A 288,358-nucleotide genomic window follows, 5' to 3' on the forward strand; every position below is an offset into this window, starting at 1 on the left:
CTAAGAAAGTCTGCCTTTGGGAAAGTGAATATCTTTTTTCAACTGCATTCTGCGAGTACTGCCAGTAATTAAAGCAATGGCATGAAAAAGTGGCAAATATTTCCCTGGTCAGGTCCCAAGACAACCTGTAGCACTGCAGAAGGCTGATACTTACAAGTCATGGTATTTTAAAAGGCCTTTGCCAAAAGGCCATTAAAGAAATTAAGTAGCAAGAGGAAAATGATAAGTCTGCAGAGAGTCCAATCCTTTAGGTAGAAAAGGCACAGTAGACAAATCAGCAACATTTGAAACCTTTCACAAAGGTGATTAATGAAATTTTGAAAAAAGGGAGATCAGCAGCAGCCACAAAGCCTAGAGAGAATTGAGACATGGTTTGCAGAGATGCATACTTTTTTTTTTTTTAAATCAACTCATGTGCTGGTGTGAGAAGAAGGAAGCAAGTTTTAGGGCACTTAAGTTCCTCTTCAGAGAGGCAACCTGGAGATACTGAAGTTATTCAAGTTAATGGACATTCTATAGATATTTGAGGCTAGAAAGCTAACATTAGGTAAATATGCATGACTAAACTGATACGTGCCGTGATACAATGCTGTGGTATATAAAGATTGAAGTAATAAGCATTAAATAGATTGCATTACTGCAAAATTCAGAAGGCTATCCTAAAGATGGTGCTAGGCATAAATCAATCACCACCAAAAAGACTAGAAAAAATGCATCCCAGAAATTGGTTTCTGAACCCTAGAGTAATTGGTTATTTTCTTTTAGGGGAAAAGAGAAAAGTGAATAGTACAGGGGAAAGGGATGTTGCTTCTTTCTCCAGTCTTTCAATCACTGTCAGAGGCTGAGTACTGCTAGTTAGGCTGCATGAAAAAAAAAACAAACCTCAAACCCAACGAAGCATTCTTCTACGCTAGCCACTTTTTCTGCGATGTCAGCATTTACAAGCAGTTTCCACACGGTGGCGAATTCCGGACTGAGCAGTAACCCTGCAAGGGTCCATCACCAGGGGAGGCTGGGAAACGTTCACTGGTTTTCCTGCAATTCCCAGTTCTCCTCCTTTCCCTTTACTACACTATCGACCACCTAATAAGAGACTATGGTACTCCTGTAGTGAATGCATGTGACATCAATGTTGCGAACTTAGTCTTTGTTAAACCATATTCCAATGATTAGGGTTTAAAACTAAACCTATAATGCTGTTTCAGTTAGAAGAAGAGGATTTGACTGCTAACTCCCCACTGGCTTCCTTGTTTGTGAAGTAAAACTACTTCGACCAAGGTTGTCTACCTGCAGATGCATCTTTGCATGGTCTGTTCAGCTGTCAGTACTTCACAGCTTGAAATCACAGAATCGTATAGGTTGGAAAAGACCTTTAAGATCATCAAGTCTAACGGTAAGCCTAACACTGCCAAGCCCACCACTACACCATGTCCCTAAGCACCTCATCCAAACAGCTTTTAGATACCTCCAGGGATGGGGACTCAACCCCTTCCCTGGGCAGCCTGTTCCAGTGCTTGACAACCCTTTCAGTGAAGTAACATTTCCTAATATCCAGTGTAAACCTCCCCGGCGCAACTTGAGGCCATTTCCTCTCGTCCTATCACTTGTTACCTGGGAGAAGAGACCGACCCCACCTCTCTACACCCTCCTTTCAGGTAGCTGTAGAGAGCGATGAGGTCTCCCCTTATCATAACACACCAGGTCTCCCCTAAATGTAACACAGCAGGACAACTAACCTCTTTTTTCCCCCCTTGGGTTTAGCTAATCACAAAACTCGAATGGTTCAGCCCGAGAGCTCGAGCTTCGCTTAGATTTACAGTGATGGTAAACTAAATTTCTAAGCAAGTCAGACTCCCACTCTAATAAAGATGCACATATAACAAACTGATACTGAATTCGAATTGTTTTGGATTTTTACTCACCTGTGTGCAAATTGGTCCTTTCTTTTAAACATAAGCAACCCAATTCATTTCCATGCCAATAGGAGGCATTAGCCCATTACAAAATGAGCTAAGCAGAATTAACCTTATCCAGTATTTATGGCTTTAAACCTTGAAAATGTTTCCTTGCATCCCACACCTATGTAGGTGACTTAATTTGCTCATTTTTTGAAGATCTGACCTAGTTAGTTCACATTAGTAAACTTAATTAAAAAAACCATCGTCCGTGCTGACTAATACTGCCTTTCATTGGTTTGTATCTGTTTCTTGTTGATCTTTCCCAAGCATTTTTCAGTGACTAAACTTTCCATTCAGAATTAATGGGAAAAAAAAAAATCTTGACAAACCCACCCCCCTCCACCCCCCACAAAAACACTAAAACCCAACAACCCTTGTACAAAGGTTTGGGATTTTTTTGAGTTTGTGGGGGTCTTTTTCATTGTTTTTGTTTTTTTTTTTTTAAATTAAGTGACTATAGTAGTAAGGTCATGTCTTACTTCAACAGATTTCAAAGGTCCTACGATGTTTGCTGTAAATGTAGAAGATACAGGGTTTTCTCCTTAGGTTTAAACTCCTCTCCCTCAAAAGTTCCAATTCTTCTCATTGACGCAGATCTGCAAGATCTGTCAGCTGGCCATTCCCTCAGATGGCCGCAGCAGGGATGCTTCAGTGATGTACCTGTGCCACTGCCTGTGACACGTTAGGAGAAAAGGTAGGTAGAACACGAAGATGCACAGTAGGCATCAACCCAAGCAGGCCTGCTGTAGTACCCAACATAGTTTCAAGAGTACCATTCTCCAAACTGCTCCCCCTCCTCATCCAAAGTTTACCCCTTAACGTAAAACTCTCAGATAAGTCAGAGCAATGAGGCAAGAGATCTGCTCCTGTCAAGGCAGCTGTTGGGAATGAGATTTTTTTTCAAGCTTCAAGATGATTTTGCAGAGGGTACTGTAGCTTAATTGCTCACACTTAATACAGTCCAGGTATCAGATCTTTTCTCTAGACTCGGGTCCAAATTGCTAGCTGTGCTCAAAACAGAAATCCCAGGGAACGGCCTGGAAGAATAAAATTGGAATTTTGTTTTCTGAGAACATTTCTAGCCAGCTGAAATTTACAGCATTAAATATATAAGGTTGTGAGGGAGCTCTAAATGAAATGGTTTTGCCTGCCCTATCGCATCCTTCTCTCTAAATTGGAGAGATACGGATTTGATGGGTGGACTGTTTGGTGGATGAGGAATTGGTTGGATGGTCGCATCCAGAGGGCAGTGATGAACGGCTCAATGTCCAGATGGAGATCAGTGACAAGTGGTGTCCCTCAGGGGTCCAGTACTGTTTAATATCTTCATCAATGACATAGCGGGATCAAGTGCACCCTCAGCACGTTTGCAGACGACACCAAGCTGAGCGGTGCGGTTGACACGCCTGAGGGACAGGATGCCATCCAGAAGGACCTGGACAAGCTGGAGAAGTGGGCCTGTGTGAACCTCATGAGGTTCAACAAGGCTAAGTGCAGGGTCCTACACTTGGGTCGGGGCAACAGGCTGGGGGAGGAAGGGATCGAGAGCAGCCCTGAGGAGAAGGACTTGGGGGTACTGGGGGATGAAAAGTTGGACATGAGCTGACAACACGCGCTCGCAGCCCAGAAAGCCAACCGTATCCTGGGTGCATCAAAAGCAGCATGGCCAGCAGGTCGAGGGAGGGGATTCTGCCCCTCTGCTCTGCTCTGGTGAGACCTCACCTGCAGTGCTGCGTCCAGCTCTGGGGTCCCCAGTACAGGAAAGACATGGACCTGTTGGAGCAGGTCCAGAGGAGGGCCACAAAAATGGTCAGAGGGCTGGAACACCTCTCCTATGAAGAAAGGCTGAGAGTTGGGGTTGTTCAGCCTGGAGAAGGCGGCTCCAGGGAGACTTTATTGCAGCCTTTCAGTACTTAAAGGAGGCTTATAAGAAAGGTGGGGACAAACTTTTTAGCAGGGCCTGTAGCAATAGGACAAGGGGTAACAGTTTTAAACTAAAAGAGGGTAGATTTAGACTAGATATAAAGAATAAATTTTTTACAATGAGGGTGGTGAAACTGGCCCAGGTCGCCCAGAGAGGTGGTTGATGCCCCATCCCTGGAAACATTCAAGGTCAGGTTGGACGGGGCTCTGAGCAACCCGACTGAGTTGAAGTCGTCCCTGCTCATGGCAGGGGGGCTGGACTAGATGAGCTTTAAAGGTCCCTCCCAACCCAAACTGATCTATGATTTTATGATTACCAGCATTCAAAGGATTTGCTTTCCACTTTCCCAATATAAAGCCTACCAATAAATTAAAACCAAAACAAGGTTTAGTCCTACTTTTAAAGGATAGCACCTTTCATGACCAGCAGCCTGCTGTTTTGGAACAGTGACAGAACACAAGCCAACCTGCCAAGTCAGTCGATATTCTGGCCAACGCACAGCATCTACATTGTGGCCAAATTCCTGGAGGTGTGTGTGGAGTACTACTGGAAAACCCTTGTGAAAAGCTCTGCAGAGAGAAATGCTGATTAAGATGATTAAACCAATCGCATAAAATTGTTCAGAAGATGAACTATGAAGCGAAATAGCATTCTGCCAGGCCCCTGAATGTGGACTAACAGTAAAGGGGTTTGTCACTTTTGACTGCATCGTTGATACAGGATTACAACTGCTGAGAGAAAAGACTCCCTCCCACATCCCTGTGTTCCCACAGGACACGGCGTCTCCTACTCCCAAGCTACTCCAAATGCTGGAGCGCACGGTTGCAATGGCAGTTTCTTTTCTTCTGTAGGAATCCTTTGTCACTTTTAACGAGGAACCAAATTTAGGCCTCATTTACAGCAGTGGATGTAACTCCTGACTGCAAAGGGTTATATATGGTCCAAAGTTTTAATACTGAAAGAACAAAATGTGCAGAAAATTGAGGTGTCAATACTAGTTCTTTCAGTTCAACTTTCTTCCCCAAATCATTTCCCACATCTATAAAGTGCAAACAATGTTGTCCACAATAGTGTTGTGAATTTCTGTAAAGCACTTTGAAACCTGAGATTTTAAAGCTGTCTTCACCAATTTGGACATCCACTACTTAACCATGCTCTAGATAAGAACTAGGCAATCCAACACTGCCAGATAGCTCCGGAAAAAAAAAAAAAAAAAAAAAATCACAGCTGCAGCAGAGTTACTCACCAATCTTACAAAATCTTATAGGCAATTTCCTTCCTCTGGCCAAAATAATCTCAAAATACACAAGCCTCTTTCAAATAAAAAGTTTATGAAGTTTTACTGTCTAGAAAGATGGCAAAACATAAATCCCATTTAAAGTTTTTTACAATAACAGTAAACACATAGCATGAACTTTTAAGTTTCCTAGGAGTATTTTCTTTTAAGACTCTTTCATGCACACACCAAAGGCAAAGACAGTCTTGTAGGCTGAAACGGGCATCCGCGTACAAACACCCTGCTGTGCCACACAGACCCTGGCTGACCTCGCACAGGTCATTTCAGGGACCTGGACAAACTAGGACTTAATCTTCCAATTCTACATGCAAGCAGAAGAGCTCTGTAATAGCTCTGATGAGTGTTTGATTCTACAGTGACCTACAAATGGGAGCCAAGCAAAGCCTTGAACAGGCTTTTAAATAGTTGCCATTCCTTTGCTGCTACTGAGCAATATCTGACTGGACAAAGATGTATTTCAGGTAGCATGAAATTACTCACAATGAAGAAACCACTGTCTGGTTATGTTTGTTGTGAAATATCATAGCCAGTCACCCCCCGCCCCTTGGCTAAACCTCATATATTTTACATTTAGTCTGGAGTATGCCCTTCAAAATAACCATTCATATCCTTCAGTTAACAGAAATTTGTTCCACAAGCAGGCCAAGGAAAAAATTCTTCTCAAGGCCAGATGCTATTCTTATGAATTTTTAAGCTAGTAAAATGTTATTTTGTTTGATGGACTTCCTATAGAAGAACAATTCCATTAATCCATAGAATATGAAGAGATACTGTTCTACTATATGAACTGTCATGACAGAAGAAGTTCAGGGTTTTAAAAAAATAAATTCATGCTTATATTTAAAAGATTCAGTTAATCAAAATCAAAGGTGTTTCACTCCGTGATTTAGAACAATACGAGAGTCTGGTCTGATCTCACCAATGACACTGCTTTGAGCAGGAGGTTGCACTAGATGACCTGCAGAGATCGCTTCCAACCCGAGTAATTCTCTGATTCTATGATATACAGATGTTCCCATAGGCTCATATCACAATTCAGGAAAGGAGGAAGCTTAAAAAAGAAGCCAAAGATTTCTCTACAACAAGCTGTCAATATTATTATGCACACACTAATTCTCATATGCCTTCTCATCTACAAGCCTCCACATCTCATTTCAGAAACTAACAGACTTACCCAATGTTAAAAACATTGATGATTATATAATAGCAGCCTCAAAGAAGTAAACACCTTGTAACTACAGACAGTTAACAGTTCTGTGCAATACTACCAAATAACTTTGTCAAACGTACTGAAGTTGCCTCTCCATTTCCTCCAAGATTACATAAAAGGACTATAAAGCGAGCGGTTACATAAACGGCACGTCTGTCGAGTCCCTATTCATTCTGACGTATTCTCTAAACCGTTGCACTCTGCGTTACTTTAATGTTGTCCAGCTCAGTTTACTTTCAACTGACAGTAACTAGCATGGGCTGACCCAATAGTCTCACGTTCTCTCTAAGGTATGGATATAGGAAATACAATTTTGTATGCAAGATAATCCTTGTTTTCTTCCCAGCCCACGAAGTCTGTTATATATTGTTAGCTATTTGTATCATAATTTAGCCGTTTTCTAAGAACTATTTACTCTTGAACATCAAAATCCCTCTTTCCCCCTCTTTGCAGTAAAATGGATTCAAATGCAACCAAGAAAAGCAAGCATTCTTTGCAGCACATAAACACAATTATTTTGTAATTACTTACCATTTCTATATATTTCCCTTTGTAAAAACCTTTATTCCAGAAGCACTTTTGTTCTTCAGAACCTAGTTACGAGCACTTATAAAACACTCTTTTTTATTCCAAAACGCTCATTTGTAAGTGCTTTCCCGGCAGAAGGACTTTGCGTGTTTGACAGAGGTAGCTAAAAAAGGCTGCAAATGGCACTACAGAACTGAGCAGCCAGCTACTGTACATGACAGGAGAGACGGAGCTGATTCACAGGTGCAAAGGCTGACCCACTGACTGCAGCATGAGGAAGAATGCCATGGTTATTTTCAGAAGTTGCATACAAGCCACATGAACGCATCAAATCGAATTTAACATTAGGTAACTTAAGTCTTTAAACCCCCATTCACCCACCGCCCCCCCCAACCCCTCACATCCAAGCTGTTCTCTCAAAACTACATTAAGCGCAACTGCCCGAAAGGTTGTTTTTTTAAGTATAATTTTTATACTGAAAAACATCCTTCCTCATAGGCAGCAGTTCCCTCATTTCCTTTTGTCTTCTAAATTTTACTTATCAGGCTTGTATTCATCAAAACTCACATAGCGCTATGCTAAACAAATCCTGCATTGCCTAGAAATGTCTGTTCTGTGTTTCGCACTACAGAGCAAAGAGAAGCACAATAAAGACAGATTATTTTTTGAAAGAGCTTTAGTTCATTCTGCTGAATTCATTTATGTTCAGATTTGGTGCTTTTTCCACAGGTGGCATGGCACCACTGCGAGAAGCAGCACAGATACCCGCGCTTATTGAGCACGTTGGTTGTGCAGATCTTTGTAAGAACAGCCATTTAACATTTTCCCTACGCTAAGATTTTACTTCCTTGGTTTGCCTTTATGGATGAGTTTGCCGTATTAATTGCTAAGTTCAATATTCCCACTCCTATCCAGTTTTCCCAATACCACAAAGAAATATCGAACTAAGCGTAACTGCTCAATTATCTTACCATTAGTCATAAGCTGGCCAATCCCCAACTTCTAAGTGCTTTGGTATTAGCTCTGCAGAGGGCAGAACACCTCATTGGTGATAGACTGTTACAAAAGCTATGACGACTATTTCTGTACGAAGATAGCACTGACTCAAACGAAAGCAAATGAAATCCTGGGCATTCTTTCCTCAAAATTTCTCCACAAAAGGCCCTACACAACAAGTGCAGCACAACCAACCTTTCCTCCCCTTACACAGTACCACACTGACACTTGTATTGCATTCACTAGAGCACTGACCATACGAAAGGCTCACATACCTCAATATCACGTACAGGGGAGGAAGATGAGGGAAGAGAGGCACCAGAAGGAGACGAGCACCAGTCCCCGTGCTGCCCAGGGCAGGTGGCAGCTGCTCCTCCCCACCTCCCGTCCCTTGCAGCCGCCACGGCTGCCCGCTCCGAGCAGGCTGCTGGCTCCTGCTCACCGCTGCTGCTGGAGCTGGGCGCGCGGGCGAGAGGCAGGGGTGCCGCAGAGCGCTGGCTGCGGCTGCAAGGAGCCAGGTTACCAAGAGAAGACGGGTACGGCATCGCCTCGTGGGTAACACCGCTCGATGCCGCCCCAGCAAACAGCTGTCGGAGCGGCAATCCAAGCCGAGTGTAAAAACATCAGCACAGGGGGAATGACTCCAGTTACCGCTTGGACATCAGAGCCCTGAACCTGTTCCAGAATTTCCAATTCTGGGGTAGGCAGGTAAAAGGAAGTTATTTTAATTCTGCACTGTGAAAGATGCACTTCTATGAGGAATTTTTGAGAATACATGAAGAGCTTTATTCAAATAAATAATTCCCATATTTTTCAAGTTTAATATTAAAGCAAAATTCCATGGGCATAATTTAAATTAATAAATCCCATTAATGTCTTCATAATTATCTCTACACCTACTTTGATCATCTCTACGCCCTTTTTTGGTAAAAAGTTTCAGGACATACACTACCTTTACTCCAAGACCTAGGTATCAGTTGTTTGACATACGTCATTGAAAAAACATACCAGCCTTATTCAAACACTGACTGGAAATATACACAAAGGTCACAAGAACATCATGAATATAAAAATAGCCACAGGATACTTGCTTAGATAAATTTATTAGTGCATAGGTTAGAGATTTACTCCCCTTCAATATTAATAGAACAAAGAGGTTCATGTGAAAAACAAGTTTTGTTTTGTTTTAAAACAAACTCATTGAGGCAGCTATATAACAACAAGTAAAAAGTATGGAGTGGCCTATTCAAATTTCTGGTCTTGATGGGCAAATTATTGCATTATAAATAAAAAAATTCAACATGATGGGATTTTGGGGGTCATTTTAGGTAACCAGCTGTTAAACAGCAGAACTGATATTTTCCCCCCAATCTAATTTGTGTATCTGTATAAATAATATTTACTGATAAAAATCTAGAAAACTATAGAATAAAAATATATTTTACCTAGAATGAATACTAAGGCAACCAATCTTTCCTTACTTTGCATGTAAACTTCCTCACAAACATTGGTGAGTGGACTTAGAGGTAAAGAAATTTGTTCATTAGTGAAGCCGAAATTTTTCAAGCGACTTCTTTATGGCTGACTTGCAAAAAGACCAATAATTTTTTTCTTTTTAAAATATGTTTGACATCTGAATAGCTCCAGCACATTCACAGTATATTTGGACAGCAAAGAAGGAATATTCATACATACAATATAAATTGTAAACTTTGCTGAATTTCATTAAGTGAACAGACTGAATTATAGTTTACCGAGTAACTTTGATCTCAGACACTTTCAACAAAACGTAAGTTTAAGGATTCTAACCTTTTAGGACCAAGTTATTGCAGTTAACATTATAGTTGAATATTTGGAAACATTGAAAAGTGTAGTTTTAGACTGTGTTTAAAAAGGCACACATTATACTTTTCTCTAATTGTGCTACAGTGTAAATATATCTACATATCTACATGGATATCCTTAAACAATGAGAAGTCAAAAATTCAAGTTACAAATATTTTACACACAAAATACAAAAATAACCTGTAACATTAAATGCAGTTATTTGGTTACATTTGAAGTCTTTCAAGTCTTGCAAGCTAGCATTACAACAGGCATGTATATACTAAAACACTTCATATATGTTATATAACACAAATTTCATAACAAATCAGTGTCTTAGTTTGTGTTATGTTTCAGGCTTTTCTGAGGGAGTTTATCCCTATGTGCTATATTCACACATCAGCATTAGCAAGCTTCTGAATAAGAAATCTTGACTTGGCTTTATAGAGAAAAAGTGTCATTTTTGTCATACGTATATGAACAATAAGGCTAAACTGATCCATCAGTTTCCTTTGCACACAGATTATTTGTAAAATTATCTGCTCAAGTTCACGTTCAGTGTGCTTCATTACTGCATTCTTTTACCAGAAATGTTGCAACTAACTTTTTATTATAAAGGCAAGGAAATATTTAAAGCAATTAACCTTAGTCACATTGAAAGGAAAAAAAAAAAAAAAAAGCTTTTTTACACGTTCCCTTTTTTTTTTTCTTCTCAAGTGTAACACAATAGGCAGTTAGATAAGTAGTCTTTTCAGGATAAAAATATTTTAGCGCTTGTTGGAGAAAAAATTAAGTATAAAGCTTAGATAGGTTAAGGTGACTAAATAATTAATGCACTTAAAGACAAGGCTACATCTCATAAAAGTGTTCACAAGAGTGCTAACAAAAGCACACTGGTAAGGTACTAAAATTCGTGATTAGAATTGTATTAGCCATAGGAAAAAGAGCCAAACAGTGAAAACTCAAGTGTCTCTCAGCTCCCTATTTAAACTGTTTGTAACACTGAGATATGAAAAAAATCCTAAGTTACTTTAGTTCAAAAGAATTAAGAGCAAGTTTCAGTCTTACAACTGTATAGTTTATGATGAAAATCCATACATATCCTAATACATTCTGATCTTCATTTATGAGTAAACATTAAGAGTTATTTTGTTTTCATTTTTAACCATTAGTGATAGGTCATCATCATGGAACAATGTAAGGCATTATTCATTAAAAAAGGCTTGGTTTTACTGAAGATGTATTTTGGAGTTTCTGAAGGTTCGTAACTCTTGAAATGTGCTTGCTATGATAGTGTTGTTGCTAGGATAATTCCAAGTATCAGAAGCAATACAGTTACACATATAATTATGAACATCAATTTCTGCAAAAAAGAGAGAAAAGTTGAGATTGAAATACCTTGTCAGATACAGAACTGTTTAAATACATGCATAGCCACAGAAAATGAATAATACTGATACCTAATCTGAGTGTTTGGATTTTCTTTCTAAAGAATACTTACTGCTATGATTTCCTATTGTTAGTCTTTCTTTTCTAACATACATGTAACCATAGTTACAACACAGAGCTATCTGTGTAACATTTCTGTATTTTGCTTCACAGAATAATTGTTATTACTTATACCCAACTTCTGTAAATATTATTACATATAGAAAGAGATGAAATAGTGAACATTTACTTATCAAGGTCAAGTCTAAGTACAGTAACACTGCTTACTGCCACCCTCCTTGGATAAATATTTGTAGCCTGCTCGAACCTTTACAATTGCACACTTAGTGGAATTCAATAAAACGTCAGCAAAAACATTGTATAGGTGCAGCTCAGAAGAGCTGCAAGGAAAAAAAAAAAAAAAGAGATGTGTTCTATGTAAACGCATCAAAGTCTGACATTACGTCAGGTATTTCTGACTATAAGCAATGATTCAATAAATCCTGTTATCTGCCCATACACCAAAGCTGAGAAGAAACTGTAACATTAAAACAAAAAACTTCCATATTAAAAATGTGTTAGTACAGCAAACTGAATTCCTGATTAGCTGTCTGAAATGCCATCTCGCTCATAGTGCTTCATATATAGTTTGAAGATACTACATGTAAAAAGTTGAGTTTCTACTGGACTCAGAAGAGTTAACTGCTATTTTCTACTTAGCCTGGCCAGGTGTTATCTTGACAAGAAACAGTAGGTTAATACAGCAAAAATCTGAAGACTGAAAGAATTATCAAATTTATGTCCTAAAATTCCAGTTGAAATCTTTGCAGACTTCCTTTTACAAATACATTGTTATTTCCCGCTGTTTCATTTAGTCTAGTAATAATAAACAGCTTTGAAGTAAGAAATTTTAGGATGTTCTGCAAGGCATAATAACCAACTTCAAGGTTGTAGAGATCTACTTTTATGAAAGGTCTACTTAAAACCATAGAAAACGCCATTTGATAAAGTTCCAAGTGTAACTAGAATTCCACATCTTAGTGCAGATTGTTTGCTGATGTGAACTTTCAGTATAAAAATAATATTCAAAGGACTGCGAGACAATAATTGGATTTTTTTTGTCTCGTTTCCTTCTGCGTTTACAAGTCTTACGTAGTGACTGCATTCTGTAAATTCAGCAGGTTACCACTAGATGTCAGTTTTCAATATTCACATGCATAGTACTTTTACAGTATGCAGAGACAGAGAAGATCCACCAATGCATCTCAAGCCTACCCCCCCAATCTTAACTGTACAGATATTAAGGGTTAGTAGAACAATACAAGTTACCAGAGCAAAACAAGAGCAAAATTAGTTGATTAGTTACTTACTGCCACACTGGCAGGAAGTCATGCATGCTGAGGTTATCCAAGCATCACCGAATACCAACAGACAAACCAATAATTAGACCAATTATGGCAATCAACACCAATGACACAATGATAATTATCCACATTTTCTGTCAAAAAAAACCAAGGTACTATTATTTTTAATATTAAGCACATTAAGACTTGCATTCATTTTCAATTTTTAAAATAGTCAGTTTTTAAATCCACACTCATTATTGAAGCCTGCAGCATTCTCAAACTGAGATAAATTTATCTGTATACTCTTGCATGCGTAAGAATAAACATTTTTAAACAGCGTTTACAGGTAAACTAGTATGACTAACACCTATATAGTTATCAAAGATGAGAAAACCACCATTTACAAATACATTAAGTGGGCTCTTCTGACACTCCTTAAATAATTTTTTTAAAATGTAAAAGGCGTGTTACCTACATGTAGATATCTGTCTATATAAAGATATATCATTCCCACAAATCCAACTCACCCTAAAAAGCCTCAGAAAATTGCACAGCATCTCAAAAGGGGAAATTATAATGTCAGAGGAACACTTCATTCACTCTGCAATCATATGGTCACCAAATATAAAAATAAATTACTGAGTAGTTTGATTTCAGAATGCATTATTTGGCTTTCTGATGGGAAGAAAGATATTGAAACACAAAACAAGTTTCCCACGCCAACAGAAAATGCCTGAACATTACTTTGAACTCAATTCCTCCACAAAATTGAGTGTCGCAGTTTAATGTCACACACTTTCCAGAGGGAAGATCCCCCTAATCTAGTACTTTTACAAGAGTACAAAAGTAGTTACCTGTAAAAAGAATAATTACAGATGGAATTCTAAAAAAGTAAGCCTGCTTCAGCAAAACCAGCAATTTTATTTTTCCTACTAACACGGTGATTTTATAGCTACAAATCCAAGTAAGTTTACCAGTGATAAAGATCCAAAAACCTTTAAGCTTATTTAGAGTCTGAATAATTTAAGGTATCATGGTAGTTGGTAAGAACCACCTGTGAATTTATGTACTAGCATAATATATTAATTAATCTTTTGGGGTTTTTACACTCTGTCATGACAGCTTTTTAAGTGGAAAATTGTGAACATAGCCTTAGCTGTGCATGAATTGCTTATCCATTTTTTTATTACAAGAAGTTTCTGTCCTCTACTGGTAATATCAGTTTTTAATATTAACTATAACAAATTAATTCACTTTAGAAATGGTCTGATTTCTTCTGGATTATAGGGTTTTTTGTTTGTAAAACCCTTTGGTAAATCTTCCTCTGTCATATACTAATTTATAACAATGTTTTCTAATCTAATTTTAAATATCACAACTACAAAAAAGTAAAATGCATATATCAATTCCACCTTGAAGGACTGAATAAAACAACAACAAAAAATCAACTAAAATTGAAGGTCGCTTCATACTGTGCTAAGTTAATATACTGACTAGCACAATTACAGAAAGATAGCATACCCTTCGTGCTTTACTTTGATATTTAACTGCCTTTTTTGTCTCTTCTTTTGCATGTTCCACATAATCTGATGCATTCATCACGTTCTTTTCTATGTTGTTGATCATTTCACCCTTAAAATGAAATTCAGAAGAAAAAATTTTATTATTGGAATCCATGCATCCTTTTTAATGAACCTAAGAGAAGAAAGGCTACAGAACATCAACGATTATTTTAAACAAGTGAATAGTGTACATATTAGCAGCTGGCATTTTTTCTGCTTTGATGTGTAAAAGAAAAAAGGGAATGAGAAGCAAGAGCTCAAAGTTCTAACCAAACAAGGAACATTCATGGGGGAGGCAAGCATATTTCTCCCTTTTGCAGGAACGAATACTGAACACCTGAAAACATACCTTTGAATGGAAGGTATGTTTTAACAGCCAAAACTAAAACTGACATACTAAAGAGATCAGAAATCCCTGACATGCCTGGAAGTGGGAAAGGATAATGGCTATTTTGACACAAGTATCTATCAACAGTTATCTAAGAAAATGCACACATATAATAGCAACTTCAAAAGTTCCTCAAAATCGAGGGTTTAGAATGTCACACATAAATTCAAGTTAATCATGATGAATGAAATTTGGTAATGAAATGGAGGATTGGTAAAAAAAATTACAGTAAGTCCATTACCTGTGTTTCTGTCCATCAGAAGAAATAATCAGCAGCAGTAAACAGCAAAGCATTAAAGAATGATGCACAAGTAACTTTTGTTCATTTCTAATTCAAAAGAAAACTGCCACCAATTTGCCTTCGCTATATTTAATATCAAAGCAACACAGGACTTCTAGAATAATACCCAATTAAAAAAAAAAAAAAAAGTCCTTTTCAGGAAAGTTTCTCTCCTGAAAGTTATTCTTTTCACTTTCCTGCATAAGTCAAAGAATTTAAAGAACAGAAGTTAAAAATATTTGTTAGATAATTGGTTTGTAAAGACTACAAACAGAATGAAGAACGAATTTACATGCATGTCAAAACAAAGCTTATGAATGTAAGAGACTACTTGAATGACTCGTCAATCCCTTTATATCCATGTTAGTTATAACAGTAATCATACCTTTGTATTATGCGCAAGTTGCATATATCCTTGCTAACGCATTTTATTCTACCACAGTAGTCCTTTACCATGTCTGTGAGAATCCTAAATTCCCAAGATATTAGCCAACATTCCAGGAGAGAGTTGTTCTTAAACGCACACAAAAATGCTCAAGCATATTGCAATATAAGCAATGTTGAAAAAAATATTAAGTATACCAACTTATACTTAATATAAGAAAGCCTATGCTTAGTTATTCATAGCACATACTACAAATACATCTAGCTTGTATGTTTGTCTAAAACAAAACAAAAAACCTTTAGTGATTAACTTTCATATATTCTAATCACAGTCAAAAAACACTGTAAGTCTGTATTATCTGAATATAAGAAATTGTTTCTGCATATTTCAAAGAGGAAGACCGGGGAAAAAAATCCCCACTTACATAAATGTGTTTGAATTGGTTCAGTTACCTGAGTCTCAACAAACATTGCCATGTCCATAAACATTTCATGTAGTTCCCGTATGCTAGATTCCAGTTTTATAATATCCTTGTGACGTGACTCAATTTCATTCAGAGCTTGCCTAGTTATTTGAGAGTCTGATATAATCTTCGGGAGAATAAAAAAGATATGGACATAAATAAGTATGTGCTGACACACTTGTAAATAGCAGAAGCAGCAGAATAGGAGACACATAACTGGACCAGAAATACATACATCAGAAGTGAAAATTGAAGGATTACCACTCTCTAACATTTCTTCCAGTTCCTCATCAGTGGTGGTCTTTCCAGCTAGGATAAAAACAACAGTACTTCACATAACATCACTTATTCATTATTGAACATAAAATTTTATCATACCAGAAGGATGACAATTCAAAGAAAATTCTTGTATTGAGCATTTTTCCGGATAAAACAATCTAGTGTTTAGCCATGACCAAGTGCCATTTTGCATATGAAAAAACACCCCAGAAAATATCAAGTAGTAGTCAGAAAACAAATGTAGATTCAAAGCTATGATGAAGAATTCCTGGTTGGTGGGGTTTTGTTTGTTTTGGGTGGGGTTTTTTTTTTTTGGTCAAATTGAAGAGTTTGATCAGAAACATTTACAGTGTACATATGAACCTTGTTAAGTGGAGTGTTCTTCAGAAGAACTTGAGATACAGAGTATTTACATAACATTCAATATTTACCTATTCAATCATGTCACATTAGCACCTAATTTACACGCTCCCCACCACTGTGTGGGCAATAAAATCTTTACGTAAATTTGATTTTACCAACACAGGATTACATTCATATTCCACACAGGGAAGATGATTACCCATAGCATACCTTCACTTCTACTTTTCATAATACATCTAACAATCAATGTAGTTTATTATTGCATGTTTAAGCAAACTGAATCCTACCGATCACACTGGTATGACAAATGCAAGTGTTATGAGTTACAGAACGCATTCAAGTGATTTGTATTGTACAGTTCTAAAAGTTACATATCAATCCCTGTTCTTCCCATGTAAAGCAAGTTGAATATCTGTAATAACTTATATAATTCTGTTCTATCGGATGAAAGTTACAGTTTGAATATTACTTTCTGATGTTAATACCCCAGAATGCTGCAAAACCTGCTTTAAAATTTTTAGCGCTGAGGAAAAGCTGAAAGCTCTGATTGGGTCACAACAACATTAACTTAGAAGAACCATGTCCTGAGATATTAGGGTCCCTCCCCTCAAACATATAGGTAAAGAAGAATTTAACTTGCCCAATAAACTTTAGTGAAACGCTGAATTGAACCACTAGCATGAGAGGCCAATGACAAATTTGAGAAGCACGTGAAAAGCAAAGTCTTCTTATAATTTGCCAACTTTTCTGTTTGCATTTCCTATTTCAGCAATACATGTATTTGCTTTTACAGGAGATATTCAAAAAGGCTCATTTTAGGTACAAGATGTTACGGATTTTTTTAGACACCTTCCGAGGTAGATGCTGTAGTTCAGAGTAGAGTCAGGTACCTTTGTGAATACTCCTTGTAATAATCAATGATAAGTCAAATGTGAGTCAGTCAACAAACCATTAGAGTACATATAACAGCAGCACTGACTTTATGTCAGCTGAATTTAACAAGAGTTCTTATTGACAAAAATAGCATAGCATAAAAAGAGATGTTGTCCTGTTTAGCATGTTAATTTTGGAATGGCTTTTAATAACACTTGCCATCTTCAGAACGCAGCTTTTCTTAATGTTTCGTTTAAAGTTGCAAAATTGGAAATAAATAAAACAAAAGGAAAAGATATTTTCTTTAATGATTTTCAATATGAAAGAAATGATTTAGTGAGTTTTCTCTTTTTTCTTTAAAGCTGTTCTGAAGACTAGTATCAAAGAATTTATGACATATGATAAAATTGTTTCTTTTCCCTCATGTGCTTCAAGAAGATCTCCAAGATGTATGATGCTTTGTACCATCTTTAAGTAATAAGAAACAAGGGAGGCACTAACAACACAATTCATCTTTTTTTAAAAAGTGTATTCAGGTCACTTACTTATCTCTAATTGTCTCTGTATCCGACCTTTGCTGCGTTCTCGAAAAAGAGTTTGGGTCTCGTTGTATTCCGTCATGACCTCCACAAACTTGTGAGCTAACACAGAGTGCTGTTTTTTGAGGATTTAAAAATGTGGAACAAAAATGTTTAATTTTTTTGATACAACAAATACTACTGCATAACAACTGAAAGTGGTATTTACATTCCAACAAAACAGAACATGTAGTTCTGAAACTATTTCAGAAAAGTGAAACTCATTCTCCAATTTACTAGACTCCTTTTATTTTCTTTAAACCTATTAAGGAATCATACCTGTGTTTTTCTTATCCTGAGGTCCACTGATGTCCGATTAGCATTTTCACCCTGATCAAAACTTTGTTCAATAGCTAAGAACAATACAAGAATATTATGAGTCAATGTTCAGTATAATTATTTAATAGTGTAGCTCAGTTACTTTGTAAATACTATTAATTATTACTTTTTTCATATACAAGCTCCCCACAGACATGTTTAACATTTCAGGGGGAGAAGGGGAGTGGCAGTGATATATATATATATAAAAAAAAATTTAAAATAATTTTGGTAATTGGTACAGATCTTAAAACACAGTAACTACTTCAGTACTCTTAACAGAGTCACACTACTGTCTATTACTCTGGAAAAATTTCAAAAGGTGCAACAAAACTGTGGCTGCTCTTACAGTTTAAACAAACACCATACCCTAGTGTTTATGGAAGGACAAAAGCATATAGTAATTGTAATACAGTAACATTAAAACACTCAATAAGTTTCAAAACCTATGCTAAACAATTAAGACATACTCATAGGGGAAAGCCACAGCAAAATTAGCTAGTCTGAATTTAAAATACAATAGGTGCTCTCTAGAGCAATTCCCTATGTAGACATTTATGCCATGGAGACTGTCTTTTTGCAGTTAAAGTTAATTTTCTTCCAAAACATCATGACCACAAAACAGCATTTCACTTGCATAAAACATTTCTATACAGAGGAATTACTTTGCATTGTAATTTTCTAGGTTATTTCTGAAAGCAAGCAAGCTCTTTGTCCTCTTCCACAAACTAGGCTGTGCTGAGACCTGGTATCTATCAGCGGTGAAGCTCGCCAAGGAGGAATAAAGTAGAGGACGACACTGTTACGGACATGGGCTGTACATTAGTTGGCAGGGAAGTGGCTTGCTCATTTTTTTTTTTTAAGAGCTGTACAATACAATTTATGCATACATAATGCAGCTTCTAAAGTTTAGAAGTTCAGCTGCAATGCATTAAGTTTGTAACACTGCTACCATCCTGAATCATTACAAGCAACAGTAGTTTTATTTCTCCTCACAACTTACCCTTTAATCTGGCTCGGATTTTATTAGCAATCTTCTTTATTTCCTCATTTAATTCTTCAAGTTCTTCTTTTGTTCCTTTAAAAAAAATGATATTTTTTTTTTTAGAACTGTTAATGATTGATAATAGTAAGCCAGCAACCGCCTACAACTCTACCTTGCAATCTCATAATTGTATTCAGTACAACCATGCAGAGAAGTTTATTATACTCCGAAGTACTTTAAATATTATTTTTATAACAGCATACTATCAGATTCCTGCTTCTTCTGACAGGCCCTTACACTTGGGAAATGTTATTGCCAAATCACCAACTAAACCAGGTGGTAAAATATTCCACCTTTTTTCTTAATGTAACACTTTCAGGGTAATATTCATTTGCTGGTCAAAATGAAAGTTCACTGAAGTCTATCAAGTGAAAATACAGATTTATCTCACTTCTTTTAGTTCTGTTTTTTATCACCGACTCAGTGCTTTTTGGCCTTATTAACATAACTGTACCATGCACTAACTATATTTTTGAAGAATACTACACAGCGTACTTACAAAGAACTTAGCTAGATTTCTGTTATTGGGTTTACTGAAGACACTAGATTCACAAGAGCATACATTACTTACAAGCAATGTCATGTTCCTACACAGTTCAGATGCATTAATGAGCACAATTTTTAGCACAAACACAAGCTGATAAATGAGCTGAGACCACAGATTTTAAACATTCAGATGAACCCTTATTAAACCTGAGATTCATTGACTGTATATGATTGTTAAGACAAAAAGCAGTCTGCAAAATCATTTGTAAGAATACAAACATATGCCCATCCATAAACAAAGAAAATAGGAGGAAAAGAAAAACTAACATCCAAAGTTCAGTTTTCATCAACAAGAAGATAAATGTTAAGCTAGCATTGCAACATTCCACAAAAGTATCTCAGCATCTTTTCTTCCCTCTTCTTCAAATACTGCCCACAAACCCAGGCATGCCTTGAATAAAGAAGCAGAGAAGAGAGAAGGTTCCGTGTTTCTAGGTAAGTTCCCTAAACTTCCTAGTTCTCTATTCAGAAAGCACATCTTCACTTTCAACTTCGGGGTTACAGCCTCTAAAAATAGGGCTCCAACATGGAACTCTTACTAGCACTGAAGCAGCTGACTGTAGTGTTAGTGTTAGACAGGATCTTGCACCTGCTGAAGAATAAAGAGAAGATGATGGCTGTACCGTGTGAGCTTCAGTAGACAACTTCAACATTTTCACAAATTAAAAGAAATGCAAGTGGCCTCTAAGTTTCTGAAGACACAATAAATTTCAAGATATCATATTAAACTGAGCTTTGGTCTAGGAAAGGTTTGGATCATGCAACAAATATTCTGAAAATGTATTTATTCAAATGAGACTTAAAAAACAAAAATAAGCAAATGAAAATATTAATTCAATATTAAATATGGAAATATTTAAATAAATAGTGTTACATTTTGCATTCTGAACACCTGAAGTTCTATTCCTATAGATAGCTAAAACAAAAAATTTTATTTCAGAGTATCTAGCCACACATCTGAAATCTAAAAAAAGTGACACTCACTTCCTTCAGGATTTGGTGCTGACAGGATAATGCTGTGCTGCTTCTTCACTTCTTCCACATTTTGTGCTATTTTTGCTATATTATTTCTAAGTTCCTCAACCTAGATGAAGAGAAATATGGCAATGAAAACATTAGAATAATTCAGGGCAAAGATTTTTAAAAAAATCTTTGGTAATAAAAATTGTAAAGTATTTCATTGCGACATTTGTAAGTATCCGACAGAAATCCCAGCAGAAATGTTGACATTTAAACAGTTTGCAATTTTAAAAGAAAAAATGGTATTCTTAATAGCAAATATATTCTGTATGGCAAAAAAACTTAAGTGCTACTATTCTTAATAAAAAAAGACTTTAAAATTCTATAAGCAAATTCCTTGTTGACAGGGAGTTAAAAAACACTTTTATGGAGTAAAGACAGAAAATACCCTGAAATAAACAAGCAGAAGTGTTACCAACATTTGACTGAGAAGAGGAAACAGCCTCAGGTTGCACCAGGGGAGGTTTAGATTGGATATTAGGAAAAATTTCTTCACCGAAAGGGTTGTCAAGCAGTGGAACAGGGAAGTGGTTGAGTCACCATCCCTGGGGGTATTTAAAAGATGTGTAGACGTGGTGCTTAGGGACATGGTTTAGTGGTGGACTTAGGGACATGGTTTAGTGGTGGACTTGGCAGTGCTGCGTTAACAGTTGGACTCTATGATCTTAAAGGTCTTATCCAACAGATTCTATTCTATGATTTGATATACCATTACAAAGCATATGGGGGGGGAGGTAGATGAATTGTTAAACCTAATTACAGAAATTAAAAGGCACAGAAAGAAAACTGTAAGTCTTTAATGCATGGTGAAAACTATAACTTTACCTGTTGGAAAAACTCGTCCATAAAATGGTCTTTTTCAACAATAACTGTCTCCCCATCTTCGTTTCCTTTACACTGTAAAAGACAACAAAACAAATCTAGGAAATAAAACTCAGGATACTGTTCTGAAACAACTACAACTTCTTCCACATTGCTACTGCATACACATTTTTGTCAATAGTCTTCAAAGTCCAAAAAGTAAGTTTTCCTCTTCTGAGGACTGTAATCTAAAAACCGATAAGCAGAGAGGTCAAAGAAAGTCACCTGACTACCACGAAGTTGTGAATGCTAAGGCATGTACTCCTCTGTAAACAACTTCAGGACAGAACCAGCCTGTAAGCGATGCCACAGTTTTCATTACCTGTCATAAAAATTATTAAAATACAATTTGGCATACAAGTGTTCTGTCACAGCATAAAGATAATTCCACAGCAAGTCCCACATGAATTGAAAATAATATTCAGTTTACTGAGACAGTAAATCAAAGCCTCTCAAAGAAATACTAAGAGGGGTGCTGATGACTGACCTGTGATGTAATAAGTCAAACATCTAATAAAAGCTAGAACAAAGCTATCAACATCTGCTTACTAGTTTTGCCCCTGGGTGTTTTCAAGGCTGCCATTCCACACCAATTTAGACATAATTATGCTACACTAAACTATACATGCATTACATAACTGATAAACCCTTCGAGTAGCAGCCAAGGAGGCAGAAGCTCAAGCTGACAGGCTCTCTCAGATCTCCAGGGCACACAGCCCAATACGTTCCCCGAGTCACACTTCCCTAACCCTTGAGCCAGCCTAGCACAATAGATGGATCTTGACGGTAGCTGAGATTCAAATTTGCTCAAAGGAAGAGAATTAACATGCATGATATAAAGCCAAAGACTTCCAGCTTCCATGTTCTCTAGTTCCCTCTGTAGAGCACACTGTTTGAACTGCTTCAAATCAAAATTGGAACAAAATATTATTCTACCATAAAGTCAATGGGTTATCTTTTAGAAAAAAAGTACAAGATAGGTAACATTAAGGGATTTTCATGTTCAAAACTCCTTTTTTCTTACAAGCCCTCTGCCTTTGACGTTCTAACGCCCACTTTCGGCTCCTAAACTCTGATCCTATTACCCAATAAACCCTTTGTTTCTGGGTTTTATTAAATTAGGTGAGATGTATATTATTTGCATGACAATTCTGCAATTTAATCCAATGTCAAACACTGTTATTATCTAATAAACAAGGTTATACTCGATGATAAATGCATCAAAATCTACTAAGACTGCCCCAAAATTTTCAAGGAAAGTTATTACTTATACTTTGTGACAGTTCCTTTCCTGCAAATTGAGGGAGTGCATAAAGCCCTATTACAATATGTTTGTCAGAAATCATCTGTTTTTTATGCTCAGGGGAACCATAATGCCTCAACTGAAATAAAGGAATGTGGATGTTATTGCTCTCCTGGACCATCCTCCAATGACTCATAATGCAGTGTGTCATTAAAGACTTTTTGTAGTTACTCATTTTGGGAAGATGATTGCTAGAACTCAATATTAAAGAATCTGTCCTTAGGGACTGTAATCAATTAACAGTCTAGCTTAATACAAATAAGCAAGGAAGTCTGTGCCCAAATAAAGTTACACAACTTTTACCCATACCAGAGACTGCAGTGCTACAAAGCTACCAGTTAAAAGTTTATATTTAAAAATGATCTACACTTTAAAGACACTTAATTTCATTACCTAGGTAAAAGAACACCTTCTGCTTACATTTACCGAGTAAAAAATAATCTAATTGTTTATAACCACATCCTGTATTTGGTTCATTGAACTAAAAATAATGAAAATAGTATCAGCTGAGAGATATGACATGTCAGCTTTTAGTTTGGTCAGAAGATCTTAGTAAAACATTAAACACCTGAGTGAATCTTAAACAAATTAAAGATGCAAAAAAATCTTACTCAGAAGTCCCATTTGTGGATGCTAGGCTAGAAGGAAGCAATCATGATTACCCACCCTGCAGTCAGCTCCATGTTCATTTCACTTTCACATTTGGTTGCAACACCACCAATGACAGATCAGTTTGCTGTCTATACTTTATTGAAGGATTTATGGACAGCCTACCTTGAACATTAGCACTTGAAAGACACCTGGTGACTTGTCAACCTCTATTCTCTACGTTCTTAAATCACCACTTACCTAAAATACAGCTTATTTGCTAACTCTCTTCAACTTAAGTGATGCACCTTCTTTTGACAAGCACACAATTCAAGCAAGAACTCCCTTTTGTCATCAAGTTTAGCAGAAACATATTGTTTCTCCTAGACCTTACCTTCTCAGTACAAGCAGTATCACAAAAAACTGATAAAAAGTTTCACGTCAACGCCAAGAGCAATCTAATGAAGTCTGTTTGCAGCTCATACCTTGACCTTGGGACTGAAAGTCTGGGCCACACAACTCCATAAACATTCATACACTTATAAAATATATCAGGTTCCCTCCAAAGTTGGTGTATATGACAGAATGCAGATATTCAGACAATATAATTTCTTAGCTCCAAGTAGGAGCTATCCTGATGGTTTATGAAACTTCTGACGTTTCCCATACTTCATAGAATTGCAGAAATAAGGCTAGCTTGAGATGTCTTACCAAATTAATTACTGAACTTGGAAATCAAAACCAGCTTTTTACCTAAAAACATGACCATTACTTGCCCTTGAAATTCCAATTAAGGTTAGTTTTTTCTCAGTCCAGATCATCTGTATTCCTCTGGCAGGCTACAAGGATAACAGCTGACCACCACCATCCCAATGAATCAGACCCAAAGAGTGGGTTATAGAGCGTTAGAGTTTCTCCTTATAGCATCAGTGTTTCCAGAAATTATTTTATATCAGAGTAGTCAAGGAGGGTTTACACAGGGCCAAGGGGATCTGTCAGGCAGCTTTGGCAGGTCAATCATTAGCATGCATTTAGTAGCATTATTGTACAACCAGAAAAATATCATATGGTAACCATCTACAAGAAACTACTTTATGCTGTTATGACATGGAAAACATATAGCTCATCTTCAGAAAAGTCCATGTTTGAACAAAGACTAATATAAGAGGTTAACTCAGGGAAAAAGAAGAACTCACTAATGTTTTCCTCCTTCTGAAAGGGATCCTTTTGCATTTTTTCCATACCACCCAATTCTACCAATTTTAACTTTTGTGACTTTGTGGTTCTTCACTCATTCCTAAGCAGTTCTGGGGGCACTAAGTGAATGCCCAATAAAAAGTTTACAAAAAAATCAATACAGTTCTGTTCAAGTTAAGAGTCCTTGTTTAAAAAAAAAAAGCTACCATCAAATATAAACATATTTTTCAAAGGTTATGTCTAAGATATCCTCAGTAACACTCAAGAGTGAAGACATAAAAAGCATGTATTCAAAATGATTCACCAATCAAGCAAGAAAAATGGATTTCAATAGATAGCTCTGCATCCATTTCAGCATATAACAAGATGGTAATTTTTGAGCCAGATGAAAAATACACCCTAAACTTCAGATCTAAACCATCACATTTACATCCTACCTCTTTCTTAAATGATTTAACAATACCAAAAAACTTTGAATGAGTTTTATTAACAGACCTTTAAAAGGCCATCTGTTTTTAGTATCTGACGCTGGCTGAATGTGCTGAACCGAGTGTCTGAACACAGATCCTACAGCTCTTTTAAAGTCATTTTAAGATGGACTTGTATCTGTGAACAGCAAACCATTGAAGGCTGGGAGAATATTTTACACAATCATTGCTATGTACTTGCCCTGTTTTTTTTTTCTTCCCTAAATATCTACTGTCAACCACTGCGTATTGGATCAGAGAGAACCTTTTATTCTTCTTTTAATCTTACACTCATTTGCGCTCAAAATAACTAAAACCAGTCTGGGATTTGACCAATTGTCCAATTAATTGTATTAAAGGACAATTCAAACAGCTGAAAGAAGTTCATTTTGGCCTGCGTGGAATAATTTAGAAACGACATTAAAATAATCCCCTAGAAGTGGACAAATACAATTATGGTTGCTGTCTTCTGAAAATGTATGTACCTTACAAGACTGTTTCTAGCTAGAAATAAGAGGAAGCAACATTATCTGAAGGCTATATAATTTGCATGTCTTCAACAATTTCTCCAGCAACTATTTTAGTGCTATTTAACTGCCCTAATACAGCGTATTAATGAAAGTATCAAAAAGTTATGATAATTTTATATTAATGGACCACAAACATTGATAAGTAACATTTATCCCTCTTCCATATAAAGATAGAGGGAAATCTAGGAAAACGTTACAACTTTTAATGACAAAATAGTTTGCTTGCTGTTAAAATCCAAGAACACACAAATTAGGACATGTAAACTTAAATTTACATTTCTGCTAAAGGGAATACCGTATTTAGTTAAAACGGGTCAGGATAGACTGGCTCAAGTACTAGGATCTCTTAAACTACTTGTGTATCAGATTGGGTCTTTGGGGGAAACGGGGTGGATGGAACTTACATGTAAGGTACAACCGAAGTAATACACAATGACATTCTTATATTAAGGGAAAGAGGCAGGGCATAGTTATTCCTGAAGATTCTGCAGGCTCAGGCCTGTTTAAAAACCACAATATATATACTCTACCCTTCACTTAATGATTTACCCAAATAAAATACAATGGAACTACACTAATCAAACTGAAACAGTTCAGAAAATAGGCAAATCAATGTTAATATATTATTTCTTCAGATTATTTATTCCTTTTCAAAGCAATCTTATCTAGGTGTGATCAAGGATCACTGTTCAAAGCATTTATACTAATAAGGGAAAATCGCTTCACAAAAGCATGATCTTTTTTGATATTTCAGATAAAGATGTAAGATGGAAGTTGCTACTTCCATGAGTTCCCTGTGGAAATCTAGTTTTACAAAAGCCATCTCCCTCAGGTATGCAACTTTTCAAAACTTCATGTCCACTACACACTTTTAAGTGATAAAATGTACTGAATCTTCAATAACTTCTTCCTTCATTTGATGTTTAAATATTGTCTTCTAGTTAGAAGAAAACTTCAATTTTAAGTCTCTAAGCTATTTATTAATTCTACAGGCAGTGAAAATTAAGCTGATGAACATATGAAGCACTTCAGCAATACTGACCATTGTGTTTAAAGTAGTAGCTTGCTGCAGTAATGTTTCCGTTAAAGAAATAGCTTGCTGCAGTACAGTAATGTATTCAGATGTCGAATACTAAAGCTGGCTTAAAAGCCCCAATGTACAGTTGCTTTAAAAACTTTTAACAATATCTAAGGGGGGTGGGGGGGGCTAGGGTTTAGATTGTTTTGTTTTGTTTTAAATTAAAAAAAAAATCATACAACAGACCACTGCTGCTTCCCCTCAGTCAGAGTGAAGTCTAGGTGTCTAAGACTATCAATTAAAAAGCAAATTCAGATCACTGTTTGCTGCTTCCTCTTTCTGGGAAGCGTGCACCATCACTAGAATTTTGCACATATTCCTACAACCTGGACACATTTAGAAATAGGAAAAGGAAAGAAGTATACCTGAAAAAAAATCACACGTTTCTTTGGCATGACTCTGAAAACATATTTCCTGCTAAAGACACTGTAATCTAATCATGTGAAAACTTCAGATGCCAATTCATCCTTTTGGAGAGGAAGACAGAGAGACTGGTAATTCGATCACTTAGAGATGGGCCTTCCAAAATGTATTTTGTGATCCAGAAGATATGAACTTAATTTTAAGATGAACGAGCCCCAAACCTGCATGCAGCTCCACACAGGCCAACTTCTACATACATGTGGAATCCTAGAACTATCACAGGAAGTCCTGTGTGTTCTCAATTTCCACGTCTTTTCAGGAAAAAAACCTCAAATACCCTTTTATTTTAACCAAGCCATATCCTGTTGGAGACAGACATGATGGTACCTCCCTCCAACTCTCCCTTCTGTTTTAGGATACTGTTTTCAAAGCACAAGTAAGGCAAAGGAAAAGAGCGTATAAACATAAGCAGCTACCATTTTGTAAACACGTGGAAAAGAAAATCTGCAGATAGCTTTATTGACGCATTACTGGTTAAACAGCCCCCAAGCAGATAAATCTACCCCACGGGCAGCTCGAAAACAAAATTATTATCCAGCTTATCTGTCATTCAAAACGTTAACGTTTGAAACGCGCCAAAGGTCAGGAGGAAGGGGGGGAAGGGGATCTATAAAAATCCGAGAAGCCTGAACTTTGCTGCCAGATCCCCCGGCTCCGATGCGCTTCCCCGGCTCTCGGAAGGAAGCCGCCCGCCTCCCGGAGAAGGGAGCTGGAAAACAGCGTGCGGCAGCCGGAGGCCTCCCTGCCCCCAGGGAGGCGGCCGAGGCGTTGGCTGCGCGGATCCCGCAGCGGAACATCAACCTTCCCGCCGCTGACCGTTACCTCAGGCGGCGATAACGGCCCGCACGGCCCTCGGCCCCCCGCACTCCGCCGCCTTTGTGCCCGCCCGCCCTCTCTCCCTCCCTCCCTCCCGCCCCGCTCCTCGCCTCAGCCCTCAGCCCGCCGCCCTCCCTCCCCGGGACCCTCCCCGGGAGTCTCCCCGCTCGCCCCGCCGCTCCCGCCCTGCCCCTCACCCTCACCTCTGCTAGGTCGGCCAGCCGGTCCTTCATCCCCACAGCGGCTCAGCTCCGAGGCTTCCCCGGCCGCTCCTCGCTCGCTGCTGAGGGCCGCCCGCACCCGGCCCGCTGTCGCCGGGGCCGCCTTCCCCTCTCGCTCGCTCCCCCCGCTCGGCCGGGCGCTGCGGACGGGCCGCGCCGCGCCGCCTCTCCCCCCTCCTTCCGCGGTGCGAGGGGCCGCGGCCACGCCCCAGCCCCCGCCCAATCTCACGGCAACCGCAGGCCGCCCCGCGCATGCGGGGGAAGGGGCGGGGTCGAGTACGCGTCCCCGCGGCGCCGCGCGGAGCGGGCGGGCGCGGCAACCATCCCCTTGGGGAAGCCGCCTCCCTCGCGCTGCTGACGTCACGGCGAGAGCGGCTGCTCGGGCGGGGGCAGCTGCAGCCGCGCCGCGGCCCTGAGGTAACTCCTCCGCTGCGCCCGGGCTTCTCCGCTTACCGACGGCGCTGGCGGGGGAGACGCCGTGAGGGAGCAGGCAGCCGCCCTAGTATTTGCGAAGCAGCATGCGAGAGCGGTCGGGAAGGTATGGCTGAGCAGAGCATTGCCACATAAGCGTTGAAGAGGGGCGCTTCCAAGGAGAGAAATACTTTGTGTTGGGGAACTGAGGTGTCTGAACGCTACCACAGGTACCTACAAGGAAACTCCCGTCCGAAGGAAGCAGTGCTGATAGACATATCCCACCACGAAATTACAATAGACGCAATTTTGGGAGACTATCATGAAAGAAAGAGTTGTAAAAAGTTGTAATATGATTTTTTTTAGTTGAATTTGATTTAATTCTTTTCTGCTACGTGATGTGGGTAGGCCCCAATTGGACTTCATGTAATTCATGTTTAGTCCAAAAAGTGCACAGGCAGCCTCCTCTCTTTGCTGACGCTTCTGCTCATCACAGGCCAGAGGCACATCCCTTTGCTGTTCGTAATACTAAGCTATGGCTCGCAGTCTGCTGTTCACCCACAGAACAGCTAAGAGTGATCCATATCGTGACTGGAAATCAAAAGAAAGCTGCACACTCCCGCTCCATGGAGCAGAGGATGACCCATCGATCTACTTTAACTCTTCAGCTAAAACGTGTTGACATTGCCTGTAAGTGATGTTTAGGGTTCTAGTAAAACACCAAAACTTTGCCAAAGTCCTAAATCTGTACAATAACAGGCATGTCTTGAAGGCCTGGGAGTTTCTAGGAAGTAGAGCACTCACATACTATGGAAGGCAGAAAATCCTCAGTGGTATTGTGTTCTTAGGTGCTTGCTAAAAAGTACTATTTCAGACTATAGTCAATTACGTGTAATTATTAGTATCTCAGTTCTATCATACATAGACTTTATCTTCTAGACTACATGTTCAGCAACTGTAAATTCTAAAAATGCTATTTTTGGATACTGAGCATAATAATCCAATGCATAATTTTCCTCATGTATTTAAAGAATTTTATTCCAGTGCTGGGTCAGGAATTTAAAGGTCCTGAATTAGCAATGTAAGCCGCTTTAATGACAGTAAATTGCTGAATTTTTATTTTCTGAAAAAATTTACATCTGCCCTCCATCATTGACCTAATAAATGCTTATCTTCCAAGAGCATAGTCTCTTAACAAAACCTAGTCAGACATGTTTTACTTGGTGAAAAAATGAATAAAGTTTGTCTTTTGAATACATACTTTGACTGAATTTTGCTACGGTGTGATGCATTTTACCTATCCATGCTGAAAGTGACCAGTTTCCTCTTCAAACCTTTTAGTGTAATTTCCTGTGTCGCCTTGAACACCAGTGTGCAGACCTCTGTTCCTGCCTGAGCTCATGTTCCAGAGACATTTCCGCAATCACTGCTTTAAATGGGAAGTACAATTAGTTCCTTTTCATTGCTTGCCTGCATATATTGTTGCCTTCTTATACAGTTTACAAAATTATTTTGCTCCCTACTAATATAGAAGTTATATTCAAATATGCCGTTTAGCTCTGTGACTCTGTTTATCTCCAGTATTACCTTTTGTACCATTCCTCATTTGCATCTTCAGACACTTACTTAGTAAGGGCTGCCCTTTGCTTTGTGCGTTTATCTGCGTCAGTGAGTTGCTAAGTTTGTTCACAGTTGACCTGAGTCAAGATATAGGAAATGTAAAGATCTTTTAAAAGAAGTTCTGCCGTTTACCTAGTGACGTCTTAGGGACTCTAATCTTTTACATAGTGATCTAACACCGCTGATGAGTGCTTGGAAGTGTTTTGTTGCCTTTGTTGAATGGGGTTATCTGGAGCAAATGTTCTGTGGATCCTCTGAACTGAACACTTATACATGATGATAAAACAGATGATAAAAACTAGATTCCACGTAGTAATTTATCTTCATAACAACAAAATAAATATTTGTTAGGAGCTCAAATGCTATGATAGGGGACTTTTTAATTAGAAATCTATTTTAATTATTCCAAATTAAAGTATCAAATAGTATTACCATTTTGTTTGCAGGAAAAAAAGTAGTTTACTGATAAATTTGTAACAATATTGAGAAGTTTCTAAAGTACACTGCATGTTCTATACACAGTTACAGATTGCTTTTTTTTTTCCCTGGAAGTGTTTGTATTCTTAAAAACTGCCAAACTTCACTAATGTGGCTTTATGGGCTCCTATTTATAAACGCATGCCTGTTTGTCAAGAAGAGAGGTGGAACTCACAAGGGTTTTACAAAGATAGCATTGTCTGGGAAAAAATTAAGATGAGTCACATATTCTGAAAAATATCCTTCCTGACACCTAGAGGTGATCAGCAAAAAATGCTAAAAAACCCACAAACCCAACTTGTCCAAGAAAGAGAAAGCAAGTTCAACAAGCCAGTGATTTTTCCAAACAAATAAAATCTTATGCAACATTTGGATTGGCATTACGCTATCAAATAAGCAAAAATTACAGCAGAGTGCAGCCACTCTTGTAAAACTTACTAATATGTTGCCTCTGTGTCTGTAGACAATGAACAAGAAATAAGCTATGTTTCTGTATATCACCTGCCACAAAATATTTTCTATGTTAATTCAGTCCAGAGATACTTAAAAAAAATCATTTATTGATTCTAGATTACGGAGTGCACCAGCAAATTTTATGCAGACCACATAAAAGTTGTTTAAGTATACTGGAGTAAAAAAAAATCAGGGACCTTAAAAATCAGTGTGAACTCGTGAACTTGGTATTTATAGAGCTATGCAAAACACTCAGGTTCTTTGAAAGTCAGTTTTTGAACAACTTTGTTCCACTGAAGTTTGGACTTGAGAGCTTAGAGAACTGTTCTAAATCCAGGGCTTACAAACAACTTTTATTTTCATTAATGCACTCTCTAGTGAACGCAGATCAGTTTGTATGAAGAACTGAAAATAATGGTCATAAGGGACATTTAAGGGAAGTCCTTTTGAACACAGCCACTTTTACTTGGGAGCTGTTCAATTAAATTCTCCTGCTGCTTTTAAAGACCGCTTCATTAAACCATGCTGGAGGCAGTTTAATAGGTTTTCTAAGTAACTACATGCAATTTTTAAACTTTGTCCGCAGGAAGAGTATCCCCAGCTGACTAGCTGATCCCACACACTGGAACACTTTCTGAGGCGATTTTAATGATTGAACAGGGAGACTGCTGAGTTCCCTGGGCAGCTCAGCCTGCCACAGGGGCTCTGCCTCAACCCTCACCAGCACACCTGGGGCTTTGCAGCAGAAGGTGCTACTTAGAACCACGGGTTCAGTCCCCTCTCTAACAGCCGGGGGCTACACAGGGCCGGCGCCGGGCGGAGGGCAAAATTCGGCGGGCTGGAACCTGCTGCGGCCGGGAACGGTGCGTGCGCGCCCTCCTGCCCGCACCGCAAAGGAACTGCTCCCCCGCTCCCTTTGATCAAACCGGCTAAGCCCCACCAGGCCGCTGCCACCCGTGGAGGGGCAGGACCGAGCTGCCCGACCCGCTCAGGGCTCGGAGGACGCGGGGGCCGGCGGCGGACAGGGCCCCTCAGGGCCGGCGGCCATGGCCGCCGCCAACGGCTGAACGGCGTCTGAGAAGTCGCGCGCCTGGCTCCCTCCCGCCCGCCCCTTACCACGTGACGGTCGGCCCCTCCCCCTCCCTGTGGCCGCGCGGCGTCGCTCTCCGGGTATTTGAACCGCGCTTCCGCCATCTTCCCAGCGCCCAGTCACTGAAGGGAGCGACGCGGAGAGAAGCCTCGAGAAAGGTAACGGGGTCGGGACGTCCTCTTCTTCCTTCTAGGAGCGGGTGGGAGGAAGCGTGGCCGCTTGAAAAAGCGTGAGCGGTGGGGATGGCGGACACCGTTAGCCACCGCCTAGGAGCGGGGGTAGGAGATGGGCTGGGTTGCAGCGAGGCGAGGTTGGGCCTGAGCGAGCGTTGCAGCTGCGATACTTGACTCGCGTGGCGTCCCTTCTCCCCCCGCCCCTCGGAATGGGAGAGGTAGAAGGGTGGGAGCTGTGCTCTGCTCCATCCCAGGGAGAAGGGCGGGCGAAATCCCGGAGGAGAAACGGCGCGGGGCCTCCAACGGCCCGAGTCTCTGGGGGGGGAGGGGAGGTGGCGCGCGCTGCTCAGTCATGGTGGCTCATGGCGGGGAGAGCGCGTTAGGCCCGTTGGTGGGGGCTGGCGGGAGGCTGAGGCGCGGCCAGGGGAAGGCTCCGCTCGGGAGCTCCGGAGGACCCGCTCTGGGCTCTCCCGATCGGAAGGCAGATTCTCGTGAGGGATGGGATACCGATTCTGGGCGGGCTGGGGCGGGCTTTCAGTGGAGCGAGGCTGGGGTCGGCTTTCGCTGAGGTGTCCTTCGGAGGCCGCGGCTCAGTCTCTCCTTTCTCGAGCCCGAGAGCCAGAGGGGTGCGGCGGCGGCAGCCTGCTGTTACGGGGCTTCGGGGGTGGGCGGGGAGGTGCCGCCGCCATTACCGCGCGCACTCCCGCCGCATGTGGGGAGACGTGGAGGCGCTTCCTGCCCCATGAATGGGCCCGGGACCACGCGCGCCGTCACGCCGGAGAGGAGGGGGGAGCGGCGGCGTGGGCCGAGCCTCGGCTCCTCGCCGGCCCCGCTGACTGGCGCGCAGAGCACGCGCCTTCGGAGGCGATTTGGGAACTGAAAACGGCGCCCGGCCCCTTCCGGCTGGGCCTTGAATCAGCTCGCCTGTTGTGAGCTCACATGCTTCCATTTCCCCTGCAGACCCAGCATGGCCGCCCAAGGAGAGCCCCAAGTGCAGTTTAAGGTAAGGGAGTGGTTTGTTGTGGGTGCTGTGTTGGGTTTTTTTTTCTTTCTTTCTTTCACTTCAGTAGAAAAGTAGCAGGAGCGACTCTTGAGTGCCAGCGTGGATGGTAGGTTTGGTTTTGAAGTGCTGGTCTTTCCTTAACGGTGCAGTCAGCTTATTGTGGTATTGCATATAACTTGTACAAAAAGATTCTATTGTACTGTATCAGTCTGATGCTATGTGTAGTTTAGTGTAAGAAACTTTAGTGATGCTTTGCCTATAGAATGATTTTTAAATTTCAGAAGCAAACTTCACAGCAACAAGCAAAAAGTGCTTAGAGTGAATTAGAATAGTCTGTTTTCTGTTGTGGGGAAAATTGTTCTAATTGCTTAGGGAAAAACCCTTAAAACATTTCAGAACAGAATTTTCTGGTGTTTGGGGGGGGGGTGTTATCGTAACAGCCAGAAGTCCTTAAGACTGCTTTATGAAAGGCTGTTACTCTGTTTCTTACAATACTTAGCTAGAGTATTCCAGTTGTTAGTAGTGCAGTTGTTTGGGAGTTTTTAAATTGTAAGATTACAGTGGGTTTTTCCAGTTTGGGTCCTTAAATGAGTTCCTGTGTAAATATGGTCCCATTCAGGTTGAAAACCCCAAATATTCTTAATTCAGTCACTTGTAGTTTAGTAGAAACATATTAACAGTGCATTGTAGCTTTCAGCTATAGGAACTTGGTAAGTCTGACTAGAGGTATTGTGTGATAGGCTTAACAAATTGGGTCCCAATACAGTCAGTCACTTCATAGGGAATTCAGTCTTTTGTTTACAGCGTCTTGTAGGACTAAGGTCTTTGTACTAATAACTAGTATTTAGACTAAAGTGACCAATAATGTCTCTAGAAGTGTATTGCTCTGACTTTTTTGCTTTTATCTATCAACAGCTTGTCCTGGTTGGTGACGGTGGCACTGGTAAAACAACATTTGTAAAACGTCATTTGACTGGTGAATTTGAAAAGAAGTATGTAGGTATGTCTGAAGAAACATTTGGGATCTAATATGTTACAATTAGAAGTGAATTCATGACTTGCTAAGTGCACTGCTTTTTCTTATTACTATAGCAACGCTGGGTGTGGAAGTTCATCCTCTGGTGTTCCATACTAACAGAGGCCCTATTAAATTTAACGTATGGGACACAGCTGGCCAAGAGAAATTTGGTGGCCTGCGAGATGGCTATTACATCCAAGGTAAGATGTGTGTGTATATGTGGGAATATTCTGTACCTCTTACAGTTCAGTTTTTCATTCTATTCATGTTGGCCACTCTGAAAGCTGTCAGTGTGGCTTGCAGTGATGAGCTGGTTTCTGGGTCTTCAAACTCTTCATGTAAATACAATAATTTCCTTTGCTAGGCAACTTGCACTGATGGAGGAGTATTCCAAGATTGTGTTTCAGTATGCTGTTGCAGGCTTTGGTATTAATGAAGAGTAATGGTGCACCTTATATGACAAGATATTGCCGATGAAATTCGGTGGTGAAGAGGTGAAAGTATGTGCTTCAGTGCAGATTTGTGTTGTTATTAATGTACTGTGCTGAGGCAAGGACTTGGAACACACAAACTGTACAATTTTTAGATGTGATGATGAAATTGTACGTCTCCATGCTGGAGTCTAATTGTCTTTCTGAAGAAGTACTGATAGTGTCCCTTCACTTCTGCTTGGCCAAGCTCTGTGCTGTGTGTACTTCAATCACCTGCATATCTTTAAAATTTTGCATGGGATTATTAGAGTTTGACATTGTTGCTTTTCCTTTAGAAGTATCAGGATCACGTCAAGCCCCCCCGTTCTTAGAAAAACTGTTCTGGACAAGGGCATCCTGAGATGTGGACTACAAGCTCTCAACCTACCTGAAAGCCACAATAGGATGTCTGAGATTAGTTATATAGGTGTTAAGTAACTTCTGTCAAGTATTTGTGTAAATTAAAGTTGGCTTTTGTAATCCTTGTATATTTTCATACTATGCAACACCTTGTTACTCAGTGGGACAGTAGCATTGATAAAACTAGCTGGTGTTTAAGATGGGGCACTAAAGGTGTGAGATCACATGGCCATGGACCACTTTTAACAGAACATGGGCTCTCAGAACTGTGAAGCTGAGAGGGAGAAGTTAATGCAGACACTTAACCCTAACATGGGATTTCTATGGGTACCTCTTCTCTCTCCCATCTTACAGGCAAGTGCTTACTCTCGGTATGTAACTCTTGACTATTCTTTTATTGCAGCTCAGTGTGCCATCATAATGTTTGATGTAACATCAAGAGTTACTTACAAGAATGTACCTAATTGGCACAGAGACCTGGTACGAGTATGTGAAAACATCCCTATAGTGTTGTGTGGCAACAAAGTGGATATTAAGGACAGAAAAGTCAAGGCAAAATCCATCGTCTTCCACAGGAAGAAGAATCTCCAGGTATGTTGGCATGAGTTTGTAGGAATCAGGTTTGTTGGGTCTAATGACTGCGGTTGGGTTCTATGTAGTAATCGAGTGTTCTGCCTTTGTCACTACAGGCTATAATATTTCAGCTTTACATCCTGTTGGCTGCTTGAACCTAACTTCAGGGAAGGGGGAAGTGATGATATTAAAGATGATCATCACTGGTCTTGAGCAGAAGCTATGCTAAGCTCTTAAAGAGCTTGTGTGCATTTGGCTTTCACTGCTCAGAATCTCATCAGATGACACAGAAGTGAGACTAAAGTAGATCAAGTCACAGGAAAAAGATACATGCACTATTGCCTCCTGAAAGTTCCATCTTTGATCAGATTGGATACCTTACTTCTCAATTATCAATTTCTGCCTATTTGCCTGAAACTGTATGTTTCTAGACACTTAGATCATAACTGTGTCTGAGAGCGTAAATGGGAGTCATGTGGTCAAAAAGAACACTAAGGTAAAAGTAGAGCTGATCATGTGCGTGTTACTCTTGGTATGCCCTAAATATCAGTTAGAGGTGTCTTTTTTTAATAATTTACAATATGTACTTTTTTGCAGTATTATGACATTTCAGCTAAGAGTAACTACAACTTTGAGAAGCCTTTCCTCTGGCTTGCTAGAAAGCTAATTGGAGATCCTAACTTGGAGTTTGTTGCCATGCCTGCTCTTGCACCACCTGAAGTTGTTATGGACCCAGCACTGGCAGCACAGTATGAGCAAGACCTACAGGTAAGTAAGAAAGGGCACAAAGGTCAAACGATTGCCTCATAACTAGTGTTTGGACTCCAGGGGCAAATAACTGAAGAATAGTTCTTAAGTGTAACTTCTTTGTTCCAGATTGCTCAAACCACTGCACTGCCAGATGAAGATGATGACCTGTGAAGGGATGAAGCTGGAGCCCAGCGTCAGAAGTCTAGTTTTATAGGCAACTGTCCTGTGATGTCAGTGGTGCAGCGTGTTTGCCACTTTATTATCTAGCTGAGCAGAACATGTGCTTAATCTTTGGGATGCTGAAAGAGATGAATGGGCTTCGGAGTGAATGTGGCAGTTTAAAAAAAAAAAAACAAACAAAACAAAATGAAAAAAAGAAAAACCAAAACAAAAAACTTCATATTTTGGACCTGCATATTTAGCTGTTTTTTGGACTGCAATTACTTCCCCTTTTGAGTTTCAAATATAAGACTGCTGCAGTCACATCAGAGTGTTAAGTGGTAAATCTTGTTTCTGTCATTCCCATTCTCTTTTGTTTAGATAATAAAGTTGTATTTCAAGTATCTCTAAGCAAGTGAACTTTCATGCATCGTTAGGAAAACTCTTCCAAGTGTCTTCTGTTCTTCAGTTGAGGCCAATACTTGGTTGTCTGCTGCATTTCTCATTCTCTGTTCTCCTTTTCCCTCCTGCTTCTCATGTTATGCTCCTCTTGCTAAATCAGAGCTAACAGTTAACCTTTCCTTGATTTCCTGAAGCGCATAATTAAAGCACCTGAGGAAAGCTGAACTAACTGCTAGGTAAAACTAAAGCAGTGAACACTTGACTGGTAAGTGTGACTGGATCAACATTCCCTTGCAAACAGGAATGTTTGTGGTCTGCAGGGTGTCTTGAGAGAAAAGTGTGTAGTTCAGCTTGCATATGCTACCATTAGATACAGTCTCTCAACTCTCTAACTTCTAGTGAGTTCTACAACATGCCTTCACAGAGCCCTGGTTTTTTAGTAGCCAGAAACAAATGGCATCTAGGTCTGTTAGGTGACTTAAAAGCTGTATTTTTGCATGGAACATCATTCAGTAGAGCTATAGCTGATTAAACAAACTCTCTCTAAGCATCTTAAAAGTCACTAACTAGAAAACAGCTGCAGTTGAGCTGAAAAGCTCTTGGCTACAAAACAGCATATTAACTAAAACCACACTTATATAAATATCTAGACTTTACTGTTACTGCACCAAGTTCTTAATTTGAAACTCTAGTTTATTACAGCACAAATGGTGGAAAATGTCAACTTTTAACACTATCTTGTAGAGATTAATCTTGGTCAATATTAGTACTGCTAGTAAACAAAACTATAAGTTTAAGATACCATTTTCAGTAGTGTTTGAGTACATGAAGCCTTGAACTCTTCAGTTTTGTATTTTTGGTTTCTTAATAAAGTGGAGCATTTCATTTATTCCTTTTAACTTGCATGTTTGTGTACGTAACTCCTACTTGAATATTTAACTATTCAACTATTCTGATACATGGTAGCAAAATGTGTGGACTATGATTATTACTTATGCAATAACTGTTGTAAAGGAATCATGTTTAAGTTAGCGCAAGTTGGAGTTCCCTGGTTTGCTTTTGGTTTTTTGGTTTGTGGGTTTTTTTTCAGCTAGTCAGTGAGAAGTTGAGTTGTGGTATTTAGGACCTGAAACTCATTAATGAAATTAAGGAATGTCATACACTTAGTTTGTAAACTCCCACTTAACATTCCATTGAATCTTCTTGCTGTGTCATCTTGCTTTAACTTCATATTGTAGGTTCTTGCCTGTAGTGTTTACTAATTTACTTGTGCATATCTTGGTTAATACTGGTAGTGTGACTATCCGCTGCTGCTTTACTAGGTGTGGTAGCTTTTTTGTCTTCAAGCTGTCTCCCTTCTGAAAATACACTGCTTAAAAAACCACAAATTGATTTAAAAAACTTCAGTAGTTCTGCAGTATTGATATGCCTTAAGAAGAAAAAACAGCAGCACTGAAGTTGCATTTATATTGCTTCCTAGTGTGTGTATGGTGGTATCTTTACAACCTGCCTGCTGCACACAGGTACTAGCTGTAGTATGAATTCCTACAAAACAGCTGAAAAGGTTTGAGATGCGAAATACCTGTTTAAAGACAAGTATAACTGCCATGAGCTTTGCTTTGTAATCTTCAGTGTTACTTCCAAGTCTACAGAAACTCCGCTGAAGTAGGCAGTAATGCTAGTCCTGCTGTAAAGTAATCTCTTCAACTTGAAATGTTTTGGGAGTGGACTTAAGTCCACTTGTTGCAGCATTATATTTCATTTGTCACATTTAATCCCTGTTAATTGTTGATCATAAATAATGCAGGTAGCCTTAATATGCATGTGCAGATTCCTCAGTTGAAGTTCCTTAACTATAACACTTCTAAGAAGTTTTTCACTAGTTGGGTTTAGGCAAAATAAAATTTTATCTAGTTAATCAAGTAATGAGGAAAATAAAACTTGCATTCTAAGAACCTCTGTACTGAATTTAGAGCTCTACCATTATCAGGACGGAATTGATGAGACCAAAATCCTTTTGTTGCAATACCTACTTTGTTGTACTTGCTTGACTGCTGTGTGGTTAGATCAGACTAATTGTAGGAGTTCTTGTGTTCCCTGCACACTGTTTGGTCAGTTTTCCCACATGAAAATCTGTGGTTTCAGATTGGTTTTTAGTAACTTGTCATTACAGACCCTGCTCAGCTTTAACTTTCAAAAGCAGGACAAGGTGCTGGGCCATTTACTGTTCCTACTTCCATGATAAAGCTGTTGAGTTTCTAAGTGTCTGAGCCCAGAGGGTTGTATTAGAAGAGCAGTTGGAGAACTACTGCATGTGCAAAATGGGTAAGGCAAAAGCATTAGTTCCAGAAACTGGCAGAACGTTTTGCTAATTCTCACTGAACCTTTACATGAAGGTGTGTTAAAGGCCTTCTTAGGAGAGCTAGGGTTGCCCTTGGATCTCTCAGGATTTCAACAGGGAATCTTTTTTAGAAAGGTTGGAGAACGCCTCTCTGCAACAGCTAGAAATCTGTGCCAAGAAGGTTGAAGTCTGCCCCTCTTATGCCTGCAAGTGACAGTACAACAAAATGTATCTTTGTCTCTTTCCTTTAGAAAGGATTCTGTTGTATTGCTAATACAGTCTTAGTCTAAACTAGTGGAAAAAACAGTGCTGAGACAAATTGTTCTTCTGCCTTCACCTTCCTGAAACAGAAATACACAGTTTGATTGAAGCCAGTTGTTTTCCTGACCTGGACTGGTAGGTGCTGGTGGCTTTCTCTCACCTGTTTTAGCAACGGTTGATTGGGCCCTCTTAAACCAGGCTTGATAGCAATGCCCTACAAGTAACTGGAAAGCTAAATCTGCCGCTGCTTTGATCAGTTTGTTTTCATATGGGTGCATTAATTTAGTCTGGGTTTGTGTGTGTATGTGTTGGCTTTTGCACTGAGCAGAATAGTTTGCCTTTAAGAAGAATCTCTTTCCTAGCACAAGCTGCTAGATGAGCGTCCCATGAAGGAATTCTTCCTCGCATGTGTTCTGAAATGCTTTTGATCATCTCTGCAAGCGGCCAAAACTGGGAAATGTTTTAAGCTGGGGACTCGCATCGGGAGAATATGAATGACTATGCTGTCCTAGGCCTGGAGCTTTTTCAGACAACACCCAAGTCGTAACACTTGGGAAACAGCTGTAGCAATTTTTAGTCTTCATTGCCCTCTGGCTTGTTTGTAACTGTCCTTGTGGTGCAAAGACAGCAAAAAGAGACTGACTCCTTTTTCTGATTCAGAGCTCACTCGACTGCCTGACAAATAACGTGAAGTTAAACTTGGAAGAATTTTATGCTTGAAAGGAAGGCTTAATATGATAACCTGTTTAACAGACTTAGTGGGACTTACTGATGAGCCAAACCATAGCCTCTTTATATAGCTAGTTATTGAATAATTGCAGGACTGTTGAAACGTAAGGCGTGTTTTTTATACCAAGGCTCTAGCACTGAGCTGAAATCTTAGGTTACGGATCTGAGTATACAAGGCAAATACTTTTAATTAAGTTGTGGGGGTAATTCTCTTGTAGTTCACAAAGTGACCAGATTGTTCAATGAGTGAATGACACTTCGCAAAATTCTAGCATTCTGCAAGCTGCATGACTGAAATGGGCCACTGTCCATACTGGGGCACTAGTTCAGTGTAGGAATAGGTCGTTTGATTTTTATTTTGGATAGTCGTAGTTATCTGTCTTGCTGTGATCCTGGAATTCTGTGATTAAAAGAATCAGATTCCCATATTTCTCACTTTTCTTCCCCTCAAGCAAGCAGTAGAATATGAGGACACATTTCCCCAAATAGTGTTATGAACAGAATTTCGTATTTTGTATAACATCAACAAAAGTTTAAATGTTTAATCCACTCTCTCTGAAGTCATAGCTTTAATACATTGAATGCAACCATTCAAAATTTAATTTCATCAATATAGTTCCAGGTTACTAGGAGGCAATGAGCTTGGTTTACTTTCCGTTGCCTGTTTCCATGTTGACACTTTATTAATAAGGACTGAAAAGGGCAGCTAAAACAAAAACTCTGAGTGTAAAGTAGACAGTCATAAACAGGAAGCTTGTAAGATTGTTGTGATCAATAACATCTAAGAAGAAAACTTTAACCGGTGTCCTTCCTGTTACCATAGGCTAAGTGGCAAAATCACAGATTATACTCCGAAGCGTCAGGATCTTTCCTGATAGAGCTATTGAAGTCTCCTGTACAAAGAGTTAAGCTAAAGACAGCAAATCGCGTGGCTAATATAAATGGTGCTGGTTTGCTCCGAACTTCTTTTTCAGGTAAGAGGTAGCTGCACGAGCCAGTGCCACAGTCTGATCTCCCAGTTGTAATACCAGTTCCTATTGCTGCTACTTTATCAGCTGTTCACTACACAAAACCAGTGATAACTTGCTGATGATTTTTTTGCATCTTGGTGACTTTTGAAAATAGTGCTGGAGGGAAGCAGTGTGTGTGTTGCTTATTCTGAGAGTATAAAAGAAAGTTAACTTTCCTGTCAGGCGCTTTTGATGGATTACATAATTAAAAACAAACAAACAAACAAAAAAAACCCCCTTGTTAAAATTTCCAGATCTCAGGTCTGGAAAGCAAGATCTGGCAAGTATTTAGGGAAAGGGCTCAAGCCAAAGAGGTTTGTTCCATTTATAAATAAAAAGGCGGGTCACAATAAGAAATCTCTGCCTGTGTTTTTTGGCATTATTCATTGCCTTTTGATTCGGCATCTAGTATTTTTATTTCTTAGTTGGGTCTGGGTGTGTTGTTTTACTTGAATACCTCAATTGTTGCCTAGTTATAAAACTTATTTCAAACTACAGCAGATGAGTACAGTAATTCCTCAAAGGTTATGTATGAAAGAGCTGTTTGAGGCGCATCATCTGCCCGTCTGAAGTGCAGAGGTTGTGGCCGGGTACGTGAGGCTTAAGCCAGGTGACGGAGTAGCTCTCGGCTCGCTACCTGAACGAGTCTGACAGCTTAAAAAACCTCTTACGGAGATCGAGCGCTTACTGCGTAATTCTCTTCTCCCGCTAGCTGTGGGCAAGTAGACCGTAGCATCGGAGAAGACGGGGTGATTCCCGGCTGAGCGGAGCCCCCGCGACGGGAGAAGCGAGTCCCCGCCGAGCGGGGTTGCTCGGGCGGTACCGGGTGCGGCCGCGCGGTGGGGCTCGCCGCTCACCGCTCGCCACTCGCCGCTCAGCGCTCGCCGGGCTGCCCGCTCGGCCGGTGCTCAGTCGAAATACACCTGCGGGGGTTGCACAAGCGTCGTGTGTTCAAGAAGGCAGCGATGTGGATGCCTCTAGGTTTACTAACAGTAGCAAATGGCTATAACGCGTGTGCAGTCGCAGATGCTAGTTGATAAAAACTTAGAGCAGGGAAGAGTTATTTTTTGTGCATTTTTTTTTGTTAGCGTAGCGAAGCTTGGGCGCTGCCATCATGTACTTTCTCATTTTTTCCTACTCTTCAGCAAATTTAGGTTAAAAAAATTTAAAAATCAGAGCTTACTGTATGGAACCAGTCAACATCTTGATAACTGACATTGAATTAAAATATAACTTTACCTGGAAAAAAAAAAAATAGCCGTGCTTTAAGTGCTGATCACCTAACCTTGATGCAGAACAAAAATCTGGTGAGGAGTATGCCATAGTCGAATCTAGCACAGTACTGTGGCATGTAACTCATGGTTTGATCTTGTAGTCAAGTTACAGTATGAATAGTGAAATGACCAGAAAGCTTGAAGGATTGGTGTCTTGAGAATTACAGTTCCTGTTTGCTGTAAACGGTTTGTAAATAAGGGAGAAAGATGTTCTTCCACTCAAACCTTCAGATTTGAAATTAGGATGGCTGGGAGGACTGCTCTATGGCAGTTTTCTCTAGTTATGCTGGAGAACGCTGTCTTTAGAAAGCTCCTCAAATGCACTCTGCGTGTTTTGTAGGTGATAAACTGCATCCATGCTGTCTAGCTGAGGTCCCTGCTTCAGAGTGTGGAATAAGCAATTGGCTGACTCTCTGCACAGGCAGATTCCTAGCTGATGTAGTACTCGGGGAACTGACGGCAGCTGTTGCACAGGAGAAGCCTGGGTAGTGTGGCACAAAACCAGCGTGGCATCTTTGGAAGCATAGCCTAGACCCTTGGTAAAGCAACAAGCAAAATGTTGCATTAGGCAGTGGGATGACACCTCTGTTTGTAATGGGCTGAACCTGTGAGGAGGAGTATGAGGGAACTCAAAAGCAGGAAGAAGAAAGCATGCACACAAGCTGGGCCACTAGGAAAGGTATGGAGAATAGATGAAGAAAGGCATAAACTATGACTAGAGAACAAAATGCTTATATCCTAATAAAGTGGTAATGATTAATACAACATTCTAAAGCATAACTAGTAGCAATTATACTTAATGGAAGTCTGCTATTAGATATCAAACCAAATGGAAGAAAGCAGTAGGGGGAAAGAAAGATGCAGATTGGAGAGGGAGGGGAAATGCCAAAACTCTCCTGGCAACTGAGAACTTCACTAGATGGTGAAGAGAGAACTTAAAATAATACCACCACAGGAGCTCTTGCAATTTGTTGTGGTATCCAACAAATTGCAAGAGCTCCCTGTACCCATACATGAGAGGCTGATTGTGCACCCATGCTTTGCTGGAAAGCACTGTAGGTAGTCCTGACAGGATACCATAGCAAAAAGCTCTAAAAAGAAGAAATGCAGCTAACAGAAAATAATTGAGTTTGTTCCATCATTAATCTTTGTTGTGCACAGGTCAGTTGACTTTGCTAGAACTTCTGTGATTTAAATGGAAGCTGCCTGAGAAAATCTACCTTAACACCCTGCAACTTGAAAATTACTTGTCAGGTAGAGTGTTTTGCCACTTTCTTGTAGGTGAATAACTTTGATTTTTTTCCAGATCAGGTGTTACGTTAGTAAACAGCAGGGGCCTTTACTAACGTGTAAAGGATAAATATGATTTAGGCATGTAACATATTCTGTGTTGCAGTTTGAAAGCCTTATACTCTGGGGCAAACATTTTTCTGTTACCTGTTTTATTACTCCTCTCAGTTATTTCAGTGGACTACTTTTGCAAGTGCTCTTCAAGTGCTTTGGTTATAGGCTTTTAAACGGGGAGGTGCTGCCTATTTGATACGTGTGTATACAGTGCCTTGTACAACTAAGACCATGTCTTGACCTGGAAGCTTCAGTGCAACACAAGTGAAACAATACTTTTTATTTTTCATGTAAATATGTATCAGCCTTGCAGAATAAATGAAAATGAAAACATATAGGTATAAACCCTTCTCTTCGGCCTTTGTAAAACTGGTAGAGGAAAATAATACTCTCCGCTTGGGTTAATTATGCTTTCAAAACTGATTTGTATTTTGGTTGCTGTTGACCTCTGAGTGGATACTACTAGTGGTTTACTGCTAGCAGAGGACTAATGCTTTTATCCCCTCTGAGCAATGGATAAATCCTACTTCTAAATACATGGCATATATCACTGGCTATTTAAAATCTGACATGTTAAGTTTTGTAATGCCATTTTCACAGGTACTGGCTTGACTATAGAACTCTTTCTTCCTTATTTAATTCTACAGATGTGACTATTGATATGGTAGGTATTCCTTAATGATTCTGTCTCCTGCTCTTCACCCCAGCTGACTTTGCATGTGCTAAAAAAGGCTTAGAGCCCAGGAGAAGAAGGGAAAGACTTAATCTCTTGAAAAATCAATATTTCTAACTAATTTAAAAGGATCTCAAGAAGGTCACATCCCTCATCTTTAGCTGCAAGTGACATCTGAAAATGACAGGTATTTAAGGAGCCTATGAAAATCACTGAGACAAATCCTCTAGAAAAAGAAAAGGGGGGATTTTTTGATCTCCATATCATATCCATTTTCATAGTCAAAATTGCATTTTGAATGGTTGATTTTATTTTAGTTTGCTTTTCTGTGGTATGCATTAAGAACAGTGGCAGATACAAATGGGATTTTTTTTCTTTCTTTTGTTGTTTTGAAAATATGTTGGTTTAGCCAGTTCCATGATTCCAGGGTGTGTCTTGTGATTTTAGGATCTCGGGGATGACTGTTGCAGCCAACAGATGTAAGTGATTTCTCTAGTCAGATTATTAAACATTATAGCGGAGTAAGGAATAAACCGATAGCAGTCACAGTGGTCAAGAGAGTGCATGGAACAGAATTTATGCTAGGGTTTGGTTTATGTATTGACCATCTTCTATCAATGGAGAGCTAAAACTCCACGACTCAGTGCCTGAAATTGTGGTGCTTAGTCTGGTTCTTAATTCTGGAATTCAGTTTGCATGCTTTTAAATTAATTAATGGGTTGCACTTCAGATTCGATGGCTTTTCAAATCTTAATAAGAGCACAGATTTGGAAGCTACTGACAACATTTTAGCTAGCTCTCTGATTTCTGTCCCCACCCTCTCATTGCTTTTGCCACTTTAGATCTAAAGAAAGAAACTACAAAAGACGGGAACCGTGTTATTCCCCATAGAATGAAAAGTCTTTAATATGTACATCTATAATAGGCTCAGATGTTCTTGCTGAGAAGTAATTTGCAGATTGGCTTCTGGGTGTATTCTCCATTTGTGCTAGTAAACTTGTTTCACAAAGCAGTTGAATGAAACTTTCATGGAGTTGCTTTTACCCAGAAAAGCAAGAGAGAATTAAGTAAGACTGTAAGAGGAAAATTGGCACAAATTCCAAAGGCAAAACTTTATCATGGTGAAATACTTCTCTAATTAAGAAAATCTGACTACAGTTACAGGCAGTGGCTTTTTGGCAAATAAGGTTTGGTGTAATCACACAAAAAAATTTGTATAATGTTTTATTTATATAATTATCCAGTTTTATGTAAGCTTGACATTAAGGCTCAGATAATCAAAGATTTGATGAAATTAAATCTTTGGCATTTATACAAAAGCCTAAACTATTTTGCAAAAATCATATGTTTTCTTCAGTGTATGGAGTAAGATGTTCAAGGCACTACTACAATACAAAAAATGTCTAATGAACAGGATGATACAGTATATAGATAATAGAGTAATCCAATAACTATTAATTAGCCAGTAGGACCTCATCCAAAGAAAACCTAAATGTATAATTTATTGTATGATGATATTCACCTGCTTATTTGGTCTCTGAATCACCAGGTTCTTAATGTTTTCAGAAAGAATATATAAAATAAGTCAGCTTAACATTACATATATAGCATGATAAAAGTATTTTCATCTGATTACGCCTAAATTTTTTATTGCTAAAAAGCTGTATTTTGTTTTCTGGCATCGACCAGCAACTTCTCATTTTCTTAATTAGAAAAATATTTTTCCATGATAGTGTTAGCCTTGTTGAATTGGCTCCAGGATTTTTTGTTTGTTTGCTTTTTCTTCAATCTGAACTGTTCAGTTTGTCCTTTTCAGTATAATCAACTCAAAACTTCATGCAATATTTTCATGTGTGGTCTACTTTCTGACTAATTTTGCCAAAATATCCTTTTACTACTTGATGTGTCCTAGGGACCAGAGTCATGCAATGGCCACTGCCACCCTTTGATTGTCTTTTGGTAGATGGCATTGTGCAAATAAGAACTGTAATGCCTGAAGTTCTTCTACCTACAAAGCTTTTTTTCATAGCTTTTGTGGTTCTTTGCTGATCTGGGAAGCATTTCAGTCACTCAGCAGCAGCTATCTTTGTGCAGGTGGATTCCTACCAGAGTTGGGGGCCCAGTAAAGAGCTCATGAAGTAGCTTGCTACATCACATCTGCTAATGCTGAATGAGCAGCTATGTTTGTTCTATTGAAGGTCACAACTCTGAGAAGCTGCACTTTATCAAGAATCATCCTACTGTTAATCACAGTAATACAGATGCTAATAAAATCTGTATGCATTTATAACTGTTTCACATGCTAGTAAAACTTGAATGTCCCTCCCATATCATGCATTCTTTCAAAGGCAGTACTAGTTCTTACAGCCTGTACAAAATCTTCATGCATAATCCTTTCCTATAAGGTCTAGAAAGTCTTGCTTTTATTGGTTTTTTTTTTAATTAAAATTTTTCTTTATAAAGCTTTGAGGGTGTTTTGGGTATTTTTTTGCTACGTATTGGAAATTCAAATTTATTATATTTCAGGGCTTGCATTGAAAATCTTAGTGTTGATACTAACCAAAGTTAATATTGTTTGAGGAAAAAATGAAAAAGGAGAATATGCAAATACATCAATGATCTCTAAAGTCACAGACTAATGGCAAAATACAGCTGGAATGGACCAAAAGAACTAATTTAGCCCATCCTCATGCTGCAAGGTAAGACTGACTGTTTTCATAGTATCCCTGACAAGTGTTTGTCCATCCTGTCCTTCAAGACATGCAGTAATGGAGATTGCACAGCCCTTTCTGTCCTTCACTCCTGCAATGTGTCCTACACTAATACCAAGCCCTGCTACCTCTTACTCTTCTGCAGTGAGTGTGAAAACCAGATTTGATTCTTTTCACATGTTCTTTTTGCATGACCAAGTCCTCCTGTACTTTCTGGCTTGTTGTTCTTGACTCCCAGTCTGCTGGTGACCCCCCTTAAGCACACTGAATTTCATATTCCCCCCCCAAATGGCCTGCTTAGCCATCTGTTTTTTAACTCACTACATAAATGCAGGTTATTTGTGTGTAAATACAGAACACACATCCATTCATGTTTATTATTTTGATGGTTGTTGTACCTAAGCTTGAGACCCAGAAGAGACTGTTATTGCTCTAGGCAGCATATGAACCTTAGAAATGGATGGCTCTTTCCAGGGAACTTCAGGCCTATGAGCTAATTTCTGATTTTTAAAAAAAACCACATAAAACAAAACCCCTCAACGTCTTTCTAATAGATGACTTAAAAAAGGTAGATGTGAAATCAAATTGAATTTTGTATTAGTTCCAAATGCAAAAATAAATATTTGAATTTTGTGGCTCAGTAATGTATTGAGTATTGCACAAAGAGTAATGGAAGCGAAGCTGTAGCAAGCTTTGGCGTGGTGTAGCAACCAAAACTGATTGGATCCTTGGATATAATAGATCATGTTTGCTGGCCTGAGCCACCCGCAATATTTTCATTTCTGCTACTATAAGGGCTCCAGCTATGCTTTTGTTGTTATGAAAACATATCCTTAATGTCAACTATACAATCTTCTCTTCTTTTTCTAATAAAAATGCACTTTCACGCATGATGTATTCATTTCAAAGTTTCAATATAAAGAGAAGCAACTAATGCTGCTGGTCAATTTTTGCAGTCCTAGAGAAAACTTACAAATCTAAAAAAACCTTCTGTTAAATTTGCTAGCTGTTTGGTTGGGAAAGTGCTAAAGGAAAAGGGACTAAAAATTTAAATTTTTTTTAATGTTCTGAGAAAATGGGTACCATGTACTTCAAACTTGTTCATTCATAGGCATCCACAGTTCAGTGGATGTTTACCATTTAAAAGAATGTTACAGGGATTGTAGCAAGCCCTGTCTGTGGAGACCTTAGTACAGTAACATGAGACGATGACCCATCCGCAAGAATAAACACTAACAAACAGTTTTCAAAATAAGAACAAAAAACCCCTCAGTTGTATATTTTGGTTTTGCTTAGAATTGCAGAGTCATGAGTTATGAAAGCACAGGATTCTGTGCATGTTGTCAGTTTAAATAAAACTTATGATAGACTAGATGTTCACTGGTAGTTAAGTATAGCCCTGATGTCCCTTATGTAAGGGATGACAATGAAAAGGGGTGCGTAGTTGTTCAATGCCTGAGAACAGATGCCACGTAATTCTTCCAGCACACAAGAGAAGGGCTGTAGTATGTTACCACAGCTGTCCGTGCACTCCGTCCCATGAGGAAAAGAGAGAATTTCTGTGCTGGAAAACTTAAAGTAGGAGTCAGCCTTTTCTGCCTCATCCCCATCCAATACATCAATACAGATTAATACAATGATGATACTATTTAAAATAATCGGTTGTTGATTTTTTTTTTAAGCAACAATATTCTGTCTTTGAGATTTGTATTTTCCTGCTTTTCTCTAGAACCAGGGGGCTACAGTATTATATTTTTAAAGTGAATCTTCCGTAGTTACTTTGCTAATTAGTATTGCTTATCACATGATTGTATTGTAATACACCAAGGAAAAGCACAGGGAAAGAAACATATTCTTCAGTCTCTCTGAAGGGAGTGCAGCTAGCAAATGACTTTTTTTTTTGTCTTTTTTTTCTTCCCCCTCTCCCTGTATGAAGATGTTATTAAGAATTTGTTTTGGGCAGCCTGGAACAATGGCTATCTTTAGATGGTGTAAAATCCTACCTGGAGAAAAATGTCCTTTTGAGGAAGAAGAGGGCTTATTTGCTGAAATTGAAAGAAGCTGCTTCAATAGCAGTAGTTGTTTTAAATAAGCAAAACTTGTGAGAATACAACAAATGTGCGGGAACCACTAATCAAAATATTAACCAATATGCAGTATTTTATTCTAGATAACCAGTTCACCTGGATGAACGGTTCTCTTCACATAATTTTTGCCTCTGTTTTAAATTTTTATTTACAATATAGAGAAATTACCTACCCTATAAAAATGAGAGCTAGTTAACTAAGTGTTAAGTATTTTGAGGTACCTAAATAAAAGGCATTACCTACATACAAAATACTTAGAGAGAAATATTTTCAGCCAATTCATTCTAATGATCATTTTCAGTTCTCTTGCTCAAAGAAATGAGAGGTTGGAAAAGGAAAAAAAAAAACCACAACCCTTCAAACTAGAGTGCTTTTAAGTGCTGCCAGATGCAAGATGGACCTGTTTCTCATGATATGGGGATAGCTTCTTTTAAAAATGAAAGTAGAAGTTGTAGTCTCAGTAAACTGGATAGAGCTGGTGTAGACCAAGCCATAGCTCCTTTGAAGGGCTGAAATGAGCCACACAATGGAAGAGACAGCTTTGAGTCTGCATTGCAGAGACTCATACCCACAGCCTTTGAATACACGAGATGGAGCTAGTAGAAGGAGATAAGTTTTGAATTCCCTTTCTTGCCTATAAACTGTACTGTCAATTTAACTCTTGGTCCTGGGTGTGTGTTTGAACTGTGTAAAGTGGCTTTGGTTGCAGCCAGTTAAACCTTGGGATGGGGAGAAAAAGGCTGATGGAGCAGCTGAGGGCACAGTCCCTGGTTTAGGAAGGTAACTGCAGAATCCAGACAGAGGTTGCAGGACAGGGATGCACAAGTCAAAGAAGGACAAGGTGAATGACACAGATTGCTTCTCCATCAAATGTCGGGAGCGCGGTTATCAGCAGGGACAGCTTCTTCACCCTGTATTGTATTTAGTCCTTGTACAGTAACTAGAGGGAGAGAATTTGTTCACCAAGTCCTTGACCTTCCTGTTGAGTGTGAGCATTGCAAGAGTTTCTAAACCCGGCACCAATGTGCTGCTTTGGTAGTGAATATATCAAACTTGGTCTGAGAGCTAGTGCAAGACCTTCCCATTGCTACAGTCCTGTCCAAGGCCAACTTCATAGGTTTAGGAATGACTTTTTCATCACCAAACTGATGATACAAAAACCCCAAAACTCTTCTTTGGTATGGGCTCACAATTCCACATTGGAATAAGGTCCTATAAAGAAAAGGTAATAAACTGCGTTAGAGGTGACCCCTTTATTTGTGAAACTGCTTCTGCTTTAGAGTTCTGTGAGTAAATAATTTATACTCGTTACAAAAATAACTGTGCTGGTATAAAGGTGTGTATTGAGAAGGTGGCAAGTTTGGCACAGGATCTTGTTCTGGTTCCTTGCAGATGTGCAAATCTAATCAAATTGCACCTATGTACAGCTGAGTAGTTCCAAGAGAGCTGACAGAGTTGCCCTGGATGTTCCCTGTTCAAAGGACAACTGAATTACTTCACAAAACTGTGGGGTTTTTTGTGTAAGTGAATTAAATAAAATCAGTTCTACAACTACTTACCTTGGATGTCCATAATAAGCCGGAGAAGTTAGCACTAAAATTTCAAATTTAAGTGGATGGGTGTTGATATATCAGCTGTAGCCACCTTGTGAATAATTTCTGTTACTGGCAGAGAAGTAGTTTGACCAGGAAGTCATTTTAATCCAGAATGTTTATGGCTGTATTAGTAGAGACTGTGACATTAGAGAAGTTTTACAAAATCTAGCTGTTAGAAAGGAGTATTTGAAGAATAAATCTAAGATGTTTGTTAAAACATTTCAATCCCAATTATGCACCAGGTCTCTTGTGGGAAGTTAATGATTCCAATGAAAACAAAGGAAGAAAACTGTATTACAGATTGTTTGTCTTCTGCAGTGTAAAACATTCTTTAAAGGATTATTCTCTTCTGCTTGTATTTACATAGTTAGCACTAAAGATTTTTAACTTCAGGTTATTTTTAATTTCCTGGTAAATGTCGGCTACAGCATTTGCTAGTTTTCTGTTTCAATAATATAATCATCCTGAATGAACATGAGGTGAACAAGGAAAGCTGAAACTGAAAGTTAAGTTTAATTATCGCATGATAGGTCACACTTACATTGCAACCGACATCACCAATGTATAATGACTGATCTTTATTTTTTTGTTAAACCTTTGTCTTTGAAAGCCTCCCTTCCCTCCAAAAAAAAAAAAGAGGGGGGGAGAAACCTGGGGCGTATGATTTCCCAGTGCTGTTTGCAAGCCTCTGATTGTTGCTACAGATCATCAGGCTCTCTGTTCTGTTTAGGAATCTCCTTCTACCTGTCAGCAAATGCCCGAGCTGCAGGTCAGCTCCTCCCTGGCCTTTTTGCTGCTCTCTGCTTAAGTGGGACAGAAAATCTAGAGGCCTTTCATGGACCCCCAGTACTGTAACATGGGGGTCACAGCTTTCTTCTTCCTTGCTCCTGTAGCAGGGCCCCAGGGCAGCAGGGTGGGAGAGCTGTGCTGGGAGAAACCTCTCCAGCAGGCTTACCACAGGCTGCCCAGCTACCCAGCATATGCAGACCTTTGTGCTTTTATTGACATGCAAGTACTTTAAATGAACGTTATTTCATCCGCAGGCTCATCAAGAGCAATCCACTGTGACTGTTTGTTTGTCTTCCGAGCGTTGGATCAGTTACTCGGGTTTGCACGCAAGATGCCCGGTGCTGCCTCTGGTCTGTGGTGGGAGCAGTGTGACTTTTCAGATCAGGTTTCCAGAGGATCACAGGAATAAATTCAGAATTTGTTTCTGCAAATAATCTCCAATGTCTGCTTGCAATTTGCTGTTTCCACAAAAATTTTTGGCAGTGAACATGTTTGCTTGGATTCTCACAATTGTTTTGGTAAGCATATTCTTTCCCTTGACAGGCCCCTCTTGGCAAATATTTCAAATTCCTGTCTTTCTCTTTTTACATTTTAGCTTTTCTCGGGATTTTTAGCTGCAGCTCTCTATTATTTCTAAGGGTGGCTCTACTTGTTAGTACCTGATGCAAAATTCCTAGGGTTTACACAGAATTTCTCCTCTTCCTTCAGGATATAGAGGAGTTTGTGGCTAACAGTAATGAGGGAAGGAGTCCAATAAAACCTGGAGGGGAAATAAGCAAAAGTCAGATGGGTTATAACTAAGTGGGAAGCTAAATTTTTGTAGGGACTGAAATTCAAAATTTTCAAAATTATTTTGTTGTACGTCCTAAATCAGGGTTACAAACAAAATATGCATTTTATTTCAATACTGAAATTTTGTCATATTAAACTTTGGTAACACTGAAACATTCATGCAGCATGAATATCTTAAGGTTTCCAAAATTAATTATGATCTCTTCAGTCCTTGGAGCTTGGAGTTCTATCTACTCACCAGTCATCTGCAAGGCGCTAGTTACCACCAGAAGCTTCAGAAGTTCAGTAGGCATCTGGGGAGCCAGCTGGGTAAGTCGGGGCCGTGGCTGCTACCCAACTTCCTGGGCTTCCCGCTATATAATCTCTATATAAAGTTTCAGTGGAAAACTGTTTCATCCTAAAAGTTATAACCGACTCTAGCCAAGAGTTTGGTGCAGAAGTTGTGATTGATTAAGTAGTAGACAAGTAGGAGGGCTAATATACTGGAAGGAATAGAGCTAAGAAAAGGAACCAGGCAAATACAGGCTGATATAGGCAGCTGAAAAGATGGAGCCAAGAGTCACAGATGGATGGGCGGGGAGGGAAGGATGACTACAGGTCAGAAGATCGGTCAGAGATGGGCAGTGGCATGCATGGCAACAGGAGCGCGTGATCGCTTTTCTATAGATCAGTATCTTGTGTGTCCCTTGATTTTAGGCAGGGAATATTTTGCTGCGCAAGTAAGCATCTGGACTGAAAATAAGAGCTAATCTATTGACATACTTTTATTTACCTTTTCTTTTGCCAAAAATTATCTGAATTTTGCTGAGATGTTAACGTGGTCTGATTCAGATTTTTAGTTTCTGATCTTTCCTACGTCACCTTTACATGGCTCGTGTGAGGATAAAGAAGGGGTTGATATGGAAATGCAGGGGAGATGAACAGGGATGGAAAGCTTATCAAATTTTGTTTAAAATATTGCTTTTTCAGTTTATTTCACTGAAAATAAAAGAGAACTTGGAGGGAACTGAAAACAAGATTTTACCATAGAGGAGCAGAGTAAATGAAGAATATCAACTAGTTTTAGCTGCTATTTTTCTTTTACATATAAAATGATAGTTAATATTTGTGACATAGTTTACAGTGTAGTTGTGAGGCTCTTATAAAAATACTTAAATGTAATTATTTTTTATTAAAAAGAAATTAAAGTGGCAACGATAGAGGTATTTTCGTAGTTCTTTTACTAGTTTTGTTGTGCAACTTTAGCAAATCAGTGAAATTACTACTGCCTCAGTTTCCCCTTCTTGGTAGAGACATAGTAAAATTAATCCCTCAGAATGCCATGTGATTTAAATTGTATTTTTTTTAAAAGGTCATGCTTATTTATGAGAAGAAATGTAATGTGTCATTTTAGTAAATAGATCTTAGCTTTCCTTCAAAAATTTCTGTCCAAAATCTGTTTTATTTTTCTTAAGCATTTGAATTATAACACTTGTTCTGGCTTTCATTCTTCTTTAAGTGTGCAGATTGTTAAGAGCAGTAATCTCTTTTATCTGTTTGCTAAAGCACGTTGACTTGTTTCCACTTGTTCCTAGCTGACTGGTGTTAGGACCCAGAAAAGAGACAGCAGCAACGTGATATAAATAGAGTACCAGAATGGGACAAAGTTTGAGAAGAAAGCATGACATCACTCAGACTTGCTCTCCACCCAAAAAGATCTGGGATGGAGGTGCAAACGTGAGCTGGACGAGCAAGGGGTTAGCAGCTCTTTTCAGCTCAGTTTCTGAGGAAATAGTGAGAGTTATATGCCCTATGTGCTATAAGGAAGTACACTTTCTTGCTAGCAAAACTAAAACTGGCTTCAGATTTCTGACAACGTGAAAGTAATTGAAAGGAAAAGACAACCATAGGAAGAAAGTTGAAAACAAGATCTTTTCTTTTTGGCACAGATTGTAACAGAAATATTTGACTTCTTTCCATGGAACAGTACAACTTTTGGATCTGATGCACATTTCTTTTTAATTTTCCTCCAGTCACGGTAATTTATTTATAGTTAAATGAAGACATCAAAGTGTGGAGCAAGCAAATACTACTCAAGAGGTCTGGAAGGATATTTTGCCATCACTGAAGGAACGGACTTTTTGAACCTGCATGGAAAATGCCCCTTTTAATACAACAAGTAGCAAAGGAAAACTTATGATTGACATCTTACAGGAATTTGATTTGAGTTGTACTTTTAACCTTAAATAGACGATGGAGAATTTATTATCTCTACTCTGTTGTCATTATTCTTTGCTGATTTTATTTCAGTACAAATATCAGGTAATGTTCTGAACATGGCCAGTATTGAGATATATTTGGATTCCTCTTAGCAAGTTTTGCCTCGCTATGTCTCATTATGTAATGTTTTCTGTGCAGGTGTATGGAAACTATTCCCAGCTACCCAAACACCCAGGTAAGGAATGTTCTATTTACATTTTATGACAATGTGCTTAAATATTTATTTGCTTTTTTGGTTTGTATTCTTCATTTTCTTAGTAGCTCCAAAGAAACTGTGATCCTACGTTTGAATGTCAGCTCTGTATTAGAAATGTAATAAAGTCTAAAGTATCAGACTGTCCCAGTGATTTTAAATTCAGTAACCTACCTACTAAATATTCTGCACAGAAATGTATTTGGAGAAAAATGGATTGTATTTGATATGTAGAGAAATCCTATATACAGTGTTTGTCTATTATTACTTTTTTGAGCATGAGTTTCTGAATCGGACCTCTACACAGACAGTTTTCTTTTTTTTCTCACTGTCTTAGTGTTCAGCATTTTCAGTTAATTGATTTACAGTTGGATATGCCAGCTTGTATACTTTGCAGTACTCTGGCATGGCTTCAAGTCATCTACCCTCCTCCCAGCCTTCATGCTTAAGTTTAAATCAGTTATAGAGCATATTAAGGATCTCTCATCTGTTTTCAATGTAGAAAAAACTTACTCAAAGCTTATTTGGGGTCTGTGTGTGTAACTGCAGAATTCTTCTGTTTATATAAATAGTTTAACCTCAAGCCTCATGGTGGTGTACAAGTACAATTTTACTGCTTTACCAATTCATGTATTGCTTTGTACTTTTAAGTTTTAACCATATGTAATTATTTTCAAAATAAAATACAGAGCAATGTGGAAAAGCCATGTTGTCTGCTATTGCAGTAGCTTCAGCCCAATTAGTTTCTTTTGTTCTACCTTCACTCAAAAACAAAGAAATAATCTCATTTCCTATAGATGAGGATCACTGGCTTCTAGCTGATAGAACAATGGGGGGGGAAAAAAAGCCTCCCGCAATAAGGAAGCAAGTTACACAACATTTATTATGTAGTACAGTGTGTGTGGGGGGAAGCATAACTGCCAGCAATGCTTTCTGGATTTGAACTAGGCTGTAAACAAGTGCTGTGATTTTATTCTAAACACAGAGTAGTTACCTATGGAAAGGATAGTGCAGGTATAAGTTGAATTCAAGGCAACAGGTATGTGTTTTTGGAGGTCTTCTCAGGGCTGATTGGCTGGAAGTGGGGTAACAGCATGGCTTTATATAGTTCAGAACTGGGAGCTGGGAAAGCCACCAAAATGCAGCGTGGCTCTAGGCAATTCACTTTGTATATCTATTTCCCTTCCCATTTTTCTTCCCTACTTTTTCCATCTTTTAAATCTAAGCTCCTTAGAATATAGCTTCTCCTTATGAGCTTGTTTGATGCCAACCATGGCAATGCCTTTGTCATGCTGCTGCTACTACTACTAATAAAATACTTGTGCCATGTTGTGACACAGTTTTTTGGCATAAAATATTTTTCTCCTGGGATTTTTCTTTTCTATTTTTATCTTCTTTTTTTTCCCCTACCACCTCTCTTAACTTTAATTCCTTTTTTCCCCTGATACGAAAGGGAGATGTTAATGGGAGCAAGAGTTATTTGCATATAAGCACACTGTGAAACAGCAGGCATGTTCTGTGCTCTGCAAAATGAAACTGGTAGTTTGATGAAAGCCGGATGGAGGTACATTAGCACAGGTTGTGTATGTGGGTGCTCTTAATACCATAGGAATGAATAACTTTCAATTCTTTTCAGCAGCCAGAATATGTTCTTTTGAAGATAGAACTAAGCACGTACACAGGTTTAGTTTGTGTACGTTCAAAAACCTTGTTCCTATATCCTGTTTCCTCAGTGTGCTTTGCCACACTCAGCTCGGTTGAGTTTGGGTTGCCTGGAATTCTCAGATTGGGTTTTGTATGTGCTTATTCTGTCTTGTTATTCTCTTATGTTGGCAGTAGCTTTCTCCTTTTGTTAGAAGTTGTGCCTTTCTCTGTATCTTCCAAATATTAAAGGAAATATTCAAAAGAATACAGCCATATAAATTTCATCCATTTCTCTAAAGACATCCCCATCTTACCTGTTTATACTCATGCTCCCTCTCTGTGGGAAAACCTCTATGACAACTGCAAACATTTCTAATTAGGTAGGCCAATAATAGATCCCAATCAATTAGGAATCATTTGTTAGAAATCTTTGGTATAGTTGAGTTTGGAAGCAAGTCTGAGTAGTTTGTGTATCCTCACAAGATGCAGACCTTTTAGTTGTGTGCTCTCAGATCTACAGTTCCTTGTAGTGATATTTAGCAATTTTATCAGCTTTGCACTCTTATTAAAAAAAATCTTAGGATCCTCTCTGCATCACAGCTCTGAAACTATACCATGAGGAAGGAGGACATCAAACGGATCTCCACTATGTGGTCCAGACAGTTTAAGGATGCAGATAAAATTTTTGCACCTTCATATCCATGATAAAGAAATCCTGTTGGTATCCAGGATGTTAAAATTATAGAATAATTATTAAATAGGCAAGCTGTTTTGATCTCAAGAGTGAAGAAAGGTGTGGGATAGACTGTAAATGTCAAAGGACACTGCTTGTGATTTGTTTTAATTTGCACACTAGGTGTGGGGAGCTTTTGTACGGTGTATGACAGCTGAAGTCTTTTTTTAAGAAACTTACCTCTATCAGCTTCGCACCTCAGGTTCTTGAAAGATTGCTTGGGAATGAAAAATGATTGTAAGGCAAAGAACTACAGATACGGTGTAATAGAAATAGTTGTTCTCTCTGTACCTGTCATCTGTTGTGTTGTCCCCCTGCCTCCCAAAGAAAAGATTAACGCAAACTAATAGGATGATATGCCATGATGATGAACAAAACACGTTCTTATTTGCATTCACATAAAATTTCCGTGTATCTGTATCAACATTCTAAAACTTTCTTAGATATAGGAGATTATAAATTTACTTCAGCACAGCTGGTTAAATTAATTATTTTGAGAATAAAGGGTTTCTTGCAGCTAACAAGATAATAAGAAATTACAACTCATGTTTTCCTACATTATTAATGCTCTACCCTTAAAATAGAATCATTATCATAACACAAAATTTGATTGTTTTGGGCAGCCTGCTTCTGGTCAGGTTTGAGTAGTTACATCTAAAATCTGTTCAAACTCATCAATTAGACTGTGCAGATAAATCTGCCCGTGGAAACCAGCAGATGTTTTGCTTTTGTCAGCTTGTCCACCTGTTGTGAAGGAGGACACTTAAGAGAACAAAATGTTCTCATCAAGCACAAGGAGTTGTTCTGGTTATGGTGTAGTGGAGAAGGTTCTGAAGAAATAGGTAATGCCGCATGGGGAGGAGTGAACTCTTTTCCGTACCTTGCTTAATATTCTGGAATCCCTTCTCTTGAGGAACATCAAATTCCTTCTGTTAAAGTAAGTTCTGCTATATGACTCTGTTAAGGTGAGAGTTATCTGGAGACATCAAGAAGGCTAGACTCTGCAGTAACAACTGTGCAGGCACCTATACTCTCATCCACGTTGCAGCTCCTCCACCATTGAGTCCTGCTCCTTACTATGTCTGACTAGTCTCTTTCCATAGAAGACCAAAGGTGAAAAAAGGTTTGGATTAATATAGCCTGAAGGTGTTGCACTGGTTTTCCAGTGGGCTTTGGAGAGAGGATAAGATTTGTGGGAACTCCCTAGCATCTTCTACTCCCTTGAACTGCGGAGAGCTGAGTAGTATGGAGGAAGCAGGAGCAGAAGTAGTATGCTACAGACGCTAAACATTCCCCTCTGCATTCCCTTCTAGGTGCTTTGTACTATCCACTGTGTGTGTTTCAAATCTCAGTAAAATCTTGAAATTACTCTTGAATAACTGCTCAACTGTTACTTCAATGAATGCCGCCTGATAAGCTAGCGGAGACTTAGTCAGAGACTGTTACACATTTTAAGTGCAATTAAAATCAGTTGAGTTTTTAAAACAGGTTTTCTGCAGTGATCAATCAGATCTATGGCTTTAATCTGCTCTGTCCTTTTGATTTATGATCTCGCTTATGTGCTGTACTTGATTTACATAAAATATCTTGTTTTACTTAACCTATTGACCTCCTTTATTGTTGTCTTCTGTGGAGACTTGTTACACTCCTTGTTGGTCCTTACTTTAATAACTTTTTCATGTGTTTCTTGAAAGGGTTCAAAGTTCTTGCATCAGCTTCCCATTACTGGCCATTGGAAGATGTGGATGGAATTCATGAGTTTCGGGATACAAATGGAGGTAGACAAAGGATTCGTTGACAATGGCAATAACATAAGTATTTGTGGCAGTCTGTGAGTAGAAAGGGAGCAGGAGAAATGAAAGGGGTTAGCTTTTGTACCACAGCAGATGAGATTTTTTTTCCAGTTAATGTTTTTGAAGTGCTCCAATGTCCAAATGATATCGTATTTGTGAACTGATTTTTATAGAGTATTCTCAGACGTTTTATGGGCTGTCTACGCATTGTTAAGGTTATAAAGAGAAAAGGTTTATGATCCGAAGAGTCATTGAAATCACATTGTTATTAGTTGGTTCGGTACATGCATAACATGCACTAATACACTCAGTGACTGAGTTCTTTGGCTATGCCAGCAGTGAAGATGCCTGCTTCTTTTTGCTTGTTGGAAGGAGTTAAATGCCCCAATTTTTCAGGCACTTTTCAAAATTGTACATAGTATCTATAGGAGGAGAAGTGTAAGCTCTCATCTGAACACTTCTTACTCATTTTTATGTGCTTTTGGATATTTCCTTAAAAGCAGTATTGCAGCGTTAGTTCAAATTTTTTTCCAATCAGGCAAAACCACAAGAGGTTTGGTAGGACAAAACTCTCACCAATTTGAAAGAGTCAGTTGTCAGGACCGCAGGGTCCCAGAGGGAATGATATGAAAAGGCAGTCCGGTTGGATTCAGCAGTTTTCTGGTTCTGACGTTTTGCATCAGGAACAAAAAAGGTGACGGGGGCTTTCTGGGGATGTGCAGGTGAAGCAATTGATGGCGCTTCAACCAAACCACCGTATCCCATTGCAGCACCATGGGCTTGCAGGGCCATTTCTTTCAGATGAAACTTTCAGCAATGCTCTGCCTCCTTCTGAGACTCAAAGGTCCCTTAGTAATTTTCACACGAACTGTTTTTCCTTTTCTGACATTTTAGCCAATTCCAAGTTGGGCTGATGTATATTCCCCAGTATTTCTCACACTACGCCTGACCACCTTGGCAGTTGAGCTAAATTGTTTTGTACTGGTGCAAGGGGTAGCTCCTGTGTTACTACTGGTGCCTGTAATATCTTTACCCAGAAAGATCACTGCGGAAGATTAAATCAGGAACTAGAGACCTTTACAACCTTACATGAAAAATGTTACAAAAGTGCGAAGTTATTGCTATTTATTTCACAAAAATGGCAACATCAATCTCTGTTCCTAAGTGGGCAAAAGATCCATAAATATCCAAAACCTTTTATTCCAGAGGTGTTCAAGTATTTTAAGCTTAAACTTTGACCCATCTTTCCACAAAGTTTCTTTAAAGGAATGAAATCGACTGACCAGAAATAAATCTGGACAATATTCTGCTCTCATTAGAGGCTGATGGCAGCATTCCCATTGACTTCAATAGAATCATAATTTGGCTCACAAAAAGTTACCGTGAGTTCTCTAACACCGTGTTAAAGTCATTTTCTGACACTGGACTTCATGTAGTTTCAGGAAGAGTGAAGCACTCCATAGCTAGTACTGTTTTGGCACTCATGCTACAAGCATGTTGTTTTGAAAGTGCTTGAAAGCAATATATAAAGTATAGCTCTTGGAAAAATGACAATTGATGTTAGATGATTTTTCAAAATTAGGTTAAATGACATTATTTCAGCAAAATTCAGAAATCTTTTCAGTAGTATCTTGGAAGAGATAAAGCAGAATATATGAAGTTCCTGATCCTACAAACCTTCACTTACAGGAATGGGACTGGCTCACATGAGCAATCTCCTTTGACTCCTATTATGACACTGTGTTAAAAAACTTTATAAATGAGCCATCTGCATGACTTTGCTGAAAAAAGTTTGGAGGACTTTGTCTCACTGTTATTTGCCGAGGATGCCAGTAGCCAAAAGTCTCTTCCTCTGCAGTGCAATTCTGACAATGTTGAATTCTTTCCTTAATGTTGTAGTGGATAGTTCAAGTTCTTCTCAGTTGCTTATAATGTGTGTTATAATACACAGATATTATTTCAGCTGTCTCCAGCAGAAGTTTTATGTATCTATCTGGTATTTGACTTTGATATACAAGAAAAGTTTTCTTTATTGTTGTAATTTAATGCAGGTGACAATTTGCCTGGTTTTGATACCATTCTGATTACACAACTCTTCTGTTTATTGCTAGAGTCTTTCTTGTTTTTCCACTCATCATATCATGCAATTATTTTCATTCCATGTTTCTCCTCTTAAATCCTTGAAGCATCATAATCTGTCCGTCATGTTAATCCATTTTATTTGTTGAAGTCATTGTGTGTGAAGCCAGATTTATATCTCTCAATGCGTTTGTGTTATGAGAGAGAGTGTCAGCAAATTAATTTTTTGGTTATCTCAGCAGTAGAAGCAATTGAAGGGAACCAATCAACTTAAAATATAGCAAACAAAAAAAGATGTGGCCATGTTGAGATTTTTCATCTGACCCCTTGCTTTCCATGCATTTTTCTCTTGAGGTTTTTACGTGCGTTGTTTTTTTTTTTTTCCAAGAGCATTTACCTTTCCCTTCTGTAAGCTCAGTTGGTCTAAATCCCAAATCAATGTGTCTCTATTTACTTTCACGGGCTTTCCATCAAGCTCTATTTGCCTGCCCAGGGTAAATAATTACCATGCACAAGATACTGTTAAATTATCAAAATAAGAAAAAAACCAAAAACTAGAGAATAAAATTTTATTGTCAGATATAAAAAAGTTGGTTTTTTTCTTATGTTTACATGGAATTTCTTGTGTTTTAATTTGTGCCTATTGCCTCTTATCTGTTCACTAGATATAACTGAGGAGAGTCTGGCACTATCTTTACACCCACTGTTGGGTGTTTATACACATTGATAAGATCCCAGAGCCTTCTCTTCTCCAGGCTGAGCAGTCCCAGCATTCTCAGCCTCTCCTCGTGTCAGATGTTCCAGTCCCTTACTCATCTTTGTAGCCCTTCTCTGGCCTTGTTCCAGTATGTCTGTGTCTTTCGTACTGGTGAGCCCAGAGCTGGACATGGGACTTCAATTGCCCGTAGGTTTTGCACCAGTATAGTGATTTTTGTTATAATTGCAGAGTACCTTACCAGCATGATGATATTTCAGAGCCCTTCATCTGCAGTTGTATTTTTTAATAGTTTTTTCTCCTCAGCTACTGTAAGTGTAAACAAAAAAAAAATGTTTTAGTGATACTGTATTTACTTAACTTGTGTAGTTAGAGTGCAACATTCACTTCCATATAAGTCCTTGGGAGAAGTGGTTGTATGATAATTTTCAAGGCCACTGACTGACATCTGTGATTTGTGTTATGTTGAGAGATATGAACTGGTCAATTCATTACTGATTGTTTATTCATTGTTTTGCTTATTTGCTTATTTTCTTTTGTTGTTCCACCCAGCTCTAAGAATCCACAACTTCACTGTGCTTCCTTCCCATAACTCTACCTTTGTATATACCAATGACTCTGCCTACTCTAACTTCTCTGCAACTGTAGGTGAGGATTTACATATTTTTTGTTCTGCATTTGTCAAGCTTGGATGGTTCTTGTAACATTGGATTCAAAGTTAACGCTGAGTTTTGGTTCAAGTGGTCATATGGTAAAAGTCTATTTATGCTTACATTGGCCTACATTATTGAAAAAGCATTCCTGCAGTGTTACTGGAATTAATCCGGACTACTGGGAGAAGCATCCCCATTCTAATCAGCCCATGGGAGGATGGGCCCCAACAGTCCTCCAAAACCTAGAATATTTGTATTAAGCTTAAAAGAAACAGAGATGACATTTTGGAAGAACATATAAGAACAAATAGGTTGAGTGTTTTCTTTTCTTTCAAGGTTAAAAGGAAAAAGAAGCCATCTGTTTTTTCACTGTTTCATAGTAATTTTTAAAGGACACATTAAGAAAGACAAATGCAAGCAAATTTGCAAAGCCTGGAAGTAAGATCTTGTCAATCATGACATCTTTGATTAACATGTTTTAAAAAAAAAGGGAAGCAAAAATCTGCAGAGATATGTCCTTTTAATGACTTTTTTCTTTTACATCAACACACCAGGAGATAAAAGGAAGAACAGAAAATGACAACTCTCCAGGCAAAAACCTGGCAGATCGTAAACTAGTTACATCTACACCAGAATAAGCGTAGAGTCATTTAATTGAAGTCACTAGGATTTATACCTGTGAAGGTGCAATTGAAATATGACCTCTTGTCCACTTTACAAGTAGGTGTTAACTCACATCCAGTTGTTGGAAAATCTGACCAAAGGAGGAGGATGAAAATGGTAGAACTGTCATTTGGGCTGCTCAGACACCAGGAGGTTTATATTAGAACACTAAAACCACTCTTTTTCTACTCCAACAGTAAAAGTATGCTGGCAAATGTGAACTCTATTAATAATGAACTTCAAATGACCCTAATTCCTTTCAGTCCTCACTTATCTGCTTTATAGACCGTTTGCATAGTTCTCACATAATAAGATATATTCAATATGAACATTAAAAAGAGTGACATCAACAGCAAAGGAAATGCTATGGAGACAGAAATGCATTACCTTATGGGATTTATTCTGGCTAGATTAGTTCAGATTTCAAGTGACTCGAAGAACTTGGAAATGTTTGCTTCAGTCCATAATACATACTCAAATTTTTAAAAGAAACTACATTTTATCTGTCAGTTAGACAGAACTTGATGACTTCTTCCTCAAAGGGAGAGGAAGATACCTGAAAACTGTGATATTTGTGTCGAGGTTTGGCATGGACTAAGAAAATATTTGGACATACATTCACTGAGGGCTACGCCATGCTGTTGCTGTTTCCTTGAGTGGTGTTATCCTGCAGATGGGCCAGCGCTGTGACTGCCGTCCTCATGCCTGATGGTTGTCTGCAGTTTGAAAATGAGATGCCCTCTTGCCTATGTTCCCATTGCACAAGGGGATGCACCATCTTGAAGCGGTGACAACAGTATTTGTGATTATCAGTGTAGACAGGTGGTCTGTCCCTAGCACTGACTGCGCATCCTTGGCGTGATTGGCGCTGTGCTCTGCTGTGCAAAAGGTTTCTGTTGAGTCAGGTAGATGCACAGTGATAAATACAGAGAGAAGCCCCTTACGTCACACCCTTCATGTGTTTGAGACCATTTGTGTGCCTTCCTCATTGCCCTTATGATCTAGGTAGATTTTCAAATATCAAGTAGCGCCTAGCTGGCAATTTCTGCACCTCGGAGCAGGAAAAGACTGTGTTCTCATTGCTGGTATTTCCCTTGGAGCAGCTCTTTTCCTAACACGGTCTTTTTCAGAAGAAATTATAGAGAAGGGTCTTAAAACCGAGGTCCTGAATCTTCACAATCCTTGCAGAAATACCATCACAAACAATGTTAACATGAAATTCCAAACTGAACAATTCCATTCTGTCTGCTCAGAAATAAATGATAGAATGTTCTGTGGAATGCAGGCTTTTTAACACAGTGGAATTTTTTGATTGTGATTTCCTGTTGTCTTCATTGCTAAAATTAGTCCCGATTTTTTATCTTGGTACAAATGAGATGAACTTTTGATCTTCATCTATCAGCTGAACTCTCAACCTTAGTGAGGTTTCCTATAGTAAACAAGTGTCATGGGTTTTTTTTAGTATTAAGAAGGCTCATGTGCTTTAGCTAGTAGGAGATGAATCAACAGTGCTTTTCTTTGGAAGGGAACACAAGAAAATCACAATCAAGTCACAAGACAATTAGTCATGATCCATCTTAGACAAAGAAATAGCCCTTCCAAATGACAATGATGCCATACCAAAGGATGTCTGAAAAGGATATAGATTTCTGCCTTTTAAATATAGCTTGTCAAGTATATTTCACTGATTTTTTTTTATATGAAAAGTGGCTTTTGATCACAAAATTTACCTTTCAATCATTAAAAACCCCCTATTCTGTTACATTTTTGATTAAAGAATTTCTTCACTAACTCAGCCTAATAGTAAGACAAAAATACCTCTATGATGTGTCCGGTATCCAGACCTCTGGAAAGCATAAGGTTTATTCAGATTACTTTGAAATAATATTTTTTGGGTGTATGGGTTCTGTTAAGCAGTCTTAGTTAATCAAGAATCCGAGTGACAGATATTAGTGTAATTTTTACAAACTTGAAATGAAAGTGTTATCTGTATAGTTCTTTAAAAAAACAAAACCAACCAAACAATAAAAAACCAAAAAAACCCCTGACCAACAAACCCCCACCAAACTCAAAAACAAACAAACAAACAAAAAACCAACAACAAAAAAACCCAACAAAAGCAAACCTATAGTTGGGACAAGAGAAACATATGAGGCGTTAAAATCATGTTTCCAGGAAGTTTTGATTTATACAAATGTTAAACTATATTTTGCTTTTCCTTTAGATATTGTAGAAGGAATGGTGAACAAAGGAATTTATGTCGCTGAAAAGAAAGGAGTTACCTTTCTCTTCTTTGGAAGCTATCAAAATTCTTGCATTAGTAATCCAGAAGTTTGTGGACCTGAAGGTTAGTAAATTCATTAATTACTATTTGCTTTTTTTTTTCTGTCAGATTATGTAATTCAGTAATCACTGTTTCTTTCCTCATTGGAATGAACTCTCTAAAATTCTAGCTTGACACTATTCTTTATTGACTTTTCAGCAACCAACACTCAATTGTTTTAAAATTTAGTCTTTTCTAACTGCACTTCAAATTAGAACTAGTCACCAACTACTCAGATCAATGATCTACAGTATAATTAATTCAAACAAAGACAGAAATAAGCTTACAGTGCCCAAAATCTTTCCTGTGGCACCAAGATTAATTCCTACAAGAACTGCAGTATGACAAACAAAGAAGTTGTCCTACAGGTTTCAGATTTAGGAGACTGTTTTTCAGTGGGGCCTCTTAGCAGGAATGGTTGTTTTTAGATTAATCTCTGGAGATAACAAAATTTTTGTTTCCAGTGTCTTGGAATCCGTTTGTCCTCATAAGTACTTAAATCTCTTCATTCTATTTCTCTTCCCTTTCTTCTTCTTGGACTAGCGTCACAAAATGAGAGGTGTAATAGAGGGCACAGATTCGACAATGTGTTGACTACGGAAGATGATTAAAACTGTATGTGACTGTCAAATCAAACATACAACTAGTCACTAGCATAAAACATTCACTAGAGATTTAAAATTCAATAGAAATGGAAGGATCAATGGAAAATGGCTTTCTATACATAAACTCCAGCAGTCCCTAAACTTAAGCAGAATTGTTAATATTGGATTTTCTCGCTTTTATTGATTTAGGCCATTCTTCAAACTGGTAACATTACTTGAAATAGCTTTTTTTTTTTTAGGTGCTGTAGCAAGAGCTGTGTATTAACTTTTTAAGAAAGTAGGAGAAACTCAGAGAGCAGATGGTACACAGCTATTACTTGAGAGTATTAGAAAAAGTAATACGGTATCCTACTGTAGGCATATTTTCTGATGCATGCTGTATCTTTTCATATTTTTTTCATACCACTGGGAAATAAAAATCATCAGTAAGTCATATTATTTCTACATCTATAGTATAACATAACAATCAGAATAAATTATTTTTATAGTACCAGAGCACTCCCACTATCTCACAAACAAGAACATTAAAAACATAAAACACTGAAATGTTCAGCAGATAAAATGTGAAGAGAAGAAATCATATAAACAATAAATACTAAATCACTGTACCAGGTTAAAAAAAAAGGGAAAAAAAAAAAAGGAAAAAGCCAACACCCCTTTATCTAAAGAGACTGTCTTTGTTTTTCTCCAACCTAAAGAAAACCAGTGGCCATGAGAAGATGTAATTTTATTCAAGCCTACTATTGCTTAAACATCCCTTGATGTTTGTCTGTTGCATTTGTGTGAAACTGGTGTTAAGTACACTTAAGCAGGGAATGCTTTCTGAAATGATCTTGGGATCTTTTCAGATGTAGTATTACAACCTACGAATCAAAAATCCCTATATTTTTTCCTAGCTTAAATTTAATAACATTTCAGAACTGTTATTTTGACTTGAGAAAACAAATTCTTCTTGTTTTTAAAATGTTGAAACATTCTTCCCCTGCCTTCCTTCTTTCTCAAGTAATATTTAGATAATGGTTTTCTGTGAGCAGTTCTGGGCTCATTAAAGTGGCTTTTTCAGTCAAAAGAAACATTTCTGAAAGATGCAAGAGAATGTTCTCATAATAGTTAGTTTGGAACACAGTAGGAAAAGTTACATTTAGTCAACATATGTGAAGCTGAAATAAAAAAAAATTAAAAAGCAGCGCTATGCACAACATAGCATTTCATAAAGCTGTGTGTTTGTGTGCCTTACTTTACTTTTTATTTTTAGTTTGGGCATTTCATGAACCAAAGCACACATAAGGAGGATTTAGATCCACAGTTTTCTTGTGGCTAGAGGATGCTCAGTAGCTACAGGGTAGTCCAAGAGGATGGACAAAGATGGGGGAAAGCGGCTCCACTGCAGACATGCTGTAGGACTTAAGTCTCGCTGTCTACACCATTTAAACGTCAGCTTTCAGCCTGTAAAGAAGGCATAACAGCACTTCCGTACCTTTCAGAAGTGCGGTGAAGCACTGGAAAAAGATTGCGAGGCACTTTGACAGAGGAATCGCCTTCACAGCAGTAACGGATTAACGTGGGCAGCCTTGGGGCCCTTTCGCCAGGGTGGTGAAGGATGGTGTGCAGACACAAGGGAAATGCATGGCGCTCTGGCAAGAGGGGTGGATCAGTGTCTCAGCCTGTTACTGGTGTGGTAAAGAAGCTGAAATATGAACTCGGGTTTATCTGCTGATGAAGGTATTGCAACTTCCTTACAACAGACCTCAAATTCTTCAGTTTACAGCATTTATAGCTTTAAACCCATATCCGTCAAGATCTAGTAAACTGAGACTGATGATGTTCATATACTGATTGATTTCTAGGAGGCCAATGATAATTGATTAGCACTTCCATGGTGGTGGTTTTATCATGTATAAAGCATTTAGGGAATGGTGTAGATCATGTAAATTGATGAGTGCTGTTATAAGGATAAACAGAAAGATCAGGTAGACAGGAAGATACTACATAGTTAAATTATTTATTTTGCAATAATATAATTTTTAACTTTTCTGTTAAGTTAATGTAACAAAAAGAATATGTGAAATCTATAAAAAAATTGTGTTCCAGAGAGTAGTGGGGGAGAATATTTCTGATGACTGTAGTGAGCTGTCTGAGGTTGTTCCATCTTTAATCATAAAATTATGAAACACATAAAAAAAAAATAATCTATGGTTTCAACAAGAAATGTACATAATAGTTTGAGGGCTTCATTAACCTGTGCTGGGCTGGTAGCAAATCGGCAAAGTTCATACTGCCTGGGAGGCCTGCAGAACTGCTAACTAAAATCATCCAGACAGATATTTTGCCTACATGTCGAAAGAGCATAGTCAGCAGGTTAAGGGAAGTGATTATTCCCCTCTGTTCAGCACTCAGGAGAGCGTATCTGAAGTCCCATTTGTCCCCAAAATGTCCCATTTCTGTCCCCTGCTACAAAAGAGATGCTGACAAGCCAGAGTGAGTCCAGCAGATGACTTAGGGGGCTGGAGAATATGACATGGGAGAGGAGGCGAAGGCTTTTCCTTACACCATGAAGGAAAGGGAATGCTAAGGGCTGTCTTCAACTACCTGATGGGTGGTTATAGAAGCAGATGGAGCGAAACAATCTTGGAGATGCAGAATGAAAATGTAACAGGCAACACAGGCACATTGTAGCACAGGAAATGCTGATTAGATCTAAGAAAAAATGTTTCTTTGTAATGTGGGTGGCCACGCATCAGGATGGTTTGCACAGAGAGGCTGTGCAATCTGCATCTGTGGTGACATTAAAATCTCAGCAGAGCTCTGAGCAACCAGATCTAGCTCTGAAATTGTCCCTGCTTTGAGCAGGCAGTTTAGACTAGGTGATATTCAGGGTTGGTGCCAACTTAATTCATTATAACTCTTTGTGGCAAAACCTCTTCCACTTCTGTACTTGATAAACTTTTTCTCAACCTGCTCTGAACTCGCATTTTAATGTTAGCACTTTGTACTATAAATTCTGAGACGAACATTTTTAGGAGCTGTTTAGTCGAGCCATTTTCTTTGTAATTGCATTTGACTGCAGAACCTCTACAGCAGAGCCACTATGAACTTCTGGAGTGCAAGGGAGGTTTGATTTGCTACTTGTGTTTCAGTCAAGCCTTTTGAGGTAACCTTTATTAAAGAAACAAGCCATCTTGCAGAAATCATATTTCTTCACTAATGTGCAATCTGAAGAGCTCTTCAGTTTTACAGTATAATAGTTAAATTTACTGTGAATTGAACAGGATTATTTGTGGACAAAGTTAATCACGTGCACTTGCAGGGTTGCACTTGCATTTTGGGAAGAATTGTTGGATTTTTGGGTGGGTGGGGTCCTCTGAATTTTGGCTGTGGCTCTGCATATGATGCTATCCCTTTCTTTTACACCGGTTCTTTGCTTTCAGCAATTATGTGAGCACTGAAGTGTGAAAACACAGGTAATAACATGCTTAGAAGAATTAAAGTATAATTAGCGATGGATGCTACTCAAGTTCAGACATGGGCATGCTGGCAGCTAGTTAGTGCATCAGTAGCTTGGAAGCAGTCAATGTACCATTTCTGGGTTTGCTGGAATTTGGTGAACATCAAAAAAAGATGTAGATGCTGGTGGAGGATATGGAGATATGAGAGCAACTTGTGTTTTGAAATAAGCCCAGATCACAGGAGGAAAAGGGGATCATCACAGGAAGGCGAGAAGGGTAAGGAGACTGGAGAGATAAGGCAAAAGGAATGGAAGCATAAATCTGTAAGAAAAAAACTTAATTACTTTTGGTGCTCAAATAACTTTAGTTTTAACTCATAGAAGCTACTCAGGAAGCAATGATTACTACTATGTCCTGGGTACGCGTGTGTGATGCGAGACCAAGGAAGAGATGTTTATTTGGTTTAAACTGTTAGAGCATTGTTGATTTTAAAAATGCTGTCCTTGTTTATTCTAGCAGATGATCTGTCCTCAAAAGCATTCCCACTCTCTGTATTCTACAGTATTGGAAATTTTTAATTGCACTTGTTTTTTTCATTAAAATCTCCTCTCACTTGCTTTCATCAGGAGTAACATTTTCCTTTTTCTGGAAGACTCAAGACCAGCAGGCTAAGTTACTCCCTGCCTCTGGTGGACAAGTAATTTCCAGCGGTTTCAAAATCTGTTCAAATGAAGGTGAAGGCTCAGTGGAATTTTACACCCGTGGGAATGCAATGATGAAGTGGAAAGCAAGCTTTAGTCCACCAGGTAAAGTTTATATTTTTTTTTAAAATTAATTTCTTTGTTATATTTTACTTTATTCTTGCTGAGAGATGTAGTGGTAAGAGCACGACTTCATGAAAGAGAAGTGGATATATAAAAAGAGCTATAGAGCTCTGTGCTCCAGAATTCTCTTGATGGGGGGCAGAGAGAGGGAAAGTACAAATTGAAAAACCGGTGATATTGTATTATAGAACATTTGCCATTCAGTAACAGTCCTCGGACCCAACTTCCAGTTGTTTCTGAAGTGGAATTCTTATCGACCTCAATAGATTAATGAGTGCTTAGATGGAAACATAGGTGAAGAATGCAGGTTAATCCCTGACAGTTCTCAGTATATTCTAAAACTGGGTATGTGTGCTGTCCGCTACTGCCTCCTAAATTAAGACTTTATTTGGTAACTGTCTAACTGGGTGTTTAGTGCTTTGGTCCTTTTGTTACCTGTTGAGTGTCAAGTTTTGTATGCCATGGCATAGTATTAATAAACATTTTGGTGTATCACATATCTTACTGCTTCTATCTAAACCGTGTATCGTTGGGGAGTGGTATTACCTAGTGACTGGAACAAATTCTGGTCTTCTAGTAATGCCAGTGACAGTCACTAAATCTTTTCTTGCCTTAATTTGACTACATGTACGTTGGTAAAATAGGACTTTCTCACCTCACAGTAGCAGAGTTTTATAAAGCCTAACAAACCAGTTTAGAAATCTCGTTTTAAGAGAAAAGCTGCTAAATGGTGAGAATAATTCACACATTTGTGGATTATCCAATCCAAGTGAAAATTAATATTATGTTTTCAGACTCTCAAGTATAACAGAGAAACTGCGGCAACTTTTAATTAGTCTGTTTGCTTGTTCTCCAGTCCTTGCAGCCTCTATGCAGTTCTTGCTGAACTGTGTTTTGAGAGAGTATTGAAGAGACTTCAAATCTTGGCCAATAATACTTAGCAAGTCTAATTTATGAAACTGCAGTGAGCCCAAGTAAGAGTTCAGACAAAAGCTAACAGGCATTCTGCCAAAGTATGGGCTTCCCCATGGGTATAAAGATTAATATACATGACATCAGCGTTCCATAATTTGCTCTTAGCACTTCCTATACAGCTCTATAGCATTGCACGAGTCAGCAAAAACTTACTGAACAGGAAAGGCTCTAAATGGAATTGATTCATGGATTTTGCTGTGACTTTTAATGTTTTGCAGGTCCTTATTGGACTCATATTCTTTTCACTTGGAAATCAAGAGAAGGACTGAAAGTCTACGTCAATGGAACTCTAAACACAACTGATCCAGATGGGAAAGTTTTCTATGATTATGGAGACCCCAGTGCAAATCTACTGACAGGGACAGAGGGGGGTCAAACGAAGCGCTATGTGAATGGGGCATTTGATGAATTCATTATTTGGGAAAGGGCACTCACCCCTAATGAAATTGAGCAGTATTTTACGGCTGCAATTGGTGAGTATACGCGCTGTTGTCATAATTCATCTTCTGTACAATTGCTGACTTAAAAATATTTAGTGTGTAGGATTTGTGTTCATTTTACATCTTTCAGCTATTGAATGTAATTTTGAGAGGCAGAAAAAGTCAGGTATGAATGTTACCGAAACGCTCAGCTGTCTTTGGATGTGCAGTCTTTTTATTCTGGATTCTAGCTCCTTAAAAACGTCATTAAAAAATTACCAAGACCTGAAGTATCCAGCCACTGTTAGATCTCCTAGGATCAAGAGAAGAGGCGCAATAATTAGACTTGCGGCAGAACAGTATTAGGAAAGACTGACTCCGGATGTCTGACTTGCACTCTGGTTGTTGTGTAACTTAGAGCCAAGTCACTCAGTGTATTCCAGCAGATGTGGTTAATAATGGTTATCTCTCCAGTTCCCGGAATGATAAAGGCTTATTAACTCATGTATGCTTGTGAACTAAAAAGAAAGATACCAGCTGAAATGTAATATAAAAGGCAAAGAATCAGGATTAGAGCAAAGACATAGAGGACTGGCCAGTAAACCCTGTCAGTTGTTCTATGGATCTTTATAATAAACTTTTCACGACAAGAAAGGCTGTTGCTATTAAGTGCTTGTGTGTGAGTAGCAATTAGAAAACATCCATCTTGGGAATAAAGCTATGGGGCATCTGGAGCATTTGGCTTTGGCAGTTTCCCTGCTTTTACTTATTCTTACTAAGGTTACTGAGAGCTAAAGCAGTTACACCCCTAGCTCTTGTGCTGTTAAACCCATGGGAACCATTTTCACAACAGAAACTCTTCGAATAACACAGAACTTCTGATGAATGCCTGGAAATGAGAATGTATATGTTTGTGGCTTCCAGGTTTGATCATGGCAATCAAATATATACAAAATAGATTTTATCAAAAAAGAAAATATAAACTATTTTATGTAGGATTGAAGTCACTGAAAAAGAAAACCCTCCATCTGGTATATAATGAAGCAATCTATTTGCTTTGCCACACAAATAATAGCAATTGCGCTCAGGTTTTTTATTTTAAAAAGGGATTCCTATGAAAGCCTTCAAAAATTCTGACTGGGAGAGCATTCATTTGATACAGGAAATGGTTTTAAAATCTTAAAAAAAAAGTTTTTATTAACTTTATAATGTTCTGGTCATGTTAGAAAAAATGCTTTTGTATTTGGCTGTTGTATCTTTCACAACAATCTAGGGTTACTCAAAGCTACCATAAATCACCCTCTTTGATTCAGTGTAACTCAAGAAGAATGTTATGTTGCTAAACTCAAGAGCAGTACATTTTCAAATTGACCTGATCCATCTATACGTATGCCCTGTTTCACTGTCAGAGAAGTATAACTTACATAAATACCAAGATAACCTTTTTAACCCCTTGAATTCTTGTGAACTCACAGCAACCATCCTCCGAAGCCCTCCACCCTCCCATCTGCACTCTAACAAATAATCAAGGCATCATGGAAAGCTCTTTCCACAAATGCAAATCCTGTTCAGGACTTGTTTCTACTTCTTTCCTCTATACTATGGCTTGGAAAGGGTCGTACTGGGGCTCAAAATATCTGGTCGCTGGATGTTAATGCTTGTAGCTTGCTTTTGAAACACTGCAGAAAAGGTTGGGCCCTTGGATTCTGCTAAAGTCTAAATTTTTCAGTTGTACAGAATTTTGCCTGTATCCTACCTTTCAACCCCTGCTGATTTTTAGAAGGCTGTAGAGCAAACTCCTTGATTTATACATGTTCATGCTGTGAGCTGTTGTGAGTTTACCGCAATTTGCATGATATTAGGTGTTCCCAGGTTTTCAGGGTCATCTGGAACTATCTGTGAAAACCAAATTTCTAGCCCCTTAATTGAAAATGAAGCTTGATGTGTATTTTCTAGGGGCTTAGGAATTAAAATGTAAAGGGATGCCAAGTATATATATATATTTTTCTAAGTATGAAGAATTTCAAGCCAATATTATTTTAAAGTGCTCAGGTGATTTGGAGCACTTGAGAAATGTGGAGTATTGATTTTTTTTTCTTTTTCCTTCAAAGTAGTGGACTGATCGGATTTTATAAAATGTCCAATTTGATGGATGAAGTTAGAACGTTCTCAGAGGAAGCAATGGATATTACAATACTAATCAACATAGTAAACAAAAGTTATTCTTGGTATCTATTTATTGACTTTGGAGGACTTAAAGCAGGGTTGAAGCTGGGCTAATGTGGTTTGACATAAGAAACTTAATAGGGCAGTCTGGTTTTTAATAGAATGAATAATCATGTTCCTTTTGGATCCGTGAGAAAAATGTGTCCTATATGTGCAACTACTGTTTGATTGTGCTGAAATACCACACTCCTGACAAATATAAATTCTTGGTAAGACGTAGATTAGAAAAAAATTTTTTTTCTTTATCACAAATGACCAATAAATCCCTTTGCACAGAAAGGAATCGATATTTTTGAAATGGAGCAACTGGAAACCATCCAAAATCAAGTTTATTTTTTCTGTCTCGACAAATCATTTATGACATGCTCGTATGGTAATTTTCAGTGGATATAGTGCTAGTGGGTGACATTTATTAGTAAGGTCTCTCCGATTAATAGCAACTGTTGCTTGAAATCAACTTACAAAACACCTAATAGACATTCTCTATAATATGCTCAAACTACTAATGAAGCTTGTCTTTTGACTCCTTGACCCCTGCTGTTTGTTTCATGCAAAACTAGCATGCCCCCAAAGCTTTAGTATGCCACCATTTCTACCAATGTTCTTTTATTTGAGGGTTTGCTTAGTTTTGCTGCAAGCAACAAAAGTATTTCCATTGGCTTTGAATATTTCTTACAGATTTTTTTAAATGTGGAAAAGTCTTTCTGAAATTGCCTTCATGGGTGTGATTTTATTTGACACTCAAGCAATTTAGACTCAAGATATAAGTAAACATTAGCATTTGGAGATCATAGCTGAGACTCAAGTCTCATTTTTTCCAGTGTCTGGATGTTCCCAGTCCCAGTTTATCACATATACAGAAATACAGCAAGGTCATATATGAAATTTTCAGAAATGCCTACAGATTATTATTTATTTTTGATAACACAGAGGATTTTTTTTCCCCCCTAAAGACTTCACATAAATGTTGGGGGAAGAGTTAGAGAAGGAAGATGGATGCCTATGTTTTAATTGTACAGTTGTCCTTTCTTTTATTGAGATGTAACACTTGAAATTTCCTGTTTGCAAACAAAAGTTTAATTTTAAGTGTTTAAAACTCAGACTAAATTGCAAGGCTCATCTCTATAAAGGTGACGAAATAAAATTGATGACAGAATCAGTAGATGAAATGCTTTAAGCAAGCCTGTGTAGCTATAGCACCGCAAATAAGTAAAATGCATAGAACAGCAAATATGTTACTTTGTTAGAACTGAGTCAACCTGCAGTGGGAATATCAGATTTGTTAACACTCTCATTCATGCATGTATTTTTCCCCAGGTGTGCAAGTTTTGCTTTCTTCAACGCTTCCATGGTCTGTGATGACAACCACTACAAAACCTGTGGTAGGACAGTCCTCGTAACTCTTTTCTGTAATGTCAGAATGTGTATATATTACAGAGTTACCGACCCTCCTCACTTCACAATTTTCATTAGTGGCACCTAGTACCCCAATTATAAACACTTTCAGATATGCATAGGGAGAATTTTTAGCCACTATGGGAAGATGGGAGTACTATAGAACTCTCAATGTAGGACAGATAAAGGAAATTCATTGTTAAATAAAAATATTTTCTATATTAAAAAAAGGAAAAAATGTAGAAGCTTCTGAAATATTTCAATGAACTTTGAAGGTATAGGACATTTGAAAACAATTTGCTAATTTTTCCTCTTATTTCTTTAAAATTAGAAAATATTTCCCACCGCATTAACAAAACTAGTTTTTATCTGTTTAGTAAATGCTTAATGAAAAAGGCTTACATAAAATTAATTTTTCATATGCAGAATACATGAAATTAGCTGTAATAGGCCGACATGCAAGTAGCTGTTGCAGTCTATTTTCACTTTCTTGCGATCTGCAGCGTCAAGGTTCTATTAGTTTTCTTCTTTTTCACAGCGGCTTTCAGGAAACCATGGCACGTAGGACCTGAATTGCTAATGAAAAAATGAAGCTGTGCCTGTTTATTCTGCTTATCCTGTGTGTAACCACAGGAGTCTGCTATGCCTCAAACTCCCTTTTGGGCTAAAACAATAAAGGAAGACTGCCGTATGGAATAATTTCTGATGAGTTGTGTGTCTCTCCTGTAGCTCTCCACAAACGCCTATCGTCCCATCATAACGAATCTGACCGAGGAGAGAGGGAACTTCCGCTCGCCCGACACCATGCTGGGCTACCTGGAGAACGTGTCCTTCAGCTTGCCCAACAAATCCTTGTCAGAAAACACTGCTCTAAGCCTGACAGAGGTAAGTGTCTTTCACGTCTGTGTGTGGAGCCAGATGACCCTGAAATTTCTGCAGAAGCTGGAATACCGAATGCATCTTTCAAAGTTTTTGCTGACTGGAGAAAATACGTATGGAAAAAAAAGCAGTAGCTATTTTAGGGAGTAGCAGAAGGTGAGCTTCAACCAGAGAAAATAATTTAAAGATCTCATTAGTTCTTGGGGGTATAATTTAATGCATAAATTATAAATACCTGGAACCATGACCACACATCAAAAAAAATTATTTAGTTGAGCAGGAAACAGAAGAGGAGCAAGTAATTTGTTAATTTTTTTTTCAGCTGCAAGTGTATCCAATGAAGAATATATAATTCTGGAATAAAATTCAGCATTTCTCTCCGTGTCCCAGCTGATCCAAAACACGGCAGGGTTTGACAGTCATCTGTCAGGTGCAGGACATGAAGACACCGTAATCGCAGTAGGGACAGCAGCCAAATGGAGGCACGCATGAGCTAATGGCAAACGAACTAGGATGCAGGGAGCACTCTAGCTGGGGCTGTATCACTCTGGTCCCGGGTAACTGCCCCCGTATAAACTTGTAACTTGCTGTCTTTGAGATTCACACCTGCACTAGAGGGTTAAAAAGTTATCGGCTACTGCTGTCTGCCCAGTGTCTTGTTAGCATTGATTGCTCCTGTAGTAAGCAGAGGGCAAGTTGTGCCCCTCCTCCGGCCTCTCTTGCAAAGTCCCGCGTTATCCTTGCCGGACTCTGCGATGGCAGAGGCACACAGCCTGCTCCGCCAGCTCTGCGTTGGAGGTGGAAAGCTGTGGGAGAGGGCCTGTTTGTGATGGAGGTGGCCTTAGCTCGCGTGAGTTAATAGCTCTGTCTTGCACTGGGTTCCAATCACAGCCAGGACTCCTGTGTAGACATACCACAAATCTCCACTGAAACCGGTTCATGGAAAGACCAGGTCCAAAGCTTAACTAAGTAATTTATTTTTGTTTAAGCTAATCCCCAAAGGGGGGGGAAAAAAAGGTGTTTTTTGCAGTCTGAGCTGAGGACAAAGGGTCATGTTCTGCTAACATAAAGTTAGCCTTCTGTAAAACGATGGGCATCTAATTCCCTGATTTCAGCAGGCTAGAAAGCTATTATTACAGTAATCAGCTCTGGCCTCCCTACTGATTGTTCCTTTAAGCCTGTGGGTAATACCAGGGTGACAAGGATTATTTACTCAGACAAACAATATAAATAAATGCTTCTGAAAACTACATGGGCAGCAATTGATAGTTCGTGTTAAAAGCTTAGCATTTGCAAACTGTAAAGCTTGGATTTCATGGATCACAGTTTAATATGTAGGAAAAACCCTTCTAAAAAGCTCTAATACATTGTTTCCTTTGTTTTGCTGCAAATTTTGTGTGGGCTCTAAATTGAAAATGGAACATCATCCTGTCAGATATCGTACCTGTTTCCCACATCCTTTCAGTTGCTGTTTGGTTGCTGATTCATGCTATCTGATGCTGCTTTGTGTGCCATGAAAGCGATTTGCAGACAGAAATGTGGGACGTGATTATCTTTAGCAAAGCTATTTTGGGAAGTAAACACAAGAGAGTCCTGATCATACATACAGACTCTGCCATTTGTCTGACTGATGGGTAGGCTTGGTATTGTCTGCAGCTAATTCCCTGAAAGACAGGCACTGAGCGTGCATGCTATTTTCTTTAAAGTTATCTCTGTCCTGATTGTCATATGCCTCACAGCACAAGAAAATTTGATTTAAGTGATATGCAATAAACTTTCTGATTCCTGACACACACTTATAATGCATTGCTTCTGAGAAATCGGACTTGTGTTTTCTGTTCTAATGCTGCTCTGCTCCGTAGCTCCAGCACTCCTGCTTTCCCTCCCTTTCCGGAGGTCTAACACATTCTTTTTGGAGTAGTTCGGGAGTGATGCTGTGACCTGAAAAGAGATACCCACGGGATGCTCTGGGCAATTTGGGCTGCATCCTGGGTTTAGGATAACTCCTGTGCATGCCAGGTAGAATTCCACACTGAATGGTTGAGAGGGGCTGCAAGGTTTGTGCTGCCCAAAAGTAAGCTCATATAGCAAACCTCCGGTACTGCCCTATGTATTATAGCTTGTAAAATTGATGCTTTTAAGACATTTGAACAGAGAAGCTTAAGCAGGAGATGTGGGGTTTTTTTCTTTTAATTTTCTGTATAATTTTCTGTGCTCCCTTTTCTCCTCCTTCTATTTGTCTTCATCAGCAAAACTCCTTAGAACAGGCACTGTATTACGCCGAGCACTTGAACAGTGCCCACCGTGACAGATCTTGACCTCAGAAACAACCTTGAAGTGCAAAAGTTAAGCAGACAATAAACTGTACAAGTGATGGGACCCAGATATTTATAGTCATCTAAGACTAAAAGAGGTATTGATGTCATATGAGTTTAGATAAAATGGGAGAGTAAGTTCACTGTAGTCTTAGTTGCAGTGTTGTCACCTCAGCTGTAGTCTAATGATTGCACTGTGGGAGTTTCACAGTGGTGTTCCTTTTAATAAATAAACTATTACTTTAAAATGTCACCATGCAGAACATGATGAGAGTGCTGGCAGGTAGATGTGCCTCCGTGACTTGAATGAAAATGGGCTTGTCATCTTAAAATGAACCTAAGAAAATCCTAGCAGAGATCTGCCTTGGATCCTTACCAGGAGATGTAGCTGATTAATGAATAATCAAATAATAGAGTTTTATTTATCTTTTAGGCATTTTTAAAAGCTATTGAAGACTTTCTGTTATTGCCCAGCTGGATTGATGGACCAGAGGTAAGACAAATGGGCTTAGATTTGTAGCTTACTTGGGTTGCATAACTTCACGGGGATAGTAATGAAACTGGTGGCCTCTCTTCTTCTTCTTGCTAGGACTTTTTGGCAGTATGACTTCTTTATTTTCTCATATGTCACTTTCGTATTTGCAGTAAAGATCCACAGACAAAACCATTACATCATTTTATTTTATAATGTGTTTCTGAGGGTTAAAATAAGGGAACTTTATCTGGCACTATTTCCACGTATTTCAGGATGAATGAAACAAATAAAGATAAGATATAAAAGATAAGATATATAAGATAAGATATATAATATATATATAATATAAGATAAAAGATAAGATATATATATAAAAGAAAAGATAAGATATAAAATAAGATATTGTCACTAAAGTGTTTAATCACTCCTTTTTTAGCACTGAACTTTGATATTTAAAAGTTTATATTTGTTTTGTAGATTGATGTTTTTCAAGGCGTGTGGAATATGCTGTAGTGGTTACCTGTTTAGTGAACGGAAGTTCTGAGAGAGATTAAACCTCATACAGGGAAAAGTAACTTGTATCAATGTTCTTTCTCTTCTAGTCTACCTTTCAGAGTGCAGAGAAATACTTGCAAGAGGACCCCAGGAATTCCCTGGGACTTTTATTTGAATGCTAAGGGAGCACAGAATTCAGAACAGAGAGCTTTTAAACTGAGAGAAGGAGAGGCTACAGTAAATTAAGGTCTCACTGAAGCCTAAAATGCTTTTAAGACAAAAAGATGTCTAATTGATTTAAGTTCTTAGCCTAAAATCCTTGATCATCTCTGATATATATAGATTTCAAAGAAAACAGATTTCTTTTTCACTGAAACGTGCATTCACTCTGAGATTTTATGGATGAAGTTTCAACCTGGAGGGTTGTTTTCCAGGGGACATATAGACACTTTGAAAGTAGGTTTATACTGGGGACCATTTCAATAAAGATGAAAGAAAGGCCAAACTGTAGTGTCTCAGCTTATGTTCCAATAAAGATCTGATACCAGTCTTTATATATTGTGAAAATAATCTGCTCAGTTCCTGGCCTCATTTTGCTGAATCCTGAGTATAATTGACTGTCAAATGCTGGTGGGAGCAGAGTGTCATTTGGAGACATTCTATAAAACATAGTATTTTATAAGGTCAGGCTCCGGGTGGCATCAATTTGTGTAACATTTTATCCACTATATGTGGAAAAGGTTGTGGAGAAAGTCACGTTTGACTTTGGATGGTTGAATGATGAGTCACACAGGAATTTAACATGGCACCTTGGTATTTTGTGCTATGAACTGCAATTTCTTTTGTTGTGGAGCCTTCTCTTTCTTCTCCCCCCAGACCACTCACATATTTGGAAATTTAATTCAAACTATTGACAACGTGATGGCTCATATGACGCGCAATCTGGACGAAAACCCGCTACCTTTAACTCTTGAGGGCACGTCGTCCGTGGCAGGTAGGATTTAGCAGAAATGTTCTCTCTGGACTGTCTGGGTGTCCTAAACGCTCTGTGCTTGCAGCCCCTCCTTTGCCAACGCGAAGGAGGAAATCAAAACAGATCATTTTCTCTTTTGAATACAAAAGTGTTTCAGTTGTAGAAAGATGACTCTGCGGTTAGTCCAGAGGTAATCGTCTCAGACAGTGCTTGATCTTCCTTGAGGTTATTTGGGGAGGGGTTTAGAATATGAATTCTATAAAACGAATGTAGCAATGCTATACTATACTGACAGGCAGTTAAAGGGCCTAGAGCTCTTATGCAGCACTTCGAAGTTGCAGATGTCTGGACGCTACAAAACCTTAATTTTGCAAGGTTTTTGCAAGAGATTGCAAATAAGAATAGTTTTGACCTTTTAGGAGAATTTTATTTTACTGCTGTTTAACATCCTAGCACCCTAATTTAGTCTGTGTCTTTGGATGCTACAGGTAGCAAAGGTGATTTATCTGTTCTGGCATTCTGCTCTGCCTTGTCGAGGCCTGGGTGAGGGGGCAAAGAACCTGAGCAGTCGCCAGTACCATTAATCACTGCACGTACCCTCTTGGACACTGGCATTCTCAAGTGGAGCGGTGGAGGTCTGAAATCATGCCTTCAAATGTCAGTGGAAGAGTGTGTTATCAATCTGTTTTGCTTGCCCTGGTAAGCTCAGTATTTGAGCATGGGTGAAGTGATCCATGGTATATTAACAGTGCGTGTACCACCTTCTCCGTCAGAAAGCAGTCAGATATAAAAGGCAATTTTATACTTGGGGAATGTACTATATTTTCTGCAAACATCTGGGGTTTTAAATTCAAGACTTGCACTAGCTATTAGGGAAGTCTAGTTAAATAGTCAAGTAGGTTGTAGAGGCTATTGATTCTGTCATATTTTTGTTTGGGTTACCACCAGATTACACCTTGGTCAAAATGCATCCTCAGACTCTGAATTTGTCCCACTATCGATTTCCATCTCGAGGACAGAGTTATATTTCCATTCCCAGTGAAGCTTTTCATGAAAAAGGTAAGAAAAAATTTTAAAGGGAGGAGCAGAGTCATGTAAACAGGGTATCCAAAAATGATTTTCCTTGAAAACAGGTTTTGGTTTGCTTTGTTTTTCCAAGTAACTGATTTGATCACTGTTGATCATACTGGCTCTAAAGAAGCAGCGGTTGTCCCGTCATACTAATGAATGATTAATGTGGTAGAATTTTCATAATACTTGAATTAATCTTGAATAATACAGCTGGGCCACAGAGACTGGAGCCATTTAATTTTGATATCTTTTTACATCAGAGAAGCCATAATCTCATAAATTATTTTTAATCATCTCAACTGGTTATTTTTAAGAAATCCCAGGATGTCAGATCAGGTATTACTTACCCGTTCATGCAAAATTGCTCTTAAAATGTTGTATAAAATTAAACTATAAGATGACTGGTTTAAGCAACAGCAGCTACAGAAACAGAATGAAGATGTAAACTACAGTCAAGGCGAAAAGACAGAACTCAGAAATCCACACCTAGGCTAAAATTTTAATAATGTCAAAAGCAAGGTATGGCAAAAATCTGAAGCTTTAGTCAAGACTCTAAAATAACAATGTTTGCAGTTAATTATCTATGTTTTAATCAGGGATTGAAGGAACCTATTTACAAAAACATCTACCTGCATCCTCAAATCTTTGAAAATCTGACCTATGTGCCCTACATTGCAACTCACGGAATTTACACACCCAGAGACCTTTCTGCAGTCACGTCTGTTGAAGGAAGGTCGGTCCCTGTTCATAAAGTGCAAGGTAGCTGCAGATAACCTGCAGTGAGAAATACTCGAATAATTACTGAACTGTCTACCTGATTTGTGGTGACAGCTTTGTTTCTTTGCACTGGCAGGGGGCTCTGGCTGGAGGCTTCACTGCAAATGCTCTGAGACTTGAATAACTATAATTGCAAACCAACTTGTAATGCCAAAAATAGCATGTGAGAGAACTTGTTTTGCTTTCCCACTTATAAAGTCTCTCACCATGCAGATTTTTTTTTCTTCAGAACATTATCATGCTTGGTATCCTGAAATGATCCAGCCCATTAAATGTTTAGGTCTTTTTCCAGCTAGAGCTCAGTTCTGAGTAATTTCAGCCTTCAAGCTGCACTTCTACACTGTCCAAATGAGCTACCCTAAAACCTTATTATTCCACCTTAAACAGTTGACACCATAAATACTTGGAACCAGCAAAAGGGATAGTGAAAGACATCTGTGTGGCTGACACTTAGAAAATACGCATCTGTCCCTTCACTCAGATGCTGGAGAAGCCATAAATAGTTGGAGTGCAGGCAGCAAAGAGACGACCAAAGTGGAAACCGGTTGCCCATGTTTGGGTTTCATAAACTGCCAGTTAATGTAGGTGGTGGTGAAGTAGCTTTGAGATTACTGTAGCTACCATTGAGATGTTGACTCTGGTATGCCATGCGACCCGTTCTAGTGCTCTGTGGGGGATTTATAATCGACAACTGATTACTTTAACAACTTATTTTGGAAGTAGAGTTGTGCAGGCAGGCATCCTTCTATTTTACTTTTGGTATCTGTCTCCTGTGCCATACTGCAAGATGTTTATACTTTTTAACATAAAAGAATAATCAGAAATCTGCTAAAGCAAAGGTATGAAAGTCTACAGATGTCAAGGCTCTTAATTAACACAGAGTTTCAGGTCTAGGAGAGAAGTGTCTCTTGCTTACAACTGTTGCTCTGAGGAATAACCCCTGTTCTCTTTTCACAGCTTGGATTACCATCGTTGGCCTGCTTTACCATAACATGCACTATTTCTTTCATAATGTCAACCCTGTGGATACCAAGTAAGTATCTCAGACCTCTCATGCTGTAACAGCTTATTTGTTACCTTAGTGATATACCTTTACAACCGTCGTGTCATTATCGACTGTAAATAAATTTTGAGCCATAATCCTGATTCTGCAATATTGAGGACATGTAGTCATTAACTAGAGAGAGATTAAAGATTACATTAGATGTTTTACTTTATGTTGTAGTAAAATAGATTCCCGTAGTGACATGTTTGTCTTTCTTTGTCTTCTCCTTCCATTCATCATATCTGGTATTAGAATTTCATAATTTTAATCTCTTTTATAAAAGGAAATTACATCTTTTCTCCTGACACATATAAAGATAAAGCTTGCACTAAAATGAAACAAGTAAGAAAACATAACATCCCTCTTCAGATAAAATCTGAATCCTAATCCTAGAAACCTGTAAGGCAATTTTACAACAGGAGACCAGGCAATGCTTAAAAGACCTTTTCATTGATGCAGCATATAAAACAAATCATTAGCAGATAAGATAAAGTAAATGCAGAGCTGTATACCTCTCACCAATACAGGTCCCCAGGGAATTTTGTCAGGCCGTTCATGTAAATCATTACACTTTCCTTTTAAGCTAGTATGACTTTAAGTTTTTATTGGATCTGCACTGGGGTACATAGATTAGTTTACACTTTCTCTCAGTCGTTTCCAATCTGTGACTTTTCGGTGCGTTGTTTATGACAGCAGAAGGAAAGATGCAGCATCTCAGCTGTCATGTCAGGGGTTGCCTCCCTTTCTTTACATACAGCTACAGGGAAGGTGGTGATCACGGGAACTTACTTGTGAACTTCAGGGTAAAAAATCCTGGCTTAGGACCAGATTGATCACACTGAGATAATCACACAGCTGTTACTAAATAGCATTTTTAAATCAAGTAGCAAGTTGTACTGTTGTTTACCCTGCTCTCAAAAAAAGGGCGCTTAGCAGGTGGCTGTGAAGGAACCATGTCATTAATGTGCAATATTTCTTACTGACATGCAGAAATAGAGGCAATAATTTATGGCAGCTTATGTTTTTCAAACAGGAGGATCAGTGCAACTTGTTAAGATAATAAGCTATAATCTCAACTTCTCAAAGAGAAGAAGAGAATTAATATGGTCTTGACTTAGGTCAAAGTTTAGCAAACACAATATGATTAAAGATGCTGCTGCAAAACGCTGTATTCTAATGCATTGTCATAGAGGCTACGGCTCCTGGGGCTCTGATACAGCAAAATAAAACAGTTATGTCGTCTTTGTGTACATTCTCTGAATTTTGTGGAACAGGACAACCTGGAGACCCATTCCTGTTCCACTGGGTTGTATGTATTTTTATCACTCATTTTTGAGAAGGAAGGATCTGGCCCTGCTGCAATGTTAGAGAAACACAAAGACCCCGGAGAAGAACCGTCTCCTAGATTTCTATAACTAATCCGAACTACTTGAGCTGTTTGCAGGAAGTAATGCACTACAGACTCACGTCTACAAAATTCTAGATGCAGATCTGTCCAAAACAGCATCTAAAAAACTAGTCATACAGGGAATGCTAGCTTAGCGATTTTCCTCTGTGGAGTCAAACCCCAGGTATTCAAAAATTGTTTTAAAAATAAGCATGCAGTTCTCTCTTGCTTGGTTTTCTTTTTTGTGCTGTCCTATTATAACTTTTTTGCTTACATTTCACTAGAATAACAATGTTTTCCCAGAGTAGTTTGTTTTAAAGACTTTCTTTTATGTTCCTTCTAGCACCGGGCCACTTGAACACCTGTAATTTGAAGCCTGCCCATTTTCTTCTTAAGGGCAATTTTTTTTTCTTTTGTGGTGGAAAGCTAAAACCAAAACTCTTGGAGCTTTTGTGCTGTACAGGCAGATGACTTCTATTTTCAGACTACATAAATAACAGTTTCGAAGAGGAGTCAGTTTTGATTCTTTACCAAAAAAAATCAAAACAAAAAAAGGTTTTGAGCCCAGTTCTGCTCCTGCTCATATACAGTTTCGTGTAAATCTGTAGTAATCCCGCTGAAGGTAATCGGATGACAGACTCGCTGCCGTCTATCATCCAGGGCCATGGCGAAGAACGTCTTGCGTATGCAAGCATGAAAGACAGAAACACTGTTTCTTGCTTGTGCTGAAGTTTTTTCATGCTTCAAGAATCATCTAGCTCTCTAAAGCTAAAACAGCAGATAATGGGTGTGGAAAAAACGTCCATCCTGTTAATCTCTGTAGGAGAAATCTCAAAATGTCAGATAGTAGTCTTAACATTACGAGCCCTTCTCTAAACTTTTCATATCAGAGTAGCAAATTCTGCCCCGAGATTAACAAATCCAATTCCCATGCTGGTTACTAGGAGCAGAAGCAATCTCTGATACTGATGGTTTTTGTGGTCAGAACTAAGGACTGGTGCTTGGGGTTGTGCTAAATGAGCTCTGCTTTATTTGACCTTGCTGAGGAACTGAATGAAGCTATTTTAATGTCTGGTGACTTTTTTTTCTTTCCGAAAGAAAAACAAGAAACCATTGCAAACAGGTGGCAGATGTGAATAAGATGGTTTTTAATGTGCTTTGTAAACTGGCTCTTTCCAGTGGTGTGCTATGTTTGGAAACTCACACTGATGGTTAATTTGCCATGGCTCATATTTCTCCTAGTAAATACCGTTCATTCACATACCGAGGAGGTGGATGACAGAGACCACTTTACTCCGGCACACTTTGTTACTGATACTGTAAAAAATTTTACCTGACAGCCAAATGGATCTTAGTTACTCCTAAATGTGTGAAAATGCCAAAGTCATAAGTTTTAGCTGAAAGCAGAAATAAAAGACTTCTTATGTACTGCAAAATTACTTCAGCCTAGGAAAAAAGTATTACCTGGGCTAATCAGATGTTTAGTCAGGTTCTGCTGTTTGTATTGTGACCTGAGTTACTCTCTAACAAACCTAACTGGACAGAATCAATTTTTCAAAGTAAAGCTATAAATTACTTCTAAATATATTCCTATGTATATGTTTATATGCATTATATATAATATAAGCATATGTGTCTTACACACTAATATGTATATTTAATTAGACAGCCTGAAACCCCCGCAAGTTTTCTCCTCGCTTAGATTGCTTTGCTTAGGTTATTTTTAGATCCCTTACTTTGTAGGATTCTAATTATCTAAAGCACTTTCAGCAAGGCTTATAAACCTTTGCAAAAGAGGAGCAGAATGAAGGAATACTTACAATATCAAGTCTCCTAATGTCTAAAGCTGCTCCCTATATTTTGTAGCTGTTGCTTCTAGCCTTGTAGCATCTTTTGGGGCCAGATCTTTCTCCCCTATAGAAATTCATTGACCTGAATGGAAAAAGGAGGTCCTCTGTTCCTGTTGTTGTGGATGAACTAAAAAAATGTTGTTGTTCTACTTCCTTAATATATTTGTTTTTTCCAAGGATTGCTGAAGCTGCTGCCTACAAAGGTTATATGATCTCAGCAACCAGTTACCTTATCTCTATCAAAGTGGAACCTCTACCCAAGTTGTCTCACAATCTGTCAGGATCTCCTCTTATTACCATCCAGCTCACCCACAAATTGGTAAGTGAAATGGAAACTACCGGTTTAGGCTGTCGTCAGGGCTGTTCAAAACTTTGGTGTCTGTCATGACTTCTTTCTGTTTCTCTTGTAATTTTTGTGGGCATTTTTAGTAGCAGTTCAGATGGCATTTATGACTACAATATTATGTTTTTCCAACCATTATGCTTCAATGACTTCTGTTTCCATCACTGCAAAAGGCTGATTAGTGCACATGTTGAAAAAGAAGGTGAAGTGACAAGTATAGCTTTAGGCCCTTCTGTATGTATGGTTCTATGGAGGTGTGTGTGCAGTCTACAGTGGGGTGGTATGAATTACCGCTTCCTCATTAGAGCTGTCAAAAACAAGAATTCACTTAGGGTTTTTGTTTTTGGCCTTAATCCACACTGAGATAACCGAGGTGTTTTGAATGTTCTCATGAATAAATGCAGAGAAGGAACTCCTCCAAGGGCAAATACAAGTATGATGGGCTGAGCGTCTCCTGGGATAGGAGTGGAGCAGGCTCAAATTCCTGTTCTAGTGTGAACTGCCCTTTCTAGAGAGCAGAGCATTCTGAATATGAGAAACAAGAGATATGAGAATCTGAGAAAACTTGGAGACAAGTTTTATTCAAACTGATCAATTTCTGTAAGACACTTCAATTTCACCGACTTGGCACATTCCAGGAAGAAACTGGGAAAATAGCTGGTTTTGTTTGCTCTTGGAGAAAAAGGCACCTCTCTTCGTCGTGTCAGTGGAATGGAGAATAGTTGAGTTCAAACTCTGAGGTGCTGCAATGAGGCATGCAGCATCTATGACCTACTTAATGTTGAATGGAAATGGAAAAGAAAGATTTCAATTCTTCAATGTTTCCTAGAAAACATCTCTTAGACGTTCTTCTGAATATTTTATCATATTTTTCTTTCAACGGCTCTTTTCAAGCCAGTTTATCTTCTTCCTGTTGGGCTTCCGATAAAGAACGGAGTAGGCTATAGAAAACAAATTTATGAAAAAACCCCTAAGGCATAGAAATGAAGAGTGTTGTTTTGCTGACAGTTTTTCGTACTAAAGACTCTCCTGAATGTCCCTAGTGGCTTCTTGGAGGCGGGCATTTGCGAAGTGAAGACTCTGTATTTTGTGTTGATCATTTATAAAATGTACTTTGCTTTATTTATTCCGGTACCACCTCATGCTTTGGTATGATGATTTACTAGCAGGCTGTTAAACAAACCTGCGGGTTTTTTTTCTTTATGCCTGTTGACTTTCACTGTGAAGATCACTGGGATCTTAGTACACAGATAGAAATTTTAGATTTATCATCTGTCTCTTTCTCTGGTTTAGTCAGCAGAATCCATGAGAATGTGATATGGACATGTCTGTCTAAGGTATCCCATATATAACAGATACAGCTTGATTGGGAGTTTCAGACTCTACCTAGAGCGGTGTGTGCTTTATATTTTGCATCAGGGTAGTGGCTGTTTTCTCTGCCAGAGCCCGTATGGCTAATTGGCAATGCATTCATTAGGCTGCCGGCTATTATCTACCATAATATTTCTACAGTTGCTTCCATGTGGGGGAATGTTCAGGTCTTACTAATCCTGGTAATACCTCTTCAGGTGTGACTTGGTTTTGGTGTTTGGGGGGGGGGGGTTGTGTGTACGTGTGTTTGTTTTTTTTATTTTATTTTCTTTTATTTTTTAAAATCCTCGTGGGAAATGGGGAACCTTATCCCACTGTGTTAACAACATTGAAAAAGCAGCTCAGTGCTGTCTGAAATCAGTCCATAAATACGTCAATACATTTGTATTTGAAGTTCTGAGAATTTTAATTGTAAGGGGGGGAAATATTTCTAAACGTGTAGTGAGCATGATCTTAAAGTCTGTTCAATAAACTGTACTGGGACAATAAATGGGCTAGATTTTGCTCTTAGGCATAGGACCCTTAGAGGACATGGATAAAGCACAGAAGGCACACCCTTCTGAATGGTGGGGAATTTTTCACCTGCTTGCTTACTCCCTCCAGTAATAATCTGCAGGTGGCTTTTACATCTTATTAACTGGTACCATCCTGATACTGTGAGAAGTTTAAGAGATGCAATGAAGTTTTGCTCCACAAGTACGGTTAGAAAATTAATAATTTCATTGTGTTATTTACCCCTGAACAATTTGTGGACTTGAATTAGAAACTGGTCCCATGCTGGACTAAATATCCATTTCTCCAGTGTTTTTTCAAATCAAACTAAATGCAACCGTCTGAGAGATTTTCTATGCTTGTTCCGGAACCTAGTTTCACTGTTATCTGATGGTGAAGTACTGTGTATATCTGCTAGCTTGGTTTCTAAAATTCCTTTTAAAATTCCAAATCAGATGTAAAAAATCCAAATGCTGAAAACTTTCAAATACTAAAACATTCTGAAATAGTCAAATGTGTTGAAACAGAAAACCTGTTTTGACATCACAAAATATTTTATTTAAATTTTTGTTTGCCATATTTCATTTATATTGTTTGCCCAGTGGAATAATATAATCTAGAGTCAGACTAGGTGTTTAAAAGGAGAACTAGGCGTAAAATTTTGTAAAGAGAATTAATAAAGCAATAGTTTGAGATCTGGGCAATGGGAATACATCTATTTATCTGCTCTGCCTTTCTTGTGTTTTTTTGCTGCTGGTGTGAATTTGCTAAAAAAAGCTATTAATCGGTGAGCAACAGAAGCAACCCAAATGCCTCTGGGTATCTTATACATGGATTCTAAATTCTGTGAGTAGTCTTTAGAAACAAAGATATAGTGTAGATAGAAATACACGGAATATTTGTCTGTGGGGAAGATGTGTGGTAAGGACTTGTGAGTAGAATGTGTGCAGCTCTGCTGAAGTGGTATATACCTTGAACTCGATAGGAAGACTGCTTGCCTCTGACACCTATGGCTTTGGGAATATAATTTCTCTTCTGGCTTTTAATTAGCGGATATGTTTAATATGGAGGAAAGGATGGCTAGATCATACCTCCCAGTGATGCATAAGTAAGGCAACAGTGGGCCAAATCTGTTCTCTTTTACACTGCTGTAGACTTTAAAAAGCTCCAATGAATTCAGTTAAATAATTTTAAACAATATAAATTTAGACAATTTACTTGTGAATTTACTTAAGTAAATTACTTAAGCAAATTTACACAAGTAAATTTAAGTGAATTTACTTAAGCAGATTGGGAAATGACTGCATGTCTCGGAAACCTTTCATATGATAGCAGCACAGGTCCTTTCCATCATACTACATATTACTCCACTCTGTCATTCAGCTGAGTATGATCGCTCATGAAATAAAAGTAGAATTTAAAATGTTAAAGAAATTCTGGCTGCAAGATTACTGTGTTAAAGTATGTACTTTAAAATAAAGAGTAACAGTCAAGCTATTTATGTAAGGTTATGATTGAATATAATGATTAAACCAAGAGCATAAAATCTGGCTTAGAAACCTGTTTCATCCATTAAAATACTGCTTGCTTGCTTATAATAATGGGAGAAACATTTGAAGTGGATACCAATCTCATTCTTATAGTTGCCTGTTTGTTCCACACAATGTTCTCATTTTAACAGAGAGGAAAGCGTAATAAGAAAAACAAAGTGAAAAATAACAAGTCCAAACAAATAGTTTTTCTGTATTAAAATTTGAGTCTGACTTTTTTTCAGTTGATCTGATTTAGTTATAGCTACTCCAGTGGAGTCTACTGGATTGCACAAGTAGAAAAATGAGAGGAATGAAAGGAGAATATGGTTTCTTGTGCTGATTGTAGTGATGCTTGGCACAGCTTAATAAAACTTTAATTCTTTTTCTTCTAGTGTGTATAGGAAAAATGCCAATCATTGAGCAACAGAAAACAAAAGAGAGTAAAATAAAACATGTCTATTTTGGGAAATAGTTACAAAGAGAATGTCTGTGAACTGAATATCACCTCCTGAATCAAAACTTGACAGAGCATTATCATTCCACAGCCTAACTCACTGTTAGCTAAGTCTTCTCTTAGGCAAGGATTCTCTGGGTTTCTCTGAAACTGTCTGCATCTTTTATGTAGCTTTTAGGAGCTTGTGAGATGATTAAATTCCTCTTTCTTTTTGAAATATGAGGCAATAGAGACTGATGCTGATGTCTAATCAATTGGGTAAGAATGCAAGGAATATTTATAAATGACAAGTTAATGCTCCCTTTTCTAGGGAGCGCCATGGGGCAGTGGGCACTGAGTGCGCAGAAGAGATGGGTGCCCAGCCTGTGGGAGAGGCTGGAGGCTAAACTGGTGCTGGGGAGCACGGGAGCTGAGAAGTCACCTCATGGTTAATACATACCTGTTAAGTTCATGGGTACAAGGACTAGGGAGCCTGGACTGCAGACTCACCTCCATCAGAAAGGGCATAAGAAGAGGACATCGGTAATTACAGCCATTAGGCCTTGATGTTCAGGCTTGCAGCTGGATTCTCATGGGACCAATGTTGCTGGTCAACATTGTTTCTACCAACAGAGCAGGCAGAAAATTTTCTGGTCAAGCTTCCATTAGTGGAAAATGGTTTTCAGACTTAAAATAGAAATTATCATGAATAGGGATGAATAAGTCATCCCATTTTTTTTCACAGGATAAAAATATTACTTGTTTAATTCTTCTTAAGAAGTAAAGACTCCCTGTGGATGGGATAGACATGTACGTTCTACTTCTTATAGTGTTATTTTTGTTTTAATTGTCACTATTTCTAACAGTTTATTTTGTTGCACAATCCCTGAAAACGCTTTTTATTTTCTTTTATCTTATGAGAATATTAACAGCTTTAGAAAGATTGTTTTGCAAGAAGACTTCATCAAGAATTTAAAATTAACTTCTTTGCATAAGAACATAAAGTGATGAAGTGTTTTATTCTTACTACCATTCTGAGGAATGCTTATCCGCTCTTTCTATCCACCGCATCCACTTTTATAACACAATGACATAGCTAGGGGTGAAAAGCAATTCTCATTTTCCTTGAAACATAAATGAGTGCTTCCCATCAGAACCCCACAGTGACCTGCTTCCTCTGAGCTCCTCGCTAGAGCACTTCGTCAATGAAGCTTTATCAGCTTTTCTTGTTAATCCCATCTCATATTCTCTTGTGTGACTTTCTTAAATCTCCAGAACCAGGATTCATATGAGAGCGCCAGCATTCATTATTGTAAGGGCAGCCTGTGCGTCTGGGAAGTGCTCTCTTGGGGTCCTCCCTTGGAGATGGTGAAGTGCAGGGAAAAGATAGACCTCCTCTTCTCTTAACTGTGCTCCCATTATAAAAAAGTGCCGGTAGTCCTCTTGCAGTCTGGGGAGACAGAGATAAGGTTAAGGAACCTTTTCATTGAGCTTTTAATGAGGCAATGGGACTTTTGCCTCTAAAAGGTACTCGACCATCATCCTTCTCTCTGTTGTCTTTCGCCTGACCAGCAGTGTGCCATATCCCGAGGTTTGTTTAACATCATTACTGATAGGAAAATAAAATGAGAGAAGAACCAATTCCCATTTGTACACAAATATTAGTGCTACCATGAGAGAGGCAAATCAATGTGGAGCCAATTTATTTTTATGGCAAGTTAAGTGCTGACTAATTTATATATTGATCAATGAAAAACAATGACTTTTGCCCACATCTGCAGAACAAGGGTATAATTTTTCACTGGATGGACTTTGCCAGAAAAACTTGAATAAAATACAATTAAAACTGTGACTCTTACAAAGTGTACCACAATTAAGCAAAATGAAAAAATAATAATAAAGCTTGTAATTTAAAAATCAATGCGAAGTGTGGCACTTTGTTATGCAAGTTAAATCCTTGCTGTAAAGAATACAGAAAATCCATTGAGTTCAAATGAGAAATGAACATAGTTGCAGCTAATTTTCTTGCTCCTGGGCAACCTTAAAATACCAATAGTCATTATGATGATGTACAGCATCTCTTGCAATAGTTCTGTATCGTTAATGTTATTAACAGAAACATCCCAGGACTTATTTTCTCATAGGAATCCATTCTAAAAGCGTAGAAAGGCGCAGTAACAAAAAATATAGATTTTCATTAAGCACATTGAAGATTGCCTGTTGTAGGCATCAGGATTGCATTGTAATAAGCTGTAATTCATAGAAGGTTTCATTTCCACGTCAGAACAGACTTAAGCCTTTGGAGGCACAATACTTTCCATGTGTTATCGCTCATTTGTCGTGAAACAAGTCCTCAATATTTCTTTGTAAATGAGTCCTTTGCCTTTGAGGTGGATATTGGAACAGGACTGAGGGCATCATGAAGTGGTTGAATGTTTTTGGAAGTGTAGAAGTGAAGTTTGCCTTCAATTTTAAGTTTAGTTGCTGACACTTATTCTTTGGGTATGTGGGTAATTTTATATGCCAGCTTCCACTTAGTATCTATAAAATTACCTCTTGCCTGAAGAAAATAACCACTGGTGACTGGAACCAAGTGTTATCAATCTACAGCAAAAACCATCTGCTTTTTCTCTTTCAAATATCTGCTTGCAAGTGACAGTGCATCAGCAGTTGGAGGTCAGTCAATACCAAGCAATAAACTTTGAAAAATCTTGCTGACTTATAAACCCAGAACTGAATTCCACAGTTATCCTATTTTACAGAACTGTGGCATCTTGTGCTACTTCACACTCTGCCTTTGATTGAACATTTGTCAAAGGAGGAGAAGAGGAAAATGACGAGGTTTATTTGACGTGATCAAATCTGGTCGAGTGATGTAGAGTTCTGTCCCAGCTGTGAACACAATTTTTAAATTCAATTTAGTTCCTCTTGTTTAAGTTCCTCATCAGCGACTACATCCTCAAAACATCTTTGCATGTGGTGATGGCTTATTGCAGGAGTTCCAGCTAGTTGTGCTACATTTAATGAACTGTCAGGGTTTCTGCTAAAAACATTGTATTTCTTCGCACAATGGTAGTACAGATATATACATATTTAAATGTTATGAAAAAAAGGTACTGCAGAGGTGAAGTAGCCAACATTCAGATGTTAATAACTTTGATGTTTAAACTTATAAACAGAAAAGTAAGAATAAGATACCACCAGTCCCTAATCCCCACTGTGAGCATGGACCCTGTCAAGTCTCTCTCAATGTGGTAAAGTTGTTTTGAAGTGGCAGAAGTAAACTGTAGCACTTGAATCCACAAAAAGCTGGATTTATATTCAAAATGCCCAAATTATTATTATTTTTCTTTTTTAAAAAGGTCAGAAATAGTTTTGCTGATTGAGAATTTAAAATTCACTGGAGTCAGACACTTGGAGAGAGTATGTAAAGAGATATTTTAAATATAAAGGGTAAAATTCTGATTTAATTACAATCCATGGTAGAACTGCAGACTCCCATGGGGCCAAGCTTTCAATCCTCATTCTAATGGTGATTGAATGTTGCTTTCAGACTGATACAACTCCATTCTTCATTCTTCATAACAATTTGAACAGAAAACAGAATCAAGTCCAAAGACTAAAAATGAAGATTTGTTTCAGATTGTCTGTTGATTGTACTGGCAGCCAGTGGTTTTTAGTGAGTAGAAATCTAACGCTAATGCATTGCTATCTCTCCATTAGTTACATCTTGAATAATCCACATAAAAGCAAAAAGAGAAAGGACTTCCCAGATCCTCTGGACCTGTTGACTTAACTCTAGGCAGGTTCAGCTCAGTTTGTCTTCCAGATCAGTGTGATTAGGTTCCAGATAAACTTTCCTCCACCACAGTAACTTAAGATGGATGTTCTCCCCTGTTTTCCTTGGTTTGTTACAGTTTGATCCTTCACATTTCAGCTGCGTCACACTGTACATTGTCCGAGTTCATACTGAAAGTCTTATGCACACTGGCAGTCTTTTAAGATCTAGATTTTCCGAAGCTCCTTATCATCATATTATTTTTTTATTATATTCTCACATATGGTGGGAATTAAATCAGAGTAGACCATGTGCTGAGAATTGCTCTTAAGCCAGTTTTCTGTCTCTAACGTCTTATGCGCGTCTGTGAGAGGCAGAATTGCCATGATAGCACTTGTTGCACAGGATGAGTCCTAGCAGTTAAATGGGCCTATATTTGAGGAATACAGCAAAGGCCCTCCGTACAAATAATTTCTGAAAACGCAAAGTTCTGTCAGCACATATATTAAGTAAATATAAAGTAGAACGTTCACTAGAAAATTTCTTACTAGTTATTTCAGCTGAAGTACCATCTGCAAGTCTATTATTTATTTAATCTAATTATTTTTTATTGCTTTCAGTAGTACGGGATCTGAATAACCTGTTGTACATTCTCCTTGAGGTACTTTGCTGTGACAGTTGCTAGGTTTTTGCACTGGTTGTGACTTCAAAACATTAGCACTAAGTATTGAGGGAGTTGGGCTACTTTCATTAATTGTGTGTAGGCTGAACTCTTTGCTCATGCTCTTTTGCCTATTAGATTGTGGGTTTACGTTTCTCGCTCGCCAATCCGAGACATTATCACATGCTTGTATGCAAGTTCCTAGGCTTCTGGCATGTCTGCCCATGTCTCTCTGAAACCCCTTAAGCTTTCAGGAATGATTTATATGGCACGAATGACCGATATTTAGATGCATATAAACAAATGATGGTCCAGAAAATGGTAAATATGCTAAATCTATTTTTGTCTTCCTGATTTATATTCTGCTGCCTTGGAAACATATGTAAAAAAAAACCAACAAAAGTACTGAAAATGATAAGGTAATGAAAGGCTAACTGTTGTGAAGATGGAACATATTTTGAAAAGAATAAGGTCCTCTGCACATACTCTGGGTTAGAACATTGTTGTGGAAAGGCCATAGGTTGGTTTTGGTTTTGGTTTTTTGGGTGTGTTTTTTGTGTTTTTTTTTTTTTTTTTATCCTTTGAGTCACTTTTTTTTTGGGGGGGGAGGGAGGGGAGGGAGGTGTCCAAAAGAGCACAAGATCTAGAAGAGTATGGATGGTAACAGGAAATTTGTTCGTATGGATGTACTTTTAAATCATAGAATATTTAAGGCTTTTGAACATGAAGCTCCTCTGCGTTGGCTTGCAGTTAAGAGGGATCTGACTAGGAACTTTTGTAAGTTGCACATTGGCACGTTACACACCTCAGAAATTACCAATGCAAGGGAGTTCAGTATCGTTTGTGGAACTGAAAAAGCTTAGTTTGTGATAATGAAGGTTGAAAAGTTGAAGAGAACTTTGCTATTCTGGTGATAAAGAAGTAGTGGGCAGTTTCCAAATGGAGAATGAATTTATAGTTAGTAAGAAGAGGAACTGCAAAACTATACAAGTCCACTTAATGCAAGTTGGTTTTTTTTCCCTTTAAATATTCACAATTTCTGCAGGAAAATGCTGTGAGTATTGCCTTGGACCACTGAATGGGAAAACTAGAATATGATCCACATCCAGAGTGGAGTCCTCACGACCATACTAGAAAAGTGGGGAAGGTTGAGGGAGAGATACCAGTTATACAATCTAATAGAGGCAAAGATCATTGCTCTGCCGCTGGTGATTAGCGGCATTAGTACAGAAATAATTGCAGAGATTTGGGAAGGAAGTCTACCCTTTTTATTGCGCTTCTGAGTCATTGCATTTAACCTGCAACGGGAAAATAAGGCACCTGCTCAGCAGCGGTGAGCGTGATCTGCCTTTGCCTTCCCTCAGCGGCATTTCTGCTAAAGCAGAACCCAAGTCACCTGGTACTGCGCTGTGGCTGTGACCGTACTTATTACAAGGCAGCAGTGTGGCTAAGGATAGGCTCTGTTACAGTAACATCACCAATCTAGGACAATGCTTGTATTTAGTTCACACAATATAAATAAAACGTTTGGCTTAGAAAGCAGTGTTAATCTTAGCTCAGAAATGGCAGAGGAGTCATACTTTAGAGAAATCTGTGGATGGCAAATTTCTGGTTTTGCTTGTTTCCCTCCCTACCATTTGTTACACTCGTCATTTCAACTCCACTCCCTCTGCTTTGCAACAGAGCTGGTAGATAATGATATTAACAGCTAGTAATAGAAACTTGGAGCTGTGTTTCTAGCAGGAAATGTGCAGCTGCTAAGGAGGGATTTTCCCTTTTTTTTTTTTTTAAAAAAGAAGTAGAGTCCTTACCAATTTAAGAGGCTAACACAAGCTGGGTCAGCAAGAAGATTCCTATCGGGACAGGGCCAGCCAAGTGGAGCTGCATTTCAGTGACTCACCCTGAAGCTAGCTCTGCATACCTTCCTCCTCTGCAGTGACTCGCAATAAATTTCAGTATCTTGATCTGTTCAAGCTATCGTTTAATGACTACCATATGCTTTGAAGGGGAAAGTGCGCTCTAGAAGAAGGCAGGGCTTCTGTGATAACGCTTTCAGTATGACAACCAGAGCATCAGAGTTTAGGAGAGAGAGCAAAGAATGCAGCAACATGTTCTACAAGGATTACTCTTGTGATTTGAATCAAGCGCGTTGCTAAGTGCTTTGCTGAGGTTGGGTATTAGGCAGTGCTAAACAAGGAGAGGTAGAAGATGTGAAAATCATAAACGGACTAATTCCATGAACAAATAAAATGAAATAGAAATTTAATTCATTTACAGTAAATGAAAGTTGTATAAGTTTAAAGTTCTAATTCAGAATATTAACCTGTTCTTTTTTAAAAAAATAATTCCTTACATTCTCCTTTTTAATTTCTTTCTTTTCCCCAGGTTTTTCATTTTCTAAGCACTTTTTTCTTTGAGAATTATTTTCCTCAGATTATTGGATTTTGATGTTTTGTTTTTATTTGTTTTTCTAGGGTTGAGCCTGGAGATGTTTCATGCATATAACTAACGCAGGGGGCTATAGAATATGCTTTATATAAAGATCAGTTTGGAAATCCTTATGGAGATAAGTGTAGAAAGTAAAGTCTCAGTGGCACAGATTTTTTGAGTAAAAAAGCTATTGGTTGATTTCAGAGAAAGAAATAGATAAGTATTTCCAATATTGGTTAAAATAAATTCTCAGGTTTAGTTAGAGCAAGTCTAATCTGGTCAACTGGTAATTTTTTTTTTTTTGGCTTGCCATATCTGTATCTATATATCTATCCTAATTTAGTCATCTTATAGCCTGCTATTTATATATTTATATGTATGCTTAATGTTAATATTAAACTCCACATTGCTGAAAAACAGGCAAGAGCTGGAGTGCTGTGCCAGATAACGTGGGGCTTTAACTAAGCCTGAGTACTTTGGTAGAAGGAAGATATAATGCTTCCATCCTAGAATTAAACCACTCCTTGTATTTATATTATATATGGTGCACTGTAGGAAGAACTTAACGGGGTTAGGCTGACGACATGTACTTTGACAGATCATTGAGGATTGAGGGTTGAAGCGATCCCTAGATGCACGGTATATCATCTGGTGGAAAATGTTTAGTCACTAGCTTGTAGTCCAATGTAAGTCATTAACTTCATCATTTTGCATTCATGCTAACCAAGGAGCTGTGAAATAAATTCAGCCTGTATAGTATGACTAAATCTCGTTGTTCAGTGTAATGAGATAATAACTGGTGATACTACCAGAAGTTTGGAGATTCGGCTCTGAGCTACCTCAGGACTGGATCAGAGCGCCTCTTCTCCATGCGTCGGAGAGATGGTTGTGCCATCTGTTATAGGTTGGTACGAAAAGCCTCTGTGAGATCTAACATTTTTGCAATGCACCCGTGCACAGTGGACACTTTCCTTTCATAGTCTCTCTGTGGCTAGAAGGTAGAGGATGTATGAACTGAATGCTCAAGGAAATTTCTAATTAATAAAGTTACAAGGGAAAAAGTACCTGTGGCACTTAAGAAACGGAGTGGTCCATATTAGACTGTGTGTGAATCATGCTGCTCTTTGGCAACAATCTTTACAATAGACTTTTTATTAGCCTAGAGATGTTTTAAATAATTTCAAGAGCGATAATTTCAGGAGCACTGCCATCTGTATTTTTCAGTCCTTGTTTCTGTCTGCTGTGGTAATTGATATCAAATACAGCTTGAATAACCACCAAAAGAATACATTTGGAGAAAGCACCAGACACACCAGGGAATTTGGTTTTCCTAAGCGATGTTTGTAATTATTCAGCTACACTGATGAAATCTTACTAGTTCCCACTTGTTATTAGGGATGACAACTCTACCCTCAACAAGTTGTGGAATTTCAGATTTGGAAGAAAGCTTTTTTTTTTTGTGGGTTTTCTCCCCTCTCAACTTAAAAATACATTTTCTTGATTTTTTGCATATGGCAGACAAATGATAATTTTTCTTATAGGAGTATTACTCAAAGGGCCTCAGAACTGGATCTATTTTTCTTTGTCAAGAAAGTCAGCCTTGCAATGTAATGCCATTAGTTATGCACTCCAACTAATTAAAAAGCTAGAACAGTATTGAATTTTTATTCTACTCTCTGATTTCTGTTTCACTTTCTATGTAATGGTTGTGTTGTGATTCATACAAAACTTTTCCCCTAGATTGATGTCAGTGTTAAAGTCCTGATTTCCATTGATTTCAACACATGAAACTGTTGTGATATTGTGGTGATCTGTTTTTTAGTCCAACGGTCTTGTTTGTTCTTGCTCAAACTGGGGAGAAAACATGGTTATAGAAACTGGCTAAACATTTAGTGGGACCGGGTTGTCATATGGAGTCAATCAGCAGGAGTTCACAGAAGTTAATAGAATGATGCCGGGTTGTACTGAGGGCATCTCCTCCAGGAAAGACTCGCTCAGACTCAGCCACAGGGGCCCCCAGAGCGTTATTGTACAGCCGTCGCACTTCCAAAAACTGCGAAAACTTGGGAAAATGTGACTGCTGCAAACCTGTTGAACACTACCAGTGAAAATCTGTTTCAGACCATTATTTCAGACTGGCGTATAAAAGCCTTGAAACGTAAAACTAACTCTTGAACTGAAGTTGTTTGGTGAATGGCAGAGCACACTTAGAGAGGAGGTCAAAATGTTCCCCTTCTTGGCCCTGCGAATGCAGTGTTGAGCCCTCCTAAACTGTCACCAAGGAGCTGTGACAGCTTCACGCATTTCTCCTTGTCAAAGCAGTTGGGCTTTATGTAAATTCCTTCCAGAAGCAGAAATATTTACATTTAAAATCCTCCAAGAGTTAGAGTGTTAGTGGGGGTAAAAGAGGTGTGGGCGAAGGAAGAAAATCATCCAGGGAATAATTTAATATAGCAGAAGAAAATATAGCACAAACGCTGTTTCTGTTTCAGAGAAGCATTACTTTGCCCTTGGGAATAGTTGCCAGTGTGAGACAAACGGGCACAAATTCAGCATCCTCTGCGGGACTGAGTTCTCGTGCAGAATGGCCAAGTGCTGTCAACTCATTCACTTCAGAGTTGGGCATGCAGTGAGGTTGGGTTAACTTTTAATCTTTCAGGTCAAAGCTTTTACTAAGTGAGGTTCAGTTAGCTGCTCAAGGCCCGTTTCTGACTGAATGCATAGCCGGAGCGGCAGGAGCAGTGAAGGTGCGCACCCATGGAGGCCGCGCTGGGAGGCAGCTGTGAGAGGAGGCTTCCCACTGCAGCCGTCCGCTTGGCACGTGCATGCTTCTGCTTGCAGGCGTCGGAGCAAGCGTGCACAGCTCCAGCACCAAGCACAGGTCTGTCTGACGATGAAATTCCCGCCCTTAAGTCTAACTAGAGGTACATAATTTGTCCAACAGAGAATTTTCTGCCTTATTTTCTTTTGTAGATTTCTCTTTATCACCAAAATGTACAGGAATGGAAAAGCAGCATGGGAATGGCCAGCTGGGAGGGGGGAAATGGGATGCTGTGTGCGAGTCACTCAGTAGACAGGTCCCGCACGATCCCTTGAAGGCAGCATGGAGGGAAAAAGCTCCTTATAAAGGTGTTATTAAGCCTGATTATTTTAAGAAATGTGTAACCTCACACTTATCTAACCACCGTGGAGTACGTGATGTCACTTTAAATCATGTATTTCTCAGCTAACCACACAAACATCAAACCCAAGTATATCCTGTGAACATCAAACCTGATGGAATGATAGAAATATGTCCAGTAAAATTTATAAAAAGAATTGCAGAGACTTAGTGCTTTATTGTGGTAAAGTCTGTAGCCAAGGGAAGAAAAGCACAACTTCAGTATATGGTATATTTCTTTATTGTATTTTTCTATTTTTCTGGCATAGTCTGCAGACTGTTGATTAGCTTTTTACTTCCCTCAACTTGAATATTTTGTATATCCCAGAACTGGATTTACATATTTTAACTCATTCTTTGGCTTTCTCTTGAGGAAAGTTAGAGCTCGGTAAATATTATTTAAAAAAAAAAAAAGCCATAAATATTCTTCCACTTAAGAAAAAAAAAAAAACTTAAAGTTTGCTTCCTGCAACTATCAACTAGCCAGCAGAAAATAAATGTACTGGCAAGAATATTTAGCACAGCAGCAAATTTTAAGTGGTTATTGAAGACCATTCCTGGAAGGCAGACTTCAAAAAGCCAAATGTTTAACTGTGGCTCTTGACTTAAAATGGTGCTGCTTCAGTGAAGAAAGAACGAACAATCCATGACTTTGGGGATCATCAAAGGTACTGGCGTCTTGAATTTTACATGTTGTTGAAATGCTCAGAACAGATGGATAATCTGAAAACCCATACAGTAAAAAAACCCCAGAAAACTCAGCCAAATCCTGAATATAAAAAGAAAGAGTTACTGGGTAACTTGCTCATTGCTTCTTTGCAAGTTTATGAAACATCCCAAATTGGTTCTCTTATTATGCCTTAAGATCAAAGGTGGTGGCTGGCCAAGCCACGGTTCTCTTATGCTGTTTGGGCCTTACGCTGCCAGCCTGCAATCTCCCATCTTAGTGGGAACAGAGTCCACGGAGGCTCCTTATCCTAGCTGAGAAGACCTAACAAGATTTTCTACTTTGGTGTTAGAAAGATATTATTTATATAATAATGATCTTAACCAATGCATAAGTATTTTTTAAAGCAGAGGTACACTCTATTACAGAAAGGCAACTTTTCTGTAGCCACATTTATCTAAACTAGATCTAACATCTTCAAGTTACAGAGTAAGCAGAAATGCTGAATTTTGCATTTCTTGCAAGCTGTGACATTTTTTCCTAGGTATCTACTATTTCTTGATGTTTTATACATATTTGCCTGACACTGTCTTCACTAATGACATGCCAAAACCCTCAGAGATTTACAGGATTAAATATAGTGATCAGTTGTATAAAGGCAATTAATCAGTGCAACGACCCTGTCCCAGTACTACTTCTAAACCAGCTGCTTTTCGCTTATGCTTTCTTGCTGCACACATTTCATCTCCATCTTTGCTGGTGTGCAAGTCTTATAGAACATAATTTTATTGCTTGATATCTAAGCTTCTATGTCTTTCTCATCATATTTCCTTTCAGATCATCAGGAAATTTTACTTTCATGCCACAGCTTTTTGGGACTGACTTTTGCAGCGTGCATCTTAATGCTAGCAAAGAGTTAATTAGCTTCTGAATTGTAGAATATTAAGCCAAAATGTTAGAGGTGTATTTGCTGCCCTCCACACTAGATGAAGAGCAGACAAAACTCTTATTGGACCTCCCAAGGGTCAAGAGACAGGAAGAACAATCCAATGACTGTTCACTGACTGCTAATCCAGCGGGTCTCTATAGCAATTCAGAAAATGCACAGGGCTAGATCCGTAAAAGTATTTGGATAACAAGTTACCCTCTATTTGAATGAAGCTTGCACCCTGTTTGCATTTGAAGACCTGGGTCAGGGTGTGTTTGAGTAAGACTTCTGTATTTTAACATCCTATATAATTGGCATCTCCATGTTTGCTCACCAGCACAGACTATCTGTGCGGTCAAGAAGAGATGTTAGTTCTTCCAGGATGTGATCCAACTCATGCCACAGTATTTGTTTAAAATGTATTGGCTGAATTACTCCTATTTGTCTCCACTGATATGAAGGGAACCTGGAATGATCAACATCTAGATTTGCTCAGCTAAAACCCACCCTATGTGTCTTACTTCACTGGAAAGTTAAGCAGATCAGCACACACAGGGAAGTTCCCTGCTGTGGGCAATATGGTGAGGGGGGCAACAGAGACACATTAAGGAATTAGAGGTACCATTTGTGCTTAGTAAAGACTGCACAGATGAGATACGGAGATTTATATGTGTAATGATTGAAGTTTGGATTACTTGCTGGGAAAAACTTGCCCCATTTTGGATTTGCTGTAGTGTGCAATATTTAAGCCTAATGAATGCATTTGGAAAGATAGAGAAAAAAATTTTAAAAGGGAAGGGTACTGAGACTATAAAAGTCCTTTATTTTTCCTCGTATTCCTTCTTGCATGACTGAACCAGATTTTATACGTTTTGATGACACCACAAATGTGACATTTCAGCCCAGAGCTATAGAGCCCTGAAAATAAAAACGTGTCTTGGAACCACTGATGGATCACTGACAAGGCTAGAGCTTCCAAACTAATGGGAGACGATGACAACCCCTGCATACAGATTAAGTGTTTCAGTCTGAGCTGCAGTCTTTCTCATTTGTCTGACACTATTCTTAATATGACATTGCCTCATAGCACTGGGTTTCTGAACAGGAGATAAAGACGCGTCATCTAGCTGTAACTTGTGCTAAGGTACAGGATCCAAAATTCAGTATTACTTCAGTTACATAACTCCTGATGAATGGATCAGGGCTTGGATGCTGGGTTTTTTTCCCCAAAGTAAAGGACCAGGTGGGAACCAGATCGTGCCTACGCTCTCAGCTGGATTCCCCTTTTGCACTGGGCAGATTGCATTTGCAGTGGCTTACCCGTGCACCGTAGGTGCTTGCCTGCACCCCTCAGCTCCCTGCCAAGGGGAAGGAACGGCCCCGTGCAAGGTGCCACCTCCCCGTGCTGCTCCTGCTGGAATGGAACAGCTTGCCTGGGAGATGGCTCGAGCCCCTTCAGTTGAGGAATACAAGGGATGGTATAGATATCAATATTTTGCGCTTTGTACACAATATCTCCTGTCACAGAACGTCTGCCAACTTCAGGAAAACATCAGCTAAAAATAAAGGTAAATTTCAGAGCGCTTGAAAAAAAAGAAATTATGCAGCTGAAATATACAGCCTGATGAGAATCTAAGCATCTTATATTTTTGAGAACTAAGTATAGTTAGGTATATTCAAGAATACTCTATTTAATTTACTCCAAGCTTGACAGTAAGGCAAAACTAACTGCAGCTTTGGTATCTATTGATGAAGAACTGCATTACAGTTTTGCTCTTATTGGCAGCCAGACAAATGTGATCAAAACGTTGTCTGCTGCTGCCGTTGTATTATGATTAATATGTGATGCAAGAGCTTTCCGCTCTGCTCCTCTCTGCATCCATCCTTCCTGAGGAGGAATACAAGGCTGCAAAGGGAGGCAGTTGCCCACGCAGCTCTTTCAGAGCAGAGACATGGTTCCAGCTGCCATCCTAGCTGGCCTGCAGCTGACATGCAGATCAGTAATTTATACCACAGTGATGATACGTTGCAGTGCCAGTAACTTTTTATAACACTCATAAAATTCCTTATTCCTGTGGGGAAACATTCCTCCAGTGTGGACAGTAAAATGATCACTTTCAGATGTCAGTGTGGACTTTTACATTGATTTATTGCCAACTATATATTAAGGTGACCAGATTTTCTAGGCACCAAGTCAAGGAGAAGTACCTTGGAGAGATGGAAGGAGGAGGAATGTAGACCCCACCTGGGATATCATACAAACCTTCAGCCAAGCCAGGAGTCCCCTCCCCTTTCTCACATCTACCACCTACTCCTCAGTTGTATCTTGAAAGTCAGATACTAAATGACCATATCGAACGGTCATCACAACCTGCTGTGTTATTTCATTTAAAGTCACTTTGGTTTATAATTTAATCCTTGCCCTACATTCCTTTGGTATAATCTGTGTAAGTATTTTCCAGGGTTCATTCTGTCCTACTCATGCCAGCTACAAAAACTCCAGACTTTAAGAAAATGTTAGCAATGAGGCAGCGCCTTCCAACACCGCTGTGCCTGGCGGTGCCAGGCCAGGCTAAGGAAGGAATGCGCTTGATGGAGAGCACCAGGCAACGGAGATGATTTTTCTCCTGAAAATGTTATCACTGGAGATGTGTGTCAAATAAACCAAACGCAGGTCAAATATCACATCTGCTTAACTGTTCCAATTCTGGGTGGATCCGCCTTCAGGAAAAGATACGGGCACAGCTAACCCTTTAGTACCCTGGCTTTTCTTCTGTTTTCTTTATGAACAGAAAGTGTCTTTTGAAAACCCTTTTGTTTCCTAGTGTAACAGAGTAAAACCTATTTGTGAGAACTCTAGGTTTCCTGCGTGGAGGTAACAGAGGCACAGGAGTCTGCCCTCTCTTAAGATTCCGTGGTCAGTCACTGCTTTGAAATTTGCTCTTATGCTCCCATTTTTATGATATTTCTAAGGTGTTTGTAAGCTTTTTTGTAACATTCTGCTAAGTGATTTCCTGTCTTCTCCACCTGAAAACTAAACAATTACAATATTGCAATAACAGATGTACTTATTCCTGCAATTAAAAATTGCAAAATAAGAAGCAATCTTGGACTGAAAGCCTACAGCTATCTATATTTAATTTCTCCTATATAATTAGTACCTTGAAGGGTTATGGTCTTGATTCCAAGATCCAAACAATAACTTCATTCCTTCTACTGGGTTTGATCAAAGATGGTGGGTGGGCTGTGATTGAATTCAGAGGATTTGATTCAAGCTGTTATTGATACAGAGTTTTTGAAACCAATGGAAATAAGATCCGTGAAAGAGAATTGTCTTCTATACATAAACTGTATTGGAGATTATGGAATTAAGAAAGGGCTTTTGCAAAAAGTCATTTGAGTAGACCAATACTCAAATAATGGGGTTAGTATTACTATTTTGTTACTAAACGTATCAATTCCTTACAGTTAATGTAATTACAGATTACACAGATCTCCTTAGGAGTATAATGGCTCCTCTCTGTTAATAGCATTTCAAAAAGCAGAGTGTCCTTGTGAAAAATCTTGTAATGTACTGTACTTTGGTTTTAATTAAACTTTGAGTAACCCTTATCTTCTAAAAATCATGAATAATTTAATTTGAAATAGAAATAGCATAATTTTAGCATCATCTGTTTAAAGATACGTGTACATAATTCTTTATGGGATCAAGATACAAGCGGATAGTTTGTTGGATTTTTTTCAGACAAAATGTCTACATAACAAAGCTACTATCAGACACCAGTTAGTGTGCTTACTTCAAGTTAAGGACAGAAGTAGATTGAGGAGTACAGCTCTGGACTGGCTTTATTTTCATTCATAGATAAAATATTCCTAGCAAGCCATTATGTCGGAATCTCTAAGCAATGAAAAACTTGACAAAGCAGGCAAAAACTTGATTTGTGAATAAGTCTTCATATCCCAGTACTACTGGCATTAAATTTCTTTTGGACAACAAAAGCAAATTAAAAAAAAAATATGTATTTTTCTACAGATGCTATAGAACGGAACTAATCTCAGGAAACAGCACATCATAAGGTTGTTAAGTTTATTGGACGTGTTCATCATGAATGGCCATTGTGCAGTGGCAGTCACTCAAATGTAAATTAAAACCAGATCTTCTGAAAGAAGTGCCTTGCCTAAAATACAGCGTGAACAGAAACAAGATGCTTTTTTAAAAGCAATTAATATCCCCAAAGGGATAACATAGGAATATACTTTAACGTGTCAAAAATTTCCTGAAGTTGGGGGTACTGTATTTAACACTTGTGGATGGAAAATACAGCAGAGGTGGAAATTGGACTGAAAATTTGGATGGGGCAATATTTTCAGCCCAACTTTACAACAACCATGTAAAGAGACCGTTTCACTGTGAACCATGTTCCATGTTAACAGCAGAACTACATGAGACCCAATGGGTATTAATCATACCAATTGTTGTGTAAGGTAGAGGAAGATTTTCTCTGGTTCTGTGTGGCCAAAACAATGGCCTAAGGTCTTTGTTCTGTAGCCATGTTCTGTAAAATGCAGAGCCTCTTCTCCTCAAACCTGACAACTGTTGCTTGTGAAGAAACAAGAGCTTTTGTAAAGTCTGTCTTAGAAAAAAAATGAAATGCAGATGCTAAAACAGAAAAATACCTTTAAAGTTATATCAGTTGCAAAAGAAAGAGAGAAACTCCCTTCCAGGAATGTTCTGTCTTTGTGGCGGGTGGTAGCATATGCTGCATGCTGTCAAAATAGGTTCTTGGAGCAGGAGGTGTAAACATGGACTGGTGAGTCAGCCCCGAATCCGACGGTCTGAATCTGTGCTCCCTCCAGCTAGAGGCGGAGGCAGGCAGCCACGCTCTGCTGCCACTTAGGAAATACCTCCCCTGTTGTTTGGCATTTGCAACTTTTGCTACAGTATAGGAGGAGACCGAGGACAGCTTCAACTCTTTTCTTCTTTTAGATGCTCTAAAAATGGGAGTATTTACCTAGTTTAGAAAAAAGGTTAGTTCAGACATCGTTTTCTGAAGGGATACTCATTAATGGTTGTGCCTCACCTTACATGGGCATGTTACAGTTCTAATGTGAATATGTATTTCCCCAAACTTATTGTGGCCTTAAAGCAGGTTGGTGAAAGCTTTTCTTTTTTTTTTTTTTTTTGTCTCCTGTTGGTATGACCTGATATGGATTTAGGCTCCCCAAGTGGAGGGGTTGCATGAGAATCAGGTCTTTCCAATTAGTTCTGCAAAGAGACCTAGGTTGCTTGGGATGAATCTATAAAACAAAGCACTTTTCACTGTGATATAATCCTGCCTTTTTTACAGGTTTCTTGGACCACCCACTGTGGCTAGAGAGTTAGATTCTTAGATGGTGTGTTGGAACTGCAGTCAGGTTGGGCTAAAACATCTGGAAAAAAGAAAAGGCCCCTGGGTAATTATTGAATTTTAAATAATTACCCATTCCATATTGTTCTTTGTTTTTCCACCCATTTGAATTGTAACGAGAGATCATCTCAAAGGTACAAAGGATTTTAAGATTTCCAGTCGTTCAGACATTGCAGGATGTTTCCAGGATGCTTGGTCTCAGGAGGCTCTTGGTTGAATGTGGGATGGCAACAAAAATTGTAAGGTTTTTTTTATTGGTTCAGGAAGGACAGGGGAGGCGAGTACTTAAATACAGAGCTGGGAAAATAAGAGGGAGCATGCAGCCTGGATTATGGTGTGGAAGCATTAGTCATAAGTACTGCAGTTCTTATTTAGTCTCTTAGGGTATATGAATCTCTCGACTTTCCAAATGGGCACTAAAACATCTGTTGCTTCCTTGTTTATCATCTGTATTGTTCATCCTTCAGGTCAGAAAGAAAAACAATGAGGGCAACTTTTCTCAGCCTGTTTTCAGTCTGGCCAAGTTCTGCCTTTTCTAGCCCTTGCAATGAGAGAGACTTCTCAACTTTCTTTGAGAAGGAAACCCTAAGAAGTATGACTTCAGAATGTCACAAAAAGGCCCCCTGACTGGCAGTAACTTTAATGTCTGACACTCAGGCATGCCCTTCACCTTTTTGTAAAATTGTCACTGGCCCTGCTCCAAGCTCTTCTTTTATTGCTTGGGTTTTTTATCCAGGTGCCAAAGGGCTAGCAGTGTTGTGTAATACCTGGATATATCCACACCACTCTGGTTCACCTGCAGATGGGAGGACATCCATCATCTTTCCTCTTACTTTAGGCCAAAACCCTTACATCTAACTAGCTGTGGCAGAAAATCACAAAATACCAGTCCCAGTTCCCACTTCAGTAAGAAGAGACAGTTAAGCGAGGAGGGCCCGTCCGCAACTCCCGAAATGTGCCGTCATGGAGGCTGTGGGACCGAGCTCCAGGAACTGGAGAAACCAGTTTTGTGACGAAGGTGTTAGAGGCCCGGTGCAAGGAAAGAATTGGAAATATTTGCAAATAAAGATGTCAGTTGTTCACTCAGTCATCTATTTGCTTGTGGCAGAACAGAATGCAATCTGTTTCGTACATTAAAGTGCCTGTTCCCAAGGCACCTCACTCATTTGTTTATAAGGCAGAGCACATCTGCGGAGCTCTACTGGCCCCCGGATAGCATGATTTCATCAGGAGCGGTGGAGGAAGGCCAAACGGGCGCTCTTGTTTTGCAGTCAGCCTGCGACTTTCCTCTTGCGGATCAGTGCATTCAGCTTTCCCAAGGAGGGTATAGGTTAGCTCTTTAAGGTTTCTCACGAAATCTTTCTTGTTTGACACAACCAACCACTTTCAATTACATCTGCACCTGCCGTTTAGAGCCCAACAGCAAAGACACTTCAAACAAAAAGACAAGAAATTACTCAGAAGCGCGATAGCCTGTCACGTACAAAGTATATTTGCTGCTTTACGTCTCTCCGTGCACTAAAACATTTTGGGTGGAGTGGTTTCTGTCATTACATATTATAAGTAGTTTCAGGGTATTTCTTAGGAACGCTTCTTTAGACAAATGGGTTGTTTGCTTATGCTAAAGTAATTCGCTATGTCTGGAAGACATGTATGCTATTGAGAGTAAGTGTTTCCATAAAAACCTTTGCATCACAGTTTTGAAGGAGATTGATGATGTATTTTGCCTTTCATGAGTTCTACCTCAGTGTACTAACAACTTAGCTATCTGGTACTTCTATTTTCTATGTTGTCATACGTGGACATGGTGATAAACAAGAACAAAAAAAATTCATAATACCCAATTCACTACTGCCTGCAGGACTAATTTACATTTGCAAAGAAGGGATGTAAAACATAGTACCCTGATTTGCACAAATGCTCCGTCTGTTTTTTACGGGTGTAAACACTGGCACGTAGAATAAGATTTTCAGAAATGTTCTGTATTGGTCTGACTCTTCTCAGTATTTGGCCTGTGCTGACAAATAGAGAAAATCTCTCTTTTTGGTGCAAGGTAGAGAATTCGGATCATGTCTCTGCCCCAGACACTGTAAGGTTTCTTCTTCCATTCCTCCCTTTGGAAAAATTAAGCTGGAGAAATATCTGAGAGTGGTCACTGGGGAAAGGTGTGGTCCAGGTAACCAGTTCTTCTGTCTCTGTGCCACCTTACCCTCAGGAAAGTTAACGTAGAGTTAGCATGCAGGATTATTATAGGGGAAAGAGGTGCGTTCCCTTTATATTTACTTGCCTCCGAGTCCGCAATTCATAGTACAAACTGTATAGCAAGTCAGGAAAATGAATGTGTGGCATTAATTCACATGGACTGATTCTTTCCTAAGAAATTGGATTGCGCTTTAATGCTTCCTTAATGATTATCCAAAAATGTTAGTGATCCTGATCAAAGTCCAGCTCTGACTAATGTGTGAAATTAGCTAGAATCACAGACCATTTCCAATAAATTCTAGAGCACAGGAAAAGATCTACTTGGGTCTCAGAAATGTTTGCGCCAGCACCACACTACCACGGTTTGCTCTTGACCCCAAACAATAATGTTTGTACAGGCAAGCCTGCGGGTGTCAATGCAAAAACAGGCTGTTGTTCAGGGACCTGCGTTTGCTTGACTGATGAACGTTTTTTGCTGGTATAAATGACATCCCTATCTACTAGGAAGTTTTTCGGGTGTCAGTGTGTTGGCAAAACCTTTTCAGTGTGAATGAAGTTGTCATGTGGGTGTCAGTCTCTTCTCGCAAATAACTAGCGATAGGACAAGAGGAAATGGCCTCAAGTTGCGTCAGGGGAGGTTTAGATTGGATATGAGGAAAAATTTCTTTACTGAAAGGGTGGTCAAGCATTGGAATGGGCTGCCCAGAGAGGTGGTGGAATCACCATCACTGGAGGAGTTCAAAAAACGTGTAGACGTGGTGCTTTGCGACATGGTTTAGTAGGCATGGAGGTGTTGGGGTGATGGTTGGACTAGATGATCCTAGAGGTCTTTTCCAACCGTAATGATTCTATGATTCTATCCCAAAATTTGTGTTTACTACACTGCTCTCCGTGCCCTGAAGCCCAGGGGGTGAAGTGCTTCACAAAATTTATGAAATCTCCCAGAGTGACGTTTCTCTGTTTCTATTGAGGCTGAATGAAGATCACTTACTTAGGTTGCTCAGCTTAAAAGAAAGATTATACTGAAAGGAGCTGCTTTTTTTTTCTTTTTTCTTTTTTTTCCTACTTTTGAAAAGAGGAGTAGTGGACTTGCAGCTGTGCTATTTTAACAGACTCCAAAGATCTTTGTTACTTTACCCTCTCTTTAATAACAGTGATGGTATTCATGAGCTGAGGGGGAGAGCTTTGGAGCCAGATGGTGCTGCGTTGTCCTGTGCGACCTTGCACGGGAGGGGAACACGCTCTGCCCCGGTCAAAGCAGCAGGGCCGGGCTTGGTAGAGCCACACAGAGCTCACCGGTGTCAGTATGCTTAGGACAAAATGCCCAGGGCTCCTGAGATGGCCAGAGGGTGGTGCAGAATTAACTGTGTTATATGCTGAGCAAACATTTTCCTCAACAACTTTTTTATTCACCAAAACTCTACCTTCAGGTGGGCTGAATTATGTGTCATTTGTGCTGAAAGTATTGAATAGCTCTGGCTAAGCGTTTATAAACCTGTGTATTCTTTTAAAAATGGAAACATTTTATTTCAGTATTTAAACATGAAATATATATTTATGTTTTAATGCGGCATACTGAATCTGAATGTTTTCAGAATGTTTTCTGTTTCAAAAATGAAACAAGATTAAATGTTTTCTTCTTTGTATCAAAGAAGAAAACGGGGTGGTTTTGACAATCCAGATTATCTCACTACAACTCCCCGCCCCGTTTGCTACTTTGGTCACCCTAACCAGCCCCCTCAGCTCTTCACTACGCGCTGCTCCTTACCTGAGCTACCTTCTACTGGTCGTCAGGAGTGTCCGCTACTTTTCTGTTTCTTGTTCCATAAGCAGCAACCAGATAGCGCTTGCTGCCTTTAGAAACCAAATGCGGACAAACCTCCCTGCTGAAGGGCAAAGTTTTCAGGGTGTGTTTTGTATGGTATTGTGATATCCAGCTTTATAAAGATGAAATTTAGTAGGCATCTTTTTAGATTACCTTTGAGTGTTCTTTGTGGGTCTCTGACATTTTGGATCTGTGTTTTTCTTCCATTTTCTGGGAATGACGACAGATTTAACTGAAAGCTCTACTAAAACAAACAGTTTAGTAAAGTGTTTCCATAGCATTTTTATTCACCTCCAATTCTTCTTGTCAACCCTCAGACAGCGTATTCATGATGTTTGGTATATATGTTTGAAAAGACAAAATTACTCTATTTGTATTCTCTTTCTTGCTGGTCTACATATAAAATCAGTGACTTCTGATTTTCTTAATAGGCCTCTGAAAATCAAACTTCATTTTCTGTACTGCATACCAGGATCTAGGCTGTATCAACAACGGCAAATGTATAACATAACTTGATTCTTGAATTAGAGGACAGAACATAGAAGCAGTGTCTATACAGGTAAATAGGGAGAGGATAAATACTGAAAGGCCGTTCATAACTGTGTAGGATATGCACCAAATCTACACTTTGCGAGTTGTTTATCTTACTAGAACGTTTGCCCAGAAAAATACTAATCCTCTTTTGTCCGACAGGTACATTTGACACCTGATTTCATGCTAACAAGAAGAGATTCCACACTTGGAATGCAAACTAAATGAACTGGGCAGTTATTGTCTTATAGTCCTCGTTGGACATAGCAGACCATTACACAGTCAGAGGGATAAAGGGGCAATTCCATTGTGGGAGAATTCTGCAGGAACACTTAAGTAAGCAAGATAATTCGGGAGAAATGAGGGGTATTGTAATCAATCCCTGCTGTCAAGAAAGGACTAGGTTGATTAACTACGAGATGGATCAACCTATTCAATGCCATCTGTATAAAATTATAAGATGGATAGGACTGAAGGAATAATAGAGTGCAAAATAGAACCCAGTAAGGTGCAGCAACTGTACAAGGCCAAAACTTTGTGAAAAGATACATAATAAAGAGAAATGTATCTCTTTATTATGGACACCATAATAAAGGTGAAATAATAAAGCTCACCATAGAGTTCACCATAGAGTTCACCATAGAGTTCACCATAGAGTTCACCAACACAATAGAGTTCACCATAATAAAGCTGCTGGTGAAAAGGACACCAGCAGCTGAATATATTTCCTCATAGCATATAGGTGCTCATGTTTCTGTCTGGAGTTTGCAGGTGTCAGCAACTTCAAATGTATTCATCTTTCTGTACCCTCTTAGACAGGCTGAAGCCTGTATGTATGCCTTCCTTTAGAGGCAAATAAGACATTTAATATGTCATCCCAGAACCGACAAGCAGGTCTAAGGTGTTTTAAGGCACTAAAATTAAAGCTTAAAAATTTGCTGTTTACTAAATGCATAAAGAAAAAGGTGACGATTAAGTGGTTATTTGTTAAGTGGTTTATATATGAAGATTAAGTGGTTATTTGAGGAGTAAAATAATTCAGGACTTTATGAAAGAACTGGTTGTCAGAGCTGGCAGATGGGATAAACCAGGCAGGTTGAAAGCTGGGAAGAAACTAGTCGCTATATAAGGTGTACAGAACAGCAGGCTACTGTAGAAGGTGACCCACTAGATCAGGTAAAGGTGTGTGGAGCATACCCTTTGAAGGCTATCTTCGAAATGAAGAGCTGGTGAGAAATCTTGTGTAAAAGATATAGTAGGACTGTTTCTTCCTAGGGATAAATCCAGTTTCTTTTAAAGTATTAACCTGGGGTTGGTTTTGTCTGATCCTCTGTAGCTTATTGGAGATGGATTCATAAACCACTTTGAAACATGATTTAAAAGAAGAGCACAGAATATTTACTGAGAATATTCTAGGGCCCATCAACCTTTTCCTTTCCTGTCTGCATCACCTATCCCCGAGGTGCTCTGCTATTCCTCCAGCAGAATTGCTTTGCGTCTCCTCTTATGGATACTTCAATTAATAGCCAACTTTGCTTCAATGGCATAGCATAGTATTATTTTTAAACAGCATTTCCTTATTGTCATCAATGCTTGTTTCATCAGAAATTAGTCATGTCAACTGTTATTTTGTAGGCAATCATCAAGAGTTTTTAACTTTGATTCAGTTCCCTCTTTGAGACTTTAATTCATATCTAGGAGGAGTAAGTGTCTGACCTCAGGGTTGTTAACGGAGCATCCGCTATCAGTACTATCCCCTAACAATTTTTGTTGTTAATAGTTGTTCATTTAATTGATGTGGTGTTCTCTCTGTCTGGATGATCATCAGCCTATTTATGCATATAAAGGAGATAAACGAACTAACCTTTTTAATTATCATTCTCTTTCACTCCTTTCCACCATGTCCAAATTAGCACAAATTGTGCATGGGCAGTTGTATAACTATAATGTACCCACGGCTGTCAAGCAGGTTTTCTGCCTTTCTGCTTTATAACCGCTGAGTTCCCCAAGCATCATCAGAGATCTCTCAGTGAGCCCCATCTCCTAAAATCCCAAAAAATCTGGTTTATCAGTGAATAATTTTCTGACCTAAACACAACAAAAGCTTACAATATTCAGGTTTGAGGGCCTTTTGCAGTTGTTTGTTGTTAGACTGTGGCTTTTTTTGGGGAAAGTGTTGCATACCCTGCAAGAGATTCTTGGATAGGTACTTTATTGCAAAAGAATTGTGTTGTGCTTTGCTGTTACGCTGACTCCTGACTCCACTGAGCAAGTTCGATGAGAACTAGGCAGTGGCCCTTGTTAAGGTGTTTTGAAAACCCTACACAACATGGTTCTGCAATGTTCTGACCTCAAAGAAGCACCCAAACAGTGCTCCAAGAATCAGTGAAGAGCCTTGAGAATCGAAAATAAAAGGCTTTTCTGCTCTCAGCATTTCAGATTAGGCAACTCTTTCTTTTCTCTCTCTCTCAAATACATGTGCTCCAAGTGTGCCTTCATTTCTGGTGCAGCGGCTCACTCCTTGGGGACAGTATTCTCCCTGGCGCAAGAACTCAATTGGACATCAGTGAGTTTTCCGTAAAATCTTATGTAGCACAAGTCTTCTGTGCTTCAGTCAGGCAAAACTATGCAATTTATTGATATGAGGAAGTAGTGCAGGAATTAACTGCAACAGCGTAAAGATGTTGTATCACCTTATTCTCTTTTTATTTAATATAACACCTTATGATGTAGATTGGATTTGGCTTCAGAGGTGTTTGGAGTGCAGCAGAGATGGGTGAATCTTGATTCCATAGAAGAAATGGAGTGGATTATACTCACGTAGGGGGGTCCTGATTAGTGTACAGCTTCTCAGTACCTGCTCTTTGGAAGGCAGGTGCAGTAGCCATCTCCATAGCTTGCTTCCTTCCTTGGCCTCTGTTGGGCAGCTCGTGCCTGCAGGGGACCATCAGGGGAGGGCAGGAATTCTGCTGTCTAGACATGTGGTAGCTGTTCCCAGCACCAGCAGTATCAGAGGAAAATAACTTTTTTCCTGAATTGTGATATTTTGTGATTTAAATCTGTTTAAGTGCATAATTTATCATATATTGTTACTCTGTTTTTTCTTTTCTTTAAGACCTTCCAAGATCCTCTAAGTCTTAGCTTGCCCAGTTGTTCCCCTGTTGCTGCTTATTTTACGAACATGTACAACCTATCCTAAGACTGCATTTGGGAGACTGAAATTCAGTCCCTTGCACATCTGCCTCGTCTCAGGTACAGCTGCTAATTTAGTCTTAGCCTTCCTGCTTCAGCTCCTCATCCCTAGCATAAGTATAACTAGATGAGATCCCTGGTTTATGTTATAGGGATTAAATGAAATAGTCGTTCTGAAATCAAGAGGATATTTTAAATAGCTAGGTAAGGTCTTTCCTAATAAAATGGCATAATTCAATAGCAACTAGAATGTTGAATTCACATTGCACAATATTAGAAAATAAAGATCATGAGGGAGACTAAATCCCCCACACCCTGGTCTTAATTTACTTTAAAGAGCAAAACAAATGAAACCCAATTAAGCTCATAAGTCATAGTGTGAACAGAGTCCAGAAAAATGTCAGTTCCAATAAATATGACAAATAAAAGTATTGGCATAAACTCCAAGGATTTATATCATTGGAACCACAATAAGGCCTTCTTTAGTTGATCTTGAGACATGACTCAAAATGTGAAGAATGAGAAGATAAATACAAATAAAGGGATTTTTTTTTCCTGAACGCTGAAAGGGTTATTTTTAACACAGTAAACATTTTCATTTTAAGTTAATGCTAGCCAGTGCAATTGGAAGAACTTCTCAGTGGGTTAGCACAACCAGCTGAAGTATTCAAGATAATCTGTACTGAACTGTCATGGAGCTGGATAAAATAGATTATTACACTAATCAGATTATAATAATCCAGAGCATGGTTCACAGTCTTCCTAATCAGCTCTCGGTAATGAGTTCTGCATTACTGTTCCTTAGATATAACATTTCTGGAGAGAGAGAATTTATTGTTCAGAATATAAACTCTACGCTCCTATTTTTTTATTGCAATCTAGGCTGTAATAGCAGAGTGATTGATGCACCAAGCGTAGGGACCAACTCAGAAAGTTTGTGACTAAGTCTTTTCTGAGAGCTATTTAGTATAAGTGAAATACAACCCATGCAGATGAGTGCATCAAGGAATTACTTGTGCTCTGCTGAATTGCTTCAACCTGCAGACCCCATGGTTGCTCTTTCCAAAGGATATCACCTTTCTGTCTAGCTGTGGGCTTGCTGTTACAAGCTGCTGCACTGGCATCCTGACATCAGTGAAAGAAAATCAGCCGTGGGCTTGGCTCTGTGCTTTTCCCTGTGTGTAGCTCCATGAACATCAGCAAAACTAGTTTTGAGGCCTGGGACTCGGACCTCAGAGGCTGAAAGACCCATTCCAGAAAAGTACAACAGCATGTATGTAGAACTACACTCATGTCAATGGGTTTTTGACCTGAAGTACCCGAGATATTTTTTATCCTTTAATTAAATAACATCAGTGTTCAAATGACAAATACTGCCCGTGAAAGAATACATTTATAGTCACTCAGGTGATCTCCACCAGAATAATTGGCCTACAATCAAGCTGTAGTTTGCCCTTTCAAGTAGATGGAATGATCTAGATTGATTTAAAAAATGGAGCTCCTTTTATTTTAGAAAATAATAGATGTTCATTTTACATTCCATGTTTTAAAAAATAATTAATCATGAAATGTCATTCAGCTAATCTGAAATAGCTTTTGACAAAAATAAAAGGATTTGGCACGTAGCTTTAAGCTCATACCAGTCGGTGCTAGAAGTGCATATGCGTAAGTTAATCATAGTCTCTGCGGCTTTATTTACAATGAGATTTTTCTTGTCTTTGACTATTTCAAACTATATTGAATTATTGTGTCCAGAAAGCTAGCCACAAGGTAAATTGCTCCAAGTGTCCACGCCAGGCTGCCGCCTTCATTTTCTGGTAGCAATAAATTCCCTTATCCAAATCCCCTTATTCCTACTCTGATGACTGGTAATGGATAGAAGAATCTAGGGAAAATCCCCAAGCAAGAAGGGTCTGCAGTATTTTACAAGATGAATTGCCCTGGAGTCAAGGTTCTCAATGAGTGTAAAAATGCCATAAAATATGCTGAGTTCTGAAGAACTTGGCTTTCTTACACTAAATTGAGAACATGGACGGTATTTTCCATTGCCTTGCACTTTGTGTAGCTATGTAGAGTGAGCACTGATGCAATTCTATTCCTGTTCAGTAGCATTTGAGGCTGGCCTTGCACATACAAAAACGACTAGACAAGGCTCTGGGTATTTGTGCCTTTGCAAGATTTTGTTCATTTTTAGTCCTGTAAATATCCTATTTTTTTTAATCTGCCCTTTAAATTTCTGTTTAATCTTGATTTTTATTAAATCTTAATGCTATACAAGACCTCTCTTCAATAGATATCTGTTTAAATTGAAGTATTTAATTTGAGAAAATCATCATATTGTAGTGATCCAGAACACTGAGAGCAGGAAAAAAGCTGACATACAAATGGCTGTCTCATAAAAAACTAGGAAAGGTACAAAAAAAGATATGTAGAGAAAAACCTAAAGCAAACAAAAGATTTGGCCAGCAAGTTAAATTATAAGGGTAAAGTCTAAACCCAGCTGTTCCAGAAAACCTTGAAGATTTTGTGGAATAAGGCAACTTCTTCAGTCCTTCAGGACTGACTATAAGAACATAGGAAATTTGAATAACATCAATAAAAATGAAAACTCTGTAAACCTTTGCTCAAAGTCTGAACCAAACAGTACCTAAGTTTTAATGAGATTCAAAAAGATATTGTTAACTTAAAAATAGAACGTAAGACTATGCACTTCTTGATTTGTGTTTGAACTGGACGTAAATGCTATGAAAATAGCTTTTCATGTGGCATTTCTGGTTCATGGCTAACCAGCACAATGGGGAATCTCATGCAACTGTCATTCCCATGAAACTGAAAAAGATGCAGTTTGTGGGCCAAGTTTCAGATATGCTCTAAGTAAACCATGCAGTTTTGGAGCAGTGTCCCAGATTTCTGAGCTTTCTAAAGTTAAAATAAGAAAAAAGACTGGAAATGATCTGGTTTTGGTAGAGTTCATCTTTCTGCCAATGCACTGCTGTTCGTTATTATCTCTTTCCTGTGATATGCCCACTCCAATTTTAAATAGGCCTTGTGATATACTTGGATCGAGCTGAGCCATCAGAAAATCTGTCTTCATCCTAAGCAGGCGTTGGGGGTCTGCCTGTGATACAAAACCCGACACCTGCAGGTTCTGGTTCTGGGGGGGAAATTCAGATGCTTGGTATCTTTCCAACTACGCTTTTCACCGTCTCTTTGATTTGTTCGAACTCTTAGAAACAAAAGCATGGATGATCTTCTGTCAAGCTTATTCAGTATTCACTTGTTTTTATTAATTTTACCCACAGTTTTCTAGAGTGTTGCTGAATTAATGTATAAATTGCTTTCATTTATAATTGCAGTCCTGAATATGTAAATCTGCTTTCTGTAAGGATAAATATTAAGATGGATATATTTGCATAAAAAGCTTATTTTCATATATTTTCTCCATCCTTTTGCTGCCCTTAAAATCCTCAAACGTGGTCCCTGAATTAGGGCTGCTGTGATACCCGTGATCATTACACCAGTGAACTGCAGTTGTATAAAGTGAATGATTGTAATTACAAAAGGAGAGTGAAAAGATAGTTTTACACTGGCCAAGCATTTGATACCTAAAATCAATTTCTGGATCTGGTATAATCTGCTTCTGTAACTTTAAGCAAACTATTCAAATGTAGTTGGTTCACTCAGATGAAATAAGAGGAAGTATAATGAATTATCTCAAGAAGGGAAATAGTCCGTAATAACTCAGTGCCTCAGTTTTCCTATCTGTAAAATGGGCACAATGATCTTTCAACTTTTTTGGTTCTTAACTGTTCTTTTCTATTTAGATATTTGGCTCTTCAGAGCTGAAACTGTGTGTGTGCACAGTGCTTGGCATATTGATGCTTAACACAAAGACTTGGAACAGAGATTTTAGGAGATATTGCTGCCGCCTCACTGTTAGAAATTAATTAGAAGATAATGTATGATATTGTTTTTGAGAAGTCTTCCTATTCCAATACACATATTTAACAAAAAACAAACAACTTCCCACCCCCACCTCCCAAACAAGATCCAAGGAAGCCACGTTCTGGTCCCGCTAAAGTAAATGGCGAAGTTCCCACTGACTTCAAAGAGACCAGGAGTTGGCTGTTTATGTATAGATATTATTTTTTCAATAAAAACAAGCGAAGCTAACTGAAAACAACTTGGGCAGCTCACACAGTTGCTGGTTCCCATATGCCACAAATATTTTACTATTTGGTTTGTGTCCATTTCTCATCATAAATTTGAATCAGACATTTATTATTCAGCTTGCTAGTAGGATTTTTGGGGAAGAAACCGTTATGCAGAGAAAAATCACTAAGTTCTGTCTAAAGTTATTTTCTTAATGACTTCATGTTTTTAGCTAGACCTCTTGTATACCATGTAATGCGATAGGAAATAGCGTACATCAAAGAAGGAGCTCAATTTTCCTCAAGTGGCTATGTGCTTAGTTTCTGTGATTCATGTAGGATTCACATATGTTTTACTTTATTATTTATTGTAACTTTGGTCTCTTGGAGAAACTTCAGGAGAAAATTTATTCTTCTGTTGAAGTCACCATTTCAACAGAAAGATTTAACTGAAACTGGAAAAGCCATTGCACTCCTACCAGTTTCTGCTGGAAAAATTTATCTTCTTTTTCTCTTTCCCAACTATTATTTACCCAGATAAAGAGCCTGTATATTTTTATAGCAGTGACTTGTTCCTTCCTGAGCTCTCTGGAGGGAAATCTCAAGTGCTGGAGTTTCAGAGTTGTCAGCTGTGCGCTGGGGTCTGTGACTCTCAGGCTGCTCGGATCTTGAAGCCCTACGGGAAATCTTTTTTCTTCATCACGTGAATCTCTGGACATCTGACCTTACTGCACGCCCGCTCTCATTCCTGACACTCAGAACAGTTCACGGGGAAGGCATTAGTGACCAGGTGAGCTGCCCAAATTAATTTGTTTAGGTTAAGTCAATTTGACTGGAAATAAAGTCCTGGCCAGCAACTGAACCGGGGTGGAACCTTTCTCCAATCCAGAAGTTTACAATACTTGTTATTTTAGTCCTTTTTCCTGCCACAGATGAGATTGTTTGACTTATAGTTTAAGAGATGTTTTGGGAGAAAAAGCACTATATATAAATGAAAGATATTATTATTACTATTACAGGGTTCTCCATAACTTTTATGGTTCATAGGCTGTCAGCATTTTCTTTAGAAACCCTGTATTTTAGGTGTCTACAGTTTGGCCTTGAAGTTGTCCTCAGAGTTAAAAGTTGAAATACTAGAAACAACCTCAAAGCAGAGTTGTTCCCCTCCTCTCCCCTTTTCTCATGAAATAAAAACAAGCTCTTCAGAAACCTTTACATCACAAAGACTCAAATAAATGACAGTGTTGGCTTCAGGCTTTGTCATCCTCTAAAATGAAACAAAAAAGACAACATCCCCCCCTCCCAACCAACAAACCCACCCCAAAAGCATTGTTCCTCCTTTATTTTAATGAAAATATCTGGAAGTCATCACCCCAGTGGACTGATCTTGTAGTTTACATGAATTTGGTGGGTCTGATCCTCTTGCCACCAAAATCAGTAAATGAAGTCCCTAAACTGGAAAAGAAAAAAAGCTTGGGTAAAGCAGTAGGATAACCATGAGGAGAAATGTGCAAAAAGAAAAATGACACGTATGTCCTTAGAAATGTAGGTGATAAAAATACCTGCAGGCTTTTTTGCTTATATGCTACGGGGAAACATGTTGAGCAGTTACGTTGTCAAACTTTGGACCGTGATAATGTAGACCACTGAGATACCAAGATATATGTTCCGGGCAAAGATTTAGTATGATTAAATTTAATAATTTGCTGTATTACATATAGGCTGAAAAACAAGATAATGTGACCCAGAAGAGAAACATCAAAATGTTTTGAAAATGTCATAGTATTTTTTATCACTCTGTGATTTCTTGGGGGAAATGGTATGGAAAATTAGTTTTCAATATGTTAATTTTTAGAATTCCGTGACATTTTTATTTTTCCAGTCCCACATTACACCAAAAATGGAAAAGCCGAACAAAATTAAAGCAACTCCCCCCACATCCAAACAAAATGTAAAGAGGAATATTTGTTTCATGTAAAATTTCAGGAAAAATAAGAAACAATTCTTCATGAATCTTTGAGTTTTCTGTCCGATGGATGAACTCGGAAACGGGTAATTTCACACCACAAAACAATTTCATGGACAGGCATACATGTGATTTTCTTCTGCTTTGAATCTGTGTATGAGAAAGCTATCCAAATCTCCCCAATAGGTAATTTTATATTTCATCAAGCTTCTGACTAGGCTGAGCACAGAGTGCTTGCGCACTCAACACTTGTAGCTGTGGCTCTTTTTTGGATGTGATCCTTTTTACTATCAGATAAACTGGAGTCTAATTTAATCTAATCGGAGAGAGTTTGTTCCGTGAACAGAATGTATTTTCTGAGACTCTCTCTCTCCTGTGTTCAATGTGTTTGCGTAATTTCCAACCACAGTCAAAATACTGCTGGCATTGTCCAGAGAATGTATTTTAGTTTGCAGTTGCATGCTGTGCCCAAACACATTATGTGTTTCAGCTTGAGAACAGAGTAAAAAGAAACGCTATAGATATATGAAATTAGAATTAGATGCCACTAGTTCTGTTGGAATAATATCCACCCTGTTTCAGCCTAACGTGGAAGTATTCTCTCAAAGAAATGTTTGAGACCTTGAGGAGTGTGGGGAAACAATAATTTTCTTTTGTTTTCATCAAATGGCCCTCTAAGAAAAGTATGTTTAAAAGCCACAGCCAACCAACAAGATAAAATAAGCTTTTTTTTAAGGGAAAGAAAATTGTAAATGTTACAGTCAAAATGAATAGAAAAAACCATTGCTTTTAATTGTGGGAAATCTGCACACGTTAGTTTTCTGAGGATATTTTAAACCTTGCCTCAGCCCTCAGCATGCCAGCAAACGGCTTTATATAGCTTGTGTCAGAGGAGCTGTGTTAGTAATTGATGTTGGGGAACTGGACGCTGCCATGTCGGAGTCTCATGATTGCTACGTTTGTTGGCCTGTGTGCATTATTAACGGTTGGATAGCAGTCCCCTGGTGTAACATACATTAAAGGCTGCTTGTGTTAATTACTGGGAAGAAGTAGAGGAAAGTAGGTATTTGGAACGTCATTTTTTGTCAGCTGAAGTCGACGAATCCAAGTCTAGCGAGTGCTGTAACCTATAATATCCACGTACCACATAGCTGTACGCTGCAATTTGCACAACGTCTATAACCATCTACAGTAATTCTATTACATGGGGTATGTTACTATGTCTGCTTTAATTTATATTTAGATTTTTCAATATTTTACCATGTTCTCACTGAGGCAGAGGGATTGTTAGGCATGCAGTGAAAAGAACAGAGAGGAGCCCCACGTTCCACTTCTTCAGCGTGTGGTTGATAAAAAGATGCAATCTAGCTGCAATCTCATTTATATACAATATGTCAAGGATGAGAGTCGATTACTGCTGTCTGGACTGCCCAAGGCTGGAATTAGTTTCACTGTTCCTTCTATTAAATTAAAAAATAATGCGATTGTTGTTATGATTTCAGTCCTTGAGGGCAGGGAAGAAAGAGGAGCTAAAAGCGGTACAAGTGGCACGTGGATTTAGGGAGAAACAGTATTTTAATAGCCTTGATTCTTCAAGCGTAAGACATGCGTCTGCAATACAGATTACATCTAACAGCCCTCAATATTGTGTCAAATAGCTACTCAGTCCACCTGAATGTTTACATTTTGCCTTCAGGTGTCTTTGCGTGTATTTTATCTTTTTGTCTTCTCATGCAAGTTCTTGTGATAGTTATGTTGCATCCCCTAAATATCTCTGCTAACAGCAAACAAGAAGATCCTTACAGTGGTGCAGACCAAAGGATGTGCATAATTTTGATGCCTGAGTAGCGTCTTCCTTTCTTTGGGAGACTCAAGAGGGAACGACTCGTGTCTTTATGTGATGCAGGATCGGTCCCCAGGTTTCTCTTCTGGAATGTGCAACGCCTTAGCTCAGTGCAACCTCAGTGCAGGTGGTTGAAACGTTCTCCAGCAAGACTGCAAATTCCTCTTCACAGAAAAGCAGATTGTACTTTTGGGAAGAGGATACAGCAGGAACCCACGGAAGAGATTAAGGAGTGGGAAGGGCCACTGCATACAGCAATCGCTTTTCTGTCCTGAACATTCCCTTACACAAATTGCTCCTTTGAATACAGCAGCTCACATTTGTAAGCGTTAGGGCAACCTGTATCTGAGTCTATCAAAACCAAAACGCTAGAAAATAGTGCAACCTGGAAAAACAAACAAAAAGAGTAAAATATACCCTCGAAGCGGGCCCCACCTTTGTGCTGTAAAGGGCTCTGGTGCTGGAAAGCTCTTGTTGGGCTGGCAGCACTTTCCAGTAATGAAATCTGGTGGAATCTGAAGTCTCTGAGGGTGTTAATGAGGAATTTTGCTGGCCCTATAATGGAGACAATGATCCAAAACTCCTTTAAATCCAAAGACAGACTTTAACTGGCTTAAATGGGTTTGGGATCAAGCCATGAATTCTGTAACGATGCTCACTTTGTAGGCAGATTGGGTTGGACAGACAGACACTTGTTAATTTATGTTACAGCTCAGTCTCAGTTACAGCTGCGCTCACACTGAAGGTCCTTATAGGTCCAGTGCAACATAAAGAGACTAAGCGTGATGATGACAGGTCTGTTTGTAAAATTGCATTAAAACTCCTTGCATTAAAAAGTCACACTGAACATCGCTAGTGACCAGATTGTTAAAAGCTGCTTCTACAGGTAGCAGACATTAAAGGCTAGATATTCCTGAAACAAACTGACTCACCTGAGACATTGGATGTGGCCTTTTGATTTTGTTGCTCTTCCTGCTCTCCTGAGGTTGAATGTGGAAAGAACTAGGAGACTGTGCCAAGGCAAACAATGAGAAGAGAAGTAGGAACAAAACTCCAAAAAAAGTCTGGTTGGATCAATGTTTTGCTGGTGGGAAATAAGAAGAAATTAATTAGTCGAGTGTAAAAAAGAAATAAGAGGCCTGGCTGTGTTACTGAAGTCCTGCTGCAGGTGCTTAGAAGATTCCCTGAGCTACTCCTTGCCCTCCACTGGGTGCACTGGGTGCATCTTACTTCAAAGGTTCCTAACGTACTGGGTAGCACCGGAGGTAGCTGACTGTGTGCAGCATGGTTTGCAGAGGCATCAGTGATAATCCTGCTGGTAAATGGTGTTTCAGATGGGGTTTTGCTCCTTTTGAAAGTTGTATTTTCTTTCATTCCTTTAATGCGAAGTACTCTCAGATTACAAACTCGTTCTTGTACACATGGCTGAGTCCAAGAGGAAGGAAGAGGTGTGTTTTCCCTTCCCTCTTCCCATCTTTCCGTCCCCTTCCCCGGGCTCTTCTGCTTTTTGATTCTGTGTAGCATGAGGACGCTATAATGAAAGGCTGGCCATAAACTAGAAGACTGCATTTAAACTATATTTTTTCTTTGTCTTGAGGCTCAAGGCTGTTTCACTCCGGTGCTTTAAACTTCTGATTTATTAGCAGGCACAACCTGGGCTATCCCCTACAGTGATCATGGTCCCCCACCAAGTAAATTACAGCCTTGTGGTACAGTTTTATGAGAGATCTTTTGTGATGTTCCCATTAACTGCAGCAAAGCCTTTTGTGTGCAGGGCCGTCCAAGAATTCCAGTGATAGCATTGATACCCCTGATAACTCACTGTGCTGAAGAGAATCTAAATGCATCTCCAGGGAAGGTTGTTTTCCCTTTTTCTCCTGTTCTCCATTTTTAGAAATACTTGATTTTGAATTACTTACCACAAGGGTTTGTGAAAGAGCCTCTCATTTATGTAAGAAATGACTTTGCATTTTTTTAATGAACCACTTTTTAAGTATTCCTAAATAAGCAGTAGAAGATATGGACATGGGATAGATATGCATAGCATGTGTCACTTTTGGTTATGAGGACACTAAAAGTTCTTAAGTTATAAGTAATGGTTGGAAGGAGTCCCTTGACTTATTTGGACTGTGTATCACTCTGTGACAGGTTAACCATCATCTGTTTATTAAAACATACTTTTTTTTTCAAGGCTGTCAGCCACTTTAAAGTATTTATAAACTATAAAAAGGAGGTCTTAATTGGAAGTGTTGCCCCATTGGAAATATTCCCATGAGCCCTAGCAAGAATGTTTCCCAAAATAACGTGTTTAGCAAAAGAAAGAAATCTCCACGCTCCATGGCATAAAGCATCCCGAACTAGCACTCAGATGACACTGAAATAGTTGCGGTAATGTTCTGAGACACCGTGTTCCTAAAACTGGACCGTCTTCCTTTTTAATAGCTCTGAATCAAAGTGGAACAGGAATATTGTGCCTTGTACCTCCTGAAGTCACTGGGAGTTTCCCTGCTGAGTTCAGTGGGAACAGGACGGGTGCCTCTGAGCCCTATAAAGCTGCCGTCATGCAGCAGTTTGCTGAAGGCTTTTGCTTTTTGCTTTGCAATTTTTCTGAAGTTCTGTAGAATTATCCTAGTAAATTAAATTGTGCAGTCAGCCATTTCTGTTTGCGTATGATTATAGTTTTATTAGATCTAAAAGCATTTCCCCTATTTATGTAATATATTTGACTTAAAGCAAAAACAAGACAAGAAAAGATGCCAATTGATTTACAGGGTGCCCGTGTCGCAGGAGCTCACTGGAATGTGACAGTCTGGTGCGTTGCTTAACTACTGGCCACTGCGTCTTGTCAAGATGCTTAAAAATCCAGGTTGCCACACAGTGACATTTCACTAAAGTGCAAGAAAGAGAAAGGAAAAGGGTGTAGCAGCATTTCCATTGAAAGGAGAACATAAGATTTCTCATTCTTTGCCCATTTTAAATTGTTGTACTAAGTAATTGACAAGCGAGTTTGGAGATTTTTGCAAAGCTCTAATGACCATAGCTGCATTCCTCAAACCATTAGATCAGTTTCCAGAGGGACCCATTGCTGATTTCAGGAATCACATGGAAAAACTGAGCTCCAGACAAACAGCGCAAACTGGGAGCTGAGTAATTATGGAGGTATTCAAATTTATGGCAGAAGATGCCTTTATGTGGCACTTTATGATATGCCCAGATGAATCAGCCGGCAGGCAGTAATACCTTATCGGCTGCTTGTTTCTCTTCCTGAGCTTGCTGCGGTGCGTTTCGGGTTTCTTTGCCCCCTCTTTTGTACAGCTGCACACAACTATCCTGGTGGAATGTTCGTGTAAACTTTTAGCTGAGAAAAAAAAGGAAAAGCTGGTGTTATTTGCAAAGCGGTGAAAGACTGAGAGGTTGAATGTACTCCTACTTTAAAACTTTCATCCTGGTTATCCTGAAAATAAAACATATAGTGAGAATTCATATAGTGAGAAACATATAGTGAGAAATGGCCTCAAGTGTTGCGCCAGGGGAGGTTTAGACTGGATATTAGGAAATTTTACTTCACTGAAAGGGTTGTCCAGCATTGGAACAGGCTGCCCAGGGAAGGGGTTGAGTCCCCATCCCTGGAGGTATCTAAAAGACGTTTGGATGAGGTGCTTAGGGCCATGGTGTAGTGGTGGGCTTGGCAGTGTTAGGTTTACGGTTGGACTCGATGATCTTAAAGGTCTTTTCCAACCTATACGATTCTGTGATTCTGTAATTCAGAGCTCCGGCTACCTATCAAGCTTCTGCAAACACAGCCTTGGAGTTGCCTTTGGATGGTTTCTGCAGTCCCACGGGCTCTGTGGCCAGCCAGGGAAGCCAGGCGCCCGGGGCTGCGGGAGCGCTGGAGGAGGGCGGCGGGGGCTGCGCCAGCCTGCAGCCTCTTGACACCGTCCTTGTGCACCACGATGGTCGTAGCAGAGCCAGAGGCCTGGCTTAAATTACAGTGGGCTATTTTTCTGTCGCTGCTGTATCAGCACCGATATCTCTATTTGCATTATGTCTAGAGACATACACAAAGCTCCGCTAACTTCCATTTTCTCATCTGAAAAATGAACTCAATGGCTTAGTCTCATATTACTCAACTTTGTAGCGGGAGTTAATGGACCAGGCCTAATTCCAGAGTGGTTCTCGATTTGCTGGATGGGGCTGATGCACAAATCAAATAGTTCTGGCACCCTGACACTTCCTGTGAATGAAAAATGACACTAAAATAAATAGTTGTGTGAATTTCATCCCCATTCATGCAACAGACTGAGAGACAACTCATATTTGGCAAAAGCACAGGAATGGGAGAAAAGATTCAAATCAGAAGAAGAAAAATGTAAATGTTCTTGAGAGAGGTTTTTTCCCACAATGAAAAGACAAAAAAATAATAAAGCAATGGAAACCCATGAGCTTAATCCTAGAAAGATCTAGTCAGGAGAGTATAATATCTTAATGGAATGTTAAGGTCTAAGAAATACAGAGTCTTGCGAGGGGGTGTTACCTCACTCTGCTGCTCAAGAAGCATTACAGAAGAGTATTTTTGTCTCGAGATGAGGATTAATGTTAGACCCAATCTGGTGCAGATCTGGGTTGTATCTGAACAGAGCAATCCTGCTCCTGTCCTTGTGTTCCTTGCCATGGGTTCCTTGTCTCCTTTATTGACTGTACAGCTTGAGACAGCAGCTGTAGCTTATTAATGTGAGAGAAAACTTGCATTTTTTGTTGGGGTTAATTTTCTTTTTTTCTGACCGTTTTCACTCTGTGGCTGAATGTTTGCTAGAACTGGAACAAGTGAAGCAGTGGGCATGTATCTCCCTACCTGGAGTCTGGGGGCAGAGAAGTCGGGAAGAAAGCCCCCAGCTTCCCTGGGCACTTCAGGAGGTATTCAGATGACCCAAGGCTGCTTATCAGAAAATGCCACCGTATTAGGCGGTATGTGAACACAGGTTTCTACGCTTCTGTCTGCAGGCTTTAGCTGGATTCCCACTGTGTAAAGCATAACAAGATACAGGAGTTATATTTTAGGCTGAGACATTACAGACTAAATAGGTAGGATAACGACTGTGAAACGAAACACGTAGAGATAGGAAAGAACCTGTGAAAAGTCACATGGGGAAAGTGAATTTGGGAATAAAACCAAGTGTCCAAGTGATTTTTTTGATTACACAGAATAAACATTCCCTTATCTCACCTAGTGGGCCTGAATATCTTGGCCTTAAGCAAGCATAAGTTTTTTGTAATATTTTCCAGTCTGGTTACAACAGTCTTATCGTAGAAGGACTGCGCGCTATATCTTTCTGAAAGTCTTTGTCATGACATGTGGCTTTGCAACTGGAATGCTTATTGTACTCTGTCATTATTTACACTCCATCGCTTCCATTGACTGCCTGTCCCACCCGCTCCCCGGAGATTAGCAGAGTCAGGGAAAGGGTAAGTGATGATTAGCAGCTAGTCGAGGGATGTAAGAGCTGAAAGGGTCAATATAAAACAAAGACTGCCACATATAATTCACAAAGAATGTGAGAAATTGCTTTTCAGAGGCAACATTCGCATAGCCAGGATTTTAATGAGAGTGGAAAATGCTAACCTATAAATCCAGTCCTGGACAAAAATATTAGCAACAAACATACTGAGTGGTAAATATTTTTACCATTAAGCCTGGTACTCTGTTTCTGATGTGACCTATTAAAACTCCTCCTAAAGCTTTCATTAAATCACATCTTCAAAACACCCTTTAAAACGTGGTCCTTTGTTTGGAAAGAAATGTTAGCAAAGATGACCCTACAAATGTATAATGATGAAACCAACTGAATATCTTACAAAATCTTGTTTTTTTCGAAGCGTGTAATGCAGACCTGATCAAACTCCCACTGAAGATGACGAAGGGGCTTCTGACATCTGAAGAAGATGGTATTTTCCTTCAAGAGTACAATTTTGTTCATGTAGGCGTATCTATGTCATAAACCAGAGTCCCAGTAAGTTATGTGCTGTGCACGTACAAAACAAAAGGATTTTTGTGCCTGTGCCTTGAAGGCCTCGTGCCTTGGATGCTCACTTAGCTCTTGCTGCTTTGCTGTCACCTCCATTCCTCCTCACCAGGGTTGCGAAGCCTTGCTTATGCAGGTGTGTACCCGGGAGACAGGATTGTGCTTCAGCTGGGACCCTGGGCAAAGCCTCGCTGGCTCAACTGGGCTCCCAAAGAAGCTCCGGGAACCTTCCCCAGGACCAGCAGCCCTGGCCCCTTGCCCTATTGCTATTCCCATGGTGCCCTCTTTCTTTATCCGGCTTCATGGGTGGTTTTTGGCCGTATCGGACCTCTTGCATTCCCAGACTCCCGAAGTTACCCATTCCCAGAAGCTAATTTTGTCCTTGGAGGTGAAGTGCAGGGCACTGAAGCCTTTACAAAGAAGATAAATGCATTATTCCCAATTGTTCCATAAACAATCTGTTATTCCTGTTATTATCATGCAGAGTGCATGAAATTTTAATGTTTAACTGCTCCAGGTTGTCAAAGTCCTTGTGCTCTTCAAAAATAAGGACGCAGACTTTGTTTGGTCTTTGTGCGGGAAAATTAGGACATCTTTGTGCTTTTTCTTTTTGTCTACTTAGAAAAGGCAATACATATTGATTCTTCACTGGGAAATCTATCTTGGCTTAACTACTATGTGCTCCTTGTGGGAAAAATTGCCTAAATAGTCTCTAACACCTCTTCCATAATAAATATGAGTGAATAATGATTGATTCTTCTTATAATTACGACTTTCAGTCTTGTAGGAAACTGAGATGTTTGCTAATTCAGACTCCATTTGTGTATTGGTAAAGGAGTACGTCAAACTGAAACCAAAACGTGCCAGTGAGACTTGCCTTTGCTGTTGGGTTTTGTAGCTTCGTGTTGTTTTGGAATTCAGTGCAACTTCTTCCTGTCGCTGGTGCTTGTTAGTTGTTGGGACCGAACCTCTGTTTTAAGGGTTTTCAGTTTCAGCTGAGCTTTGTGAAATCTGGTTGTCAAAAATCCAGGCATGTCTTGTTTGGAATATGGGTGACGGTACTGTGGAAATCAGAGCAAACGCTCGCAGGCACTGACCGCCTGTCTGTCCCGCTGCCCTCCATGGGCAAAGTGCCCAACTCCTACCCAGCTAGTGCTGAGTTGTCCCAGTTTCTTGTTTCTGATTTAAATCCTCTCTGCACCCTAAACATGGGGATTGCGAATCACAACTGCAGTTTAAATGTTAAATCTGAGTGTCTCGAATGGTTTGCATCTGATGCAAACGTTTCTCTTCTTAAAAAAAAAAAAAAAAAAGAACCATCAGGAGGAAAAGTCCAAGCACTGTTTTGGAAACTAAGAATTGTGGAAATATTACCTAATAGGAAAAGTATTCTGAAAACCGATTCTACTTTGTGCATCCCTTTACGGGATTATGCTTTATGCCTGCCTTCTGGTCCCTGTCACAGCTCTTGTCATTGCCTAGACGTTGTTTCCTGTTACAGAGCTCTGCATTGGGCCTGGACAGTTGTATGGCAAAGGGAAATATTTCCGCCTGTGTCAAAATACTACAGGTGAATGGCGGAAAAAGAAAAAAGATTTGTTTACCTCTTTCATTATAGTTCTGTTGGATTAGAAAACGAGTCCATTTTTAAAAAGCCTTTTCAATATCCATCAGACCAGTTGTTTTCCTTTAGCAGTACTTTCACATGAGTTAAGAAAAATAGAGGAGATTAAGAAAGGGTGGATAGGAGGAACATCTGCTTCTCGTTTTAGAAAAGCAATACATTTTTAATATAATAATGCAGAGTAGCAGAAAAAGGCACAGCAAAAGGAAACAAAAAAACCTTAACAAAAGACACCATCATCTATTTCACTAAGCAGTTTTGGAAAGTTATCATGAACTTGTATCAGCATGACCACAAAATCTACTTTATTATGCTGATTATAAGGAGGGTGGGGAAAAGCTGAAATGATATTTCATTCATCTATCCAAAAAGGCCTGTAAGCTTCTAGCAGCGTATGTGACTAGAATTTTGCAAGGCTGGTGGATGGTTTGCACAGACAACTTTATAAGTATTTGACTTTATTTGCATTAAAAATAGTGTTTTCAAGGAGCCTAGGAGTGCAGAAGCAGCATAAAGCAACACAGTCTTGGACCAGAGGAATGAACATGACAACCGGTTGCGTTACTAGCCAGCCTTGGCAAGTAGTATCTCACAAAATGACTTCCTGGAAGAACCAGGCCAAATGCCCAGGTTTGGGGTAATTTTGTATTTTTAGCTTTGCTTCATCCGTGCTCAAAGATTACTTTCCTCCTGGCCCATCTCACTTAGATGTGTTAAAACAGATCAGAACATAGAAGACATAAAGGAGATCTTGGTTAGGGGAGAGTGGCCCCATGGGATTTGGTGTTTATGGCCTCTCAGCAATCTCCGCTTCAGGTAGGTCTACCAATGAAAACAATGATAGATTTCCTTTTATTTATTTACTTGCCACTCCGACAAACTCTTCTTGAGCCCTGATAATCAAGCTGGGTTTCTTCTTGTGTCCAGTGGGAAGTTCTGGTACCTCTGAGTGTGTGCCGGATGGGAGGGGAAATGGGAAGAGCAGAAAAGCTGCTCTGCAGGGCTTTGCATTACATTAAAACGAAATAAGGTCTTTTAAGCAATGAGTAACTGCTTCAACATGGGCACCTTGAGTAAAATAACTTGCATTTTAAATTACCTGATTTAAATTAGATCTCTTTGGAGCCAGGCTGCATTCATTAGTTTTGGAGAGGTAATATCTAGTTGGAGGTTATACCCTGAGTCAGTTGGAGGTAATGCGGAGTGTCCCGGCAAGTTTGATGGCACTGGCTCTGCGTAAACAATTCTATCAATAACACGCAGGAAAGAAACTAGCTCTCACTTGCTTTCTCATTTGAACTGACTTGCTAAAACTCAAAGAAGTGAGAAAATGTGTCCTAGGTCTTTCAGTATCAGTGGCTTAATTTTGCACTCCTTAATCCATCCTCAGGTGTCTAAATCACGTGCGGGTTTAGAGGGCTGTGTACGTCTAAATTTTTTTCTTATATATGGATATAACTGTTTAAGGACATACCAAACCCATCTGGCTGCTATATTGCTAATTACTTAAATGAGACTCTTTCTAGAGAGAGATTATTAATATTTTCACTTTAGCATTCTTTGGAACAGAACTGTGCTTTAAGGGACATGAGAAACCATTTTTTCACTTAAGCATTAAGGCAGCTTTTCATACAGATCATCAGTTCAATCCTGTGTTTATTGGTGCTTACATAAGGAAAGGCTGCCATGCTGAGCCCCATTTCTCACTGACTGGCATTTAACATTTTTAAAGATCAAATATTTACTGATGTAACTTGGTAGCTGCCCAAATTGAATTTCAAAGGTCCTTATCCTGCAGTTTCTATTTGTGCATGCCTTCCATTGAAGTCAGTTCCATGCATCTCTAATGAAAATGAACCTTCTTCTCTCTGTGGCTATTTTTTCAGCCTTTCTGTGCTTTCCATTTATTACCATGATTTACAACAATATTGTGAGTATTATTAATCCAGATTGCAGTCAATGGGAGTTTGGCATGGTTTTACACTGCAGTACTGCATCTTAAATAGTTTTGGCTTCCAAGCTGAAAGAATTTGGCATGCAACTGCTTGTCACTGCCCAGTGTTAACAAATACATACAAAGCACTCATCATGCCATATGCACCCAGGCCAAAGAGAAAGAAAAAAGGAAGAAATATATTGTTACATATTTGAGATCTTTGAAATGGAGGAATGTATGAAAGCATAGTCTATAGAGGATACGTGGCTTAGTGAGGCTGAGCAAGGTACTTTCTGCTCAGAAGTTCCCGAGTCCAGGCCTCGGTGCTGACCCACTGATGCTGTGCTGGGTTAACTGCCTGAGGGATCTACGCGAATGTAACTTCTACGTTAGGGTGGGAATTTTTTAGCTGTAAAATTAAAGAAAAGCCACTTGGGAGCTGTGCATGTGTGTTAAGGGAGATTATAATTTTAACTCAAAGGTTGCAGTCAGTTTCCCCTGCCAAAATTGCAGCTTTCCTCGAGCAGTTTGGAAAGAACTGACTTTTATGGTATTTAGCACCCAAAACCAGAGAGAAGAACTATTACTCTTTTAACACTGTCATGACATTGCACCTAGAGTGCATTCAGCGATCACTGCCCCACCTTTTCTAGGTGCCATGAAGCCTACCTGTGCTATAAGCAGGTAACTTGGAGTGTGTCAAAGAGACAAGCTGAAGAAAGATGAGCACCAAGTAATCGTTTCAGCTTCTGTAGATCATAAGCAACTGATTTACAGATGCACAGTGCCTGACAGCCCACGCCGAGATCTGCAAGCGGTCAGATGTTGTCTTGGCAGCTGTTGGATGAAGCCCCTTGTTTGGTGCCATAAGGAAGATGGGATCCTGTTAAGAGGATGGCATTTTTATTTAAAGGGATGTGGGCTTGCTAGCCTAAGAAAAATAGCAAGATCTTCTGATGCTGTACACATTCAGAAGTAATCAAATTTTTTTGCTATGCACAGTAATTAAAAAAACAATGTACCAGGACAATTTCCTCATCCATTCCCTCCTCCTTTTCTTTCTCTCTGTAAAAATGATACCTAGTAGAGCAGCCAAGATATTTTTCAGTCTGTTGCTCATGGGTTTTTTTCATTACTTTTTTTGTTCTCACACTGCTTGCCCAATACAGCAGCTGTTAAATGGGGAACTCTGAGAACTGGGGAAGGCTATTGGTGTAGCATTTGATTAACAATATTTTTGCAGAAAATTGATACGTCAACTATTTTTAACCTCAGGCAAAGGAAGGATCAAACCCAATCCATACTCAATTACATATGGCAACCTTTTCTAATTTCAGATGCCTTTATAGCCTCTGATATTTCGCTGTTTTTTTCCTATATATTGTTGTCTGCCACAGTCTTCCACCCTTTGTGACATCATGGGATTTTTTTTTTTTTAACTGTATGATTGCACCATTAAGAAATACATTCAGTGAGCTTTTGTGTTGACCCTGGGAGCCTACAGTATTTTGCTCATTGCTTCAGTAAGTGTGTGTTGGCATAGCTCTGCTGACAACAATGGAACAACTAAAGGTCTGGCTTTTATGCATAACACTTTATAATTCCCTATTGATAAGCTAAATTAATTTTTGTACAATTTGTAACATTGTTTTCATTACATATGCCAGTTACATCTTAGGGTGAATCGGACAAACAGACTCTAAATTAGAATAGTTGAGTGATCTAAGCCCAAGGTCTGTTGCAATGCAGTTTTCTCATAGCTTGGAAGATAACAGTCAATATAGCCACTGTAGAAATAGGTGATTATTCTTTCTTTCTCTTTCTTTCTGTCTGCCTTCTTCCAGGGAACTGAGTAGATGAATGTACCTGAAAGCTTTAATTTTCTAGGTAATTAGGAGAAGTAGATTGTATAAGGTGGAAAGGAAAATTAATAAACCGTGTGGTCCTGGATAGGTCATGCTAATAGTCAGGATGTCGCTTGTGAGGACAGGAAATCCTTATATTAGAAGCATCATTTTAGTCTCTAATTTAATCCATAAACCAGAATCAAAAGTGGTTTTGATTCATACACCTGTAAGAATATTTCAGTGGGGCTGTGACTGCACTAAAGACAAGCATACTGACAAGGGGCTTCTTTGTCCTGGTGCCTTTTCTTGCCACCTTTGAAATAACCCATGGTATTCTTAGAGGTTGAGAAGACAAGGCTTCAAAAATCTCTGAATTAGACAAAATGCTATATTTTGTAAACAGAGAGAAGTGAACTCCAAACTGAACTTAATAGGGTAAATTATCATCTGCGTTGGATGAGAGGAAGTCCAACACCCAACACATTGGACTTGGAGCTACTGAGTTTAGGTCAATGGCAGATCTGACCCACAGATTTGTCCTTCTTCACACTGGAGAAAAATACATATTGAATCAGAAGGTGCATACCCTCCTCCCTTGGTGGCCACCACTATGTAGCTAAATATTTGCTTTTTAAATTCAGGGGAGGAGAAACAAGCTAATCTCATAAAGGTTCACCCCACCCTCTGCTTGGCTTCTCTTCCTTGGCAAGCCTTCCCAGCAGCAGCTGGCTGACTGTTTTTCTTCTGCAATTGTGTTCATGACATTTCCTGCAACTAGGTTTTCCTGAAGGTTTCCAGCAGTCCTGTCAGCCCCCTACCCCCCCTTTTTTGGCCTCTTCACCCACTAACCATGGCCTTGTGCCTAGTTCCCAGCAGTGTAAGTGCTGTATCCCCATCACACATCGATGCATATCCTCTATATGCTCTCAACACATACAATGAGCTTCTGTGGTTTGCTTATAAATCTGACTAATTTACAGAGAGTCAGTGGTTAGCGTAAGGGATGCTGAACAGCTCTGATGTCAACAGAGACAGTCCTTCCTCAAGATACCTGCCCCATCAGACAGACAGAGAGTTTGCACTGTTTTTCAGTGACAAGAAGTTGCTTTCCCCTTTTAATGAAATTATTTTTTGAAGAAGCTGCACTACCCCTCTCCATGAAGAAGGACTGATATAAAGAACCTAGATTAGGGAGAATTGATGCACAGATCCTGGATTACTTACTGTGCTGGTACTTTCCCTCTCCACACTACTGAAAGCTGCATAAACTGTCCTTTCACAGGCTTTTATAAACACTCAAGTGACTTAATCTTTTAGCGTAAAAGCCTACTTGTATATTAAGCTTTCTGTTATCAATGTCATTAAATCAATATCCTCAGTGCTACGGGATCCAAGTCACATATAAGCTGTCACAGGCAGTTTAACTTAAGAAATGCAGTATTGAGGTACAGTCAGTTCGTTTATCATAGATTAGAGAATACTTTGAAGTAGCGCTGTTGAAGATCAGAGAGGGTTTATTCCTTATTGTAGCCCGTTCCTTATATGTTGGGGGGCTTTCTATTCTAAAGATGGTTTTGTTGCAGAACTCCAGTGAAGTCTGAGAAGATGAGTGTTTTATGCAGTTACCATAAACGGCACTGAAAAGCCTTGTGAGGCCTACGTCGTGTGTGTTAAAACATGGGACGTATTCTTTAAGAGACGTAAATAGACAAATTGGTATGGACCCTTTTTGTATACGCATTATTTATCTGTTCTTTTTCCATGTGGGTACGCCTACAATTCTGGACGGTTTAGAGACTGTATCGCCTCACTTGGTGTAGTTCTTTGTCTAACAAGTGACATCTGTGTTTAGAGCTAAAGATGGAGAAAAACAATAATTTGTCCCTTGCTAGAGATACTTAATTGAGGGTAAAGCATACATCTGGGATTTATTTGTGTAAAAGGATACACAACTGAAGTACTATGTCTTCTTCCAACCTGACCCTGCGGTGCCCTTTCCATTTAGTGTATTAAGAATCAAGATTTATCTAGAGATATCTTACAAATCAGAAATGACAGTTATTGTATGGTCTTAGCTGTTATTACAGCAGATCTTTCTCTCTCTCTCTCTCTTTTTTTTTTTAGCCGCTGTTTGTCTGTCATACGAGTGAAGTAATTTGTAATACAAACTGACTATAGATTCTTTCAATTGCTTACTTCAGGAAGGCTATAGACATGATGGACATAACATTATACAGCATAATGGGCAAACATTATGCTACATACCCTTGCTGCTGGGAAAACAGAATGAACTCTGCCAACGAAACTTGAAATTAACTGAAGTTGCAGAAGGCACTTTTCCAGCCGTGGGCTATGGTTCGTTAGTCTTCTGCAGTTTCTGAACTAGTGCTCTTCAAGAATACTCTGAGCAGCAAGAGGTGGGACAAGGGAAGGCAGCAGTTTCTGAAAGACGCTCACTATTTCATAGGTGGCTTGTGATTTGGAAGGTGTGCAGGACCCCTGCCATTGTTAAAGGTGAGGCTCATGGTGGGGCACTTTCTGAAAGGAACGGGAAGTTCAGAATCGATGGATCTAGCAGGGAACATACCGCTTTGATCGTGAAGCCTTGCACGGTGCCTTCACAGGGCTGCTAGTGATGGGGAAAGGCTTTCACAGATGAGGAAGGACTCCTATGTATTAATTAACATCATATACTTGGTTTTACTACATCTCCCTCACCACACCTGGAAATAAAGTGGCATGAGCAGATTGGGGGTTATATCAGTGAGGTATTTCCTGGTGATGGGGGACATGACTCTTGTCTCGTTATCACTTCCCAGCATGGCACGCTTCTGAGAGTGTGCGGTTTTACCATTTGCTTTGCTCCCTGCGGGGAAAAAGGCTACAGGATGTCACCAGAGTCAAAGGGGAAAATAGAAACCCTTCGCAGATAAGTGGCAATCTTTCCTCTTCACAAAGCTCTGCTTCTGTGAGTACCTGACCTGCAATCTCAGCTGTTTCTATGATGAAGGCTTAGGGAAAACAGGGTGAGTCAAGGAACTAGAAATTTTGTCCAGGGATGTTGCTCAAGCAGATAAGAAAATGCCATTTATGCTATCCAGAGATGTGAGTTAAGAAGAAGTAAATGGCCTTATCTACAGCATAGCTACTTGAAGTGTGTGGAAATCCGGTATGAATGTGTGAATGTCCTAGGTTAGGCAGAAATGCTTTATTATCGCTAGTAAGGAGGGAACTGTGCTACCTTGTGCTTGACGCTCGTTGTTGGACTTGTGGGAGAGGAGAAGGAAAATTGCATCAGGGACTTCTTGTACTTGGTTTAGTTTCAGCATGATGAGGTGGTGGGGTTTTTTTCCTTCTTTCTCTAAAACAAGGAAAGCAATACTTCGTTATCTTTTGGCTTGACAGCAGAACTGTGTTGCAATAATCCAAGGGCTGTTAATTCACCAGTGGTTTGTTTATGTTGAAGACTCTTGTAATTAAAAAATTGCCTTAAGGTCAGGCCTGACACAATGTGGGCGTTGGGGATTTATGTATTAGAAAGGGTTGAACAGATCCTGGAAATCCTCTAGTTTGCATATTTTGTCTATAACAAACTATTACTTCACTCCAATGTGATTTGAATTATTTTGTCATGAAACTGGTGTAACAGAGTAGAGAATGGGGTCTCAAAGCTTCCTGAATGGAGGAGATTGAGTCAGTGGCTAAATCTGTTTATGGAAGATGGAAATTATGTCATCATAATGCTAAGGTGTGTTAAAATAAAATCTCGAATTATGGCATTGCTCTTTCAGTTTGATTGTATGTTTTAAAATAATCACTATTGCGGAAAGAAAATGTCTGTGAGTTGGTCATTGTAACGCACATATTTCAGTGTTATTAATCCTAGAATGTGAGGTTCTTATTACCCAGTGAGAACAAAACCCAACGAAGCCAAATATATGCTGAAGAATAATGCCCCAGTCCTGCAAAAATTAACACATATATTTGTGCTTATATACAATAAATAATCCTGGTTTGCTATTTACTTAAATGGGACACAGATTTCTCCCTCCAAGTGACATGAGTTTAATCCCAGTGTGTAAAATTAAGACTGAATATCAGCCTTTGCATGTTTGGAGTTTGTGTTAAAGCCACAAAGACTGACAAAATTTGCTTTCAGTTATGGTGTGTTAATCTAGAATAAGTCTATTGAAGTTATTATAACAATGAGAATCAAAAGTAGTTGAATAGTGGAATTTAGTCCTTTTTAAACATTCGTTCAGGGTTTATATTTTCTTTCTTGTAGACTCCCAGACAATACAGCCAAGCACTAAATAAGAGCAACAGAGTTCATCTTTACTGTGCATTTCTGGACTACAGGTATGTTACATAATTTCAAATTCTTTAACTTGGTTTAATTAAATTACACTTAGTTCATGATGCTATATATTACCTATATTCTTCTTGTTCTCTTTCATTCATGGAAATAGTTAAAGAAATGGAGCCACTGGTTTACAAAAACCACAATCTCATAGTGGCTTCTTACCATAAATAAAAGACTTGTTATTCACAGACCCTGTGCTAGGTAGGTAATTGAGAGACTGACAAATTTTGGAATCAAAACTGCAGACTGATACAAATAGTGCTTATCTTGGTTTATGAGCATGGACACTTGGGCAGATGCTTGGATGTTTTAAGATGGCAAACCTCCAGCACAGCCATTGTTTTCACTGGATCTGTGCCTGTGTCACAACACGATGCGAGATCAGTATTTCAGAGCTATGAATTTTGGCCAGTGCATGGAATGGAGAAATATTATGCCCCTGAATGAAAATTAAAATAAAAGAGGCATAAATATCACCTTAAATTTCACTCAGAAAATAGGAACTATAGAAAAGCAGTAGCTATTTTTTTTTTAGCTGTGAATATATTTCATCTGTTTTTGATTTCCAAACATGCTGCTCTTACTGAATCAATCGAGAAAGAATACAAATAGTGAATTTTGAATTTCATGAGGATTAACAGTTTTTGAGCCGTAACGGTATAAGCCTAATTGATGCAGCAACGGCCTGCAATGCTGTGATCCCTCCTATCTGGCATGCACATGGGAAGGTCACTGTAATTGTTTTATTGAAGTTTTGTTTCAAGTATGTTGAACTGTCCCAGCTGTTGGCAGTTACTCGTTGTTATGGTTACTCACAAATTACAATAAATTAGAAACAGATTTTAATGAAGCAAATTAATATGGTTGGGGCATTGTTCCTGTACTGTTTTCCATTGAGGCTTGAGCCATTGAGGCTTTGCCTCAGGACAGAAACTGAAATATGAAATCTGTCCTTCCAAATGAGTTTTATTTGTGTCAAGATGGTCTTATTCCCTAGTGTGTAGTAGTTAAAGAATAAGCAATTCGTTTCTGACCTATGACAGACTCTCTTTGAGAACTCAAGGAGGTCCCAAAGGACAGAGGAAGGGTGAGGTAATACCTGTCTTTAGGATAAGCACCAAGAACAGTACAGATCACTCAGTCTAGCTTCAGGACCCAGAATAATATAAAAAGTAATAAATGGTTGAGAAGCAGGCAGTTTGGGTGGGTGACCTACAGTGCCTCAGCCCACGGAGCCCCCCCGGATATGTGACTGGATTCTATGTCCCCATTCCACTGCAGGGCTGTGATTGCACAGGGGTGTCGGGGTTTCCCTGGCTCCAGGAAGAAGCAAACTCATGAGGATCGCTCTCCTGCGCAGCCCTGGGACCAGGCCACACGGCCAGCCCAGCCATATCCGCAGCGGAGCAGGAGCTGCTCTTGCTACCCCTGAGGACGAAGTGACAAAAACCAGTTGACATGGACGGGTCACTAGAAATCATGCTCCGTCAGTCAGCATTACTTTCTTTGACAGGATGAGTGGGACAGTGGACAAGGGAGAGGCAGCAGATATGATACACTGACTTTTTTGACTTCCGCAAGATTATTGACTCATCTGATCTTATAGTTCTCAGAATATAGAAATTTGGGTCTAGGTGAAATGCCATAAATGGGTTGCACAATGTAAAGAAAAAATGTTATCATTCATTGGTTATAAAAAGGAAGAAATCTCGAGACATTCATGTAGAGGTCTGATCTGGGCCCTGTTCCGGTCAATATTTTCCATAACGATTTTCATGATGGATTGAGAAGGCACTAGCAGTGTTTGTGGATGCTCCAGCCTGAGATGGCTTTCAAAACTTTTTATCTCCTGTATAGTACAATGCATGTCAAATTAACCTGATAAGATGCATTTTGATAGAGATTATGTTCCATTTTTGTGTGCTTTGCAGCAATGGAACTGGTGTTTGGTCTAATGAAGGTTGTGTGCGTGAGAGTGGGGACCTCAACTACTCAGTGTGTCTTTGTAACCACCTCACTAACTTCGCCATTCTGATGCAAGTGGTGCCTCTGAAGGTGAGATTAAGCAAAGGAGTACATCTTTCTGTTAAAAATGAAGCATAAATACATCAGTTGCATCCTCACACCACATCAGTAAGTGATTGGAACTGGGCTCATTTTTGCCCAGCTCAGATTTATTCCACATCTTGCTTTCTGGGATGATGTTCTAATACTTCTTGACTATATTTATTTTATAAAACTTTTGGGAACTGAAATGGAGCATGAAATGAAACACATCTGTGGTAGGTGGGAATTCTCTTTATTCTCACCCTTTTGGCATGATTTCTTAAAGTACTAGGCAGGAAAAGCACTAGAGGGCATTGTACAGGTGACCCTGGCTTTTATGATTCATTTTCAACACAGAGACAGCTAAGATGTGGCTGTTTAAGGGTTTTGGTAACTAGAATTGTGGAATATGAACAGCCAAGCTTGAACTCCATGTGAAGCAAGCTCTGCTGCCAGCTGGCCCCTACCATTGTCTCTGCCAGCTTTCCAAGTGCCTCCCCACTGCTGTTTCTTCACCTTGTTGCCAAGCAGGGGCTTGTGTAGAAGGAGCATGAGAAAGAAAACGATGCTTTAGAGTTGAGAGTTAACACCTTATGCATAGTTTTCTCTATGCTCAGTTCCTTTGTCCAAAGAGCTATCAAGCAATCCTCTTTTCAGCTGGAATATGACACTTTCCCTGTTTACCCAGGACCTTATACTTGCTATTTATACTCATCACTGGTTTCAGATGAAGCTTTGATGGCAAACATGTTGCTCTCCTTACTAGACATATTCTTCTCATCATGATACCTTACGATGTCCTGAGGTTTCCTCAGAGATGGAGCAGAGTGTCTGCTCCTTGCAGGTGAAGTGCCGGTTTGTGCCTGCTGAAGGACTTCCTCTACAAAACTCAGCACCAGGCAAGGTCAATCCCATCCCAGATCTTAGCAGACAAACAGACAGCACTGCCATGAGCATGAGAAATATCTTTTTACTGCGTTATTTGGGTGTGCTACTGTCAGGGGGGATCCAATGGAGGTAGTGATGAACCCCTGCTTGGACAACCCTTGGTTAATAATGACTGTATAATAGAAATAATGTACAAACCATACATTTAAAGAAATGTATACTACTTGTCCGTCAAATTTTTACTCTCTGGCACATTCTCGGCCTTCTACAGACACCGTCCTAACAATATAAATTAACAGACTGAAGAAGAGCTTCAGGAGGACAGTAGGAGTCCTACTGTCACATTTATCACTGTGTGCTGCTAGCAAGCGTGGTGTCCTCTGTGGTACAGCTAGAGGGGTTTTGTCAGCTCTGTTGGCGTGGATGCATTGACTATATGGCCACGTCTCAGGCTCCTGTTAATTGGTTTGAATGATGGGTTTGCTCTTCTTTTAGACAGTAGCTTTGCCAAGACAGCTACTGCCGCAGGATGGGCTGCATGTGCTCGTGAGGGCGGCACAGAGGTTCCTGCATAGATACAAAAGTGACCTTGCAGCGTAGGGGAACTCTAATCGGGGTTATACCACTGAGCAGCTCTGAAGTCTTTTCAAGGAGTGAATCATCCCAGACTGCTAGTAGGAGTTACTGATTCAGTAACGCTGTTAGCACAGCTACTCACACGGTAATCCTGGTTAGACAGTGTAATGCCATGGAAGTCAGGGACACAGTTTAGAACAAGATGGTCTGCTACCCGAAGAGCTTAATTAATACCCACAGCCCTTTGTATTAGTCTAACCATTTGAAGATGGGGTATCCTGTTCAGGTCACCCAGTTTTTATCTAACCATTATTATCTTTATTACTCGTAAAGCACCTAATGACCCCAGCTAGTTTCCGAGTATTATTTTTCTAGGAACATTTTGTACTCATAATAAAGTGCAGCTTTGCCTGAAGAGCTTCCCATCTTGTGAGACAAAAGTAGAATGGGAGAAATGCACTATTATTAACCCTGTTTTAAAGAGCAGTATACAGGGATTTAGCCAGGATTAAACAGGGTGTCCACCAATTAAATGCCAGTGAAAGATTAGTCGATTTTCCACCGGGGAATAGTTCTGAAAGGTCTAACTTTAAAATAAACAGATTTGAGATTGTAATGATTAATGAGATGCTGCAATAAGTTCTAATATCAAAGATTTTTTTATATCAAAGTCTTTGGAATCAAGCTTTCCTAAAGAGATCTGAAATGCATAACTAGGAAAGGCTGGACATGAATAGACTGTCCAGTTCCTCACAGTTGTTTAATGGTTCTGTTTTCAATATTTTCTCCCGTCCTAACTCATTGGTTTAATTTATTTGCATCTGCCAAAGTTTGCGTGGAATGTTTTTGCATTGCTTTTTTTTTTCTTTATAATAATTCAGAAAACAATATGAAAGTGCTGCTGAGATGTTACGTGGATGTGTGCGAGACACAGACCTAGTCACTCTCATGCATAAAAAAATTACCTATGTGACACAGTACTGTAAATGCCTGTATAAAATAGTTGGGGTTTTTTAAATGAAACTTAGTTCCCATCATTTTCTGTTGTATTTTGACCGCTTCCACCTAAAACCCCATTTCTGAACAAAAAAAGAAGGGAATTTATAAATTTGTGGCAGGAAAAGTGAAATGCTGAAAGGTGATAGGAGTATTTCCAGTATAAAGTCTGTACGTTCCTAGTGCAAATCCATGAGAATTTGAAATGCTTGCTGCAGCTTTCAATGGAAGATGGTGCAGGCTAGGTAGAAAATATTCATTCATTTCTAAGCTCTTAAAGTTCACCTAAAACCAATTTTTGCATGCACCTCAAGTGGCAGAATTTATAAATGCATTGTAGCGTGGAGAAATTTGGGTTCACTGGTCTGCAGAGCGATGAACCTGGACTATGCCTCGACACGGCTGCTTTGCCCTGCCCTCCCACCACCTGCACCAGCTCGATGTTCCAGCGAGGTGGCAATGAGAGTGGGCACATGTGGGGACTCAGGTAATATTGCCACTAACAAGCCAATGAAGGATGCCATCCCTTCAACGTGCTTTAATTCCAGTTCCTCTCCTTTGGCTATTGTGTAGGCCCTCTCTCAGAGTTCATCAGAAGATCTCATCCCAAATCTTTGACTAAGATATACCCTTTAAATTGACTGTTTAGGATTATCTTGTGGTAGTCATTTTTTTAACCAGTGAAAAAAATTAGTATCTTAATTGTGTAATTGGCATGAAGTTAAGATTCAAGCAAAGACAAGCTGCCTGGCTTTTGAGCTATACAAGCAGACTATGCTCAGTTACAAATTCCTAAAACATTTGCTAAGTATTTGTTTCACATGTCTAAGCAATAGAGCCTACTGAATCAACTAGACAGTTGGAAACTTCTCCCAGGCGTCCTTGGAACCCTGTTAAGTAAATGTTAAAATGCTGTGGATTTTAAACATATATACATGTTTATTCACCATGTTCTGAAATTCATGAGCCAAGGTTCAAAGGGCCCATATAAATCACCCGTTGGAATACTAGATTGTCAGTGCTCTAAGAAATTGTTGCAATGATGTTATATTTGATCTTGAACTTTTGTATATTTTATTTTTCTTTTCATAAATGGAGTTCACAGATAATATGAGACAAGAAAAAGAGAGGGTGGGAGTATGCAACTGCCCACATTTGAACAGTTCTATTTATATAGCTATTATATATCTGTGGCTGTATAAATAGAACTGAATGAAATTTTTCCACATGAACACTATTTTTGACAGAACATTTATTTTTTGTCTAGGTTCTGTTTCTTACAAAATGGGGTCTGCTTTTCATGAAAAATGTAAATTATTGGAAATGGATTGCCTGAAAACTGGAGAGGTTTTCATCAAAAGCTGTATTTTGGTACAAAAAAAGGACTTCATTCTTCACGGCACTTCTACTTCGCGTGCTTTATACTTCCGTTCTCCTATGGAAAGTATCATTTCCCTTTCTCCCCATCCTAGGGATAAACGCAGCTCTCAGGGTAGCACAAACAGGCAGACGTCCTCTCCAGGGCACCATAACAGCCTTTAACCTGAGGCACCAGTCAGCAGAACAGTCAACCCAGGTATGAATAGTCCTGCCAGCCCTTGCAGAAAGGCCGGCAGATGCACAGAAAACAATAAAAAAAGAAAAGAGGGGGAAATCGACAATTCTGAAGAGAGGTAACACAGACCAGTATGTATGCAGCAGCTTCAGACCTGGGAGAGCATCCCTAGGGAGAACACTGTTGCTGTGGAAATCCATGAACTCTTGAGACCACTTCAGTGCAATAAGTGTTCTGACTCTCTCAGCTCCTCTTCATGAGATTGATTTTCTTTTTGCTTAAAAAAACCCCCCAAAACATAAACTTTCCATTAATGAGACACTGCAGTTTTTAAAAGAGTTTGCTCTTCACAACTGGAGAAGACGGTGTACTCTCTGAGTTCAGAAAAAGCCGAGGTGTCTCTAAGCGACAAATACAGAAAATAAATGACCTTCTGAGGAAGTAACTTGCCACGTAAATACTTGTGGATGAGCATTTCTAATGACCAGAGAGCTGAGCTTGTATGATAACTATTTGTCAAGGATGGTGACTTTTTCTTCTGAGTTATGCTAAATTCGAGCAAGAATCTCCTCACTTAACTCCCTCTCTTTGTTCCTTCCCATGGTTAAGTCTAGCTTTTTCCACGTACAGAACAACAGCATGATCCAGACCTTGTCAGCTTTGACGCACTGTGAACCTGCCCCAGTGCCTCCCTTCCTGCCAGTACTGGTCCAGCTCCTTTTCACACCTTCACCCATACCCACCAGATCCCTCTATATATTTACGCAGTTTGTGCATTTCTTGTGGGCGTAAATGCCTTTACGTATTCTCAAGATTCTTTATCATTGCAATTTTATGATAAGGTACAGAACAATGTTAATAATGTATGCGCCTGGCTTGGGGAGGAATTGCAAGGTCTCACATGGATTTCATTTTGTTTCAGCGAGACATTCATAGGAACAAAATTGTAGGATATCTTGCATCTGACAGTGCTTTCTCTTGAATACTTGAAGTATTGTGAGATGAGGAATGCTGACAAATTGTTAGACGTTTATGGAGCAGACTGTCAGGTGCGTCTAATTTCCAGGGAGCATAGAAATGCAAGGAAGTTCTTAGGAACAAGCTGTGAGTTTGTGATTTTTCTTCTTGATCTTTACTCAAAACAGGTTAGATTAATTCAGTCACTATTCTACTGTATGCCAGCTGGAAGTAATCTCCAGAGACTGAAATCTGCTGAGGTGAAAAAGCATTTTTATTCTAATATTTCAGAGAAAGAAATTGAAAAAGAGAGGTCACAAAGAAGAAGTTTAAATTCTGGAATTTTAGCGATCAGCACGCAATCAGCACGCAATCAGAATTTGGAAACTCGGTTGAGTTGTCTTTTCACAACTCTGATCAAGTTAGTAAGATTGAGAATTTTACAATTGCATCTCCCCAACAAAATGTGTCAGTGGGACCTTCAGAGTAGTTGTGCAGATATTAACTCATTCGTGCACTCCTCCTCCGGGAGACTCATTGCTCTGATCAAGCTTCTCTTTCCGATGGGGGAAACTGAGGTAGAGTAAAAAAGTCCCTCATAGCAAATCACGGCTAAAGCTGCACTCTCGGCGGCTCATGTCTGTCTTTCTCCTTCCTTAATCCACAGAACTGTGCTCCAGGTTTGCCTCACCCGGCGCTCGCTGCAGTCAGGACAAACCCGTACTGCCAGCTGCCCTGCAATGTTACAGTTAGGGAGACAATGGTGCATTAATATGGCTGTGGTAGGAAAAAGAAATAATCCATTTAGTTTGACGTGTTTACCCTGGTTTATGTTTGCTTCTTCTGGAGAAGGTCCAAGTAGAGGGCACCCAGGGTGATACGTTCCCTGTGGTGGTTTTCTTGTAGCGCAACAGTCCTCCGCTGTGCCGCAGGCTTGAACCTGGATAGGAACAGCAGCGGATGGGAGCTGAGATGTTCCCCCAGGCTGGCACCCTCCGCTGGCACAGAGCCTGGGCAGATCTCGACCTGCAACGTCACCTCCTGCACCCAGCACCCAGCGCTGCCTCCCGCTGCGGGTGGGAATGGCTGGTGGAGAGGCACCCGTGCTGGGGCGGGAGGGACGGACGAAATCGGGAGGAGAGACGTGAGCGGTGCTCCTCTGGTGCAGTCGGATGGAGGGGTGCCACAAGGTGCTTCCTAGACAGCAGGAATCGAACCCAACACGGAGTAAGCCACGATTCAAAAGCACTCCAAAGAAAATTCAGACACTATTATTTTATTTTGGGCAGCTTTACTTCCTCTCATCAGTCAGTGGGGCCCTATGCTCCTGCCAGGAAACATGCCAGCCATCTGGCAGTTTTTATTTTTATAGCGATCCAACAACTACAAAGCATGCCAGGCTATTTGTACCATCTGCCACATAAATGTCATTTCAGCAAAAGGATGGTGGACACCTGGGGACCCAGAGTTCAAAAATCCTTTTAAAGGGGAAACCATTGTCTCCCACAGCAAAATAGAGTTTAAGGTTTGGGTCCCCCTCCCCCAAGTGACCAAAGCAGGACACAACTGTAATATTTATGGCTCCTAGACAATTTTCTTAAATTGTTTTTTTTCCCCTGTTTTTTCCTCTTTCTGTCTTTTCCAACTGTGAGGATATAAAAATGACTAGTATAAAGTTCACATGTGGATGGACATTCCAGCAAAGTAATAGTGTCATACAATCTGTGGTAGAAATTGTTCAGGTTTTAAACACATTTTCTGCGTTTCTAAAGCTAGAAATTACTTTGTTTTTCATCCCATGTGTAGCTCTTGTTCCATAATTCAGAAGGGAGGATCAATCAATACGGGTCAAGCTGCTCACCAATGGGCTTGAAAGCAGAGGAACATTTATAAAGGGGAAAATATTTAAAAACTTCTGTTCTTGGAGCTGGGGCTGTAGAGACAACTCATAGCATCTTTAGGGAGCCCATGGTTTTGAAAAGGCTTGAGGTTTTGGCTGTGGGGTTCTATTTACAAAAGGAAAGACATCCCAAATTTCTTCTTTGGGGCAAAATGTGTGTTCTTATTTTATTTTTCACTGTTATAGCTGAGTTTGCCAGCAAGTTTTGACAACATATGTTGGACTGAGAACAAAGTGCATCTATTCGTGTTTATAAAGGCTGTTTTGAAAATGTCCTAATATTGTCAAATGCTTTAAAAATATGGGGCATAGGTGTGTAATTTATAAGTTTGGAGCATTGTTTTCCTAAATCTAATATTGAAGTTATTAATCAAGTATTGCACTCAGGAGGCATTAAAATAGCAGTCTGAAATCATAACCTTTTTTCTTAAATTTTTCAGCCAGCTGAGGTTCAGATTATATACTCTAATAGGACAATGAAATGGAAATAATGTGGCATTCTCCGATTTCTGCTGTTTTGTAATTTTAATATAATTACTGTTCTCAGCATGCTTTTCATTGCTGGGAGCATAAAAAGAATAATGCCTTAGTCCAGTAATTTTTCTTTTGTGTTGCATATTTAAAAATTGGATAGGCATTGTTTATTACCTTGTTTATTACCATTGACAGTTTATTTAACTGAAGGGATCTCTGCAGACAGTTTAGACAGCCCTTACCCATCAGATGAACAAAGATAAATCAGCCTGTGTGTTTATTCTAGCATTGCTGTGTAAACTTTCTTTGCTCTTTCTCACTCTATCCGCTTCCCCCTCATTTTATCACAGTGAATGTTGCCCCCATGGAGGAGCACATCTCGCTGATGTGTTCACAGTATGATTGTGCATCATATTTCTTTTGTCCTTACTTTGCTCGTGCTCATCTTTCCTGAAAATTGAGCACTGATCTTGATTTTTAACTCAGAGCCGTTGTTCGTTCTGTTGTATTCCATTCCTATGCCAGTGCAGCTCTGTTGATTTTGATGGGAGGAAATAGGAGGCTCTGATTCTGTCCTTAATCCCATAGAATTGCATGGAAAAAGTTGGACTAATGCTGCAGGATACTAAACCCCTCAAGCTCCTTAGGGAGTTGTTTGGCAATTACTGAATTTCACTCAGCAGAGAACAAAAAATGACTTTTTATTTTGGAAAAGCACAAATATTTAAGAGCACTATAGTGGTCAAAAGATCTCTCTTGTTTGAGGAGCACGAAACAGGACTCTTTTAATCAGAATACTTAACAAATAACATAGACTGCCTTTCTATGGTGAAAATGAAAGCACTGAGCCATTTGGCAGCTGGGTCTTCTTGCTGACTAAAGGATTTCCCCATGCAGTACAAAAATGTTATGATACTGCACCTTTATGCATCACTGTTATCTTTAACTGAATATCTTTAAATTTAATCATTCCGTACTCTTGAGTTCAGTCTGTCTCCTGTATTGGCCTTTTTATGCCCTTTCTCCCCAAAGCACGGTGTAGGGGAATTCAGGGCTGGGTACTTGGAGACTATTGGCAGCGGTGCAAGCCACAGCTAGCCGCAGTCCTGAATCGAAATGGACGTTTCTGAATCAAAGCCCAAGCCTGGATAAGGGAGGTAGACATACTAATTCTCACTTAATTTTACTGGGAGCTGGGTATTTAGTTATCCTCAGCCACTCTGAAAAATCTCAGACTCGGAGTCTGGCAAGAGACCATTGCTTCTCTGCCTGCAAGAGCCGGCTGGACCCATGCTGGGTTTTATTCTCCTCATAGCCCTCTCTAATGGACTTTGGTTTGGCTCTTAATTGGAGAACAGGACGAGTCTGCTCTTGCTGGAAGAGAAACTAGAGAACAGATGTACAAGTCTGAGGCATATGGGCAAAAGTAGCTCCTTCAGTTCCACGGAGGATCATCTGCTGTAAAGATAGCATTTAACATTTCTGGGGAAACACTGCGAGTCTTAGGCCTGAAATGAAGGCAGGAAAAACCACACTGCTTTGTGTTACACAAAAAGAGACATGAGGAAGAACTTGCAAATATCCGCTTTTCTGATCCCCAAACTTTCTTATAATTTGGTACCACTTCACAAACTGAGTCCTTCCTCCCTGCCATGCTTCCTTCAGGCTTCATTTGAACTAAAAACTTGCTGTGTGCGATTTGTAATGAGCAGATTACCTACTGTTTGATGACATCTTGCCCAGAACTACTTTAAAAGACGACATGGGCTTTTAAAATTACTAATTAATACCTTGGCAGAGATATTTGGAAAATTCTAAATTTTTCATGTCACAGTGAAAAGTTTTAAATAAGCAGCCACCAGGCTGGGCTGGCTGTAGGAAAACCTTCCTTTAATCCTGAAAAGCCCCCTTCATAGCACTTTATTGCTGAGCACTAGGAGTTGTGCAGTTAATAGAGAATGGGAATTCAAAAGCAGTTCTGCTGGAAATGGCTGATAAAGACGATTGCGCTGCAAAGCGTGACTCTCAGAGGCTTTTTTTTCTCTAAACTTGTGGTATCTGGTACATTGTGGGTCGATAAAAGAAGTCTCTGATTCAAGTTAGACTTTTCTTTCTGTGAGTAGTGCTAGTGCAGTGCCATGAGGTATGGCCCCACCAAAATCGTTCTTGTGGTCTCGGTGAGGAGACTGAGCCTTCTGAACTAAACACAGATGTTAATTTGAAAAAAACCCATAATGTTATGTACCTAACAAAGTGCTTGGCAAGCTGAAGGAAAACAGAGATTTGTATTGTTATTATTATTTAATATATAAATAAAGGCCTCGCTGGACTGAAATTGAATTTCAGCAGCCTTTCTGGAGGCAATTAAAACCATTAGCTTCATCAGCCAAGGCCAGCGTTTTAATGTCTCTGAAACACTCAGGCTGCCAAAGTTAATCATTCATCCTTTTCTTAATTGGATTCAGATTGCATTTTAAAGGTGCAGCTTCAATAGGGTTGGCTGAGCCTTAATTTTTCACCCCTACCTCTCCTCCCTTCCCTCTCCCCAAACAATGTCTCGTAAGATATTGTTTCAGCCTTTGCCAGAAGGGTCTGAGAGTGGATTTCAGCCCAGGCCAGCGGCTGATCGTCTCACGGCAGATCTCAGTCGGTTCGATAAACAGGGTAAAAACGGTACATCATTGTACATAACTTCATGGTAGGAATGCTTCTTTGAGATGGAAAGCTGACCAAAAGGGACACTTTGTTTGGACTTAGGGCAAAATACAATTGTCATGTCTTACATTTCCACCAGTAAACAAATAACTTTGGTTTCATAAAATGCATACACTATATAAGCACATGCAAAAATACCATATTCTGTGTTCTCCCAGTAAGTGACTCTAAAAGACAAATGATAGGTGTGATATAGTCCTTAGATTGCAGGGCTCATTTTTTTAAAGCTGTAAAACTTTTTTTGGTTCAAGAACTTGTCTTTTTTTTGGAAGAAGATGAATTGCTTTTCAGAAAGGAAATTTCAAAAGTAGTTTAGACAATGAAATTACTGCTTTTGGTGGCTAAATTGTGAAGTTGTAATTTGGTATACGGACAAACCCTTTCAGGATCAGCTATGGCAAACCTTGTTTTAAGTATTTGAACTCAGCCCTTTGTCTGACCTGTTGTCTCTGAAGGCAGACACAGAGGGATGTTTTGCAGTATGTGAAGAAGAAAATTTGAGGTTCGTACTTCCCCCAAATGGCCCTTCCTCTGGAGAAAAACAAAAGTACCCCCGTTGCAAAGCAGAAAACGTGCAGTCAACTGCCTGAGAGATGAATAATGAGAAAAAGGGACAGGGGTGCAAATTTCACAGAAAAGCAGGGGACACTGAGCAGAGAGAGCCCTGTGTTGCCCAGGTGCTCTGAGCTGAGCAGTTGCTATTTTGTGTTTCTGTAGCCCGTTTAGCTGCTTGATGGGTTGTTGTGCTGTGTTGGATAAACGGTTGCTCATTAATGTTTCATAAATAAGTAGGTTTTCTGTTCTAGACAGAGATCAAACAATTTTTCTTGTATAGCCTACTGAACAAGTCTTTCAGCCTCAACTGACCTTTTCCAGATACTCCAGAGATGAAAAGTTCCATCCCATTATAATAATATATTTTCATCTTCCTGTGCAGTTATTTTTAAACAGAGGAATTAGATGTCACTCATTTCCTTGTTATTAATGGCATCATAAAGGAAAAATATATATTTGGGGTCTGAACTGGTATCTTTCCAGGATCATTTCTCAGGCCATCCGGTTGCCTGTGAGTTTCCAAAATAAAAATGTTGAGCAATGTACTAACGTCTTCTGTGAGTGAGAATGAGGGTAAGACAATAGCGTACAACATTGCAGATGGGTGTACCTGCTGAAACCGTCAGATCTTTGTCCATGCTATTAGAGGAACTTGTAAGGTAAAGGGTGTTACAGCCTAAACTAAAAGGGTGGGAGTTTTGTATGGAGTACGAATTTGCGATTTGTCTGTTTGTCAAAGCTGAAACTAAGAAACATCTGTCTTTTAGTGTTCATGATTGCTAACACTCATGACTGCAAGAGCTCGTTTCCTAGCTTTTCAGCTTGCTGCAGAGTAAGAGAATGACCTTATAAACTCAAAGAAGCAAAACCTTTTTGAAGAAAAGAATAATTTAATGTAGATTGGGACAAGTGTGAGAATCAGGCTCATGGGACTACTTCACAGATTGCTCAATGTTTTATTTGGTACTTCTTAATGCTGTTTTCTCTAGTAATAGCATTACAGCCTGATTAGCATTTTTTGCTGACTACAAGATCATCCCAAATTAGTGTCTTATATTCCACATCATGCACGAAGCCTGAAAATTTTCAGAAAGACAAGCTGAGGTAAGATGAAATCAGCTCGTATCAGAGCATTGGAATTTATAGGAAACTGTTTCTTAATCGATGATGCACAATGCTTTGACAATCCAGGTATTTCTAAAAAACCGCATGCTTGTTATCCCTTACAATGTGAACATAGACACACAACATGCAGCTGTGCTGTGAGGCGTTAGTAGAGACCTGATATTTTAAATACAAGTTCTCTTCTCTCCTGCACCATATACCTGTATTGAGAAACGAGGCTCCCCACTCTGGAAATCATTCCAGGCCTTCTCTTCATGCTGTATCCTTCCCCCTGCAATTCATATCACCCACCGAAAGGAGCTGGTTTCACCGGCTGGAGCTGCTGTGGACCGGGACCGCTCTCTCGCAGCCCTCCAACCCAACGGTTCAGTGTGAGAACGGCTATCGCAGGCTCCACCTTTTCCTTAATAAACAAAAAATGGTTCAAAACTACCTTCAGGCTTTCTGTCCCTCACACTAGGCAAGACGAGAATGAGAACTACAGCGACATTGCTTTTGAAATAGTTGTTACCAGACTGATGTGGGCATTGATTTAAGAGCGTCATTCTTAAAGCATCATCAGATTTTGGTTGCGTTTACCAGAGCAAGAGCAATTTCCAGCTCACAAATGTGGGGACCTATGTAGGTTATTTTAGGTTTGAATGAATCTTCTACATGTTGTTGATAAGAGATCTTTTTTTTTCCTTTTTCGTTTCCAAGTAATACAGGCTCCACTGGGGAGAACTTGATTCATGTCTTGTCTTGCCCTGCAGAGGTTTCTGGAGGAAGACTGAGCTAAAACCCAGAGAAAGACTTTCTTAGAGGCATGTTAGTTATGACAGAAATTAGTTAGAAAAAGATGTGTGTGTGATTGTGATCGTTATCTTCTCTTGGATGTATTATGGAAAAAGCAAAGGCTTTGATTTTTGCCCATTTCCACTAGATGGATCCCCTGTATTTTCGGTACTTGTATGTGATAGTAAGACATTACCTTTCTTTTGCAGATCTTATCTGCCTTTGCCAGTGCAAACACTGTGATAGACCACTGTAAATCTAAACGAGCACCGAGCAGCTTTGACCTCTGTAGGGAACATTTTCTGGCTGCAGATGTTGGGAGTGAAAGGAGTGAAAGAAAGCCTTGAACTGCTGAGAAATACTGGTTTCAGAGTGACTTGAAGCTGGAAAAGCTTCCTCTGCTCCCCTCCTCCCTCTGTAGAACTGCAAGAGAAAGGGATGTGTATTGGAGCAATCAGGAAATAAGGTCCATGCATTTGCGACATGAATATCCCTGATGAGGAAATCACTTCTAAGCCGCCCGATTTACCACAAAAGTTATTCCTATTTCAGGAATAATCTGTGAAGAATGGCTAGACATGGCTTCTCTGGGGGATGAGGGACGATAGGAGCTCTTTTGTAGAAATTATATGGACCTTTTAAGCTGGTCCAGCACACAGAAACCTTTTGTTTCTGTAATTGATGCTATCCAAGTCAGGGAAAAGAAATGTGTCTTTGGCTGAAAGAGAAAAAGTACTAAAGAGCTGCATCATATTTCCTAGGAACTGTAACACCATAGCAACAGTTGTCTTTCAGTGCTGCTGCTGCATTGCTTAATAGTTCTCCGATTACTGAGCGAGCCACAATCTCTTCTGCTGCAGAACTTACTGCACGTGAGCTGATACTGTTGGCAGATAATTACAAGAAAAATGTACATACTTAACACATCGGTTTTGTCTGTATTCAATTTTTTTTTTCTCATAACCACATGGCATGTTATCTCTCTGCTTTAAAAGGAATTTTAATGGGAAATTTATTGGTAGAACTGGTTGGGTTTGATAACCTCTGATGAAATACTTTGGGGGGGGGGGGGAATTTTTATTGTGTGTGGGGAAAATAATAGAAAATCCCAAACTGTGAGAAAGGATTATTTTTTTATTAGATAGAGTTACTGTAAAGCAATTGGAAAATATATTGGTCCTTTCAGTATTTTTCAGCATAAATAAATATTTTGAATGAGTTTTCAGCTAGGGACTTAATTTATAGTGACTAGATGTTGAAATAAAAACATAGTACTTCAAGCATCAAAATTAAAAGTTTTTGATTGACCAAATTTTTTTTTCAAATGTTCAGTTTACGAAAATGTCAACTCTATCCAAAATCAAGTCAGGAAAAATGTTTGAAAATTCTTCTGAGATGAGAAAACTTTTTCCTGCCTAGCTCTGTTCTACTTATTATATATTAATACTGCCTGGCTCCCTTTGCTGGGTGTGGCTTTTTTGTCATTTTTATGAGAACTTGCATGGAAAATTAAAGCACGCTTTTGATTAATTTAGGACGAATGGTCAAAACACACTGTCCCCCATTGAATCTATCCAGGTTTTAACATAGATTCTAGTGGCAGGCACTATGGAGTTACAGACTAAATGTTCATGAAAATGGAATTACTTCTACAAAAGGTGCCTGTAGATAAAAACAGAGGCTGAGACGAGAGGCTTACACACTGACTGCTCATCCTGGGTCTTTTCTGTGGTTTTCCATTCTGGAGGTGTCAGTCCAGCTCCTTCAACGGGCACTGAAAACATGATACATTAAACAAAACAAGCGGGCTATAAATGGCCTGTGATTTATGGGCTATCTTGGTTTGTCAGTTCGCACTGCTGTGAAGCACTTCTGGTATTTGCACAATGATGTAAATTATTGCAGCGTGAGAGCGTTAACAAAGTGCCCTGTGAGCTGTGAAAGATCCCATTGCTGACATTGTCTGTGCAGCCCAATAAACTGCTCTAATCTCAGGCTCAACAATATTGCAGCAGCAGAGAAACTAACTTATTCTGAGGAAATACTGATTCATGAAATAAAAGAGGGAACCAAAATGCCATGGGTATGTGGATGCCCTGGCTGTGCGACTGAGTTTGGAGTTGGCTCTTCATTTCCCGTGTTAGAAACAGCAGCGAGTGATTGCGAACGTCAGCTTATATATGGGCAGATGGAGGAGGAAACACTATGTGCAGGGGGGCTGACCTGTGGTTCTGTAGTGTAATAAATCAATTAATAGTTTTTATTTCCTTTTTTTCTTTGTGTACAGCTAACAAGAGAACACCAGGTGGCCCTCTCCTCCATCACTTACATTGGCTGTGCTCTGTCCATCTTCTGCTTGATGATCACACTGGTCACATTTGCTATATTGTCGTGAGTAATTTTAACTTAATACCCGCTGAGCAACTATCATGCAGAAAGCCAAGCAGTGCATTTCAGGCCACTGGTTAGGATCCCTTCAGGTGCTCGGGATAAAACAAAGGCTATTAATTCTACAACCTTCCTTAATTAGATTCTGCACATGTATTTGTAACAGTTGGTTGGTTATTTCTAAATTACATTCATTTACTGAAATGGGGTGGTCTTTATATAGCAAGCTATTTCCATCCTATGAGGGATTTTTGGATTTTTTTTAAACTCTCCATGTTTTGCTGTAGTTCAAGAATCTTGCAAGGAGGCTGTAGGAGGGCTTGGTCTGGAGCTCAAAGCAAGTACAATATGAGCAAGGACTGCAGGATCACCCCCTCTTCCCCCTGTCCTGGTTTCAGCTGGGATAGAGTTAATTTTCTTCCTAGTAGCTGGCATGGTGCTGTGGTTTGGATTTAGCATGAGAATAACGTTGATAACACGCTGATGGTTTAGCTGTTGCTGAGCAGTGCTGACACTGGTCAAGGGCTTTTCAGCTTCCCCTGCTCTGCCGGGTGCACAAGCAGCTGGGAGGGGGCACAGCCAGGAGAGCTGACCCCAGCTGGCCACAGGGCTATTCCATACCATAGGGCGTCATGCCCAGTATAGAAACTGGGGGAGTTGGCCGGGGCAGCGGATGGCTGCTCGGGGACTGGCTGGGCATTGGTTGGTGGGTGGTGAGCGGTTGCAGCACTTGGGGTTTTTTGTTTTTATCCCTGGGTTTTGTTCATTTCTGTCTCCCTCTCTTGTTATTTTCCTTTTTGTTACTATTACTATTATTATTATTATTATATTTCAATTATTAAACTGTTCTTATCTCAACCCATGAGTTTTCTCACTTTTGCTCTTCTGATCCTCTCGCCCATCCCACCGAGGGGGAGGGTGAGCGAGCGGCTGCGTGGTGCCTAGTTGCCGACTGAAACTAAACCACGACACTCCCCTGCGTACAGCTTTAGATTGCTTGGATTGCTTTAGATTGCTTCTTTCTGCTTTTCAACTCTCTTGTCTGTAAGGCAGTGTGTTTATAAAGGTATGCCCAGAAAGGAAGGCTTGATCAACACTAGCTGCCTCACTTTTGTTTCATACAGCTTGTACACAATTACATCATATAACCCACATTATTTTCATGTATCTTGCTGTTCTCTGTTAGGCTAGTTTTCTAATGTGTTGCTTTAGTAGGATGAAGGACACTACAGGCAGCGTGAAATTCATGCCATGGCTTATGTTTAAATCCTCTGGATCTCTGCAGCCTCCTGCCTCTTACACGGCAGCCCCTGCAAGGGCTCTCTGTACCGGGAAGGTTTCTGTCACGGGGCACTTAGAGTCTTTATGCATGTTTGTATTCCGGTAGTGAAGACGGAGTTTGAGGCCCAGCTAGGCTTGATACAAACATTTCTGAAAAAGCTTTCATAGAGGTTTCTGTCTAAATAAAAAATAGAAAACCCGACAAAGGGTGAAGTAACTTGTCTGAGGTTGCGCAGCAGATTGGGAGCACAGCAAGGAATGGGATTCTTGTCTCCTTTTGCACACTAAACCATGTTCTTCCTACTCACGAGTTCAACTTTTGATTTCTGTGCCTAAGCATGTCTTTTGGACATCCTGTTAAGAGGCCAGTTTCTAGGAAAAAGGACTTGCTGAAACCCAGTAAACTGATTGCAATGTTTGTTTGTTCCAAACCCTGTGTTATTTCCAAGTCTCAAGATCTGTTGGTCATACTTGGATTCAGTGTGTAACGTGTGGCAAAATCCACTCTAAATAAGTCCACCGTCTGCCTATCTGGCATTGCGCTGTTGGCACGTTTAGGCTAAGGGGAATGATCTGCTCCGTTTTCGTCTGAGTGCAAAGCTGGATGTTACAGTGTTTAGAAAGGGAAAAGGAGCAGAAGGAGATGGTATTGCTGCAGTGGGGCTGAAAACTTGTCAAGAAACTGGAGGCCAACAGAAGACTTGGAAAGAGAGCTTGGACCCAGCTGACTGTCACAGGGTTAAGCACCCCACCTACATACAGGATCATTCAAGCTGCCAATTAAAAATAATTTGATTAGGTTTTCCCTGGAGAGCAGGGCCTCATTAAGCAGCCGAAGTGAAATCTTGCAATATAGTGTTAGATGACCATGAGGTAAGTGAAGAGGAATCTGGCAAGTTCTTTGCTACTCTGCATACTGGAAACGACTGCCGCTTCCCAGGAGGGCAGTCCTGATTGCCTTCTGGATAATGATGTTCCAGTTTGCGACTACGTGAAGTTCCTTATTAGAAAGCCATTGGCACCAGGCAGTGCAACCTGTCTCTTTGAATTACTTTTAGGACATCGATACTTCTTGTTGCCTCCCTCTTCACTCCCTTCTAATGGCTACAACCGTGCTGGAAGAGCCAGGTTGACAGCAAACCATCGTCTGCATTGTCCAGTCTGTGTCACCCTGCTGCAGGAGACACGCACGATGTGTCACCAGCGGTTGCAAAAGTCATCACCATCCAGCGTGATGCCACAAAAAGATGGGAGTGCGTACTGTTGTGTGGAGGAAGCACTGCCATTCACGTAGTCCAGGTCTCCCGAAATGATTAAAGCTGGCTGTAGGGGCTGGCAGGCAGTATGGGTTGAAATAGAAAATCTGTTATCACTAGTACTGTTCTTTTTATAAAGAGAAGAATAAAATTATGCGAAAGGCCTGAAATGTTCAGATAAATGTGTGTGTTTGTTTTCTAGTTCCTATTTCTGGATAAGAACAGAAACATGAGGTCAGAAGACTCCCAGGAAAGCATGTTCTTGTCAGATTTCCAGCTGGTTTTTGCAAAGCCAAGAGAGATAGGTTCAAAAGATGTTGTAACCAAGGTCAGGTCTCTGTCGAGATAGGCACTGCCCATCCGTATAAGTAGCTGTAGTTCCTGCGCTCAAAAGCTGGTAATAGTAAAGTCAAAATAGTAACCAGAGTCTTTTCACGTTCACTTATTTCTAATACAGGCAAATACCAACAAAATAAAACCAGAAACTCTGTGGCATGGTGTGGGCTAGATGGTGCAAGGTGCAGTATGCTTTCTGTGAGGTGCAGATCTGACTTCCTTGACAGCTCAGCACCATTCAGGATCAAGCCCTTTGTTAATATTCTATCACAGGTCATTGGAAGAGCTAGTTAATGTGCAAATCAGTCTTTCTGCTGCCTTCAGGATGGCAGCAGAACATGCAAGAAACCAGTTAGGTAAAACTCCATCTTGGTGGAAGGAGTGCTCAAAAGACATCATGATAATCCCACCAAAACGAGTGACCAAAAGCCAATCAAAATCCTTGCGATAAATGATAAATACGTTCGTGCTTCTTGGAATACTGTTTTATTCATGTGTCTTTCTGTCTTCTGCCAGGTCTGTCAGCACCATCCGCAACCAGCGCTATCATATCCATGCCAATCTGTCCTTTGCTGTTTTGGTGGCTCAGATCCTGCTTCTCACCAGCTTTCAGTTCAGCCCTGGAACAGTAAGTGCTAGAAAGGGTGATTGGTTTTTTTGCAAGGCACCTCCATGGAATGAATGCCACGTGCCACATGCAAGAAAGCACCTTGTATGTGAGATCTATTTTTAACCTGCCTTAGCCAAAAATGACATCCTACAGCACTGGATAAAGCCTTCCGTGCATCCAAATAGTGTTGTTATAGTATCCAGCCATGTCTGGATGTTTGCAAAACGGAAAGAGGTACGCACCCATCAAATGGAAAAATCACCATAGTAATGGAGTACATTTCAGTTGGGTGTTCAAGTGGCATGGCTGACTTCTGCCTGACACGGCTTATGCTTTCTCTCATCCATTCTCTGTATTGAAAACTGTAGCAATTCTGTATTGGAGAAAATCATATGAATTTTATATTTAGATAAGGTCTTTGTATTTCTGTGTTAGGGTTTTGGGTTGGGGCTGCGGGGGTGGCTTTTTTTTAATTGTGTATTCTCTGCTATGGTACAGTTTGCCTTTTTTTTTTCCCCATTAAAAAGTCACCTTATTCTGGTTGGAAGGTAGTGAGCTTCCTGGTGGAGCTGTGGCACTTTCTTCTGCCTTCTTGGAGAGCAAAACAGAAGCTCTTTGTTTTTTGCTCATAAAGTTTTATTTGTGTGGTAGAATATGCTGTTTTTCTGAACAGTAGATTTATCGATCATGATCTCAATGCTGGAAATTTAGATGATTTTTAAGTATCATTCATGTTTATTTGACCTGAGTAATAATCAGTGAGAAAGGTATAGCAACTATTGCTTAATTAGCCAGAGGTGGCAGAAAGCATTACCTCTAAGTATCGCTGTGTGGGAGTTTAATCCGAGATCCTCAGTATCGTAAACCATGTATATACTTCTCTGGGCGTCTAAGGCAACCACTTAAGCAAATGACAAACACCTTCATATTGCTTATGTGGTACTTAAGCTCTATGCATGTATAGGCTTCTTCTGCCTGACCACATAGATCAGAACTTGAAATTACAGATTGATTTTATGGATCTGCTACTACAGGTGGGAATTCCTTATGCAGGGTACCAGGATCTAAACCATTAAAACTGGCATCTGAAACAGCTGGGTTAGATTAAGACGAATATGCCAAGTTAGCAGTATGACATACCAGTAAAACCAATTTGTTTCCACTGTTGTGTTTAAAAAATGCTATTTAAAGTAACATAAGGTCTGCTGATGGAAAGTCCCACCTGAAAAAAGCAGAAACAAAACCTGATTTAAAAATAATCTTCCAGTGTGCTCTGTTTTTGTGATGGTCAAAACAAAACCTGATTTAAAAATAATCTTCCAGTGTGCTCTGTTTTTGTGATGGTCAAAACTTGGCTACTTTGGTGACCAGCTGTTGCTCCATATTACTTTTGACAAGCAGCAAGCAGTTTCTATTAATCTTTTATTCTTTTTATTCTCAGAACAAGTAAATATGAGGTTTGCGCGCTCTTCATTTTGCCAGTACAACAGCTACTTAAATTTATATTCAGCTCAAATGGGATCCCCTGAACATCTGTTAAGTTTATAATAACAATAATGTCTGGTTTTACATAGACTATTATTACCTGAGGATCTAAAAGCACGTTGTAAAACTAAGTTCGTACTCTTTTGTTGTTTAACATTCAGGTCCTGAATGAGTAAGATAATGTGCAAGGGAGAAAATGGTAGGGAATGGTTTAGAAGGAAAATGAAATGGAGACAGTGGAGAGCAGCAAAAGATATAATTGAAACTAAAGACAATGAAAACCAGGCATTAAAATAATCCTCTCTGAGTAAGTGTAGAGCTAAAACTCTGCTGAAAGGACATAGGCTTGAGGGCAATAAAACATTCACTCAGCGTAACAGGGTGTCTTATTCTCACACTTTTTCCTTTTTCATCCATTCCAGATTTTCAGACAATCCAGCTGAGTCCCTTCAGATAACGTGTAAAAGCCTCTTTACACCTTATCAAGGCCAGCATCACCTCCAGTCTTTTAAAATACCATGAAATACTGGTTGTGTTTCCTGTTTTTAGTTGGATGAAGGTAGAGCACGTGTTCTCCAGAGACCTGTCCCAATGTCCACCTGCATTTGTAATGTGCCTTGTCCACACACAGACGTCTTGCTCGTTCAGTTAAGCAGGCGTAGCTAAGCATGTGCAACACTCACATAGACTTAAGTTGCAGTTTAATAGGCACATATTTTCATTCCTCTTAAACCTACTCAAAACTTACTTTAGTTAAATTGAAACAGCAGCACACAGAAAGCAAGACCTCTTTTGTGCCACAGGCTTTCCAAAGTGAAACACTTCACAGAATCCATGGATATTTCGGCCCTACCTCTGTAACAGCAGTAATTGTAGGGCACAATACTGTAAAGATCTTAAAGCTGAAAAGCATGATGTACATACGACCTGCTACACTTTTATTTTTATTGTTTTAACCTCTTGCGATCGGGGTGTTGTGATTCATCCTTTTATTAGTCTCATGTCCTTACCTTCTGCATGCTCTGTTCTCCCTAGCTTTGACATCAGTTTTAATACCTTTAATTGCTGCTTTAATTGGACTGTTAAATGGTAGTTCATAAAAAGAGGGAGGCAGTGTTTACACTAGAAGGTGTAAATTTCTTGTACTTGTACTTGTACTTCTGCTTCTGCCAAAGATGGATGTATCCAGTGCGAAACAGTTTGTAAGTGCCCTTGCTTGCAAGGACAAGGGGTACCAGTTTGCTTGAGGAAATACAGCGCCACCGGGAACGGCATCACAGAAAGAGGCTGTGATCTGGCATCACTTTCTTGCATGACTGCCTTTAGACTCTCCATCCTTTTCCCATCTCCGTCTCTAGGGATATTTCGTTTTTATTCCAGATACAGTATTCCCCTGGTAATTTCAGATGTATTATTTAATCATTTACGATTTATACTACAGCAATTTTCCTTTTGTAGAGTAGGATTAATTTTTAACCACAAAACTCTATTTCCACAATTAGGACTTTGATCTTTCTAATACATCCAAGAACTCTTCTTTTTTTTTTTTTTTTTTTTTAAAGCTGGTCCTTGATACCTGACATCAGTAGTGCTAAAACAGTAGTCCTAAAAGATCATGGCATATTCCAGGAAGGCAATTATTCCTGAAGCCAGGATATCTTTCTTCTAGAGCAAGCAAATATCTTCGCACACAGCATTTCCTTCTTATACTGCCAAGTCCGTAAGATATCTTTGCTATCCGCATGCCAGTCTAATGACTTCTCTTAGACTTTCAGCAATAGATTCATTTGTTTCTTCAGAGAGGTTTTCTTAGTTACTTACTCTCTGCTGTAGATTAGAGACCTGTTTTGTTAACAGAATCCCAAACAGCAGTGTGCATTGAAAAATAATTAACCATCTTTAGGCTACTAAAGCCTTCCAAAGACCTGAGCATGTTTGTGGGAGAAAGTGAAGTATTATTTAGACACAGGAAAATGAAAATTGAAGCATAGTGTTAGGCAGCATAGTGCTTTTCCAGCACAACTGGAAAATTTAATGTGTCTACTATTTGCAGTCCTGCATCAGTGTATTGAGCTGTTTCTTAGTCTGTACTCTTGCATGGCATTGCTTAAAACACTTCCAAATAGGAAGATGAAATGAGCTACTTTTGTTTATGATATATCTATCTGCAGAAATTTAATACTGTGCATGAAAACAGCATGTGGATTGCAGGGAAGGACTCTGTATAATGCAGGGTTCTGTATAATGCAGTAAGAACGCCACTTAAATTGAAAACACTATTATAAGCTGAATTTAGAAAGTATATGCAAATTTACCTATCTGTTTTAAGACTGTCCTCGGTAAACAAACGGCTATTATTTTCCGAGAGGCCTTTCTGAGAGTCTGCTTTACTTTCTCAACAACTATAACATGATAGGCCTTGCTACCGGCTGGACTGATTTTTCTATTTCCACAGACTCACAAGTAGTCAACTGTAAGAGTAACGGTAATGAGATCTGTCTTTTTACAGGTATTCTACCAAAAGTAGTGTGCGTCATATGATACAGCAAGGGACACCTGCTTGTTTTTAATATATAAAGTCTCAGCTTTTCAATGCCTTTTTCAAGAAGGCAGTTCTGTCATTTAAGAGTATCTTCCAAGTAATAATTAAGGCACAAATACAGAACGAGTAACAACTTTGCTATGGATTTTATGTAAAAATCTGCAACTCGGTGTTATACAGAATTATATACAGAGCAGCCTCCTGCTACTTCACTATGTTTTATTTTTCCGCTGTTTTGTGATTCATATTGTTTGGCTACTCAAATATTGGAAAGTATCCATTTGACACAACTAGCTTGTAAGTCAGCTTTATGTTGCATTTTTATTTTCCTGGACTAATCTTCTGGTAGAAATCAAAAGGCATTAGAAAGGATTTCATAGCCTTATGATAAAATTAACTGGAAAGGTTTTTACGGTTTTTGTAAATAAGCAAATCTGGTTTAGTTATATGTCACCAAACGTTGCGAAATACTAAAACACTTACAGATCTCACTTACATGAATTAAGAACAAAGTTATTGCTTTTTAATACGTGTAGTCACAGCGGGGTTGCATTAAAATGCCCTTGCACTAGCACAGAACCAGTTCAGTACATGTGAGAAAGTACGGGAAAGCTTCAATTGTCGTTATACGATCAAGTCCCAACATTTTAATTTTCATTAGTGTACAAAATCCCAAACCATCAACAAAAAGAATAAAATGCCAGCATAGGGCAGCTAAGCTAATGCAACAAAGGCAACTAATGATTAACATCTGAAGACCACTGTGGCAGCAAACTGGTTCCTACTGGTAATGCTTCCTCAGCACAGACTCCACTGCCTGGATACCTTACTGTGACTTGTCCAGGTGGCGGGAGGGAAACCTTGAAGAAAAAAAAAAAAAAAAAAAGTCTTCCCATTTACATGGACTGCCTGCAAGCAACCCCTCTGAAATGCTGTAGGTGTCACAGAAGGGATGTTACAACTACAGAGCAGAATGACCGTCATCAGTATGCTACAAGATGCAAAACTGAGACATAGCTGGGACTCGTTCCAAGAGCGTGTTTAAAATGTGCCTTAACTGAAAGCAAACCAAACAAGGTTATCTTGTGGTAAGATCATCAGCAGTCACATCTGTTCAATTACTGTATGATGAGTGAAACCACTTGTGGTGAGACATCCTCGAAAAGTGATTAGTGGGGACAGCAGAATGTGCTGTGCAAATACTGAGGAGTGGGGAAGAAGAAAGGATTAGGTTTTCCTGTTGTCGTAAGGTAGGCTGATAGGAGAAAAATGTAAAGATCTCTTTGAGGAGCAGCTTAAGGAAAAGCCAGGTCTTAAGCCCAGACTGCATTTCCTGTAGCCCACAGTGGGCGGTGAACACTGGGGCGGGTGTAAACAGGACTCAAGAGGATGTTTTTACTTCTTGCTGCATTGCCTTAGGCATGGCATTCCCCTCCTTTGGGACAGCGTTTGTTTCACTTCAAAACATGTTATAGTTTAAATTGAAACAGATAGTCCAGTTTACACCAGGTGGGCTCACTTTCTAGATGGTGCTTTGCTGCTGCTTAAAGTTTCGTATTAGCTCCTATTTCCAGAATCTTGATAGCACATAGTGAATAAAGGACTATCAAGGAGTATTCGAATTGTCTGTAAACACCCTACAGAGAAGACTTTCCGTACTTTGCCTTAATCGCTAGATGTGTTCTTGTCAAATATGAGCCATATACAGCTGGTACCTACTTCAGACTATGGGAAATTGAGAATTCAAACAGGCGGGCAAACTAGATGCGCACCATAGAGCAATTAGGACTCAAGAGCCAATGATAGCTTGCTATAATTTTTTGAAATGTCTGTATTAGTATTGCTGAAGGAGGAACGTATGAGACTTTTACAGAATTTCTTACCAGGACAGGCAGACACTGGAATACAATGTGATTTAATTTGTGTGTTATCCCATTTTTCATATGAAGAACAGCAAAGTAGGAAAGCCACATGGCAAAGTGTAACTAAAAAGCAGGTTCAACATGGCACCTTATTTAAAAATTTCCGTATCTCGCTCAAGCTTAACTGATCCACTGACTTTCTACCAGTTCTTCGCAGAAAATACGGCATGAACTATGCTGGTTTTTCTACCATCACAGAACAGGGAGCAGGGTACAGGACAATGCCTGTACCCCCACTTCTTTGACTCTCCTATATTTGCTACAGGCTCAGCAAGAGGATGTCGACCCTTCAGTTTTGAATTCTTAAATATTTTGTAGACTTTAGCAGGAGTATTGGTCCTACTATTATAAATAAATAATCAGTTTGGATTTCCACATCATGTTTGGCAATGGTTTTTGTTAAAAGGTAAGAGGATTTGTTACTCTGAAGCTATCTGAAAAAGCTGTAGAAAAATTAAGTTCTCTAGTGCTTTGTTTTTAAGACTGTTTTACTCCAGTGATTTAGCATTTAGCATGTAAATGTATACAGAAATAATAAAAAAAAAAATTGGAAAACCAATGTGACTGCATCACGAAGAAGTAATATATTAATTTCACGAAGAAGTAATATATTAATTTTTGTTCTTAATTTAGGTGCCTTGCAAGATCTTGGCCATTCTCCTTCATTTTTTCTTCCTGAGTGCTTTTGCATGGATGCTGGTGGAAGGATTTCATCTTTACAGTATGGTGATCAAAGTATTTGGGTCAGAAGAAAGCAAGCACTTATATTATTATGGAATTGGATGGGGTAAGCATTTAGTAGCTGCTTGCTTTAAGTCTCCTGAGTGTAGGACAAGATTATATTCAGAAGCATATGTAAAATTGTCATCCTATGATCGTAGTTTTCCTTACTGAGAGTAGGTCTGTAGGATAAGAAAATGCATAATTTTTCTGACTGTAATCAGACTTTAAAATTTATAGTCCCTAAACCTCATTTCACTGCAGTGAATTCCTCACTAGGCCAGATCAGGTCCTTAATTACAAAATCAATAGCAGGATTGTGGGAAGGAGGTCTCGCTGCACTGCTATGTTCTTTTTTTGGTTCTAACTCACAACACTGGCTTATTGTATCTGTATTCTGCAATCCATACGTAAAAAATTGGCGCAGTAGCACAGGAATATCGCAAGACTTCATTAGCTGTTGTTTTGTGCCTTGAAATCCTTAGATGAAAAAGGCCGCACAGAACCTCAATATTATTATTAAGAATAAAAAGTAGTCCTATGACACAGAAATCTCACAGATAACAATTCACAGCTTTTTATATGCAGTAGTGAAAGCACAATCTGTGTGTATATTGAGGAATCGAAACTGAATATTTTGTTCCAGACTCTTCACAGCAGATGAAAGCTAGGTTGCTTTCACTGTCCTGGAAGTACAGCAATGATGCTTGACAAACTTCCACGTTTAGAAGAAGAAAACCTCATACATTGAGTCAAAAGGAGAAATGTCAAAAGCTAGCAAAGGAATATGTATGTAATTACAGATAATTTCAAAATATGTTAAAACATGCATTATCTTCCCCCCCCCCCGACAAGTTCATTTGGAAGCTGAATGAAAACGAATTATACCAATAATACAGACATACTGCAGTCATAATTAGAATATTTAATACCTGTTGGCATCATGCAGATCTGCATGATAGTAATGCTGTTCACTTATATATATATATTTCAACAGCTGCCTACTTGTCCTTTTTTTAATATGTCCTTTTTATTCTGTACATCATTCCTCTTTTGTTTTAAAATCTCCTTAGCAGTTCTGTCTAAGGGCCATTTGGTACAGTCCTCTGGTGAACACGGTATCTGCTAGATGGAGGGGCCAAACTGCAGTTTGCTTAGTTAGAAGTTTTTTCTTTGCCCGCATTGTTTCTCTGCGACAGGTTCAAGAGTATCACATACATGAGTCCTTATCCTGGTTGCTTTAAGATAGCTTTTTTTTCCTTAAGGAATTTGCATGCCAACAGTACGCACCTTAAAGCTTCAGTTGCTAAAAACATACAAAAGCTGTTTTGCTGAGTTTTTACTAGGCTTGTGTAAAATATTTCTTTTTTTTTTTTTTTTTTTTTTTTTTTTTTCCAAAAAACACTACTCAGACCAGGCTAAGTGGAGTAATTAATCTTTTTCATGCACATAGACCCAAAAGTAACAGAACCTAGACAGGCTGAGGGTTGAAGACATTGGAGATTTGTAGATTCTTCTAGATTCAGTGCTAAATGTAGAGAAACATGCTGATGTTGGAGAGGTTTCTTGTGGATTTATTTAATCCAGAGCTCATGGAATACAAATCCAAGTGGATCAAACTGAAGAAAATGTTCTCATAAGCCCTTGAGAACTATTTCTCCTTCAGAAATATTATGTTAAAAGCCACAGCAGTTAATAAAATAATAAGAACTGGCATTTCATTCACTGGGGTATTTGCTTATAGCAGATGCTTTGATTAACTCAATTTACAATCAATCATTAATTACCTTATGAAAATAAATTAATTATTTACATGTGCCACAATGCACCTTTACCCTTTTTTTCTGGCATTTTGCGTAAGGTTTATTTATTGTAAAATGGCAGTGATCTACAAAGTGATTTAGAAGACACAAGGATAAACATGGCATCTGACTGCAATATGACTAGTACTAAATGTAGCATTTTGCCTCATTTTACTGCAATATGATTGCTACCACTAAATTAGTAGTAATTAGCACAATGAGTACAATGGGATGTTAAACGTGGTTACTAAAAAGTCTCTTCAGTGGTATTTTGAGTAATGCTTTGGACAATAATCCCTCAGGCCCAACAGTAGGTATTTGTCATCAAAACAGAGGGATGTAGCACAATACAGGAGGCACCAGCAGTAGAAGTTTCTGTGTCGGTTCTTCTAGCAATGCTGTTCTTGGCCAGGATTGTGTAAGAAACCCGGTGGCAAGCTCTGTTTCTTAAATGTAGCAAAGGTACTGTTGGAGGCAGATAGTGGAAGACATCATCCATATAACAGCAATACATTTCCTTGTGTAAACCTTTCAAAAGCCCTTTTTTGACAAATATTTTAATTTTGGAAAGCACATTCCAATTATTATTCCTACAATGAACTGGAAAAAAATATGTTTTCTGAAATCCAGTAAATCTACCGTATTGCTGGGAAAGTAGTTTGTATTGCTTTTTGTTTCCTGTATAGCTCACAGTATTTACATTTGAATGAAATGTTGAATTTCCTTAATCATATCTGACATCACGTCATTGCTGCAAGTGTGTCTGAACATCCCTGAAGTAGTTTAACTAGGCAACTGCATTCCAAATTGTTTATCTCTTGATAAGTATCAGGGCAACCTTCATTCAGTCAACAGCATCGCAACTCACTGTCTGGTACGTAACTAATGCTCATTCAGTGGGCAATAGATGGTGCTGAATAATGATGTGTTTAGAGAGAAAATCCCCATTGAAATGTTCACTACTAAAATGCTTAAAAGGACACCCGGGTTTGTCAGTTCCCAACTTTCTCTTTAGTTAGCATATTGGCACTGAACAGGAACAGAAATGTTTAAGTAGAGATCACGCGTCAGTACTGCCTTCAGCAGCAGTGTGTGCTGATGCTCTACAGGGTAGAGTTTGGGTTGTTCCTTCATGAACTTCGTGAAAGTACAATAGAGAGAAGTTACATATATATTCCATGAAATTCCAACATCTAAATAGAAGTCTTGCAAGGCTGTGGAAAGCGGTTAAAAAGGTTTTGTCCTAAAATTATTTTGTTTGGCTCTTGAAATGAGGGTAAGTTTGCATTGAATGCAACTGTCAAAAGGAAGTCGAGCATTCTTGTGCCATCCTGAGACCGTAATAGATATACATTTTCCAGTATCTAATAAAAATCTCTGGTTTTTTACACTTTGGCTTAGCTAATTATTATACTGACCAAAGATGGTTGAAAGAAGTTGAAGACAAGGATGTCTCATCTCACGTTAGTCAAAACAGATAGTTCATTTCTTCGTTCTTTGCTTTTAAATGAAGTGTGAAGACTTTTTCAAACTCATAGTTGCTGGAATAATGACAAATCCCAGTCCTGAATTTAAAAACCAAGACCCATCATTCTTATTTAAGCAGAAAAACTGGGCTAGGTACATGCGTAAAAGTTTGCAAAGTCTATGTGAATGACAAATTGAAACTTGAGGCAATGAGAGGAGATAGGGACAAGGAACTCGACACTGTCTCTGAGTATCACTGATCTCCTAACATCTATTGAGATTTCTGAGAGATATTACTCCTGTAAAATGAATTCAACAGTAATCAGAGAGACAGGATACCAAATGTGCAGAGTTGATTGAAGTTCCTGTGTATTATCTTCAGTCCCAAGGGTGCTAAAATTACCTCAAAGACTGCAGTTGTCAGGAATTCAAAAGAAGAGCAATTTGAGGAAGGTGATAATATCCTACCTTTAAAACTACCTTGAGACTGATTGGGGGAAAAAAAATACTTTGTTGCCGCGGTGATTCAGCATAACACAGAGATTATTGTAGCAAAACTTTTTCCACCCACCCATTTGTAGGATGCTGATGATACAGTTTGAGATACTGGAGATTTTACTGTGGCATTTTAGCCTTAACATGTTTCCCTATTTCAGACAATTTCCTTTCCTTTATAGACTGCCTTAGAGTGAAGATTTTGTTCCGAGCTGTCAAAAGACCTACATTTCTTTATTTGCAGTTGCTTGATGTAGTCCCAGACTTCTGCATAGATATGGTGTAACGCAGCAGAAGAAAAAGAAAATCATAGAAAATTAACTTCTACAAAACGAATGGGGGAATATACTTTTCCCCATCCAGTAAAGTAGATCTTTTCAGTACTGGAAGGAAATATACTTTCATTTGTGTCTAATGTTTCATCTTTCTCAATAAATGACATATTTAGCCTTTTAGGATTAATTTCCTAAAATTGCTTTGAATTGTCTGCCACAGAGTTTCTATAGCCTGTCTGGTTTTTTGCTATGTATAGAAGACACAGAAGCTTTCAAAATACAGCATACAGATTTACAGGGATTTTCCGTTTTATTTATCATTTTTATTTATCATTTTTATCACTTTTAAATGACAGTGAAGAAGAAAATTAAATACAGAGTTCCTTTGGAAGATAATAAAACTTATGCAGATGAAACAGAAACATAAAGAAACATAAAGCAGATGGATTAGATGTGAAGTTTAATGCTGAAGAAGAGGACCTAGCTGACATTCATTTTAGACTTCACCCTAGTGACCGTATTTGGGCTGAACTCAGGGAGAATTTTGTCTGAGCAAGGATTGTGTTATTGGGCTTCCTGTGCCAGGTATTAAGAGTTTACGCCTGCTCTGCAGGCTGTATTTTGATGCTGAGTTTGGGAGGTAGCTTTAAATTAGCTGGCTTGGGGACCCGGAGAACTCGAGCTGCAGCAGCACACGGCTCCGTGTGGGTTGATTTACCCCATTCGAATGTGATGCTGCATTGCTCTCGGGCTACCGAGACGCAGATGACACCAGTGCCATAGATCAGCTGCCAGAAAGGTGTGCTAGAACATTTTCATCTGATACTGTGCTCTGGAAAGCACGGTCTATTGCATCGTAAATTTGGCAATTTGGAGTAGGGTTGGTGAGCATATTTGTAGCATCTGCTAACTGAGAGAACATTCAGATACAGTAAAAAACCCATAGCCGTAGTTCTAGCCGTAATTCATAGCCGTAATTCAAAAAATGATAACCAGTGCCAGCACAATATTAACATCACCTATTATGGGTGTAGACTGAACTTCACAGCTCTTATGTAATTATTACTGACAAAAGATTAAGCAAACACACTTACTTTTGTGTATAATATATAATCCATATGAATTCTTCAGATCTTATGATTCAAATCTTATGATCCTCTTAGGCTAAATATATTTTTTTTTCAACCTTTATGGAATTTATTGAATGGTTGTTTCTTGAAGGAAAAATACTCAATTTCACTGTAACAAAACCTTGATTCTGCCTCCATTGCCATTATCCATTTAATATCTTGTTAATGCAAAGAGAAGGCAAACACTGCACTGTAGGCTACAGACCATTTTATTCTCACTGACTTAACAGCTCTTTTTATGCAGATGACTGCTCTATGTTTCATCTGCATAAGTTTTATTATCTTCCAAAGGAACTCTGTATTTAATTTTCTTCTTCACTGTCATTTAAAAGTGATAAAAAGTCATGCTAAATCCCTTGAATATCCGGCATTTGACTTGCAAAAAAAAGGCAGACTAGAAGTATAAAGGAGAGTTAGTTGGGCACAGGTATTTTTGCTTCTGTGACAAAGTCCCTGCCATGGGAAGACAACTTGCATCAGAAGACAAGCAGTGCCAATCAACAGTGTCTGCTCAGCAACCCAAGACGTGATTGGGAATTTGTAGACATACCTATGGGACCTTTAGTCCAGGTAGCTCACGTACCCATGGCAGATTTCGGCAGATAGGCTTATGTCTGTGCTTAACTGCTCTGTTGAATATAACTATTCTTGATTTTGTTCAAATGTGTGTGGGAATTTCCTTTCTTAAATAGACAAATGTGATAGTAAACTAAAATCTAAAAACAAACACTACTTCTAAGGGGTTATTCCTGATTTGGACAAGCATGAGAGAGCAGAATCAAGTTCATGGGATATTAAACTCCATCCTGCAGACTGGATTTCAAAGTCTAAGACCTAAATAATGTCTGTGGATGCTGCTTCTTAACTACTGAGTATCTTTCCTATTTATAAATACAAGGTGCTTCTAGCCACAATCATTAAAGAACGAAAATACTTCTTCCAAAAATTCTAGTTCTGCCAGTACAGGAAAACTTTACAGAATTTTGTGAGGTTGATGTTGGTAAGTTTAAGCAGAAATTGCTTGTCAGAGAATTTTGTAAAAGCCTCATGCAGAAAACCTGAAGAATTCAAAAGAAAATTGAAACTTTAAGCCATCATGTATAATACTCTGTCTGGGACCCGGTTATTAAATTCCATAAGATGATAAAAGCCCAAACCTTCACATTTTATTAAATCATACAGGAATTAACAGACAATCATTTAATATTTAAAGGGATGAGGCTTTACTATATTCAGAACTGTTGGCAAGAAAAACCTGGCTTCCTCTCCAGCTCCTGGCCTGGGAAGCTGTGCCAAAGTGGCACAACAGGGTATCGCCTGCGGAGGGCCAGAGGGACGCGGCTGCCCCCGACAGCAGACCATAATTGTCTGCCTGGGCAGAATTCCCGTGTAACCCCGTAAAGCGCTCCGCCACCTCCCAGGATGCAGCACACTGGAGCTGTTAAAACCCGTCTGGAAATGTAGTCTACTTTAAACGCAGAAACCTTGCGGAGCTATTACATATTTATGTTAAAAGAAATCTTGGTTGGGCATCTGAGTGGGATCTTAATTTGCTTCTGTCTCTTCCGAACTGTCTCTCGCTGCCGTGTGTGATGCTCTAGATAACTAAACGTCGCCATTTCTGTCCTCTCGCCTGCTAGTCGTGCACCCCTGTGAGAAACTCTACTTTGGTTTCCAGGTTGTTTTGAATTCTTCAACAAGGTGCACTCACTCGGGAGAAAGCGGTTAAAATAAACCTGACAGTGCTCCACAGGATATCACTGCTTGAATAGCAAGAGACAGAAATTACATAAACACAAACCAGGCTGAAAAAGGACTGTGATTCTCAATGAAATTAGCACTAATTCAGTTTAACTGTTAAACTAGTACTTTATTGAAAAGTCATTTTGTTTGTCTGATATTAATTGATTAAAACATGTCGTTTTACACAGCTGCAGGAGGATGTCGAGTTAGACTTAGCTCTAAAATTGCTCTGAGCTGTTCCGTTGTCCATATGAAATTTAGCTGAACTTGCAGGGTTTACTGGAAGAGGTACTTTTGTTACTGATATTGCCACCGACTTTGCCTTTTTACAGGCTGCCCACTGGTGATTTGTGTAATTTCTACAACGTTGTCCCTAGACAGCTACGGAGAGAGTGGCAAGTGAGTACGAAAATGTCTTCGCTCCAGGTGCAATACGGATGGAAAGGCTGATGGGGAGAAAAACTTGTAGACGCGTTAAGAGGAACGCAGTTCTGCAAGATCCTGCTGAGGAGTAGGGGAGATAGCCTGCAAAAGCACGACTGTTGTATAGGCATGTTCTTAGACCTGGAAGCCTCAGGTTTGCCTTTCACTGCTGAGGTGATGCCCAAAAAGCTCCTGAGATGTTTTGCCTATTTTTCGCTTTTGCTGCAGAGGCATAAGGCCTCCTACAGTGAGCTCCCTGCTTACCCCACGCACAGGGTAAAGCGCGGGCTGAAACATTTCTAACAAGATGAGCATAATCTTTGATTAAAGATATTTCACCTCTCGAAGAAAACTGCAGTTAAACATCTGAAGATCTAGAATGGATATTGTTAAAAATTTTGAAAATTAAGTTCCTTTCTAATTTGGAAAAAGAAAAGCAAATTTATCTGAACAAACACCGTAGGATTCAATCCTACCATAATGTAAGCAAAAGATTTGGAGCAAGGGTTATGTTTTTATTGTGTTGTAAACTAGCTTATATCGTCAGTGCGGTAAGAAAGACACGTGAAGCTGTCAGCATGTTTCCCAGCCGCGTCCTCACCACCAGCCGGGCAAGGCAGGGAGGGCTTCAATTTGTCTCTTGCTACAATGACAGAGCTCACAGCACTGAAATGAGTGCCTGTGATACAGCGTACAAGAACAACAAATAGCAAATAAAACCTTTCCTTTCTTCCCAGCTTTCCGCCCCTAATGCTATTTGAAGGCGTTCTGGGGCAGATAGCTGTCACTGACTCTCTGCAAGATACAAATCAAAATGAGATCCTGCCTCAGATTCCCCAAGTGCAAGGAGAAAAGGAGCTGCTTCTTGATGCTCTATCATGCCTCTTGCTTTTAAAATTCATCAGTCTTTTTGCACTTAGTCTCTTTTTTAATTAAGAACATTACTAATTAAATGACCCTGTGTGTCATCTAAAATCATTCTGATTTTTCTCCGCAGCTGCTGGCTTTCACTAGAGAATGGAGCAATCTGGGCTTTTGTGGCACCGGCGTTGTTTGTAATTCTGGTAGGTGAACCCACGGCTGCTGCTGTTTTCTTGTTGCACGTCTGTGTCAGCCACACAGCAGGACTAGCTGCAGCTCTGATGTCAGTCCTTGCGCCAGGCCAGTGAAACGGATTGAACAACAGAGACGAATCATCCAGAATTATTTTTTTCCTCCTCCGATTTTTCTGTTTTACATGGTTGTGTATTAGTTTATGCATATTAATTCTCACACTATTAATTTCACTCTTCCAAGACAAAAATACAACCTAAAATACTGGAACAGCCCACTTCTGCAACAGCCCTGTTGGGGCCATTAACTGCGTAGAACTGAGTAATCTTGGGAGTTTTAATAACGCTCAGAAAGATCCCCCAAAAGAACAAACCCTGTGGTTTGTGTTCCATATACACCAGTAAAAGTTGAAAGGCTGATTCCACCCCACTGGTATTTGAAGTTTTTGCTTGTAGAGAGCTCCCTTTTCCCAGTAAAGCCGAGTGCCCTCAGTGAAGATGGGCATGGGCAGAGCTTGCAAGCAGTCAGCAGCTAGCAGGAATGGGTTAAAGGAAGGGCATGAGCTGGCCCCCTTTGGGTGCTTCTGGGGAAGGTACCAAGCTGCACCTGCCTTCTCACAGGGAAAAGGACTTTGTGCCATTCCTCTGGGTTTGGAATTCAACGTCAGGTGCGGCGCTTTGGCGGCTGGCCAGGGCAGGGCTGTTAAGGGGAGTTTGCAGGGGTTCAGCGGCTGCTGCTGACCCCTATGCCAGCTATCATGAACATCGTCTTGCCGGGGGAGAGTGCGGGTTCATGGCTCTGATGCTGGTACATGAATGCTCTGCAGCAGTTTAATTATGGCCACACATTAAATTACAGTGAGTTGTAGCTTAACCACTGTGATTACTTAAGGAGTCAGAGGTGTTTGCAGGGATTAAGTGGGAGATTATTCCTCTTCAGCACTGTTTCCAATACTTTAATTGATCAGGTTAGCTACGATTTTTGCTGCAGGTTATAATGTCAGAGTGACAGTATGAACATGGAATAGACTCACTGATTAGTGAAATCAGATTGTCTTTAAAGCTTTACTTAGATTTTAAAGGCATGAGCCCAAATCTAGACCAGAGTCTGCCTGCTGTGGTGTTCAAGGAGGGTCAAAACCAGATCCTGACTACTTGCATGGAGGAGCATCAAAAGGAGCCACTCACTGTACCTTGTACCTCCCTAAGAAAGCTGGGGTCCTTGCACCTCCCTAAGAAAGCTGGGATTTCCATGGAAAGCACAAAGAAACTTCCCCAAATTTCATCACACACAACACCCCACAAATCCTGCTCGCAAGCCAAAGGAAGGAAGGAGAGCTATACATACAGAACTAGTGTTTACCACTGCATATCTCCATAACTATCATATCTCTATAACTATTTGGCAAGCAGAAGGTGGCTTCTTGGCTGACCTTTTCCATCGCAGGCAATTTTACACTGCAGCTGAGTGGACATCCTAACATTTGCCTGGGAGCCAGTGAAATCAGCACCTCTCCTAGGCAGCCCAGCCCAGCCTAATCCAGCATCTTCCACCCAAGATACCGCCTCTGAAAACCTAGGCTATTTAAATATATATTAAGAAAACAATGAAAATAGTTGCTATATTGATGTGGCAGAAATTGGCTCATATTAGTAGTTTAATCACATTATAATGGCAACACTGGGAAGTCCCTGTGCAGGAAGAGCAGAATTTCTTTTACCTAAGTGAAAGCATATACATGTAAATAAGAAATGTGGATCACTGGATTAGAGCTGGCTAAAGAGCTCTGGACTTTGTTCCAACAAACTTAATTTCTTGGTGGCCTGTACCATAGACCTTCTGTATGTGGGTTTACATTCAAAGATATGTAGATATTGATGACTGGAGAGCAATTGAAATAATCTAATATTTAAATGTCTCCTTCTCGCATTAGCACTTGCTTTCTGGCCATTGTTCAGCAGCAAAGGAGGAATTGAGATGCAACCAGTAAAATCAAATCTTTCCCAGCTGCTGTCCAAAGAGGATATTAATCAAAACATGCCAGATAGTGAAGTGCTTACTCACCTGAGTGAGCACGGCCATCAACGATTTGCATGTGTAGCTGCTTGCCAGTGAAAGTAAGGGTTTAACTGTCTGCCTCTCACTTATGATATATAATCTTTGTGCAGCTCAAGTTATATTCTTGTAGGGATACAAATATTTTGAGAAAGAGAAAAAATGAGCTCCCAAGGTTGATCCACGTAGAGCAATTTGTTAAATAGTCTAAAGCCAGCTCTGCCCAAAATAGCAGCAAGCTAGCTGACAAATTATTCTCTCTGGGCATTGAATATGCTAGCTGAAAAATGTGTTAGTGCCTATAGGGAAATAACAAGGCTAAACACTATTTTGTGTGTGCATGTGTGTCTGTGCTCTTTAAATAACAAATTAGCCACTAGTTGCATGAACTAGTGTTTAGCTCTGAAAATACGTCTCAAAAAGCAGTTTTTGACTACTTCCATCCACAGTTTCTCTCTGCCAAGAAAAAGGATTATGCTGTGAAGAAAACAGGGAGACTGCTCTTTTCAACTCCCACTCTCTAGAGACTAGGCAGACACGGTCTACTTTTGTCCTGCCACAGCCTCACAGGCAATATAGACAGCATGGAGCCTTGAAAGAGAATGATGTGGTGGGAGTGTGACTGGGAAAAAATACTCGCACATACTTTCCTAGGGAGTAATTCACAGAACCTCCCAGCCCTATATGGATTCCCATACCCAAAGTGCTCTTTTCTTGGGGTTTGAGTCAAGGGATGCAATGAAAGAAATAGTTCCTTCTATGCGTAGGTCTTTTTGGCTTCTACCTGCATCTTAAGGTTTAAAGATCGCCCTCCCCCACCCCCCAAACCACAACACTCCAGCCTCTACAGCATCCTCTTAAGGCAGCTTCACAAAAGAATTGTTGCAATTAATTTGAAAACCAAACTAATCTCAGCCAAAGTGGGCCTGGGACATGTTTTCAAAGGAAAAAAAAAAACTTGACAAAGCACCTGAATTTTTGGAACAAGACATTAAAACTTCTGGCAGAAGGCTTTGTTTGTTATCAACCATCTGCTGCCTTGGTGTGTTTCCATAGATATGGCAGAATTATTAAGGAAATTCTGCGGAAAGCATCTGTGTACACAGAGCAGTGGGCGTGCTGCAGACAGTGAGCAATCCATTGGGGGGGAGATACTGGGCTGTGGTGGCAAGTCCTTTCTATTGTTTTCCCTGTCAGTAGTTATTTTCCTGGTGGTTTTTTATGAGTCTGTCTGATAAACAGCATTTTTATAGAGCTATATGATTTTCATTAGCATATTGCTAACAGTTCTGTGCTGTGGGGACATCAGCTTTGTAACTAGTGTCTTCAGATGGGACTCCGTGGAACTTGGGTCCCAGGCTGAGATTGCCATCACCGTCTTCAGTTGCTACTTGCTTATGAATATTCTATATAAAAAAACCTATTCTCTCCCTTATACCTGCTGATCATACATGATTTAGTTCTGTTGCCTCATAGTATTTATTCATACCTTTATGGACCAGTGCAGAATTAGGATCATTTTTGTATGTTGAATAGTATCTTTGCAGGTAGGCCCACTGATTGAAAAGAGACAATTTGTGTCGCTTATTAGACATCATTCATCAGGGGAAAAGGTGACAGAATTGGACCCATAGTGTTTAAAGGCCCTGAAACAGTAGGATTCCTCAGGGTCATTGAAATCAAGCACATACTTAAGTGCTGTGGTGGGTTAGAGCACAAATGAACAGACCACAGCTGCTAAGCTTCTCATTTTTTCTTATTAGCACTCAGTTATGAGCACTTCTAGTATTTTAAAATTAAATTCCTTCATTATTTTAAAATTCAGTTTCTTCTTACTTAACCAACAGGAAAGCATGCAACATTTATTCGAACAAGGGGACAGATTGTAAGAAATTAAAAATTAAGGATTAACATTAGGAAAGAGTAGAAGTCAGGGATCTGTTGCACCTTTTATTCATTAGTTATTTTCTTGTGTATTTCCTTTCCAACCTCAACGTTTTGCTCTGATATTCAGCTCTGACTGGTGTGATACTGCATGCATTAATATGAAGTCATGTACACAGAAGTCTAAAATAACTCCATTTAGTCTATTCCATCTGTAGTTGCTCTGGGATAGCTAAAAGTGGAATCAGGCTTTCCGAAATCATTCTCACAGATTTCAACATCTATCTAATTGAATCGACTAGCTGTGTTTGGAAATGCATAATACCCAGTAATGACTTCTGATGCGACCTAGCAATGGGCTGCAACTGCGACAACTTGCAACGTTGGTGTGCTACTAATGATGTCATGATAAGGCTCAAATTAACTCGCACCATGAGAGAGTATGTTAAACCTCGGACTGGAAGAGTCAGTTATAACTCCCTGTACCACTGCCCAAAACTGAAGTGGAGCCTAAAATAGTTTGTGGTTTTAGAGGAAAGCTGGTCAATGGATTTAATTAAGGCAATATGCTTTATCCATTTTTTTTTTTAGTTCCTCTCTGCTGCCAAACCTTTTCTTGGCTAGGATGCAACACACCACATCAGAGGGTTTTCCACATGGGATTTCTGCACTGCAGTAAAGAAGAAACAAAAATCTCATGAGATTTGGAGGAAATCTAGGTGAAACTCCTGCAAAAAAACCTGAGGGAAAGAATTTGTCTCACTGTATCTGGTCTGACAAATTTTTGATGAGAAAAGCTATTGAAAGAGGTCCCGTATACTCATTTAACTCTCTTCCGCATCTGACAATTTTTAGTCAGATGAAGTTGTCACTAAAGTGAGCCAGAGCTCCCTGATGTCATTGGGATCTTTCCATGGGCTTTGGTGGGCTTTGGATCAAGCCTACGATAATGGGAACTGGCAGCTCCTGCTGATTTCGCAGAGACTTGCGAGCGCCTGGGGTTGGACAAGCTGCCTTGAAAGGAGTCCTGCGAGTTAGGAAACAAGCGCTAATGTTATTAGCTATATGTTTTTTGAAAAGTAGAGTGTGGGCACTACCTGCAAGCAAAAATATTCTACGTTCCTTTGTAATTTTGAGGCCAAATAACTGTAACTGTCAGGTAATCTGGCCTTTCAGAAAAGTAAAAAATAGGAACTATATACAGTTCCCTTATCTAAATGTTTATTCTCCTAGTTTGAACATTCTGATATAGGTTAAAACATAATGAGTGTTTCATCAACTAAGCATTCTCCTATTCAAATCATTGGCAAAGTATTTATGTCAGATGCCAAAAAAAATCACTGGAAGAACAATTCAGTGGCTGTATTTTGGTTTCCCATTATAAGGGCAGTGGAAATACCTCCATACTTACTGAAATATTAGCAAAGGAAGACATTTGTAGCTAATCTGTTTATTTAGGCTGGAAGAGATTACTCTAATTTCTCAAAATACCTAAACAAAAAATTTCAAGTGGTTCAGGAAATTTAAATATAGAACTCTGGGACTCGAGTGTAATGGTTTGTTGCTAATTTTACAAGTACATTTTTTTTTTTTATCAGCAGTGAGATCACAGTGTTTCCTTCTCATCTTTTAAGCATATTACTAATGAACCCTGGAAAGGATATAGTCACACTGACTGCACAAGAGGAGAAGCTCAAGGCCTTTTTAAATTTCCACTTTAGACCATCCAAAATACCTAGGAAATGAATTTCCGGTTTAATTTCTTTTATATAAAGAAATTAAAATTCAGCTAGAAATGCCGAACTGTTTGTGCTTTAGAAAACCGTCTAATTTGTCTCCTTTGAGACTATCTTGCTTGTGCTGTTTTCATGACCAGATCGTAGGGTTCATGTCCAGTTTGAGTGAGAGTTTGCAGGATTCTGAGTATTCCTTTGTTGGTGCTTATCATTCATAACTTTCATTGACTTTTGTAAGATGTAGGAAATGCAGAATTTGAAGAATGAGGTTTCATCTTTTTTTTTTTTTTTTACTTCATTGGATTTTTGGGGGGACTCTTTGACTATACCTTGTTTAGGCATAATCTGCATATTTTTAAAAATGCTATGCAGGAAGCAAAACCTACGAATGTCTAAAAGGAATTTGGAATGGAAGAAAGCATTAGGGTTAAGCACTTGTGTGGCTGGCAGGAGCGTGCTGTTGTCTGCAGTCATCAGAAAAAGGGATCATGGAGCAACTGTGCCAGGATGAACTTGAACTGTCAGTGAGACATCCACAGGAAGTGTCAAAAGAGGAGACCGATATTTTGCATAAAAGACTAAAAAAGGCTGCTAGAAGATAATGTGTCAGGAAAGAAGTTAAGGGTACAGAGAGGCATTTTCTGTGCAATTCCCATGAAAAGCTGGAGTAATGATGATGATCATTTGGTGGGCATGCAACAGAAAATTGGAGCGTTTGGAGGAGAAAGAAAAGAGAGAAAGAAAAGAGAAAGCGTAACTTGTTCATCGTTTGCTGCTTCAGTCAACACGCATATTTAGCATATAAGTGGGTTTCTCAAAAATGCTCGTTATCACCTCAAAGAATTTATAAAAGATATTTACAAAATATGATTTGGTGGAAATAGGGAAAATGATCCCAAGACCATTGAATTTCACCTCGTATTCATCTCTGTAAAGCTGATTGAACAACAAGTACACTCGTAATTGAAAAGCTGTCAGGGTCCACAGGACGGGCTTTGGACGGGCTAAAAAGCTGTGGCAGAAATGAACTATCACAGCTACGCTCCTGCTTTACACCAGGTGATCATCTGCCCTTAGAAATCTAAAACTAAGAGTGGCCAGAAGATTTGAAAAATACCAAGGAAATCATTATCATCAAACTTAAACATCTTTTAACTCACCCTCTCAACCTCAGAATTAGAATGTTTATGTCAAAATAGAGTATGATTATTGAGTCTTAACTGAGCAACAGCACTATTTTGAAGTTTTCTCTTTCTTTTTGTTCTGTAGTTCAGGATAGTTTTGTTCTACCCTTATTCTTAACTTGATGCTAAACATCAGCTTTGTAGCTGGTGTGTAACTTAGGCCAGGAAGGGGGAAATATATCTCTCACATTCTCTCCTCTTTTTTTTTTTTCTTTAAACCCAAGGTCTTTGCACAGCAAGACAGTCTTTGACACATTTCCTTTAAGTGATAAAGATTTCCTTCTTTCTTCACCTGTGACTCCAGAGCAAACTCTCTTTTGTTAGACATTTTCAGTGTTAGTCTTTTCAAGATTTCCTACTTTTCTGGTGGGAGTTCTTTTCGTTTTATTGATGTTTCTCCTGGGCCTGACATCAAAAAGAGCAGGGCTTTTGAAGAGCAGAGCTCAGGCTTAACATATTTTCCTCATTGCTGTTTTAAAATAGTCTTGTGCTTAAATTGCAAGCAGACTTTGGTAAGAAACAGGAGTTGTACACTGCGAAGTCTAGCGAGAAAGGTGCTTTCTGAAGACTGCGCACATCCAAGCACAAAAAAACCCGTGCATGCAGACACATGCCCCTGTTCACTGATGTTCTTGTCTAATTTGTCAGCTGCTAGTAGGTTATTATGGTATTTATTTGTACGGTAGGGATCCTGAGCACTCCTTTAGCTGTGAAGCAATGTATCAATCCAGCCTTACCCTAAACAGACCAGGGCTGTTCCTGACGGAAAGAAAGCACAAGCAAGAACTACCCGCTGTGGAGAGAGGGAAATCCATTGACAAGGGTCAAACTATACCAGTCCAAAACTGGAAACCTCTTTTGCCAAATAAATACAACATGCAAAGTTCCTATTTTCTGTTGTATTTGTTCAGTATGCTCCTAGGGCAGTTTGCACCTATGACACAGTCGGTACTTACTTTCCTGACCAAGTCTTGTTCCTTCTTCTTCTTCAGGTCAATATTGGTATTCTCATTGCTGTCACAAGAGTTATCTCAAGAATCAGTGCAGACAACTATAAGGTCCACGGAGATGCCAATGCCTTCAAGTAAGTTTTTCTCATTCAAATTATATTATAACGAGTTAATAATCTCACACTAGCAATGTTACATAATAGAGACATGTATCATGGACTTCTCCCAGAACATCGATATCATTCCTCTTCAGAAAAAGCAAATAATGTTAAAGGTAGCGTATCATTCTCTTGAATGCAGCCAGTTAACCTATATTTTATGAAAGCCGAATGCTGCACAGGATGAAGCCTGTGGTTCAGCATGAGCTAAAGTGTTTTCCTGCTTATTACAGTCTCCAGCATTTGCTGATTCATGATTTTCCCTTTTATTAATGGAGACTTTCCTCCTCCTGCTCTATTCAAAGATAAATCTCACAGAGCATCATTAATCTGTACTGGGGTATTGCAACTATTCTGCTCCTTCAGAGGATAAACCTTGTTTCTAGCCCTAGTTCAGCATAATATTTAGGCATATGCTTATCTTTAAGACTCTGTTGATACTGCAAAGCACACAGACTTATGCTGGATTTAAATGTGTACTTAAATTCAAGCGTGTCTTTATATCAAGGTCCCTTGAGCCTCTTGGGATGGTGGCCTCTCTGAGAGTGTACTGTCTTTAAAACACTGCGCTAGCAAGGCTAGAGGGGAAATGTAAGGCAGACACATCGCTACATCTGAATACACAAGGACAAATTCTGATTTCTAAAATCTATAGGATTACATATGGGTAGCTAAGAAGATAATTTAATATACTGAGTTTAAAGTAAGATCCTGAATATTCCATTTTGTATTTCGTATCTCCTAAAGGTGCTTTAGTCCAAATATAAAAAGTACACTGTATATAACTCAAGGAATATGTAACTTAGGTAGAAGAAAAATGTGATGATGGTTTGTGTTTAATGTTTCCGAGTCACAGGCTATTGTATGATAAGGAGTTGGTGCCACTGCTCTGAAATGGTATCATAAAGAATAATTTTTATGCTTGGATTACTTATGTAATTTTTAAAATGCCATTAAGTTTTAAATATTGGTGACAGTTACCTAATTGAAGTTAGTTTAGTTATTGTATACTTATCCAACAGGAAAAGAAAAACGGTAAATAACTCTAAAAAAAAAATCTATAAGATAATTACATTGTACTGAAATGAAAAGACTGGGAATTAAAATGACTGTTTCAAGTTTGGCTGAGTCCCTGTGACCTTCAGAAATACAAAGGAAATATAGAACCTTAGGAAGCAAATAACTGTATATTGTCAATGCCAATTTGTATAAACTATTAGAATTATGAAGACAAAGGAACATCCTCCATAAATAGGAGCTACGCAGATGGCTCTGTGTACTTAGATATTTCCTTACTTGTATTACAAATAATTGATTCAAGACACACTGTACCTTGCACACTAATATATATTAATTTTTTAAAGAAAAATATGTGTGTGTACATAAGTAAAACAATTTATGAATGGTTGGTCTAGGAATAAGATGAAATCCGTTTAATCAGGAGTGTATATTCTCAGTTCAAATATTATCAACTGTAGATTTGGAATGGATGTGGAGCTCTGTACTGAAAATGTGAATTCTCCAGACACCCTGGCTAAGAGATGCTCCTTGTGCCAATTTTTAAAATACAGTTTTAGGATTTGACCTAACAAAAGTGATGGTGGTGGACAAAAATGATAATTAATGGGAAGATATATCTGGAAGCATTCAATCATTAAATTATTGGTTAAGCAGCAATGTGCTCTGATAGAACAGCTTTCCTCATAGAACTAAATTAATTCAATAAAATATAATTGAAGGTAAACAGAACATATAGAATAGCTCTTTTTCTGTAGATATCATTACAGAAATGGGTCCTCAGAAGAAATTTGAAATGAGAAGGGCATAAATAGCTGTCCAAATAAAATCTTAGAGAGTATTTATACCCTGATTCAACATAGCAGTGAGGCATGATGAATTAGAGGTTCATGTGCAGAGGATGTCATGGAGAAAGTAACTGGTGTGTTGGAAAAAAGAGAAATATAAGGCTTTTGTAACACAGGATTTCATTTTCTTGTCATCAGTATTCCTTACACAGGTGAGAAGTCTGTATGTCTAGTGTGAAATCATTCTGTCCATGGTACCATTTTCCAAAAAAGCAGGGAACAAAACGAAAGAGGGTTCTGTTCTGACAGCTGCATGGGAAATGTTTTTCATAGTGAAAAAACCATGCCTCCAACCACTAAAGGATCCTAGATGGTGATTAGAGGTTGTTAACATGTGCGAGTGGATGAGAACAGCAAAACGAATCGGTGACAGAGAGCACGGAGAAATCAGAAAAACGCTATAAGCTCTGTAGTTTCTGTCAAGTCGCTGGCAGCAAGGACCACGAGGTAGTTTTTGAATTAACAAGTTCAGTTGGCTTTGGGAGGAATCACTGAAGACTGCAAAATGTTTTGTGTAATATGAGCCTTAAATAAAGGGCCTGTCAGGCATCCATCTGAACAGTGCGTTTGATGTCAGCTATGGGGGAAACTGCAAGACGTTAGAAAGAATTTATCAAGCACTTCTTAGAAACACAGCTGAATTAAAATGACACAACGTGATTTTGGTGGGACAAGAAAGCGCTTTGTCACCATGTTGCAGTTGTTTGCTGCAGTGAAGTGGTACGTAAGGCAGAAGGGGGTTTTTTAGGCCCGTGTTCATGGCTTCAGAAAGCCAAAGACAAAAGAAAATGAGAACTGCAGTGCAAGGAGCCGTGGAGGGGAAGCTTGCTCAATCCAAGAAACTTGAGAGGGAAAAAAAGAGGGATTTCAGTGCTGTCTTTTCAAGCTGGAATGAAATTTAAGTGGAAAGCACAATGAGAAAGCGTAAGTTGCTGTCTGCAACAGTTTGGATGATAGCACTTAAACAGCAGGGTTTCCAAGTTTACAAGTGATCATGAACTGAAAGGCACAGCAAAACTGGCTGGAGGACGACAGAGGTGCCTGTGGCAGAAGGGTGAGGGAAGAGGGCAGAGCAAGCTGGTGCCAGCTCGCCGTTCCTTGGTAACTCCGGCCAATATTTATATCTGCCTTTACGCACCCGACTGAGAGGCTTCACGCTCGCAGCTGCTGTTGAGTTCAAATATGAACAGCCATCGTAGCCTGAAAATCCCAGCCTACAGGTTTTACAGAACAGGCTCGTCATCAGGCTCGCCTCTTGCCAGTCTTTGCTGCCAAAGGCAAAGTTTCATCATGCTGACGAGGACGGGCGTCCGTTTCTGCTGGCAGCCTGGATGGGAGACCACCTGACCTGGATTCATCTCTCCTAACTTGAGAGCTCAGCAAGGCTGACACCTCCACCTGGACTCCTGATCGATGGAGAAATGGGCGCTTCTACCATGCAGTTGGCCTCCTCTGTTAAGTGTTCCTCTCACTTGCCTTAACAGTCCTGCTTTCTCCCCAGTGGCTGTGAGGGAAGCCCAGACCGCCCAGCTCGTACTCAGATCCCATCTCTGTGCACATCTCAAGGCAGGTGTGATAACTCACGCCTCTGAGGCCATCAACCCATAACCGAGCAGAGATTACCTTAGGAAATTGTCAGAACAAAGATGCAGTTATGAGCCATGATGATATCAGTTAGAAAGGATATTTATTGTTAGAGAAGTGCTAGTACTGGAGCGTATTTAGTTTCCCTAAAGATTAAGTTACTTGGCAACGCAAGTGGATATTACCAACAAGGCTTGTTTCTCTTGGCAACAGACAGCAATAAACTGATGTAATTATTTAGACTAATTGTTCCTGATTTTTCGTATGGCAACAGGTCCTCTCTAATGCTGACTCAAGCGCGAGTGCAGAATATACATCAGGGTGAGCCAGTGCTCTGCTCTGAAGGCAGCGTCCGTCGAACTTCATGTTTAAAAGCCAAAATAGAAAAGAAAGTTGTGAACAAAATTCCTTTTTTATCATAAAATTAATTTATCATTAATCTTCCCCATTCGCATTTCGCTCAGAATAAAGTGCAATGGGCTGATTGACCTCTTCAGGTTCAGGTGTTGCTTGTCACAGTGGAGATATCGGACAGCATCTTGCCGAACATTTTATTCTAGTTTCAGAGATACTGGTGTGGACAGGTCTTTTTGTTTGCTTGTTTAAAGTAAATAATAATAGCACCCCCAAAAATAAAATATAGGATAAACTGAAGAATCAGAATAAAAGGACAAGTTTATATGATACATAAACTACAAAATACCCAATAATTTAGGGCAAAACGAATATAATTGATTAATCAGCATATGATCAGAGATGCTAATTAATGCATAACAGACTCCTGTGATGGTCTGAACAGTAAGTATTTGGTCGTTGTAGGAATTTGTGTGTGTGTGTGAAAACGGTCACTTTTTTAGCGTCTGAAACTTTAATTCTGCAAGAGCAGTTTACTGGTAAGAGCTGAGCAAAGAATGATTATCAGCTCCTATTTACTACTTGAATTTACTTAAGAACATGCTTTTTGTATTGCTTGCTGAAGCACATTGAACATGTGTATAGAATATGAGCTGTTTCACTTAGCTGTGATTGATTATATCTGAACCTTTTATTAGATTATTAGCTATTGACTCTCAGCAAAATCGTTTTGTGTAATAATTCACATGCTGCTTTCTGAGAATATTTTGCATCCAAGGAACAGATTTTCAACCAAAAAGCTAATGTGAATGTTTTAGTTTATAGAATGCTGAATCAAATACCTTGAAACATTTAAATCCATACATACATTTGTTTGCATTTTCCATTCTTCTTGACTGGGCCCTCTTTTAGGGAAATAATTAATCATATGTTTGAGTTTAAGCATATGAGTAGTCTCTCTGAGATTAATGCAATTAAACCAGATTACTTTAATGGAATTGCTCACGTGCTTGAAAAGGCATATGATTATATTTCTGAGTTATGGACCATTTAAACTCTTTTTCTTACTTATTTCTGCTGCATGTAAAGTCTTAATTCCACTCAGTGCATTCATTAACTGTTATTAGGACCTAAATAGCTTTTTTCTTGCTGCTCTGCCCCTTCAAAGCCTCATTGCTGTGTTTACTTGGGAAGTTACTTCTCTGTTACAGTGAGAAAAGAGATCTAATGTGTTTTAGAAATGTGCGCATTTCATTACCCGTGGGGAGAAATCTTCCCTGATTAAGTCTATCACAGGTAGTTGTTTGATTACATGAGTTACCTGGCTCCTGGATTACAAGGCTTAAAGTATAATACAATTTTCAAAGACCTTAGTTTTGCACTAAGACTAATATTAACCGTAATAGAGAAAGAAATGCAAAGCACATCTCTGTTGCAGGAATAGTAGTTTTAGTCTAGAAACAAAGATAGGGTGCTCAGCCATACCACTGCGCTTTCCCAGCTAGTTCGCTTCTGCATCGAATTGTCCGGAAGAGACAGTTTCATTACCTTCTCTTGAATAAATTGCCAAGTCCAACTCTTATTGAATACTTTCTCACTGCTTACTCTGAAATGGTCCAATGAGTTGGAAAAATCTCTATCTTTTTAATAAAGTGTACACTTCAGAAGCTGGTGAACCAGAAGTGATAGCTATCATAATCATCCACGGAGAAAGCAATTACAACAAAATTAGAAATATTTCTTAGCTTTTTACCCCATTCTTTCGTTCATTTTACTCATTTCCTTCGTCCCTCAAAGCTTGATCTTTACTCAGTAAAAAAATAAACCAGACTCTTATTTCTCTATTGAGTGAAGGAAAAACATTTTTTCTGTTTAGTTAAATTCATGACTAAAAATTGGAACAAATGGCAGTAGCTGCAGTGCATGGGAGCAAAACAGGGCTTCAAGGAAAGCTCAGCAGGGCAAGCAAGTCATGTAAGCTGTTGTGTTATTTCCGCGGTTTTTAATACAGCATAAAGCACTTTGGATAAAACTGAAAACAGAGTATGTAGGTTTAATGCAAATCCATTCCTTGCTTTGGTTATTTGGAAAAAAAATAAGCTGTACAGAAAGATTTTCCCTTTGACAGATACAAATACAAGAGAGTTGTCCTCCAACAGCTCATGATGCTGCAGACATCTGTATGGTTTAACCGTGTAATTGACCATTCCAAAGCACTTTGCAATGCCATCTATTATATCCCTGCAGCACGCCGAATGCGCTGTGGCAAATTGCTCATCCATTTAATCGATGATCCCTTCCATGCCATGACTCTGCATCAGTATTTTACTTTGTTTACAAACGTACCGCCTGCCTTTCGGCCCAGTCACCCTTTGTCTCGGATACCCATCCTCCGAGTTCGTGCTGATAGCCTTGCTGCTTTTCACATCCGGCGTTATTCTGCAAGATACCGTGTGTTGCATTTTGTTCTTGCGATTCCATTCCTGTTTCATGTCACTTGATGTCCAAAGACTTCTCTTTCTAAGGATTATTTGCAGCTGTTCATTTTCACAGAATGTACTTGTCAGTCACGACACTTGCTTGAAGCTCTCGTGAGAGCTCTCCTGCCAAAGGAGCTACCTCCATAACTAAATTCCACCCCTTTGTGATACCATTAGAGAATTTCTTTTTCTCCCCCCCCCCCGCCCCTTCCAAGAGGAGTGAGGAGCAAGTTACAATCTGCAAACTCTTCTGAAAGTCTACAGGGATTCAAAATCCGTAGTACTAGAAAATCCTTTCTGTGCCTTTCTGGGTGGCAGATGCTGCAGTGCAACCCTTGGAGAAACGGAGCCCCTGCTTTTGTGTGCTGTGTTGACAAAGCAAAGAGCTTTTCCCATTTGCTGAAGGAGAGCCGTCAGTTAGAGTGGCAGGCCAAATCTGCTTTCAGCAATTCCTTTTCTTGACAATTTCTAATTGTGTGTCAGGAATCATGTTCATTGAACGTGGCTTCAAACAGCATGAGTGATGTACCTCATGGAAACTCTTGGAAGGAGGAGAGTTGACTGGCAATAAAGGAAATAATTAAAATGAAAGTATTAAGCAATGACAATTAGTGAGCTGAAGTGCTACTGCCAATGATAATGTCTTCAACCTAATTAAATTTTTGGCTCATTGAATATGACAAATACAAATGCAGTTTGGGTATCTCTTTATTAGACTCAGAGTTTTAGACTAAAAATACATGGGTTTGGATGCTGCCAATGAGAGTATTAATGAGGAAGTGCTAGTCTTTTGGGAACCATAATGACAGTAATGGGAGTGCTTTCTTTACCGCAGATGCTAAGAGTCATGGCACTGGAGAAAGGCTCCAGGCCCTGTTGTGATTGTTCAGGTGCATTTCAGGTACATTTTGGGAGGAGTAATAAAAGCTTAAAAGTGTGTAAAACATAGCTGCAGAGAGGAGGCTACTCTGCAAAACCACAGAAAAAGGGACAAATAGTAATAGGCTTAAACTGATGAAAAAAATCAAATATCTTCAAGCTTCCAATAGTGGGAGGGGAGTTGCAAAGCAATGGGGTTGATCACCGGGAGAGCTGCTGAGCTTCTGTCTTTGAACGGCTTTCAGAAGTGGTTCCACAAATGTCTGTCAGGGCTCATTCTGGTGCCAGGAGCAACAACTGATCCTGTCTCGTGGCTGAGCTGGACAAGATGACATTGTGAGTCCTTCCACAGCTTCTTTTTTTCTTGGTTGTCTCCTTCTGAGTCAAAATCATCCCTTGTGGGAATTGTTTTCCGTCTGTCATTTCTCCTTAAACAGGATTTACTGCTCCAGGGTGATCAGGGCCTGTTGATTGTGGGCTCCAAAGGAACAAGCAGCTCTGATACTCGTGTCCCTGTCTCTTTCTTGTATTAGCAAGGGCAGTAAGATGAAATATATTCTTGTTTTAGGAAGGGCAGTAAGACTTCTAGTTGAAGATGCCCCTGCTCATTGCAGGGCGGGTTGGACTAGATGACCTTTAAAGGTCCCTTCCAACCCAAACTATTCTATGATTCTATGATATACATACAAAATATACTAGGAAAATTTGATATTTAAGAGGTGCTGGATTTTCTGAGTATAAGGATATAATACTTTTCATTAGAGATGCTTAGGCATGTTTGTTTCATATCTGAATGTCAGGATAGAATGAGGTTTATTAAAACTCGGTTAGTAAATCCCTACGATGAAACCTTGCTCTGAGCACAACAGAATCAGTAACGGAAGGGAAGGGTATGAGGGAAGGGGCCACACCAAGCCACCCTTGAGCTATTTCTCATCTTCAATGTCTAGAAACCTATGTTGTGCTTATTGATCTATGGTTGAATCAATTTCTTGATTCTACCCTATCAGTCCCTGATAGACGCTGAGAGCGGTCGCTGCAGGTGAAGGCTGTTCTCTGCAGGAGCTTGAGGGTGTACTACATTGAGAGGGGGTCTCCTTAAGTCAAATCAGGATCTATACAGCATTTAATGAGAACAAAACTCTCTTCTGGCCCACATGCCTAAGGTTGGATCATTCCTGACGAGTCTTTCGCGGTATACAAGGTGCCAGCATACACAGGAGTCGGGCCAAAGACGTTGTTAGCGATATGATATTGTGACATATGGGAACAATGCAGGTGTGGTGTTGCCCCCCCTAAGTTGTCTAAAGAATAGCATGTCGTCTAAAGAATTACAACAACAGAAAGTTTCAGCTTTTGAAAATCTACAGTGAAGAAGAGCTTTGAAGTTCACATTCTTTTGTTTTAAAAATTTCGCAATTGTTTTTAGGTTTCAATCTTTTAATATCTGACTTTAAGCCATGAAAATACCAGTAGGAGGAGAACAGCGTTATGTGTCATAGCTTTATGCCTGGTACCAGAGTAACAATTAAATGCTGGTCGTTCATAATGAAATGGTACAATTCACTGTGAACAGCAATAACTTCAAGAGTTTGTTTGAACTGCTGCATTTACATCCTAGGTCCAATTTATAATCCTAGAACTCTATGTCAGCTTTATGCAGAATAATAAGACAAATATTATATATGCCATCGCATAAAGTAAATGCTTATTTAAACATGCACCTTGTGCAGAGCTCTAGGCAACCTTGTAAATCACTACCCAGTCTGACACAGCTCTTAGCTAAGTGTGATTTACATATTTTCCCAACAATGCTCTCTCAAAAAGAAATTAAATAAATGAAAAATATGGGTACTTACAATAAAGAAAAGGTCCTGTTTTAGAATCAAAAGTCCTTTTAAACTTTTAGATACTATCTTCAGGTAAGTAATGAAATGCCATTAACTCTAGATGTGTTGCAGGTGTTTTGGAAATAGAAATTGGAAATTATACCCAATTCTTTTCAATTGAAAAAGATGTGAGGCAGAAACATATATTTTAGTGAAAGAAACTGAACAAAAAGCACTTTTCTTTTGGAACAATATTAGAAATAATCAAAAGGCAGTTAAATCAGGTGATAATCAAAAGCATGAGAATATCAGGAATAGTGAGATTTTCAAAGTGGGGTGCTGTAATCACCCCATGAAGAGCCATTTCTTTAACTCTACTCTGTTTATTATCCCCAGTGAGTCTCCCGTAGCTTCTCCAGCCACCCTCCCAAGTTAGATGCCTTATTTTAATAAAGATATTAAAAAACTAGGGAACATCCGAATACAGTAACAGAACAAAGAAGCCTTGGATGTTCTAATCTGAGTAGAGATAGTAATGGTTCAGATTGTTCAAAAAAGTAAGCAGCAGTAAGACAGCCATAAATATGTATGGAGCCGCATAAAGGAGCTTGTCATGAGTTATTGTCTGAGCCCACTGTAGAGAACAAGAGAATCAGCGAATCCTCAGCACAGAAATTAAGAAAATAATGACCACCGAGTCTATTTTTCATTTTCTAATGTATATGGAACCACAACCGTACCTAATACTGCAGCGTGTTACTAAAGCAAAGGGCTCGAGACGGTTCCAAAAAGCCAAAAGAGCCTCAGACACAAGTGCTGGCAGTGGTGGCAGCTTCCCAGCAGGCAGCTGCCTCCGCGGCCAGCCCGCACCCCTCGAGAGAGCTGGCTGACAGCCTGCAAGCCTGCTCCTGCAGACCCCACGGACAGGGCAAAGCGGGGAGGGAGGAAAGAGGAGGGGACCAGAGGTTAGGAGGTTAGTAGGGAAGTACGCAGATTTTTCCGTATTTTCCATTTGCAAGCAGGGCCCTGGGAGAAGGCGGGAATCAAACCAGTTAGTAAAACATTCTGATTTTGGCAAATTAGAAAATATTTTTTTGGAACTTTTCTGACTGGGCTTTTCTGCAAGTAATACAGCATCAGCTATGACATTAACTTTGATAAACGCGATAAAAGCCATATGTTGCCTGGCTTCTTTAATGCCAGCTTAATAAGAAATCAAGTTCCTCACATTACAGCATTGCATAGCTGAATGCTTTTGTGCAGTTTGTGTTAACCTCCGAAGCAGCAGTCACTAGCAGTTTTAAGAAACCAGACAGCAAGGCAGCGTGATTGTAGTTGTACTTCAGCAATTCTTTTTTTTTCCCTTATGTACATTTGAGACAGGCAATCAAGCAAGTATACGGCTATTTATTTGCCACTACTGCAGTTAAAGCTCATATCAACCATTACACAGAAAATTACTTTTTTTTCTCAGTTTATATGCCTAACCTTGATAGCTTTGCTGTTCATGGGTACCGTTGCCATGGAAATGGGAGAACGATCTTTCTGTTGATATCATTGCATAAGTAAGGGTCACTGAGACTGTTTAGGTCAAGAGATCATTTTCAGAGTTCAGCTCCTTGGGGGGGTGAATGTTATTCCACAGAAATTTTGTGTATGGGCTGATGTGATTGTTACTTTGTCATCCTAAATTAAACTATGAGCCCCGCTGACTTCAAGCTAAGAGCCAGAAATATTGGCCAAACCTACAGATTTCCAACAAGCCCCATCTCTGTGAGGCTGCTTTTTCTGGGTCTTCCCAGGCATACAGAACTACCAAGCTATGAAGTTCATCGCCACTTGTCAGCTGAACAGTGGTAACTGGCTGTGTAATTGCTCCTGACCATTTTGAATTGTGTGTAAAACACGGTCACTTATACTGGTAAAAGTCTCCGGTGATGGAAGCTTGAGTCTCTCCAGGCTGTAGCTAGCTCAGAAGTTTTTTTCCTAATGGCTTCTCTTAAAAAGTTTGACATTTCTACAAGGACAGTTTAAGAAAGGACAAAGAGGAGCCTGTCCTTCTCCAGTGGACATCGACAACAGTTTCTTTCTTTCCCTGCAAACTTATATACTCAAAACTTGTCCCATTTTTGACAGGCCACGTTTTCTAGATTACCAATCATTGTTGTTGCTTGTCTCCAGAGTCTTCCCAGAGAACCACACTTTTCTTGAAATCTGATACCCAAACCCCAACACGATGCTCCAGATCAGGCATCACCAGCACAGAGCGCAAAGTAGGGCTACTTTGTATTTTTGACATATGATGTTCCTGGTTTGACATCCCAGAGTAAGAAAAAATAAAATAAAATGTCATTGGGTTACATCACTGGCTGCAGTTTTATAAGTCTTAAAAAACCAGTTTTATAAACTGTATTTCATTATCATTATCATTAATTAAATGAAGCTAGCTCCGTGTTACCACCTAATCCTGTGCTTTGGACAACTCTTGAGATGTTTAGGGGAAAAAAAGGCCCTATCCACATTAGCCTCCTGGTTTGGCAAGCCAAAATAGGTGTACGCTGCCATACTGTTCCCATTTCCTTTGCCTTTATTTTTACGCAGAGATTTTTGAAAGTTCTGTCTGCCTATAGTTCTGCCTCTCTGAGCAGGTCTACATTTTTGATAGACCCTTTCTTTTTCCCTGCGTGTCCTTTCTGAACAAGCTGTGCCCTTTCATATCAGTATTCCAGTCATGTGAATTCTTCCCTCAAATCTCCTGTTATGTAAGGAAAAGCGAACACTATGAGGTTCTTTTCATAACTTCTGTAATTTGACAATCCCTCTTTATTAGCACTGGGTCTGTCATCTTGGTTTACTGCTGGGAGAACAAAGATTTTCACTGCATGATATAATAACTATAAAAAAGATTCAGATGGCTGTAAATAGTGCAATAAGACTAATTTTCAGTATATTGTTTCAAGATGACTTGCAGAGATTTAGCCACTTAAAAATAGTAAGTGTTGGGCTAATGCAGATTCATGCCTCACACGGACAATATACCTAGGGATAGTCTATACAGAAAGCTGTCATGAGATGGAAGAAATCCTGCACTGGGAGCTTTGAAAATGGATAAAACAATGGAGACTGTAGTGGAAGAAATAATTAGGTGCAAATGTTGGAGAAAAGAAGTAGATGACATCTAGCCTGGTCCATCTGGCACCCACAGGCAGGATCTAGCCCTTTGGAACATTTCCATCGCCTTGTCCTTGGAAGAGACAGGTAATGAGTTTTCTGGGAATAAGCTGTTGTAACGAATTCCTTCTCCTGGTCCGAGTCCAATGCAGAGCTAGGCTCTAGGTCCCTGTTAGAAGAAGGGGGAGTCTGAAGGAACATCTGTTTTCACATATGCAGAGCATCCAGAGCAGCCAAGGTTAGATTATCATATTAATATGTTGCTCCTATAACTGTCTTTATGGTCATATTTGGCAATTAATTATTTGATATCTTTGTCTGGTCTAGAAACAGAAATAATACCGTAACCTTTTTCAACCCAGGACTAGCTCATGGCTAACTGTATATGGATAAAACCAAATTCTCCTGTGTCGTTTTTGTTGTCTGGTTGTGAGAAAAAAATGCTGCTCTTTTCTTGGGTGCTTGGGTGCAAACTGAAAAAACAAGAGGACTGTTCCACCTTTGGAAACAAACCGGTGCTTAATAATAGCATGCTATATAAAAAAGACCTGACCCATTAGAACATTGCAATTTATTTTATTTTTAAAACAACAAATTAAACCCTCCAAACTTCCCAGTCAATCTGCTTTTGTGAGACTATTAAAGAAAACCTGAAGTGGAAGTGGGTAATATTTTTGTTCTCTTTTTTCCCCCTTTTACTTCCTTTAAAGTAACTGTAGAATCAGCTTTTAAGGAAGAACCAAACACTGTAAGAAATAGGGAAGTGAACGGTTTGTGTTCAAGAAATCCATAAATCTTCACCATTGTAAGGATCAGGGCTTGTTCTTTTCCTTTCTCTTTTAAGTTGCTTTCATTTTCCACATGGTTTTCTGAGAATGTGATTATTTTGGCTTCTGGCTGTGGTCGTCAATACCAACTGCTGGGAAATTTGTTCTGTCACCCATTACTGGAGTCTCCCAAAAAACTTTTTCAGCAGCCCCATTTTTTGGACTTCTAAACAATTTAGCTTGTGACTGCACCAAACAGACAACCCTTTAGTCTACCTGGATTTTAAAGAAATGCACCATTGCTTGTGAATTTATTATAAATTATTGTACGCAAAAGGATTGTATCATTGCTTGCCTAGGATGGTACTCAGCAGATCTTAAGTGATCATCTCACTGGAAATATTTATACTGCCTGTTCTTTTAGGGGTTGCTAGGGGAAAGAGAAAACATATTCTGTTACACTGGGGCTCTTCCTGAGGTTCAAGTGATGCTTCAGTAGGAGCAGAGCATGAAAGGAAGCACAGAGAGGCACAATGTTTTGACGATTAAAGCACAACTGTACAACAAGGCTATTCACTAGCAAAAGCTCCCAGTCACCTTTTAAAAATGATGGCTTCACTAAGAACAGAGGAGCTTTTGGGTGTCTCTTGGGAATGAATACACGTACAACTGGGCATCCTGTGGTACAAAGCCTCTCAGTGCAGGTACTATATCTCCTCGGCCAAACCCAGTTATTAATACTCCTTGGTTGGATATGGAACATTCTTCTACTGTGAGAATAAGCTCTTATTATTTTCTTTGATGACTCAATGGCACAGTTCAGTGGAAAATTAGCTCTAACCTTGGGCTTGGGGATTGAGAAGCAAAGAACGCTGTCTCAGCAGCAGCGCAAGGAGAGAATTAGTGTCAAAAAATGTTGGAGAAAGGAATTTTGGAAAGAGAATGGAAAAATCCCACTGCAAATTCAGTTCCCCTGGGAAAACTGTAACAATTGAAAACTCAGCTTGCAAGGACATTACGTTTTCATTCTTAATAGCTTGCATTAAAGACAAGGAGAAGGACATGTTTTAGTTAAGTACTTATTACTTTCTTTGGGAAGTATTTTTTTTCTTTTGTAGCTTTAGGATCAGGAACTGATGGAGGTGACATGGGACTTGATCTGTGGGAGGCCTTAGCAAGGCATGGATTCCTAAATCCCTGGTTAGGTGCTGAAGTCAAAAGTCAATGCTGCTAGCCCTTGGAATTGCCTTCTCAGCATGACAATTCTTAAGGCATTTCCATTCTGTTCATGGCCGTTATTTTGTCAGGCTTGATGGGGGTTTGAAGGGAGACTTGGATTTCAGTCCCTGCTCCACTGAATAGTTAATATAAAATAAGAAATATTAATAAAGCAAGGATTAGGTAGGACTCTTCTCTCTCAGGGAAGTGCCTCACAACTAATCTGTGGAGTACACCTTCTCTCTCTGACCCAGTGAATATATAATTACTTAATGTAAGTGGAACAGGTTCAAGAGGTGAGAATGAGCATCAAGCAGGGAGTCAAAATGCTCTTCTGGAAAAAAGGGAACTGCAATCCCTTAGGCAGAAGAGTGATTTGAGCCCAGACCTCCTATATTCTGGGCAAATGCTGTATCTACTAAAGGCAACTTTAGCTTTTGGAAAGACTTAGGAGAAGTGGCACGGCTTTGGCAGCACCTGCCTTCTTGTGAGGGTCTGTGGTGAGAGGGCTGGGTATTGTACACTGAGCGTAACAGAAAAGGAGTAATGCCACCCCCCTTCCCACTCACATGATAAAAATAAATCTGAGTTTAGTTGCTGTTGCAGCCTAGATTTTTTTTTCGTAGCTACAATACTTTTCACTAGTGGCGTCTTCCCTGGATTATAAATGGCATCCACCAGAAAGCAATGACCTGAAGTGTCTGTACGTATTTCTTATTCAGTTTCACAACATCACTTTGAAAGGGCAAATAACATTTGGGAAAATGGGAAATGGCATCTGCAGTTACCAGTAGTTTTGTGGTTTTGTTTTTTTTTTAATTTATTATAGTTGTGCCTAGAAATCACCTGAGCTTAGGCTAGGAACTGTGTATGTGCTAATTAAAAGACATTCCTTGTGCCATCAGCCTTATTGTCTATATAGCCAAGACAAAGTGTAGGAGGAAAAAAAAAGTGTATGTGTATTTGCAGGAGTTCATGAGCTGCTGCTCAGTGGCAGGAGCAGAATTAAAATCCATGTCTGTCCTTTCTGAGACGAGAGCTCTACTTGTTAGATCAAGATGTCTAGCAGAGTTCAGAGATTAATTTCATTTTGAAAAAAACCCAAACACCTACTCTCAATGTCACTTGCATGCAATGTACGGAGTAAATTGGTTGCTAAGTTAGAAGGGGTCCTGAGGGATTTGACTCTCGAGGCTGTGCTTTGGCTACTCTGCTGAGCTGCTTCTACCACCCACAGTGCATTACTCTGCTGAGACTTGGTTGTTTTTTACTGAGGAGTGAAAGGGAGCTTGATCCTGTAGACTCCGAATGATACCAGTGGCTTTGGATCAGCCCCGAAGGCTGTTGTGTATGTTTTCATTGCCGTTCACTGCCTAGTTCACTAAAAAAGATGAGGCATTATCAGTATTCTTCCATTTGTCTGTCTGATGTTGGTGGCAACTCGCCACCTAAATCGCTTAGTATTGCTGTTGCTCCTTGGAGAATCAGGTGACAAAGCGGGCGGCAGCAGGCGGCACTCCCGGGTGCCGTGGTCAGAAGAACTGCCGTTCCTCAGACACCAGCAGGAATGAAAGCCGGAGTGCTGGTCAGACGGAGCAGACAAGGTGTGTGTTGGAAGCACTGCCGAACTGGAAAGAAAAACATTTTTATTTGTAGTCAGAATTGCTGCATGTGGTTCCCAGCAGCTTTCCAGCTTCCAGCTTAGAGGTTAGTGAACGCTACTTGTAACAAATGGGAAACTGAAGCTAAATTCAACTTTTCCCAGCATTAGTCTGAAATGTTAGTTACAGGGTTTTTGATTTATTTATTTTTATATAAAGTACAAAGGATATTGCTGACAGCGGCTAGTGAAGAGTTTAAGAAACGAGAGCAATTTCAGTTAAAAGGCCTATTTGTCGGGGTAACAATTTTGGTGAATTGTTGTGAAGGATTTTTGCTTTTTTTAGGCAGTGTTTCCTCCAATTATTATATAATCTTGGCTTATGGGTCTGAATTTAGTTCTTTCTTCAGCAGGCATCATGACTGAGAAGTGGATGTCAGAAGTCTTAAAAGGATTAGTGCTTCATATATAGCCAATAAAATTGATTTGTGAATGAGGGGTCCCCTTCACAGTAGTAATAAAGTTTTTTTTTTCTGCAAGCAGTGAAATTTCTTTCTTGTAGCTGTCAGTGTAGTCGTTCTGCATCGGTGTAAGGTATCGACAGTGTGCTTGGGGCAATAGCAGAAAAGGGCAGAGATTAAATAAGGGGAAGGGAGCAATCTCAATTGAGTAGAGCTGTTCCAAACCAATTGCGAATATGATAAAACTATAAGGCCCAACTCTGCTTTTGGAAAAATGTTCCCAGTAACTTCAGTAACAGTGCAATGATTTTATATTATGTTGGTAATGAAAATATGTCTCAGAGGTGCTGAAACCGGTACTTCTTGCACACTGGGACTTCAATACGGCTATGATAATTGTCCAACTCAGAAAACTTCCCTTCCTCTATTGACTGATTAGTGCACACTTCAGGATCTCAGGTGGTGTAAAACACTGGCTAACAGGCCATCTCTGGCTGAGCAAGACCTACAGAAAATATCCAAATCCTGCACTGAACTGAATGCTAAAGCAAAAGCAACCAAACAAAGCCAATTGAAGAAATTTGGAGTCAAAGATCTCTGGTGAGCAAGGTTTACTTCTCAGGAACTAGAATTAAACTGTAAGAACAGGAAAAGGGAAGAAAAAAATTCTTTTTTTAAGAGGAGATTTAAAGGGTGAGTGCACGTTAAATGGCGTGATTAACAATTAATGAATAAAGTTAACGCTGTTCTTGCAAGAAGTGTATCAGAAAATTTTTCTAAGGATTTTCAAAGGGCTCTGCCCTCCCCGCCCCACCAACGGGATTCATACGTGAGTGCCCGGGAGAGTGGGGCTATATATGAGCTTATAAGGACCAGCAATGTCTGCAGAGCAGCCTCTGCAGATCTGATGGCAGAGGATGTGGCACTGTGCAGCACTAATTCATTGCTGCTTGCCTGCAAAACCAGCAAGCATGCAAATCTGAATGAAGTCAAGTCATGCCGAAGCGGTTCTTGGTGTGCGGTGCTTCAGAAGTCTCTGCAGCCCAGCTGAAGAGATTGGTGGTGTTGGGGCAGAGTGAGCAACGACCCTACCCATAGACTGACTTGGTAGGTAGGCTATGTACAGCTAGTAACATCCCAAAGGCTATTCCGTATATACTGGCTATAAAAATTTCATCAGACTCAGGATATTTTTGTATTTTCCAGAAGCCGTCTACAATACGAAGTAATAACAGGTACATACTTCAAAAAATATATATATATTGGCAAAAGGAAACAATAGAAAGGAGAAAAGAAGTCTTTTGTGCTGGTTTTGCTTTGTTCCTAATTAATTAATTCCAGGACTGATCATTCAGTGTATATAGATGCAGAGAGACAAAAAGCTCACCAAACTTAATGCTGTTAGACTGCAGAAGAGTAACAATATCTGAGCTTTTAAAAGTATGGAAGAAACAGGCTGTTAGGTTGCTTCTAATTTCAAAGGCCGGAGTATGAGAAGGGGCACACAGGAGAAATTGAGAGGATCCTTTATAAGGCAATGGCCATTCTGTTTCCTGACACATTAGGGCACAAGGACAAAGAAAGATTTTAGCAAGGTTTACGAAATCCTGGTGGGGCTGGACCTCAATATCTGCAAAGTAAGACCTGCCCAAAGTATTGCTTCTCCATGTCACCAATTCCATAGACAACATAAAGCTCAAGTGGTGGTAGTGCCTTTTTTTTTTAAGGTTGCACAGTTTAAGTCATGCAGTATTCCTTCTCCAAAACCAACATGTATTTGATTGCGCTCTGTATCTTAGTGTACTAGAACTAATCTACTAAAATATTCATGTAGCAAAGAAAAATGGGGATAAAAAACCATAAAGTATGTGCAGTGTGTTGGAATTAATGTGCCTAGTGGAACATTAACTTTCGTATTTCTAAGATTTTTTTTAACCTTGCCACCTTAATGGTCTTCTGACGCAGCATTTTACATTTAGTATTTTTCTTTTTTAAAGTTCAAAGGCAAAATGAAATAAGGATGGGAAGGGGAGGGGTAAGTGGTAGAAAATAAGAGGACCAGGAACAATAGAGCTGAGTCCTTTGCTTGGTGAGCAAAGCTCATGAACACCTTGAACTAATAATTTCATACCTACGATGAAATTCAGAGCACGCAAGCATAGAAAGCTCTGCAATAATTAGGAAAAAAAAGAAAAGACTTAATGAGATTTAAGTGATACATATGCAGAGCTGACCCTTAGACAGTCTTAAATGAATTTCACCCTCACATAGCTGCTCTCCTAAATGGATGTGCATGAAACATTAATACGTTTGCGTGAAAAATCCCACATGTCTGTATTTTGTTTTAATTTTTAGCTATGTATTTCTGCTGCACATGTGCTGAACCCGGTGCTTAATAGTGAGCAGTTTTTATTAATACATTATTTAAAAAATATATATACGGCATTTGTCATGTTAAAGGCTCCTGAAAATCCAAACTGTAAGAATGATTTTGAAAACATTGAAATTGAGTACCTAAATCTATTCTGTCCCCAACTACAAATTACAGATTACTTATTTTTGGCAACAAACCAGCCGGGGAAAATTATATTCCAAACTGCAAATTTTATAAAAATTGAGAGTGTGAGAACAAAAGACAAAAAGAAAAAAGGGTGGTTTGTAACGAGACAGTTTTACAAGTGTAGCTGTGCTGGGCATCCTAATCACCTGCTGTATCAGGTTAGAGAGGACATCTAAACCATCACGGCATCCGAATGTGCCTAATCCGTCTTCCAGGTGTTCCCGTCTCCTCCCCCCAGTCTGCCTCTGCCCCGAGTCCTGCACGGGTGCAGTTTCCCGAAGGCACAAGGGCTCTGCGGGACTAGGCAGCTCTTTCTGCACAACGTCTGCTGCAAGAGGTGCTCTGCTGGCAGCTCCCCGCTGGAGCATGTCGCATGTTAAAGTTGAGGTGATGAACTTGAATCTTAACAGAGAAAAAAAACCCCAAATATCCTTGATTCATGAAAAGAAACTTGTATCCGTTGTTCTAAAATTGTGTCTTTTAAAATTCATTTTTTAAATTAAATAGGAGAGCTCAAGCTTTAAGGTAGTCCTTCATTTTCTGGCTAAACAAACTCTTTGCAGAATTAAATTGAATTGTGCAGAAATATTTATGGCCAAGGACATAAAGATACGAATCAATATAGAAAAAAAAAAATTTCCAGATTTCCCTATAAACCTGAAGCCTATGCAGTACTTCAACATACACTTTTAATCAAGGATATAATGAAGTGTGTGCTCAGGTCACTGAAATGAACAAGATGTCTTGTCTCTAAGTTTAATTAAAAGATTTCTTCATTGAATGGTGTTGTACAAAATTCTCATTTGTTTTATGTTTGTTGTAATTACAAGTGGTCTCTTGTCATGGAGCTCTATGCACTTCCCTCCTGAACCTGTACTTTAATCGGTATGAGGGGGTAAAAGGCACAAGTAGGACATTAATCTCCCTAAAACAACTTTCTCTTTTGCATAGGTTTCCAGCTAAATAGAAATCTGCTAATTTCTGAAAAACATAGCTTTAGCAAGCATGGACTGACTTCTAGTTTCTCACTACCCCTGTTCCCTTTACTGCCCTCTTGGCTTCTTTATCTACAATTGTACCATAGACTAGATTCACTGAAATATTTTAAACACATATTTAATTGCAAGCATGTGCTTAAATCCTGCGGGCTACAACAGGAGTTAAGTATGTGTTTATAAGTGCTGTGGTAAGGAGGGATCAGATCTGTCTGTCTTGTTGGTGCAGGATGTTTCAAATGGGGACAGTTCCCTTCTTTGTGCTTTCTGTCTTGTACCACCAAAACTGTACTCGGCTGCCCAGGAGGAAGAGTTTGTCCTTCGACAGTTGTCACTGAAAATGTGGTGCCTGGGTGTGCAAAGGTTCAACATCTATTCCTCCTTGACAGGCAAAATTGCTCTGGGCTGTCTAGTTAGTAGTGTCTTGACAGCAAGAATGTTTTGCCCTGTGGGATTCAGGGGGGTTTTTGAGTGATTACAGAGGGGACAGACCTCATAAATGCTTTTGGGTTGCCCAGTGCTGTGAACTAGATGTCTAGCACTTCCTGGGAAAAAGTGAGTGATGACTTGCTAACTCCTTTATTGGTCACCTGGCCCTGCTCTATTTTACACCTGCCTTTACTGGGTCAAACTGGTGTGAAAACGAGCTGTGGAGGTGCTTATTGTTTTAATCAAAAAGCCAGGTAGATTAGGCTAAGAACACAAGGACCGCCATCTTGGATTAAACCAGATGGACTGGGGGTCCATCCGACCTTGTATCCCCACTGTAAAGGTCAAGCAGAGTGATTCTTCTCCGAATACGTACTCCCACCTTTCAGCATACAAAAGATTAGAGACTTCCTGCACGAGCGGCTGCATCTGAATTGTCACATTTAACAACCCACAACAGAGCTATCTTAAGTGAACTTATAGGATCCTTGTTAGGCATCCCTAGCATCCTGTGGCAAGGACTTCCATAGCGTAATCTGGTTGCCTTCCTATTTTTGCTGTGATTACACTAGAAACGCTCTGTAGGGCTATTGCTACGATACTCTTGAAGTCAGTATTACAGGGTATATGCAAGTACAATTATATACTTAGTATATTTTTGTACTAAGTATAACTGTATACACACAAGTACAATTCGTTAGAGCAATTCATTAGCATGAATCGGAGATGATGCTCCGAGGGCTTCATAAGGAGAAGACAATAGTGTGGGATAAGCAATAATCCTTGTGAGTTACATTTAGTCAGTTGTGCCTCTCTTTCTTGGAAGTGGCTGAGTGGTATTCAGTTGCAGAGAGAGATATTAGCAATTACTACATCAAAGCGGAAAACGGATGCAAAAATTGCCAGTACCTCTTCTACAGGGTCCTGAGGGCTCTGTGAATTTTGGCTGCTCTTAATTCCTGTTGCAGATGAAGGAAATGAGCTCCTTGTAGAAAGCACATAGTTCTTTTGGTCTTTAATGTCGAAGGCTATTAATACACTGAAGAGACGTAACTGCAATCTTACAATTCTAAATGCAATGCCTTTGTTTTCTCTGTGGTTCCCTTTGTTTAGTCTTTATATAAAATTTGGTCCACAGAATTCAGCTGCTGCAGAAAACTTTCCATGATCATTTAATCCTCTGGTATACCACAATTTCTTTTCATCTACCACTATAACAAACGTACTGTACATAGCTCATTAAGGCAAAACCAAAAATCCCTCTTATTTTCTCAGTGCTATTAGCTTTTCAGCTGCCATATCACCTTTCACTGAAATTCTGCCAAGTCCTCCAAGCTAAGAGAGTGAACATATCAGTAGGGACCTCCAAGAAACACAAGCTATTTCAATATTTGGCATGTTTCTCTGAATCAACTCTGAACAAAGCAGGGTGGTAGGAGAATAATACTGTGGTGTTAGAGGATTTGCATCTTGCAGAGGTACATTGTGTTTCTTCCCATTCATGGTGATTAAAAATCCCAAGTGTCTTGGTTTTGGCTGTGACAGAGTTAATTTTCTTCCTAGTAGCTGGCATGGTGCTGTGGTTTGGATTTAGCATGAGAATAACGTTGATAACACGCTGATGGTTTAGTTGTTGCTGAGCAGTGCTGACACTGGTCAAGGGCTTTTCAGCTTCCCCTGCTCTGCCGGGTGCACAAGCAGCTGGGAGGGGGCACAGCCAGGAGAGCTGACCCCAGCTGGCCACAGGGCTATTCCATACCATAGGGCGTCATGCCCAGTATAGAAACTGGGGGACTTGGCCGGGGCAGCGATGGCTGCTTGGGGACTGGCTGGGCGTCGGTCAGTGGGTGGTGAGCGGTTGCATCGTGCATCACTTGTTTTGTACATTCTTTTATCATGATTATTATTTTCTCTTCCTCTGCTGTCCTATTAATCTGTTCTTATCTCAGCCCATGGGTTTTCTTACTTTTGCTGTTCCAATTCTCTCCCCCGTCCCACCGGGGGGGAGGGTGAGCGAGCGGCTGCGTGGGGCTTAGCTACCAGCTGGGGTTAAACCACGACACCAAGTCACTTTCTGTAAGAGAAATATTGTGTTGTCTTGACTCAACTATAGTGCTGAGCAAATGTATTTTGGATGTACTATACAGTAGTTTTAGTTTTTCCATGTGATGCTGCCTTTGTTCTCAGTTTCTGCCCTCTGTTTTTGACTCTTACACTTGACTCCTCACAGACAAAATGATGATACTTCACTGTAGACTGAAGATATGGCTGCCGTAGTTATTAGGACCATCTCTCCATCTCTCCATCTCTTCCCCTGCACCCTCAGTTACTGACTCTCAATCTGTATTTATCCCGTGTGATACGAAAGTTCTGTTATCCCCATTTTCATAGATGAGGAATGAGTAATTAAGAGACTTGCCCATTAAAAAAATGTTATGGCGAAGAGAGTCGTACACACACTGCCTTGCTGCCAGGACATAACTGATAAAGCCCCTGGTGTGTGGGCTGAAATTTGTTTAACTGTCTCATCACATTTCCTATTTTCCTTTTCTCTTTCAGACTAACAGCTAAAGCCGTCGCTGTTCTCTTACCAATCTTGGGAAGCTCGTGGATCTTTGGGATTTTGGCTGTCAATGCCCACGCATTAGTATTTCAGTATATATTTGCTGTTTTCAATTCACTACAAGTAAGTACCTGGTGGCAAAGTTGATGGCTACTGAACGGCTGCTGAGATCCAATAAATGGATCATTAGTAACGTTTTCACATGCTTGTGTTTATTGGATTTTTTCTGTGTCCTTTCTCTGTCTTTTAAGTCTGTGCTGACCATCCAGTGCTGGCAATTGTTTAGTCTGTGTACGAACAGAGCTTTTATCCCACTCCTTAGTGTTTCCAGTAGCAATAATTAAATAAATGAGACAGTGAGCTTGAGAAATGAAACTCGTTCTTCCACCACTATGTACCACAGGCAAGATTCTTTAGTAGAGATACCAGAACATTTTTTCAGTGTCAGTTTGAGGCTTCATTACTGAGACTAAATGAAAGCGAACAGAAGTTTCTGGGAATGGTGCGGCACAAGGAGAAAAGTGGAGCTATTCTGCATGCTGCAGAAACCAGCACATGACTCTTGCATGCAGGCAATTAGACCCTCGTCTTCTTAAGACACCAATCCAGAAAAATAGCTCTGTCCAAGAAGGAAGGTAAGCATCTGCTTAGCTTTAAGTGGATGTTTCAGTAGAGGCATAAATCTGTAGATGTGTTATAATTCTTTCCCGAGTAATAATTACAAAGGGGAAAAAAAAATGAACTCTTGTAAATCCTTTTTTGTCCCAGGAACAAATACCACTATGGTCACAAAAAGAGTGCAACAGAGTTGTCCCAATAAGATGATAAGAAAAGTTCCAACTTTCGTCCAAAATAAAAAACATGTTTGGCTGAATAGTCCCAAAAAGAAGATAAAATTATTTTGGGAGGGAAAGGGGATGGGACCTTTTCACTTCCATTGGACAAAAAGCCCAAAGATAGCAAAATTCTATTGTGAAAATTTTCCTAATGCTAATACCTTGCTTTTGTAATGTGAAAAATACTGATCTAGTGTTACCCAAAGAGCATTTCCCTCTGTCTTTATCTTTGCAAGCACAGACAAAAAGTTCTCTTGCTCTCATGAAAACAGAATTCCTGCTGCTTCTCAGCCAGATTTCTCCTTTAGCACCCCAAAGTTTAGGAGGTGCTGTTTTGCAGGGAAACGTCCAGACAAGCCTCATAGTAACCTAATGCTGCAGGTTTCTTCAGTTTACCACGGGGCACAATTTGGTCTACTCTTCGATATTTATAGATCTCCAGCTACCGATACCTGCCTTATACAATACTGCGAGAAATACCTTATTGTATTTCATTCTTCTTAGTCAGTCTTCACCCTTCTCCCTTTTATCTGTTTTCAGGGATTTTTCATGTTCCTGTTTCACTGTCTTCTGAATTCAGAGGTACGTAACCAAATGGCGTTAACAAATTTGGTGTTACCAAATTCAAGTAACATGAGTATAAAATGAGAAAATACTTTCTCCATTATTGTTGCCTGCTGTACCACTGATTTCTTTTTTCTTTCAATTAATACATGACTATTAGTGGCTTTGTGACTTGAAGGCGTTTTGACCCATGCTTGACATTTATTTTATTTAACATAAGAAAGGTTTTTTTCAAAAAAAAAAGATAAGCGAAGGCAGCTCAAGGCTAAGGGAAGAAGCACTCCTGAGGGCTGGAGGGGCTGAGCAGGGCATGGGCTGTGCTGCTAAGGGAGGATGCTTAAAGAGCGGGAGCAGGGCTCATTCTGGCAGTCCCCGTTGGGGGGCCTCTGGCTTTGTCACATCTGCAGTTCCAGAGAGGAAAATATATATTATTCTCAGCAAAACATAATTCTGGAAGTTGCTCATGCAATCCTTAATGGGGAATCAAACAGAGTAGAACGTATTCCAGGTATTTTTCTTGGCAGGAAGTTCAGGTTTTCATAGTGGACCAAAAGGCATCTTTTTGCATTAAGGCTGTCTCAGAGCAACTGGGGTAAAGCCAAGGCAAGGCTGATGTAAATGGGGCTTGTGGAGACCATCTCTGCTGGGCCTGGAGCTTGCAGCATCCTCTCGTCCCACGGCAGAGAGCAGAAAATGTTCAGCAACACGTGTTACTAATAATGGAAGTTTCTTATGAAAACCATTTCCAGCACACTGACGGGGGGTACTGCTCAGTGAATACCCACAGAGCTGTGATTCTCCCATAGCTCTTTCTTCTGGATGCTGCTAAGTAGCTCTGCCCCATATCCTGCTGCTTCTTCCTATGCAACAACAGCACTCCAGCTCTTCTGTGGAGACGTTATTATTTATTAATATTTGCCAACCTATTCAGTCTTAGAGCATTGATATGATCTTTGCTACAATCAGTTTGGAGAGGCAGGACTATGAAATTCTTGATCTTTATTGAAATCAGCTAAAGTTAAGCCGGCAGGTTAAAGGTAAGGAGGAGAAATATTTCTTTATTCTATTCCCCCCCAGGCTCAGAAAGCTTTCTTCCTGCTGTCAAGCTTCAAATGCCTTACATGAAATACAAATATTTGCATTGCTGCCATTTTTCCAGGAACCTCATGAGAAATTAAATTCAGAAACTTTTCAGAATTTGTATCCTCAAAAACCAGTTCATAGATAGCTAATGTGAACTGTCATTTTTGGAGAGCAGGTCTCATTGGCTCCATTGTATGCTGTGCATATCTAAAATACATCTTCAGCTAAACTGTGAGAATTCTTCTTGACAATTTCATTCTTACCATAGAAGTAAAACCAAGATACTCTAAAGCAAAATCTGCAGATATTTCCAAGTGGTTAGATAAAAAAGAGAGCTTTATTCCCAATGCACCCGGACCAGAAATGCACACACGTTATGAAGAAGCGCAGGAGAATGGGTCTGACAGGGACCCGAGCAGCCTCTCCCGCAGCACACGTCCAACGCACCAGGGTCACCCGACAGCTCGGTCATCGAAGCCCCTCGACCTCCCTCACCAGCTTGGCTCTGTGCCTCACCAGCCTCACTACTGCCGCTCCTAAATTGTAGTTTTCATCTTTCTTACTGCAGTTTGAGCTTCTTATTTCCCGTTTTAGCTACTCTGCCTATAAAGAGTAGATCATTCCCTTCCTCTCCGCAGGAAAGGGAAGCCTGTAAGACTTATCCTGTCCTCCCCCAGTCTCCTCTTTTGATTAAACAACCTGAGCCTCTCGTAATGTGTGTTTGCTTGACCTGTGATCATCCTCACTGCTCCCTTCAGGGCTGTCTCCAGCTGGTCCCTGTTTTCCCTGGGACGCTGGACACAGTACCGTAGCTGAGGCCCTGCCAGTGTAGAATAGGGAGGAAAGATTACTTTGGGTGTTTTGCAGGCTATGCTCCTCCTGACAAGATGTTCTTTTTCACAACATCGTAACACCGGTCAATCACTTCCAGCCAGTAATCCTTGATAAATCTCACCTACTTGCCTAAACAACGACTGTCTCACCATCTTTTTTTATGCAGCTGATTCTTTTCACCTTGGTGCAGAATCTTCCTACATCTATAGGGAATTTCATCCAGCATCTTTACATAATTTCCGTTTTCAAAAGGCTGGCAGCTGGCTTACGTCCTCGTGGCATCTGGGTGCCATCGGGGCTGCGTGAGCTCCAGGGAGAGCCTGCCCGAACCGAGGAGCTTGTGGTCCAGCCTGGGGCTGGGTATTTAGTTAGAAAGTGTGAAAGTGTCCTAGTGAGCTGCTGAAAATGAGTACAGCGGCACCTTATGAAATCTTTCAAACCAGGACTGCAAATACTGGGGATGTATGCTTATATGCCCTGCAGTTTTGGTTTTTTGTTTTTATTATTTTTTTTTTTAACAAGATGAATGGTAATACAGTCATAACCTTGGACATCTAGGAGGATCGGATAACCCAGATAACATGAAAACGTTGCCAATGAAATGAGACGTGAGGTTATACAATGCTTTGTATTTAAAGTATGGGTACTTGAAAAGTAAAGTTAAATGTTAAAATAAGACCATAAATACAAAGAAAAATGTAGGGGCGGATTGTTTGTTGTTTTTTAGTACAGTGACGTTAATGTGGAGGAAGGATAATGGGGAAAAGATTGCAGGCTGCATCTGTGAAAATAAACACAACTTTTTCAAAATACATCTTCTATCTGTTTTCATTTTTTTTTCCCCAAAGGTTAGAGCTGCCTTTAAGCACAAAACCAAGGTCTGGTCCCTTACCAGTAGTTCGACTCGCAACATCAATGTGAAACCCTTCAATTCAGACATTGTGAGTATTCCTCCTTTCTTTTTTTTTTTTTTCCTTTCTATTGTACTTGAAAGTGTTCCCCATAAAATTCTGATAGAAAGAACAGGACACAAGAAGGCAGGTGGGTATTTTTTGTACCTAACCTAATGCATGGTGTAGGCAGGTGGAATCAGCGAGTATTAAGTTGCAGCTACAATGTCTGTTTTGAAAAGCAAAGGACAAAATTATTCTTTCTGGTAAACTATCAAATAAAAGTAACCAAAGGTTTATGAACTCTGGAGTATGGTTCAATGAGACTGTTCCCACCAATTGTGGTGGACTTCATATTATGCATTCAAGCAGCATTTTGGCAATGTATTTGTCTGATGATGATGGCTTTTCGATAGGGCACTTTTACTTTTAAGCCTGAGGAATAAAATCTTAAATAAATCACCACATGAATACGCTTTTCTAGCTCTCCTTAAATTGTCTTGAGGTGAAAGACATTTGTTTTTATAAAGAACCAGACTTCTGAAGTGATAGGTATTATTAAGTGATCGCTGCCAATCACCTTAGATCCCGGCAATAACTGTTTAAAAATCCTTTATAGCATATGCTCTCAAGACACTGTGACAACGCTGTAATGTAAATAGATGCTTTCAAGCTTTTATTTCATCCAGACAAGAGTGGTTTAGCAAAATAAATAAATTTATTTTCAATATTACTTTGTTTTCCAGATGACTGGGAACAGGCCAGGCACAACCCCCACAAAGCTGAACACCTGGGATAAAAGCACCAATTCAGCCAACCGCGTTGATTTATCAGCAGTCTGACAGTAATACCAGCTTCTCAGTGAAAATCAAGCCATACATTCAGGACCTCTGACTCAGTGTCCACCAGTTTTTTTCTCACTGTTAATACCAGTAGAAAACTGCTTTTTTAATCACTGCCTAATAAATTGGAAATTGCCATATTGTTTTGTTGGGTAAATAGCCCTCATCTGCTTGCCTTCGAAACCGTAACGCATTCTACCACTTGGCTATTAGCAATATCTGTAAAAATAACTAGCACAAATATACACTGGATGGTTTTGTCAGCAATGATGAAAACACTAGGTATGCAAAAAGGGCTTATGGCTATCTGAATCATTCCAGCTCCCAGAACGGAGGAAAGGCAACATACCTCTGGAAAGATGGATTTTTATGCCCTAAAATGAAATGCTTCCCATTGTGATGTTGTAATGGGGCTGTTCTGGTCTTGCTGTGCACCCTCTGTTTACATTTATTACCTTGCAGAATCCAATCATCGAAGTGAAGCTTATTCAAAATACATAGTGTGGTGATTAATTTAAATGCTACAAGGAAGCCAGGACTTGAGGGAGAAGCAGGTTCCAGCTACTCAGCTCCCAGCATGGGCATGGAGTTAGCAAAGCTAGTATACGCATACGTCTCTATGCTCATAAACAGCATATGTAACATGTAATACTTCTATACGTGGCCTATTAGTATTTTAGATATTCCTCTTTACATCGTATCTATAAAAGGCAGAAACGGCTAAGGTTGTCCTATAGCGGTCTACAGCATTTCTATCGCTGATTTGTGTCTGCTGACATATCGCAATACAAAGTATTTGTATTGCTTTGCCTGAAGCTTTTGGGTGCAATCAGCAAGTATCCATCAAGTGCATTTCGCAAATGCGCTGTAGCTTTTGGAAATCAAAACCTGGCACTGTGACTTATCTTTCTCCTTTTACTGGTCAAATCGAGACACTGAATTCCAACCACAAAAATGTAACACAATGATATACTGTGAAGACAGCCAGACTACAAATAAGTCTATGTATTGTTACCTACAGACATCTTTTAAATAGGTCTCTGCAGAGCCTTTTGTGGTTTTAAACTCTGCTCAGCACTTAATAGCTTCTGCTTTAGTACTGCTATGAAGTATCTTTAAGGAGGAAAAAACACTGTAATTTTTCTTTTGACCAGTGTTTTGTAGGTTCTCAGAAGTGATGGTTGGAGCACAAGGGGGTGCAATCTCGGCTGCGCCAACGACGCACCTTTCCAGCTGGGGGTAAAGCAGACTATAAGCCCGGAGGTGCTCAGAGCCCCTAAATATGTGTCTTGCTCTAGGATTTACTCAGCAGCCAGGGTCTCCAGAGCCATTTCCAGAGATGAGGCCCCCTTCGCAGAACGGCGTTGCAGCTGTGCTTTGTATCCCCAGCTCCTCCGTGTTTGCGGTAGCTGTCTCCCTAACACACCGGGTGTACTGGTTTGAAGGAATTACCAAGGTAATTAGCTTTTCTAATACACTGGGCTATCAAAATACTACAAAAGGAGGGAAATATGCAAATCTTCAACCTCATTTTTTGCTAAGAGGTTTTCTGTTTTGCTTTGGTTTGGTTTTTTTCTTAATTAAAGGTTTGTCTCTTCAGCAGCTCAGACCATTTCTGGTACCAGTGAATCTAGCAAGATATCTGCTATTGATTTCCAAGAGAAAAGGTATTTGCACCCTAATGTGCAGGGTGGAAATTGTTTATTGGATAGTAAATTTGTGAAAAAGAAAATAAAAGTAAATTGATCTTTAGGGAAGAGGAAACATTCATCAATTAGGACTGAATATAGTGAAGTGTTTCATCCAAAAGAAATGGAGTTGAACGTTTCGAAAACATCAATGCATTTCATTTTTGATTGATCTGAAACAAGTTTTCTCCATGTTTCCCTCCTGCACTAAGAAAAAATGATCTGTTTCAGTTTGGGCCAATCTTTTCCACCTCCTGTGCCTTCTCCCCTTCCTGGCCAAGACTTGTTGGTACGGTCACCAAACTGAAACCCCACAGTCCATGCAAGTTTGTCTGTGGCTATGAATTAAACCTTTCTACAGAAATTATCTTAGTTTCACCAGATATACGCTGGATTTATGCAGCTGGGACAGAGCAGAATGTGACATACTGCATATCACATATACATGCATGAAACATATAGGCTTCTAATCTTGTGTTTCCTATTGCTAAACAACTCAAGTTGTTGACAGCTAACTCTAAAAGGTGGGTCAGTAAAAGCTAAGTATCTAAATGGCTATGTCTTTATTTTGGCTTTTGTGTATGGCTTTTCCCTAGCCTTTTCTACATTGGACTGTCTTACAGCTGTGCAAATATATGGGCTTTTCTTGGCCTGAGAATGATTATTTTTGTTCCCCAGAAGACACAGTAGAAGGAGCCCTTGGAATGTATGGAGGAGATTGTAACAGAACAGTACTGTGATAACAGAGTTCAGTGTTTGTATTGTGTGCAGACAACATATTTAAGCATATTTTTTTATACTGGAGCATGTGTTTTTTTTGTTGTGGTTTGGTTTTGGTTTTTGTTTGGTTTTTTTTTTTTACACTGTGACCATGGATATAGATTGAAACCCTCCTTGATTGTTTCTCTTCTAATCATTGTATTATAGCACAAACAGTTCTGTGAATGAACCAGAGGACATAGAAAAGCTTCTTTTTAAAAAAAAAAAAAAAAAAATCTTAATTTTTAAGAATATTCCCCTCTACACAATTTTTATTGCCTGTATTTCCTCCTGTGCTGATATATATTGGTCACCTATGTCACTACGCAAGGTCTGTTTGAAAAACACCGTGCAACGTACCAATGACAGTACCAAATGACAGTAGTATAAAGGGCTAAATCTATTTTTCATCCAGGTATACCGTATTTTAAAATTGTTCACCAAAAATAGGAAGAGCATGAAAATGTTTTTGGTTTTATACTTTAGAATGTGACATAGATATATTATATATTGAGGGAGCATTTATTATCCTGTATCTACTGAGATCCGCTGTGGATAACCTGCATCCCGTGCTTTAACTTTTGAACGTTCCTTGTGATGAAGCAGTTTATCTTGTTGTTTGTGTCACATGAGGTTAGGAGCTAGAACACTGTATTTATAATACTAGGTTGGGGATGGGGTTTCTTCTGGTTTCGATAAACTAGTAAAAAAACCACAAAGTATAAATGTGTTCCATTGCCATCTAAGTCCATTCCTTTTGTTTGATTCAATGTATTTTTGTTGTTACTGAATGCAGTAAATGTACTGAATAAGAAATGCTCAAATGAATCTTTAAACAACCTCTTCCTGTCCTCAGTCTTTTGAAGCCTGAAAATCTTGCAGTTTATTTATGGGCTTGTATATAGCAGCTATTGCAGTATTTTTTCAGGACAGCATCATTTTGTCAATGGTATGAGAACTTAATTGAATGAGATGTGAGTTTTAAAATAGGTAATGTAGCAAGAATGACTTTGCCAGTAAGTAGTAAAATTATTCAGTTTTGTTGTTTTTTTCCCCCAAATAAATAAGAAATCTTAATTTCCTAAAAGAACTTTGTATTTGTTCAAATTATTCTTTTGGCATGGGCTATAAAAAACCAGCATAACAATTATGGCTCCCTATGAGTATTATTGTGATTAAAAAAGCAGAGCTTTACTCATATGAGAAGTCCTCCTATATGCATCAGGTGTGCCTAGGTAATGTGCAGACAATATTTTTGTATTAAAGTTTATGCCCACAGAATGTACTGGGAAAGTCAATCCCTCCCCTTTAAGAAAGGAGCTATTTTATGAAGCAGCTCCTGTAGATTATTTCTTCTAACCCAACTATTCCAGCAACCTGGTCAAGGTCAGTTCCTAGGTGAAAAAAATGACATTTATGGATATGATGAACAGATTCTGTCTCAGACTTAGAGGGGAAACTCATTCTACCAGGGCTCTGAATATAGCACTGTGTGTGTGTGACATACACACACACACTTATACTTAGATACTGGCGTGGTTTAACCCCAGCCGGCAACTCAGCCCCACCCAGCCGCTCGCTCACTCCCCCGCGGTGGGATGGGAGAGAATCAGAAGGGTAAAAGTGAGAAAACTCGCGGGTTGAGATAAAGACAGTTTAATAGGGAAAGCAAAAGCCACGCACGCAAGCAAAGCAAAGCAAGACAAGGCATTCCTTCACTCCTTCCCATGGGCAGGCACGTGTTCAGCCATCTCCAGGAGAGCAGGGCTCCATCACACCCAACGGTGACTTGGGAAGACAAACGCCATCACTCCGAACGTCCCCCCCTTCCCTCTTCTCCCCCAGCTTTACGTGCTGAGCGTGACGCCATATGGTGTGGGATAGCCCTTGGGTCATTGGGGTCAGCTGTCCCGGCCGTGTCCCCTCCCAGCTTCTTGTGCCCCCCCAGCCTCCTCGCTGGTGGGGTGGGGTGAGGAGCAGAAAAGGCCTTGGCTGTGTGTAAGAACTGCTCAGCAGCGACAAAAACATCCCTGGGTTATCAACACTGTTTCCAAACATAGCCCCATACTAGGTTCTATGAAGAAAATCAACTCTATCCCAGCCAAAACCAGCACAGATATGTACACACACACACACACATTTTACATATATATATATATAAAAATATATATACATCTTTCAGAAGTCTCTTCGCATCACCACACCTGCATCTTTTTCTCCGCTGTTTTCTGTGGTTGGGGACAGAGAATTTGCTGGATAGGAGAAGAGGGGTGCACATGCAGCAATTAACTTTCCCTGGCAGTTTGCGCTCTCCTGCAGCCAAGTAACTGTAGTGACTATCAACCGCCACCACGTGTCCGTGGTTTGGATGCCTGGGAGCACAGGCATGGTCAGAAAGGATGGTGTTTCAGAAACGCCGGGGGTTTTGTCATTGCTCTGCTGTTACCCTGCTGTGTGACCTTCAGCAAGTAACTTTTCCTGCCTATGTGTTTATCCCATCAGTGAAATGAAGATAATGATACTGTCCTCTTTGTTAAGTGCTTTGAAACTCACAGTTGACAGTCAAGTATTTATTTATCAAAAAGTATTTATTATCAAATACTAATGCTACACCATAATTTTTGGTCTTTCACCTGTTGCTGGCTCCAGTGCTGAGGACAAAAGCATCATACGGCGTGGCCCCAACCTTCGCCCTGTCCCGCCAGCCACTGCGTTACATATTTACGCTCCGCAGTGTCCTGTTACACTGGAAATCATCTGTTAATTGCTACAGCATTAGGACAGAGCTTTCTCCAGTTTATTTTTTTCTAACAGCTGCAGAGTTGTCCTTCTCATTGTGCCTGCGGAGTCTAACGTACCCACGGGAGCATCCTTGCGTGTGAAGTAGGGCTAGCAGGTCCACGTACGCTGCACCAGAGCGAAAGCAGGGAATGACTTTGACGGCGTCCCAGAGCTGCACCAAATGGGTGGGATTCCGCTGTCCCTTCAGGACAGCCAACCTGTGGCCTTTCTAGCAGAAAGAGATCTTCTGGGGCTTAATATGGCCAGTGCAGAAAACCAGCACAAGGTTCAGGCCTCACTTCAGTGGCTCAGAGACGGAAGCTTTGGCTTTAGGGCTAGTTTCACTCTATAGCACGGCAACAGGTCATAATGAAGTGCTTTACAAAATAGTGTGATTTTTTTTTTTTTTTAAACTAATGCATATTGTATTCAAACTTTATTACTACTACACTTTTATCTGAAAATGGTAATGTAATGTAAATCCAGAAATGTTACATCTCAAAGAACAAATAGCTCCAAAAGCTTATCATTGTAGGGGTGCAATCCTGTAGCTGGCGTGTTTTCAAGGTTAAAGCTAGTTCTATTATGATTAATAGGCTGCCAACTGCCTCCTCTGTGTTGCATAGCTGTGTAGATGTGGTGGGGTAATGATGGGAAGTTAAATAGGAGGGGAATTATGTGGTGGAGAATAACTAGAGCAATTATATCCTGAAAAATTAAAGATTGGAATTGAGATGAGAAAGGTGTTTCATCATCTTTCAATACCCGTTACAAAGAAACCTTCCTCCCTTTGTATCCCTCCAAATCATGTAGCAAGGCATACATAAAAGAATGCTTTCCTGCTATTCTGTGAAACGTAGAGGGTATTTTTAACATTTATCATTCACGACAGCATAATAAATTAGATAATTTTGGCACTGGTTTACATCATGTTTGCCTTTAAAAATATTTTCATTATATCTATGTTATGCTTGGATGACTCAGTGTAGTATGTCATGGATAGTTACTGCTATAATTGCCCTTGTTCACACAATTTTCTTTCTCAATAATCCCATATGTTCTTGGAATTTGGAGGCCATATTTCATCTTGTCAAGGGTGATTACAATACTAAATGTACCACTGACAGCATATTCACCAGGTGCCGATACATGACAGAAATACTGAGTCATAAGGGTGGCTTTTAGGCGTTGTTCAGTGCAGCTTTACCAAACAGCTCCCCTGACCAGTTGCTAATTTGCTAAGGGTAATTCCCAATAGAGCACTTCCAGGCTGCCTAATTTACCTGTACCAAAGGCAACTGAAATTTTCTCTCCCCATGTTATTTTCTGTGGTTACTGTACAAAAGCAGGCTTGATTGGGCATTGCATGTGTTCCTTTAAGCATGCTCCAAGCTAAACATTTGCTTATCTCTACTGAGGAACGTGGAATAATGCATAAAACAGTTCAAGCCAAAAAAAAAAAAAAAAAAAATGAAGCAGAATGAGCAACTCTGTCACTGCAAAAGCCTTAAGTTTTAGTTGGTGCTGATCATATTCTGGAGGAAAATGCGCAACAAAACAAACCAACATTTTTACCCTCCCAAAGTGTCTCAAGTTAAGCAGCAAAGATCAAATGCTCCTTGGAAAACCTGGGCCTTATATACTAGGATTTTGACAACTTAAAATTCATATTATGTTGACTATGGCATGTTTCCTTCTGGCATTTTTGTTTCAGATTCTGCACAGTTCAACTAAATGTGAGTACATCTTCTCACTTAGCCAGTCATGTATCACTAATTTGTCATATTTTACCATCTCCAAAAGAAAAAAAAAGGGGGGGGGAGCCTATATGGGCATGTGTTCATAGAGGAAAAAGGGCAAAGCTCAGTCCTCATACTGACCCATGGGACTTTCATACTCTCTGTTGATGACTGCATGGGAGGCTTCAGGATCTGAGGCTTAGCATCTGTGAATATTTGCACAGACAGCTTTCTGCAGCAGCAGCAAAGGACATCATAATTATATAATTAAAACAAAAAGTCCGTGGGCTACATTTCACAATTGGTGAGCTGAATATTGTGCATTTAGATTGTACATTGTGCATTAAAATCTCAGATGTGTAGTCAATAGAATACACTGCAAGTTTATGTATCAACCCCATGATGTAGCAATATTTTTCAGTCTTATGTTTTTATATGCCTAAAAGGCTGCTCCACATTGCCTGCTAATAGCAGCAAGTCAACATACAGCATGCAAAAGGTCTCCCAGAATTAGTTCTTAAAAGCCAGACTGTCCATTATTTGGTTATGTTATAAATAATTTCTTATACCTTCAAACTAAGGGGATATCAAAAGTAGTGGCTGATTATCACCTGGCAAAAAATTAGTTTAACGTCGAGAACTCTCTAAGCAGCTTGCCTAAGCCTTTACTGCTAATCAGTTGTTAGGAACAGTGTTCAATCACAGTCTGAAAAAGAAAAGCCAAGTAAAGACGTCAAAACTCCTGTGTAGGGCAAACAGTTCACAGAGAAGTATCACCATGCAGATGATGTACATCGTGTGGAGAAGAAATTGGTCTAAAATGTTGATCACACCAGCAACTAATAGACTAAATCATGCTGCTGTGAAAGAGCCATGTCTGAAGATCTCACATCCCCAGTGAGCTGATCAGTGCTCTGGTAGTACTGACAGCCAAATCTCCTTGGATTATTCATCTTGTGAATGTGGTGGTTATACACACACACACGACGTTCTCCTGAGCAGCATAAAGTTTTTAACAGATACACGCATTAGCTTCAGGAGGTCTTTGCAGCAAAGTCTGCTGTAGAAAGCACTGTAGAAAGCATTTTGCTGCTTCAACTTGCCCCGACCAGCTGGGGAGGCTCTGATGGTGGACGCAGTTCCCAGCAATACCTTCTCACCCCCACTTTCCTCGACCTTCCCCCACGCACCGACTGTCCATGCATCGGCAGCAGATCCCGTATGAGCGCAGACTTTCCCAGCGCCCTCCCACGTGCCCTGAGCCAGCGAGCGTGTGGCACAGCACAGTACCACACAGCATTTCTCCCTGAGAGCCATTACAGCTGCTATAAGGTCAGCACAAAGCCCCACGAGCCTTTCCTGCTGCCAGTCCTGGCTGTGGCGCGGCGGCACGCTGCATTGCCAGGCGTGCGCACGCAGAGACACAGGGCCAGACAGGGGAGGGCAGAGGGTGACCCCCCCCCATTTGTATCAGTAAATGCTTCATCATTCCCTCATTAAACGTGCACTCCTCATCTGCAGAGCTGTGTTTTTATTCACTGTATGTGCATGGTATATGCTGTATTTCCTGTATTGTCCTTTTTTCTTTCACTGCTGATATCATTTCAGGAGCGACCCTCCCCCAGTTAAAAACAGAGATTGCCCCACAGCAGATGGCATTTGCATCACTCACGTTTTGCAGGATAGAGCACAGCATTTCATTCTACAGGGCAGCTGCAGAGCCAGGATATATTACATGCCTTATACCTCCTCTCTGCCACAGTGTCCTTCCTGCTTCTTTCCATAATACTGTCAAGGAACTTCCTCTCTTTCAGACCCATTAAGGAAGATGAATAATCACAGAGAAAGTCATGTCAATGCATTTGTCACAGATGAAAAGCCACACCAGTGAAGCAGTGCTGTCTTGTCTTTTTTTCCAGTAGGGGAGCAGGAATCACCCAGAGTGTCACAAATCTGGATTTCTGCATTCTGTTCTACAATGTAGCTGGAAAAAATGTATGAAAGCCACTCTCTGCTTGTCTGAAGGGTCTCCAGCGTACAAGTCATTTCTGTCAAAATCAGTTATTATTTACACTTACTGAATTGCCTGCCTCACACACTCAATACAGGATACGTTTGTGCTGCAAAACAAAATAACTCACACTGTGCTCTGCCATCTTAGGAGCAGAATTATTTGGATCAGAGTAGCCACTTAGGAGGATTTCAGTGGACAGTAAAGGGTAATTTTTGCACCATGACTTCAAGAAAGTCACTTCTATGAGTAATTTATCTTTGAATTCATGGCAGTTGAAGTCAAAGGAGCTTCTGAAATCAAACTTATTTTCTAGTCTGTCAACAGACTAGACCCATGAAAGGAGCAGGGACTACAAACCCAGGCACCGAAGAGCCTGAAGTCCGGCACTGGCTGCCCTGTGCAAGTACAGCTCTGGGGCCCAGGCTCGGACGACAGCAGCGCACACGTGTCTAAGAGGAGTCCCCACAAAAGCTGGCACACCGAGAGGGACTTGCCTAAGGCAAATGGAAGAAAGCGTGAGGCAAGGAAACATCCTTAGCCCTGTTTCTGGCAAGCACAGTGGTCTTGCATTCAGGCTGAAGCAAGGCTCCCCGCCTCGAACGGGCTCCCCAGCCCCAACACGGTGCCGGGTGCCGGCTCCCCTGCAGCGGTGCAAGGGGTGGTGCATCACTCCCGCGCCCGCACCTGCATCCCGCCCTGCTCTCCTCTTCCTTTGCTACCTGAATCCTTCTGCAGAGCTCGTTTGTGTGTGCGGGGCAAACCGTGAAATAACAGTCTGTCTTTCCCCTGTAACTGGTACGTTAGCCATAACTCATAATGACAAACAACAAAACATTTTGTAATGCAACTTTTAAGAACATCTTCTTGTTAAGAAAATGTTTGGTCCTAGGAACACCTAACTGTTCTTTCTGCAAGAAAAATACGGTCCCTCCTGGATGTGCACCAGTACAATAATTTAACATGGAAAGAAATATCAGATAATTTTCTTCCTACATATCAAAGCTCTTCATTTAACAGAGCTATTTTTCAGATAACAGCCTCAGTAATGGCACTACAAGAAATGCTCATTGGGAAGCTCAAACCAGCTAAACTCTAGTTTCCTTCTGTGTACTATAATTTGTGAAACATTGTACTTTCCAAGATGAGAAAGTAAGAACTTAGAGATGCAGTCTAAGGAGAAAAAAAAACCAAAAAAAACCCAACCCAAACCCCCAGAAAACTGCCATGCAAAACAAGTAATACAAAGGCAGGCTGCAGCCTTATTCTTTGTTTGGGCCAAGGGCCATAGACAGCAACTCACTTTGTTCTGTGGAAGTGATGTACACGGTACACACTGCATATACACCTCTCCCCAGTTGCCAGCACGGTAGGAGCCTGGCCAAAAAGATCTGATTTCAGTCAAGAGACAGCCCTGCAGAAATGGCAGGACCCAGAGGATCTGCTGATGGCTCAGAGTGCACATTACCCCCATCTTCAGAGGAATGGAGCTCCCTGCCTGGGAGGGGCAGGGGTGACGGGAGCAGCAAAAAGAGCAATATTTACTCTTCTGCTAAATAAGAAATTCCCATAAACCACAGTAGAGTTGGTCACCTGCTGTCACGGCCAAAACCAGTGTTACCCCTTCAAGTTATTCCTGCCAGAAAACAATAAAATTCTCATACATGATAACAGTGATATTAAAGCAGAGTAACACATCGGCTGTACAGCCAGGACCTCTCTGCTTCTGTCTGAGTTAAGATGCCAGAACTCTATCATCCACGCTGTAACTGTTTCTAAAGCTATTTTATTTCTACCACTGATACAGTTTCAGTCAAATAGAGAGCTGCTGCCCGCTGCTGACTTTGAGTGAGTTGAAAAGTATTTAAAAAAATATGTAAATTGTGTCTCTTTCTGCCAATAAAGTTGCCACCCATGTTAAACCACCCTTGTTCGAGCAGCCTTCAAGAGCGAGTGCTGTTAAAGCCCTAGTAGCTTGATGGTTGTATGAGAACTAGGTCATTTTGTAGAACGAAAAGCTGAAAGGTTTGGTGTGTTTCATGCTACTTCAGTGTTCCTCTTAGCTACATTAATTACTGTGCTTATGTCGGTATGATTTCCCTGCAGAGCACGAGGGCGGGACCAGAGCTATGGCCCCTTGCTTTAATTGCACAAATGGACAGCATCTGGTTTTCAGCAATCTGAGACCTAAATTTCTGATCTGACCATTAGTTGCAAACATTTTTTTTAATCCTTGTTGCATTTTCAGTTTGAATTGTACTTTTAGTCCATGACATTTTAAAATAGACATATTTAAAACTCCCAAATTCCAGTTATCTCATCTATCTGGCAATTAACATTCTTTTTAAAGTGCACCACTACCACTAGGCACCTCCCACAATGCTTTAAGAACATTTTTTTTTTTTAGTCACTTATGTATGTAGTTGCTCCCCAAACTCTTGTGTTTCACTTATCTGACGTTATCTATTCAAGCAAAGCCAGAGCAGATGTCGTAAACTATAGGCATTTATCTCCTACATGGTCTACAGGTACTGCTGCTTTTGCAGTATTCATTTTGGGACTGGCACTGGCAGGGAAGAAGTGATGCTACCTCCACTTCTACCTTCTGCTTTGTCTTCCTCCAGATGGCGGGGTTTATACAATGAAATTCATTACAAAGTCAAACGGTATTTGTCTAGGATGTGTGAGGCAGCTGGTCTCTGTTTATGGTACTCAAATACGTTCACAGGTCTTGTTCCCTTCTTCATTCTTTCACGCTTGTTACTTCCCTTCCCATAAATACCGCTTCGGTTTATTTAACTCCTCAGGCATTTCTTACTTGGTCTTGCCAGCACTTACATCAGATACTGTAAATGTTCATTTCTGCAATGCCTACATTTTACTTTTTCCCTTTAACATTTGCATCTGACATTGCTCTGCCTGGCTGGGGAGACTGAGGTTATGTGATAAAGAGAAAATCTGCGGCTATCTATAAAGCCCGGGTGGTAAGTGGCTTATTTGTAAACACTCATTTACAGCAATCCATACTTGGCCGAGAGCTTTCTGAAAACATCCTCTCCATGAGCCCCGACGGCTCGGTGAAGTAGATCCTGAAGTGCTGTGAATTGGCGTCAATTAAGTTACAGCAGCTCAAGCCACCCGAGGGCCTGGCTCTGGCTGGCTTCTCCAGCAGCTAATAACCCACCTCGCAGCCCCGCTGAGGGCTGGATTCGGGTCCTTACCTCCCCTCTCCGCTTTCTGGCTCGGGATGGGTCTGGCCCCCTGCTCCCTTCTGGCCTGGCTTGCCGTTGTGCTAGGCAGCTGCTGGCTGAACCCCACCTCTCGGTGCTTCCCTTGCTTTTATGTTTTGCATTTGGCATCGGATGGATGTTGGGCCACTGAAGACACCAGCTTTTATGGAAGGCATTTTTCCCATACAGATAGATCAAGGGCACAAACTTTTAAGTAGCTGGTTTGAATTTATTAAAACCGGTTCTCTAACAATAATTAATACTGCAAAATTTACAGTTTGCCCCAGAAGTTTCTGAAGCCCTTTGTAACCAGGAGCACAGAAAGGCCAGTCGCTGGGCCCAGTTCTCTGCTGTCCTCAGTGCCACGCAATGGGCACAGGCAAGGGAAGACGAATAGACTCCCATAATGAAGGTTATTTCCCCCTTTATCGTTCAAAAACCAGCGGAGTACTGTGGGAATGTGGCCTCGTCCAGGCCCAGTTTTACATCCTTAACTCGAGGCAGGCTCTGCTTGGATGCTTCTTGCCGCTGCTCCCCAACTTAGTTTCTCTTCTGCTATCTCATAGTCTGCAAGGGTGCAGCAAAAAAAGGCTTGATCTGAAGCAGAAAGCCATTGAGTCTGAGATTCGTGACATCTGGATTTACCCTGCCTCAGCTATGCCCAGCTGTAATGTGCTGCATTTTCACCCAAGTCACAGAAGGTGCTCAGACAGCAGCGAGAACACCGGGGCTGCTCCCCGAGTCTGCCTTGCTCTCGCGGCAGGTCAGCGATCTCCATGGCAACCCAAACTGGGAGCAGCGCTTAAAATTTTTCTTCTTATTAATAAATTCATTGGCATTCAAGAGAAATAAAGAGGCCCCTTGCTAAAGGTTATGTTAGGGCTCCTCTGACATGAGCTACCAGAAAAGCATCTTTTAATTAGCAGCTTGCCCCAGGCCAGCAACACTCCACCTCCTCCCACTGGTTGGACTCATTTGTCTCCAACTGCTACCAGAGACCGCAGCTTGCCTGGTCTCACGTTAGTCCTCTGTGGGCCCCAGTCAACAAGGAATTAAAGTCAATAAAGAATAATAAAAAAAAAAGTTTCACCATTCTAGGAGCTGAGGTACCATAATAATAAGCATGACAGAAGTGCCTTGATGGATCTACTGGCTGACGAATGCAGTAAAACCCGTCGCATCTCAATCAAAAATTCATTCACTTCTCTTTAGCAATTGAGGAGATATCAGGAGATTTAATGACAGACCAGTAAACTGTGCCCTAATCTGTGAAAAGTATTCTCTTGAGCAGTTTTGTGTGCAGTATTTACAGTGCTTACTTGCTATTCATTACTATTATTATAAATACAAATAGTACTGTTGATGACAGTAGTGCTTAAGGGCTAGCAAGAAACAAGGCTGCATAAAGACAACGAAATAGTGGGTCTCCCCACTGGTGAGCAGGATGGATGTGGAAGGGCAGCAGACAAACTCAGGGAACAATAAATAGTCAAAGCTTGCTTTTGCGATACAGCTCCCCCTGAGTTTATCAGCTGATCCTTGTGCTGGCACTGTCATTAGTAAGAGGAGTTTCTGGAAGTGGCTCTATAACCTATTTTTATTAATCACAAACATTTATACAATGGAAGTGTCTAAAGGCCAGAATCAAAACCAGACACCCATGGTATTGGTGGCTCTATGTACCCTTAAACTTTTGGGGTCATTTTCCAAAAAAGTCTATAGTCTAAAGGGATGTTCACACTGCCACAAGAGATGGAAAAGGTGACAGGAATCCAGAGCAATAGCAGAAAAACTTTTCTTTATCCAGCTTGTTAATGATATTGTTTGAAAGAAAGAGATTGGGGGGAGAAAGAAATACTCATTTATTAAAATATAGTAAAGGAATGAAATAAACCTGCTGTCTAGTAACCCCTTTTCAAAACTGAAGACTGACTCCAGGTAATGTTTGTTCGTGCAATTATAAGGCAACCATGAAAACAATTAAAATATCTTAGTCTTACTTCTCTCCTAACAGGACTGAAAATATGCTATTAAACTTTTAATTAGGGATTACCAGGGAATTGATAATCTGTGAATGTCCATGACTGAAGTTAAATCATCTGGCCCTGGATTTAGTTCTGCCCCTGAGTCTGGTTTCTTAACAGATACTCCTGTAGACAGTCGTGGAAGAGAAGACAGGGAAAGTGGAAAGCGAAGAAGAAACTGTTACTCTGGAGAGCAAAGTGGAGGTTCAGTTCTCTGAAAAGCAGAGGACAGATATTTACTGTCTAGACACCCACCTTAAAGTCTGGTTTTCCTGCTTAATATTTGGGGCTCTCTTTTTTCTGCCCCTTTTCTCAGCACCCTTTGCGCAGAGCAGCTCTCTGTGCGGTCTGTTTCAGAACCCGCTAACATCAGTCTTGAAGGACCATTTGAGCATCTTCTTTTGGAAGCCGATCTTAAGCAGAGCCTTAAGCCAGGAATCCTACCCAAGGACCCGAATCCCTCACTGTACGGTAAGGTTCCCAGCCGTATTCAGCACCAGTGGAAGATGACAGAAATTTTTGGTACTAACAGCGGTAAGCTTTGGATCAGGCCTGGACTCACACTGGTATCACTGAAAAAAGCCCCCTCTAATTTTTAGTAAAGAAGGGAAAGACAACATGTTTAAACAACCAGACATAGCAGTCAGAAATGAAGAGGATAAAAGGCTTTTGTTACTGCTTTTTCTATAGAGTATGAATAGTTCCTAAATCTATTTTGAAACATCAAAAAGTTCAGAACAAAAGAAAAAGAGAAAAAAAAGAAAAATATCCTCACAATTTACCAGCCATTATATTATTCAGTGTTCCTGAAAAAGACAGTCCTGGTTTATGATCCAAATTACAGATAAGAGCTGGCAACAAAGCAAATAGAATAAGAAATGTTATTTTATATAAGGAAAGTGGGAGAAAAAGCATGTGCTTGTTATCTTGCTCAGAGCAGCCCAGCTCTCTGTCAGAAAAGGCAACATTTACAATCAGCCTTATGAGGAAAAGTAGATAAAATAACAGACGAAAGGTGGTTGAGGGGAAAAAGAATATTTTCCCCTCCCTTCTATCTGGAAGGCCAAACTGAGGGAAGCTGCTATTCTGCACCTAGCACATGTCGAATTTTATGTAAGCACGGGTTTCCTAGAGGAGCTAAGGAGGCCGCAGCCCTTCCCTCTCTCCCAGCTACCGCTGCCTGGCGAAGCATGCGTCCTTTGAATACTGTGCTGCTGAAAGAGATCCATGCAACCCAACTCCACCATCCAGACTAGAGTAGCATCCACCTCTATTTTCTAACACATGTTGAAATCTAAATGACGTTGAGATGCTCATGCAATGCAAAACGAAGACCTGCCTATTCCAGAATAAGAAACTGTTCTGGTTCCCACTGCAAGAAGTTTCTCACACCCCTATCTGGTAGCACCCGAACGTGTAAAGCTAAGCAAAGCGCTTCATGTTAGGTACGTGCGTGAACACCGTGCCAATCCTGAGGCTAGAACGCAAGAATAGTATTCTTTGGATAAAATGAAAACTTACCTATGTCTTTCACTGAAAGCTTTAATTGCGTCAAAAAGCTTGTGTAGCTATTGGTCTTTAATAGGATCACCTATGTAAGTCACTCGACTCAGGCCAAAAGGTGCCTCTTACTCCTTTTCAAGTGGTCCAGCTCTCAGACCAAACTGTTTATAGACCCCAATTACAGAAATACACCAAAGAGGCAAAAGTTGCCTTTTTGTTCTCCTCCAGATAAATAAATTCTATGCAATAAATGGACTGTAATAACTTAAATGTTTAGTACTATTACACTGGTTCCCTTTTTTCACTATTATATTTATTCTTGATAAACTTGCAGCACTTTTTCGAATTTTCTAATTATTGCCAGCTATAACATGGTAGACATTTCCCTCCTTAGAATTTACACCCTTAGGATATTTGTCGCTGATGATTCCCTTTTGCTTACAGTTAAGAAGAAGAATCAAAGGCTTACATCCAGCTGAACGTAAATGAGTCATATACATCGCTGTCAGAGTCTGTCTAAGGAGTGATTTGTGACTACCCTTTCTCCGCTTCTCATTCAGGCAGAAATCATTAGAAAAGATTTAATCAAGAAAGAGTAATGAACTTGATAGAAGCTGGCCAGACAAATGAGAAAATCACTTGACTTCTGTTAAAAGATGCTGGATTTTTTGAGTTAGACCCTACATTTTTTATTAAGTTAATATAACCTCAGTTGTCTATTTCAGCTGAACTCCTGTTTCCCAGCTATAAGTCAAATTGTAAGTCAGATAAAACTCTGCTATTCTTAGAGAACTCTGTATGCACATAAGTATATATCAATATGTACACATACCTTTAAACTTGCAGATTTGAAAATCTGAGCTATTTTGGTCCTAATATCAGAATTTTTTATCTGCAACCTTGCTGCAAACTGCAAATCCAGAAGATCGGTCCTGGCTTTGAAATGTCAGGATGCCTACGAAAGCTGCCAGTACTTAGACATTTGTGACTTTTTCAAAGAAATGAGTCTTAGGAGGATCAGCAACCACAGAGAAACAACATTAACCAGCAGGGCAGCCTGGGCAGTATTTGTACCAGAATAAGCACCGATTCAAGCAATGCCAGCACTACCCTTTTTTATGAATGAACCCAACACCTGAGAGGGAATACCTCTTTCAAGGAGATAATTCAGGCTGCTAGACCTGAGTATATCCTTGCATGAGACACCAGCAGTGCTGCTCTGGAGATGCAAGGGCTGTCCTGGTGCACTGAGCACACAGACACTGCCCAGGTCACATCTGCTTTAAAGCAGTGGAAAGAACCCAGCCTAGGAAATTTATGGATTGGGCGTGCAATGTAGGCACCAAAGGCGTCAGTTAAAGTGACTTAGATGGGGACACATGCCAATGCACTCCTAGGAAGGTCCCTCCCTTTGTGGGTAGCTGATACGACACCTTTCAGATCGGTCAGTCCTTCAGTGGAAAGGGCAAGTGGCCCAAACTGTGCTGAGTGACAAAAAAGCTCCTGACATGCCAAATGTTATTCAGAGGAGCCTGGCAGAGATAACATAAAGCTAATTTCATATTTAGTAGGAATATAGACAGAAACTGGGCATTTAGCCCAGAGGTGAAAAGCCAGGATTTTATCTGAGAATTTACTCTGTTTACTCCTGCAGCATTAATGTATCTCAGTGCTATACGGACCTAAGTGTATCCAGTAATCTTATAGTACCCACCTGTCGTGGTTTAACCCCAGCCGGCAGCTAAGCCCCACCCAGCCGCTCGCTCACCCTCCCCCCCGGTGGGATGGGAGAGAATCTGAACAGCAAAAGTAAGAAAACCCATGGGCTGAGATAAGAACAGTTCAACAACTGACATAAAATAATAATGTCAGTAATGTCATTTACTGTCATCTACTGTCAATTAAACTGTTCTTATCTCATTAAATAACAATGTCAATAATGATAATAAAATAATATTTTATTATCATAAAATAATAATGAAATGTAATTTCATTAAAATAAATTGTAATTAAAAAGAAAACAATGTGAGAGAGAGAAAGAGAGAAACAAAACCCAGGAAAATAAAAAAACCTGATGCAACCACTCACCACCCACTGACCGACGCCCAGCCCGTCCCCGAGCAGCCATCACTGCCCCGGCCAACTCCCCCCAGTTTCTATACTGGGCATGACGCCCTATGGTATGGAATAGCCCTGTGGCCAGCTGGGGTCAGCTCTCCTGGCTGTGCCCCCTCCCAGCTGCTTGTGCACCCGGCAGAGCAGGGGAAGCTGAAAAGCCCTTGACCAGTGTCAGCACTGCTCAGCAACAGCTAAACCATCAGTGTGTTATCAACGTTATTCTCATGCTAAATCCAAACCACAGCACCATGCCAGCTACTAGGAAGAAAATTAACTCTACCCCAGCCGAAACCAGGACACCACCTCATCCTGCTTAGCCAGAAGCAGTCTCTATCTAGCTTTTGTGTTCTAATTAGGAAGTTTACTGGTCAATTAAGTATTCAGGAAGGAGCATTTGATATGTGAGTGAGGAATAATTTAGCTGCTGAGAATTGTCATTTAACATACCCTCCCCACTCCATTTGTTTTCAGGAACTGGAATGTACAAAGATGTAGGCCTTGTTTGCTTCCACCTCATTTCTGCATTAGCAGCATATGCCTGGTGTAATCACTTAAGATCATAACAGAAAGCGAACAGAATTTTTTGTGGAGGAAAAAAAGAAAGAAAAATCAAGACAGGCTTTTTAGGGCTAATACCAAAAATTATGTAGTCAATTAGAAAGCTACAATGGAATGACAGAAGCTGTTCCATCATAAGTCAGTTTTAATAGTCAGAGAAATGCAAGAAGGGTCCAATGCTACTCTTGTATAGCAGCACAGATTTAAAAATAATTATTTTTATATGAGCATTTATACAAAATTGGAATCAGATGCCTGAGAGTGATAAATAGTGGCTACATCTAGGGTACCTGAAATCTACTCTGTTTCTTCCTCTGAAGTACTCGTCTTTCTGGATGGTCTATAGCATGGAAATTCTGATGATAATATTCTCATGAGCATGCTGAGTTTATTGTGTCTTATTTGAGGAATGCCCCAAATCTCAAAAAAAAAAAAAAAACACCTCCTAAAACTTGACCAGAATTCTTATCTTGCATTTGCATTATTTTTAATTTCCTTGTATCTCTTCTTTTCCAGTTAAATAGAGGAAGATGAAGCAGAAAAAAAACAGGTTGCTGTAAGACTGTCATAATTTGACTCACAGTTTACAAGATGAGAAATTTTGGGATTGAAAGATTTTGCTCATAGAAAGGCTACAGACATTTTGAATAAATATAATCTGTGACATTATTCAAAGATAAAAAAATTATTAATAACATGCTACAAATAATACAAATAACTGAATACCATCCCGTTTTAGTTGATGAGCCCTCCAATTTGAAGCCTAATCGAGTCAACTGTTGAAAGACTTCCAACCACTTCCATAGGATTTATGTCATGTCTGATTCTGGAACCAGATGAGACTTTGACATTTATTAACTACTTCACAGTAAGCACCATTCTTCAGACTATTTGCTAAAATCGTGTTACAAATGTTCACATTTTGCCATTACACATCATTTTTAGTTGTATGAGCCAGCTGGAAGTGACTAATTGCAAAAATATTGAATACTTACAAAAATGGAATATTACAATAGAATATACATTGTGCCAGCTAGAAAATATTTGGTCATTTATTGGGTCTGTTTCCTCATTTGATAAAGCATGCAATGAACTAGAAACACGTGTATCAAACTTTGCTTCTGATAAAAATTCCAACAGCGGAGTAAACCACCCCCACACTTTCATGACTACTTTTTTGTGTTTAGGTCAAGCTCTCGAATGTTCTTGGGAAACAAACATACAAACAGAGCCCCTTCAATCAACGTTTGCTGCTGAATTCAAGTAAATAATGTGATAAACTTTTGTTCCCATTGTTCACCTCAGTATATATTTGTGGTTCACTAGTTACCAGCAAGGAGTCCAGAGCAAGTCATTATTGTTTAAGACATCAATTTACAGTACATGCCATTTCACTTCAAAAAAGAAAAAAATATAAGGCCTTTATACAGAAATGCAATTTCCGAATGGAAATGTAAGAAGAGAAAGAAAAATATTTGCAGAAAGCAAGCATAGATACTGTATCTTCAGAGTATTTCTGTTCCATACATGAAAAGAATTCCTTTCTCTATCTCAATACTGGGTTTTCATGTCTCCGGGTGTGAATCTTATTCTGGTTCTGTGCCACGCTGATCCATCTACCCTCTAATGAATACATTAGGGACATTACCAGGCAATCTGGAAATATTGAGGTGAGAAAACTAATGTTTTGCAGCAAGGTATATATTCTCTGAATTGAAACCTCTTCCTCACACTGCATTTTATCATGAAGAAAATTATGCTTCAGGAACAAGGCCTTAACTTTAAAAAAAACCCCAACAACCATGAGTTGCACAGCAGTCCATCAGCGTTAAATCATTTACCCTACTCTGATGAATCTGTCCTGAGAACTATTTAAATGAAATGCTTCCAATAGAAATATGAAGGGTATGGCTTAAAGGCAGGACTGAAAATAGTATGAAGAAGGTCACTCCTGCCCCTCTGTTCTCCCTAGACTCGGAGTGGAACGAAGTGACCTGAACAAGTAGCGTCAGTGGCATAAAGATGATTTTCTGTCAATGAACTGTACCATTCCATATTTGCTTAAACTTGGATGTAAAATCCTTCATTTTGCCTATTTTTTTCTAATTCAGAAGATGTTTTCTATCGAAGTTAGAGTGTCTTGACTTATCTCAGACATGCATGGTCCAAGGAAGTACACACAGACATCACAGTGACCAAATGCTCGGTGGTAGTTACCCTCAGAGAGCAGAAGGGGAATTTGGGATGGTTTCATCCTGAATGGATGAAAATAGTTAAAAGACTATTGAAGATGATGCTACTGATAGCATCTTCTGCCACATCTATTTGTCTAAAAAATGTTTTGTGGCAGGACTTATCTACCCTTATGATTTTTTAAAGCACAATAATCCTTTCATTTTTCTCTACCTCTGAGCTGTCCCAGATTATGAATAAAGGAAACTTCCACAACAAGAACAATAACACTTTTCTGTCTCTCACAAGATCATTTCAAAGCATGATAAAACAATGACTTTATCATTGACCGCACTAGGAACATCATCGACTCTGGATTACATCTCCACAAGGTCATTCTCAAAAGATCCTTTTCCCTGTCTTGCAAAACAGGGTAGTGAAGTGTAAGTTCATGCCTCAGTGTCTTTTGCTAATAACACAGGAATATAACCCTTCCTGCCTCATACTGTCATAGTACAAGAATTTCCTTCATATATTGGTGTTTCTCTAATCGGGACTTGTCAAACAGTGTAAGTCTTTTTTATTTCCAGGGCAAACAGGAAAAAAACCCCACCTTGGACGTTATCCAAGCAAGATGTTATGAAACAAATACACTGGAGACTTGCCCAGTCCAGGACATTTTGACGGAAAAAGCGAAGACCTTACAGCCAAGAGCTGTAAAAACTTTGGAAAAGTGGGTACCTAATGTTGTTACAAAATCGAAACTGAAATGCCTCATGGAAAATAATTTCCCTTCTGCCCTCTCACAACTGCAAGTCTTGTGATCCCAGTGAGGGCGATTCATCCACAGATCACATTTCATCTCTCATAAAATATCAGCGTGCAAAAATAATTTTAAAAAAAGTAGGAATAGAACCAAACTGCCACGTTTAATGATGTCTGCTGCTTACTATTCTTCCATTACCATTGGTCTCTTTCTCTTACATCTATTCATTTTATCTAGCACTTAGTTTTAAAATGCAAGTGTGCATTTTTTGCTAGAGCATCAAATGTTTACTCTGTATATGTACTATGTGCACATAGTACTCCAAATCCTGATTTCTGCTTAGTGCCTTGAGGTGCTATTATAATACAAGAGTCAAGACAACTGTAATAATATCAGAACCATTACAAAAGGACACTAAGAATGTATCTCTAGAAATAATATTGTTATTGGTAGGTCTTCCACAGTTTAACAGATCCCTGAATTTCCCCTAAAATCACCACTGCAGGTCAGGTAGGAAACAGAAGAAAGAGCAAAAACTTTATACTAGCTTACATATTTGAGTCAAATTTATGAGTTTCATCCTTACAACAGTCTTGTAAAATGCAGTCTCATCTAACAGCTGAGGAACTTGGAAAAGCCTCCTTACTCAGGGTCACACCTTTAAAACAGTAGGGCTGAGATTTGAGCCCCGGTCCCAAGAAAGGCAGGTCTTTTGCTTTCCCTGAAGAAGCCCTTCACTCCACACGACGCTTGTTCTGTCTGACAAGTCCAGCTAAGCAAGTACTGGGCGCCTGCTCATCTGCACGGCCACCCTTGCCACAGCCAGGAACACGCTGCCAAGGCATGCACGCAGGCTTTGGCCGTTGAAGTGGATGTGAACATTGCCAAACACAGGGAATTTAGATGTGGGAGAACCTGGAAAGCAGCAGATAGTGGTTTGGTTGGTTGGGGGTTTTTTTTTAGGAAAAAACAAAGGTAATAGGTAGTTGCAAAAGATTCCTCTATGGTCACAAACAACAGCTAATGGTTTGCCTTTCCCTTCCTGACCACTTTTAAGGATCTTCCCTCTGACAACACCGGCATTTCTGAAGGTTATGGCACCCATGTGTGACATTATCAAAAGATCTAGAAAGGATAAAGTAGCTGCGTTAACACATTTAGATTAATTCATTTCCTTAATCTCATAATAGGCTTCAAGTAATGGACGGGTTTCAGTTAAATTTTTTATAGTGCCAGAGAAGCTAAATTTCAGATGTTTTATTAAAAGGAAACAGAATTTTTGACAGCTCGCATTAGTTGACAGACGCTGTAAAGGAAGGCATCTCTTTACTCACTCAGGCTAGATTTCACTTTACATAAAACTTGAGGATTATTGCCAACATTTAAAACTGTGACTCAAGCAGAGAGAGAGAGACCTAACCCTTATCCAAACAGTGTTGGACTTGGAGAAAGACTAGAATAAACTCAATGCAATCATTGAACACTAATCACTGATCAATCCTCTAACATTAAAAATTGATCAAACCCTCTTCAGCTTCAAATTAAGACTGTGATTCTCAAATTTTAATAGGTGACTACGACTTATATCTCCAACTAGCCAGGTGGCTCAAAGTCACAAACGGAATACGTCATGATTATTCTCTTTCTTCCAAGCCCCCGCAAAAGGCCTGAGCAGTCCGTGGGAAGCAAAGTGGCAGAGTAGCAGTGGAGTTTCTCCAACTCATTCAACAGGTCCCTGCTCTTCATTTGTATTCCAAACAAAAGAAGGGGGAAAAGCACAAAAGACTGTATGTTACACTCCAAAACACAAGTATACTGAGATGCAACCTGGAGTTAAAAAGTCAAGTGAAAGTCCCTCTCAGTCCTACAAAAACCTTTAGAATAAAAGCAGAACTCTGCAAACAACCAAATGTTAACAGAACAATCTAAAATCTATTTATTACTGGGGCAAAGAGCAAGCAGCTCCCACACTTCCTCACATTTTGGCTTGAGACCCTTCTCCCAGGCAGGCATGAGCAATCAAGACTATTATCAACAACACGAGCTGGAGTACTTGCTGGCTTTGACTCTTTTAACTGCTAAAAGCAGGGCAGTTTGGGTCGGAGCAGGATGTTTGGCTACAGTGTGATCTGCTCTCAAGCACTGCAAGCCGCTCAACGTTGTACTTAAAAAGAGCATTAGGAGCTGGTCTCTTCATGCCTTTTGTATGAGACATGAGTGGGTGGTGTTATCCAGTGGTGGCACTGGACAGTCTCAGGAGTACCGGGGCTGTCACATAGCACAAGGCAGAGCATTATCTTTTTGGCCTGATTATTTTCCCTGCAGGTACTTTCCTGCAATTATATACACATTTCAGCATAATACACAAGCAGAGAGTCATCCCTCATTTACAGAAGGATAAATAAAAGGCATTTGATCACTATCTCCATATCCTAATTAGACCCTATTCAATAAACAGCATGGGCACTTTGGTGATTTTTTGCTTAAACTGAATTCAAGCCTAACCTGTGTAGGCATTTCATAATACGCTGCTGAGTACTTAGCTGTATCTTGAGGCAGCCAGGTTCAATTTTTTCATGCCATTGCACTAAGCATCACAAGGTCTAAAGGATTTGAACAGCTAAATCCTGCTTTCATAAGTGACTAGGCAGCTGGAAGCCCAAGTAGTAAAAGGCACTGAACAGGCTTTAAAGTCTAAATCACATAGGCACAGACATTAAAATACACTTAACTCCTCAAATGCAAATGGGTACCTAGCAAAATATTCAAAAAGCAACTATAGTCCAACTTCTGCTTTCAAAAGATGTTTCTGAAGGTACAGCTATGTGGTTTTGGCCCCTTGTCACTTAATGATGTGACTTAGATTCCTAAATCAGCTAGAAGCTTTCAAAAATGTTTCCTTTTTCCTTTCTGTAAAATGCCATTTATAATAATATTTGGGGGGGTTTCTAACGTAACAGGTGTTACTTATTTAAACTTTTAATGTATTATGTCTTTACATGGTTGTATACAGCTATAGCTAGGTAGCAGCAAACTTCCCTTTATCAGAGATTTTGGTGTAATATTTATTTTGTATGCTCTTGTATTTGAATTTTAGTCTCTAAAACAATAATAGTCAAATTGTTTTCAGTATTCTCTTTGCATCCCTGCAAAAGGAGAAGAAATCTCATTCAAGTCAAAATGGGTTTTATTGTCCATTGATCTGTATAACCAAAACCTACAGCAATTAATTTCCCAGATTAAACTAATAAATTAAGATTGCCTCACTAGAATCCTGACTATTGCAAAAACAGGCACTAAGGGAAAGAGATTTACTGAGATGAAAGAAATCTCCATTTTAGCTACATTTTCATAGCTCATTTGGCCAGGATGAGCTGACAGTTATCAGAAGCCAAGATAAAGATATATGATGTTTAGAAATGGCATCTAAGTTATTATTCCAGAGAACGAGCAGAGTAAGTGTGTTATTAATCCCGGGTTCTTAGGCCAACTTAATTGCTGTCAGTAAATCAGTAATTATTTATGTAGCTTCTTTACAGTGAGTAACTAAGGATTGAAATTATTTATCACAGAGTTGCTCTGCAGAGTAAATTCAATAATTATTTTTTGCTAAGACACAGCATATGAGGGCACATCTACCTGGGGAGCTTCTGTTATATAGTGCACTATGGTACGTTGTATTCTATGTTCAGCACAATATTTTGAGTGAAAGTGTTAGTTACCAACCAGCCCCTGTTCCTATGAATTCATCTCCTCTTTGCATGAACTAGGCAGAACAGATACATACATAAATCTGTCGGTATTTAGTACATTGCAAACCAGTAGGGATAGGTTTCACTTTAAATTAGAAAGAAAATTAAGCTTTAACTTGAGGGGTCACAAAGTGACTTGGATTCATTTGCCAGTCAGAAAATCTTGGCAAACTTTCCGAATTACTACTACCATGCCGGCGGCGGCATCATTTGGCTAAAGTCCGTTGCAGCCAGCCCGAGCGCTCCCGTTCACTTTGCATTCGTGGGAGAGCCAAGGTCCAGCATCGTGCAGTGTCCCCACAAGAGATGTTGTATACAACAAAACCTGGTTTACAGCTTTCACTGTAGCAGCCACTGTCACCTACTGTTGTGGTTGCAACATCTTGTCCAACGTCGGAACCAGTTCCTACTGAGATGGGTGGATTTTCTATCTCTATTTACTTGCCACCAGCAGCAGCCAGAACAAAATTGAAGAATCTGTTAATCTGACAAGTTTGCCATATACAGGATTAAATCCATAGCCCTTGAACAGTATGAAGAACGAATTGTCTGTGCTATTCACAAGTTCTCAGGTTAGGAATCTCCATGCAAGCCAGAGTATCAAAAATAATGGGAAATTCAGCAGGATTTAATATATGTATTTTCAATGTTATAGCACTAAAACCTATTTCTACAGTTATTAATTTGAGCAGATATAAGAAATAAGGAAAACTCCAGACTGGCAAAGGCTGAAGGTGATGAAAAATGGAATGGATTTTTTGGGCAGATGAATTAAATAAAGATACTGTAACAAGAACCTGTAACAAGAATCTGCAACAACTCCGACAGCCAAGATGACAGGGTTTTTTTGCAATCCCAATTTTGAAGCAATTTCATAGAAAAGAAAATCATATCGGAAATTTGAAAGTGTTCAAATCACTGTCATTGCTGAAGGAGGTCAAAATAGCTGTACTGTTATTGCTTACCCACCTGGATGTCCTCAGATCCAGAAGATATATCATGCAGAAGGGCATGGTTGCACTATAGGTATGTGTAACAGAACTATTGACCTGATACTATCTTGCTCTTTTGTTGAGAAAATAACATTTTCTAATTACAAAAGAACAGCCTGGAGACTATATAGACATGAAGTACATCAAAACCCATAATGACGCTAAATGGAATGTCCAGAATAATACGTAAATTACCAGTAATAAAGACTTTACAAGGATAGTGAACACCTATGAACAAATAGCTGTACGCAGTATAACATACTAGAGGCTTTGAAGATACGGACAAGCCTTCTTATTCTTAGCTCTAAGACTGTAGCAGTGATTTTCAAGAGCTGAGAACAGTCCCTCTAAAACCTCTGCAAGCTTGAAGTTAAAGAGACTCCTTGTCATCCTTCTTTTCAAACATGCATTTTATTCCAGTAAAAAGAGGCCAGGAACTCCTGAGGAGCGTCTGCCAGAATCCAGAATTGCTGCAGGAACTAAGGCCTGCCGTTTGCTTTGATTTTGCTACTCATTGCGAAGCAAGCATTGGAAGGCATTAGTTATGCTCTGCAACCATGGAAGCTATTTTCCAGCCAGGATTTAGGAAAACAGCAGCATCTGGCAGAAGCCAAGCTGGCATAGCTCTTGGGAAGTCTTCCTGAAGGCCATCTACATGGAGCGGGGAGGGAGGGAATCTGCAGGATATCATCTGGATCTGATTAAGGAATCTAGATGTGGCAATAAATGAATAATAACCACTACAGAACATAGTAAATGAACAATTCTGCTCTGTGCAAAATCCTCTGTGTGTCTGTTAAACATTTAAACACTATGTACTTTGCATTTACATTTAAATTAAACTGGAGTCATTCAGTTCTGAGGCAAACATCCATGAAAGTTGTTGAAGGAGTCTGCAGTACTTCCAAATGAAAGGTAATAATAGTATTGTCTTGCAGAAGTACTACATGTTCCTGGAAATGGCAACCGACTGTGATTTCTTTAGTGATCTAATTGGTATGCCATTGCCTCTATTATTTCATTTTGCTCAGTATGAGCATAACCAGATGCTGGGTTTTCAGAACAGAAAAATGATGCTTTAGATGTGTGAAAGTGAAGGGTCGGAAACATGATAAAACCAGCTCCCCCAGGAACTGGTGAGAGCTCAGACCAGAGAAATTAAAGAAAAGTTAAATGATGTGTGTAAAACTGTTGTCCTTGAGATAGCGTACAAGCCTCGGGAAGCAGACTACAGCCCAGTCAAAACTGACTTGGATTTAAGATTCATTACAAACTGGAAACTCAAAAGAGGTTAAAAATGTGAAAAAAGCCCCAAATCTTAGTTATGTTCAAGGCAACAAGGTCCATTTTCACATAAAACAAAGCTCCTGAACGGCTATACATTGAGAATAATGTGAAAAGTAGTATGGTGTCACGCAGAAGGGTTCCCAAATACAACCAAAGATTGAGCCTACTCCCAGAAATACATTTGGTGCTAACTGGGAGTAAAGCAGGAATTGAAGCCCTGGATCTGTTATCGTTTGTAACCTGCTAGGAACAGCAACACGTCCACGCTTCCAAGAGAGGTTACCTCGGGTAACCGCTAGCGTGGTTCCCAGACTCTTGCGAGATCACCAGCAAATGCCATGGACTTCTGGAAATCTCCTACTTCAATTTTTATTTCAGTCCTTACATGTGCATTCACTTCATGGTTTCATTAGCTCAAAGAAACAAGGATCCTTCCAAAGTAAATATATAACATCGATGTCTCTCTGCAATTCTGAGTAGGAGCTATAATCGGAGGGCTGCATGGTCAGGAGGGACACATTGCTTCTCTGTCATTAGCTGGCCCTGAACAAACCTCTTGCCTTTCGGCTGCCGGGAAGCAAGACAATTTACTTGTGGACACGTATAGCACCCAGTCCATATTTCACACATACTCAGCTTCAGAATTGTAGCTAAATTCAGAGTCATAGCTAAATTCAGGAAGCAGAGCAAGAGGGAAGAGGAAAATGTACACAATTACATGTTATTTTAATGAGCATCTCTGGCTGTAAATCTAATCAAAATAATTACAAATACTGGTGAATATGCATAGCAGAAAAGAGAATGATTAAATGCAAAGAATGATGCCATACCCTACCTGCTGCTGAGAGCAAAGGGCTGCAGACAAAGTGGCTGCTGTGATCACTGGGTCTGCTTTTACCTTATAACTCAAGGTCTTAAGCTGCAGTGAAGCATCTCACGTTGGCTCAGGCTATGTAGTTCACTAATTTAACTGACATTTTATTTTAATTTCTTTGCTACAAGATAAGCCCCTATTATTCCTCTGTGCCATCTGCAAGTACAAAATATTATCTCGTCTTAATTTTAATTATTATAACAAGCCCATTCCTGGTATGAGTTCTGGCAAAATTTCAGATCTTTGCAGAAGGCCAGGATGACACTTATGGCCAAGTTAAATCCCACTTAAACTTGGTGAAGTTTTGAATTGGATTTAACTGTGGCACAGGCAGTCTGCTACACCCTCTGTTCAGAGGAGACATACATTGCATGGGATTCCACGCTGCTGCCCAAATATTTCCTATCTTATAGAATGGATCAATTCTCGTATCTAAGGTATATGCTTTCACATCATCGACTTTAAAAAAGTCGATTCTGGAATAAGCATAACAATTCTGGCTGCTCAGTTACTCTGTAATCACACACAAGATAAATAGATAATGAGGATATGCAGATACGGGGAAACTGGCAGGGTACGGATCTGATTATTAGCTGGCTGCTGGTAATCGTTGCAATGTAATCAAAACTGGGAACTGCTGCAGATCAGCTGCTAAGGCAACCATTTTATAGAGTGGTGTTGGTGGGCTCATGTTGTGCTTTTGCACAGATTTTCTACTGGGAAGTTTTAGTCATTCAAGGTGACGGTTTGGCATGTTGACTGTTGTGATCCTTGAGTTTGGAGCAGCTCAGTAACGTCTTTCAAGCCCCACGTCCCTCGTAACATTGGTACTCCTCAGCTTGAATTATGTTCACCTAGAAGAGATCTCCTGGTGCCATGACTGTTCCCAGCAGCTGTCCTTGCAAGCCAATGTGTTTATTACAAGGTAATTTATTCAATTACTTTCTTTTATTTTTTGCTTCTTCCAACCCCTATGAGCCAGCGAACTGAACTTGTTCACAAAGAAAGCAGTGTTTTGTGGATCATCTGTAAGTTTAAACCAATGTACCTAAAGTGGTGCCAAAAGCTATACGGATAGGCTGGTATTGGTGTAACCGGGTTATTTTGAATATTAAACCTGTTCCTATTCAGTGTAAGCAAAGCCAGAGATTGCCTCTTCAAGGGAACTGAGTGGCTAACAAACCCTTTGAACTGTCTGAACTCTGCCCGTCCGAATGCACACCAAAGCTGCTCCAGTGCAACTTTCTCACCAGGTTTTAAATAACAGTCATGAACATACACAGAAGTCATAGCCATGCTCATTCTTCAATGAACTCATCTCTCCTGCTTGTGGACTTACCCACAGGTGAACATGTCTTCGCTAAGAGAAATCTAGAGGGTTTATGAAAATTTTTGTTCAAGTCACATAAGGCAGAACGATCTGAGCAAGGAATAAAATCTGATGGTAGATGAAGGCTTGCAATGTGCTAGATCACGTAAATTGCTTAAACTACTATGATTAGCAAATAAATCTATACACATTTCAAAGTGTACTTTCAGACAATTCGCCAAGGGCTATAATCACATACTGAGTTATTCAGTCAGTTCCAGTCTGATCTGTTCAGAGCTTTCTACAAACAACATTATCTTGTTATCTAAGCCATATTCTTTTAGTTATCAGTCCTAAAGCTCTTTTTCTTCCAAATCTAATTCTCACAGTTACAAGTGTTCCCCTCTGTCTATCCATCTGCAACTACGGGGTAATAAAATGTATTTTATTTGATCAGTATCAAGAAACACACTTTTCTATGTACTACAAAACAGGACGGAATGTTATTCCCAGCTGTATTACTCCCAAATGCATCAAATCCATTCATTTTGTGTCTCTGATTTTATGATAAGCTAAATCTATGTGTTTCTTAGTTTAAAAACATAACTAACCTATTTGCATATGTAGGTACCCATGCAACCAAATGCACATTTTAGCCTAAAGAATCAGAAAGTCATCATACTTCCAGGCATGTCAGGGAAGAGTTTGTGAACAGATAAGAGCAGGACTTACCCGTAAGAGCCCTGAAAAAGTCAGGAGGATAAAAAGCCCGCACAATACATAACCATCACTGCAGGTTACCTCTAAATTGTCTGGAAGTCTAGTGCATAATACCGTCACAGTATAGAGAATTAAACCGATTTGAGCCCCAGCCTGCATTCCTGATGGAGGCAGTTGGCTTTACCTGTTCAAGGAGAACACTTGGCAGAGGGTATCATATCGACATGTACAAAGAAGCTGTTTAACCTTGGTTTATGACTTTCATATGTAAATCTAAAGAACAGAATTGTTTCTGATCACGTTTCAGGCACTTGATGCAATCAACAGTATTTCTTCCTTACAGATTCTCAAAAAAAAAAAAAAGAAAAAAGAAAACCTCATGATCCCTCACAGGACACCATCATTTGGTTCATACTTGGCTTCCCCATGAAGAAGTGATAAAAGGTTCATCTAAATGACATTTTCTGATCAGATGTTAGCAATTGCATTTTGATGGAGGAGAGGCAAAGGATATAGAGGTATGCACAGGACAGGGAAGATGCATAGCTGGATGTTGCATGAAGGAAGGAAGGGGCTTCCTAGAACTGTGGACGTATATTTGGCAGCAAACCTGATTCTCTACAGTGATGAAAAGCATGATACTAAACACTCAGCATTGCATTATAATTTAAGTAGCAAAATTTTATTTCTATAAGTTGTCTGACATGGAAAAAAGACGTTTGTTATCTCTCAAATATGAGCTTTGTCCAAGACAAATCAGCAGGGGGAAAAAAGCAACCAAAACCAATATTCTGATGGACAAAAAGATAATGTGTTTATGCTTCAGATCTGGCAGTTTTGTTCTCTCTCCTTCAATTATCCATAATCCTCCCCCCACCCTTCAAGATAAATGGAAACTTTTGATTTTACAAAGATTTATTTTTATACTGGGTCTCCAGTTGAGAAAGGCACCTGTAGCCCTGACAAACATCTTCAGGCCTCACTAATCAGTGCTTTTGTTTTCTTTACAGCAAATTTAATACTAAGGTCGACGGGAGAGTCACAGAGACTGATGACCTCCGTTTAATGACAAATAGGAACAACATCGGGAGTATCAGCAGAGGCTGCTCCTCACTGATTAAACAACATGCTCTGAGCCCAGCTGAGATAGCTCATTTGTAAGGGTGAGAGGTGAATTCAGCTTTCATGTCCATTTAGTCTTTGATATGTCTACCTAGCCTAAGAGCACAGGCTCCAATTAGTGACATCAATCCTCTATCCCACCACTATTATTTCACAACAACCCCCTCATTTTTTATAAACCACAGAACAGTCCTAGCTGGTAGCAAACAGATTGTCTTTTTCACATTTGGAGTATGACTTCAAAATAATATTTGCTGTAGGCAAGAAGTAATTTTGACAGATATATCTGATAAATGATCTGGGGGAAAAAAAGGTTTAACTGTTAAGAATAAAGTGCTGAACCTATTAATTAGAATGGGCTTTGATGAATATAATCGTTCTATATGAAACAAAGGTGCATAATGAGAAATGATAAGGATAGAGCGAACACTAACTGATAAAGCTGAAAGACTGCTGTAATGACGTGCTAAAACAACTATAGATAGCTGATCCCAAAGGACTGGGTGGCTTTTCTTTATCAATAAGGTTTTGAACAATTTTGGAGAGAACAGCACTGAACATTAAAAAAAAATCATGCATATTCCTTAGATATTTTTTTAAAACCTGTCCCTTAACTTGGACCACAGGCATTTATGTTTATTAAGGCCACTTCAAATCATATTTTTAAATGGTATTTACAATTCAGTATCTTTTCCCTTTTCTTCCCTTTCCTTCACTCCAAAATACAATAAAAGGTATCTGGAACATGTGTTATCCAATGAGCTACATCATTTATATCCACTGATAAATTCTATAGAATTTTATCACACTCTAATATTATTTCCATTAAGTTAAATATTTGCAAGCCAAAGCCCTTAGTTCACACTCAATCTGATTTGCACCAGAGGAAACCCTGAATAACTTACATCACAACCAAACGTACATCAATCTGAAAAATACGTTATTCAGTGAAAATGTAATTTCTTTTTACTTGGGAAATCGATACACAATAAGCAAAGCAGTCGCTCCACAGTCCTTCCGTCTGAACACAAAAATATGCAAAGTGCACAGTACGAGAGCCCCTACTGGAAGCTAATGAGTTTACTTGTTACTGTAAATTCATGCCATCACGGTTTTTTGTAGACCAGCCAGGAGAAACACTTCATGATATGGGCTTATAATAAAATGCCCTAGTGTGTATTACTGAAAACCCAAGAAACCTGAAATCACAACTGTGCAGATTATCTAAAGAAATGAGCACAGTGTGTTTTTGAAAAGCAGCGGGACGTGTTCTCCCCAGATCTTCTAGTGTATTCCAAAACGTTCCTCTGAGCTCTTTAATTTTGAGACGAGTGGTTAGACTGGCTGAGAAACCACCCGCCTCTCCTCCCCCTTCCCCACTTTCACCTCCACGCGGGGATGTGTCTGCCAGCACATTCGTCTCAGGGAGAAAGCTCCTCTGCTCAATGAAGGAGTTAGCATCTCTTCTTTCTTTTTCCACTAAAACCAAAATGCCTTATCTCCTGGGTTTTTATTGATCTTATTTTTCAAATAATGCAGCCACACATTAAATATTTTGAAATAATCTAAATGCAGACCCCTTTGGCTTTCTTGTTCTACTTCTTCGATAACTCCAAATATTAATACGGTGCACCTTGCTCTCTCTCATAAACTCCTAGAGTATAATACCAAACTCTAATGAAACTCTGAAAAAACAGTTGTCAGGCCTCAAAAAGGGAAACCTTGCTGGACCTTGCCTGAAAGTCTGGCACCAGGCTGCTACCAGATACTATGGGGAATGCCAGATGATGTCCCTCCTGCCTACTCAGTCTTAACCTTCAGGTCTCCTGCACAGTGTTGAATCTGTGCTCCTCCCTTAACGAGAGAAGAGCTCATAATCATGTTAGAAAGTGAGGGCTGAGGAAGCCCATTATAAAGCACAAACCACCATTCACTGCTGCACATCATCTCTTGGTAACTAATGCAAATGAGTCCCCAAAGATGTATTTACTGAACCAGACAGCTGTACAGGAAAAGAAATGGCAGCTTATAGCTTCTGCCTGTAGGTGATGGTAAAAATGAGTTGCTTTTCATAATTATAGCAGTGCAGATTTGAAAGAGAGGAGAAGAAAAATTGTTCTTTCCTAAGGTTTAAAACCAGAAATTTTAAACTCTTTCCCATCGTGACACTTGGCAACAACCCAGACTAACCAGAAGTGGTACCTAATTCATCTGCAGTGCCAGTCTGTATCAATGGCATTTCTTTAAAACAGAGAGGGTCATCAAAATGTAGTTCATCGAATCAATGTAATTAAAAAATGGCAAAATATTATAACCCATTATGCACAAAGTGATTAGGACTGTATGCCTGTAACACAGCTCTTTTGCAGTGTAAACGGCATGCAAACAGCATAGTGTCATGCAACCCTGTGTTATAAGACTTAGTGAACCTCAAAGCAAACTCTTCGCTTGAGCCGTTTTCCATCCCCAGAGCGAAGTGTAAGGACGTACATGGGGAAGAAAGCCTTTGCTCTTTGTGTATCCATCTCTACTTGCTCTGTGTCAGAGCACTTGAGCTTAGTGGACTAAATTCTCTGTGCATCACTTTCAGCGTTGCAGCTTCACTGCCGGGTGTAGGTAAGATGCAGCTGTTAGCCCTCTTAGGTGTACTAAGTTTCTAAGGGTGCAAAAGTCATGTCTTGCTGGAAATAAACTTGGCAACATTAATCTTAGTGAAATACAAAAGGACTGAAAACTAAAGACTTGCATATGTCATTGCTTTAATACAAATATAATGATCATAAACCATTTTCATGTATCTTTCAAAAGTGCATTTCATCTTCTTGGCCTCCAAAGTGGTTTATGACGACTGATTGTGATTTTGATTTTATGAAGCATTTAAACTAATGCTTAGCTTTTAGCACATTTCAGCTCACCTGAAAACGGCACAGCCATTTAGGACACGGTTAATCTTCACTGGGGCTGATGCCTTGCTGGATTAGACTGAAAACCTTCAGTGCTTGAGATCATTTGACCACTGTTAAGATGCTGAACATAATAAAGAGGGTGTAGGAAAAGAATGGAGACTGGATGATGCACAGAACTGGCTAATGCTCTGCAAGTGTTTCTCAGCTGGGATTTCGCTGGACTTTTTCCTTATGAATCTTCTACACAAATTCCCACTTCTCTGAGCCTATTCTTTGCAGGAACCTAGCAAGAGTAATAGCTTAATGCATGGCCTCTAACATGTCTGCATCAAACTGTTTAGAAAGCTCCTAGACTTGTACAGTTTAGAAGAACAAATAAAACACGTAACCAATACACAATGTCTAAGCTAATTTGGAGAGAAAAATGCTAAAACTATTATTTGACATAAGTATTTAATGTCCTTAACACATCAGTGCCAGCATTCAACATTCATTTGTGCTTTTTTTTTTTCTCTTCAAGTCTTGGCTTCAGCAAATGCTAGAAACCAGCTGCGGATCATGATTACATCAAATTATTTTACTGGGTAAACACTGGGTCAATCCATTTTCCAAACATGTCAACAGAAATTTTTCACATTTCTTTTAGAGACTACCAGGCTGATTCTAAAGCAATTATAGTCATGACAATGATGCTCCAACTGTATCTCATATTTTTCTTTATATTTTCACAGCAGTTTGACTGAAAAAGTCTGAACAATCCCCAAGGCAACTTCAAATACTCCTCTTCTGACCTTATTTTGCCAAAGTTAATTAAAAATAGAAAGCAAACTGTTACTTATTTCCATACTGGTTTTTGTTCTTGTCGTGTACTAACTTAAAGACAAAAAGAAGTTGATGCTTTAGCGGTCGTAAATCCTAACTCACTTCATCAACAAGTGCTTCAAAGCCTAGCAGCTGATTTGAGAGTCGATCCAGAACGAGGGATGAAGGCTGTGTGTCATTTGCATTTTAACAACAGCTTTGTCTCCTGATTTTTAATGTATGTTGGGGAGATTAATTCTCTGAACTACCTCTGTAAACTAGTTTTCCTCTTCTTTTCCCCAGTTGTTTCCATTCGGATCTATTGCAATTCTCCTGACTTCACTAGCAGAAGAAACCCGGGCTTTTAAGCTATTATAGAATGGTAGTTTTGGAAGTCCCAGTCTCTGAACACAGCAGGTGGTAAATAATTTTTGAGTGTGTGGGCGAGAAGCATTGCTCATGAAAACTAAGGGGGAAACCCTGAGGAAACCTGAAGATGTTTTGGAATAGGAGTTGTTGCTGATGGACCTCTCCAAGACAGATGTCCAGATTTGGCACACTGAACTATACAGACGGCAGGCAGAGCCCTCAGGTGCAAGGAATTGTTTCTTTGCTAATGCACTGCTGGACACAGAATTGTGCCCTGATCTATAATGTAAGTAATGTCTTCTCAAAACAGGGACAGGAAACCCGATCTACTTACTGTAGGAGTAACTGGTATGCATTATCAAGAAAAAAAACCATTTCAAATATAATTTCAGCTATCCTCTAGCTCTTGCCTTGGGGGAAGAAAATTCTAAGACCTACATGCAATTTTCCCTTATTTTGAGAAATGCTTCATTTTGCTTTCAAAATTATTTGCAGCCCACATGAATCTGGTGGGCTCTCAGTTTTATTGCTAAAATGTAGTTACAACTAGAAGTAGCCAGGAAACTGCATTTAATATATTCCAGCAGAAAGAAATGGATGGGAAGTTTCCTTAAGTTTCATTTCTCATATTTTCAGTTTTTGATTCAGCTTTATAGGCATTTAATTTTGACTGTTGTTTAATCAGTTTAATTAGTACTTTCCATTCTTTCCAGCCTTTTGAACATATCTTAAACTTTTTTTAAAGTGCCAAAGCCCAGTTTTATCCATTATGAGCCTGGCTACTTTGAAGCTTTAAGCTCTTGTGGACACATCTGGCTACATTATCATAAAAATTTCATACAAGGAAGACAGTTGAAATTTTGTTGTTGCAGTTACTGGTGTATGAGTGGCACAATGCCAACATATGCAACATCTTCAGCATAGGAAAAAGGAGGGGGAAAAGCCTAGGTAATTGCAGACGCAAGTAAGATAAATTGATAAATGTATTCTGTCCTTGTACATTCAAGACACCTTTCTAACTATAGCTCAGTATTTGGCAAGCAGATTGTATACTTAGCTTAGAAAACACAAAGTGTTTAGCCACAGAGTATTGCATTTTCATATCATTCTTTTTCAAGAATTTCTCTAATAATATATTTGAATTATGATGGAGTAGGAATTTAAACTGTGAAAGGGATCCATGACAATACTCCTGTTTGGGGCGATGGACCACTTTATTCTGCTTGAGCTGAGTCCACTTCTGAAACAGGGCATGGAAGCACATACCTGAATTTAAATATCTGCCATGCAGAAATCAGAATCTGAATTTGTGGCTGAGATTCCCCTTATAGTCAAGGGAAAGAAACCAGCACTTGTTATCTCAGCCTCACAGGGACCTCTGCCAGGGGAATCACACACTAGGAATGCCTCTCTCTTGCCAGTGACTACTTAGACGGCTAGCTCAGATGCAAACACCTACGTTGTCACACATTCATAACTAGGTGACGTGAAGCTTACCAGGGAGCCTGTAGACAAAATTATTCAGGAACAGTTGTCTCTCAATGAAAAATGCTAAAGGCAAAAAAGCCCTGAGATCTGGGAATAATTAGAGAAGGGATTGCCCTCGTGCAAAGTTTTGTATGATTTATATTTATACTCCCACGACACTCTGGGAGTTTTGAGGTACAACCTTGCACCTGCAGTACCATAAAACCACGCTCTGATGAAAATACAGAAAATGTTAATGCATATTACTGTTTACATGACTGCAAGACAGAGAAAATGCCTGGGAAAAGGATCATCTTTCTGTAATGGGTCAGAACTGGCCTCTCCTAAGCTAATCTTGGGGAGAATGGGAGAATTACTCAAATAATTCCTTTCTAAATGAGGTCTTCTAGCATATAATATTTTATTTAGAATAATACAGGCAAATTTCTCACCTTTATCCATTTGGGACTAAACTCTTTATTACTTTAGAGACATTTAGAATGTAGCTGTCTTTTACACAAAATCCCTTTCTCCCTATGTTGGCAGTTTAAGAGGATCAGAAAAAAGCAACAAATTATTTACTCCCAGTTTAATGCTCCTTTAAATGGCCAGAAAAGAGTTTCAGTGCAAACTACAGTCAGATCTATTGCTAGTACCCAGCAGCACATCATGAAAGAAGACATAGCTAAGATTAAAAATAATAATCGTAAAAATCATCTGTGGAAAAGAAACCATCTAAAGTTGTTATTCAGTGGCTGGCACAGAAAGTGCATTCCCTACCTGAGACTAGTAATGAGTCATCTAAGCAACTTGAAATGAAGAGCATATAGAATGGATATTGAAAAAAAAAATAGAATTTAGAATCCAAAAATAAATAAAGAAGATGATTCCAGGCAGGTAAATACTTCAGTAGATTACTGAAAAAGATGGGATTAATATCAATCTTATCTCCAAAGCAGAGAAGTTAAAAGTACATCTGGCAATCTGCTGGTGTTATCAGTATAAAAATTCATGATAAATGACAGACAGGGGATACAAAACAGACCTCTATTTTCAGATAAAGAGGGTCTGAAAATAAACAATAACACCTCAGTGTGTGAAAACATGGACTGGCAGAGAGGTGAAAATACAAAAAAGAATTCAGGTCTCCATGAAAAATGTATCTATATGCAGGCTTCATTTCACAGTTTTAGAAATTAAGATTAAGGCGTGGGATGCAGGGTCGTAGCATTCTGGGTGCTTTGAAGCAATATACTGAATTACATTGTAGGTCAGATTCCTCCAGAGACAAGAGGGAAAGTCATCTTCAAAAACTAGAAAGGACACCTGAGAAATACAGGCTAAAGAAATCACATTAACTAGACAAAAAAATGTGTAGGTAAAAAGAAGAGACTATTGGGGAATATTAATGTGTACATGCTACAGCCTACAGGACGGGGCCAGGGGAGGAAAGCAACGCTAAAGGCTAATTGAAACTAGATGCAGATACAAGTGTGACCTCTATGTCCTGCAAATTGCAGGAGGTGTGGCCAGAAGATCCTGACTTAACCCACCAGGGAGTTAGGGGATGCCAGTAAACTCCAAAACCAAACCCTCGTCCAGACCTCCAGTATCACAGGCTTCCACCTCATGGCACTGCGTCCAGGACACTACTTACGTTGAAGAAAATAAGAAAAGATACCCGACCATAAGACAATGAATCAAGATAATGAGAATAACCAATAACTAAGAGAATAGAGCTGCTCTTCTGAGACTGCAGAACATTTAAATTCAGAGACGAGGAGGATTCCCAGATGGTGAAATATCAAGGGAAATTGCTCCCTCTGTAGAGAAAAGAGGATGAACAATGGGTCAGACAAGGGCTTTTCTAAAGGTATGATTATAATTAGATCAGAAAGCAGTATGGTACATGATACGACAGATTTGCTAACATCTATCTACGACAGATCCATTTAAATATGCTAGTTGACGTGATGCCGCAACGCGAGAGCACCCATCCAGTGCAGACTCATGCGATGCGCGGTCCTCTCTGGTGGGAAGTGGCATGTCTGAAGCATTTGCTCAGTGTGGGCAAAGTCCTTTTGCCACAAGCCAAGGTGCTGGAGTGTAGACAGCTACGGGACACCGCAAGAAGTCTTTGCAGGATCTCACAAGAAGGAATGGTGGCTTCATCCAGCTGCCACGTTAGGAGAGAGACAAGAGAAAATGCGGGATGAGTGACCAAGAAAGGCAGTGGGCCTCCATGTGTTGAAGCCTTCTGGTTCAAAGTGATAACTTTAGGAAAGATCTGACTTAATCTAACTCAAGATACTGGGCTCAATAAAAGAGCAATAGAGTGAAATCCTACAGCCTGATTTAATGGTGGCTCAGGCCACATGATGTCAGGCTCCCTTCAGGTCTAAAAATCTATGAGAGAATAATAAGTTCAGGGCAAATGTGGTAATGGCAGAGAAAGACTCATACAAAGTGGTTCTAGCCATGAGAACCGATGCTGGAAACAGTACTTAATGACCTTATGCAGGAAAGAAGTAAAACGGGAAGAGAGGTTGGAAATCATGAGTCAACAGAGAAAGATCAACCCGCCATGGGCTTTTTAATGTAATTATATTAGATGGGTCAGAAAGGTCTCTAAAAGACAGTACAGTTCATTTGTCTCAGAATCAAGAATGGCCGATTTACAAATGAGAACCAGTGGAACAGAAATATTTCTGATTTTTTTTTAAATCAGTTTCCAATTTTTGCAAGACAGTTTTTGAATGAACATTTCTGCTGTAATCAAGTAGATCACTTCGTGGGATTAGGGCCAAATTTGCAAATGTCTGGATACCTAAAGGTGAACATACATGTCTAGCTGCGTTTACAGAAGCTCCTAAGCCAGTCAGGTAGACAGAATGTCAATGAGGAGTTAGACATCTGCTAATACACTTTGGCAGTTGGCAAATGTCAGTGAGGGCCTATCTGAGCCCTCAGGTGCTCAGTACTCTGCAAATCTGACCCCTAACAGCCACTGGCTACTAAAGCCAGTGGTGAGCCAGCAGGAGAGGAAAGCCAAAAATACCATAGCCTACAACCTTGTATTACTATGCTGGTTTTGGCTGGGATAGAGTTAATTTTCTTCACAGTAGCTACTATGGGGCTATGGTTTGGATTTGTGCTGGAAACAGTGGTGTTGATAACCCAGGGATGTTTTCGTCGCTGCTGAGCAGTGCTGACACACAGCCAAGGCCTTTTCTGCTCCTCACCCCACCCCACCAGCGAGGAGGCTGGGGGGGCACAAGGAGCTGGGAGGGGACACGGCCGGGACAGCTGACCCCAATGACCCAAGGGCTATCCCACACCATATGGCGTCACGCTCAGCACGTAAAGCTGGGGGAGAAGAGGGAAGGGGGGGACGTTCGGAGTGATGGCGTTTGTCTGCCCAAGTCACCGTTAGGCGTGATGGAGCCCTGCTCTCCTGGAGATGGCTGAACACCTGCCTGCCCATGGGAAGGAGTGAAGGAATGCCTTGCTTTGCTTTGCTTTGCTTGCGTGCGCGGCTTTTGCTTTCCCTATTAAACTGTCTTTATCTCAACCCGCGAGTTTTCTCACTTTTCCCTTCTGCTTCTCTCCCCCATCCTGCTGTGGGGGGAGTGAGCGAGCGGCTGGGTGGGGCTGAGTTGCCAGCTGGGGTTAAGCCATGACAATTACACTGTTTGAATTTCACCCACAGATTTGGATGTTTTACATTATTTTGAGCTACACCAAATGTACAACTGCTCTGTGTAGCAGTAGTAGCCTGAAATAGTCCAGCACTGCAGCTAAATCTGGTTCATTTTATAAAACTCACAGTGGTAAATTGAGTAGTATGATGCCCCTGAAAGTTTTTCAGTAATTTAGACCAAAGCAATTCAACATCTAGAAGAGCACATATGCTTTTGCAACAGACAAATGAAGTCTTGGTGGAAAAACAGATAACAGTGACATCGGTGCAACAAAAAAGAACATCTGTCCATTTATACATATACTTAAATAACAACATTATATAATCATTATATTACATATATTGCTGTATACATGCCCATACATCAGATAGAAATTATTATTGTACCAGCTTCATTATGAAGTTCAGCTTAACTTTCTATAATCTAAAAATGCAGTGTCACAAATGGCACCTCTTAAAAGGTCTGTATTACTCTGTTAATATTCCACATAAATCTCTTCAAATACAGGTATGTTGTGATAGTTCCTGGCTAGACCTCCAGCCAAAATCATTAAAAACTGTGGTTATTTGTATTTTAACCAATAAACTGTAACCTTGGAGATATCCTTATATGCATTAAGATTCTATTGTATCTGTACAGAATATATAAATCTATCTATGACATACAGTGGTAATTTATAGCAAATTGGGAAAAAGGGTAGCAAACATCTTAAAATAACAATTTCTGCAGAAGTACTTCTAATCAACTTCAAAATCCATGCACTTGAGGTACCCTTGAGGAATTTAATGTGCTTCTTGTACTAATGATATTTTTTCTGTAAAGTTAATGTAGTAATTTTCACATCATTTTAATGTGTTGCTACTGTTCATTAAAGCAAAGATTAAGCTGCCAGATGATAGCATGCTATTAAGCCTAAAAAAAATGAAGAAAAGAAATTAACTATTTTGACACTAACTAGGCATAATTAATGGCCATCTGAAGTGGGTTTCCGAATAATAGTACACAGCTTGTTGACAGCAGGACGAGAAATTCCATGAGAACAAATGTGTCAAATTGCATTTGAAGCTTTTAAGAGGTTTGTATAAAATATACGTAAAAATTATGTGATGGACATTTGAACTTCCAACTCTTGTGATTGCACCATGATCTATGTATATATGTCAACTGATGTATCGACCAACTGCTAAAGGCTGCTAAGCAATAGGGAGAAGGAAAAAAAATATTTATAGGTAACCCTTGTCTGTCTGAGAAAAGAAAAGGGTGAAACTTTTTTCAAAAGACTTTATGGCATATTTGTAAAAAACAATGATGCCTACAGCAATGCCTAATAGGCATTTTTCTCAGCTACTATATTTAGAGAAAAAAATTGTGATATTGTTCTGCAGCCAGAAGTAAATGTCAAGAGAACTCATTGGGGGGTGGTTGGATGTGGCAGTGCCGGTACTTACTTGAGCGAGAAAAGAAACAAGTCCTTCTGATTTTGTTTTAGGCTTGAAGCATCTGTGATACCAAAGACCGATTGCTCCTTTGTTGTTATTAGTGCAGTAGAGAAATGTAGATACATAGATCAGGTAAGCAGTTAGTCAGTGCCGTGACTGATAATGCAGCCAGGTGTTAATCACACATTTAAATATAAATAGGAAACAAAACATACAAATTGCTACCAATTCCACTGCTTTTTTCCTGCTTATATTGTATAAGTATAGGTAAAAATGACAACGGTGAAGGTTTCTGTGACTAGCTAACTGTCAGCAGCTAATGAGGAGAAGCCAGGATTCAGGCCCTTTACTATCAAATGTATCAACAGTAAATTATTATATCTGTCAAGATGAGAGACAATTAGCAATGCTATTACACGCATGGATGATTTTCTTGTAGAAATTCATTTAGGTAGAGCATTTCTTTATTTCAAGTTTTGATACTGAATGTGTACACAAGGGCAAGGAGCCAATGACGAATATACAGGCAAATAATGAGCCTGTATCTTAGAGCACGGTGCAGTAATAGAGGAAATTGTGCAAGATACTTGAAGTCAATGGCCTTACACATCTGCTTAAAAATGAATGTATGGGCCTTGGATCTGCATTTTATACCAGCTCCTCAGTTCCAGCAAAAATCTTCTGCTCTGTAGTTGCCAGACTCCGTAGCAGCTTGCATGGCTGGAGTAATGAACTGCACAGATACTGTTAATGTATCTAGGCTTTTCAGCTCCACTTCCATGACATACGATTTTAATATTTCTTTGAAGTACTAAATTCCTCTTATACCTTTTTTTAACAGCAAAATAATCCATCTCAGACCTATTCATCCTTCTGATTATTCTCCTTGTCAAGTATTTGTACATCTTTTCCTTTTGTAGGAGTGCCACATGAAAGAATAAACTTAATAATAGAGAACATTAATAAACATCCTTGCGTGCCTGGCTTTTTCAGCTTCTCTAATCCACACTTTGTTCCCTCTTTTAAGCAAGACACCACACAACTCACTCACCAGAAACCATTCAATTTAATATCATATAGACTGTCTTTGGAATCGAAGCTTTCCTCAGCTTCTACCTCCCTTAACTTAATGGAAGTTATTTTTTCTCCTTGTAGGAATTCTCTAAAGAGCTCAATCAAATACAAGGGCCTCTGCGAACCCCCCTGACCCTCTCCTACCCCAGACCCCATTTCAGTGAGGTGCCTGGAGCACACACATGGCTTTAATCACACACTGGTCTGCACTGGAGGCAATGAAAGGCTCACATCTTAAATGCTTCACTGGCCCCAGGGGCTTAGGAAACATTTAGAGTTGAAAGAAAAAATCTTAGAAACCATCTTTAAATTGCAAATGTTTTCAAAGGTTTCTGCACCCTCCTAACAGCACTTTGATTTGAATGACTTTAAATGAAATGCCATGACTGCATGCTGTCGATTATCCAGGCGTGCTGGTGGTGGTGTTTAGTCTGGAAACCAGAGCCTTACCCTTGTCCCTCTTTGAAAGCAGATATTTTCCACTCTCCCTGCGATAGCCCACAGCTGCCACTGCTGCTTTCTATAAGACAAAGGAGAGAAGCTCTAACCTGAATTTAAAGCTAATCAGAGGATGAACTTAAAAGAAAGAGAAGAAGAAATCACATTAAACTGGGAAGCAGCCAACATCTCTTCCAAAGATCAAAGGTGAAATCTCAGCCCCACTGAAGTTCCTAGCAAAACTCTCCTTGATTTCTACAGGATTAAGCTCATCATGAATGTAAATCCTTCGTGGCCTATTGCTTTTTTTGCCATATGGAGTGAGACTTGGAAGTTGCATGAGAAGAGAAAGCTCCAGCACACACCTGGAGAGACCTGTTTTCCCAGCATACAGTATTATGACCATTCCTCTAAGGACCCTTGCGTTTATTGGTGATTAGTTTTAAAATGTGCTTACAGATCTTGAAAATAGGCCTCCTGATCTCCAATTCTCATTGAATTTAATTTCTCCACAAAGTGTTCTTAATGGTTTACACAAGCGTTCCTCACTAAAATGACACAAGAGAGGAAATAAATGCATTGCCTGGATGGCAAGGGATGGGGGGGGGGGAGGGGGGGAGAGAAAAAAGGAAAGAAAGAAAAAAAGAAAAATTAAAAAAGAAAAAAGGAAATAAAGAAAAAAAGAAAAATTAAAGAAGAAAAAAGAAAAAAAGAAAAAAACAACACCCCCCCTCCATTAAAAAAAGAGAAATCAGTAAATGTTTGCATGTCTTCCAGTTATAAATTTGATTCAATGGGTCACAAAATTAAAGCAATGATAACTAAAATCAACTTTTTGTGCAAAAAGATGAGATAAAAGTATAAAACTCTCTGATACATCAGGTTTCTTAATCATCTAGAGAAAACAGATTTCCAAACCACGTATTGTACCTTATGTGAATAGCAACTCGCTTTCTTTTATGTAATTGAGACATGGTTTTCGGGTTATAAAGACTATCTACTCTTTACCAGAGGGACTTGGCTAATTATTAGAAGTATTCAAGCTAGTAATACTAATGAATCCAAATCTGCCTGGCACTGTTCATTGCCCCAGGCTATTTGACAACATGCTACAGATGTTTTGTGAATTGCTGGAGGAACCCATTTCTTCTTATGCTCAATGTTATGAAGAGATGGGGCTTTTCTTATTGATCTTTGGAAAAAACATTTTTTAATGAAAACAAAACTCTTCTTCCATCCTTTCACGGCCTGAATATCCTTCCCTCTCTAGGATAGAGAAAATGCTGAATTGATTCAGAAAGGAAGACATTTTTATAGGGAAAGAGACACTTTTACCTATCCTTTAGTACCAGTTATTCATATCCAGCTGATTGTTATAGCTTTGGTTTCAAGAGGATGGATTATTACTAAATGATTTATACAGAAGCACAGTTAAAAAGGGATACTTATTCTAAATTAAATTGAACAAGAAGGATAGGCCTATATCTTAGCACTACAGGGGATCTGAAATCACTTCCCCACTCTCCCACATACTGATCTGTGCAAGGAATTAAACTCTTCTGTATCTCTCTTTGCTGTGGTACAGGAAGGGTAACAAGCCTTCTTTTTTCCCAGCTGTTTTTTGTTTCTTACATAAGAACTGTAAATGCTTTGGGATGGTGATACGCACATACTGTTCCTAGCAGAGCTGGCCCCAGTCTTTGAAAAAATCTTTGCCATCACAATATAATAAGTAATAACATCATGCAACAAACCCAGAGAGGCCAAGAATTCCTTACCAGAAATAAGTTTAGATACAGGTTCTGCAACAACGAAATTCCCTTTGGAACCAATGAGGAGAAAATAGTATTATAGCTATCGTAGCTGATAAGCCTTTTTGCCATAAGACAAATGAACACATGTATCAGCTTTGTCCCTAGAAATCTCTATTACATTCACTGAGCCATGAAGTCTAAACATTAAAACCTGATCCCCAGAACATGGAAACACTATGCCTATATTAATGGTGATTGTTAAAAAATTGATATTTTAATCAGTGTGCAATACAGCTGAATTCCAGGAAAGTATCCAGTTTGCATCGCTTTATTTGGATCAGCTGAAAGCCTGAAGATCACTAATGGGGCATTCTTCCACAGACAAAATGCTTTCCTCTGCCATCAGAAGATGGGAATAGGAAGCTGTGGTAATATTGATTTACATGGATACTTGTTAATATTTTACTAGAAACACCACAAACTGAAGTTTTATTTGCATTAAAATAAAGTATTATTAACACTGTATGAAGTTTCATTAAAAAAACCCCCATCAGTAGTAGCCGCCTCTGAAAACATAGCAAAGAAAATATCTCTCAAAGGTGAAGGCTGAAGGAATGAGATGAGAGTCAAAGAAAAATATATTGGTAATTTTGGAGTATGTCACTTCTGGAGTCAGTATTTAATGAATGCACATTATTTGAAATCCAGGGGAGAAGTGGAATTTTGCTCAGCTGGGCACATTGCTCTATATAATTATGAGTCAGAATCCATCTCCTCCTGTTCAGAAAAATCATATTATTGAAAATATAATCTAGCGTAAAGTGTGTTAGGGTCCCTTCCCAATAGGTAACTCACAGTCTCAAGTGAAACCTCCAAATTAATTTCTTTGCAAATTTGCCCTATCCTTTCACCAGAAGACTAATAGTTCTGTTGGTCTCCCAAGGAATCAGGCTTCAGTGCAGTCACACAATGTGCCTGGTCCCTTCAAGCATGCAGGCAGGCCTGTATTTAATCACCTTAGGAATCCCATATGATTCAGCATATGCAGAAGTCTCTGTGGAGTTGGGATCTTCATTTTACTCTAGTTAATCATATAATCTCAAAACAAAAATAGCTTCTGACAAAAACATACCTCTTCAGGTAAAGGGGGCTTTTTAGTGTTGTTCTTGTTTTAAAAGACACTTCTATTTCTTGTCCTCTCTGGATTTACCAAATCATTTTATTTAATTCTTACACATCACAAGAGCCTGTGGCTCTAGCTCGAACTTTGACATTGACTTTATGAGTTCTTATGCATAAAGTTCTTTATGAATTGCATTTCATATCTGGGATATGAAAATAGATTACTCAATGTTAGCCCATCTTTTGCTTTAAAAATAAATATAGCAACAACAGTGAGTACAAAACAGCTGAATTAGACACTCTAATATTCAGGGAAAATAAGGACATTTTAGCAGAACTTACAAATGTCTCAAAATATGGCATATTTTAAAAAAAACAAACCACTTTATATACCTAATACATTATACTTATTGAAATTTTTATCTTTTCTCTTTAACCACTTGTGGAGTACTGTTAATTACTTTTAATTACAATGAAAAATAAAAATTATAATCAATTCACACCTTTACTATGTGAAAGACCTGAAGTAAAATAAAACATTATCAGCTGGTATGACAGCGATCTCTGACTCTTCAGAGAAAGAAGGCCTCAGCAGGATCTTAAATCAGTCCGTTACTTGCTTAGGGTAACTAATGTTTTCCTGTTGCTGCCGTAGTATGGCCCACAGCAGGCTGAATTAAATAATTCTGCTATGATCTGCAGAGTTGGATTTTTATACAAGTGTGTGGATGAAGCACACTAATTTGTTCATGTCAGTTTTCATTGCTAATTTTTGGTCTGTAAATGCGGGATAAAAGTCTAGCTTCCTTTGAAATATAGTTTGAGATCTATGTTTAAAATGTCATTATGAGTTTGACCTAAAGGTAAATGCAAGAATAGGCAGATCATTGTGGACTTTGGATCAGAGCTTAAAAGAACTATATGACTTGATAATCATCCTTGTAATATGAATAAAAAAAATCAGCGATAAAAATACAGTCTGTTCAGACAGTGACATCCCAGTTAAAGCATTACAAACTTTCATCTTCCCATCGTCCCAAAGATTACCTTCTCAACTCCTGAACCCCCTCAATGACTTTCTTAAAAACTTGATTCTTCAACCAGTTTCTGGTCTTTGCCAGTGCCAAATTTGAATCTGCTTTGATTAGAGGCCCAATCCTTCACATACTGAGTGAAACCCAAATGGTATATATACATGTATATGCATAAACACCATTACAATGTATAATACAAAAGTAGAAAAGAGCCAAAATTGCATTAGCATTTCTCTGTAGCTTTATGTACAGTTTCAGCAGCTAACTGAGCCTACTGTGATTCTTTTTACATTTATAAAACTATAAAGTATGTGGTGTGCCTTGTTTCTACCTCCACATGAATTTGTGGATGAGTTACAATTGCTTACTACCTTAAAAAGACATTTTATATGTAGTGTAAACTCAAACCATACAATGTTTTGCTCTCCTTGAGAAGACTGGGCCATACACAGGAGACAAGACGCTCCCATCGGTATCAACTTGGCCAGCACATGCCCTTAAATGTTGAGGCCCCAGGTGCAATTGCCATGGCCAGTGACTGCTGCAGGGGTATGGTGCTGTATATAGCTCAAGCTTAAAAAACTGAGTGGGTCTCATGGGAAAGCAGTTGAAAAAGACCCCACCAAAACTGGCAGGAAAGAAATTACAGTCACTAGCTACAGCTGCCAGTCTGATAGAAGCTGGACTCTAGACAAGTTGGAACTTGTCACTGAATGACTGGTAATAGCAATAACTGTATTTTTCAGATGAATGGGATAAGTCAAGCTTAATGTTTATCTGAAAATTGGTAAGAAAATAGCATTATTTGTTTTGTTAGCTCAGTCTATCCTATTATAATATTTGCATTTTCTCATGTTTTCATGCATTTGGTTTTGTCCAAGAAAATATAAAATCTGCTGCAGATGTTAAGGCAATGAGAAGCTGAGACAAGATAATACTGGAAAGAAGAGTATCTTAACATCTGTCCATTGTGGGCTTTTTCCTGCACATCCTGCAAAAGCAGAGGCCAGTTTTGGAGCACGGATACTTCAATCCTCAAAGCGTCAGAGTTCTAATTCAAAGTTATCTTTGTCTATGGAAAACATAGCAGATGCTCTGCTAAGTGATAGAAGGATCCTGGAGAACATACTCAGAGCAGGAGCCACAAAGATAGTTTAACTAGGATGTCATTCACTCTGTACTGAGATGGCAGCCAAACCAACCTAGTTTCAAATACCACAATTTAAATGAAGACAAACTCATCCAGTATGGATTCTGTTGGCCGGGAAATAGTGGATTCATTTCTCCCTCATGTAGCATATGCATCATTTTTTTGGCTATAAATGACACCCCCAGATTACTCTTCTTATGCTACTGCATGGTACTGCTATGGACAAACCCATTCAGAGTGGGGTTAATCTGGCTAATCAGTAACAAACAATTTTTGTCATAAAACTTGCTTCATTATCCTCTTTTTTCTCCAGCAAAGTCAATAGTTCTGATTTTCTAAAAGATGAAAACGAAGTGTCCATTATGCCTGAGAAATTATGACGCTTCTACTATGTGATTTTATGTTATTACTGTAATTGTCTGCCCACTATTAGTGAACTTCCATTTTGATTGTGTAACTCTATTGGAAACAGCCTTCCAAACTAAGAAAAATGCCTGTGTCCTAATCATACACTACGCCCTGGTACGAACTATAAATAATGAGTACCGCTCAGCAGCCAGCCCCCACTCCATTCTCTTGCAGCCTTTCAATTTCAGTCAAGTTCTAAATGTAAGATCACACAAGATGAGGAAGGTCTATGGTGGCTAAAATAGTGTAGACAATGCCAGTCTTTCCCATGCCAGTTTTCTAAAGCAGTTCAAGACACAACGTTGGCCTTAATTTAAGAGGTCTTTCAAATACTATGGAACATGTGAGAGAGCTCCCATTGCTTTTGTAGCACCTTGATCATGTGAGATATACTGCAAGATATACTGCACTGCTACCAGTCCAGCAAAGCCTTTAAGCATATATCTATTTTTAAGTTCTGTGTAGATTTAAAGTAAGTCTTTTGCATGAGACTGGACAGCAGGATGGAAAAAAAAAGGAGAAAAAAAAAAGACACCCACTCCTCTAGGTGGGCAATTCATTTGTTAGGTAGAAGTGGGCCCATGTAGTAAGTAGATCTAAGTGACAGAAAAGAGGACAATATAGAGACAGAGAGATGGTGGCATTACCATAGCAACAGCAGAATAGCAATTATGTGAAATACCATAGACATTTAGAAAAAAAAGAAAAAGTTTACTTATTTTCACCTGGATTCTCATATCCTATGGCATATTTGCTTTAGCTCTAGGTATTACACACAAGGTCTGAATCTTTCCCTTTCCCCTACCAATTCGATGAGAGAATTCATCGAATGCTTAGTCACTTGAATCACGCAGGGGAAGATAGAGAATAAAAAAGGGGAGGGAAGGAAAGGAAAACTTCACATACAAATGGGAGGAAAGAATGGGAGACAAGTGAACAAAGATGGGAAACCTCCTGTACTGCATGCGTGACGGACTTCTGGAAGTAGAGAACTTACTGGTCTTCCACCTGCAGCTACTTGACCACAGATGGTTGTGGTATCCATGCAGCGCTACTTTTCTCACTGTTTGCCTCACAGATGGGCCTTGGTTTCAAAGTCTCTGGTCTAGTCTGACGGGTTTCAAAATCTGTTTTTGTCCACAAAGGGAATTCTCTGTGCAGTTCAGTTGGAGGACGCTATATGCCCAGGCTGTGTTCTGCTGGCCATCCATGCAGAATGGGCTAACCCAGACCAATGTGCACTTATCCAGTCCAAACCACGTGTTCATACCTATGTGGTATTTTCTAAGCTAATTGTCTAACTCATCACTGGACATCATCTGCTTCAGCCTCCTGAAGCATCTTCACCTGCTCCTTTTCTGCTGCTTTTTCACAGCACTGGGATGAAGAAGGAGCCTCAAAAACCTCTCTTCATACTGCCAGATGGCCTCCAGCTAAGTGGTGTTGGGGATGCTGAGTGTGAGGACAGCTGCCTGTAAAAATCAGATTTGTGACAATCTCTTAGAGAAACAGGCAGCAAAGCAGGTTGGATAGACAGAATTTCAGTGGATGCAAAAAACAAATTTTGAGGACAGTCATCAAGACAGATAACAGCACATCCAGCAGGACCAGAAAGATGACAATATAATGATGCTGGTTGTTGTGGGTAGTCCTAGTTCAGCAGTACCTTCTTTTAAACACTGGACTAAGAATGAAAGGGAGTAAATCATAGCAAGAAATGAGGTAGAAGAACAAGGAGACAATCCTGGGCCTGATCTTCTTCTCACAACACAATGACAGTATCTTGGAAAATCTCCTGAAATTAAGAGTAATCACTGGTTATCATGAACCAGTGTCAGGATTGCACTGTCTTCTGCAGGGATTAGTATCTAGAAAGGTTTCTTAAATAAGGAATAATACAGTGAAGGGTATTGTATCTATGCAACAAGAGCTGCTGACAAAAAAAAAAAACAAACCAAAAAAAAAAAACAAAGAAAGAAAACAAAAGAAAGAATATAAGAAAAAAGAAAAATAAAGAAAAAAGGAAAAAGAAAACAAAGAAAGAAAGAAAAGAAAGAAAGAAGATAGTTGCCACAAAAGCTTCAAGTAGGAGTCAAAAAAGCTGCATTTTGCTTGACTACTTTGCTTGACTACTTCTCCATCTCTTCCTTGCTTTGTATCTCTAACAATGTATGAAAAAAAAAAAAAGATTAATTTCTAGCAAAGAGTATTTGTGTGGGTAGTAAGTGATGAATTGTGGTGGCACATGTTGCTGTAAGGATATAGAACAGAGCTTATGCTCATAAACATTACAGTGCAATGCCCAAAAATGCAAGGACAGGAATGGCACAAGCATATATTCTGTTTTATTGGGTGCTTTTTCTCATGTTGACATTAGTATTAACATATTCTCAGAGGCAGCCCATATATTATTGATTATTAATCAAGAAATCTTTTTCGGGTGCATGTACAGACACAAAAATAATGTGCTACTGCGTGACTTTTCAAAGTCTATTTGTGAATAGGTGCAGTGGCACAGAGCTGGAGACTGTGAGCAAGAGAATCCCAGAGTCACCAGAAAAAGCACTATATTACCTGTCCCATGGAGAGCCCTTTGGTGGCACTACCTCCACGAGCTGACCTGCTCACTGCAACGTCTGCAGAGATGTTTCATGCTCTGCACAGTACATACTTTGACTCATGCCAAACCTAGGAGACGGCCATTTAATTTTGACAATATGAATTAATTCCATGTAACTTATAAACCAAAAAGACTTGAGTTTGTTTCATTCTAGATAGATTCTTTACTTATTTTAGGCTTTTTATTAGCTTTCAATATTTCCCAGGGTTGCCAGATTGATTGCACTGGATCTGGCCTTTCACCAAGAGTAAGTCAGGTTAAAACTATGCTGAATAGTGGTAAAAACAATGCGCTGTACTGAATCACACAGATAGTTGGATAGAGCACCTGGATGCCAAAATATAATCACCCATTATAGCTCTCTTGGCCAACATTTTACATCATTGTGATAGTTTTGACAGAACGAGGGCATGGAGACATGCAATCCACATTAGCCGGCTGCATTGTACACCCCATCCTCATAAGCATCCCTCTAGAAAAAAGCATTGTGTGATGACTAAGTATTTTTCTTTCTGGATTGACATTAGGGGGCACATTATGGCCACATATGCCATCAATGACTTAAAATTATTGAGGATGACATTTTTGTCTAGCAAAGTCAAGTGGATTTATACTGGAATAAAATGGCTATGAAACAGTCTAACAAAGTGATTTTTGCAATAGCAAATGCCTCAACTTAGCTTCAACACTTATTTAACTGGAAAGAGCCTTTTATAGCTAGGTAGATTCCAACGCATCATCAAAATTGCTGATAACTGCTAGGCTGAGCATGAAAAATGATCTCTGTTAAAATTCCATAAATCAGTATATCTTATTGTACTAGAACAGGGTTGCAATCACTATTAATGGAACTAGAAGGATGGCGCTTTCTGGGTGGAAGTAAAATCAGGAGGGAAATACCCTAACCATCAACATCTCCAAACAGCAATGCAGCACTGCAGAGAGAGAGGGGGGAAAAAAAAATTAAAAAAAATATATTTAACTGTCCCGCTGGATTCTTTTTTGTCATTTAACCAACTATCCAGCAGGTTGACCTACATCTATTACTGTCTTTCCTGGTTAAAGAAAAAAGACTTCCAAGCCTTTGAATAACAACACATGAAGTCTGCATTCACTTCAAGTGGAAAATATTACAAACCATAACCTGTTTAAAACATTCAAACCATTATTATCCACTTCCATCATTCTTTCCATATTCTGTTCGATTTTTCTTGCCAAAACAAAACCCATTATATAAGTTTTTATGCCTCATTTTGTATATTCCTTTAAATACACTTCTATTAATTGGTTTCCCTCTGCCTTCTAAATTTAGCTGATGCCACTTTTTTTTTTTAGCCCAGAATTCTTTGCAGTCTACTGTTTTTCTGTTTTTAAATTAGTTCCTATGTGACATTTCCAGATCATCCATTTGGCTAGCAATAATATGCATTTTTAAACAACAGTAAGGAAAATAGCCTCTCCCCAGGGAGCAGCGCGGGACAGAGAAGGAAATGCTGCAGCACTTGCGATGCCCAAGCAGCAGGTTCTACGCGGCTGCTGCAGCCAGGCTCTGTCTCCCCAGATGTCCTTTCCAGCCAGTACCAGTCACACAATATTACCAGCTCTTTCCAATTGCAATACTTGTTTTCAGCCCTTTGGGGTGAACACTGAATGCACTAAAAAAAAAGGACATTAATTAACAATAAGCCCGGTTGGACACAACTGAGGAGGAAGGATAGAGTCACTGATATGCTTATAAACGTTTAGAGTTCAGTCTGGCTTATGTAATTCGAAAAATGGAAAACTTCACTCTGAAATTATATAAGCCTATAAAAAAGACATAGCCTGTAGTTCAGGCTAGGACTGCTTCTGCCAGAAGTCAGGGGTCCCGAGAAATCTCTTAGAAAATTTATGCCTTGGGCTGGCACTGGCAACATGTTCTTTCTCAAATACCCATCCCATTTCTGTGAGGCAGGAGGTCAGATGGATGACTTCAAAGAACACAAAATATTTTGTGTCTACTTCTTTGCACAGGAGCTTGAGATTGTACTGCTAAGGGGTGAAAGACTTTATGACAAATCCTCCGACTTTGGGAGTAACCCGAGTAACTTTTTTTCCTATCACAACAAGAATGGGAAGAAAAGACACGAAGTCTTTGAATAGTTTAACATCTTCATAGTGCAAAGTCTTATAATATATTAAGTTAGAGGGACAGAGCTCTACATCAGTGATATTTCTGCACAGTTTGGAACTGGGATTAATGGAGATAATCCATCCTGAGTCAGCCTGAATCCTGATTTGGATTTGAGAGCCTGATTTCCAGCAGAGTCCTTATGCAAATACAAGATTATGTTCGCTGAAGTGTTAACAGGGTCAGCATGAAGGTCTTGCCCTGGCCAGTCCTGTGTTGGTAAGCAGCTACGTTGTAATGACACACAAGTCAACGTTCCTTCTCTCATTCATTTTTGTAGATATGGCTATGCTTCATGGAGAAGAGCAACGTGCTTCAGGTAATATTGGTTTCCCAGTCTGTTGTAGGAAAAGCAGTTACCTCCTCATAAGAGGTAAGACACAAGTCAATACCTACACCTGAATGATTAATTTTGCCTCCTCATGAGAGACTGGGCAGGCTGCTATTCCCAGTGAAATTAAGACTTGTGGTAGCCTCTTACCCCTGTTAGTCCAGGTTTAAAGTACCATTCAAGACAGGTATGAGAATTTCTTTATAAATGGAAAAGATTTGGGCATTAAGATTTGAGTACAAACCTGCATTAACCCTGCAGTTAAGATATCCTGTAACTGTTTTGCTGAACTGAGGCCTCAACAAAAGGTTGTTCTTTTTCTTTGCTAATCATACTTAAATCTTCTCAAAAGGATTGGTGATCATTCCCATAACATCATTAAAGTGTACTGCCTTTGTTTACAGATATGTAGATGTTTCTACTGGGTTTCACCATCTGTCCATTCATAATTATTCTAAATGTTCATTGTCATCTTTGCTTGGACATCTGCTTTTTTACAGCGCCTACTGATTTCAATACTTACCATATCCCCTGCTACAGTTAAGAAGTGAGAGAAATAAAAATACAGTAGACTGGGAAACACTTAAAGGCTTAATTTTTTATGCCATCAGATTTCTGCTAACTTCTGAAAAACAAATCATGCCCCTTGGCAACACATCACCAACTCTCGGTGTTAGCTAACAAGAATGGAATGAGGTTGTGAGATGATGGAAGGGTTAAACCAGGTTAAATAAGATTGCTCTGTCATTAGGGATGATGCTATCTGTGACAATCAAACATTTTGCAGAGGCTTCATTCTGCGATCCCAGCAAGTTTTTCAGGACTTGCCAGCCCTCCTCAAAGTGCATGAGATCAGCATCTTTCCCAGCGTGAAATCAGAGCTGATCCTGTTGTTTCTCTGCATCAGTTACCACTGCAGCACATCCTCCGCCTCTTTTTTTTTTTTCAAGGACGTATATTTCCTCTTGCTGGGAATTCACATTAATGAACCCTTTGGTTTTGCTGAGTCCCTCCCTTTACATTTCCCCAGGGTTGCAAGTGAGGTTGAGCACCGCAAGGAAAGGCCATCTGAGTGAGTTATGTTCCCTCTTTGTGGGGAAGCACATGCTCTGCTGTCAAAGCCTCTGTACTACCGAGAGAAAGACACAAAGTTTATTGCTATTACTCTGCTGCCTTTTCAAGTCTTTATTTTCTAAGATTTTCCATACTTAGTGATTTGGTCTCACTTTTATATAACACAAGATCTAATAAAAGACTATCCAACCAAGAAGACAGGGCTTTTTAACTACTGTTTTGTAGAAAAACATTCTCTGCAGAGGAGGTAGCAGTGCTCTCGGCATGTAACTCTACTTCATCAAATTGGTATTAAATAATGTCTCAGATACTAAACTTCCTGACTTACTGACACCTTTAGTTATTGATTGCTGGGCAGGTTTTATTAACATCTTTCATCTTTGTACAATCATTTTTTTAATCTTAACTATTCGCAAGTACCTTTCTCTAGATGATCCCTTCCATCCCTCACTATTCTTCTTTTGAGGTGTTCTGTCACTTGTTAGACAGCAAAGCCACCAATATATAAAAGTTGTTCTTTTAAATGGAAGTACACTATGGGAGATTTTAGTTCCTCTTTATTTGATTATCTTGATTCACAAAAACCAGCCTAATTATTTTATGATTCAAAATTCTTTGTAGCCCACAAACCATCCAGTAAAACTCTTTGTCTCGTTAAACAGCTGTAAAAACAACCTGCAATTTCTATCCATACGTCTTACAATGCCATACTGAGAAAGAACTTGTGATTAGAATTGATCAAGTTCTTTATCTCTGACAATATAACATAACAGCAAATAATATAAACCCAACAACCAGTGATTAATAAACACCTGCAAAATATGAGATATTTATCTGTGGATTTTACAGAACTATTTATAATGGAGAGGAAAATCAACAGAAAAAATTCAAGTGGTACATCAGAAAAAAAGTCCTAAAATCAAGACCTCTTACTAGAACAAATCAAGACTCCAAGCTGTTGTACAATGTTTTTCAACCAGGGATCTCAAAGCACTTAAAGGATGTTAATAGTCTCTCTGCATGAAGGAACTACAGTGCAGAGCAGCAAAGTGACTTGCCCTAAGATCGAGGCCAGACTGACTTCTCATCTTAATATATCAAAATTTACATATTTTAATAATAAAATAAGACCATGAGTGAAACCTGAGCTCCTTAAAGGCTACTTGAGGAGGCCATGACCCATGGATAAGTGCCTTATTTTATTTTTAACAGCATTATCTTCTGTAAGACACGGAAACAATATTAATTCACTTAAACCTGACCTGGACAAATAAATGACTAGTTGTCTAATAAAAACAGTCCTTCTCCTGTATGTACAAAATGCAAAGAAATGGATGAAATGTAAAAAAACTGGAAAGACCCTGAGCCATCCTTCTGCTTTTCTCTAAAGCACGTTCAGCTGTGTTTTCTGATACTTTGAGAAGAGCTGGAATGGGAGAATGGTGGTTCTGACTGGCAAAAGACAGTTCAAAGCTGGAAGCGTCGTCTTCTCCACTGATAGTACCTAAAATGCTAACCTTGTCTAGGAAGAACCAGTGACTTTGCTAGTGTGGCACCTCACAGACCTAAGGTGTGCTGTTTCTCATTCCTTGGATGTAAAATGACATTAGAGAAGTTTGGATGGGCTCAATAGCCCATTAATTACTGAACTGTACTCTTAAATAAATAAAAGCTAGAGTAAATGTAATATAAAGAATATTCACCACATTAAAAAAAAAAAAAAAGGAAAAACACAACCCCCCTCATTTCTTTAACCAAATGAACACTGATGAAGTGGTGCAGGCTTGGATGGTGATTTCAGTGATTATCAGAATGTGGAGTGAATGCCTTATATTGCCAGAAAAATATCATCACTATATGAATGATAGGATCTTTATTTTAACAGATCCACACTAATAATATTTTATAGTCTCCTGATGTAGAAGAAGTCTTTTGTACTTGAGATCCCTAGCTGCCCAGCATTTGCTGCACTTCATGAGCTGAAATGTAACATCTACCTGGAGTTGCAGACATGAATGTTATGCACGGTGGAGATTTAAGGATAGCAACTCTTTATTCTAGATAACCAACCAACAGATTCCTTAAATAGATAAACAACCAACAGATTCCTTATGGCCACAAGGAAAACCAGATCATTCCCTACAGTATCAAAGCAACTTTGATCAGAACAGTAAAACAGCTGAAATTTCAAACAGGTCATTTCAGATCTGTTGGGTAACTGGTCAGCAAGTGCTTCCACATTCACAGGCTGCAGGGACAGTACAAGGGTCAACAAGAAAAAAAAATAGGCAGAACCCACAAAGTTGTAATAGAAATACTTTTTTGTATACTTCAGAGCTTAATAAGATTGTAAGTTAAGATAGATGTAAACGTATGGACATTTTCCCAGAGTAAAGAACCAGCTTCCTATTTCATTCATAGAAAGGAATATATATTCGGGCAGGAAATCATTAGGAATAATTAATTGCTATGAATATGCGTTGTAATTTTTCTAATTGGGCTTTACAGTGTAGGCCACTGCAAAATAACACTCAAATTAAATGTTCAATTGCAGCTGCAATAGTCATTTCTGGAAAGTACAACATTAAAACGCTCACAAGGTCAAGGGAATCAGAGACACCTGAATGAGAAAGTGAGGCTTTAAAGTACTCAGGAAGTTGAGGAAATTACATATACATACCCCCCCCACCCCAAGTATTGTACCTCAAGGTGCTTAGGGACTCAATTTTTCTAAACAGCAACTTCAGCTGCCATTACAAGTAGTACTGAAGTCATAGCAAATTCAAAAGCAATTTTGATTTTCTTTTCTCAAGTGACACCATGTAGCTCTGGGATAAATTACTTTCAGATGCTCTAAACGTAATTTAAAACATACCACTTACAATAAGGAAAACATTATTGTTTATGAATGTTTTATAATGATATTATGGAAAAATCCATCTTTGCTCAGATGATGGCAAAAAAAGAAAGATTGAAAAAAATCTTTGGAACGATAATACTTGCCAGGTTACTCCCATTAGGTCAGGAGACTGCAATAACCATTTTTATTTATACCCAGCAGTATAAATGATAGGAAAATGACATCAACTTAAAATATCTTTAACAACTCCAAAAATTATTCAAATTGTTTTATTACAATATTAATAATTAAAACTTACTTCCAAAAATGGATCAAACATAATTTGCATATCTACTAAACCCTGCAGGAGCTGGGAATATAGAAAGAACCAACACGCAAAGAAATTAGACTTAATAAATTTTGTAGCCCTTTATTCACCTCAGTGGAGATACTAATAGCACAGATTTATGATGATTTATATTTTATGATTAATTTATGATGATTTAAATTTATTTCCGGGCAGTATGACGAAATGGCAGAGGAGGGCAGGCATAGCACGAAGGAAAAGGCTGTGACCTGTGCTACCTGCCTGGCTGGGCTCTGAGAGCGGACAAGGCAGCCACCGGTTTATTTGTGCGTGTGCTAAACGGGTGGCCCTGGACAGGAGGTGGCCGGGATCTGTCCTGCAGCGTCCCGGCGGGTCCCCAGGGCCACTGTGCGGCTCTGGGCAGAAACCTCCGGAGGCTCGAGCAGGGGCCTGAGGGCCACGGCTGTGTGAGGACCCTGCCTGAGCCCCTCTGCATGGCAGGATTTGTAGGGTTTAACCCCAGATGTGCACACACTGACCCGGGCTCAGCGCGACCGTGGCCATGGAGCCACATCCGTCACCTCAGAGAAAAGGCCTGAAACAGGCATGGTAGGGGACGGAACGTCACAGCTTCTCCATGCAGTACGATGCCACAGGTCTCCGTGAGACATCTAGCCACCCTTTCCTCCCTGTTCCAACAGCTTTTTCTCAGAACTATTTTTACGAAAGAAGCAAAGAAAATGTCTCTATTATTGAGTGAGCTAAGGGAGAACCATGCAAAGTCTGTTGCCTTAAATATGAGTTACCTACTTTGTACAGTGGTGCTTTGGCACCCCTGGATTCTGGTATCGATCGGTTCTTTGGGGCATGACATTTGTTTTATCTTGATTTTGTTAGCGTACACACCCAAATGATAACGTTGGTTGTTTTGTTTTGATTTTAAACACAGAGTAAGATAACTCATTTTTCTGTTCCCCAGAGCACACCCAGGTAGTCTGCTTCTTTCTGCAAACTCTAACAGCACAGAGGAATCATGTAGTTCTTGTTTATAACCTGATTATGAAATTAATTTCCTTCTTCTTGTACTTGTATTCCTAAATTGTCATCTGACTGAAGATGTCTCTCTCTAAAGGCAGTATTTCCCTTCTACTCAAAATTAGAAAAGCATTGGTCTCAAAAGAAAAATCTTGTTTTTGAAAGCTTTACTAAAATATAAAAAAACATCTACAAGTAAGATTAAGATTTTAAACATTTTTCTGTGAAAGCAAATTCTCACTTCATCAGGAGGGAACCTGCAGTGAAACACAAGTTTGCCCTGAGAAGCAGCACTGTCCCAGGGCAGCTCTGGTGACGATCTGGGGACAAACCCCTAGGCATTTGGTTCCTTCTCCCGAGGAAGAGGAGGCCATGGGCCTCCTGCCCTGCCCTTGCCCTGGGACAGGCGGGGGGGATGCATTCGGTGCCTCCCCTCTCCCTCCACAGGCGGGCTGCACCCAGGCAGAGAAGCCAAGGAAACAGAGGGGAAGATAATAGAACATTGGATCATATCACTTCCCAGACCAACAGCTTCACTCATCGGAAGGGAGAGCACCGGTAGCAGTGCCAAGGAGGACAATGGCACAACGCGGTGCCATTTATCCTCAGCTCCTTACAGGACAATGCAGGAAACCCGTTTGATTAAAGAGGCAGCTCTGTACTTTATTGCTCTTGATTTCTTTCTTATTCATGCATCTCTGGATAAATTCAACCTACTTTCCAGTATCATCAGAACAACCCCAGCAACGTGTGAGAGCTAAAGCAGTCGCATGACGTAGCAGAGATATAGCTCTAGCAGCCACAGCTGACCGAGACGGAGTAGAGACATGCCCTTTAAAACCTGAAGGGAGGAGAAGCACTGATGTTTCTGTTTATTAAATTAACAGGTCCAAAAAGCAGAGCATGCTGAGACATCACACCATTAGCAGGAGCCCTGCTGGCAGCCCACTTAGAAAAAAACCCAAAGCTGTGACAGCAGATTAGGAAGAGGAATTGGGGTTTTTTGCTTTGTTTTTTTTAAAGAAGTATATAGAGAAGTCAGCAACCAGAAGTCAGAAACAGCTTGGTGGCAATGGTCAGGCAGATGACTACACGGGTAAGCAATCACTTAATATTTAGTTCTCCAGCAGACTAGGCTAAAATTGTGACATTCATATTCACTTCATGGGCCCTGCTGAGGTCTTTCTTTTTGAAAATAATTGATCTGTTTATGAATAGATTTTTCCACAGTAATTACAAGAATTTGGGGTAACTGCTTTATGGCGAAGTATCAAAAAATAAAATGAGTACATGTAACTGGTCACCAGGTGTCACTGTCTCGTCATTCCAACATGGCCAGAAAAATATAAATCCATCAGCAGAAAACAAAAACAGACATACAAACAAGAAGTAGGAGAAAATCTGGAATATGAAGAGTTAGTCAGCAGAACTGGAAGAACAAGGTGTCATGGTTTGCTCTATAATAGGTTTGTCAACACTGTTATAATCACTGATTTATTACATTAATTTCCTGGGGCTTTCTCCCCACCATTGGTAGATGTCACTGATTACCTTACAGTTGTAGAAACAGGATGATCAGTGACTCTGGTGTGAGCATCCTTCCAATGGAACCAGACAGGTCTTTCTGGTCAAGATTACAGCAACCAGTTCGACTGGCTTTTTGAGTAGCTGCTTCCATTGCACATCGCTTAGGACAACTCCAGTTTTGTGCATATGTATATCTAGGGTTAGAGGTCTCCCTAAGTGATGCTAATATTGAAGGAATTTCAGTAGCTCCTTGTCAAATAACTCATCGTCATTAAAAATACTTCACAGCTTGCACATTGCTTTACTCCCAGCTGCCAGAGGGAGGGATAGCTCTACTATCACCTTGTCCTGGGGCAAGCTGTGGTTTGCATCACAGGTTGTTTTGGGCAAGGGCAGAGCTTTCTGGGGTTTTAAACACTGCTGCCCTCCATGAGAGGAATGTTTTACTGGTAGAATTAAATCCCCAAGAATGTGTCTTTGAGCTCTCATGTATTCTTTGCACCATTTTAGAAAGTGTTATATAATGTTTTCAAAGGCACAGGGCATAGTATAAGTGGGACTATTAGACTGAAATCAGTAGACTAGGAAGGCGAGTCAATACCTATCTGTAGTTGCTCTTAGATGAGATAACGTGGTCAAATTCACACTGAGGATTTTTAAAATATCTACTTGGGCAGCAGGTTCATTGGGGAAAGGAAATGGTCCTTTGTGCTGTTTAAGAGCAGCATGCACCTCAACCCTTTCCCACCTGCCCCATAAATTAAATGATTCATTTTATTTGAGCTAAGAATATGACTTCTACAAAACTGTTTTTCCAGAAGGCTGAAGGAAAGGAGTTTTAATCTTTTTAAAAGAATGAAAAAATACAGCAAAGACTAGTGGTCATGTTTCCAAAAGGGGTCATCAATTAACAATGCTTTCCAGTTTCCAATTATTTTAAAGCACCTGTCCTTCAGCAATTCCACTAAGATCATATTGCAACTCCTTGTTAAAACTGACAAGTGTTAGTGGGAATTTCTGAGTCCAATAATATGCCATCTACTCTTAATACAGTCCTTTACATTTGCAAATCTCAGACTGGCTTAAAGCAAAGTCAAAGATTTATCATCCATTTAAAAATGGGGATTGAGACTTCTGATTGATTTGCCTACCATGACCTAGAAGACCAAACGCAGGGCTGGGGACTGAATCAAGTTTTCATGACTCCCTGTCTAGTGTTCTGCTCAGGCCAGCCTTACTGACTAATAATAGCATTATCTTCCGGAATAAGGTTGACATTTTATGGACTTGAAATGTTCTCATGCATAAAAGTACTCTATTTTCCATAAAGATGGCACGTGGCTACAATACAATAAACTGCTGAAAATCCCCATGTAAAAATGGCATCTTACAGCTTAGGATGCCTGTGAGTTACCTAATTACAAATATTTTTTACCCTTAAAACCACAAGAGGTGTCATACACAGAGAATGAATAATGCAATGTGTCTGCATACGTGCTGTCAAAAGGGCGAAACAAAAGCCTCCAAAATTCATCATGATGCACAACAGCATAACCAGCGTGATGAGAGAAACAGCGCTCCTCTAAATGAACTAACAAGGCGAGTGCATTTTCCCCAGTGTTGAAGGCGTGTGACAGCATTATCAGCCAATCTCTATGAACGTCCTTCTCTCACGCCTTGCTTTGCTTTACAGAAGTTGTTGCTCTAAGGGAAACTACATAGAGCTGAAGTGAACCAGAGACTTGATAGCTTGTGCTTGGGAACTCCCAGCTTGGCTTGACATAAGGTCAAGTGTTCTTAAAGCTGCCAGATGTACCACTATGGACTGCTGCCTTTAACCATTTTCAGCTCTGCTTTAAAAATTGCTTTAGTTGACTCTTCAGTTGACAGATACCTGTATACATATGTAATTAAGTTGGAGACAGATAGATGGGGATATTGGTTAGCCGCTCAGTATGAGCCCGTCTACCTTGGGCTTGCTTTTCTTTTTATTTCCCCTCCTTCAGGTTTACTCTATGCCTCCTCATTCCAAAGAAAAAATCAGTGCTGTATCAAAATGAATTTGATACATTTTTATATAGTGCTGATATTGCTTATACTGGGTTTGTATACTGTTACCATTACAAATTTTGGACTTGATCATAGATTATCAGGACAAAAAAGAAAAAAATCTGTTTATTATTTAAAGTTTTGCCTGAGTAACAATTACAACATCAAGCCTACTTTGGAGTGAGGAATTATAATTTTCAGCATAGCTAAAGACTGTTATACTGGTCCTGCAAGCTTTCTTAGTGATACCTGTGTGAAATGTTTGCTGACACTAGCAAACAGTTGCACATTAAGTCTTCTTGCTTAGGACAGGCAATAGTCAAGTACTTTTATAAAGGTACTGCATGTTACTACAATTCAGAGAAGCTATGATCGACTCAGAGTAGAAGACTTTAAAAAGCTGAGAAGGAGCTTAGACTGTATATTAATTTGAGTTCTTATTCTGGAACAAAATAAAAGCTTTCTGGCTTGTAACTGTTACAGAAATGCATGCGATTATTATTTTTTTGTGGCAGTTTTACCTCCATTAAAGCTCTGAAATTTGCCAAATGGAAAAGGCTGAAATGCTAGAGAAAAATGTATTGAGCAATTTGATAAATTATGAGGGGAAAAAAGGCACAAGCTTTTCTGATTATAATTTTACGTTCAGATCTCATAGTAACACCTAGAAATTTCAATCAAGTTACAACCCCAGCATGATAGGCATTCTCCAGTAACATAGCAAGCGACAGCTCCTGTCCCAAAGAGATCAGCATATTAATATCACCCAATTTAGAAGACACAGTAATTACATTAAGCGTGAAATTTGCCCTTAATGCAGCCAAGATCAATGCATTGATCTCCAAGGAATGAAATTCTGTGCTAGTATTTAGTTACACATTCTCTATTGGATGCATTTGCGAACTATGGGTATTCATGGTGTATCACTAAAAGTAATTTCAGATGACCTATCTTATTTTCAGACAAAAAGCAAGTGGAGTAAAATTTATTTAAACAAACTCATTGGGGCTTATTTCCCAGTAGGACCACTCAGAAAAAGCCAGTATCCATGGGGTCCTTAAAGTGATCTTGCATAGTCCAGTGCAAGCTTAATTGAAATCTAATTAAAAGCAATTGGACGGAATTAGATGACATAGAATCCTAACGAAAGAATTAAAATGACTAAAAAAGGGAGTAGCTGAGCAATGTGTGTGATGGTAGAAATGCCCCATTACCCTGTCACTTGGAGTCAGAAAGAGAACACTAAAAAAATTAGGTGGCAAATGCTTTAGACGATGTTGAATCTTATCAGTGGGGTTTTTAAAAGGGCTTAGTGTTTGTCTCCTCTTCCACTGGGACCAACAAAAGTCTCACCACTGTCAATGGGGATAGATGTGTCCCCACTGGGGGGGTTAATGGGGACATATGTGTCATGTCTGTCCTCTCTCCCCCCCAAAAAAAAAAAGAAAAAAAGTACCAAAACCTGTAGAATCCCCTACAGAAGACGCATGCACTGTATCCTTTCCAAGTCTGCAGGTACGGGGAAAGTACTTCTTCCCTTTGTGGAAGGAGCAGTGATGCCAGCCTCAGGTCTCGGGCTTTTCAGGGACCTACACAAAGACTCTTTAGCCTCAGCATCTCCTAGCCACCCCTTTGAAAGTTCAGGGAACCACTGGCTCCCGACGTTGCTAATGAGAGCATGGGGATTGAATGGATTGGAATAGACAGGAAATCACGGCAGCAACCTCAGTTCAGCACAGGATAGTCCTCACTTCAGCAGGACTTTAGAACTTGCTTAAATGCTTTGCTATCCGGGGGAAAAAGTAAAACACGAGGCAGAAGGGGTAATTCTGCATCAGAAGGTCAAATTCTCTTCTGTCTCAAGCACCATGGCCATGAGTCCTCTCCATCGGGGTACTGAGGTTGATCTTAAGAAAAGTTGGGCTCTTTTTCCTTATTCTGATGGAATGGCTGCTGCTGCACCTCAGTGCTTGGTGGATGAGAACCTGCTTCTAAACTGCCAGTCTGAACATATTAATGTCTTGTCTATATCCATTTATTCTTGTATCACCATTATCCTTCTCTCTCCCTCCATTTTTATTTCTGTATAGCAATGATGTCCTTATTCACACTTCATTCTATGAAAATGAATGAGACAGCCCCTAGTTTCCTCCTGTATAATCAACTTTCCATTCTTCTAATTGTATTAGTAATCTTCTTTTGCTCCTTTTCTGATTTTAGCTCATCTTTCTTGAACATAAATGAATAGAATTGCATATGCCAAAGGGGGCCATATCTACACTTTGTTCAGTGCCTTAAAACTTCCCCTCTTTATCAGGAATTTGTCTCTGTTACATATTAAGTTTTAATGTACTTATTCTGCCTGATCTGCATGATGCTGCAAAGTACAAAGCTCCTTTTAAAGCAGGAGGGTGGAAATTAGTACTCGCAGGAGGATCCAGATGTGGAATTTGGATCCAGTGTGCACTATGTTTTCAATTTAATTCTGCTTCTCTCAAAAGAAACTCCCCCATTAATGAAAACTAAAACATACAAGGAAGGGGAGGGGCCACGTGAATTCTGGTGTCATTTAAAAGCAATTCTGAAGAACATGGGCTAAAATGTCATAATATTTTCTTCAACACCATTAAACATTCTAAGAATTCAATCAACATAGTCATTGCAATTACATAATTAAAACTCAGAACAAAATAGTATAATTGCTGTTTCATGGTCCTCATTACATAATGAGTGGTTTTATAGCAATCTCCACCAACTCTGAATTTGGGTAATTTTTAAAAGTTGTTGATTTCCACAGTACCACTCATGATTTGATCCAGAATACTTCAAAAAAGAGGAACTCTGTTAAAAATGTTGTTTGTGGTTTCTTCTTTTAAAACATTAGAAAGGGGGTTCCTTTTGAAAGGGTTCGATAAAAGCTTAAAAACTCAGAAAGTGTAAAGTGGATTTTTTTTAGAGGCATAAATTCCCATCTTTGAGCTGATAAAATAATAGAAATGTTCAGCTCAAAGTGATTTTTAATGAAGACGATAAGCCCCAGAAAATAACAATTTATGGGTAATATATAACTTAACTTAAATCGGCAGCTCAATCATGGAGTCTCTGCCTCCCACACACCAGATTACATGCTGTGCATCTCAAGATCCGAAGCATAAAAGACACAGCCTAAGGAAGAGAAGGGAAAAATAACCAACCCCAAAATCTTTGTGTGTTTATTGTGCCTCTCAAATATCAGTTCAGCTTGAGAGGCTTTCTGTCCTACAGTTGCCTCTTCCAGCTACCTATGAGATGTTCTGCAACTCAGTCTTTCCTTCTCCTAGTTTTCTCCTGTCCTTGTGCTATGCCCACCAAGCACTGTGAAGGTGGTGGAGCACTGGACAGCATATGCCAGGTCTACCTCATTCCTATTTTGTGGGACTTGCTATGGGGCCTGTTAATCCCTGCAGTTTTAGGTCTGTTTTGCTTAAGAATAGTATAAAGAGCTCCAAGATGAATAGTAGCAATCAAGCAATGCATACAAATCCTTACGACAGCATTTCTGGGCATCACAAGAGAAAACAAAACAGGCAACCAACTGCCACTTTTTATTAGACCCCATACAATCACAATTGCATAAATATCCTCATGTTACACAGCAATCAGTGCTTGCGTAGATGAACTAGAGTTAACAAAACAAAGTATTGTAAGCACACACAACACCAAGCGCAAGATCTCATTGCAGGCTATAAGCCTGAGAAAGTGGGTAAGTTTTGGAGGAGTTAGCTTCCACAGTTTTTATCAGTCCCCAGCCTAGGTGGGGTAAAGCTGGCTAAGATATGTCTACATAAGCTTAAGTCAGACCTTTAACTGATGAGCAAATGTATTTTTGGATCATCTCTTTCACTATCACTTACCAAAAAACCATAAACTAAGGTTGCATGAAAATCTCATCTATTCTAATTTCATATACTACAGAATATTCTGATGTCACTGTTTGGTTTTTCCTTGCCAAGGAGAACAAAACTACAGACATGTCAACCAAAAAAAAGGTGTACATTACAGAACATGTTACTAACGGAAGCTGAAAGCTGAACTCTTGAGGAATATTTATAATGTAAGAATACTCAATATTGCAGTACTGAGATTGGCATGAATGACTCAAAATATTTCTCAAATTTGTTGATAACATAATAATAGTAATAATAATTAGAAAAAATAGTTCCCTATATATACTCTAGTGAGATAATACTAATAAGAAGTGTCACACTTGGGCAATAATGGCAAACCAATATTCTCTGGGTTAACTAAAGCAAACTCCAGTTTACAGTGTGCAGATATTGGGGAACAGGGGAGTTACCTCCAACACCACTGTGTGTCTAGAAGTTTGCATGTGTATTGTTCTTCAAATAAACCACAAAAGCTTCCTCTAAATACATTTTCAGTGTTACTAGAGGAAAGTTTGCCCTGCAGCAGTGGGTGGTAAATGCTTATTTATGACTCTAAGCTAAATGTACTATGATCTTCAGAGCACAAGACCTTCACAGTTAAAACAAGCTGATTAAGGTTAATGAGTCAATTAATTTTGCACCTGGTATCATGACTAGTGGGTAACATTCTGCACTTTTTGTCCTAGGGAAGTATATAATAACCCAAGACCAAGAACAGAGTTACGTGGGTTAGAAAAAGATACTGTCATCCCTGCATCTCTCAAGCCTTGAATGAAATCAAAGACAATGAAATATTTAGACAGTTGTTTTCTCACCAGTGTTACAACACAGAAATTTTTTTTCCCAAAGTATCATCAAGACTTAGGGCATGTGTGTAATATCTGAAGTACTGACTGAATTGATAAAGTCATGTTCATGAATTGTTCATGGTTGGCACCACAGGTGTGCAATGAACATTTTCATTGTATTGGCACCTACGCAATTCACCCAGTCCTCAGCCTGCATTTGCTAATATAAGTACAGTTTAAAAATATCAATACCAAAAGATTACATTCTACAGGACTAACTGAATCAATACAACAGTTTTAATTTGATTCTTATTGAATAAACATTCAATTTAATGAGTAGGGGAAGCCTTAAGTTCTTGCTTCATTCACTCTTTTATTACCTAAAATCACCATATTTGATGGATATTCGTTCAGGAATGAACTTTTGGCCCTTTGGCAAAGAATAAGATTAATTTGTACATGCCTCTTGTATTCAAAAGCATCATTTATTTGCCACTCTGATTTCTAAACACACCCAGAAAAGAGGTCTTAGCAGTTCTTTTATCTAAAGTGTGATTCCAACCTGTTGAATGACATCATGCAAATGACATCAGGAGGTTTCATGTTCAGCCCTAAATGGAATTCTAGTCAAATTTGCCTAATCTTATTGCCAGTAACATATTAAATCTGGGCTCTCATATTTAAGCTTGGCTTTCACTATCTCATCCACTATAGGCAGTTGCCTCTTGTCTGTAAGTTATTTTAAAAGGGTACTAAAAGAGTAAGTCTTTAGATTCATATTTGAAAGACGACACTGCTGATGTAAAGATGTAACCTTTATATTTCACCCTATGTTTGGTCAAACTGTGATCAGTTTGACCTTGAACTAGCCTTCAGAACAGGCTAGTTCTCCCTATGCTAATGCTGCTTACCTACCAAGAGATTTGACAAACAGAAAGATTCATCAATCAATAAACGATTACTTCATTACGAAATTTGTCTTTTTCTTACCCCATAAGTCTGATATGACGGCTCTCTGATTTCTTTGCCTTGGAGTCCCCTTCTACATTTATAGTGCATTTCTCCCTTTTTACAGTTAGATTTACATCACGATATAGGAGTTCTTTGTTCCTTTTCAAAAGGAAGTTAGAGGGGGGGAAGAAAAGGGAAGCCCACAACTCAAAGCCAATATACTTCTTGGAAAGCCCCCAGATTCCTCAGTTATCTGATTGATTACACATTTCAGTTTTCCCATTCTAGTTGCATTATAAGTTATTTGCAACACCAAGTCCATAGCCACTGAGAGCAAGATGGAGCTCAGATGTCCCTATTCCAGCCCACAGGACCAGGCTGAGTTCTGCAGTTAAAACCAGCATAGAGACAAGGCAAAAACTAAAGTATCATATTCCACATTTGAACTCCTGACCAAGAAGCTTTTCTGAACTCCGATGGTTATGAAAACAGATTTAAAATAAAAACCCCACAGATACTGCATTTTAATCCAAAAATAATGTAGTTCAAGTTCAATGGTTAAGTCTGGCTGTGAAGAGATGCAGTAGAAGAAAGCAATGAAGACTAACTGTTGTTCATAACCTGAGTGCTTAGTACATAGGGAGGGAGCAGCTGTAAGGATCTGTACTCAGCATATTTTCCTCTTCCTTTTCTGGATTGTGAACAGTGCCTTAATTTATGCTAAAACGATCTGGCTGGAACCATTCATTCATCTCACTTCTCAGGTCCCTAAACAGCCACTCCTCCTCTGGATTTGATATTCTGCTTTTTGTTTTCCTTCCTGCCTGCACATGAGGTAGAAACAAAGACTTTTGCATAGTAAGCAGCAAGAGATTTCTGCAGGAAAGTTATCATTCAATGTCTTTATGTGCTCCTATTCAAATGTGAACACATTGGTGTGTCTTTCCACAAATCTTCCTACCTTTTCTAGCATTTAATAGCTTACTTCTGAAGCAGAGGCACTCTCCATAGTGGAAGCCAGAAAGTACATTAGTGAATTCATCTAAGAGAAGTGTGCTGTTAAATAATAATATGTAGACTAATTAATGTAAATGCAATGGTGAGAACATGCTGACATTGTTGAAGTTAATGATCCAGCTGCATTATCATTTCCATCACTGTAATATTGAGAAAACCAAATAACTTCGCTTTCTGCATCCTGGAACAGCATCTTCACTAGTCATCTTGCAGAGACGGTTAAACAGTCTTTCTATACTTTAGTAAAGACCACTGTCTGATTTTATCACGGAATTTGGGACAACCTTTACCTACAGCCTTGAGCAAAATGTGACACAAAGGTTGTGTTATGCCAGAAATAGTTTCCAAAGCCCTGTGATTCAACGACACAGCCCCCAGAGTCCCAGTTCTCAGTCCCAGTTTTCCAATTGCTCACTTCTTTCTTTGTGGGCATGGCTGACCTGCGTTGCTGGTTCTAGTAAATTTTAACATCCTATCTGATGAATCAGGGGTAGTAGCTACCTCATTGAGATGTTGAAGCCAGCACCTGACCCATTTCCATGCCTCATCCCCTCTCATGTATGCAATATGTTTGCTAGGAAAGAGATTTTAAGAAATGCAGAGCTTTGACCAAAGGTCAGTCGGGTCTAGATGGAACTTATGGTGTCGTACAATACAAAACTATCACCTCTTATTATTTCATTCTATTGTGGCAAATAATCCCAGTGTGGCTGCTCAAATGTTTTAAATACAAGTATATGACAAAAATGGCCTACTTTATAAAGGAGCTAAATTCAGACTGCATTTTAACCATGTATAAGTCTGGTAATTTCAATGGAGTGTTGTTGTCTTACAGGGGTGAAGATGGCAGTGTATGGCAGATGTTTCTTGATATAAACATCTAACTTTCAAAAGCATCTAGGCATCTTCACTTGCACCTAAGATGCCGATGACATCTGATCTGGTGGGACTTTCAAATGTCAGCATTGAAATCAACACAAAAATTTTTAAAGCCTAATAGAAACTTGACATTTGGAGTCTAAACTCCTAAAGATCTTTGATAACTATCCTATAACAACCTACGTCCCTTTGACTTTCAATTAAATTTGGGTCAGAAGTGCAAAACTCTCCTTTCAAAAAAGGACCCTGACACTCAAAAAGCCTTTGGAGCAATGAAGTGGAGCAAAGAGACACCAAGTCACCAGACGAGCTGCCAGCTCTGGTAGTGACACAGCAGATGAGCTGCCTTTGCTCAGCACTGTGCCTAAACTGATAAACTGAGAAGAAGCAATGATGAGTTTAGGCACAGCACTGCGCTGACTTGCAGTAATAATTTGGGACAGCCGGGATCTCAAACAGGCAGTGTACGTACCATGAGGACACAGCAGCCTGAGATGGTGCTGCCTTTAGCATCTCTGCCCTCCCTTCTGCTACTGAGCAACACAAAGTGTCCATAGATCCTTTTGAAAGGTTGGTCCTCATTCTCTTCAGGTTATGCCCCAATTTCCTCACTAATCCCCTCTTGATCTGTGGATAGGAGGGCAAAAATCTTTATCAAAAGATTTATTATGAGAAAAATAAATGTTGCTACTTTAACATTAGCACCTGTAGCCTTTTTAAATAATTATGCTTTAAGATATAAAGAAAACTAAAAAAGGATTAGCAGTCCTAGAAACATGGACAAATCAAGCATAAAACCTAGTACGTTTTGGAGGCTGGAAGAGATACTGAGTGAAACAAGTATTTCATGCACAACATTAGAAAGACAGCCCTTTTGGAAGAGTGACCTGGAGCATGCAAAAACAAGCTATCTACTTTTTGCCTAAGAATATGCTATAGTCAAAATATCACTGCTAGTTCTGATGATGATGGACAGGATTAGAGGGGAATACACATGCCCTATATCGGTTCTTTTTCAATAACAGCAGAGGAAAAAAAGCACACATTTTGCCTTTTAGGCAAAATAAGCAGATGTGTTTCAAAGTTTACCAAGGAGCTGTTCCGTTGAATAAATGCTTGTCATTTATGTATAGTTACTTTTTGACCGAAACTGCTCTTCAGACAAGGCATAAAATCCGAAGCATGGGCACCTCTAGACCTTTCGTGTGTATGCGTGGCAATGAAGGAGGCTTTTGAAATATCAAAAATTTGCATCAGCAACACACAATGCTCTCAAAGAAAATGAATAAAAGAATATGGTGCTCTAAATGGCCTAAAGGATAGAACAGCCGGTGATGAGCTTTTGGTTCATTTCAGATGGAGTGTTTTTGTTGCTAATTTTCATGGTTCAGAATGAGAGGCAGTAATTTATAAGCAGTACAAAACCGCCATGAAAACAATACAATATCATGCCATCGGTTCATATTTCACAAGTCAGAAATCACTACCATCTTATTTAAGCAGGGCTAGGATTTGTCTACAACCCTGATTCACAAATGCATTTAGCCACCAAAGGACTTTTTTCACTGTGAAAATGAAGCTTATATGTTCCAGTCCCTGTCTCGAGCAGTGTCGGCGTATATTCCTTTTCTACTGGAGTATGATTCATTTTATTATTTTAAAATTTCCTTCCAGCTACAAGTCCTGCAAAGGGACTGCTACTTAGAAAGAATAAAAAATGGCAAGCACAGCTGGCCATCTTGCCTAAAGCCACTCAGTCACAACATTTCTTGGAAATCACAGCAACACGGATTGCATTGGCTAAGTGAGAGATGTGGCAAGGCCCCAGGCAGGCAGACCGACCTTTTCCTCTCCATGGCTTTTTCTATGACCAGACAATTACTGTAAAGATTATACTCTAAAGAGAGATTTTCTAGAGATCTCAGCTCCCCTCTAAATTCCAAAATAAATGTACAGATTCTAAAAAAGTGCCCAGTGATGGAAAAACACCAAATACAAGACAAAGCACTACAATAAAAACACATTTTAGGAGAAAATGGAATAGTCAAACCATTCTGCTTTTTCTCTTTTTCTCTTCCTGTTACTTGTGTTTTCATTGATGAAGTGTGGCAGTCAAATAGACACAGGTCTGTTTGTGAGTGACCTTCATGGACAGCCCTTCTTTTGTTGTCGAAAAACACTGTCAGAAATGGAAGGATCAAGAGTACACCTTATACCATACAGTCGAGCCTTTCAACAGAGTGTATTTGGTTTCAGAAAAATAGCAACTTCAAAGTTTCTGGTAAAAAACCATCACCAATATTTGGAAATTATGTTGTTTCATGTCCACTTCTCATGAGCTGACTGGAGTTTCCAGCCATGCCTGTTTCACATGGGGCATCGCCCCCAGGAACTCTTGTGGTACATCACAGTAATTCAGTAAAAGAAAATAATTTCGTGGGACCTGGAATGTAAAGCCCAGCTGCTGGAGGAGTTTGGAAATACGCAGCACTCAGGATGTTATATCTGCAGATGGGATTTATATTTATGCATCTTTTCAGCTGAAAGGTTAAAAAGAAAAAAAGAAAAAACTTTTTATCTGCTAGCCAGCTCAGATACACATATGCATTATGTATATGAACAGATGATAAATGGTAAATATATTTACCCTAGGGAATTACTCTACATAACAAAGCAAACACAGGCCCTAATCTCCATTTCATGTAACTCTCACAAAGATAGAGGAAAAAACCACTGAATTTCTTAGATCATATAAATAAAGGAAAAAAAGAAAGTAGGAAACAATCCAGTGTATGTGCAAACACTTTTACAGATACAGGTAATTTTCTACACAGTGTTCAGTTACCATGGTGATGGGCATGAATCAGATTAGATAATTTCTCTACTCAGGAAAACCTTCTACTGAAGCCATTGGCAGGTTTTCCAGTTGATCTGCAGTGTTAGGTCCATGTTTATTATTTTTTCCTCTGCAGAACAGATCGTATGAAAGATTAAATGTCAACGTGTGCACATGATAACATTATCTAAGGGAAAGACAAGGAGGCGGTTTAGACATGAGTTACAGACTGGCTCAAAAGCTCCCTGTAACCAAAAGAAAAACACCTATTAATCTTGGATAACTTTCAACAGAGCCCCACGAAAACACAGAAAACCTACATGGGGGAAAAAACAACAAAGGCACAGAATTAAGAGAGTGGATGAAACTCCTTTGATATATCAGTATGCCTAGATAATTGCAGATCTTGATAACGGACATCCTCAGTGCCTTGAAGTGCCTTTCCTAAAGTAGCAGCTGGCACCTTCACTATGCCTATACAGCACGGGATTAAGGGCGACCCAGCTGACTGTATCCTGACGAGAAACCGTCCTTCAAATGAGAAGCAGAAGGAAAAGGCAGGGAACAAACTTCAGTGATCTCCTCTTCTGAAACATGCCACTCAACACTATGCATAAACCCTTTGTTTTCCCTGGGGAAGATGCTATGGCAGTGCAGCTAATGGGGCAGGGCTACGTGGGTTATGGGGGTGGAAGGACCTTGGGGCCCACATTTACTCTCTGCTCCCTTGTCTGGATATGCTGTTGAATGTAACCATGTAAGGCCTTCCTTCCGTCAGCATGGTAGCTAGCATGTCCTCAGCCAACTCAAACCTTAAGGTAAAATATATTGGCTTAAATTTCAATTATTCTGCTATGAAGAAATAAAAGGACTTGCCCAAAATCATACAAAGTAGCAGGAGCTATATGCTGCTCTGAGGCCAATGTCTACATCATTTCAACACTGTAAGCTTCATGTAAAATGCCTGAGCCATCTGTCCAACTTCTCAGTTCACACAGTTACCTACAGAAACCTGAACAACCATGGATCTGACCGAAATGACATCTCGATTCTTAGCTACCAAACCATCTTCCTTTTCTGAAGGCCACTGGAAAGTCTTTCCAGAGAGATGAACAGCGGATTCAGAAAACCTGAAAGATTTTCTTTCAATTTGAAGTCTACAATAAAAGTTATAAAAAGATAGTTCTACTTTATTCCAGAAACAAAGGCTCATCATAGCTTTGATGCTCTTAGTGCAGTGCATGTGCAAAGAACCTTTCGTTGACTATAGAGCAGCTAATTGAAGGATACCAACATATCACAGTATTTCTCCAGGGATTTTTTAAGCTGACCCTTTCTTGCCTTTTTTGATCTCTTAAAAGCTGGTGTCAATACAGCCCTGGCAGGAGTGTCACCATGTAATGCTTCTAGCGCTCAATAGCCTTTGGAAGTGCATTCCCATGGTAACACTTCAAACCCCGATGGCTACATCATTTCAGCACAGTAAGCTTAATATCAGATGCTTCAGCCATCTGTCCAGCTCCTCAATTAACATGGTTAGCTACTGAAACTTGAGCAATTATGGATATTATTGAAATCACATGGCAATCAAGGAACAAATCCACAACACAAAAGCAGGACAGAGGAAACCCTAAAGCAACACTGAAACAGAGCTAGCATGAGTTGAAAAGAGAAGGAGGGGCACTTCATCCAGAATTAAATGCAAATTAGAACTTAATCTGGCCCATAATTTCTGTCTTGAGTCCGCCTTTTGACTGTGGAGCAGTTGGAATCCTGTTCTCATTAGTGTAAATGACTGTGTGGTGCAAGGAAACAGAAAACCAAGCTCAGCACTTGTCTCCTCTATAAATAAACTTAAGAGAAACACTTTGGGACCGAGACGGAAACAGAGTAGCCTTAAGGCTAGGCCATGAGAAGGAAGATGTCCTTTTCTGCTAGGTCCGGATTTGAGCTAAATACCATGCAGTCATCCCAATTTATACTTTTATCTACCAGGCTTTTAATACTGAGCCCAATCAAATCCTGAAAATTGGATCACATCCTATGGATGCTCCCTTATGCCTGGTCTGTGGATACGGGGGACAAATCATTGCGTTAAAGCAGGTAAACAGGGGTCCTGAATGGACAGCAAGCAATTTCACTACATACAGGCTCTCTCAGGGGGACCGAAAGCTGTGCCACATGCTACGTGAGGGGCAGCAGGCCCAGAGGTAGTGACCTGCAGGGAAGCTGAAACAGAAAATGCAGGAAGGGACCTTGTGGGAAGGGGCAGTGTTGAGATGGCAGCAGCCGGGCACACATGGCTTAGACGCCGTCTGCAGCGCCAGCGCCCGTCAGCAGTTGTCTCGCTGTGTCGCCCCAGGGAAAGGGTCTCATCTCACCTGTCTATAGATGGGTATATTCAGAAGTCTTCAGCTAGTTCTCTACAACATCTTATTTTATATATATACACACATACATGTATGTACAATAAGTATATTGTACATATACATATATACACATAAACATATAGATGCATACGTATATACACGTATACAACAATGGCAGCAAAGACGCAAGGGTTATGAATGTGTTAGAAACCACGGAAGCGCCTGAGAATGGTCACGTAGGAATTAGCGCTTCTTCCCCCCAAAAGGTGGCAGGATCAACAGCCCAACTGAAGTGCATGTACACCAACGCACACAGCACGGGCAACAAACAGGAGCAGCTGGAAGCCATTGCGCAGCAGGAAAACTGTGATATAGCTGCCATCATGGAAACATGGTGGGATGACTCGCACAACTGGAGTGCTGCAATGGATGGCTATAAACTCTTCAGAAGTTATAAGCAAGGAAGGAGAGGCGGCCGGGTGGCCCTGTATGTTAGGGAGTGTTTCGATTGTCTAGAGCTTAATGATGGTGACGATAGGGTTGAGTGTTTATGAGTAAGAATCAGGGGGAAGGCCAACAAGGCAGACATCATGGGAGTGGGAGTCTGTTATAGACTATCCAACCAGGATGAAGAGGCAGATGAAATACTCTATAAGCAGCTGGGAGAAGTCTCACAATCGCTAGCCCTTGTTCTCGTGGAGGACTTCAACTTACCAGATGTCTGCTGGAAATACAACACAGCAGAGAGGAAACAGTCCAGGAGGTTCCTGGAGCAGCCTGGAGCATAACAACTTCCTGACACAGCTGGTGAGTGAGCCAACTAGGGAAGGTTCCCACTGGACCTCGTTTGTGAACAGAGAAGGCCTTGTGAGCAATGCGATGGTTGGAGGCTGTCTTGGGCATAGCGATCATAAAATGATAGAGTTTTTGATTCTTGGAGAAGTAAGGAGGGGGTCAGCAGAACTGCTACCTTGGACTTCTGGAGGGCAGACTTTGGCCTGTTTAGGAGACTGGTTGACAGAGTCCCTTGGGAGGCAGTCCTGAAGGGCAAAGGAGTCCAGGAAGGCTGGACATTCTTCAAGAAGGAAATCTTAAAGGCACAGGAGCAGGCTGTCCCCATGTGCTGAAAAATGAGATAGCAAGGATGAAGACCAGCCTGGCTGAACAGAGGGCTTTGGCTGGAACTCAGGAAAAAAAAGAGTTTGACCTTTGGAAGAAGGGGCAGGCAACTCAGGAGGACTACAAAGATGTGAGGTTATGCAGGGAGAAAATCAGAAGGGCCAAAGCCCAACTAGAACTTAATCTGGCTACTGCCGTAAAAGACAATTAAAAATGTTTCTATAAATACATTATCAACAAAAGCAGGGCTAAGGAGAATCTCCATCCTTTATTGGATGTGGGGGGAAACAGTGACAAAAGATGAGGAAAAGGCTGAGGTACTTAATGCCTTCTTTGCCTCAGTTTTAATAGTCCGACCAGTTGTTCTCTGTGTACCCAGCCCCCTGAGCTGGAAGACAGAGACGAGGAGCAGAATGAAGCCCCCATCATCCAAGAGGAAATGGTTAGTGACCTGCTACACCACTTAGACACAAGTCTATGAGGCCAGATGGATCCACCCAAGGGTACTGAGGGAGCTGGTGGAAGTGCTCACCAAGCCACTTTCAATCCTTCATCAGCAGTCCTGGCTAACCGGGGAGGTCCCAGTTGACTGGAGGTTAGCAAATATGACACCCATCT

General features: G+C 39.6%; 3 protein-coding genes across 7 annotated transcripts; 2 read left to right on the plus strand and 1 right to left on the minus strand.

Moving 5' to 3' along the window:
• Nucleotides 1-8,707: 8,707 nt before the first annotated feature.
• STX2 (syntaxin 2) lies at nt 8,708-28,309 on the minus strand. Of its 4 annotated transcripts, XM_072880525.1 has the most exons (11): nt 28,078-28,251; nt 21,437-21,508; nt 20,576-20,675; nt 19,004-19,078; nt 17,962-18,035; nt 17,650-17,758; nt 15,825-15,898; nt 15,579-15,716; nt 14,033-14,143; nt 12,615-12,663; nt 8,708-11,100 (listed from the first exon to the last, which is right to left on the minus strand). In XM_072880525.1, the coding sequence occupies exons 1-11, from the start codon at nt 28,105-28,107 to the stop codon at nt 10,967-10,969; spliced, it is 966 nt and encodes a 321-aa protein (XP_072736626.1). In that variant the 5' UTR covers nt 28,108-28,251; the 3' UTR covers nt 8,708-10,966. The 4 variants fall into 4 exon arrangements, with proteins under 4 accessions (XP_072736626.1, XP_072736625.1, XP_072736623.1 ...); XM_072880524.1 differs by lacking the exon at nt 12,615-12,663 and having other exon boundaries at nt 8,709-11,100; nt 21,437-21,531; nt 28,078-28,309; XM_072880522.1 differs by lacking the exon at nt 12,615-12,663 and having other exon boundaries at nt 8,709-11,100.
• A 3,616-nt stretch (nt 28,310-31,925) lies between these two features.
• RAN (RAN, member RAS oncogene family) lies at nt 31,926-37,943 on the plus strand. Its single transcript, XM_072880526.1, has 7 exons — nt 31,926-32,304; nt 33,280-33,322; nt 34,238-34,322; nt 34,415-34,540; nt 35,574-35,761; nt 36,341-36,511; nt 36,620-37,943. The coding sequence occupies exons 2-7, from the start codon at nt 33,287-33,289 to the stop codon at nt 36,662-36,664; spliced, it is 651 nt and encodes a 216-aa protein (XP_072736627.1). The 5' UTR covers nt 31,926-32,304; nt 33,280-33,286; the 3' UTR covers nt 36,665-37,943.
• Nucleotides 37,944-54,877: 16,934 nt separating this feature from the next.
• ADGRD1 (adhesion G protein-coupled receptor D1) lies at nt 54,878-210,835 on the plus strand. 2 transcript variants are annotated; one of them, XM_072880258.1, is made up of 26 exons: nt 54,878-54,961; nt 55,058-55,094; nt 59,184-59,267; nt 62,629-62,724; nt 65,617-65,739; nt 70,393-70,572; nt 71,784-72,038; nt 75,528-75,592; nt 76,335-76,490; nt 79,233-79,292; nt 80,646-80,763; nt 81,691-81,801; nt 83,548-83,623; nt 87,050-87,191; nt 139,498-139,571; nt 141,507-141,630; nt 156,424-156,527; nt 159,914-160,025; nt 166,590-166,743; nt 173,921-173,987; nt 175,009-175,075; nt 182,916-183,007; nt 205,783-205,909; nt 207,163-207,204; nt 209,952-210,044; nt 210,740-210,835. In XM_072880258.1, exons 1-26 carry the CDS (start codon nt 54,893-54,895, stop codon nt 210,833-210,835), a joined length of 2,724 nt encoding a protein of 907 aa, XP_072736359.1. In that variant the 5' UTR covers nt 54,878-54,892. The 2 variants fall into 2 exon arrangements, with proteins under 2 accessions (XP_072736359.1, XP_072736360.1); XM_072880259.1 differs by lacking the exon at nt 62,629-62,724.
• The last annotated feature ends 77,523 nt before the right edge of the window (nt 210,836-288,358 follow it).

Source organism: Ciconia boyciana, chromosome 15, assembly GCF_034638445.1.
Source record: "Ciconia boyciana chromosome 15, ASM3463844v1, whole genome shotgun sequence".
Classification (NCBI taxonomy): Eukaryota; Metazoa; Chordata; class Aves; order Ciconiiformes; family Ciconiidae; genus Ciconia; species Ciconia boyciana.

What these genes read in the sequence shown, in the direction of transcription:
- STX2 (XM_072880525.1), bottom strand. Translation starts at nt 28,107, where the DNA reads ATGAAGGACCGGCTGGCCGACCTAGCAGAG. An exon ending in AGCACCAAATCCTGAAGGAA is followed by an intron (nt 19,079 to 20,575) that starts GTGAGTGTCACT and finishes TTTTTTTTAAAG; the next exon opens with GAACAAAAGAAGAACTTGAA. An exon ending in CTTCAATTTTCACTTCTGAT is followed by an intron (nt 15,717 to 15,824) that starts GTATGTATTTCT and finishes ATTCTCCCGAAG; the next exon opens with ATTATATCAGACTCTCAAAT.
- RAN (XM_072880526.1), top strand. Translation starts at nt 33,287, where the DNA reads ATGGCCGCCCAAGGAGAGCCCCAAGTGCAGTTTAAG. An exon ending in AGATGGCTATTACATCCAAG is followed by an intron (nt 34,541 to 35,573) that starts GTAAGATGTGTG and finishes CTTTTATTGCAG; the next exon opens with CTCAGTGTGCCATCATAATG. An exon ending in ACAGGAAGAAGAATCTCCAG is followed by an intron (nt 35,762 to 36,340) that starts GTATGTTGGCAT and finishes ACTTTTTTGCAG; the next exon opens with TATTATGACATTTCAGCTAA.
- ADGRD1 (XM_072880258.1), top strand. Translation starts at nt 54,893, where the DNA reads ATGGAGAATTTATTATCTCTACTCTGTTGTCATTATTCTTTGCTGATT. An exon ending in GTATTTTACGGCTGCAATTG is followed by an intron (nt 72,039 to 75,527) that starts GTGAGTATACGC and finishes ATTTTTCCCCAG; the next exon opens with GTGTGCAAGTTTTGCTTTCT. An exon ending in ACTGTCTTCTGAATTCAGAG is followed by an intron (nt 207,205 to 209,951) that starts GTACGTAACCAA and finishes TTTTCCCCAAAG; the next exon opens with GTTAGAGCTGCCTTTAAGCA.